The sequence below is a fragment of the Neoarius graeffei genome, chromosome 8 (genome assembly GCF_027579695.1).
Source record: "Neoarius graeffei isolate fNeoGra1 chromosome 8, fNeoGra1.pri, whole genome shotgun sequence".
Classification (NCBI taxonomy): Eukaryota; Metazoa; Chordata; class Actinopteri; order Siluriformes; family Ariidae; genus Neoarius; species Neoarius graeffei.
This window is the reverse complement of record NC_083576.1, coordinates 68,870,601-69,086,271: the sequence shown is the minus strand read 5'-3', so window position 1 is coordinate 69,086,271 and position 215,671 is coordinate 68,870,601. Positions and strand designations below refer to the sequence as shown.

General features: G+C 42.1%; 4 protein-coding genes across 4 annotated transcripts in view; 3 read left to right on the top strand and 1 right to left on the bottom strand.

The window, feature by feature from the left end:
- Nucleotides 1-3,710: 3,710 nt before the first annotated feature.
- hic1l (hypermethylated in cancer 1 like) lies at nt 3,711-9,356 on the top strand. The gene is made up of 2 exons (XM_060928099.1): nt 3,711-3,796; nt 6,044-9,356. Exon 2 carries the CDS (start codon nt 6,075-6,077, stop codon nt 7,473-7,475), a length of 1,401 nt encoding a protein of 466 aa, XP_060784082.1. The 5' UTR covers nt 3,711-3,796; nt 6,044-6,074; the 3' UTR covers nt 7,476-9,356.
- Nucleotides 9,357-18,745: 9,389 nt separating this feature from the next.
- adam19b (ADAM metallopeptidase domain 19b) lies at nt 18,746-89,936 on the top strand. Its single transcript, XM_060927008.1, has 23 exons — nt 18,746-18,954; nt 19,078-19,175; nt 21,210-21,280; nt 55,569-55,647; nt 57,274-57,350; nt 71,073-71,277; nt 71,518-71,583; nt 71,945-72,016; nt 77,068-77,234; nt 77,382-77,466; nt 77,560-77,699; nt 79,904-80,081; nt 80,167-80,256; nt 80,354-80,549; nt 82,925-83,033; nt 83,104-83,317; nt 83,416-83,493; nt 83,901-84,009; nt 88,126-88,261; nt 88,374-88,461; nt 88,545-88,781; nt 89,451-89,539; nt 89,642-89,936. Exons 1-23 carry the CDS (start codon nt 18,831-18,833, stop codon nt 89,670-89,672), a joined length of 2,739 nt encoding a protein of 912 aa, XP_060782991.1. The 5' UTR covers nt 18,746-18,830; the 3' UTR covers nt 89,673-89,936.
- A 9,407-nt stretch (nt 89,937-99,343) lies between these two features.
- slc30a9 (solute carrier family 30 member 9) lies at nt 99,344-183,527 on the top strand. Its single transcript, XM_060926736.1, has 34 exons — nt 99,344-99,364; nt 99,670-99,784; nt 107,631-107,684; nt 109,536-109,648; nt 109,754-109,822; nt 112,734-112,789; nt 112,938-113,000; nt 113,152-113,347; nt 116,237-116,378; nt 116,458-116,646; nt 121,291-121,412; nt 121,606-121,716; nt 127,761-127,859; nt 128,000-128,051; nt 133,031-133,269; nt 133,414-133,458; nt 162,230-162,350; nt 164,232-164,429; nt 164,523-164,570; nt 164,659-164,758; nt 164,960-165,052; nt 165,161-165,243; nt 165,451-165,509; nt 167,066-167,133; nt 167,561-167,663; nt 169,700-169,755; nt 169,883-170,018; nt 173,494-173,533; nt 173,677-173,748; nt 173,932-174,039; nt 177,311-177,476; nt 177,572-177,701; nt 178,443-178,556; nt 181,124-183,527. Exons 1-34 carry the CDS (start codon nt 99,344-99,346, stop codon nt 181,166-181,168), a joined length of 3,426 nt encoding a protein of 1,141 aa, XP_060782719.1. The 3' UTR covers nt 181,169-183,527.
- Nucleotides 183,528-191,888: 8,361 nt separating this feature from the next.
- The window catches only part of grxcr1a (glutaredoxin and cysteine rich domain containing 1 a), a 24,382-nt gene continuing 599 nt past the window's right edge, over nt 191,889-215,671 (bottom strand). Inside the window, exons 2-4 of the mRNA XM_060927007.1 lie at nt 199,988-200,227; nt 198,391-198,456; nt 191,889-192,068 (exon numbers count right to left, since the gene is read on the bottom strand). Of these exons, the coding sequence (XP_060782990.1) occupies nt 191,889-192,068; nt 198,391-198,456; nt 199,988-200,227 (486 nt within the window). The remainder of the gene's footprint in view (nt 192,069-198,390; nt 198,457-199,987; nt 200,228-215,671) is intronic.

The window sequence follows — 215,671 nt, the reverse complement described above, 5'->3', positions numbered from 1 at the left end:
GGCCGGCGAGGGCCTTTCTGTGTGGAGTTTGCATGTTCTCCCTGTGTCCGGATGGGTTTCCCCCCACGGTCCAAAGACATGCAGGTTAGGCTAATTGGTGACTCTAAACTGACCATAGGTGTGAATGTGAGTGTGAATGGTTGTTTGTCTGTGTGTCAGCCCTGCGATAACTTGGCAACTTGTCCAGGGTGTACCCTGCCTCTCGCCCATAGTCAGCTGGGATAGGCTCCAGCTTACCTGCAACCCTGTAGAACAGGATAAAGCGGCTACAGATAATGGATGGATAGATGAATGGATGTTTAGGGTTTCAGGGATGGAGAGAGAGAGAGAGAAAATCTGTAGCCACGGAATCTGATTCCATGATTTGATTATTTCTTTTTAACAATAAATAAGCACCAAAGATTTGTGGACATCTGAAAATCATACCCACGTGTGGTTCTTCCACAAACTGTTTCCACAAAGTTGGAAGCACACAGTTGTTTGCTGTCGTATTATTACACTGTAAAACATTTCAAATTGGTTTAACTTGGAAATGCAAGTTCACCTGCTGCCTTGAAAATGCAAGTTAACTCAATTTGACGATTATCTTTGTTTCAAATCAGAAAAAGTCTCAATCAGTCAAGACAACTAAGTAATTCAAGTGTAACCTTTGAAAACCTGCACACAAACATTTCAGCCTTATGTCCACTTTTTTTCTTTTTAACTCAATGAGCTCTGAAAAGTGTTTTAATTTGAACTAATCTGTTCAAGTTTTCAAAGGTTAGACTTCAACTACTTAGTTGTCTTGACTAATTGAGACTTTTTCTGAGTTGAAACAAAGATAATCGTCAAATTGAGTTAACTTCCATTTTCAAGGCAGCAGGTGAACTTGCATTTCCAAATTAAACCAATTTGAAATGTTTTACAGTGCAGATTAGTTCAAATTAAAACTTTTCAGAGCTCATTGAGTTCAAGAGAAAAAGGAAGTGGACATAACTAAACAAGGCTGAAATGTTTTAGCGTATCAGATGTCCACAAACTTTTGGCAGTATAATGTATGTGGCTAAAATCTGAATTGCTGGATTATATTCATAATATAAATGTGTTGCAATGAGAAGGATGTGTCTGATTTAAAAAAACAAACAAACACCACCTTGTTTGTTTGTGGGTGGCATGGTGGTATAAGTGTTTAGCATGGTCCCCTCACAGCAAGAAGGTTCTGGGTTCGAGCCCAGCGGCCAGCGAGGGCTTTTCTGTGTGGAGTTTGCATGTTCTCCCCATGTCCGCATGGGTTTCCTCTGGGTGCTCCGGTTTCCCCCACAGTCCAAAGACATGCAGGTTAGGTTAACTGGTGGCTCTAAATTGACCGTAGGTGTGAATGTGAGTGTGAATGGTTGTCTGTGTCTATGTGTCAGCCCTGTGATGACCTGGCGACTTGTCCAGGGTGTACCCCACCTTTCGCCCATAGTCAGCTGGGATAGGCTCCAGCTTGACTGCGACCCTGTAGAAAGATAAAGCGGCTAGAGATAATGAGATGAGACCTCACAGCAAGAAGGTTCTGGGTTCGAGCCCAGTGGCCGGCAAGGGCCTTTCTGTGTGGAGTTTGCATGTTCTCCCCCATGTCTGCGTGGGTTTCCTCCGGGTACTCCGGTTTCCCCCACAGTCCAAAGACATGCAGGTTAGGTTAATATGGGACGGCCTTGGGCTGAGGTGCCCTTGAGCGAGACACCTAAATTCCAACTGCTCCCTGGGCGCTGTTAGCATGGCTGCCCACTGCTCTGGGTATGTGTGTGTGCTCATTGCTCATGTGTGTGTTCACTGCTTCAGATGGGTTAAATGCAGAGAGGAATTTCACAAGTGTGTGATGAATAAAGTTGTGCTTTCTTTCTTTCTTTTCTTTTTGTTTGTTTGTAGCAAAAGCCTTAACCTAAGAATTTAGGATCCTAAAATTCTGGCATACAAAAATCTTTACCAATGTTGAAATCTTGATAGATATTCATCAATTTTACATACTCAACTGAGGTTAAATGCATGTTCGTTTAATTATTATCTTTTTCGTATTGGATGTAAAATATCGTCTGCTTGCTTATGTGGTTTTCATTCTGAAACGATAAAGCATTTTTTCTTTATTGTCCGCTTTTTGCTGCCCATAGGAACAAACTGCTCTCCTCAGCTGCTCATTTATTTGCAAGCAGTTGGTCTGCTATGTCAGACTCAGTTAAAGTATCCTCTTTCTTATTTGGTTCCAATTTGTTATCTTTTGATAATATTTTCATATTATTTTCATATGTCCAAACTTTTATTGAGGAAACTAAATGATTTCACACACACGAATAGTTGGGCCAACTGTTTGCTTACACCCCACCCCGCCCCCTTTTTTTTTGTCAGTTGTTTTGTTGTTTTTGTTTATTCAAAATATTAATGTAAAATGCTATTTGGAGTAAGCCCCCTTAGATGAGCTTTACTGCTCTTGGGGCAAACTCTGACCACAAATATGTTTAAATAAAAAAGAAAGAAATCTTGATTTTAATCTCAAAATGGTGACTTATTCTGATTTGTATGGAATTCTGAGAATTTAAAAAAATAATCATTTAAAAAATGAAACATTTAAACATTAAAATTTTAAACATAAAAAAATTAACATTTAAATTAAAAAATTTTAACTTTTTTTTTTGGTTGGTTGTTTTTGTTTGTTCTATATATTAATCTCATCTCATTATCTCTAGCCACTTTATCCTGTTCTACAGGGTCGCAGGCAAGCTGGAGCCTATCCCAGCTGACTACGGGCGAAAGGCAGGGTACACCCTGGACAAGCCGCCAGGTCATCACAGGGCTGACACATAGACAACCATTCACACCTACGGTCAATTTAGAGTCACCAGTTAACCTAACCTGCATGTCTTTGGACTGTGGGGAAAACCGGAGCACCCGGAGGAAACCCACACGGACACGGGGAGAACATGCAAACTCCGCACAGAAAGGCCCTTGCCGGGGCTCGAACCCGGACCTTCTTGCTGTGAGGCGACAGCGCTAACCACTACACCACCATGCCGCCTCTATATATTAATGCATAATGTTATTTGGAGGGCGGCACGGTGGTGTAGTGGTTAGCGCTGTCGCCTCACAGCAAGAAGGTCCGGGTTCTAAGACATCATTTGTCAAACATCTACAAGGCGGTCTTGGACACTCTTCCCAGACGTCTGGGTGTACGCCAGGACCCAGCTGTTTTCGGTGACTCACAGGAGGACAGAGGGAGTCAGATTGCTATTGATCACCCTAACGGGCAATCCTTTGATCACCCTAATGATTCGCCATTCACACCCAGCCTCCAGTGACCCACACCAACATGATGCCTCAATCAGAATTCTGATTCTGATCCAGGAGAAGATAAATATCTGATACTCCCTATTAGTCGGACAGAACCGAGGAAGCCTTTTGGACGAGAGGTGAAACGTTTTCAAGAATTTTCAAGCAAGTCCAGTTGCCCATTTCTACCACCCACAGTTTACTATGACCTGGATGATTGAGAATCTTCACAGACATTCAAATTTTAAACATTAAAAAAATTTAAACAAATTTAAACTCCCCCCAACCTGGCGGAAATGGGTTTCCCTGGACTTCAGGCTGGGTTTTGGTTTCCCCCGCCCCTTCTTCGACATAAGCCACGCCCTTGACAATGCCCCACCAGCTGTGCGCGTGCCGCACGCTGCCTCGCTATCTGATTGGGTCAAGGGTTACGAGCTGCTACGTCACACGCTGCTAAGATGGCGTTTTGATGACGACGCGAGAAACGAGGACCCCTGCCCTTGTTCGAAAGGTATTTAAAAATTGAACGTTTGTATGTGTATTTGTGCTTTTTTTTTTCTTAAAAGCGAGCTGTGAGGGCGAGTTTAAAGCGTGTTTATGAAAGAAGGGCAGTGAAAGTGGTGTGAGTGAGGACGGGCAGCTTTCACACGGGGTAGAGTAGGGGAGAGCGGGGTAAAGCAGAGCAGAGCAGCCTCCTACACATTCACCAGCCTGGCCAAGGTGGGACTGGTTATTATTATTATTTTCTTTCATTCGACCAACTAGTTTTTTTTTTTTTTTAATTATTTGGTGTATAAAAGCGCAGTGCTGTGTTTAGCGCCGCAGTGCTCATGTCGTGGTAGAAGTGTGTTACTGCTATTGTGGCTGTGTGCCCGCAGGCGATTAGTGTTTACAGCCAGCAGTTCCGCATTCACTAAGCCACACACACACTGGGAAGCTGGTTTCAAATCTGTGAAACATTTTAATGTCGTAACTCATCAAAAAAACCCTTTACCTGCTTGTTGTAATGATCATAGTTTCATTATTTAGTGCCTTTATTTCACTCAACTGTTTATTCCATAAATATTTCAAGGGTTTGGATTTAAAAGTGCTATACAAATAAGTCATTTTGATATTAAAGCCTTTGAAGACTTTTTTTTCCTTCACATTTATCCACATGAAACATTTTAAGGGTCTTGATCTGTAGCAGTCCTGGGATTTTAAACTTACAATCTTTCGATCACTAGCTCAGAGCCTTAACCATTGAGCTCCTGCCCATTGCAAAGTGAGCTCATTTAGACCCTGGTCATTTCTTTTATCTGTATTGTGCCTTGATAAGATTTTGACTGGCTGTGTCGTTTAGTTAGCTGGATTGAAATCCAATATCTGCCTCATAAAGGGGACGTGAAAATTAGGACCACTAACATGTGGGATTCCTTATTTTTTGGTCGTTTTTATGTAAATGTGGGCGGCACGGTGGTGTAGTGGTTAGCGCTGTCGCCTCACAGCAAGAAGGTCCGGGTTCGAGCCCTGTGGCCGGCGAGGGCCTTTCTGTGTGGAGTTTGCATGTTCTCCCCGTGTCCGCGTGGGTTTCCTCCGGGTGCTCCGGTTTCCTCCACAGTCCAAAGACATGCAGGTTAGATTAACTGGTGACTCTAAATTGACCGTAGGTGTGAATGTGAGTCTGTGTGTATGTGTCAGCCCTGTGATGACCTGGCGACTTGTCCAGGGTGTACCCCGCCTTTCGCCCGTAGTCAGCTGGGATAGGCTCCAGCTTGCCTGCGACCCTGTAGAACAGGATAAAGCGGCTAGAGATAATGAGATGAGATGTAAATGCATTTTGATGGCTCGGATCAGAAGGGGGTTGTGGTTTTTAAAGGTGTCATTCCATGACAAACCGTTTAATACTTGCTGTTTTTGAAATGCCATAGGTCACTCCGAGTTGCATATGCATGCTGCACGTGAAAATGTTCTTCTACCCCTATTCCCTGTATTAGCCTATGAAAGAAAATAGACGGAAAAACGAGCGAATCAGAAAAAGCCCTACGAACTTGTCACTTCGAAAATTAGTAGTCATGGCCTCGCCCATAACCCACTGGAGGGAGCGTCACAGTGCTGTTAGCCAATCAGAAGCGATATGTTTACATGTCACGAATATTCATGAGGAAGAGCTGAAATCCTGTCATTCTCTCCCCACCCACTCCACCACCAAACTAGAACAGCCTGAAACAGGAGCACCACAGCATTTTTTTCACCAAAACCGGCTCACAGGGCATTCGTTCATACTTGAGACCACCGCACAATTAATGAAAAAATGATGCAATGGCACCTTTAAGTGCTGCTGATTCATCAATGCTTGTATAATACGGCTATTTAGACAAGTGTAAAATGCTAATGTTATTAAGCTCTGCTGCAGGAGAGCCGACATGATCTCAAGAACACAATTGCATATCGTTTTCAGTGGTTAAGGCTCGGGGCTACTCATGAGAAGGTCGTGAGTTCAAATTTCAGCACCGACGAGCTATGTCTGTTGGGCCCTTGACCCTCCACTCACTCCAGGAGCAGTGTATCATGTCTGACCCTGCACTCTGCCCCCAGATTCCTCACAAGTTAAGATATGCGAAGAAATATTTCACTGTCATACTTTTATGTGACACACAAGCCTGTCGTCGTCTTTTTAGATTGTGTTCCTGTAACGGCACATTCCAGATGTAGCCACTTCACTGTGAATGTTTTTTTTTAAAAATAATAACCGTGTCCTTTGTGTTCTCTTGTGTAGTCACCTCAATGAAAAACATCAAGGGCAGGAGATGGAGCTCTCAAATTATGCCAGCCAACTGCTGCTGCAGCTCAACCAGCAACGCTGCAAGGGCTTCTTGTGTGACGTCGTCATTATGGTGGATAACACGCTGTTCCGAGCTCATAAAAGCGTCCTCGCCGCCACCAGCAGCTACTTCAAGTCCCTTGTCCTGCATGACAACCTCATCCACCTCGATGCCGAGCTGGTGGAGCCAGCCTTGTTCCAGAAAATTCTGGACTTCATTTACACTGGCAAGTTATGTGAGGAGAGTCAGGGAGCAGAGCGCGTGCAGAATCTGAGCGCCTTTCTCACTGTCGCTAACTACCTCCAGCTCCACGACCTGGTGAGTCTGTGTACCAGCAAACTCGAGTCGAGCAACACGTCCTGCAAGGGCTCTTTACACACCCAAAACCTGCCTTTTTCCCCTGCCTCAAAACCCTTGGTCAAACGGGAGGCAGAAGACACTTCATCTGATGTTGAAGTATATGCAAACATGGTCCCTCCAAAGAAAAGACATAATGGCGAGAACAAACGGCGCTCGAGTGGCAAGCAAAGCTTCGGCCTGGATTTGACCAAGAAGAGTTCTTCTCACTGTGCTCTAAATAGTGACATCAGCAGCATGCAGGAATACTCGCAGTCCTCCGTTTCCAAGACAACTGCCAATACTCTCCAGTCAGGAATGGACCGAAAGGGCTCCCCAGAGAAGACCAGAGGCCGAGATGCTTTTGATGGAACACAGGAATGGAAAAGGACGCCTTCTAGAGAGCGCTCCAGGAGGAAGAGCAACGTCAACGGTTATATGCCTGTAATCAAAGGAGGGAGTCACATGAGCCAAAACCACGCTGGAGAAAATTCCCAAGAGCAGCCACAAGACGGAGGATCCAACGGTGCCAGCCCTAATTTTGTCTACAGGCAGGAGTCCTACCTCGAACCATCTCAGGAGGACAACAGTTATGTCTGTATCCCATGTGGAAAAGGATTCCCGTCTTCAGAAAGCTTAAATTCCCATGTCGAATCTCACACGGATGCAGACGTGAATCTCGGCCGAGATAAAGAGGAAGGGGACGAAGATCCTCCCGCTACTGGCACCCAAGAACCCCTAGAGGTCGTAGATAAAAGCCCGTTGAAGCCGTACAAAGAACTGGACACGCTGCGACCATTCCCTTGCAACATCTGCGGTAAAATGTTCACACAGCGCGGCACCATGACGCGCCACATGCGCAGTCATCTGGGCCTGAAGCCGTTTGCCTGCGAGGAGTGCGGCATGCGCTTCACACGGCAGTACCGCCTCACCGAGCACATGCGTGTCCACTCGGGAGAGAAGCCCTATGAGTGTCACGTCTGCGGGGGCAAGTTTACACAACAAAGAAACCTCATCAGCCACATGCGCATGCATACCTCACCAAATTAGACTTCGAGTCGCAATGGGTTCTAAACAAAATTATCAGTAAAGCTTCTCAAATAAGCCTGGTCTAATAAAACCATATTACCTCTTTTTTTGTCATTACAGTAAGTTATCGTCACTGAACAATAACTAATAGAATGATTATTGTGGTACTTGCTATTTTGAAAGAATGAATGTTCTCACTGATTCTTACAGTTACAGTGCAGAGCGTATCGATCTCTGCGCTTTATCTGGCTCACGTTTACTTGAATACACGTGCAAACGTTGCTACCTCAGCTTTTTACCTCCCAAATCCTCAGATGCCCTTTGAGATTGTTTATCAACACCATATTGTATTCATTCCTCAAAAAAGAAACCGAACGGTCCATTTAGTTTGCCGATATCTTGAAAATAATATGGCGTCTGATGATATGATATAAATCCAAAAATAAACTGTAATGCTCAGTAGAGGAAAACGCACTGCCTGCTTTTCCAGCGAGCAGACAGAACGAAAACCAGTACGGAGTTGGTGATAAGGATTAGTGGGACAAGGGTTGTTACCTGATGGTTCGTTGAGTATTTAGGCCTGTGTGATGTACAGTTCCAAAGAAATAATGAATGTTGAAAGAAAAATAAAACTGTATTACTGTAACCAAATCTATATTCTTACAATATACGTATTTAAGTGCAAGTCTAATTTATGTGTATGATCACAGATGTCCCGTCTTTGTTAGTCGGCCAGCTTTTCCTCCCCTGCGAGCTTGGTTAAATTTGAAATGCTCATGCAAGTCCGTTCCTTTTTAGATTTTTTTTTTTTCCCCCTGTGCTTACTTTTTTCCCATTATGAAACTATTGATGACCTGAGACCAAAAGGACTATGTGATAAAACTGTTGTAAATATCTTTTCGAGTATCTTGAGGAAATTGCTTGGTTGCTCATTGATTGCAGGGTTTTGATAGTTATAGCATGAGTGATCGGCTTAATTCTGAATCCGTTGATTGGTTAGAACACTGGGGGTTTTGCTTATGTGTAAAATCATTTGTGGTGATATCTCGATATTTTGATGTACTCTTATTTTGTGTTGTTCCATTCCAACAACTTGTGCTGATCTGTTACTTTTCATCTACCTCATGTTTTCAGGGTTTTACCCACTCACTGTGTTTCGAAACGCACGCCTCTGTTTACATACTTATTGGTCGCCATGTCAAGTGTTATACCAAATCACATCACACTGTAACTTGTACTTGCACACTTTGTATGTTAAAATCATTCATTTTGGAGAATAAAGGCCACTAATGTTGGTTCAGCTAATGTTACACCATTGATGTTACACCAGGCCAATAGAAAAACTTTTTTTTTTTTTCTTCCCCGTCCAACCCCAGTATGAGTTTACAGATACTGTATGTTGTTATCCATGATGCTGTCTGTTAAAATATGCAGGAACATTTCTGGGTTTTATGATGGACCTGAAACCGAAACTGTGACAACGCTTGGACTCTCTTTCTCTCAGGAAACCTCAGGGATTACTTTACTTTCAGGCACGTCTGTATTTTCTACCACAAAGCACCAGATACAGCTATTTTTGCAGCTGCTTTCCTCAGTGTTTGGACACTACTGCCACATTTAAATACGCTGAAGCATTAATTCCAGTCAACACGATACGCCTTCATGAGGCACGGCAGCTCAATTCTGTGGTTTTTCTTTCCACTTGTGGTATATTTTAATAATAAAGGATTGATTTAACATGAATTTCATATACATTTGGAAAGAACATCAAATCCCATCGTTCATAGAGTATGAATTGTGACCTGTTAAATACCAAAGCACATTTTCACAAAATGGATGGATACATATGAATGACAATGTACTTGACATGATGCTTATAATTAAATGCTGATTAAAAAAATACATTTGGGTGTGTCTGCTTTATTGCCTGTTTTGGGAATTTTAAAGATTGAAATGTTTCAGAAGTTGTGTAATTTGAGGGGGAAAAATAGGCTGTAGATCATTTACAGTGGCATGCTTTGGGTCTCTGAGTCCAACGTTCAAACCGTAACATATGTATGGATCACACAAGAATCTAAAGTCCACTAGAATTATATAATACTCAGTATTTTGATGTTGAGGAGGCACTAAGTGCAACAGGTAGAATTGTTACCTCGTAGCCCCATGATCGCTGCTTTGATCCTGAGCTCTCGTGCATGTTCTTCTCTGGGTTTTCTCCCAAAAACACTCCACTGCATGGATTGGCTATGTCTCATCTCATTATCTCTAGCCGCTTTATCCTTCTACAGGGTCGCAGGCAAGCTGGAGCCTATCCCAGCTGACTACGGGCGAAAGGCGGGGTACACCCTGGACAAGTCGCCAGGTCATCACAGGGCTGACACATAGACACAGACAACCATTCACACTCACATTCACACCTACGGTCAATTTAGAGTCACCAGTTAACCTAACCTGCATGTCTTTGGACTGTGGGGGAAACCGGAGCACCCGGAGGAAACCCACGGGGCGAACATGCAAACTCCGCACAGAAAGGCCCTCGTCAGCCACTGGGCTTGAACCCGGACCTTCTTGCTGTGAGGCGACAGCGCTAACCACTACACCACCGTGCTGCCAGATTGGCTATGTGGTTATATAAATTGCTTTTAGGTGTGAATAAGTGTGTGTGTTGGCCTGTGTTTGACTGGTGTCCCATCCAGGATGTATTCCTGCCTCCTGCTCATTGTTGCTGTGATAAATTCCTGATTCTCGGTGACTCTGACCAGAATAAAACTCTAATGATGAATAAATTTATTTTTAGTTTCTGGAAAATACGTGCACGTTTTATGGTGCAGTCAATTGTTTTATAGCTTATAATAACTGCACAATAAAAATGAGATTATATTGATAATGCATGATATTACATTTTCTCTGCAAATGTATTACTGTCAATACTGGGACAGAAAATTCAGTCATATGCTGAAGGAGCATTAAGCAAAGCTGTGCTGAAGTACAGTACTAAACTCAAGCACCATTTTAGATAATACAGAACTACTGAATTTTTAAATCTCCAGTAGATGGGAGTAGTGAGCAGGTTTCTATCTATCTTTACTATATTGAGGTTTCTTCCTGTGCTAGTTATTTGATCTGCATCTCTTTGCTTTATTCACAAACTGGTATATTGTGGTTTTGTGTTTGGATTTGTAGCAAATCGACTTTCTTTATATCTTTATGCTTGCTGCAGGGTTGGGTGTCCCAGTCGGTGCTTTTAAAGGTGCGATCAGCAAACTTGGCAGTTACCTAAAACATACCACTGAAGCAAATATAGCCCATGCATTAAACACACATACATATTCTGTCTAGGTTATAATCCTGGAGGTGGAGATTTCTGAATTGTCTACCAATGTGATTGACAGACAATTCAAGACAGCTCTGTGTTCTGGTTGGTTAAATGTAGGACGTGATGCATATCATTTGTTTTTGGTTTTTTTGTTTCCTCCAAAACCTGAGGCACCAGAACGGTGTTTTTTTTTTTTTTTTTTTAAATCAACACAGCTGAGGAGAACTTACAAAAATAACATGGCTATGAGAGTTGCACTGACAGCCCAATATGACTTATTGTCAACTGAAAGAACGGAAAAACATCAGCTTTGGCTAAAGGGAAACTATTATGAACATGGAGATAAGGCAGGTCGTCTTCTGGCTTACCAACTTAAATGTCAATCTGCATCTCGCTTAATACCTCAGATACGTACCATATCACAATCCCTGACCATAGACCCAATAGAGATAAATGACACTTTTAGAGATTTCTATTCCAACCTATACACTTCTTCTGCCCCATATGATAACTCTAGCATGATGACTTTCTTAGACAACATTCATTTCCCACAAGTAGATACAGAAGCCAAAGACAGCCTTGAAGAAGCCATTAAATTACAGGAGGTAGTTGACTCCATTCGCAAGATGCAGAGTGGCAAGTCACCTGGGCCAGACGGCTATACTGTCGAGTTCTATAAAAAGTTTTCTTTTCAACTCGCTCCCTTGCTCCTTGATATGTTTAATCACTCTTTTGATCAGAAACATTTACCGCAAACTTTAACAGAGGCTTCCATTTCGCTTATTTTGAAACCAGGCAAGGACCCGAACGATTGTGGGTCATATCGACCTATATCTTTGCTTAACGTTGATGTTAAAATCTTAGCTAAGCTGATAGCTTCAAGACTAGAGAATGTTACTACAACTATCATTTCAACAGAACAAACTGGTTTCATAAAGGGTCGCCAGTCTTTCACTAATATCCGTACGCTTCTCAATGTTATTCACTCCCCTGCATCCAGAGAGACTCCTGAAGTCGTCGTCTCCATGGACGCGGAGAAAGCATTTGATAGGGTGGAATTTGCTTATTTATTTACTGTATTAGAGAAATTTGGCTTTGGCTCAAACTTCATATCCTGGATTCGTTTATTGTACACATCACCTAAGGCATCAGTAACTACTAACAAAATATCATCCAAACAATTTTCTCTCTCAAGGGGTACACGCCAAGGCTGTCCCCTGAGTCCACTTCTATTTGCAATAGCTATTGAACCCTTATCAATAAAATTTAGGATAACTCCCTACATTTATGGTATACGCAGGTTTAGTATCGAACATAAAATCTCTTTATATGCTGACGACTTGCTTTTGTATATTTCTGATCCAATATCATGCATTCCTAATATTATTAACATCCTTAATGACTTTGGACTTTTCTCTGGTTACAAACTTAACTTCTCTAAGAGTGAATGCTTTCCCATTAATCATCTGGCCCTTCAGCTACCAGACAATGCGTTCCCCTTCCATGTATCAAAGTCTGGATTTAAATATCTAGGCATACATATCACCCGTGCCTTCTCAGATCTCTATAAGAATAACTTCAAACCTCTCTTGCTGAAATTGGAAGCTGATTTTAAGAGATGGGCTGGCCTATACCTATCTCTGCCAGGTAGAGTTAGTTGTATAAAAATGAATGTCTTACCTCGTTTTCTATATCTGTTTCAATGTCTTCCTATATTTTTGTCTAAATCCTTTTTCCAATCTTTAAATAAATTAATTTCATCTTTTCTTTGGGCAAATAAAAACGCTAGAATACGCAGAGAGTTTTTAGAAAGGCCCAGGGGTAAGGGGGGCCTGGCACTACCTAATATGAGAAACTATTATTGGGCATCTAATATTCAAAAAGTCATATATTGGTACCAAAATCCACAACCGGATTGGTGTAAGATTGAGGCAAACTCATGCACCTCTACGTCACTTCCTGCTTTGGTCACTGTTGGATTACCACTGTCACCCTCCAAATTCACTTCTAGCCCAGTGGTATCCGCTACACTGAGGATATGGTCACAATTCAGACAACACTTCAAACTAAAGGAATTTTCTATATACAGCCCTATCTGTAACAATCATCTTTTCCCTGCCGCCAGAACAGACCATACCTTCAATGTATGGAGAAGGAAGGGCTTGAATGCCTGCCACAGCTTCTATATAGATGGCATCTTTGCCAATTTCCATGACCTCTCTGCCAGATTCCATTTACAGAAATCTGACTTATTCAGATATTTCCAAGTCCGCCATTTTATTCAAAGCCAGAGTCCAGCATTCCCTGACTTTCCAGCAGACTCAGGACTTGAGAAAATTTTGCGTCATCCTATGCATTTGGGGAGCCATATTGCAAATATTTCCAATATAATAACCTCTCTTCAGGAAACATCATTAGATGGGCTAAGAACTGCATGGACTGAAGAACTTGGTTTTGAGATTCCTGGATATTTCTGGGAATGTGCTCTGGAAAGAATTAATGGAACATCGTCCTGTGCCCGGCTTAGCCTGATACAATTCAAAGTCTTTCATAGAATTTACTACACTAAATCTAAACTTTCAAAAATTTATGACAATATTAATGACAGGTGTGAGCGCTGCAATTCTGCGCCAGCAAATATGACTCATATGTTCTGGACCTGCCCTAAGTTAATTGAATTTTGGTCATCTATCTGTAAAACACTAAATGATGCATTTCACACTAAAGTAAAACCATCTGCAGATATGGCCATCTTTGGAGTATTGGTTGACGAGCACACACTAACCATTGACAAGATGAATGCTTTTGCTTTTGCATCTCTGATAGCCCGCAGGAATATAGTTTTACATTGGAAAACCCCTGAACCACCTAAAGCGTCTGTCTGGCTCACCGAATTAATGTTTTTCTTGAAATTAGAGAAAATTAAATACTTTACTAGAGGTTCAACAAGACAATTTCACAAGACATGGGACCCTTTGATTGAGCACTTTAAAAATCTTAAAACCCTTCCATAAACCTATGAAGCCCTGAGATATACTATTGATCCGGCCTAACTAATGACATGTTTATGAATAGGTAATGACCCAATTGTCTGTCATTATTATTATCCTAATTTATTTTTTATTTATATTATTATTTTGTTTTTAGTATTATTATTATTGACAATTATATGTTTCTTGTTTGTTTGTTTTGTTATTATTATTTATTTATCTATTTATTTTCTCAAGTTATTTATTTTACTTTTTGCACAGTCAGTGTATTTTATTTAACTTGACATTCTATACTTATGTGTTTCTTTTTGTCTTTCACAGCAGTATACGAGTGTTGTGGGTGGGGTTTGTTTGTTGGGAGAAAAAAAAAAAACGAATCCAATTCAAGATATTGTAACTAAATGCATATCATTTCAGCTTTCTTGAATAAAAAATATAATGCAAAAAAAAAAAAAAATAACATGGCTATTACAAAATGTGTTCGGACGTATTGCTGAGCCCACCTTTAATTTACGTCAATTTGCGTCATTAAGTCAAACCGATTCTCAACTAAACCTGCTCATTCCCCAAAACACACACACATCTAAAATTGCCTGCCAGCTTGTGGCTGAGTGTGCATTATACACAATCACACAGTGTCTTTCATCTGACAAGGATTAACCACCAACTATTGATCAGGGGTCAGTCCATAGTTCAGTTTACTGTAGAGCACTGTGTCTTCACTGATAGTCTCTGCAGCCTCAGCAGCTCTGATCGTCATGTGGATCTCATCTAATGTCCACACACCACCGGGAGCATGAGAGAAGGAATAAATGACGTTCTGTGTTGAACGGATGAGGCAGGACCTCAGTAGCCAAATGTCAGATTGCAGCTTCCTTGTAGCACTTGGTCCATCTGTAACACATGGACGTTTTTTTTTCTTCTTTTCTTACACAATGAACATCATACACTATTCCTACCAAACTTTTTTTTCTTTATGGAAAGGAAGTCAGTACTGTCAGCATTTATGGTTGGGGAAATCCCACTCAGGGTAGAGGATGATGCCAGCGGCCTTGTCCCACTTCTAAGATGGAAATCTCTTGAAGTTAGAGATGTGAGTATACCGTAGACTTTGAAACTGATTGAGCACAATGACCTTTAAACTGGAAATGTGTGGTCTTTAATTCAGTTTGAAATTACAGTTGTTTAAAATATTGCTCTCATTGCGAAATCTGTCATTCGGCTGTCAGGTAAAAAGGGTCAGATAAGGTTTTAGTGTTCTAGCTCTTTGAGTTTCCATTTCCAACTGCTGCAAATAATTTATATAGTTGTCACAACAGTACTTGACATGCAGCAAATGATTTAAATGGTGTGAGGGTGGTAAGGTGGCTACGGCATTGCCTTTTTTGGGTAGGTGTAAAGAAACCTTGAGTCATGTCGAGTCCTGATGGTAAGTTTTTAGGGCTAATTTTCAATGATGAAGCCCGTATATTAATAACAAACACTGAGGAGTAATGTTTTGATCAATATCTTCATAATATTCATTCATTCATTCATCTTCTATACAGTCTTTGGAAATAAAGTATATTATTGTACTTTTAGGGGTACAATGGCGTGTCACTGGAACAGTACCCTCTATGGTCTTTATTTGTACCCTTTATATCATGCTTTGGAACATATACGTGCGTTTTTGGCCCTAAAAAGTGACACACAGTTACCTTGGGGTTCAATAATGAGCCCGAAAGGGTACATTAGTGGCCATTGTACCTTGGGGTATGGAAATGGACTCCTACTATACCCCTATTTCTGACAGTGTACCACTTATCCATTGTGGGTCATGGGTGAGTTGGACCCTACCCCACTACACTGGGCAAGACGCAGGGTCCATCCTGGTCAGGTCACCATCTATCATGGGGCTAATGCAAAAGACAGTCAGATACATTCACACCTATGGGCAGTTTAGAGTCACCCTAATCCACATGTCTTGGACTCCATACAGAAAGCCCTGATCAACTGGCAGGTTCGAACCCAGCATCTGCTTGCTGCGAGGAGACAGTGCTAACCACTGCACCACCATGATGCGTCAATATCTTCATAACATGTACCATATAATACTGTAAAATGTTGACATTGCAACATCTTTCTGGCGGAAAAGGACCATTTTTGGGCTCAGTTCCATTTCAGATTAATGTCTCAAAATAAAAACTGGTCATTTATTGCAGAAAAAACAGGAGTTTTGTTTTAGTATTAAAAGCTATCCCAAGCAAAGATCATTGAAAGACTGATAATTCAGTCATGCAGAAGTTACAGTATATTCATATTGCAGTGTCCAGGAGTGTTTAAGTGGTAGGTACTTTTATGAGGGGAAAAGGGTAGCTACTAAACTGGTGTGGTCCTCTCATGCGTACATACAACATCCACCCATCCGTTATCTGTAATCACTTATCCTGTGCAGGGTCGTGGCCAAGCTGGAGCCTATCCCAGCTGACTATGGGCGAGAGGCGGGGTACACCCTGGACAAGTCGCCAGGTCATTGCAGGGCTGATACAGAGACAAAAAACCATTCACACACTCATTCACACCTACGGTCAATTTAGAGCCACCAGTTAAAGGACATGGGACATGAAACATAAATGCACGCTATATCAGTTTCTTTCCATTAAAAATATGAAATAATTGCATCAACAAATACAAAATTATCTATTAAATTCAGCAAAATCGTTATATTCGTGATGATTATATGGCATTTCTGCTCGAGCTCCGATATGCATATTTTACAACCGGAAGAGCCGCTGTTACGTGATCATACGTCACAAAAACTTTCGGGTACAGCACAAGCGGGTAGATGAATATGGGGAAGTGTGAATCGTGATGATGACGAATGTGACAAAATAGTTTTTGTGTCTTGGATGACAAGAAAATTGTTTCGTTTTAGAGTGTTTAACGTACATTGAACATCATGGTGTATTGCGACCTCCCAGTCAGTCAGACGCGCTGTCACTCCTGTTAGCAATGTAGCTAGGCTCAGCATGGCCAATGGTATTTTTTGGGGCTGTAGTTAGATGCGACCAAACTCTTCCACATTTTTTCTGTTTACATAGGTTTATATGACCAGTGACATGAAACAAAGTTCAGTTACACAAATTGAAACGTGGCGATTTTCTATGCTATGGAAAGTCCGCACTATAATGACAGGCGTACTAACACCTTCTGCGCGCTTCGGCAGCGCATTGATACCTTCACTCGGAGTTGTACCATTATTTTTTAGACAGGGCGGATGGACCAGGGCATTCGCCCGCCTGGCCGTGCCCAACGAGGAGCGCTCTCGGCTGGCTTGGGAGGCAGACGGCAGCCCCTCCTGGAAGTGTGGTTTTACCATGGGCCTCATGCGGTAAGGATTAGTATTATAATTTTGGGTGTATCAATTATTGATTATCATAATTCTGACTCGTTTCGCCATTTTGAATGTTTTCATCTCGGACTCTGGAAGCATTGTATCTCAATCAATCTTGAAAAATATCAGCAAAAAAAACCTAGCTTGCAACGGACTTTAGCTAGATCTATGATGAACTTTCAGTGTATGATACAAAAATAATACTTCTTTCAACAGATCATTAGCCTTTGAGCAGAATTGTTTTTAACTTACCAGGAAGTGTTATTGAGCCGACCGCTTTCAGTTTCATGGGGATTGAATGAACTCTCACTCTCAGAATCATCTGACCCGTCAGAGTAAAGACAAGATCCATGTTCATGTGAATTTCCAGATATCGGTTCGAATTGATAGGGTCTAACTTCACATCTCTGTGAAACATCGGGAATGTCACTGTCGATGGTGTCCATTTCGGTAACCTGTTTACATTAGATACCCAAGCGCTGGCTCCTTGAAAAGTTTTTGTGACGTCACAGGTCACGTGACCGCTTAGCTAATTAACGAATCGTTGTTTTACGCTGATGTATAAAAAAGTTGAATAATGTGATGATTTTCACATTTTTGACGCCCTGCAGTGATTTAGATGGCATTTCTTATGTCCTTTATACATAATTATACCCAGAAAAAAATCCATGTCCCATGTCCTTTAACTTAACCTGCATGTCTTTGGACTGTGGGGGAAACCGGAGCACCCGGAGGAAACCCACACAGACAGACACGGGGAGAACATGCAAACTCCGCACAGAAAGGCCCTCGCCCGCCGCTGGGCTCGAACCCGGACCTTCTTGCTGTGGGGTGACAGCGCTAACCACTACACCACCGTGCTGCCCTCTTTTTATTCTGAGAGTGTATATAAGTGCACACTGAGTGTACAGGCAATACATTCTTTCATTCTTTTTCAGTAAAAAGCTTCATCCTGGGGCGGCACGGTGGCGTAGTGGTTAGCGCTGTCGCCTCACAGCAAGAAGGTCCGGGTTCGAGCTCCGTGGCCGGCGAGGGCCTTTCTGTGCGGAGTTTGCATGTTCTCCCCGTGTCCGCGTGGGTTTCCTCCGGGTGCTCCGGTTTCCCCCACAGTCCAAAGACATGCAGGTTAGGTTAACTGGTGACTCTAAATTGAGCGTAGGTGTGAATGTGAGTGTGAATGGTTGTCTATGTGTCAGCCCTGCGATGACCTGGCGACTTGTCCAGGGTGTACCCCGCCTTTCACCCGTAGTCAGCTGGGATAGGCTCCAGCTTGCCTGCGACCCTGTAGAACAGGATAAAGCGGCTACAGATAATGAGATGAGATAAGATGAGCTTCATCCTGGTGAGGATCAGGGTGGATTTGAAGCCTATCCGGGTGATACAGGGCTCCAGGTGGGTGAATTCACCCTGGGATCATGGACACATATACAGGATTCATGCACTCATTCATATTCACACCTGGGGCAATTTTTCATAGCCAGCCTGCCTACATGGAGAGAGAGAGAGAGAGAGAGAGAGAGAGAGGAGGAGGAGGAGGGCGGGGGCGGCTCGCGCTGCTCTAAAAGGCAGAAGGGGATGCGCTCGCTGCTTTCCCCGGATTGCATATGAAACATATAAAGCATGGAGCGCGCTGGAAGCAGATAGCCGTCAGTGAGTGTGAGTGTGTTTACCGGAGATCTGCTGCAGCCCGGGACAGGATGGCGAGGCGCGTGCGTGAGGAGCGCTGTGTGATCCGCGCGACATCACCGCCACACCGCGCGCGCACTTACACCGTTTCTCTCATTCTCCTCTTACACTGGAGTGCTTTCTGCGCAGACGCGGGTAAGTGCGCGCTCGAGCACACAATGCAATACACTGAGTGCTGCAGTGGTAATGCAAATGGGGCCTCTCTCTCTCTCTCTCTCTCTCTCTGTGTGTGTGTGTGTGTGTGTTTGGGTTGATCAGTGCACGCGGGCGTGCTGAGCAGTTTGGAGAGCTATGAGGTGACTTACCCTCAGTGGCTGAAGCCCACAAGCAAAAGAGCAGCTCATTCACACACAAAGGTAAAAAATAAAACATCTCATCTCATCTCATTATCTCTAGCCGCTTTATCCTGTTCTACAGGGTCGCAGGCAAGCTGGAGCCTATCCCAGCTGACTACGGGCGAAAGGCGGGGTACACCCTGGACAAGTCGCCAGGTCATCACAGGGCTGACACATAGACACAGACAACCATTCACACTCACATTCACACCTACGCTCAATTTAGAGTCACCAGTTAACCTAACCTGCATGTCTTTGGACTGTGGGGGAAACCGGAGCACCCGGAGGAAACCCACGCGGGCACAGGGAGAACATGCAAACTCCGCACAGAAAGGCCCTCGCCGGCCCCGGGGCTCGAACCCAGGACCTTCTTACTGTGAGGCGAATCTGAATATGTAAATTAAAAAAAAAAGAAAACCTATCCTAATTTAGAGCTTAAAAAGTAAAAAAGAGAAAAATAATAATAATAAACAGTTATTCCGCAAAATAGAACATTTTTAGGTTTGTTTTTTTGCAAATTCAATAAATAAAAACTTTATACAAAATTTCCGATAAAGTCATTTCTACTTAGAATGTAAACAAACCAGTGAAATGACAGTAGTAATTTGTAAAAAAAAAAAATGCGATGATGATGATAATAATAATTACTAAAAAAAAAGTTGCATTCTTACTCAAATACTTTCATTCCATATTTTGCTGCTTTTTTGTATTTTTTGGGGGGTTTGGTTTTCAAGTAGAGTTTTTATTTCGTCCTCGATTGGTTCAGGAACATGCGCCGCCATTTTGTTTTTCTCTACTCACAGTATATGAGCTGATATCCTCATAGTAGAGTAGCCAATCAGAGCGCGTGAGTGCTCATATCCAGTGAATGTGGCTATAATAATAATAATAATAATAATAATAATAAGTTTTCTTTTTTAAAATAATTTAAAAAAATTATTTCAAACTTCAAAAGCAGTTTGCAAATGTAACAAAGGCACAGCTCAGACTTGTGTCCATAGGTACATTAATAATCTAAAATTTGGCTGGATATATATATATATATATATATATATATATATATATATATATATATATATATATATACAATAAAACTATATAGAAATATGAAATTGTGTTAAAAAATCTGAATATGTAAATATGTAAATTAAAAAAAAATAAAAACCTATCCTAATTTAGAGCTTAAAAAGTAAAAAAAAAAAAAAGAAAATTATTATTATTATTATTATTATTATTATTATTATTAACAGTTATTTGATGAAGCAGAACATTTTTTAGGTTTATTTTTTGCAAATTCGATAAATAAAAACTTTATACAATATTTCCGACAAAATTATTTCCACTTAGAATGTAAACAAACCGGCGAAATGACAATAGCAATTTGTAAAAATGCGATAATAATAATTACTGAAATTTTTAAAAAAAAAGTTGCATTCCTACTCAATTACTACATTCATTCCATATTTTGCTGCTTTTTTTGTATTTTTGGGGGTTTGGTTTTCAAGTAGAGTTTTTATTTTGTCCTCAGTTGGTTCAGCAACATGCTCCGCCAGTTTGTTTTTGTCTACTCACAGTATATGAGCTGATATCCTCGTAGTAGAGTAGCCAATCAGAGCACGTGTTTGCTCATATCCAGTGAATGTGGCTATAATAATAATAATAATAATAATAATAATTCTACTAGCACATCAAGCACCATTACTCATCTGCCAGTTCATTCAAATGTAGCTCCTTATTGTGCACTATTTCCACATGTGGTATAAATTGCAATTTATAGTAAAATCTTGAGCTTGGAAAAAAAATTGACAAATATCATTAAAATCAATACAAAGACAAAACATTGTATGAATTCACCAAATGAGGCCAGTGTGTTCTGATTATATTCTATTTCATATGAACAGATACAAACTAAACCTAAACTGAACTCTTCATCCAGATCGTGTCATTTGCACGTTGTGAGAGCAAGTTAAAAAATGATATTAAACACAAATACTGTGTGTGGAGGTGTTTTGTAATGTCATTGCAAATAATGCCAAAACTTTCTTCCACCATCAGCATCCTTCAGAGGCAGATATCAAGATTACTGCAGAGGGAATGGAGCTGGTTCTCCAGCTGCAGAGAAATGAGTGAGTGACTGCTCTCCATGAAATGAGTGAAAGCTCTCTCTCTGTGTGTGCTTTCACTGATTTTTTTCACTTTTCACTTCATTCTGTTTGAACTGGGCTTTACTGAATGCACCAGCTGTACTTTTGTACTTCATAATGGGACAGTAGTACTATCACAATCTATAAATACGTGTCTTAGGATCGGATTAGACCTGAACAGTTGTCCATGTGTTGTTGGAGTGCTTACATTGTGTGCTTTCTCAGGGAACCATAAGAGACTGACACCTAATCCTCCTGCTCAGGGACACAGGAAATCAGGCATGTGGTGTCATATGGTCTCATGTACCTCCGGTGAGAGTTTGGCCGTTAAGTTAAAGGCTGCCTGAGACTGTTTGATGATCAGCAGGATAGAGTGGAAGGAGAATAGGCTTCTTATTTTCCCACTTTGTCAAACCCTTTTAATTGCTAAATGCTCCCATTGTTCTGGGTGGTGTGAGTGATTCATTGCTAAGTGTTGTATCTGTTGCCTCTGGTGATGCTGAAACCCCCTATGGCTCCGAGCTTTATCTGGTTCGTCCAAGTCCCATCATCATGAAGCCTTCATTAGCAGATGGAGATAGAGGAGTGAAGCTCCATTCAGGACATGACTCCGTGGCGTCTGACTGTGGATCCCTCAGGGGAAACACCAACTGCTGTGTCAGACGAGGGAATAAACACCCATATTGGCGAAATGCATATTCTTATAACCATTTAAGCAAATAAAATCCCACTATGACAGGAGGCAGCGGCTGGTTGTCCAGATGAGGATCCAGCAAAGTATTTTCATGCATTGTGACCAAGGACTTGGGAGAAAATGCTGTAGAAAAGTGAGAGACTCTAGCCTTTTAAACATGAACCATCAGCACTACTGTAGATCTGCAGATTTAGGCCCTGTCCACACGACAACAGATTCAGGTGAATCCGATACAATTGTTTATCGTTTCGGCCTGGCGTCCACATGGCACCGGCGTTTTGGGTGCCCCAAAACGCAATCTTTTGAGAACGGGTCCCAGAGTGGAAAGATCTGGCAACGTTGCCATTGCGAAGTCGTCTGGATGAGTAGAACGGATTTGTTTACGATGACGTCACAACCACATGACTGTCAGTGCTTCACGCCGGGTAGAAGTGTAACGAACTCGATGCGAGTTGTCAACAAATCCTATAACTTGGTTCATGAAACGCGCTTACAAAATATTTTCACTGTGAATATTTTTTGTGTAATGGTGCAAAGTGAGAGAGAGAGAGAGAGAGAGAGAGAGAGAGAATAGCCCTTAGGGCAGAGTCAATCGTTGCGAGATGTTATTTAAAAAAATATCGCGTCCACATGGGCAACGATCAGTAAAATATCAGGTCCATATGGCAACGCAACGCTTGCTGAAAACGATGCAATACACATGCCACACCTCTAGGGGCGCTGTAAGACGGTCCCTTTGGAGACACCAGAACAATAGAAGAAGTAAGGACGCATGCGCATAAACTATTATGCGCGAGACTTCATATTAGCCACAAAGTCAGAAAAATCTGTTCGTAAAATTACGTTATAATGACCAAATACAATGAAAAGTATTTTTCCAGTCTGGGTCAAAGCGGAGAATAAAGATGCCTCATTCATGTGCTGCGTTTAACTGTACCAACAGGTTTACCGTCCAAACGAGATCACATGGGATTACCTTTCACAGGTGAGAAACAACAAATTAATCCATCAACGTGTATCAGTATTTTTCCAGTCTCACCTGTGAAAGGTAATCCCATGTGATCTCATTTGGACGGTAAACCTGTTGGTACAGTTAAACGCAGCACATGAATGAGGCATCTTTATTCTCCGCTTTGACCTATCCAATATGGCGGCGAGGATGACATATGATTCTACGCGGAAGGCGGCGTCTTTAATGGTCCGGAATAAATTGAATGCTACACGTTGATGGATTAATTTGTTCTTCTACGCCCTTTTTGAGGAATGTATTGTAGGACTTAAACCAACATCTGAAGAGGTGAGATCGCTCCTTTTTTTTCCCTATTTTTGCTGGGGGGATTGACTCTGCCCTAACTCTCTCTCTCTCTCTCTCTCTCTCTCTCTCTCTCTCTCTCTCTCACTTTGCACCATTACACAATAAATATTCACAGTGAAAATATTTTGTAAGCGCGTTTCATGAACCAAGTTATAGGATTTGTTGACAACTCACATCGAGTTCGTTACACTTCTACCCGGCATGAAGCACTGACAGTCATGTGGTTGTGACGTCATCGTAAACAAATCCGTTCTACTCATCCAGACGACTTCGCAACGGCAACGTTGCCAGATCTTTCCACTCTGGAACCCATTCTCAAAAGACTGTGTTTTGGGGCACCCAAAACGCCGGTGCCGTGTGGACCCCAGGCCGAAACGATAAACAATTGTATCGGATTCACCTGAATCCGTTGCCATGTGGACAGGGCCTTAGTTGAAGGCAACTCATCAGACCAGAAGTAGAGGGCTAGAGACGTTAGGTCAAAAATCTACAATGGTGTATTAGAACCATTGTAGGCTACAAAATATGTATGAGGTTAAGGGAGGGGCTAATATTCTGAGAAAAAAAATAAAACTCAGAAATTCTGAGATTAAACTTGAAAATTTACGAGAAAAATGTCAGATATTCTCTGGGATTATAAAGTCATGGATTTGTGAAAAAAATATCAGAATTTCTGAGATTAAAGAGTCACAAATTTACAAAATCTCTGGGGGGGAGGAGGGGTAACAGGAGGACAGAGGATGGGAAGGAGCAGTAGCTTAGCCTAACAATAAGCAATACGACCAGTAATACGACCAGTATTGATACGACCAGTAAATGATAAAAATATTGGACAATGTGCAATATAATGTGCAATATAAAGTGCAATATCTCTCCTGCCGCCCCCCTTTTTTTTCCTCCTTCCCCCCTCTCCCCCTTCCTCTCTTCCCCATATCTTATTCTTTTTATATTTGTATATGTAAATACTTAATTTATTTTAATTTATCTAGAAGTTTTCCTCTATTTCTTTTCTCTGTTTATCCTGTAATGATGCTGCTGGAATGTTAATTTCCCTGAGGGAACCCTCCCAAAGGGATCAATAAAGTTTCATCTAATCTAATCTAATCTAAGAAAAAGAAACTCAGAAATTCCAAGATTACAAACTCACAAATTGACGAGAATAAAAGCTTGGGAAAATAGAGGGTTGTTTTTTTTTCAAGGAACCAGATTGCTTCACTTTACAAAGTTGGATCAACATCATCACACCCGACACCACGGCTGAGGTGAGAGTTACAGGAAATGCAGTCTATCCTCCTTGATCATGCAATATTTAACAGTTATTCCATGAAATCGAGTCGTACATGAGCTTGTAGCCAACAAGGCGCGTAGCACCAAGTTGGCTGTAAGCCATGTACGACGAGATTGAGTGGAATAACTGTTTTATTCTATCCACATTCACTGGATTTTGAGAAACGGAGCATTTTTTATTTTTTTGCAAATTCAATAAATAAAAACTTTATACAAAACGTCCGACAAAATCATTTCCGCTTAGAATGTAAACAAACTGGCGAAATGACAGGAGAAATTTGTGAAAAATGCTATAATAATAATTCATAAAAAAATAAAAATATATATATACTTTCTTACCATCAAATACTTTCATTCCGTATTTTGTTACTTTTTTTGGGTTTTTTTTTAGTTTTGTTTTCAAGTAGAGTTTTTATTTCATCGGTTAGTTCAGCAACATGATCCGCCATTTTGTTTTTCTCTACTCATGGTATATGAGCTGATAGCCTAGTAGTAGAGTAGCCAATCAGAGCGCACGATTGCTCATATCCAGTGAATGTGGATAGAATATAAGAGGATATAGTGCTAAGAGATTTTTTCCTACATTTCCCAGAATGCACTGCAGCCAGAAAGCCGAGAAGCATGAGATTTTTGTTTTTGAGGGTTTTTTCTTCTTTTTTTTTTTCCGAGCAAATTTGTGACTTCTTAATCTTAGAATTTCTGACTCATTTTTTAAAAACCTACAATGGCCTTGATACTCCGTCACAGAAATAGGAATTTTCATAGCGTTTCATTTAATTTACCCTCTCTCTGGTCTGACATGGCTTTTCTAAACAAAAAAAGTTAACAAAAACAGAATACTTAAAGCTGAATCGACCAGAAAGTATGCATTTATTCTCTTCATTTGGATTTCATTAATTCAGAGTCCACAGCACGAGTCAAAAGTGGTAAAATTGGCTCAAACAGTGGAAGCATCACCATGAAACAAAACAACCAAACTGTCCATAAACTAATTACTAATGGTTAAGCATTTAAAAGTAAATGTTGTCGTCATTCCATCAGGTTCGTTGCTTATATGGACTTTTGTAATCAAGGAATTTTATGTAACCGTACCTAATTTTATTGGAGTACCTCAGTACTACGGCATTCGTCCGTTTTGTGAAACTGAAATGGCTGTGAGAAGAAATGATATGGTGCAACAACAGTTTCCACATTGCTTCACATCTGGAATAAGAGCCGTCATGAGAAATATCTGTCTTTTTTATAGCAATCCGCACCCACATGTATAGTGTGAGGCTTACTGTAGCATTGGACATGCCTTTTTTCGTAGAAATGACTCTTATTCATTAATATATTTATTAGCAGTGATGAAAAATTTATGAAGACAAAATTCTGCTGTAATGTAACCAGGGTTGTGTCACAATAGTGCTGCTGAAATGCAGGAAATGACATAAATGTGGTTTTTCTCCATTTCTAATAATGGCATTTGGAAATGTTTGTCCTCTCTGTCCCCCATCTTTCACTCGTCATCAAAGGCACTCCTGTGAACTGATAAAAAAAAAGCACAGAGCTTCATGATAACGTTCCTTTGATCCGTTAAATCATTAACTTTTCACTACTAATGCTGTGTTCGTTTTCAAGAAAGACACAAGGCCATGTGAACGATACGGTACTTGTAAACCACTGATTCCACTAACATCCTGTATACTGCAACTGGACACTGTTTGTCTCATTAATTTCATTTTTGTGCTGTGATACTAATCACACCTTTTTCCGTCACCCCTGACCACTACACCTCTCTCTCTCTCTTTCTCTCTCTTTTATCTTTATTGTCTACATTTATCTCTCTCTGCTTTCCATCTCCCCCTTCCCTCCCACCTCTTCCTTTCCTCTCTCATGTCCTCTCTATCTCTATCTGCCTGGGGGTTATCTATAATTTAATTTCTTGCTTAATACCCAGGAAGATACTTCAGCAGACCAGACAGCATCCACCCAATGTCAATGACACATCTTCAGTCCCAGATATATAACGTTCATAATACATGTTGAATAAGTGTCTAGAGCACTACAAAATTGTCTTATCGAGATGTTTAGGAGGTTGTGTCGTTTTCTTGAAACGAGTTCTTGAAAGACGGCTCATGTGTCAAGGAAATAACTTCGAAACAGATTTTGTAAATGTTACATTTTGTCATGGTTGCGCAAGTCACCGAAGTCAACTTTTAGACGTTAACATTTTCACCCCAAAGCTCCAGTTTCCCTTGTCTGCAACAGGGTGCATTCATAGAGAAAAGAAAGAAGCAGCAGTAAATATTCAGGCATCTGTAGTTAGTGGATGTCATCCAAGCCAGATCTGTCTCAGTCTGTGTGTGTGTGTGTGTGTGTGTGTGTGTGTGCTGTCAGCGTCTCCAGGCTTTTAGCCTAATGAATGCCTGGCTGGTCAGTTCAGTCAGGCTGTAGCTCACCGGAGCCCATTTGGTCGATTGCCAAGCCTGGTTGTGCTGACTTAGATCTTTGATGGAGAGGAAGGGGCAGGAGAAGGACATGCAGGTCTTCAGGATAGGGGATACAAAACTCATGGAGATGATATATGAGAGTTCATGGCATAAGGGAAACTACTCAGTCCACACTACTTCCATTGATATACTCATTCCGGTTGTGCTCAAGTACCACATCAGGCTTAGGAGCCGCAGATTACAGCAGAAAAGTGTAAAGTCTTAGGCCCTGTCCACACGGCAACGGATTCAGGTGAATCTGATAAAATTGTTTATCGTTTCGGCCTGGCGTCCACATGGCACCGGCGTTTTGGGTGCCCCAAAATGAAATCTTTTGAGAACGGGTTCCAGAGTGGAAAAATCTGGCAACGGCGCCGTTGTGAAGTCGTCTGGATGAGTAGAACGGATTTGTTTACGATGACGTCACAACCACATGACTGTCAGTGCTTCACACCGGGTAGAAGTGTAATGAACTCGATGCGAGTTGTCAACAAATCCTATAACTTGGTTCATGAAACGCGCTTACAAAATATTTTCACTGTGAATATTTATTGTGTAATGGTGCAAAGTGAGAGAGAGAGAGAGAGAGAGAGAGTGAGAGAATAGCCCTTAGGGCAGAGTCTTTAGTCCAAACACTGCGGAAGCAGTACCAAACTGCGCACCGCCCGTGCGCTTTCCAAAAACAAAAATAATCCTGCCAGCAAAAATAGAAAAAAAAAAAAGGAGCGATCTCACCTCTTCAGATGTTGGTTTAAGTCCGACAATACATTCCTCAAAAAGGGCATAGAAGAACAAAGTAATCCATCAACGTGTAGCATTCAATTTATTCCGGACCATTAAAGAATTCTGGAGGATATCAGAATGTTGGCGTACCGGCTTCCATCTACCCCCATTCATTCCTCTTTCCGCGTCTTTCGTTTTACGCTACTGATTAATAATCAGAACTTTGTGTTGCTAATGCTACAGAAGAAGGGGTTTATGCGCATGCGTCTCCTTCTTCTATTGTTCTGGTGTTGCCGATGGGACCGTCTTACAGCGCACGTAGAGGTGTGGCATGTGTATTGCATCGTTTTCAGCAAGTGTTGCGTTGCCATATGTACCTGATATTTTACTGATCCGTTGCCCATGTGGACGCGATATTTAAAAAAAAAATCTTGTTGCCGTTGTCGTGTGGATGTAGCCTTAGATTTACTCATAGTTATGAAAGTAAAAGTATGAGAAAATTCAGAAAAGAAAACTGAAAAAAATGCTTTTGTACAGTGTATCAGAATTGTGTGAAGAAAATTGTAAAATGTGTGTTTAAGTCAGTGCTTGTGCTCTCAGTTCATGTGTAGATCATGAGTAAGCCATGGCCTAATGGTTAGAGAAGCAGCTTTGGGACCAAAAGGTCACCGGTTTGATTTCCTGGACCAGCAGGAATGGCTGAAGTGCCCTTGAGTACGGCACCTAACCCCCAACTGCTCCCCAGGCTGCTCTGGATATGTTGTACGTCGCTCTGGATAAGAGCGTCTGCTAAATGCCTGTAATGTAGAATAATGTACAAAAAGTACCCAAATTTATCAAAACAATGCATCGATTTCCTCACAAGTCACGGTTATAGTTCTCGATGTCCCAGATGTAGTTCGTATGAAAAATACGAATACTCTCATACCCTATGGATGAACCAATATATCAAAAGTAGTGCTAGTTAAGTTTTGGTTATAGATGTCATTTCAGATTTGACTAGTTGTGAGGTTGTCTCTGGTCATGTATGTTGAAACTTGCCATTGTAAATAATCACTTCATTGGTGTTGGGCCTCAGACTGGAGACATATGAGCAGGGTTTCTGAAAGGCTATTAATCCTTCTGCTCTGTGTTTGTTGTCTTCCACACCCACATGTGGGCAGTCCATCACATTCTGACCTGTCTCTTTAACTCGGCTCTGTTTGTTCCTCCATCACTCTGCAGACTTCTGAAGAAGAAAGAAAAACATGTCTCAGTTCAGACATGCTGGCCTCACAAAGAGTTCTGAGTTCTTTGCTATTGTAAATGTTCGAATGTTTGGGAAATGATACTTTTTTTGTCTTGCTGGTAGGCTTGGAGAATAGTTTACTTAACTTATTGCGGTGACCCCACACACATTTAATCATCTGTGGTGTCTCACACTCAAGCAATGCTCTCAACTCCATCGTCTCTCCTTTTGTCTGACCTCAGCCTTTAGCACTCTGTCTCTCTGAGCCAGCTTTAGCTTCTTCCTTATCTCTCTTGGTTTCTCACCCCTTCTCCCCCTCTTCCTCTTCACACTCAGCCTCCATGTTTTTATTCATCATTCACGTTTAGTCTTTCTTTTAAACATCCCCTCCCTTTCTCACTCATCCACTGTTTGGGGTGATGTCATTTAGCACCGAGAGAATGTTGCACAGTGACACCCCTCCACAATGATGAACTGAGCTCTTTGTTTCAGCCATTGCCAGACGGTCTTGTCTCAAACACACGCCACTAAATCCTTGTGTACATTTGGCTCTGTTCCTGCTGCTCAGAACTACAGAGATGCAAAGTCATCCATCCATCCATCCATCCATCCATCCATCCATCCATCCATCCATCCATTATCTGTAGCTGCTTATCCTATTCTACAGGGTCGCGGGCAAGCTGGAGTCTATCCCAGCTGACTATGGGCGAAAGGCGGGGTACACCCTGGACAAGTCGCCAGGTCATCACAGGGCTGACACATATGCCGCTTTTCCACTACAAACGCGGCTGAGTTGGGCTGAGCCGTGCCGTGCTGAGTCGGGCTGAGCGGGGCTGTTGGAGTTGCATTTCGACTACAACCGCGCTGAACCGTGCTGGCTGGAAGTGGGTGGACACACTGGGTGGAGTTAGCGAAAGTGGGTGGACGTCAGGTGATGTCGTTAAGCAGCTCAAACAGTGACATCAGTGATCTTTTAAGCGGTAGTCTCACGACCCGAATAGTAAACAATAAACATGGAGGACATGGAGTCGTTAGTGTTGCTGGTCTTGGTGCTGTGGCTTGTTGTCACCGACAACGCGGACAGATACTGGCAAGAGCGTATAGATGAGGCGAGGCGCATAAGGCTTCAGAAATTCTTGTAATTCGTAATTCTTCTCCTTCCGGGTTTGCGGTGTTTACAGATCCCAGCGCGCTCGCGGGGCGTGTGTGGGCATGTGAGGACACTCCTCCTCACCAATCAGTGCACAGGGGAGGGTCTGCTCACGCCCCCAACCTCACTCGGCTCGCTTTGGCTCGCTTCAGCCCCACTCCAAAACGGTGCGAGTTTTAGGGGCTAAGCAGGGCTGAAGCGAGCTGAGTCGTGCTGGTTTTTGGTAGTCGAAACGCGAGCCGTGTCGGGCTGAAGCGAGCTGAAGTGAGCTGAAAAAGGGTAGTGGAAAAGGGCCAATAGACACAGACAACACATTCACACCTGAAGCCACCAGTTAACCTAACCTGCATGTCTTTGGACTGTGGGGGAAACCGGAGCACCCGGCGGAAACCCACGCGCACACGGGGAGAACATGCAAACTCCACACATACCCCTTTTCCACCAAATCAGTTCCAGGGCTGGTTCGGGGCCAGTGCTGGTGCTGGTTCACAACTCGTTCAACTTGCGAGCCAGCTGAGAACCAGTTTGCTTTTCCATAGCTCGCGGTGCTAAGGGAAGCCACATCATTACGTCGCTGTATACGTCAGTTACGTCGCTGTATACGTCAGTTACGTTGCTGTATACGTCATTACGTCGCTGTATACGTCAGTTACGTCGCTACATTTGCATAAACCTTGGCGCGAATATCGAAGCAAAAACAACGTGGAAGAAGCAGCAGCAGCAACAACAACAACAACAATAATAATAATGGATGACTTCGCTTTTGTACAGCTGCTGCTTCTCGTCGCTTTAAAATGGCGATCTTTCGCGGTCTTGTTATTGTTGTTGGTCTTAACAACTCCGCTCCCCCCGCTGACATAAGCGGTTCTTTCTTCTGGCCCAGCAGAGAGTTGGTGCTAGCCTGGAACCGGTTTTTCTGGCCCCAGAGCCAGTTCTTTGTCAGTGGAAACAGAAAACCCGGTTCCAGACTAAGCACTGGCCCCGAACCAGCCCTGGAACTGCTTTGGTGGAAAAGGGGCAACAGAAAGGCCCTCGTCAGCCACTGGGCTCGAATCCAGAACCTTCTTGCTGTGAGGCGACAGTGCTAACCACTACACCACTGTGCCGTCAGAAGCAAAATCAGCTCAATTAATTTTGCAGTTTGGTGGGGTGGCATATTAATGCACCAATCCCATAATGGCCTGCTTTAGTCATTGGGGATGAGAAGAGAAGGAAGGAAGGAAAAGAGAAAAAAGGAAACTAGAAAAGAAAGGAGAAAGATAAGAGAAAAAGAAAAAAGAAATGAAGTGAAAGCAAGGAGCCTCTGAGCTGATTTAGTGGTTATTTGTTTAACAAAGCGTGACACATTTGAATATATTAAAGGGGAACTGAAGTCATTTTTTAAACTTGCTTTATTTCTTAATGAACGTGCTATTCACTTACGTTTTTGGTTTTAGTAGCCTTATATCGTGATTCATTTGAATTAAATATGATACTTATCGGCCTATTTGGTTTTTAGCCATGTTGAATTTAGTTCGTTTGGTCCACGGCAGGCGTCGTTTATCCGTGCGATCTTCACGAGACTTGTGCGAGACTTCAAAATGTGAAGTGTCAGCCAGGTGTCAGTGCTGCCATTTTGAAAACTGTTTTCCAAACGAAATATTGCACAAAAACGAGTTTAAATGACGATTACTGCCTACTTTTTTCAAACTTTCCTGATTGCTATCAAAACAAACAAAACTTCCGGCTTGATTACATCAGCATTCGAAAGAGGGCGCGCGCGTCTTCTGACAATGTTGGCAGATGTCGGTCACTTTGATTTCCGCTGCACGTTTTACTTCCGTCCTACGATGTCTCGCACAGGTCTCAACGAATCTGCTTTGCGGCCATTGCTTTGACATATGGACTGATATATTACAGAGCATATTTCAAACGCTCAGAACTCGCTATAGCAGGGACAAAATAGCTCTCAAAAATGCATTCCGATATTTAATAAAATGAGATAAATAGAATTTTGATAATAAAAAATTTGCCTTCAGTTCTCCTTTAAGGGAGTATGTTAATATTTTGAGGCCAGACATGAAGTATCTTTTAACACATTGTGGCCATGAATTTTGTAACTGGAGCCCTTGACTTAATATGTTACAAGGGCATCTTAGTTTATATGTGGCTTCCAGTTATTTTGGGGAATAGAGTGAAAGTCTGTTTGCTTTGAGAATACATGGGTGAGAATTTATGGGTGTTTTGAGAGTGTAAGGGCCGGGATATACTTGACCTTACGCGACTCGTATGCTTGCAGATGCTGCTGCTATGCAAGCACTGTACTGACTATACTTGCACATGTACTTTATGTAAATCTGGAGGATTCCATAAGGTGGCAGTACGAGAAATCTGTCTCAAATTTGCTTCCATTTTGTCTTGCACGTCTCCACATCCACTTTCAAAGAGATGGCAATCTGACGCCAGCTGTTCTGACAGGCATGTTTTTCCTCTGTCAGGAAAGAAGAAGCCTTTATTTGTCACATGTACACTCAAGCACAGCAAAATTCCTCTTCTACATTTAACCCATTTGAAGCAGTGAAAACACACATACCCCTTTTCCACCAAATCAGTTCCAGGGCTGGTTCGGGGCCAGTGCGGGTGCTGGTTCACAACTCGTTCAACTTGCGAGCCAGCTGAGAACCAGTTTGCTTTTCCATAGCTCGCGGTGCTAAGGGAAGCCACATCATTACGTCGCTGTATACGTCAGTTACGTTGCTGTATACGTCATTACGTCGCTGTATACGTCAGTTACGTCGCTACATTTGCATAAACCTTGGCACGAATATCGAAGCAAAAACAACGCGGAAGAAGCAGCAGCAGCAACAACAACAACAACAATAATAATAATAATGGATGACTTCGCGTTTGTACAGCTGCTGCTTCTTGTCGCTTAAAAATGGTGATCTTTCGCGGTCTTGCTATTGTTGTTGGTCTTAACAACTCCGCTCCCCCCGCTGACGTAAGCGGTTCTTTCCTCTGGCCCAGCAGAGAGTTGGTGCTAGCCTGGAACCGGTTTTTCTGGCCCCAGAGCCAGTTCTTTGTCAGTGGAAACAGAAAACCCGGTTCCAAACTAAGCACTGGCCCCGAACCAGCCCTGGAACTGCTTTGGTGGAAAAGGGGCATCATACACAAGTGAGCAATGAGCACACATAGTACATACCCCAGGGAGCAGTTGGGGGTTCAGTGCCTTGCTCAAGGGCACTTCAGCCATGATACAGAGGGAGGGGAAAGTGCTATTCATTCACTCAGTTCCCCTCATGTTTATCCTGCCGGGCCCAGGAATCAAACCAGTGACCCTTTGGGCCCAAGGCTGCTTTTGTAACCTTCAGCCCATGGCTGCCCGTATGGAGAGGGGTCATCACGTCATAAAGATGATGATAATTTCTAACCTGCTCTATCAGCTCTTCCTCAAAGCATTCAGCCATGTTGATAATTTCAGACTAGTAAACAATAATGCTGACATGACGTACCAAAACATGAACACACTGCCACCCCAATTTATACTTATACACCCCAATGCTGCAACTCGTGCACGTGTTATGTTAATTTCTGATGATGTGCTCAGAGGACATGTCAAAAGAGCGCTACAGTGCGCATGGAAGCGTTCTGAGCGTCAAGTGTATTCCAACCCTAAAGCCACTGTGTTTGGGTGTTATTTCTCAAACACTACTGACTCCTGTCTGTCTTTATGCATCAGTGCAAGATTGAAATCTTGTAAATAATCTCCATTCTTGCAATGAAAGAAATAGAAAGAAAAAAGAAAGAAAAAATAACACAGATTGATAGTTTAATTTGTCAGTTTTTGTTTTAATTTGTTAACATTAACATCCCGAAGTTTATACAATGTGTTGATCAGTGTATTTAGGTTTCAAAAATGAATGTTCGGGTTGGCTACTCTACTACTAGGATATCAGCTCATATACCGTGAGTAGAGAAAAACAAAATGGTGGAGTGTTTTGCTGAACCAACCAAGGACGAAATAAAAACTACTCGAAAACAAAACCCCAAAAATACAAAAAAAAGCAACAAAATATGGAATGAAAGTATTTGATGGTAAGAACATATCTTTTTTTTATTTTCAAGAATTTTTATTATTAGAGCATTTTTCACAAATTGCGACTGTCATTTCGCCGGTTTGTTTACATTCTAAGCGGAAATGATTTTGTTGGACGTTTTATATAAAGTTTTTATTTATCAAATTTGCTAAAAATAAAAATGCTGTGTTTCTCAAATCCAGTGAATGTGGATAGAATAAGACAATTATTCCACTCAATCTTGTCGTGCATGACTTATAGCCAACTCTGTGCTAAACACCTCATCAGCTATCAGCTCATGTACGACTTGATTTCATCGAATAACTGTTAAATGTACTCTTAGTGGTGGCACGGTGGTGTAGTGGTTAGCACTGTCACCTCACAGCAAGAAGGTCCTGGGTTCGAGCCCAGCGGCCGGCGAGGGCCTTCCTGTATTGAGGTTTTTCACGTGATGCCCCGGTGTCCGCCATTTTGAAGGTCAAGCTAGCTAATGTCAACATCATCATAGCTGGTATGTTACTGTAGCAATGTTTACGTTCAGTCATTTGGATGATTTAAAACCTTTCAGTCTCAAGTTTTTCCTTTACTGTATTTACTAGTTTACTGTAATTATGATCTGGCAGCTATTTACACCGGATCCAGTGTAAATAGCTGCCGGAGCACGCTCCGGCTTGCTCCCCCTCAAATTAAGCAGCGCGCTCCGGCTTGCTCCCGGAGTGCTCCGGCCGAGGTTCCGGAGCGTGCTCCGGCTTGCTCCCCCTCAAATTAAGCAGCGCGCTCCGGCTTGCTCCCGGAGTGCTCCGGCCGAGGTTCCGGAGCGCGCTCCGGCTTGCTCCCCCTCAAATTAAGCAGCGCGCTCCGGCTTGCTCCCGGAGTGCTCCGGCCGAGGTTCCGGAACGCGCTCCGGCTTGCTCCCCCTCAAATTAAGCAGCGCGCTCCGGGAACAAGCCGGAGCGCGCTGCTTAATTTGAGGGGGAGCAAGCCGGAGCGTGCTCCGGCAGCTATTTACATTGGATCCGGTGTAAATAGCTGCCGGATCATAATTACAGTAAACTAGTAAATACAGTAAAGGAAAAACTTGAGACTGAAAGATTTTAACAGTCATCCAAATGACTGAACGTAAACATTACTACAGTAACATACCAGCTATGATGTTGTTGACATTAGCTAGTGCTAACAGCTAGCTGCTAGTGCACTGCTACAACACAGACACCGACCCTAATAATACAGTTCTTGGTCATTGCCTGGTAACAGCAAATTTATAACGGGCCATGTCTCAACAGACTAAGAAGTTATTTCAATGACATTTAATAACATTTTGTTTATCCTGAGGACCGAAAGTAAATGAAAATGTGAACAAACCTTAGCTGTAATAAGATGGCGACCACCGGCTCCAGGGACGACCCACTGATGTAGGCATGTTACCCAGCCTGACACAAAATATTTGTAGGCATCCAAACTCTTATACGCTTTCAGAGCAATACCTGTGTATGGCGATGGGTTTTTAGCGACATAGGTATACAGATCATGTGGGCCGAAGTCAGGTAAAGACGAGGGCTTCGTGTACTTCCGTACGTCAGTGAACAATCCTGGTGGAAGCAGGTAAACGTCGTTCTCTAAGCCTGCTAACCTCAATTTTTGCAAATACATCTCCCTCTGCTCGCCCTGTAAATGCCGTACGTCGCTGGATAGTGAAGGTGTTTTCTGCATCTCGCTCCTTTTTCTTTTAAGTTTTTCGTTTGTCGCCTTCCTCGCATTCAAACTGATTCGAGCCGTGACGTCCAAAATGGCAGCATCACATGACTTGGTCACGTGGGTGAAAAACCTCAATAGAGTTTGCATGTTCTCCCCGTGTCCGCGTGGGTTTCCTCCGGGTGCTCCAGTTTCCCCCACAGTCCAAAGACATGCAGGTTAGGTTAACTGGTGACTCTAAATTGACCGTAGGTGTGAATGTGAGCGTGAATGGTTGTCTGTGTCTATGTGTCAGCCCTGTGATGACCTGGCGACTTGTCCAGGGTGTACCCCGCCTTTCACCCGTAGTCAGCTGGGATAGGCTCCAGCTTGCCTGCGACCCTGCACAGGATAAGCGGTTATGGATAATGGCTGGCTGGATGGATGGATGTACTTTTAGTTGTATTACACCTATATCTGAACTCTGTCATCTATATTCCTTGTCCAAACTGGTAATTTAACCTTACCAAAGAGACCTAGCAACAGGAGAAATGTCTTCATGTTAATAACAGGACTTTACAATAAGATGATGACTTAAAGAGAAGGTTGTCATTTGGGCTACATGGCTTCATAAATATCAGGAGTCTTCGGGTAAAAGTGCTGATCTAGGTTCAGCCCTTCTGTGTCTGTACTGACCCTATATCAACATGCTCAGAGAAACGTAATCCAGCCATGGCTTTAACAGATAGTTTTGTTTCAGATACTACTTTATCCTGCTGCTAAATTAGTACATGGCAAAGTCTGGAGCTTGCAAAGCTTCTTAATCTGCTACCATCAGCAACTGTAAATACATTTTTAGCTTACACACTGTCCTGTAATAGAGAGGTCTATTTTTGAAGACGTGGTTTATGGTGTTCCTCTGTGGTGTAAGGGAGAGATTAGTGGTTGTGTGGAGTCTCTGCCAGGACACCACTTAAAAAGGCCAGCTCTGTAGTAGCACTTCTACTACACAGCATGTAAGCCATGTGAGAATGTGAGACACACCCTCTCTCTCTCTCTCTCTCTCTTTCTCTTTCTCTTTCAGTGCCTGTGAAGCGTTACATCCCAGTTTCAGGGTAGAGCAGAATGTTTAAACAGGAAAAAAAAATCAGCTATGATTGCTTTGGGTGAGATGTTTGACAAAATCAGAACACCGATGTTAAGGACAAAATGGGAATGAATTGTGCATCATGGTAGCGGGCAACGAACACAACAATCTCCTCAGGTATGAAGAGATTACAAGCTAATTGTATGACACCAGTAGCTAACGTTCCTATTCAAAATTAAACACATCAAAACAAAGACATATCATAGATATAGAGCTATAAAACAGACACATAAAGCCAAACAAAATGGTCGTCACACCCTACATCCAGTGGAACAAACTCATTACATCCTAGTGTTTCAGTCACGTGATTCTTCTAATGTGGTCACCAGATTCTGGGACAGATTTTTTTTTCACATGACTTCACATCTGGATAGTAAATGATCCCAGGATGTTTCATTAGGAGGAGAAAAAAAAACTTTTTTTAGGTTAATTCATCTATTCAGCTATCAGCTAAGTAACTTTTGTTAATGTTAGCAATTCTTGCTGATGCAATATACTTCCCAGGTAAAGGGGGAGGGCAAAAACAAGCATACACTCTCAGAAAATAAAGTACATTATTGTACCTTTAGGGATGCAGTGCCTTGTCACTGGGGCAGTACCCACTAAGGTACTTATTTGTACTCTTTATATACTGCTTGGGAATATATATGTACCATTTTGGCCCTGAAAAGGTACACACAGTTACCTTGAGGTGCAATAATGAGCCCTAGGGGGTACATTAATGTACGGTAGATTGTACCTCGGGGGACAGAAATGGACTCCAACGTTGTGTCCGAAATCACTCACTATATAGTGAGTTCGCCATTTTCTCATCTCATCTCATTATCTCTAGCCGCTTTATCCTTCTACAGGGTCGCAGGCAAGCTGGAGCCTATCCCAGCTGACTACGGGCAAAAGGCGGGGTACACCCTGGACAAGTCGCCAGGTCATCACAGGGCTGACACATATGCCGCTTTTCCACTACAAACGCGGCTGAGTCGGGCTGAGCCGTGCCGTGCTGAGTTGAGCTGAGCGGGGCTGTTGGAGTTGCATTTCGACTACAACCGCGCTGAACCGTGCTGGCTGGAAGTGGGTGGACACATTGGGTGGAGTTAGCGAAAGTGGGTGGACGTCACGTGATGTCGTTAAGCAGCGGAAACAGTGACATCAGTGAGCTTTTAAGTGGTAGTCTCACGACCCGAATAGTAAACAATAAACATGGACATGGAGTCGTTAGTGTTGCTGGTCTTGGTTCTGTGGCTTGTTGTCACCGACAACGCCAACAGATACTGGCAAGAGCGTATAGATGAGGCGAGGCGCATAAGGCTTCAGAAATTCTCGTAATTCTTCTTCTTCCGGGTTTACGGTGTTTACAGATCCCAGCGTGCTCGCAGGGCGTGTGTGGGCATGTGAGGACACTCCTCCTCACCAATCAGTGCACAGGGGAGTGTCTGCTCATGCCCCCAGCCTCACTCGGCACGGTTTGGCTCGCTTCAGCCCCACTCCAAAACGGTGCGAGTTTTAGGGGCTAAGCAGGGCTGAAGCGAGCCGAGTCGTGCTGTTTTTTGGTAGTCGAAACGCGAGCCGTGTCGGGCTGAAGTGAGCTGAAGCGAGCTGAAGTGAGCTGAAAAAGGGTAGTGGAAAAGGGCCAATAGACACAGACAACCATTCACACCTACGGTCAATTTAGAGTCACCAGTTAACCTAACCTGCATGTCTTTGGAGTGTGGGGGAAACCGGAGCACCCGGAGGAAACCCATGCGGACACGGGGAGAACATGCAAACTCCACACAGAAAGGCCCTCATCGGCCACGGGGCTCAAACCCAGGACCTTCTTGCTGTGAGGCAACAGCACTAACCACTACACCACCGTGCCGCCCGTTCGCCATTTTGTAGTGCTGTCCGAATGTATAGTGAGAATTATTACACCCTATATAGTGGACTCATAGTATCCCACAATGCATCGTGAAAAGTAGTGTACAACCGATGGTCACTAACCAAGCAATATATATACCATCATGCATTGCGGTCGTGCTGAAAGAAAAAAAAAGTGTGTTGGGGTGAATGGACGGAGGAAGAAACATCATAAATGGACATTAAAGTAGAATTAAAAATCGTAAGAGAATAGAAAATAAGCTAAAATAGAATAAGACATAAAATACAAGAATAAAAGTTACAGTGCAGAGCGAGGAATTAATCAAAAGCCTCCAATTTGATTTAATAAAAGGCAGCGCCAAAGAAGAAAGTATTTAGCCTTGATTTAAAAGAACTGAAAGATGCAGCAGACACAAAGTACTTTGTATTTATTAATGTGGGAAATATGCTCAGTATAATATGTATTTATCACAAAAATACATGCATGTATTTATTATTCTGAAAATCCATCAGTCAACTGATCTGGCACATTTTCATTGTGCTACAGTAATGATGTAAATAACGGCGTTGCGATGTAGTGTCAAAGTGTTTTTTTTTCTTTTCCATTTTACCAATGAGCTCACTATATAGTCCTCTATATAAAATTCCCTAGATAGTGAGTAGGGAGTAGTGAATGAGTGAGTGATTTCGGACACATCCCTACTTCTACCCCTATTTCTGACAGTATATGGTTCACTAATACCCCTTTTCCACCAAATCAGTTCCAGGGCTGGTTCGAGGCCAGTGCTGGTGCTGGTTCACAACTCGTTGAACTTGCGAGCCAGCTGAGAACCAGTTTGCTTTTCCATAGCTCGCGGTGCTAAGCGGAGCCACGTCATTACGTCGCTGTATACATCATTACGTTGCTGTATACGTCAGTTACGGCGCTACGTTTACATGAACCTTGGCGCGAATATCAAAGCAAAAACAACACGGAAGAAGCAGCAACAGCAACAACAACAATAATAATGGATGACTTCGCTTTTGTACAGCTGCTGCTTCTTGTCGCTTAAAAATGGCGATCTTTCGCGGTCTTGTTATTGTTGTTGGTCTTAACAACTCCGCCCCCCCGCTGACGTAAGCGGTTCTTTTCTCTGGCCCAGCAGAGAGTTGGTGCTAGCCTGGAACCGGTTTTTCTGGCCCCAGAGCCAGTTCTTTGTCAGTGGAAACAGAAAACCCGGTTCCAAACTAAGCACTGGCCCCGAACCAGCCCTGGAACTGCTTTGTTGGAAAAGGGGCATAACAGTCACACTCATCAAAACGAGGTAATGAGCACTGAGCAGCAGGCCCGATTTGATAGCCATGCAGTGATGACTTCATCATAAGAGACTGCTGCGTCAGTTAACAGTCATGTACAATACTCTGTTTAACCTCAATATAGCTCCCGCCTTGGGTCATTATGCTAACAGCTAAGAGGCAGCGTTGTTTCTTCTTCATTTTTATGCTCACTATGTAATGATGACTTCAATAGACGGCCATTGTTCTAACGTTCAAGTGAAATCTGTGTTGACCTCAAACCATGTCCATGCCCTTTAGGAACAGAGTAAGCCCATGCATGGTTCTGAACTAGCCACATAGCTTTGATGACCAGATCTGACCTCAGTGACAGGATGAATATCACCAATTTTCTTCCTTTGTGTGGACTGATCCATGCTGAACTCATGAAGGTAGTATAAGAACTAGAGAGTTATTAGCATTTGAAACTATGTAAAGTTTGTTCATTGAGACAGTGTCTGAAAAGAAACTGCCGTTTTCGTTTTCTTTGGGTGTTACTTTCTGGAAAAATACTTTGAGCCAATGACGTGATTTTCAAATGCTACAGTGAAATAGGACATGCTGACAGCATACAGCAGCATTCACGCAGAATATGTGATGTAAAACTATACTAGACAAAGGAATATTTTATGAAAATAATTTAGTCTCATGTTTAAGTGCTGCTAATTTTTAATATGCAGTACTGTGCAAAAGTCTTAGGCACATTTAAAGAAATGCTGTAGACCAAAAATGGCTTCAAAATAATGAAATGAAATGTCAATATTTGGTGTGAGACGACCCTGTGCTTGAAAAAAAAAAAACAGTAATCTCAGGTACAGTGAGTGCAATTTTATAAGGAAATGACATGTGGCGTGTTTTGACCTTTTTTTTTTGTTTCCGAGAGTGAGTTTTCGATTTGCTTTTGAATAATAATCTAATATACCATGCACTTAGAGACTACTGTTGAAATTATGGATTCTTTGATGTGACTGGTATAGTACTATTTTGTGAGGGGTGCAGCCGTGAAGAAAATAGTACTATGCAAGTCACCAAAGAGGGCGGCACAGTGGTGTAGTGCTTAGCACTGTTGCCTCACAGCAAGAAGGTCCTGGGTTCGATCTCGGTAGCTGGCAAAGGCCTTTCTGTGTGGAGTTTGTATGTTCTTCATAATTAATTTCAACACAATTTGCAGTATTCCTTAAAGGTAGACTGCATTTCAGATTTTTCAAGTTTAGGTCATAAAAAGAATTTTCCCTGACACCCAATTATTTTTGTTTAGCGGACCGAAAGCTACTGAATTTGAATCACAGACTTCTGATTTTATTATTTTTGTTTAAAAATGGAACAATTAATGAATTTAGGGCCACATGGCCCTAAATCCTCCGCTATTTTTTCCTGCTTCACTATGACCCAATTCAAGATAATATGTCATGCATCATGTGGTGGGCTTTCCCTGTTCGCACAAGGCATTGTGGGATACAAATTTGAAACAGGAGAGGAAAATGGAGGACGCACATGAAACGTGAAAGAACGACTACAGTAACGGAAAGCGAGAAGAAAAGACGTTATGTTGTGAAGTAAAGGAAACGCAGACCCAAACTAATAAATATTGGCGGTCAGCGAGCACCTCGGTGTGAGCAGCTGTTCGTTTAGTGACAAAATTATGTAACTGTCAGTGCACGAAAGAGGCGAGGTGGCCAAGTGGTTAGAGCGCTTGACCGCTAAGCGAACGGTACCCGGTTCGAGCCTCGTTTCGGACGGTGATCTGGGGCACGCCTCCTGTCCACCCAGCAGTGAATGGGGACCTGGTGGAAACACTGGGGAAGTTAAGGTGGCGAGGAAAGGAACTAGCCACCCTACCTCACCATGCCGACGGCCCAGGACAAGTGTGCTCTCTAACAGGCACTCCCCAACATGTGTATGGAAAATGTATATGGGACTCTTTGACTTTGTCAGTGCATGGTCAAGGTAAACCTGTAGGTGGCAGTAATGCAACATGGAATGCCAGCTGCCATAAAACCCAAAAGAAGAAGGTAAACATGCACACACCAGACTTCCTCTGTCTGTTTGACTGCATGAAGTGAGTGATTTCATGCACATTATTTGCTAGGGAATCCCTTCAAATTAAATAACTTCCCAGCCACAGAATGGCGTGGGGTTTTTTTTTTTGAGAAATAAACATGTATCACAATGACCAAATTTCAGAGGGAAATAAATTTCACTGATTTTTCTGAAATTGACAGGCCGTATAGCTTTAAAGATGGCAAATACATACTTTATTTATTTATATTCTCACTATCAATTAATTCTATAAAATCCTCCAAATCCTCATCTATGAGATTGAATCTTGGCGTAAACTCACTGGAGGCAGCCATGTTTGTTGTTTATGTTGGCGCGACCTTCAACCTGTGCATGTGCAGTGCACCATGCTATGGAGCACTTGCATGTGACGTCACAGCCGATCCAGATTGTGACAGACGCCATCTTGTCAGTCAAACGCCATATTGCCGCCTTCTACTTCTGCTTCTACTTCTGCTTTTACTTCTACCTTTTCTTCTGGAAAACCCTACTATATACAATTCTACTACAACGGCTGCGGCTACAAGCTCTTCCTACCTGTGCACGTTTTTTATGTTTTTTGTGTGTATTTTTGCGTGTTGTTCGTCTGTACCGGACTTCAATATCCACTACAACCGTATGGACTTACTGGACATTGGTTTCCAGCAGAAAATGATGGTTTGTAGCGATTTCCATCGCATGCACAACATTCCGGACGAGATAGGAGGCGGCGCCGGGAGCGGAAGCAAAAGCGAGGCTGCAGAGCGGCCTGTTGACTAAGCTCAGAAAACAGCCACTCAAATCTCCACTGCTAAGCCTCTACCTCTCCAACGCCAGATCCATGTTAAACAAGACGGACGATTTGGAATTACAGCTGGAATTACCTTATTCTATTCTATAATCGGCTGGTCAGTGCTATACTCAATACTTAAGTGACTTACCCATCCAATGAGGATTCTTGTTTACAAGATGCCACATCTGAGTCGCTGACAAATCCTGAATTTCTGTAAAGATAACTGTCCAGAGATTTATAAGCACGCAGTGCTTCACCACTGAACAGCAAGGGAAAGTTAATGAGGTAATTATACACGTCCGGGTATTCCGCTGGCAGTTCAAAATCCGGTCGTGAAAACTCCGTCCGGTAAGCCATAAGGGTCACTAATCTGTAGATCGTTTATTTTAGACATATATCTAGTTATCTGTTCATTAGAAAAATGAGCCGTGTAGTCCGTCGGTTGAAATTGATCCATTCTGTACACGAGTGCAGCAGTATTCAGCTGTGTATTTTACTGACAAGATGGCGGCTGTGTACTTTCCGGTCACGTGACTGCAAGATCTCTATTGCCTGCCTCGCTAGGCGTGATCTTGATATATAGATCATTACACACAGAAATGCTTGCGGAGCCATAGCTGTGACTCGAGTCAGCCATATAGCTTGAAATTGTGACAGCAGTTCATGGTATATCCAGGATGTACCATGACTGACTCACACCATATCCATTTTTTTTTTTACTTCACAAAATACATTGCTTAATCAGTGGTGGAACTATTTTATGTCATGTGGGCCATCCTTGGCTAATCCCTGCATTTTGATGAGGGATATAATAGTGACTGGTCCTATGCCAAAAAACATGGCAGGCCATGTCTGATGCTTTTTAGTTCAGAGAAAAATGACTTGAGTCAATATTATACTTTGAGGCTGTGCAGGCGGTGCCACATTGTGGGTGGTTCCTTTGAGGTGGTCATGAGGTCACAGCCCACGGGAACTGGAGTGTCTCCAGCACATTGTTGGTGTTTCCAGTATAAACACTGAGAGATAGTCATTCTCCTGACAGGTCTAACACTGAACAGTCTCCATCCACTGACAGATCCAGTGTTTGTATGTGGGAGGTGGAGCAGGAGTGGCACAGTGAATGGTTAAGGTGTAAACATCCGCTCATTGAGCATATGTCTATAGTTAATGTAGGGTGGGGAAGATTGAGGTTTCACTGATGTAGGAAGAAACCTGGATTTAATAATCGTCTTAATGTCAGGCTCAGTGCATGGCAGATTAAACAGTCTGAACTTTATACACAGAAAAGCGAAATATCTTCAGTATATACAGTATTTCTTTTCTGGTAATCTCGTTTTAGATACAGCTTATGATTGTACAGTAGTTCATGCATGATCTCTGTTGGAATACATTCATGGTGTGCATTCCTCCAGCCCCACCCCAGTAAGTGAAATCCTAAGCAGTTATTTTGGTCAGGACGAAGGTCACTAGATATTCCTGACACCCCTACCACAGTGAGAATTCCTGTCTGTTTGATCAGCTGTGGAAAACTGGTTTATCGTTTATATATTAGCATAATACTACAAAATAATGGTGAAGAATATCATATTTGATATTCATATCAGAAGTCTAAAATCTACTTGATCTGTCCATTTAGTCACAGTGTCTCTACTAAACAGATGAATAACTATTACAAATGAAAAAATACATTTTGCTTACATACAAAGTTCTTCTTTCTGATCACCTTTGTCCTATGATGAAGCATTTATTTTGATGGGAGTGGTTTCTTCCAGTCGGCACGGTGGTGTAGTGGTTAGCGCTGTCGCCTCACAGCAAGAAGGTCCGGGTTCGAGCCCCGTGGCCGGCGAGGGCCTTTCTGTGCGGAGTTTGCATGTTCTCCCTGTGTCTGTGTGGGTTTCCTCCGGGTGCTCCGGTTTCCCCCACACTCCAAAGACATGCAGGTTAGGTTAACTGGTGACTCTAAATTGACCGTAGGTGTGAATGTGAATGGTTGTCTGTGTCTATGTGTCAGCCCTGTGATGACCTGGCAACTTGTCCAGGGTGTACCCCGCCTTTTGCCCGTAGTCAGCTGGGATAGGCTCCAGCTTGCCTGCGACCCTGTAGAACAGGATAAAGCGGCTAGAGATAATGAGATGAGACATAAATGGTTGTATACTGAGTACAAAATTTGAAAAATTATACAAATTAGTTTTTAATTAGTATTAATTATGCTAATTAGGTAAAATGTTAACTCGGTACACTCAATAAAAAAGTAATAAAAGATTCTTTCTAATACCCTCTTTGTGCTGTGTAGACCTTTGTATGTCTAAGTAGGGCCTACTAATGTTTATATGAAAGAATATAAATGATAATATTCACAGCTTTCAAAGCAAACCTCGAAAAAAGTGTGTGAGCCACATCCAATAAACAATTCCAATTAATTGAACTGAAATTCACACTCGCGTTTCTGACTAACGTTTTTTAAAATATCATTCTGACCACTAAGATCTCAATATTTTTCATCAAAACAACTACAGTTATATTCTAAAATAGTTATCTATTTACATGAATCAGTTTTATTTGAAAAAAAGTAGGTAAAGCTACGAAAACTCACGTCAAATTCTCTTGTGAAGCATAACATCAAAACTAGCTGATAGAAAAATTTTGCTAAATACTTCATCACAAACAGAGAGACGTACTGTAGAGAACATCTCTATAAAAGTTATCTGATTGATATTCACAAGTAATCCAGTCAGAAACCGAGCAGAAGAGAGAGAGAGCCTGACTGCTTTCCTGTAACTCAAAATCCACCGGCAGTTTCTCGACCTCACGCGGGCAGAGAGTGAACTCTGCTGTACCAACTTCAACCTGCCATTACTCCCAAAGTACTGAACAGATCTTAATGAGACACAATTCTTTGGAAAGCAGAGATTATAAGCTTTTTAATTATTGTATTCACGATAGAAAATATTCAAGAGTTAAGCAATTACAGATTTGGAAACTCAAATGAGTGTCTGCATCCAGTTCTTGTAACACAGACCAGGGAAACTAAAATGCAAAGTCATTTGTAGATGGTGTGTTAATAAAATATTGAGCAATAATTTTGTTTTGTCACCCAATGCAACTAACCACAGTTTGAAGAAAAATGGTGAAGTAAATTTGTAATAGGCAGCACGGTGGTGTAGTGGTTAGCACTGTAGCCTCACAGCAAGAAGGTCCTGGGTTCGAGCCCATTGGCCAACGGGGCCTTTCTGTGTGGAGTTTGCATGTTCTCCCCATGTCTGTTACCCCTTTTCCACCAAATCAGTTCCAGGGCTAGTTCGGGGCCAGTGCTGGTGCTGGTTCACAACTCGTTCAACTTGCGAGCCAGCTGAGAACCAGTTTGCTTTTCCATAGCTCGCGGTGCTAAGAGAAGACACGTCATTACGTCGCTGTATACGTCAGTTACGTCGTTGTATACGTCATTACGTCACTACGTTTGCATAAACCTTGGCGCGAATATCGAAGCAAAAACAACGCAGAAGAAGCAGCAGCAGCAACAACAACAATAATAATAATAATAATGGATGACTTCGCGTTTGTACAGCTGCTGCTTCTCGTCGCTTAAAAATGGCGATCTTTCGCGGTCTTGTTATTGTTGTCGGTCTTAACAACTCCGTCCCCCCGCTGACGTAAGCAGTTCTTTCCTCTGGCCCAGCAGAGAGTTGGTGCTAGCCTAGAACCGGTTTTTCTGGCCCCAGAGCCAGTTCTTTGTCAGTGGAAACAGAAAACCCGGTTCCAAACTAAGCACTGGCCCCGAACCAGCCCTGGAACTGCTTTGGTGGAAAAGGGGCATGTGTGGGTTTCCTCCGGGTGCTCCGGTTTCCCCCACAGTCCAAAGACATGCAGGTTAGGCTAATTGGTGGCTCTGAATTGACCGTAGGTGTGAGTGTGAATGGTTGTTTGTCTCTGTGTCGGCCCTGCAATGACCTGGCGACTTGTCCAGGGTGTACCCCGCCTCTCACCCATAGTCAGCTGGGATAGGCTCCAGCTTGCATGCAACCCTGCACAGGATAAACGGTTATGGATAATGGATGGATGGATACATTTGTAATCGTTAAAACTGCCTAACATTCTACCTAATACACTAATAAAGTTCCAGAAATACAACCCCAATTTCAAAACACTTGGGACGCTGTGTAAACTGTAAATAAAAACAGAATGCCATAATTTGCAAATCATGGAAACCCTATATTTCGTTGAAAATAGTACAGAGACAACATATCAAATGTTGAAACTGAGAAATTTTAGTTTAAAAAAATGCTCATTTTGAATTTGATGTCAGCAGCACGTTTCAAAAAAGTTGTGACAGGGCATGTTTACTACTGTGTTGCATCACCTATACTTTTAACAACCCTCTGTACATGTTTGGGAACTGAGAAGACTGATTACTGTAGTTTTTGACAGAGAACTGTTGTCCAAATCTTGTCTGATATACAATTTCAGTTGCTCAACAGTTCAGGGTCTCCTTTGTTGTATTTTGCGCTTCATAATGTGCCAAATGTTTTCAATGGGAGACAGGTCTGGACTGCAGGCAGGCCAGTTTAGCACCTGGACTCTTTTACTACAGAGCCATGCAGTTTTAGTATGTGCAGAAAGTGGTTTGGCATTGTCTTGCTGAAAGAAGGAAGGGCTTCCCTGAAAAAGATTTTGTCTGGGTGGCAGCATATTGCTCTGAAATGTGTATACATCATTCAGCATTAATGTTGCCTTCCCAGAGGTACAAACTACCCATGTCATGTGCACTAATGCACCTTCATACCTTCACAGATGCTGGCTTTTGAACTGTGCACTGATAACAAGCCAGATGGTCCCTCTCCTCTTTAGCCTGGAGGACATGGTGTCCATGATTTCTAAAAATAATTCAGACTTCTGATTCGCCAGACCTCGGGACAATTTTCCACTTCGCCTCAGTCCATCGTAAAAGAGCTCGGGCCCAGAGAAGGTGGCGGTGTTTCTGGATATTGTTTATATCTGGTTTTAACTTGCATTTGTGGATGCAATAATGAACTGTTTTCACAGATGATGGTTTTCTGAAGTGTTCTTGAGCCCATACAGTGATTTCCACTACAGACACGTGTCTGCTTTTAATGCAGTGTCACCTGAGGGACTGAAGATCACAGGCATCCATTGTCAGTTTTCAGCCTTGTCTCTTGCATACAGAGATTTCTCCAGATTCTCTGAATCTTTTAATGATATTATATACTGTAGATGATGTGATCCCAAATCCTTTGCAACTTTACATTGAGGAACGTTATTCTTAAATTGTTACACTGTTTGCCCACGCAGTCTTTCACAGAGCAGTGAACCCCTCCCCATCTTTATTTCTCAGAGACTCCGCCTCTCTGGGATGCTCTTTTTATATCCAATCATGTTACTGACCTGTTGCCAATTAACCAAATTAGTCTTTTTAGCATTACAAAACTTTTTCAGTCTTTTGTTGCCCCATCCCAACTTTTCTGAAACGTGTTGCTGACATCAAATTTAAAATGAGCATATATTTTTCAAAAGAAAAACCCAATAAAATGTCTCAGTTTCACCATTTGATATGTTGTCTTTGTTCTATTTTCAATGAAATATAGGGTTTCCATGACTTGCAAATCATCACATTCTGGTTTGTTTTTTTTTGTACAGTTTACACAGCGTCCCAACTTTTTTTGGAATTAGGGTTGTATTAGCTTATAGTAATTAAATTAAATGTGACTACTTTCATTCCTTCAGTGGTGTTCAAAAGGGCATACTGCTTCTCTTTTTGTCATCCTGAATGCTTTAATAAGCTTGTAACCATGCTGTACTATGTACTATGTATCAGTAACCCAATTTCAGCTCTAATGAGTCCTTTATAATGCATTAGGCAGTTAACAAGGCCTTCAACTCTTTTATATACAGGAAACTGGTGCATCAGATCAAATCCTTATTTACTTTTGACTTCCAAAGAAGAAAAAGAATTAAAGCCGCAAGCGGCCTCGACGGGCCCTCGCGCCAGCGGCCAAGGGGGGCGGGGGCATGCGTCCCCGCGAAATACCTTCCACAGCTTCTTCGGCAAGAGACATTACTCCCGCAATGGCGACAAAGCACAGAATTGGACACATGGCAACGATAGGGTCTCGCACTGAACGGTGCTCGGGCCCTAATAATAATAGCGCCCCAATAAGGGTCTTGTAAAGAGTTTGCTTGTCAAGTTTGACAAATCAGAAGCTGCACTATCATTTCTGCCATAACCAGCACCCCCAGGGGCGAAAGTGCACAAAATTTGGCGTACATGTCAGGTGAGCTATGAAGAGTTTGCGTATCAAGTTTGATGACAATTGAGTAAATAGAAGATGAGATATAGATTTTTGAAGAATAAAATTTTTGGTTTTTCCCATGTCAGTAGGTGGCGCTATGCTGTACATGAGCGATTATGAGTTGGAGAAATAAGTGTCTACAACAGCAATGCACTAGCACAAGGTAGTGGTGTGAAGGAAAAGCATTATGGAATAATTTACCAAAAGCCCGTTTTGGAGCAATTGCGTCGGCCAAAAACAGCGCCCCCCATGGACGAAAATTCCCAAAAGGTGGTATACATGACATGGGAGGTAGTAAGAGGGTGGCCGTGTAGTTTGACCAAGTTTGAGGAAAGATTGGAATTTTTGCCCAAAAATAGCGCCCCCAGTGGCGAAATAGCACAGAAAGTGGGTAACATGTCAGAAGCCCAATGAGTGATCTGCTTGTGAAGTATGAGCAGTTTTGAGCAAGTAGAAGATTTGTTATGAATTTTTAAGCATGTAAAATGTTGCATCGAAAATTGATTGACGTATAACTTCTGAACGGTTGATCCTACGTGAAACCTATTTAGTAACTTTTGTCAGCCATGTCTGTAGATGATGTGTATCAATTTTGGTGACATTCCGATGAACGGTCTAGGAGGAGTTGCGCCGTCTTCGTGGCCATGCACTTCGCACAAAAGTGAAATTACCTCACTTCCTGTTGGGCGTGGCTAATGCATTGGCATTACAATTTTGTCCGGATTAGTGAGATACATATGCGTACCAAATGGCATGCCAGTACTACAAACTAAATGGCAACCAGGCACCTTAATGCGGGAGGCCAAATTCACAACGAGTTAGGGGGCGCTATAGAGGCCCTGAGGCCCGCCTGGATCTGGGCTTCTGGTTCTCAGTAGCGGAGGCAGTCTAAGAAAAAGGAGCCAAATTTCGTGCGTTGTCGACCAGGGCAAGCGCCCCAAAAAGGGTCTTGTAAAGAGTTTGCTTGGAAAGTTTGAGAAATCAGAAGCTGCAATATCATTTCTGCCATAACCAGCACCCCCAGGGGCGAAAGTGCACAAAATTTGGCGTAGACGTCAGGTGAGCTATGAAGAGTTTGCGTATGAAGTTTGATGACAATTGAGTAAATAGAAGATGAGATATAGATTTTTGAAGAATAAATTTTTTGGTTTTTCCCATGTCAGAAGGTGGCGCTATGCTGTACATGAGCGATTATGAGTTGGAAAAATAAGTGTCTACAACAGCAACGTACTATCACAAGGTAGTGGTGTGAAGGAAAAGCATAATGGAATTATTCACCAAAAACCCGTTTTGGAGCAATTGCGTCGGCCAAAAACAGCGCCCCCCATGGACGAAAATTTCCAAAACGTGGTATACATGACATGGGAGGTAGTAAGAGGGTGGCCGTGAATTTTGACCAAATTTGAGGAAAGATTGGAATTTTTGCCCAAAAAGAGCGCCCCCAGTGGCGAAATGGGACAGAAATTGGGTAACATGTCAGAAGCCCCATGAGAGATCTGCGTGTGAAGTATGAGCAGTTTTGAGCAATTAGAAGATTTGTTATGAATTTTTAAGCATGTAAAATTTTGAAGTGAAAATTGATTGACGCATAACTTCTGAACGGTTGATCCAACGTGAAACGTATTTAGTAACTTTTGTCAGCCATGTCTGTAGATGATGTGTATCAATTTTGGTGACATTCCTATGAACGGTCTAGGAGGAGTTGCGCAGTCTTCGTGGCCATGCATTTCGCACAAAAGTGAAATTACCTCACTTCCTGTTGGGCGTGGCTAATGCATTGGCATTACATTTTTGTCCGGCTTAGTGAGATACATATGCCTACCAAATGGCATGCCAGTACTACAAACTATATGGCAACCAGGCACCGTAATGCGGGAGGCCAAAATCACAACGACTTAGGGGGCGCTATAGAGGCCCTGAGCCCCGGCCAAGTTTGGGCTTTTGGTTCTGAGTAGCGGTGGCAATTCTCGGAACTGGTGCCAAATTTCGTGCGTTTTCGCCCATGGCAAGCGCCCCGAAAATGGCCCAACAGCGGAGAAAAATAAAGAAGAAGACGGAAGAAGAATAATTAAAGCCGCAAGCGGCCTCGACGGGCCCTCGCGCCAGCGGCCAAGGGGGGTGGGGGCATGCGTCCCCGCGAAACACCTTCCACAGCTTCTTCGGCAAGAGACATTACTCCCACAATGGCGACAAAGCACAGAATTGGACACATGGCAACAACAGGGTCTCGCACTGTACGGTGCTGGGGGGGCGCTATAGAGGCCCTGAGGCCTGCCTGGATCTGGGCTTCTGGTTCTCAGTAGCGGTGGCAGTCTAAGAAAAAGGAGCCAAATTTCTTGCGTTGTCGACCATGGCAAGCGCCCCAATAAGGGTCTTGTAAAGAGTTTGCTTGCCAAGTTTGACAAATCAGAAGCTGCAATATCATTTTTGCCATAACCAGCACCCCCAGGGGCGAAAGTGCACAAAATTTGGCGTATACGTCAGGTGAGCTATGAAGAGTATGCGTATGAAGTTTGATGACAATTGAGTAAATAGAAGATGAGATATAGATTTTTGAAGAAGAAAGTTTTTGGTTTTTCCCATGTCAGTAGGTGGCGCTATATCACAAGGTAGTGGTGTGAAGGAAAAGCATAATGGAATCATTTACCAAAAACCCGTTTTGGAGCAATTGCGTCGGCCAAAAACAGCGCCCCCCATGGACGAAATTTCCCAAAATGTGGTATACATGACATGGGAGGTAGTAAGAGGGTGGCCGTGAAGTTTGACCAAATCTGAGGAGAGATTGGATTTTTTGCCCAAAAATAGCGCCCCCAGTGGCGAAAGTGCGCAAAATTTGGCGTATATGTCAGTAGAGCTATGAAGAGTTTGCCTATGAAGTTTGATGACAATTGAGTAAATAGAAGATGAGATATAGATTTTTGAAGAATAAATTTTTTGGTTTTTCCCATGTCAGTAGGTGGCGCTATTCTGTACATGAGCGATTATGAGTTGGAAAAATAAGTGTCTACAACAGCAACGTACTATCACAAGGTAGTGGTGTGAAGGAAAAGCATTATGGAATTATTTACCAAAAACCCGTTTTGGAGCAATTGCGTCGGCCAAAAACAGCGCCCCCCATGGACGAAAATTTCCAAAATGTGGTATACATGACATGGGAGGTAGTAAGAGGGTGGCCGTGAAGTGTGACCAAATTTGAGGAAAGATTGGAATTTTTGCCCAAAAATAGCGCCCCCAGTGGCGAAATATCACAGAAATTGGGTAACATGTCAGAAGCCCAATGAGTGATTTGCGTGTGAAGTATGAGCAGTTTTGAGCGATCAGAAGATTTGTTATGAATTTTTAAGCATGCAAAAGTTTGCATCGAAAATTGATTGACGTATAACTTCTGAACGGTTAATCCTACGTGAAACCTATTTAGTAACTTTTGTCAGCCATGTCTGTAGATGATGTGTATCAAGTTTGGTGACATTCCTATGAATGGTCTAGGAGGAGTTGCGCCGTCTTCGTGGCCATGCATTTCGCACAAAAGTGAAATTACCTCACTTCCTGTTGGGCGTGGCTAATGCATTGGCATTACATTTTTGTCCGGCTTAGTGAGATACATATGCGTTCCAAATGGCATGCCACTACTACAAACTACACGGCACCCAGGCACCTTAATGCGGGAGGCCAAAATCACAACGACTTAGGGGGCGCTATAGAGGCCCTGAGCCCCGGCCAAGTTTGGGCTTTTGGTTCTGAGTAGCGGTGGCAATTCTCGGAACTGGTGCCAAATTTGGTGCGTTTTCGCCCATGGCAAGCGCCCCGAAAATGGCCCAACAGCGGAGAAAAATAAAGAAGAAGAAGAAGAAGAAGACGGAAGAATAATAATAGTGAACTCTTACAAGAACAATAGGGCCTTCGCCCTATAGGGCTCGGGCCCTAATTAAAGCCGCAAGCGGCCTCGACGGGCCCTCGCGCCAGCGGCCAAGGGGGGCGGGGGCATGCGTCCCCGCGAAATACCTTCCACAGCTTCTTCGGCAAGAGACATTACCACAAGGTAGTGGTGTGAAGGAAAAGCATTATGGAATTATTTACCAAAAACCCGTGTTGGAGCAATTGCGTTGGCCAAAAACAGCGCCCCCCATGGACGAAAATTCCCAAAATGTGGTATACATGACATGGGAGGTAGTAAGAGGGTGGCCGTGAAGTTTGACCAAATTTGAGGAAAGAGTGGATTTTTTGCCCAAAAATAGCGCCCCCAGTGGCGAAATATCACAGAAATTGGGTAACATGTCAGAAGCCCAATGAGTGATTTGCGTGTGAAGTATGAGCAGTTTTGAGCAATTAGAAGATTTGTTATGAATTTTTAAGCATGTAAAATTTTGCAGTGAAAATTGATTGACGTATAACTTCTGAACGGTTAATGCTACGTGAAACGTATTTAGAAACTTTTGTCAGCCATGTCTGTAGATCATGTGTATCAATTTTGGTGACATTCCTATGAACGGTCTAGGAGGAGTTGCGCCGTGTTCATGGCCATGCATTTCGCACAAAAGTGAAATTACCTCACTTCCTCTTGGGCGTGGCTAATGCATTGGCATTACATTTTTGTCCGGCTTAGTGAGATACATATGCGTACCAAATGTTATGCCACTACTACAAACCACATGGCAACCAGGCACCTTAATGCGGGAGGCCAAAATCACAACGAGTTAGGGGGCGCTATAGAGGCCCTGAGGCCCGCCTGGATCTGGGCTTCTGGTTCTCAGTAGCAGTGGCAGTCTAAGAAAAAGGAGCCAAATTTCGTGCGTTGTCGACCATGGCAAGCGCCCCAATAAGGGTCTTGTAAAGAGTTTGCTTGGCAAGTTTGACAAATCAGAAGCTGCAATATCATTTTTGCCATAACCAGCACCCCCAGGGGCGAAAGTGCACAAAATTTGGCGTAGACGTCAGGTGAGCTATGAAGAGTTTGCGTATGAAGTTTGACGACAATTGAGTAAATAGAAGATGAGATATAGATTTTTGAAGAATAAATTTTTTGGTTTTTCCCATGTCAGTAGGTGGCGCTATGCTGTACATGAGCGATTATGAGTTGGAAAAATAAGTGTCTACAACAGCAACGTACTATCACAAGGAAGTGGTGTGAAGGAAAAGCATTATGGAATTATTTACCAAAAACCCGTTTTGGAGCAATAGCGTCGGCCAAAAACAGCGCCCCCCATGGACGAAAATTTCCAAAACGTGGAATACATGACATGGGAGGTAGTAAGAGGGTGGACGTGAAGTTTGACCAAAATTGAGGAAAGATTGGAATTTTTGCCCAAAAATAGCGCCCCCAGTGGCGAAATATCACAGAAATTGGGTAACATGTCAGAAGCCCAATGAGTGATTAGCGTGTGAAGTATGAGAAGTTTTGAGCAATCAGAAGATTTGTTATGAATTTTTAAGCATGTAAAATTTTGCATCGAAAATTGATTGACGTATAACTTCTGAACGCTTAATCCAACGTGAAACGTATTTAGTAACTTTTGTCAGCCATGTCTGTAGATGATGTGTATCAATTTTGGTGACATTCCTATGAACGGTCTAGGAGGAGTTGCGCCGTCTTCGTGGCCATGCATTTCGCACAAAAGTGAAATTACCTCACTTCCTGTTGGGCGTGGCTAATGCATTGGCATGACATTTTTGTCCGGCTTAGTGAGACACATATGCGTACCAAATTGCAAGCCACTACTACAAACTACATGGCAACCAGGCACCTTAATGCGGGAGGCCAAAATCACAACGACTTAGGGGGCGCTATGGAGGCCCTGAGCCCCGGCCAAGTTTGGGCTTCTGGTTCTGAGTAGCGGTGGCAATTCTCGGAACTGGTGCCAAATTTCGTGCGTTTTCGCCCATGGCAAGCGCCCCGAAAATGGCCCAACAGCGGAGAAAAATAAAGAAGAAGAAGAAGAAGACGGAAGAATAATAATAGTGAACTCTTACAAGAACAATAGGGCCTTCGCCCATAGGGCTCGGGCCCTAATAATAGTGAACTCTTACAAGAACAATAGGGCCTTCGCCCAGTAGGGCTCGGGCCCTAAATATAAACAACCTTGTTGTCTTTATATGGCAAGAGTTGACTATGGTCTGTAAAGTCTGTCATCATATGAGCAATGCCGAGAATAAAGATTAGGTCATTAGTTCTTGTTTTTAAACCATAGTATTCATCCAAATTTTCTGCTTTATCTTTCTTTTTTTCCAGAGAGCTCTTGGCCACGAACTATCAAGAGATATGGTACAATCCAAATGGTTCACGCTATTTCTCTAAGCGATCCATTAGGGTGAGTCCATTCTACACACAGCATCGGAAATACACATACATCTGTTCAGTGTGTACAGTAGTGCTTGAAAGTTTGTGAAACCTTTAGAATTAGAATTAGTTCTCCCCGTGTCCGCGTGGGTTTCCTCCGGGTGCTCCGGTTTCCCCCACAGTCCAAAGACATGCAGGTTAGGTTAACTGGTGACTCTAAATTGACTGTAGGTGTGAGTGTGAATGGTTGTCTGTGTCTATGTGTCAGCCCTGTGATGACCTAGCGACTTGTCCAGGATGTACCCCGCCTTTCACCTGTAGTCAGCTGGGATAGGCTCCAGCTTGCCTGCGACCCTGTAGAACAGGATAAAGCGGCTAGAGATGATGAGATGAGATGAGATCATTGCCATGCAACAAACTATGATGCATCGCTAAGCTTTTCCAAAGAAGTGGAAGTCACTACCATGTTAGCCAAATTCTGACACCTAGAAATTATCACTAGATTTAAACAGCTCATTACTGGACAGAAAAAAAATGTTGGGTTGTTTTCTGAATGGGAGCCACCCACAGATCAAACTAATTATAAAGCAAGCAGCATACAGTATTTTGAATCATCATCGTCATGGTTGTCATTGCTGAACCCAGTCCAGGCTTGAGGCGAACCATGTTTGGTTGACTTGGCCAGAATTGCAGCAGTAGGGTGGCCAGTTCTTTTCTGCTCACTCTCACACACATTCACACCTATGGGCAATGTACACTACCGTTCAAAAGTTTGGGGTCACTTTGAAATGTCCTTATTTTTGAAAGAAAAGCACTGTTCTTTTCAATGAAGATCACTTTAAACTAATCAGAAATCCACTCTATACATTGCTAATGTGGTAAATGACTATTCTAGCTGCAAATGTCTGGTTTTTGGTGCAATATCTCCATAGGTGTATAGAGGCCCATTTCCAGCAACTCTCACTCCAGTGTTCTAATGGTACAATGGGTTTGCTCATTGCCTCAGAAGGCTAATGGATGATTAGAAAACCCTTGTACAATCATGTTAGCACAGCTGAAAACAGTTGAGCTCTTTAGAGAAGCTATAAAACTGACCTTCCTTTGAGCAGATTGAGTTTCTGGAGCATCACATTTGTGGGGTCGATTAAATGCTCAAAATGGCCAGAAAAATGTCTTGACTATATTTTCTATTCATTTTACAACTTATGGTGGTAAATAAAAGTGTGACTTTTCATGGAAAACACAAAATTGTCTGGGTGACCCCAAACTTTTGAACGGTAGTGTAGAGTAGCCAGTTAACCTAACTGCATGTCTTTGGACTGTGGGGGAAACCAGAGCACCCAGAGGAAACCTTCACAGACACGGGGAGAACATGCAAACTCCACACAGAAAGGCCCTCATCGGCCACTGGGCTCAAACCCAGAAACTCAAAACATTATAACCCCTTAAAGTCACAGCTTGATATTCGGTCATTTAACTTAAATTATATAATTCAGCAACTATTTAGAATCATACAGCAGCTATAATGAAACTAATAGGAAAGGTTTATAGTCACGAAAGTGAGGAATGTTAGTCTGAACCCAGCATCTGGTCGTCAGAGTTTAAATCAGAGGCCGAACTGAACCTACAAGACACTGCTGCGTGTGTTTGTTTTCAGGATCATTGTTATTATCATGGCACAGTGAGAGGAACAGAGGACTCCAGCGTTGTTCTCAGCACCTGTTCTGGACTCAGGTAAGAACAAAAGTAACTGTCATGTCCTCACAAAACACTGCTTCAACACGTAAATTCCTCCCTCCTGTAACTGCATGCATTTCTTACTGGTTTTAATGCAGCTACTGAGAGTAAGTATTCAGAGTAAGTATTGAGCAGTAAGCCTTGTGAATAATGAATGTGAATAATTGAACAATGCAGTCGGGTTGTCAGGTGTCAATGTTCACATAAACATAAGGAAATGACTCATTCCTCATTTTAAGAATAGAGTGGGAGCCACCCACATGTATAGTGATGCAACCATGTATTATGCATTGACGTGCATCTCTTCAGAAGATCTGATCTTTCTCTATATAGCACAGCTGGGTTAACCACGCTGGCCACAATTTGAAGATACAAAAATTCCCATGCTAGTTAATGAATGGTTAAAAAAATTCCAGGAAGAAGGTGGGTTCAGGTCCGTGTGCCTAAAAATCATATAGCTACACCAACAAGCCAGCTTAGTAATGTAACAACAATTAATGTGTTACAGATAAATGAGTGAATCAGTGTTAACGCTCAGGTTTTCGCTCCCGTTAAATCATATTCAAAAGTCCACTTTCTACTGATAGAAACTACTAGTCTGGCTAACGCGACTTCAAAGCTCTACGAGCTATTGGTCTGGCCAAGATATTCAGCCCAACCGTTTCCCAGAGCCTGTGGTTGACCCGCCTCCCTGAAATGCCTCAGTTTGCTACTGGTCGAAGCCAGAAAAGGCTGTGACGAAGCTTAAACCAATCACATCACTCTTTCCTCTGACGTATGTGACGCGACGATAGGATTCTCGCTGAGCCCCATTGATTTGGCTACTAGCAGGGCTAACTGGTAGATTAAACTCTTACCGAAGCCAGTCGGGAGCAAGGCGAAAACGTCCTTCCTTTCAATAAATACCTCCAGGGCTGCTCTTTGCTCCGTTTTCAATGAGAACTTCCTGTTGAATGCTTTCAATACAGCATGATTCTGTAAACAATCTATGGCTTCCGGTCGCAGTTCTACTACGTCACTGCCTTGAACACGCCTCTACCCAGGGCCGTTGGAGATGCTCAAAGTTGATTAGCTCCCGATTTTTCCGGAGCTTGGAAGAGCTGAAGATAGCTTGCCTGGCCAGACTAAGCTCGCAACAGGCCCTCGTGTTGCGTCACGCTTAGGATGGGCGGGCCCAGGCTAAGAAACTACACCATCAAATGCTCCAAATTACACCTCGATGTGAAAATGTCATAGCTGGAATACAACATACAATACATCATAAGTGATATAATGTTAATTATTCTATCCGCATTCACTGGACATGAACAATCATGTGCTCTGATTGGCTACTCTACTACTAGGCTATCAGCTCATATACTGTGAGTAGAGAAAAACAAAATGGCGGAGCATTTTGCTGAACCGACCGAGGACGAAATAAAAACTCTACTTGAAAACAAAACCCCAAAAAATACAAAAAAAAAAGCAATAAAATATGGAATGAAAGTATTTGGTGGAAAGAACGTATCTTTTTTAAATTTTTCAGGAATTATTATTATAGCATTTTTCACAAATTGCTACTGCTATTTCACCAGTTTGTTTACATTCTTCATCTTTAAGCATTAAAATTTGTTGAATTTTATTAGACTGGTTCAAAAGCTCAAAGAAGTTTGAAAATTGCACAACTGAAATGTCGAAGGAAGAATTAAATAAATGTCTAAAACAGAGGTCTGCGCGGGACAGAATTTTCAGTCCCGCTCCCGCATTGTGCAGTCCCGGTCCCGCCCACTCCCGCAAAGAATTATGATTTTCAGTCCCGCTCCCGCCCGCGCCTGCCATATTTTGTTCCGCTCCCGCCCGCAAATCCCGCATGATGCAGACGTTCGCATTATTTCTCACGAAAGTTCTTGTCATTGGCTTGGGGAATTAAACATGCTGAGCTTAGCTGTGCTCTCCAATGACCGATCCTTCACCTAGCGCACGTAGCGAGGGTGCGCGTTGCCAGGCGGCATGCGCAGCTGAGGCTTTACAGAGATACCCAACACACCTACCAAAATCTACAGTGGATATTAAGAATATTGTACATTGCACATAGCTTATATGTCACTCCTCACATTTACATTCTAGGAAATACAAGTAGGCCTATAAGAAATTAATATAATTTAAAGACACAGCGTGATGGTGCCCCGCCCCCTACTTTGAGTGGATTTGAGCATAAATATCTACAGCTCACGTTCAGTGCAGTAATTTATAAATTTTATTTTAAACACATTTTTAGTTAGCGGGACTGCAGCTTATCACCTCTCCTGCCCGCTCCCGCATTGTGCACTCCCCCTCCCGCCCGCGCCCGCAATGAGCTTTCAAAATTTGTCCCGCGCCACACTGCTTTGCGTCAGGTCCCGCGGGACTCCCGCGGGAGTGCAGGGCTCTAGTCTAAAGCTATTCTATACCTCGGCAAGACAGCATTTTCTACAACAACAACAAAAAAACCCCGACTAAAGTCAATTTGTGCAGCCATCGATAGGTTTTTAAGAAGTCAGCATAAGTGGAAATTATTTTGTGTGACATTTTGTATAAAGTTTCTATTTATCAAATTTGCAAAAAAAATGCTCTGTTTCTCAAAATACAGTGAATGTGCATATTATAAAACAATTATTCCACTCAATCTCCTCGTACATGGCTTATAGCCAACTCGGTGCTATGCACTTCATCAGCTGTCAGCTCATGTACAACTCGATTTCGTGGAATAACTGTTCAGTATCAAGAAGTGCAAAACCTTGTGCAACTATCATGACACGTCTGTAGTTTTTTGAAGAAGAAAATAAAGAACTTAGAAGAAGGCTTTACCATACTGGTCACATAGACAGCTAAACATTATCACTAGAACTAAACGGTTCATTCCTGGAAACCAAAAAAGAAGTGGACTTGTTGCATTATTTTAAAACCCTGAACTCCTGCAAAGGCAGAAATTTCAAAAGCCACAGCTAAATAGTAATATCTCTGGCAGGGAAAGAAAAAAAGGAAGCACAACTTTATTCATCACACACTTGTGAAATTCCTCTCTGCATTTAACCCATCTGAAGCAGTGAACACACACATATCCAGAGCAGTGGGCAGCCATGCTAACAGCGCCCAAGGAGCAGTTGAGAGTTAGGCGCCTCGCTCAAGGCCATCCCATATTAACCTAACCGCATGTCTTTAGACTGTGGGGAAACTGGAGTACCTGTCAAGGACCAGACAGGAGAGGAGATCAAATGCACTCAAACCACAGTTTAATAATGGGGAAAAGGGAGTTGGGAGAATGTGTGTGAAGTTCAGTGGCAGGAGGACTGAGAGGCAGGGATGGCTGGTGGGAGCATGGTGGTGACGTCTGAGGTCTCCCATCCAAGTACTGACCAGGCCCAGCCCTGCTTAGCTTCTGAGATCAGCCGTTGTCAGAGAGGTGTGGCTGTAGGCTGACAGCACTTGGGTTTCAGGCAGTCTCCCAGCAGTAGTCCCTCAGCAAGCTGGAGCTCAGGCGAAGGTACAGGAGAGGCAGGCAAGAGGCAGAGTCGACAGGACAGAAGGCAGATCAGGTTACCGGGGCTGGAGAGCAGACAGAGTCAGACAGAACAGAATATCATCAGGAGTCAGAGTAGTAGGAATACAGAGCAGGTTATCACGCTGGAAGTTGCAGCTTAAATACACACGGGGGGAAGCAGGTGATCGGCAACAGCCAATGACAGTTAATAAGAGGAAGTGAGAGCGGGCGTGGCCGGTAATGCTGAGTGGAGATGTTACTTGAAGAGAGAAGCCCACAGATAGGACCATGACAGTACCCGGAAGAAACCCACGCAGACACAGGGAGAACATGCAAACTCCACACAGAAAGACCCTCGCCAGCCGCTGGGCTCGAACCCAGAACCTTCTTTCTGTGAGGCGACCATGCTAACCACTTACACCACCATGCAAGAGGAGAGGAAAGGAAGAGAATGAAGTGATGTGAAGCATTTGGTAGATTGAATAACAGTTATTTGGGTATATAATCGATAGCACTTTTGGAGTACATTATCTTTTTTATTATTGTAATAATCACAGACATTTACTATAGCACATTTACTGTTACTCTAAGGTCACACCAGGGTTAATATAGTTAATGAAAACTAAGACTGAAACTATAACTAGTAGTGAAAAAATAATTTTGTGAACTGAAATAAAAATAACAATGACAGTTTTTACAAACTAAATGAAAAACTAAATAATTAACAACGTAACGGGCGGCACGGTGGTGTAGTGGTTAGCGCTATCGCCTCACAGCAAGAAGGTCCGGGTTCGAGCCCCGTGGCCGGCGAGGGCCTTTCTGTGCGGAGTTTGCATGTTCTCCCCGTGTCCGCGTGGGTTTCCTCCGGGTGCTCCGGTTTCCCCCACAGTCCAAAGACATGCAGGTTAGGTTAACTGGTGACTCTAAATTGACCGTAGGTGTGAATGTGAGTGTGAATGGTTGTCTGTGTCTATGTGTCAGCCCTGTGATGACCTGGCGACTTGTCCAGGGTGTACCCCGCCTTTCGCCCGTAGTCAGCTGGGATAGGCTCCAGCTTGCCCGCGACCCTGTAGAACAGGATAAAGCGGCTAGAGATGATGAGATGAACAACATAACACGAACTAAAACAAAATCAAATTGCAGGTAAAATTGGCTTTGTTTTGATTTTCGTTTCATTTTCAATCTCGTGACAGTAACAGACTAGTTCCAGAAGGTGGGAACAATGCCGGCTGCCATAAAACTCAGATGAAGAAGAAGACACTTGCTGTGCAATACCTGAAAAACAAAAACTAGCACTAAAACTAAATAAAAACTAAACTAAAACTAGTCAATTCTTCAGAATGAAGCTAAAACTAAAACTACTGATGTACTTGAAAACTAGTTAAAACTAGACTGAAATTCAAAAGAAATAAACTTTGTCAACTTTGAATTGTTTCCTTGGCTGTTTGCTGAGTGTTCAACAGAACTTCAACAGAACATTGCACTGTGTTATTCTGTCACTTTTTGGAAGTTCAGCACTTCTTGTACCTGACTTTTGCTATGTTGCATTATATTATAGGCATTTAGCAGACGCTCTTATCCAGAGCAATGTACAACATACCCAGAGCAGCCTGGGGAGCAGTTGGGGGTTAGGTGCCTTGCTCAAGGGCACTTCAGCCATTCCTGCTGCTCCAGGGAATCAAACCGGCAACCTTTTGGTCCCAGAGCTGCTTCTCTAACCATTAGGCTTCCCCTGGATAAGAGTGTCTGCTCAATGCCATGTAATGTCATAATGTAATATAACAAACTGAAAGACTAAATACAAATAAAAACTCGTGAAAATCTCAAAACTATAATAACTCTGGTTCACACTAATGAGGTACAAGTCACTTGTGTCGCTTGTGGCTATGTAGCAACCAATACTGTTACCTATGTCCATTGTTTTTTTTGTTTTTTTTCCCCCATTCTAATAAGAAATGACAGGAGACAAAATATATAGCCTACATCCCACTATATAATTTACACTTATACACACCACTTTCGTCTCATCTCGTCTTCTTCCACTTTATCCGGGGCCGGGTTGCGGAGGCAGCAGTCTGAGCATGGAAGCCCAAACTTCCCTTTCCCCAGACACCTCGGCCAGCTCCTTGGGAAGAACACCGAGGCGTTCCCAGGCCAGTCGAGAGACATAGTCCCTCCAGCATGTCCTGGGTCTTCCCCGGGGCCTCCTCCCGGGGGGACATGCCTGGAACACCTCCCCAGGGAGGCGTCCAGGAGGCATCCGAAAAAGATGCCCGAGCCACCTCAGCTGATTCCTCTCGATGTGGAGGAGCAGCGGCTCTACTCCGAGCTCCTCCCGAGTGACTGTGCTTCTCATCCTATCTCTAAGGGAGCGCCCAGCCACCCTGCGAAGGAAACTCATTTCGGCCGCTTGTATCCGCGATCTTGTTCTTTCGGTCATTACCCAAAGCTCGTGACCATAGATGAGAGTCGGAACGTAGATCGACCGGTAAATTGAGAGCTTTGCCTTTTGGCTCAACTCCTTCTTTGCCACGACAGACCGGTAAAGCGACCGCATCACTGCGGAGGCTGCACCGATCCGCCTGTCGATCTCACGCTCCATCCTTCCCTCACTCGTGAACAAGATCCCAAGATACTTAAACTCCTCCACTTGAGGCAGGACTTCTCCACCAACCTGGAGAGGGCAAGCCACCCTTTTCCAGTCGAGAACCATGGCCTCGGACTTGGAGGTGCTGATTCTCATCCCAGCCGCTTCAGACTCGACTGCAAACCGCCCCAGTGCATGCTGAAGGTCCTGGTTTGAAGAAGCCAACAGGACAACATCATCCGCAAAAAGCAGAGATGAAATCCTGTGGTTTCCAAACAGGATTCCTTCCGGCCCCTGGCTGCGCCTAGAAATTCTGTCCATAAAAATTATGAACAGAACCAGTGACAAAGGGCAGCCCTGCCGGAGTCCAACATGCACTGGGAACAGGTCTGACTTACTGCCGTCAATGCGAACCAGACTCCTGCTCCATTCGTACAGGGACCGGACAGCCCTTAGTAAAGAGCCCCGAACCCCATACTCCCGAAGCACCCCCCACAGAATACCACAAGGGACACGGTCGAATGCCTTCTCCAGATCCACAAAGCACATGTGGACTGGTTGGGCAAACTCCCATGAACCCTCGAGCACCCTATGAAGGGTATAGAGCTGGTCCAGTGTTCCACGACCAGGACAAAAACCGCACTGTTCCTCCTGGATCCGAGGTTCGACTATTGGTCGAATTCTCCTCTCCAGTACCCTGGAGTAAACCTTCCCCAGGAGGCTGAGAAGTGTGATTCCCCTATAATTGTAGCACACTCTCCAGTCCCCTTTCTTAAAAAGAGGGACCACCACCCCAGTCTGCCACTCCAGAGGCACTGTCCCCGACCGCCACGCGATGTTGCAGAGGTGTGTCAACCAAGACAGCCCCACAACATCCAGAGACTTGAGATACTCAGGGCGGATCTCATCCACCCCTGGTGCCTTGCCACCGAGGAGCTTGCAAACCACCTCAGTGACTTCGGCTTGGGTAATGGACGAGTCCACCTCTGAGTCATCAGCCTCAGTCTCCTCAATGGAAGACATGACGGTGGGATTGAGGAGATCCTCAAAGTATTCCTTCCACCGCCCGACAATGTCCCCAGTCGAGGTCAACAGCTCCCCACCCGCACTGTAAACAATGTTGGCAGAGTACTGCTTCCCCCTCCTGAGGCGCTGGACAGTTTGCCAGAATTTCTTCGAGGCCGACCGATAGTCCTTCTTCATGGCCTCCCCGAACTCCTCCCAGTTCCGAGTTTTTGCCTCCGCAACTGCCCGAGCTGCGGCACGCCTGACCTGCCGATACCCATCAGCTGCCTCAGGAGTCCTGGAGGTCAACATGGCCCGATAGGACTCCTTCTTCAGCTTGACGGCATCCCTTACTTCTGGTGTCCACCACTGGGTTCGGGGATTGCCGCCACGACAGGCACCGGAGACCTTGCGGCCACAGCTCCGAACAGCTGCGTCTACAATGGAGGTAGAGAACATGGTCCACTCAGACTCAATGTCCCTCGCCTCCCTCGGCAGTTCCCCTCCTAGAACTGCCACCTTATTGTGGTGGAGGGGTTTGTGTGCTTGAATGATCCTAGGAGCTATGTTGTCGGGGGCATTACGCCCCTGTCAGGGTCTCCCAAGGCAGACAGGTCCTAGGTGACAGGCCAGACCAAGAGCAGTTCACCAAAACCCTTATAGAGAATAAATCAAGGACCGTGACGTCGCCCGGTATGGCGCAGCCGGGGCCCCATCCTGGAGCCAGGCCCGGGGTTGGGGCTCGTATGCGAGCGCTTGGTGGCCGGGCCTTTGCCCATGGGGCCCGGCCGGGCTCAGCCCGAAGAGGTGACATGGGCCCGACCTCCTGTGGGTTCACCACCCACAGAGGTAGCCGTAGGGGGCCGGTGCAGTGTGGATTGGGCGGCAGTCGAAGGCAGGGGCCTCGACGACCTGATCCCCGGACACAGCGGCTAGCTGTTGGGACACCACTTTAGTTTAAAATGTATTTCTGTTTGAATTACATATTATGTGCTGTACTACCTTTGCAGTTCACAGATTAGCTACTGTACTAGTTACATTCGCTCACCAGAAGCATCACTGATCTCTTCAACTTCCTTCCTACCATTATTTTTCTTTGAGAGGTTGACTGCAACCGCTGTTATAAGTTTTCCTTGTATTATTGTGAGTCAGAGAGTAAATTGGAACAAACTGCCAGTAGGAACTAAAATTGTGTAAGTGGAAATGAAGAAATGTTAGATCACACACACAAGCTTTGGACTGAGGTATCATTTGAGTCAGTCATTTGGATTTGTCTCTACTGTGTCTTACCAAATTTGCATAGCATTGAGAAAATCGCTATTTGCAATGATTGCTGAAATTGGGACTCCATGTCACGTACATAGTGTAATATTTACCTGTCGCTTTGTTGCTTGTGAGTGTGAACTTAGATTTAGGATTGCCAACTGATTGTGAATATGTTTGTCAAGTCAAGTCAAGTTTATTTGTATAGCGCTTTTAACAATAAACATTGTCGCAAAGCAGCTTTACAGAATTTGAATGACTTATAATATGAGCTAATTTTATCCCTAATCTATCCCCAATGATCAAGCCTGTGGCGATGGTGGCAAGGAAAAACTCCCTCAGACGACATGAGGAAGAAACCTCGAGAGGAACCAGACTCAAAAGGGAACCCATCCTCATTTGGGCAACAACAGACAACATGATTATAACATTAACAGTCCTAACATAAAGTCAGCTTCGTTTATGCTATAAACCCCCCACCGACGGAAACCCGAGCGCAAAATCGTTCACGACAACCGCAGTCCCGAAGTCAGCAAGTCAACTGCAGTCCTAAAGTCAGCAAGTCAACTGCAGTCCCCAGCCACAAAAACACCACTGCAAGAGTCCAGAGCGTTCTCCAGGCGCGACCCCCGACTGTCCACATGGGGCCGGCCTCCACAGGAGCGATGTGATGAGACTCCAACCAGACACAGGGCACCAGGATGGATCAGGCAGGTCAGAGGAGCAGAAGAGGTCAGCATCTCGATCCCAGGACTGACATGTAACTCAGAGGGACAGATTTGGGGGGGGGGAACAAAACAGGTGAATGCATTTGTGAATGCATGTATTTGTTTGTTTTGCGTAAATTAGAATTATACATAGTGGTAAATTAGAATTAATTCCTCTTCCAGAATAGGAAAAAACAAGTCATTTCTGCCCAAATCCTATCCTGAACTGATCAGTGTTATAGTCGAGTCACTAAACCTCAAGTCCGAGTCCAGTCTTGAGTCCCAGTGTTCGAGTCTGAATCAAGTCCAAGTCATTAAAGAAAATTTTGAATCGAGTCGGAGTCAAGTCCACTACTGATCTGAGTTGAGTCTGACACAAGCCCCACCCACTATCAGCAGGGCAAATAACATGAGAGAGGGTTAACACTTGCTAGTTCATCAGTCAGCAACCCCCGCTACCAACAGAGCAATGAACATAGCGTGTCATTCACTTCTCTGGGCGGAGTCTTGCCAAATGACGATTGAAGTTTGAGGTTGTCCCCGTCGTCTCCTCAGTAGTTCTTCTACATATGGAACACACAGCAGTGCATTTTTTCCCACTACATGAGAAATCTGTATCAGCAAAGCGGACAATCCTAGGGGCGTTCTCTCCAGGCATTTTAGCGCCGTTAACGTTAGTTTGTTCCTGAACATTCTCTTGCACAAAATTAGTATAAAAATTAATGTAGATATAAATATAAATATCTTATGCCAGCCCTGTGATGACCTGGCGACTTGTCCAGGGTGTACCCCGCCTTTCGCCCATAGTCAGCTGAGATAGACTCCAGCTTGCCTGCGACCCTGTAGAACAGGATAAAGCGGCTACAGATAATGAGATGAGATGAGATATCTTATGCCAAATGATTATGGCATGTTACAAAAAATAAAGAAAAAATCCAAATCTGAGTCTCCAATTTACGAGTCCGAATGCAGTTAATGCACGAGTCCGAGTCCAAGTATGAATCATCAGTGCTCAAGTCCAAGTCAAGTCATGAGTCCTTGAAATTAGGGCATGAGTCGGATTCGAGTCCGAGTCCTGGACTCGAGTATTACAAGCCTGGAACTGATCCATGAAAGTTTCAAACTCATGTTTGTGTAGTAACATTTGGAGTAGAATTTTCTAATAGCTATACTTGTGTAGTTTATACCCCCACACACACACGAGGCCATTTTAGGAGCGTGATGTAGGAATCTTGTCTATGTGCTTTCCATAAAAGTTACTTAAAAGTGAGCTTTGAGAAAACAGACTTCCTGTTTATATTGAAATGAATGTGTGTGGTATTCACACATAATCTACTGGCTAGAGATTCGCCTGAAAAGTCACTTGAGCGTCACGTGAATATAATTCTAGTGCATATTCAGTGCATGACTGAATGGTCATGTTACTTGTTTTGGATGAGCCCAAAGCAATGTGAAAATGGTGCAGTAAATCTTCCACGGCTGCAATATCAGCGGTATGCAGTGTTTCTGGGTCACCCCAGTTCTTAGTTCACTGAGTTCAGCGAAGGCAAGCAGAGCTGGATCTCTGGGCTCTGAGTGGGATGACACGGCATGTATGGAGTGTTGTTTCATGCTGTGTGTGATGGGGAGAGTCCATTTCCTGCCTGTGTTAGTCAGAGGACTGCATTGTGGAACATCAGAGTCTCAGTACCACTTCGGACAGTGCGGGTTGAATAAATTTACAAATTAATGGGCAACTTCTGGAACAGAGCCGATGGCACTGCCCTTGACATTGTTTCCAGAATCTCAAGTTACTGATTATTACGCATGCACGCACAGATGTGCGTGTGTACACACACACACACACACACACACACACACACACACACACACAGACAAGACTCCAGAATGCCTTTTGCAGCTGCAAACTATACCTCAATTTAAAAAAAAAATCTCAGATGTGCATGTACAGTACATATTTCTGTATTTATCTGTAATTGTGCATGTTTTATCGATTTTTTTTTTTTTAATCCTTTATAATTTTCACATTGCTTCCCTGCTATCCGTGAATGTAACTTTTTCTTGCTGGATAGCGTACAATTAGCAGTATTTTGTTTATGCGTGTGTGTGTGTGTGTGTGCGCGCCGTCCAAGGACTGGACATCTGCAAGTTTTTGGTTGTTTTTTTTTCGATTTGTATTATTCTGTTTTGGTGTATGTGTTTGTGTGTGTCTGCGCATCTGTTTGTCCATATGTGTGGGTTGGGAACTGCTAAAATCACACACTTGTAGATATTGGAAGCAATGCCATCTTTTTTGTTCCAAGTGACTCTGGATTATTTGGCCATTAAAGGAAATTCATCCTCCTGCTGCTCCCACTCATCCGGGTCTATGTAAAAAAAAAATAGTGATTAAGTTATTAATTGATTTTTCTCTTAATGTACCTTTTGCGAAGTTAAAAAGCAACATCTTGCTTTAAGAGCTAATTATCTAATGGAGTTATAATGACTCTAGGGCTGAAATCACTAAGTGTCAGCACAGACCTGGCTCACATCCAGACCTTTCATTTATATATAATCATTCATCTTTAGTAACTGCTTTATGCTAATCACAGTCACGGTGGATCCGGGGCCTGTCCTGAGTACAAGGCAGCAATACACTGTGGATGGAGTGCGCAATGCACACACACACACACACACACACAAACACATTTGCATACAAATTTATACCTAGAAGCAATTCTTTGAGTAGCCAATCCATGTAGCAGCATGTTTTTGGCATGTGGAAGGTCACTAGAGAACCTAGAGGAAACCCGTGTGGACAAGGAGAGAGCTATAAAGTGGAAACCCTATCCACTATGCCATTGGGCTTTCTTATATACAAACCCCATTTCCAGAAAAGTTCAGATATTTTCCAAAATGCAATAAATACAAAAATCTGTGATTTGTTAATTAATTTAAAAACAATAACTAGCGATATCATAAACTGACGTTTCGACGTCACTGACATCATCATCATCATCAGACCAGAATAAACAGTGTTTAAATAAATGATTAAGAGTCAGTTCAAGATTTTATAAAGTCCCAAGAAAGTGCATCTGCGCTCGTACAGAATCAGATTGGATGTTTCATATTGGATTCCGTACGTGCTAAGGTTTTTACTTGCTGCACTTTTTGGGACTTTATAAAAGCTTAAACTGACTCTTAATCACTTACTTAAACACTGTTTGTTTTGCTCTGATGATGATGTCAGTGACGTCGAAACGTCAGTTTATGATATCGCTAGTTTTTATTATTAAATATATAACAAAAGTTGCTTTAATTAAAGCCAGACGGCCTTTTGATTTCATAAAATCGGTGAAATTTAGTTCCCTCAGAAATTTGGTCATTGTGATATATGTTTATTTCCGCAATATCGCAAAAAATATCAGGCTATTCTGTGGCTGGAAAGTTATTTAATGTGAGGGGATTCCTGAGCAAATACTGTGCATGAAATCGCTTGCTTTGCGCAGGCAAGCAGACAGAGGAAGTCCGTGTGCGCATGCGCAGGTTTACCTGCTGCTTCTTCTTCTTCTTTTCCTTCTTCTTTTGGGTTTTACAGCAGCTGGCATCCACAGTGTTGCATTACTGCCATCTACAGGTTTACCTTGACCGTGCACTGACAGTTCCATCATTCTGTCGTTAAACGAACAGCTGATCACACCGAGGTGCTCGCTGACCACCGATATTTATTAGTTTGGGTCTGTGTTTCCTTTCCTTCGCAGCATAACGTCTTTTCGTCTCGCTTTCCATTACTGTAGTCGGTCTTTCACGGTTCATTCACACACTCGCGTCCTCCATTTTTCTCTCCTGTTTCAAATTTGTATCCCATAATGCCTTGCGCAAACAGGGAAAACCCATGTAGTATCTTGAATTGGGTCATGGTGAAGCAGGAAAAAATAGCGGAGAATTTAGGGCCATGTGGCCCTAAATTTATTAGCTGGTCTATTAAAAAAAAAAACTAATAAAATCGGAAGTCTGTGATTCGAATTCAGTAGTTTTTGGTCCACTAAACAAAAATAATTGGATGTCAGGGAAAATTATTTTTATGACCTACACTTGAAAAATCTGAAAGGCAGTCTACCTTGAAGATTTGTTAATTCAGTTTGTTAACTGATCTTTTGTATGTGCATCTATTATAACTACAGAATCCGTATAACCAAAGCCAATGTGCAACAAATCACATAAGCCAGATTTCAAGCCTTTTCTACAGAGTATGGTACATTCTGTCATAGCCATGAACTGGCTGCTTTCACAGGAAGAAGCTACTTGACTGACATTACAATTGACCAACCAGTAGACCTTTTTCATGGCCAATGCTGCTGCTTCAAACAAAACTCTTGACTGATTTTAAAAATCATTATGCTCTGAATATATATATTTTTTCAATCCAGTGATTACATCATGCTCTCTCTCTCTCTCTCTGAAAACCTCCATGAATCACAAATCAGTGTTTAAAAACATTGGATTTTTTTTCCCTTATACTGTACATGGATGTGTAAATAGTGAATTAGATTCTGAAGCTTGTGACCAGAAAGGTGCACAAAAAGAAAGAGATCCTCTGTGTGCTGCAGGCAAAGTATCTGAGGCGCTTTTGATTTTAGTGCTTCTGTCAGACACTTTATGTCTCGTTCCATCTCCAGGGGTATGATTGTCTTGAACCACAGCGCAACGTACATGATCGAGCCTCTGGCCAATCACAGCATCTCTCAGGGCCATGCAGTGTTCCGTGCTGAGAGCCTGAAAATACCCATGAGCACCTGCAGCCAACACTATGGAGCGGAGAACCATACAGACAAGCTGGCCGAGCTGATTGGTGGGATTGCACAGGCCAATCATGCTACTAGGGTGAATATATGCCGAATCAGTCATTTTCAGAGATTCAGGAAACCTGATATTTATCTTTGTCACTGATACACACATTAAATAATTGTCTTGATGATACTGAACAAAAATTAGAGTCATTAAAATGGATCTTAATCTTATATAGGAAGTGACATCTTGCATTATGTCTGTCACATCAGTTATATTTGAAAGCAATGAGTCATCGTATTAGTATCACTTTCGCATGTGTGGGTTTGTCTACAGGAAAAAAGAGATGTCAGTCGCAGTATGAAGTACGTGGAACTGATGTTGGTGGCTGATCACGCTGAGGTAAAAAGCACAACCAGAAGCAAATACTATAAAGTAATCTGGACTGAGACTCAATACTTGATGCACTCTAGTCACAATGGTATTTAAATTGCATGTGCAAAAAATGAAAAGTGACATGCTAAAGCTTTTGATTAATCTATTGTTGTCGACATGCAGTATGAATCGGATTTGCTCGTTTCAGTACGGCTGTGAAGCACTCTGGCGCCACCAGAGATAATACCCCTACTTCCTTTTATCATTGATCTGCTTCTGCACTAATGGAGTGTGTTCTCATGATGCCTGTGTGTAATGTGTGTATGTGTGGTTGGGAGACCGCAGAGGTCAGAATGATATAATGACCACTGTTCTGCCTCTGCTGCAGTTTGTGAAACATGGTCGTGACCTGGAGAAGACCAAGACAAAACTACTTGAAGCTGCTAACTATGTAGACAAGGTAGTAATATACTAGAAATCCAAATGTAATGTCTTTTTGTACATCGGTCAAACATGTAATGTGTTTGCTGTACTTACAAAATTTAAAAAACAATTAACAAAAAAAAATTCTTAGCAAGTGAAAATATCTATGGGCAAATGTATCTCATCTCATTATCTGTAGCCGCTTTATCCTGTTCTACAGGGTCGCAGGCAAGCTGGAGCCTATCCCAGCTGACTATGGGCGAAAGGCAGGGTACACCCTGGACAAGTCGCCAGGTCATCACAGGGCTGACACATACAACCATTCACACCTACGGTCAATTTAGAGTCACCAGTTAACCTAACCTGCATGTCTTTGGGGGAAACCGGAGCACCCGGAGGAAACCCACGTGGAGAACATGCAAACTCCTCACAGAAAGGCCCTCGTCGGCCACAGGGTTCGAACCCGGACCTTCTTGCTGTGAGGCGACAGCGCTAACCACTACACCACCGTGTCACCCAACAAGTGTATCCAAATTTTTTTTAGATTATTAATATAATAAATTAATTATTCGGCGTGTTTGAAATGCTTTTACTCCTTTCAAGCTATACATTTTCTTATTCTGTTGGCTGAAAATTTTGCTTCTTTTTAGAAATAAAAATAAATTATCTGCCAAGTAATGCAAGACTATTTCAAGCTTGAAATGAGTAAATAGTAAAAATGTCTAGAAATAGGTTTAGTCTTATATTTGTTACCTCCGCCAACTTTATTAGAGAAGGTTATAGTTTCACCTCCGTTTGTCCATTGGTTGGTTTGTTTGTCATTTCCCAACATAACTCAAAGTCATGAACAGATTTTGATGAAATTTTGAGGAAAGGTGGGCCACTGGCCAAAGAACAATTGATTAGATTTTGATGCAAATCCAAATGTGGCTTGGCGGACGTGTACATTCTACCAAGTGCCTTTCTAGTTTGTTTTTGTAGTCTTAATTCAAGATTCAAGAGAGCTTTACTATCAATACATCTGTGTACAAGTATACAGTGCATTGAAATGCCGTTTCCCTCAGGCTCCCAATGGTGCATTTATAGAGAAAATAGAAGATTACAAATCAAAGTATATAAATAACTATCTATAGCTGTCTAAGTAGACGTCTAGCTATCTCAGTATCTAGCTACCCTTATCAAAAAGAAGTATACGTCAGTTTCATTTGATTAAGTATACTTAAGTAAAGTTAAAGTATATTTCCTTAAGTATACTTTTGTGTACCAAGTATACTGATATCAATGTACTTATAGTATACTTGTAAGTAAACTAATCTAATACTTCTTGGGACTAAATTGGCCCACTTTTAGTTTATAAAAAGTATACTTTAAGGCTAAGAGAAGTAAACTTTGAGTATACAACTAGTATTTTTTATTTTGTACTGCAAGTATATCACAACTAAATTTATGTACTAATAGTTTACTAGTTCTATACTTGTAGTCCACTCTTTAGTTTACAAAAGCATACTTCATAGTATACTGGAAATATACTATGAGTTTACTTGTTTCATACTTCTAGTCCACTTTCTAGTTTACTAAAGTATACTTTGTAGTATACTGGAAATATACTTTTGATTTACTCGTTGCACACTTCTAGTCCACTTTTTAGTTTATAAAAGTGTACTTTATAGCATATTGGAAATATACTATTAGTTACTGGTTATATACATCGAGTTAATAACACTGTACATAAAAGATAAGTTTAAGTTCCAGCACTGTTTACTCTTAAGCTATTCCACCCCAGAGCTGAACACAAACTTATGGTACATGTAGGTTTAAAAGATGGGATTTAAAACATGCTGCCGTATATCACAAAGAAGCCAATAGGTGTGAAAAAGAAGTATTTTATAGACTACTGTCAAATACCACAACTACAGGGCGAGTACACTTAAACATAAGACACAAATATTTTAATACTTTATTACACTTTTGTTAAGTATATCTTGATCAAAAGTTTAAGTATAAGCTTAATATACTTAGACTTTTCTATATAATTTTCAGTATAAGCCAAGTATACTTATGTATAACTTTATAAAGTATATCTCTGATAAGTAAATAAAAAGTAAACTGAAAGCATCTTCTCTTATTTTTAGTTTAAAAGAAGTATACTAGAAGCACTCTTGAATAAACTTCTTTTTTATAAGGGTACCTAAGTACAATAAACAACATAAATGACAAGACAAAGACAGGTGCAAAGTGGCATCGTGCATTTATGTGCAAATGTTCATTTTTGTGCAAAAATACAAGGAAATGCAGTTCAGTCTGAAGAGTTCAGGTTTAACCAGGATATTACAACACCACAAGACAAGCGCAAAGTGAACAGTTTACATGTATACAAAGGAACAATAGGAACTACGAGATAAATTTAACTACATTCAATATATTTTCATTTGCTAAGATGCTATTTGATTGTAGTTTATACCACCAACATTAATTTGTACTATTATTATGACTTTTTTCTGGGTTTTTTTAAACATTTGATGTCATTACTTCAAGTTCATTTCTGCACCTTTATTAGACCATGGAAAAGTAAAAGTGGAATGATATGCATTTTATATCTTCTGTATATAGAGGATATTACATGATTGCGCGAAGATATGAAGTTTATCTTCGAGTGGTGAACATATTCATGAGAGAGAGAATCAAATGAGTGAAAATATTTTTCAACACGAGAATGGTAAATTTCAGATCTTTGCCCCACCATGTAATGTTCTTTATATTATACTCGTACGGACACATCCACAAAAAATATATGCAAGTTAATCAAAAGAATTTTAATTTTGAACCAGTTCGCCATTTTGATAACGTGCATCTAGTCAGCGGAAAAACACTGGGAGTGACATCATCAGAGTGAAATATTGGAAAATATGTCCCTCAGGTCCGGGATGTATTTTGTATGAAAAATGTGAGTTTTTCAACACGACAAGATAAACTTCATCTCTTTAAGCCAACATGTGATTTTCTTTTTATTATATCGACTAATTCACAAACAAAAAGTACCCAAATTTATCAAAACAATTCATCGATTTCGTTACGCGTGACATATATATTATGTTATTTACCAGCTGGGAGGTCTGTATCGCGAAATACTGTGACCGAGGTCTTGAAAGTACTGAGCGAGGCCCTCTGGGCCGAGGTCAGTATTCAAGGCCAAGGTCACGGTATTTCACCATACGGACCAACCTTAAGCTGGTAAATAATATATTAATTTTTTTCTTTACCAAATTCTAACAGAAAACGAGAGCGCCCGAAAGGGAAAACCGAGCTGAGCCGCCATTTTAAATCCTCATTCACGGCTGTAATGCAAATGGCTTCCTCCTTGGTATACAAGTGCACTTCCATGGCAGGAAAAAACTACATTTTGCCGCCTATGTAGTCTCCTATTTATACAAAATTGAGTCATTCAGGATTCAGCCATGTTTTTGCTCAGCGTTAGCAACAGTTACAGGTTTTTAGCTTTCTCCTGAAATGTTTTCTTTTATTTCTTCTTCCTCAGGGTAGTAAAACTCGCTTTCGCTGTGAACACTGTCATTATCGCTATCCATGATGTAAAATTAATGCTATTATGCTGAGAAATGCTGGCAAAAATTTATAAGATTTTTGATGATAATCTTCTAAATAAATCTTATAAAAAAGATAAATGTTGACAAAAATTGCTACAATGTTTGTTTGAACGAGTGAGTCGCCAGAGGTCTATAACCGGGGTCTGTAACTGGGGTCCGTACTGTAGGATACAGACCTGCTCACCAGCCAATCAGAGCGCAGGATTTGATGGAAACCGGACCACAAAAAAAAAATGTTATTTACCAGCTGGGAGGTCCGTATCGTGAAATACCGTGACCGAGGTCTTGAAAGTACTGAGCGAGGCCCTCTGGGCCAAGGTCAGTATTCAAGGCCGAGGTCACGGTATTTCACCATACGGACCGACCTTAAGCTGGTAAATAATATATTTATTTTTTTCTTTACCAAATTCTAACAGAAAACGAGAGCGCCTGAAAGGGAAAACCGAGCCAAGGCGAGCCACCATTTTAAATCCTCATTCACAGCTGTAATGCAAATGGCTTCCTCCTCGGTATAAAAGTGCACTTCCATGGCAGGAAAAAAACTACATTTTGCCGCCTATGTAGTCCCCTATTTATACAAAATCGAGTCATTCAGGATTCAGCCATGTTTTTACTCGGCGTTAGCAAGTTACAGGTTTTTAGCTTTCTCCTGAAATGTTTTCTTTTATTTCTTCTTCCTCAGGGTAGTAAAACTCACTTTCGCTGTAAAGACTGTCGTTATCGCTATCCATGCTGTAAAATTAATGCTATTATGCTGAGAAATGCTGGCAAAAAAAATGTATAAGATTTTTGATAATCTTATTAAAAAAAAGATAAATGTTGACAAAAAATGCTACTATGTTTGTTGTTGTTGTGAACGAGCAAGTCGCCAGAGGTCCATAACCGGGGTCCGTAACTGGGGTCCGTACCGTAGGATACGGACCCGCTCGCCAGCCAATCAGAGTGCAGGATTTGATGGAAACCGGACCACGAAAAAAATGTCACGGTTTTGGTTCTCCATGTCCTGGATGTAGCTCGAATGAAAAATATGAGTGGTGTATTTCCCAGTAAAACACTCGTGTCCATATTATATATAGATAGTATATAGTATGGAAAACTTCCTGAATATTTTCACAATAACATGTTTCTTTTATGCATCTCCAGTAGAAGTTATAAAGTCCAAAATTTAATCTGCACCTTGTCTAAATGCAACAAATATTGATTTAATTGGCATTTAATTAAATATATAATCAATGAAATATAAAAATAATGAATATACTGTATAAGCATTATCCACATCAGTCTCTTTAGTGTGATCATTTCTGTTCCTGTTGCTATGGCACATATCCAATGCATAAGGTTTACTGCGTAAGAGAAAATACAGTTGGGTAATAAGCTAGCAATTAAAACATCGTCTTTAGTCAGATTGAGCAAAAAACTGAAATCAGGTTTAAAAATAAAGTTATGTTGTCTGCTTTTAACACGCTGCATCTCTTGATCCTGTCAGTATTACAAAGCGCTGAACATCCGTGTAGCCCTGATCCTGCTGGAGATTTGGACCGACAGGGATAAGATCAGTATAACGGACAACCCATACAGTACCCTGGAGGCTTTCCTGACCTGGAGGAGCAAGCAGTTGCGACAGCTGCCCAATGACAATGCACAGCTCATCACGTCAGTCCATCAACCAGTAGCATCAGCGGTTAAAGCAAAGCCGCTTATCACAGATCAGCTTTATAGCAAAATGTTCAAATGTGAATGTAGAGAAGCATGTGCTTTGTTTATGGAGGATCTGAGCAAATCTTTTGCTGGCTCTTTTAGGGGTGTGGCGTTCCGGGGTACCACTATAGGACTGGCTCCTCTTAAAGCTATGTGCTCAGAATACCAGTCAGGAGGAGTTAACTCGGTAAAAGAACCTGCAGTATAATTCAACATCTGTATCTCTTTCCCAGGTGTACATGCCTCAACTCTCTCTCTCTCTCTCTCTGTCTCTCTCTAGGACCACTCTGAAATTGCAGTTGGGGTTGCTGCCACCATGGCTCATGAGATGGGGCATAATTTTGGGATGAACCATGACAGTGAGGGCTGCTGTCAAGCCCTGCCAGAGGATGGAGGATGCATCATGGCTGCAGCTACTGGGTAAGACCCCAGCTACTAATGCAAACTCTGATTTCATGTACCTTGGCTTGTGGGTGAACTCGTCTGAGACGGTCAGGAAAGGCTTAGCTTGGAGCGCCGTGGCTCAGTTGACTAAGGCGCCATACCATAAATCCGGGGACCCGGGTTCGATTCCGACCCGAGGTCATTTCCCGATCCCTCCCTGTCTCTCTCCCGCTCATTTCCTGTCTCTACACTGTCCTATCCAATAAAGGTGAAAAAAAGCCCAAAAAAATATTTAAAAAAAAAAATAGGAAAGGCTTAGCTTGGAAAGCACTCAACAGCATGACAGATGTTTGGCGATCAAATTGATCTAGACAGCTAAAGCTTCGTTTCTTCTCAACTACTGTCAAATCTGTTTTGCTTTATGGTTGCGAGGGCTGGACCCTCACGACTGCATTGGCGAAATCCCTAGATGGCACCTACACACGCATACTCCGTAGAGTACATAACATCAGCTGGAGAGACCATATCACCAATTCTGAGCTGGACGGTGACAGCCCTCGTATCTCGGACAAGAGGCTTGGCCTTGTTGGTCATTGCTATCGCCACCTTGACCTTCCCACAAGTCAGCTGGTGCTGCGGTGCCCAATCCGTGGTCATCTGAGGAGGGGCCGCCCTTCAGCCACTTTTCTAGACACACTAATGAGGGACACTGGAACTCAGAGTCTCTCTGAACTAACATCATGCATCAACAGTCATGATGACTGGGCCACTAGGCGTATGGCTCGGCTGAGGCCGCATTGATGATGATGATGATGATGGTGATGATGATGATGATGATTAATGCAAACAACTGTAAACACCCAGTCACTCATTTCATTCATCAAGCTCACAAAGGACATCTTAAGATATCTGGGGTGTTTTCTCTAACAGGATTTAATATTTAGCTTAAATAGACACAAAAAAATCCTAACGTTCTATGCTTAGTTTTAGCTTGTACAGTTATCTGTGTATTTTTACACTGTAAACGACTCTTAGCTAAGAAGTAAGGCCAATTTTTTTCCCCTTCACCTTAAGCAATGGGATTAGAAAGTCCTATCACATTTTTTACAACTTAGTTTTGGGGATATGCACTAGTTATGTCACTACAATTAACATAAGCTACTAAATACATGCAACATGAATTATTTTAGCTATCTATTTATCTATACAGGGCGTCACGGTTGTGTAGTGGTTAGCGCTGTCGCCTCACAGCAAGAAGGTCCGGGTTTGAGCCCCGCGGCCGGCGAGGGCCTTTCTGTGTGGAGTTTGCATGTTCTCCCCGTGTCCGCGTGGGTTTCCTCCGGGTGCTCCGGTTTCCCCCACAGTCCAAAGACATGCAGGTTAGGTTAACTGGTGACTCTAAATTGACCGTAGGTGTGAATGTGAGTGTGAATGGTTGTCTGTGTCTATGTGTCAGCCCTGTGATGACCTGGCGACTTGTCCAGGGTGTACCCCGCCTTTCGCCCGTAGTCAGCTGGGATAGGCTCCAGCTTGCCTGAGACCCTGTAGAAGGATAAAAGTGGCTAGAGATAATGAGATTTATCTACACATCATTACATTCCTGGCCAGGAACACAGTGGATCCAGAGCCTGGAGTAGCCAAGAAATACAGGCCATGATGACATTCTCATACAGGGGCAATTTATTCCCATATGGGGCATGATTTTGCAAAGTGGGAGGAAACCAGAGTACCCAGAGAAACCACAGACACTTGAAGAACATGTGAAACTCTACATGGACAGTAACCCGAGCTCAGGATCGTACCAGGCACCCTGGAGCTGTGAGGTGGCAACGCTACCCACTGCACCACCATGCCATATTTCATAAACAGAGTACATTTAATAGAATCAGTGAAATCATTTGTCATGGAGAACACAAAAAACACTGTCATGTGAACTTGCAGGTTATTTGTACTTGTCATCATGATCTCTTATTTCTATCTGGGTATTAGACTTCCTGTAATGACTTCCTATTTCTATAGTTTGTGTTTTCTAGTGACTTTACATATCTGCCAGTGCGTATCTTGCTTTTAAAGGAAATAAGACGAGCTAATTTGATTACAGAAAAATACCAGAAATATATACTATCTTGTGGTTTTCATGCTTTGTTTTTGTGCCATGTGATTATCCTAAAAACAAACGCCTTTGAATCTAAACTCTCTTGTGGTTGTTGTTGTTGTTTTTTCTTTCCACCTGTCTACAGATACCCATTCCCTCGTGTGTTTAACCAGTGTAACCAAGCAGAACTGAAGCGCTATCTGAGCTCAGGTGGTGGGAAATGTCTGTTCAATCTACCAAACACCCGGGTCATGTATGGAGGCCAACGCTGTGGCAACGGCTACCTTGAGGAGGGGGAGGAGTGTGACTGTGGAGAGGTGGAGGTGAGAGTATTACCTGCACTCTTTAGCCTCTGTCTCTTCGGGTTTCTGTCTGTCCTTTCTATTTTTGCATCATCTTGTGTTATAGGAATGTTCCAGTCTGTGCTGTAATGCCAATAACTGCACGTTGAAAGCAGGTGCTGAGTGTGCCGATGGAGTTTGCTGTGAGAACTGCAAGGTAATTTCGTCATTCATAACTCTCTTTTAGTAATACAGCATAAAAAAATCACTGTGATCTTTCTCATCAGCTTTATTCTTGACTTATTTCCTTTTAGTTGAAGACCCCAGGAGTGCTTTGTCGTGCTTCCTCGGGTTCCTGTGACCTGCCTGAATACTGCGATGGTAAATCAGAGTCCTGCCCTGCTAATTTCTACCTGATGGATGGCAGCCCCTGTGCACATGGCCAGGCTTACTGTTACACAGGCATGTGCTTGACCCTGGAGCAACAGTGCCTCTCTCTCTGGGGGAAAGGTAAAACTGACAAAAACAGCTCAGACAAATCTATCAAGTATATTAGCTTTAGTTAACTGATGAGTTAAGTCGAGTGATTCTACGCATATACAAATATAGTATACGGTAGATTTATCAGTATCATTCTAAAGGTAGGCATGTCAGGTAAAAATTCAATCCAAATTGTTTGAAACTCATCTCATCATCTCTAGCCGCTTTATCCTGTTCTACAGGGTCGCAGGCAAGCTGGAGCCTATCCCAGCTGACTACGGGCAAAAGGCAGGGTACACCCTGGACAAGTTGCCAGGTCATCACAGGGCTCACACATAGACAACCATTCACACTCAATTTAGAGCCACCAGTTAACCTAACCTGCATGTCTTTGGACGAAACCGGAGCACCCGGAGGAAACCCACACGGACACAGGGAGAACATGCAAACTCCACACAGAAAGGCCCTCGCCGGGGCTCGAACCCGGACCTTCTTGCTGTGAGGCGACAGCACTAACCACTACACCACCGTGTCGCCCCTGTTTGAAACGGCTCTCGTTAAATTTAAACTTGACTGCAGAGCAACATACTTTTTACAGAATTAAAATATGTTTATCCGTTCTTGAGATCTCATCTCATCTCATTATCTCTAGCCGCTTTATCCTTCTACAGGGTCGCAGGCAAGCTGGAGCCTATCCCAGCTGACTACGGGCGAAAGGCGGGGTACACCCTGGACAAGTCGCCAGGTCATCACAGGGCTGACACATAGACACAGACAACCATTCACACTCACATTCACACCTACGGTCAATTTAGAGTCACCAGTTAACCTAACCTGCATGTCTTTGGACTGTGGGGGAAACCGGAGCACCCGGAGGAAACCCACGCGGACACGGGGAGAACATGCAAACTCCACACAGAAAGGCCCTCGCCGGACCCGGGGTTCGAACCCAGGACCTTCTTGCTGTGAGGCGACAGCGCTAACCACTACGCCACCGTGCCGCCCCGTTCTTGAGATGTTACAAATAAAAGATTGAAAAAACAGCTTAATTTTTAGAAAATTTACATAATATTATGTATTAGAATAACCTGATCCAAAATGGGCCTCATTAACAAATGTTTTTCTTAATAACTTTTTTATTTTTCAAGATATTTACATGGAAATTGGCAGGCACATAGACGGTTATATACTGAATGCAAACTTTAAAAACTTAGTAAAAACAAATTATGCTAATTAGTATTTAATTAGTATTAATTATGCTAATGAGGTAAAAACGTTAAATCGGTACACTCAGTAAAAAAGTAATAAAAGATTATTTCTAAGACCCTGTTTGTGCTCTGTAGGCCTTTGTATTTCTCAAAAGTAGGGCTGACTAGCGTTTATATTACAGAATATGAATGATAATATTCAAGGCGAGCCTCGAAAAAAGTGTGTGAGCCACATCCAGTAAACAACTCCAGTTAATTGAATTGAAATTGGCACTCACGTTTTTGACTTCCGGTTTTTAGAAATCTCATTCTGACCACTAAAATCTCAATATTTTTCATCAAAACAACTACAGTTATATTCTAAAATAGTTAATTATTTACATGAATCAGTTTGATTTGAAAAAATAAGTAGGTAAAGCTATGAAAACTCACTTCAAAGTCTCCTGTGAATCATAACGTCGAAACTAGCAGACGGAAAATTTTGCTGAATACTTAATCAGAAACAGTGAGAACTAGAGAACATCCCTATAAAAGTTATCTGATTGATATTCATGAGTAATTCAGTCAGAAAACGATCAGAATAGAGAGAGCCTGACTGCTTTCCCGTGACTCAAAAAGCACCGGCAGTTTCCCGACGTCCCGCGAGCAGAGTTTTTACTCTGTTGTACCAACTTCAACCTGCCATTACTCCCAAAGTACTGAACAGATCTTAACAAGATAAATTTCTTTGGAAAGCAGAGATTATAAGCTTTTTAATGATGGTATTCATGATATAAAATATTCAAGAGTTAAGCAATGACAGATTTGGAAACTTAGATGAGCGTCTGCATGCACAATTTTCACAGCACGGCCAGCGAGCGTCTGATTTGCCTACTAAAAGGCCTTGGTGCAATATATTATAGAAATGTGACAACAGTGCAGTACAAGATGATCACTGGACAATGTTATGAAAAGTTATAGTACAAACAGACAACAGGATACAAGGCAGTGAGTTTTAAAAGTTCAAATTTGTGAATATGTTACATGTAGTGATCATATGAAAAAAGAATGACTATAGTGCGATCTGGGCAAAGTTTAACACACAGCCCTGCTTATGGTACCAGTGAGTGTTTTTCCTAATTCATTTGGTAATAGTTAAAGGTTTTAACATCTGTATAGCACATGAGGAAGCACATGGCTCTCTGTGTCTCTTCACAGATGCCCGACCTGCTCCGGATCTGTGCTTCACCAAGGTAAACGGAGCTGGAGATCCCTACGGAAACTGTGGCAAAAACCTCATGGGTAAATACAGGAAGTGCACTGAGAGGTGAGCATCATTCACAGCAACAAAGCTGAAGACTCAAAATGATGCATATTTATGCAGATTTTCATTTAAGGGATGCTAAATGCGGCAAGATACAATGCCAGAGTGCTGCTACCAAGCCCATTGAAACCAATGCAGTTTCTATCGACACCACCATCCATCATGGCCAACGTAAGATTCTGTGTCGAGGTACACACGTCTACCGGCTTGGCAAGGGAGAGGAGGGCCTGGGAGACACTCTTGACCCTGGACTAGTTATGACTGGAACCAAGTGTGGGGACAATGCGGTGAGTCTTAAGTACATGTAGTCAAGTGTAATTGTTGTAACTTGGACCAATGCCATTGACCATATACGTTATCTCTCTCTCTCACTCTCTCTGAGCAGATTTGTTTTGGTGGGGAGTGTCGCAATGCATCCTTCCTGCAAGCGGATGAATGCAATGCCAAGTGTCATGGCCGTGGGGTAGGTGCTCACTTCAGTGTACTACCATTGTTGATCTGCCAACTCTATAGCCCATGTGGGTGGCTTAGCTTCACAGAGCAACTTCCTGTCCTCCCATCACCCTGTTAGCTAACAGTTTCTCCTTCAGTCATGCAATATATTACATGGAATACATGTGAAAAGGAACTGGTCCCCTTCAGGGATGGTTATTACATGCTCAGTGTTGTAGTAGGTCATGGGTTCACACACTTATCAAGGTTAAAATGTCCCACTTTATCGTTAACTTTTTAATCATCGTTGTGTTGACTATGTTCAACAGAATTGATCATGAGATAAGAGAAGGCTTGCCAAATAGAATTGAGTTTGAAATACAAATGTGTTCATGATAACAGGACTGTTGAATTAAACCTCCATGTTTTCTTTTATAGATGTGTAACAACAATCATAACTGCCACTGTGACATAGGCTGGGCACCACCTTACTGTGAGCAAGCAGGAGATGGTGGCAGCATAGACAGTGGCCCTGTGAACACAAAAAGTGAGTCAAACACTTACAAGTAAATACATACACCGATCAGCCATAAAATTAAAAACCCTGACAGGTAACGTTGATTACATTGATTATATTGTTACAGTGGCACCTGTCAAGGGGTAGGATATATTAGGCAGTAAGAGAACAGTCCGTTCTCAAAGTTGATGTGTTGGAAGCAGGAAAAATGGGCAAACGTAAGGACCTGAGTGACTTTGACAAGGACCACATTGTGATGGCTAGATGACTGGGTCTGAGCATCTCCAAAATGGCACATCTTGTGGGGTGTTCACTACCAAACGTGGTCCAAGGAAGGACAACCAGTGAACCAGTGACAGGGTCATAAACAGCCAAGGCTCATCGATTCGTATGGGGCACGAAGGCTAGCCCATATGGTCTAATCCCACAGAAGAGCAACTGTAGCACAAACTGCTGAAAAAATTCATGCTGACACCTTTCTGTTTTAGCCAGCATTAACTTTTTCAGCAGTTTGTGCTACACTAGCTCAGTGGGATTAGACCATATGGGCTAGCCTTCGTGCCCCATGCGAATCAATGAGCTTTCGACACCCACAACCCTGTCGCAAGTTCAGTGGTTGTCCTTCGTTGGACCACTTTTGGTAGGCACTAACCACTGCATATCAGGAACACCCCACAAGATGTACCGTTTTGGAGATGCTCAGACCCAGTTGTCTAGCCGTCACAATTTGGGCCTTGTCAAAGTTGCTCAGATCCTTACACTTAGCCATTTTTCCTGCTTCCAACACATCAACTTTGAGAACTGACTGTTTTCTTGCTGCCTAATGTATCCCACCCTTTGACAGGTGCCAGTAACAACATAATCAATGTAATTCATTTCACCTGACTGTTTTTTTTATTTTACGGCTGATTGGTGTACATACATACATACACACCACGGGCGATTGCTCTAAGACAACGAGGGAGGCTCAGCCTCCTCTAAAAATGACGAACATCGTGTAGGATGAATTGCGCTAGGCTTATGTTATAGCCGACCTTATAACATTGCTATTTCAGATCCAGAATCATAGAAATATATGTGCTCAACCCAACTATAGTGCGAAATCATTCCGTTATAACTTTCCCCAGTTCGCCTAATGTGTGCGTGAGTTTTTCCCCCTCGTGACAGCGCGATGCAGCCCAGCCTCAGTGGACTTCAATGGCATTTGGGAGCTATGCGCTTTTCAATATCAAAATGCAAGACGGTTATTGGACAAATACTGCGAAAACGCCCGCCCACGGAGTCCCACGGACTCCCAGCCTCAGTGGACTTCAATGGCATTTGGGAGCTATGCGCTTTTCAATATCAAAATGCAAGACGGTTATTGGACAAATACTGCGAAAACGCCCGCCTACCGGACTCCCAGCCTCACAGTGGGAGGGACATGGCAAAGCTTTCCGCGAGGAGACTGGTGATTGGTGAAAGCGGACGGATATTTTCTTTGATTGACAGCTCGTTTCAAATATAGACAGGCAGCGGTGAATTTCAGTTCAGTCCCATACGGATTCGCAAGTGCTGTGGTGTATTGTAAGAGATCAGCTTACATTTCGATTTCATTCATTACATACGGTTTCTACCAGCTTTTTTAGTTTGTATATTTTCATTGTAAATAAAGTGTAAATATAGTGTTGTCAAGTTTGCTATCTTAGTTCCAGAAATTTCGTTTATTTGAGTGACTGAACTTGGACTTGAGGGGGCTAGTCAGCTAGCAAGAAAGCTGCGCACGGATGCCAAGCATTGCTGATTTAATTTTGGCGAAGCCATTTACCAGTCTTCCTTTCGAGGAAAAAATTAAAATTAAAGAGCGGGGTAGACCAACGCCTCAAACTGACTTGGTGAAAAAGGTAGGGAATAATACTCGTTCCTTTCAGCTCTCCTGGTACGAGAAAGTGAATTGGCTAACAGCAAGTGACCCACATCAATAACAGTAAATAGGCTACTTTAGTAATATGTCATGGATGGACCAAAAATATAGAATCTATTTAAAATGTTTATGCTGAGTATATTATATTGGAATATATATTTTTCTGGATATGAATTAAACACAGCTACAATTTGGAAAACATTTTTAAACAAAAACACAGCCGAGAACATTTCACACTACAGACCTGGATTAAAAGTGAAGGGTTATCAAAATTGTCAATAAAACATTTCTCTGTCAAAATAAGTAAAATATAGGGAAAGTGTCATTGAATGAAATGTGTGGCACCCAGCTCTATGTTTGGCTCCCCAAGGTCAGTGCTTGTGCCTATTCCAGAACACTCTGCTGTTACTGCTGAGGTTCCTGACAAAGAGCTGCTTTCAATAATGATCAATTTTTAAACAACATGCCACAATTTTAAAATATAAAGTGTTAAAATATACCCCCCCCCACCCCCCCACCCCCAACACCACCATCATGTATATTGGACAGTAGGCTAATGGGCCAAAAGAACCTGTTATTTCACAGTTTGTGACGCTGCTAACAATCAGCCAGATCAGAGGCAAGAGTATGGGCAAAATTGATGTGTTTTTTATTTTTTCTTTTAAAATCTGGAAATATCGTAGCCGACCAGCCTCCCCTGTTTGAAAGACTACCAGCCGCCACTGATACACACCACCAGTACACCTAAGTGCCTATTAATGTTCATCAGGTCATCAGCATTTTTCGAAGCGTGTGCTCTTTATTCCAAACCTTATTCCAGGGTCTCAATTTATTTTTCTTAATGTTTATGCTTTCAAATTGATTTGAATACCTTGCAATCTTAGGCATATAGCTTTTAAATGCACACATGCACTTTAATTACAATACTCAGGACAAAACGGTGCCATTCAGGTGGATTATAGTTATTCATCAGAGGTTCATATGTTAATGGAAAACATCCGCTTCGATGCATTAGCTACAGCAAACACTTCTTGGAAGCAGAGGTAAATCAATTATTCAAAGCAAATGAAAAAATATACACACACAAGTACACTAGGAGGAAAAAAGCTTCTGAATGAATGGTAAGTTTATCTGTGGATCCCAAATGTACCTTATCGGGGCATATAATATTGACTATATTAAAACATTATTATTTTATTCACTGCAATGTATATATCTTTATAAAGTGTTTGATATTTTTGCCATTTTCCCCCATAAATATAAACATCTCAAACAAACGTAACATCCATCTATCCATTATCTGTAGCCGCTTATCCTGTCCTACAGGGTCGCAGGCAAGCTGGAGCCTATCCCAGCTGACTATGGGCGAGAGGCTGGGTACACCCTGGGCAAGTCGCCAGGTCATCGCAGGGCTGACACATAGAGACAAACAACCATTCACACCTATGGTCAATTTAGAGCCACCAATTAGCCTAACCTGTATGTCTTTGGACTGTGGGGGAAACCGGAGCACCCGGAGGAAACCCACGCGGACAACATGCAAACTCCACACAGAAAGGCCCTCGCTGGCCGCTGGGCTCGAACCCAGGATCTTCTTGCTGTGAGGCGACAGTTCTAACCGCTACACCACTGTGCCACCCAAGTGTAACATCTCATCTCATTATCTCTAGCCGCTTTATCCTTCTACAGGGTCGCAGGCAAGCTGGAGCCTATCCCAGCTGACTACGGGCGAAAGGCGGGGTACACCCTGGACAAGTTGCCAGGTCATCACAGGGCTGACACATAGACACAGACAACCATTCACACCTACGGTCAATTTAGAGTCACCAGTTAACCTAACCTGCATGTCTTTGGACTGTGGGGGAAACCGGAGCACCCGGAGGAAACCCACGCGGACACGGGGAGAACATGCAGACTCCACACAGAAAGGCCCTCACCGGCCCTGGGGCTCGAACCCAGGACCTTCTTGCTGTGAGGCGACAGCGCTAACCACTACACCACCGTGCCGCCCCAAGTGTAACATATAAGATATTTATTTGGAAGAATTGTCTTCCAGGAAGTACTTGCTGCGGGTTTTATTCCATGAAAACAAGTTAAACTCTTCTGTGTCTGTAATTCTTCTGCATCCTTCATATACTTGTGTGCTTTGATGTGCTATAGACTATTAGAAGGGTATAAAAGTGTTATGGACTGTGACAGCTTTCATTGGTTGTGGGTTTAAATGGCTTCATTTAATGTTGCAGGCACCATACTTGCTCTTCTCGTGCTCCTCCCTGTGGTTCTTTCCTTGGGATTGGGAATTCTGTTCCTCTGCTGGTGCTACAAGAGGAAGCTTCATTCTTTGAAAGATGTGGCTCACCCACCTCAGAGATCCATTAAGTAATACTAAAATTTGCAGCTTTGCTTCTATTCATGTTCTCATAACTTGCTCTATTTTCTTTGACGTTTAATGTGAGTGTTTCAGATACATTCACTTTGATTTGCATTTCAGTGTCCCAGCTTCATCAGACTCCAAAACTCTTGCTAGTGGTCACGCCAACCCAACATTCCAGCTAAAGAACACTAATACAGACAAAATGGTAATATGTCACCCTCTGTATCAGTAGGCTGCATTGGAGGTTTTAATACTGCATAGTGCCATATTGTTGTGACTTTTCCACAGGAGGCTAGCCAGCAGCCAACTCCTACTGGGACACCAAGATTGAGCCATTCCACTGTCCGTCCAGTGGTCAAACCACCGTCAGTCCCAGCATACGCACTACAGCAGAAGAGTCCTCCACTCTCAGAAACCAGCTCCAGCTCTTACCCATCTCCATCTGTGGCACCAAAACCTAGACCAAACCCTCCAACGAGACCTCCTCCACCTCGTCCTGTTACCAAACCCACTCAGATCAAAAAGGTGTGTTTCACTGATCTGCTTTTGAGTCACCTGAAGCAATGCACTGAAGCCACATTCACCTCACTGCTAGAAAAAGAAACAGAAAAACAGGTCACTGGTTAGGGTTATTTGGTTTACACTTGAGATATTTGACAGTTATTTCACGAAATCGAGTTGTACATGAGCTTATAGCCATGTACGACGAGACTGAGTGGAATAACTGTTTTATTCTATCCACGTTCACTGGACTTTGAGAAATAGAGAATTTTTATTTTTTGCAAATTCGATAAATAAAATCTTTATACAAACCGTCCGACAAAATCATTTCCGCTTAGAATGTAAACAAACTGGCGAAATGACAGTAGCAAATTGTGAAAAATGCTCTAATAATAATTCTTGAAAAATAAAAAAAAGATATGTTCTTACCATCAAATACTTTTATTCCATATTTTGTTGCTTTTTTTTTTGTATTTTTGGGGGTTTTGTTTTCGAGTAGAGTTTTTATTTTGTCCTCGGTTGGTTCAGCAACATGCTCTGCCATTGTGTTTTTCTCTACTCACGGTATATGAGCTGATAGCCTAGTAGTAGAGTAGCCAATCAGAGCATGCAATTGGTCATATCCCGTGAATGTGGATAGAATAATTCAGATTATATTAGTAAACCACTCTCGGGTGTGTTTTCTTTGTCAAGGAGGACTCATTTGGCAAAGGCCCTCATGTATCACCAGCTTTGTTGCAGAAAGGGAAGGCCAATCTGACGCCCTCTGCTGGAAATCTCAGGTAATTTACTATACAAAACTCAAATAATACACTGCATAATTTCAGCTTTATTGGTCCAGAGAGAGAGAGAGAGAGGTGTTCATCAATTGCTTTATTCTTCAGGAATCAGACAGAAACCAGTGATAAAAGCTGAGGCTTTGTCAAACTTGTGGAGAGAATGGGCATTACTCTTCTATGCAGAGGACTCTTAAGATGGCATACTCGAGCAAGGTGCAACCTTCAGGCATGTTTACATCTTCAGCAGTGGCTGTGGAGACTGCTTACGTTCAACACCATGTTTGCCTAATACACTTGAAACCTGAAGTGTAATATACTTGTTGCATTTAACTTTGTTTTGGTACATTCCAATGTTCATGTGCCATATTTTTACAGTTTATTTTATACAGTGGTGCTTGAAAGTTTGTGAACCCTTTAGGATTTTCTATATTTCTGCATAAATATGACCTAAAACATCATCAGATTTTCACACAAGTCCTAAAAGTAGATAAAGAGAACCCAGTTAAACAAATGAGACAAAAATATTATACTTGCTCATTTATTTATTGAGGAAAATGATCCAATATTACATATCAGTGAGTGGCAAAAGTACGTGAACCTCTAGGATTAGTAGTTAATTTGAAGGTGAAATTAGAGTCAGGTGTTTTCAATCAATGGGATGACAATCAGGTGTGAGTGGGCACCCTGTTTTATTTAAAGAACAGGGATCTATCAAAGTCTGATCTTCACAACACATGTTTGTGGAAGTGTATCATGGCACGAACAAAGGAGATTTCTAAGGACCTCAGAAAAAGTGCTGTTGATGCTCATCAGGCTGGAAAAGGTTACAAAACCATCTTGAAAGAGTTTGGACTCCACCAATCCACAGTCAGACAGATTGTGTACAAATGGAGGAAATTCAAGACCACTGTTACCCTCCCCAGGAGTGGTCGACCAACAAAGATCATTCCAAGAGCAAGGCGTGTAATAGTCGGCGAGGGCACAAAGGACCCCCAGGGTAACTTCTAAGCAACTGAAGGCCTCTCTCACATTGGCTAATGTTAATATTCATGAGTCCACCATCAGGAGAACACTGAACAACAATGGTGTTCATGGCAGGAGAAAGGAGAAAGTTGCAAGGAGAAAGCCACTGCTCTCCAAAAAGAACATTGCTGCTCGTCTGCAGTTTACTAAAGATCACGTGGACAAGCCAGAAGGCTATTGGAAAAATATGTTTTGTGGACGGATGAGACCAAAATAGAACTTTTTGGTTTAAATGAGAAGCGTTATGTTTGGAGAAAGGAAAACCCTGCATTCCAGCATAAGAACCTTATCCCATCTGTGAAACATGGTGGTGGTAGTATCATGGTTTGGGCCTGTTTTGCTGCATCTGGGCCAGGGCGGCTTGCCATCATTGATGGAACAATGAATTCTGAATTATACCAGCAAATTCTAAAGGAAAATGTCAGGACATCTGTCCATGAACTGAATCTCAAGAGAAGGTGGGTCCTGCAGCAAGACAACGACCCTAAGCACACAAGTCGTTCTACCAAAGAATGGTTAAAGAAGAATAAAGTTAATGTTTTGGAATGGCCAAGTCAAAGTCCTGACCTTCATCCAATGGAAATGTTGTGGAAGGATCTGAAGCGAGCAGTTCATGTGAGGAAACCCACCAACATCCCAGAGTTGAAGCTGTTCTGTACGGAGGAATGGGCTAAAATTCCTCCAAGCCGGTGTGCAGGACTGATCAACAGTTACCGGAAACGTTTAGTTGCAGTTATTGCTGCACAAGGGGGTCACACCAGATACTGAAAGCAAAGTTTCACATACTTTTGCCACTCACAGATATGTAATACTGGATCATTTTCCTCAATAAATAAATGAGCAAGTATAATATTTTTGTCTCGTTTGTTTAACTGGGTTCTCTTTATCTACTTTTAGGACTTGTGTGAGAATCTGATGATGTTTTAAGTCATATTTATGCAGAAATATAGAAATTTCTAAAGGGTTCACAAACTTTCAAGCACCACTGTATATATTTATTACAAAGGCTATACAGAAAAGGAACAATGGACACATTTGTCGATGTTGCCTTCCGTATGGGCATTCAAAATATTCAGCTTTTATGTCACGCTTAAAGTGGATGTCACGCAGTATTGAAAAGAGTGACACGTGTGAGCAACAAGCATTAACTGGAATATCGTCCATGAGTTTTGCACTCGGTATATGAAAAAAGTAAATGTATAGCAATAATAGTCAGGAGATGTTGATTCATTGTACCATGTTTTTTTGCAGGAGCCACTTTTGTTCCTGTGTTTTTCCCTACATTTTCTGTCTCTATTTTTATTTTACTGCTAAATTTATCAGGAAAATATTGACAAAATGCTGGATATTGTACGTATATGTATACAATGCATCAAATCACTTGTAACAACCCAGTGAGATAAACCTGTTTTTATTCTCTGTACTTGACAAAATGCACCTTATGCTGTTTACAATAAAGGCATCAGGGAATGTATAGTAAAGACCTATTGTACGGTAAGCTTAAAACTTTCAGCTTTTAAAATGGTTATTTGCTCTGATAAGCAGTTGTTGTCTAAAAGGTATGTCATCTTCATGCCACCACAGTCCATGTAGCTTTTTCACAAATATACGGCATTGTAGATTCATCTCAGTCACCAGAACTTTTCTTCTGCGGAAGAGCTTGATTTTAAGGCATGTGTCTTCAAGCTGTTTATTACAGTAATAATAACATTTGTAAATACTCAAAATCTAACATGTGTGTAAGGTTTAATTAGCATATGTAGTAACATAAACAGCTGAATGGTTTGAATAGTAACCTTAAATAGATTTTGTTTTCATATTTTCTATTTCTGCATTAAATTGAATGATTGATTAGCAATTAACTTTTTTTTTTAACCTTTTACACTTTAAGGGTATACAAATCATGCATTAGAGGAACACTGTTGACTTAGATGGTTGTGTCAATGGCCAGGCATATTGATGCCGTAAAATAAGGACCATGTAAAATGAGAACACACTGTGAAACTCGTGATTATGACTGTTTGAATTAAACATAGAATTAAAATACAGGGTTAGTCAAAATTATGTTAACACTTAAATGGTAGAAACCATGTATTCACAAAACATACATCATATGTGCAAGATGATTTACAGGATGCTCTCAACCTATTCGTCATCATGTTCAACACACAAAATCCAGCGAGCAACAGTACCATTTAAAGAATAATAAAATAAGAATAATAAAAATAATCCATTAGTGTTAACATAATTTTGACTAATCCTGTATAACTGGAAGGGCCATTTCAAATGCTGTCTATGCTAATGTAGTGCTATGGACAATTTCAGCCTGTTCTTATTTTTTTAGTTTACTTGTACCTTTTGTGATATGCACTTTCTCTTATTAAGGGAAAATGAACTTAAAGTGTTATTGTAAATGAATCCTGGAACTGGATTGAGCCAATGCTATTGATCACATATTGACTTTGAGTTGCAAAATCAAATCAAATAAAACGTGATTAAAATGTTTTTTTGTCATGATTATTATTATTTAGAATTTTCTTTCATTATCATTTGCCAAAACCGGTTGTAACAACACAATAATTTTAACATAATAGTTTGTCTTTATCTGTAAGAAATTTCCATCCATCCATCCATAGCTGCTTATCCTGTCGAGCCTATCCCAGCTGACTATGGGTGAAAGGCGGGGTACACCCTGGACAAGTCACCAGCTCATCGCAGGGTTGACACATAGATACAGACAACCATTCACACTCACATTCACACCTACGGTCAATTTAGAACCACCAATTAGCCTAACCTGCATGTCTTTGGACTGTGGGGGAAACCAGAGCACCCATTGGAAACCCGTGTGGACACGGGGAGAACATGCAAACTCCACACAGAAAGGCCCTCGTCGGCCACTGGGCTCGAACCCAGGACCTTCTTGCTGTGAGGCGACAGTACTAACCACTACGCCACCCCGGAAGAAATGTATTATCATCATCATCCATCCATCCATCTATCCATTATCTGTAGCCGTTTATCCTGTACAGGGTCGCAGGGAAGCTGGAGCCTATCTCAGCTGACTATGGGTGAGTGGCAGGGTACACCCTGGACAAGTCGCCAAATATTATTATTATTATTATTATTATTATTATTATACAGTGCTGCAGTGGTTAGAACTATCACCTCACAGCAAGAAGGTTCTGGGTTTGAACCTCATGACCAACTGGGGCCTTTCTGTATAGAGTCTGCATGTTCTCTTCATGCCTGCATGGGTTTCCTCCAGGTGCTATGGTTTCCTCCCACAGTCTAAAGATATGAGGATTAGGTCAGCTGGCTTCTCTAAATTGCCCGTAAGTGTGAATGTGAGTGTGAATGGCTGTTCGTCTCTGTGTTAGCCCTCTGGTAGATTTGTGACCTGCCCAGGTGGATCCTGCATCACACACAAAGTCAGCTGGGATTGGCTTATCCTGACAGATAAGGGGCATAGATAATGGATGAGTCGATGGTACTACACTTACTATTAGTACTAATAATTAGCTTTACTATTATTACCATTACTACTACTAGACTACTACTACTACCAAGAAGAAGAAGTATGATTATGATGATGATTAGTACTTGTACTTAATTATTATTAATTTGCTTTATGAATACCACTACTAATAAACAAACAAACAAACAAACACTTCTTCAGTGTTATGGGACTTTTAGCCAAGTTCTTGCCTGTTGGTAAACGAATAACCATGGATGTAAAGGTTTAAAATAAATATTCATGTCATTATTCTCACTATAAACTCGATTTAAATTATTTTAAAAGTATAAAACTGACACCAGTCTGTAGATACAGCGCCCTCCACAATTATTGGCACCCCTGGTTAAGATGTGTTAAAAGCCTTAAAATAAATAAAATTTTTATTGCAGAAGCATAATCTCACACTAAAAATTGTAGAAAAATGTAACCCTTAACTCAAGTGAATTAAAAAATAAAAATAAAAAATCCCTGACTAAGAAATAATTATTTTTCATAAAATCACCTGTGGCGGCACGGTGGTGTAGTGGTTAGCGCTGTCGCCTCACAGCAAGAAGGTCCGGGTTCGAGCCCCGTGGCCGGCGAGGGCCTTTCTGTGTGGAGTTTGCATGTTCTCCCCGTGTCCACGTGGGTTTCCTCCGGGTGCTCCGGTTTCCCCCACAGTCCAAAGACATGCAGGTTAGGTTAACTGGTGACTCTAAATTGACTGTAGGTGTGAATGTGAGTGTGAATGGTTGTCTGTGTCTATGTGTCAGCCCTGTGATGACCTGGCGACTTGTCCAGGGTGTACCCCGCCTTTCGCCCGTAGTCAGCTGGGATAGGCTCCAGCTTGCCTGCGACCCTGTAGAAGGATAAAGCGGCTAGAGATAATGAGATGAGATGAAAATCACCTGTTCCACAATTATTGGCACCCATAGCAATTCCTAGAAAATAAATGTAATTGAAGCATTTCTGTCATTTCTACTGTAGTTTATAAAGTTGATCAGAGTATCTAGGAACCTTTAATGAGTAATTCATCACATCCTGTTTCCCTGGGGTATAAATATGATGTGACACAGAGAACTATTTCTCTTATCCACTCTTCAACATGGGAAAGACAAGAGAACACACGGTTCAAGTAAGGCAGATGTGTGTCGACCTTCATAAGTCAGGCAATGGCTACAAGAAAATAGCCACTCGCCTACACCTGCCCATATCTACAGTCAGAGGAATCATCAAGAAGTTTAAAACAACTGGAACAGTGGCAAACAAGCCTTGACGAGGATGCAAGTTTATCTTGCCACCACGCACAGTGAGGAGGATGGTAAGAGAAGTAAAAAGTTCTCCAAAGCTCACTGTTAGAGAATTGCATCAAAGAGTAGCATCTTGGGGTCACAAAGTCTCCATAACAACCATCAGGCGCTATCTACATGCCAACAAGCTGTTTGGGAGGCATGCACGGAAAAAGCCTTTTCTCACTTACAAGCATAAACGTAAACGTCTGGAGTTCGCTAAGCAGTACTGGGACTTCAACTGGAACCGTGTGCTTTGGTCAGATGAGGCCAAGATAGAGCTTTTTAGCAACAAACACTCTAATACATCACAAAAGATGAATATGCGGAAAAGCACCTCATGCCCAATGTGAAGTATGGGGGAGGATCGGTGATGCTGTGGGCCTGTTTCTCTTCCAAAGGCCCCGGGAACCTTGTTAGGGTTCATGGCATCATGAACTCTTTGAAATACCAGGACATTTTAAATCCAAATCTGGTGGCCTCTGCCAGAAAGCTGAAGATGGGTCATCACTGGGTCTTTCAGCAAGATAACGACCCTAAACATGTGGCCAAATCTACACAAAAATGGCTCACCAGACACAAAATCAAGCTCCTCCCATGGCCATCTCAGTCCCCAGACCTCAACCCAATTGAAAACCTGTGGGGTGAGCTGAAGAGGAGAGTGCATAGGAGAGGACCCAGGACTCTGGATGATTTAGAGAGATTGTGATAAGCAGGGGTGTGTTTAGCCTATTTTTGGGGTTGCTCAAGCACCCCCAAAAATGAGCTCAGCACCCCCTAGCTCAGCACCCTCAAAAACACTGCTTTTGGATGTAATTTTCAGAAATAAGTGCCCTTGCGCACTGCGCAATGAATGTGTGCGCGGGCGTGTGTGTGTTCTTGAATTCACCTGTTACGTGATAGTTCTATGACCAGTAAAATACCTCTCCTCCTTGCGTCCCCTCTGATTGGGTTGCCTGTCCGCGCGAGTGCTTGCTACGACATGGTGTTTTTTTTAACTGGATTCCACGCCGATGAGGAACTCGAAGTAGCACCTGAGTATTACTGGCATAGCGAGATGTGAAGGTACGGACTGGAGTTACAATTGTTAAACACAACACAATAATATGCATAATGCAATATTGATGTTCCCTGGTTTATGAACAGAATGATAAAAACGACATTTATCATCCATATCGAGATACTTTTGTGCAGAGCTGTACAAGTGCTACAGTGCTAGGCCACCATGTGTTAGTCAATTTTATTTAATGTAACATAGCGTTTACTCATGTAAACTAATATAAAATCATAATAATACACACTATTATTATACAATACACCAATAACACATTAATTAACAATTACCACTGCTCAAAATGAATAGCTCCAACATTACAAATGCAGTAGTAGGTCTTGTTTAGTTAAAAATATAATGTAAATATTTGTGTCAGTGGTTGTAAATGTGTAGATATCATAGTTTATTGGGTCAGCTTCTGTTAAAACATTGCATAAGTCTAGTCTTGTCTAGTCTAGTCTTCTTGTCTAGTTAAGTCTAGTCTAAATGTGGAATAAACGTGGAAACACTGTCGTTCAAGCCAGGTGCCTCTGTCAGCTCTGGGGGCTAAGCACCCCCAAAGATCAGATGCTAGAATCGCCCCTGGTGATAAAAAAGAAAGCACATCTTTATTTATCACAGTCTCCCACTCAAATACTAACCAGGCCCAACTCTGTTTAGCTTCTGAGATCAGACGGGATCAGGTGTTGTCAAGGCGCTAGCCAGGGCTGTGTATGAGGAGAGACTGGTTCGCTCATCTCCCAAAATACCCCTCTCGGTCTTGCTGGTAGGATCCAAAGGAAAGGCGTAACTAATACGTTTGGGACCAGGTCGACTGCAGGAGTTGCCAGTGACTGAAGTAACATCAGACTGCCTCACGGGGCTCTCCTCTGGGTTTTGCTCCCTTAGCCTTTGACTATCCCTAGTCACCTACAAGGCAATTGAGGTATTTCACCTGACGTCACAGGGTCACGTGACGCCCCGGTGTCCGCCATCTTGAACGGCAAGCTACATACTAACACTGCAGACAGAGAGGGAGAACCAGCTTGAAAAAAAACGTGTTACAGACACCTAGAATCGATTAATTTGTCAGTAAGTGCTCTATAAATAACCATGGTGTTTGCTTGTTGTGCTGTGGGCTGCCACAACAGACAGGGACAGCGTGCAGGACGCTCCTTTTACCGGTTTCCTACTGACCCAGACAAGAGGGCCAAATGGATTGCAGCTGTGAAGAGACGAATGAGCCCCCTAAAATAAATCATTTAATTTTTCCTGTTTTCTCTGTTTACCCTGTTCGAACTATGCTGATATTTTCGGGGGGGTCCCTTTTTTTTCCCTGGGGGGGGGCGCTTGCGCTTGTCTCAGAGTGCGGATCTTTTTTTTTTATATTGAAAGTATCAAGTCATTACAAAACAAGTAGATAAAGTGACATCAGACATAAAACGCAATAACAGAGGCTAGAAAGAAACGGGACAGAAATAAACAGGGAAATTACGTAAAAAGAAAGAAAGAAAGAAAGAAAATAAAAAGAGCGCGGATCTCCAAACACATGAGAAGCCTATCTTACGCACATATCACGCGGACTCCACACCTCCACACACGCATCGCGTCTGAAGTCATAACTCATCAGGGGAAATCGTGTCCACATTGGCATGTTCAAAAAACAACCTCGCGTCAACAATGATACCACTGGCAAAGAAAAAAAAAACAGTCAGGCTACTCAACAACCAACCTGGCAGCAACAGTCGTTGTCAAGTAAACACAACACTTCGGATATGCAAATGGTTCCCGTTACGCACGATTGCTATGTCAATAAACATCATTTTGCCAATATTTTAGAGACCCCCCAACATTTCCCAAATCATGTTTTCAAGGGATCTCATGTCTGTTTCAGGGGATCTCGGATCCCCCGAGTAACAAGACAGTGTTGTGAACATAGCCTACCTTGTACCGTTTCAAATTGCTGGGGTCATCCTTCATCAAACTGTTGACTTCTGTCGACAACCTTGGCTCCATACCAAGGCTGGGTAGTGTTTGTGATAAAAGACAGATCCAATTTAACACGAATCACAGCTTACTTTCTTGTTAAAACGCGCAAAGGTCTCCACCATCTCATACCGCCTTGAACTGAAGGACTTAAGCGCGCCGTCCAAAATGGCAGCATCACGTGACTTGGTCACGTGGGTGAAATACCTCAATAGGAACCGTATCCCTGGTCGAGGGAGGCTAAGGGTATACTAACACTTGCCCAAGGTGTATTCATCACACACTTGTGAAATTTCCTCTCTGCATTTAACCCATCTGAAGCAGTAAACACACACATACGTGAGCAATGAGCACACACACATACCCAGAGCAGTGGGCAGCCATGCTAACAGCGCCCAGGGAGCAGTTGGGCGCCTCGTTCAAGGCCATCCCATATTAACCTAACCGCATGTCTTTGGGGGAAACCAGAGCACACCCTCACAGAGGCAGGGAGAACATGCAAACTCCACGCAGAAAGGCCCTCGCCAGCCGCTGGGTTCGAACCCAGAACCTTCTTGCTGTGAGGTGCCCCTGCTAACCACTACACCACCAGAGGAATGGTTGAAGATCCTTCTCTCTGTATTCTCCCATCTTGTGAAATGTTATAGGAGAATATTAAATGCTGTCTTGTTGCCAAAATGGAGTTGTACAAAGTATTAAGCCAATAATTGTGGCACACATGATTTCATGTAAAAGAATTATTTCTTAATGTGGGATATTTTTTTTCCTCACTGAATAAATATACTTGAATTAAAGGTTGGATTTTTCTCTTTTTTTTGCATTGTTGTCCTATATTATTTTAAAAATAAATGAATTTATTAGAAGCCTAAGAACATATCTTAACGAAGGGTGCCAATAATTGTGGAGGGCGCTGTATACTGTTATGTCGCTGGACCCCCCCTCCTCCCCCTCCTGTAGCTGATTTAAATAAGAGAAAAAAAATGCAAACTAAACTGCAACAGGTAACGTTAGCTAACTAACAAGAAAAATAAAACAGACAGCGTGATTAATATTAATAATAATAATAATAATAATAATAATCTGATAATGAAGTATGCTAACGGTGAGCTGCTGTGGAGAATGTTTGCTTTAGGCTAATGCTTGCTAGCTAGGAAGCTAAGACGGCTAAGTTTCTTAGCTAACATGAAGCTCGTTTTGAGGCGGCTGTGGTGTTTATGGAGTCGTTTAAACTTTAGACTGTAATTAATTCCTGTTATTATTATTATTGCAAGCTGGAAAGTTTATTTCGAGTTTATTTGTGTTTCAGGTGATTCGGTTGCTGGTGGTTCTGATCCACAGTAACCGTGGGAAGTCGCGAGCAGTCCATAAAGGCGGGTTACTGGTTCTGCTGTCCACACGGGCCACTCCGCCGATATGCACCGGTACAGGGGAAAGTGCTGCTCTAAAAGTCGCCAGATGACGTCACATATTAATTTGCATACCGGTTATTCATATACTGAAAATAAGGGAACAGAATATAATACAGTAGAGTTTTATCAGAATAGAAAATAATAGACATACTACAGTACTGTGCAAAAGTCTTCGGCACCCTGTCGCCTCACAGCAAGAAGGTCTGGGTTCAAGCCCCGTGGCCGGTGAGGGCCTTTCTGTGCGGAGTTTGCATGTTCTCCTCATGTCCGCGTGGGTTTCCTCCGGGTGCTCCGGTTTCCCCCACAGTCCAAAGACATGCAGGTTAGGTTAACTGGTGACTCTAAATTGACCGTAGGTGTGAATGTGAGTGTGAATGGTTGTCTGTGTCTATGTGTCAGCCCTGTGATGACCTGGCGACTTGTCCAGGGTGTACCCCGCCTTTCGCCTGTAGTCAGCTGGGATAGGCTCCGGCTTGCCTGCGACCCTGTAGAACAGGATAAAGCGGCTAGAGATAATGAGATGAGATGAGATTTATACATTATCAAGAGGGCGGCTCGGTGATGTAGTGGTTAGCACTGTCGCCTCACAGCAAGAAGGTCCTGGGTTTGAGTCCAGTGGCTGACAAGGGCCTTTCTGTGCGGAGTTTGCATGTTCTCCTCATGTCCGCGTGGGTTTCCTCTGGGTGCTCCGGTTTCCCCCACAGTCCAAAGACATGCAGGTTAGGTTAACTGGTGACTCTAAATTGACCGTAGGTGTGAATGGTTGTCTGTGTCTATGTGTCAGCCCTGTGATGACCTGGCGGCTTGTCCAGGGTGTACCCCGCCTTTCGCCCGTAGTCAGCTGGGATAGGCTCCAGCTTACCTGCGACCCTGTAGAACAGGATAAAGCGGCTACAGATAATGAGATGAGATTTATACATTATCAAGAGGGTGGCTCGGTGATGTAGTGGTTAGCACTGTCGCCTCACAGCAAGAAGGTCCTGGGTTTGAGTCCAGTAGCTGACAAGGGCCTTTCTGTGCAGAGTTTGCATGTTCTCCTCATGTCCTCGTGGGTTTCCTCCGGGTGCTCCGGTTTCCCCCACAGTCCAAAGACATGCAGGTTAGGTTAACTGGTGACTCTAAATTGACCGTAGGTGTGAATGTGAGTGTGAATGGTTGTCTGTGTCTATGTGTCAGCCCTGTGATGACCTGGCGACTTGTCCAGGGTGTACCCCGCCTTTCGCCTGTAGTCAGCTGGGATAGGCTCCGGCTTGCCTGCGACCCTGTAGAACAGGATAAAGCGGCTAGAGATAATGAGATGAGATGAGATTTATACATTATCAAGAGGGCGGCTCGGTGATGTAGTGGTTAGCACTGTCGCCTCACAGCAAGAAGGTCCTGGGTTTGAGTCCAGTGGCTGACAAGGGCCTTTCTGTGCGGAGTTTGCATGTTCTCCTCATGTCCGCGTGGGTTTCCTCTGGGTGCTCCGGTTTCCCCCACAGTCCAAAGACATGCAGGTTAGGTTAACTGGTGACTCTAAATTGACCGTAGGTGTGAATGGTTGTCTGTGTCTATGTGTCAGCCCTGTGATGACCTGGCGGCTTGTCCAGGGTGTACCCCGCCTTTCGCCCGTAGTCAGCTGGGATAGGCTCCAGCTTACCTGCGACCCTGTAGAACAGGATAAAGCGGCTACAGATAATGAGATGAGATTTATACATTATCAAGAGGGTGGCTCGGTGATGTAGTGGTTAGCACTGTCGCCTCACAGCAAGAAGGTCCTGGGTTTGAGTCCAGTAGCTGACAAGGGCCTTTCTGTGCAGAGTTTGCATGTTCTCCTCATGTCCTCGTGGGTTTCCTCCGGGTGCTCCGGTTTCCCCCACAGTCCAAAGACATGCAGGTTAGGTTAACTGGTGACTCTAAATTGACCGTAGGTGTGAATGTGAGTGTGAATGGTTGTCTGTGTCTATGTGTCAGCCCTGTGATGACCTGGCGACTTGTCCAGGGTGTACCCCGCCTTTCGCCCGTAGTCAGCTGGGATAGGCTCCGGCTTGCCTGCGACCCTGTAGAACAGGATAAAGCGGCTAGAGATAATGAGATGAGATGAGATTTATACATTATCAAGAGGGCGGCTCGGTGATGTAGTGGTTAGCACTGTCGCCTCACAGCAAGAAGGTCCTGGGTTTGAGTCCAGTGGCTGACAAGGGCCTTTCTGTGTGGAGTTTGCATGTTCTGCATGGATTTGCTCCGGTTTCCCCCCAAAGACATGCAGGTTAGGTTAATTAGTGACTCTAAATTGACTGTGAGTGGGAATGGTTGTTTGTCTCTGTATCAATCCTGTGATAACCTGGCGACTTGTCCAGGGCGTACCCTGCCTCTTGCCCATAGTCAGCTGGGATAGACTCTAGCGACCCTGCACAGGATAATACACTAATAAAGTTCCAGAAATACAATTTCAAAATTGTGTAAACTGTAAATAAAAACAGAATGCCATAATTTGCAAATTATGGAAGCCCTTTATTTTGTTTAAAATAGTACAAAGACAACATATCAATATCAAAGGTGCTATATAAATTTAACTTATTATTATTATATCAAATGTTGAAACTGAGAAATTTTTATGTTTTTTTTTTGGTTTGTTTTAAATATATACTCATTTTGAACTTGATATCAGCAACACATGCTCCGGTTTCCCCCACAGTCCAAAGACATGCAGGTTAGGTTAACTGGTGGCTCTAAATTGACCGTAGGTGTGAATGTGAGTGTGAATGGTTGTCTGTGTGTCTGCGTCAGCCCTGCGATAACCTGGCGACTTGTCCAGGGTGTACCCCGCCTCTTGCCCATAGTCAGCTGGGATAGGCTCCAGCTTGCCTGCGACCCTGTAGAACAGGATAAGCGTCTACAGATGATGGATGGATACATTATTGAGTCAGTACAAAAACTTTTTAGAGTCCAAACATTCGTTTTCCAGCACAAAATTAAATGTTACAGAAAAAAAAAGTTTGTATCTGAGCAGCATATTACATAAGAAACCACTTTTCAGATTAAAAAAGAAAGCATAATGAAGGCTACTGGGTTTTTCTGCAAAATTAAGAAGCGAGTGTGACAGTCAAAGTGTCCAGAAGAACTGTGGCTGGTTCTGGAAGATGCTCAGGAAAACCTACAGCTCATTTCCTTATAAAACTGCACTAATTGTACCCGAGATTACTGTTATTTTTTTTAAAAGCAAAGGGTCGTCTTATAACAAATATTGACTTTGTTTCATTTATTATGGCTTACTGCTGTTTATAGTATTTTTTTAAGGTTGAAACATTTCATTTCATTATTTTTTAAGCTGTTTTCGGTTGACGGGACGAGTTGGCTTAGTGGTTAGCGTGTCCACCTCTCGACTGGGAGATCACAAGTTCTACTCGCAGTCGGGTCATACCAGAGACCATCATAAAAATGGTACCTATTACCATCTGGCAAGGCACACTGCAATACAGATGCAAGTGGGGAAGTCAAATTCTTGCGGTTACCAGAGGACCAGCGCCCCCCACTGTAACCCTAGCTGTATAGGTGAGAGGCCGAGGGCTACTGAAAGGGAGATTGGTGCCACACCCATACGCCTTAAAAAGTTGGTGAGTACTGGGACAGGAGACTGCCTGGGAAGACCAGATTCTGGTGTGAGAGGGACTTTGACTTTTTTTTTATTGTATCTGAGACTTTTTTTTTTTAAACAAAACGGTCACCTCACACCAAATATTGACTTGGTTTCATTTATTATGGTTTACTGCTCTTTATAGTATTTTTTTTACCGTTGAAACATTTAATTTTATTATTTTTAAGCCATTTTTGGTTTACAGCAATTCTTTACATGCGTCTAAGACTTTTGCACAGGATATCTCATCTCATCTCGTTATCTCTAGCTGCTTTATCCTGTTCTACAGGGTCGTAGGCAAGCTGGAGCCTATCCCAGCTGACTACGGGCGAAAGGCGGGGTACACCCTGGACAAGTCGCCAGGTCATCACAGGGCTGACACATAGACACAGACAACCATTCACACTCACATTCACACCTACGGTCAATTTAGAGTCACCAGTTAACCTAACCTGCATGTCTTTGGACTGTGGGGGAAACCGGAGCACCCGGAGGAAACCCACGCGGACACGGGGAGAACATGCAAACTCTGCACAGAAAGGCCCTCGCCGGCCACAGGGCTCGAACCCGGAACCTTCTTGCTGTGAGGCGACAGCGCTAACCACTACACCACCGTGCCACCCTGCACAGGATATCCCTCATCAAAAAATTCCCATGCAGGGATTGGCCAAGAATGGCTCACGTGACATAAAATAGTTCCACCACTGATTAAGCAATGCATCTCCTGACGTCAAAAAAAAAAATGTGTGAGTCAGTCAGGGTATATCCTGGCTATACCATGAACTGACGTCACAGTTTTGAGCCATACGGCCGACTCGAGTCACAGCTGTGGCTCTGCGAGCATTTCTGTGTGTGTAGATCCGTGTATCATGATCATGCCTAGCGAGGCAGGCGATAGCATGGTACGTTGCACATGTGCAGGTCGAAGGTCGCTCTGATGTAAACAACAAACATGGCTGCCTCCAGTGAGTTTATGCCAGGATTCAATCTTAACACTTTTAGTTTGGAATTTTTTGATGAGGGATATAAATCTAATATACCATGCACTGAGAGGCCCCAGTAATTATGGATTCTCTTCGGTGACTGGCATAGTACTGTTCTCTTCAGGGCTGCGTCCCTCACAGAATAGTACTGTACTATGCCAGTCACCGAAGAGAATCCATAATTTCAATGGGAGCCTCTCAGTGTATGGTATATTTGATTAATATAATTTATTATAATCATATTGCTTATTTCTTAAATAATTTATTTCTTATAGAAAGAAGTCATCTTTGGTCAGGGCACCATGTAATGGAAACACATTTACAGGATAGTAAACTTTCTATCAAGAACGCAGACAAAAAGAAGGAATGACAGTGAGTAGCTGTAAAGGGAAACGTTTACTCCCTTTTAGTGCTTATAAAATGTAATATCTCCAAAAAGAGTGTTTAAAATGAAGAACAAAGACACGAGAAGGTGGGACGAACAGTGGTGTTCAATGATTGGTTAATGGGGAACAGTGGTGATCTGTGATTGGTTGTGAGCACAACACAGTCAGGTCTTACACACTGTACACACTACACTGATGGTGATTCGCGTGAACCTGCTTTCTCATCTCATATCACAGCGGCGGTGACTTTCGCTGGACAGCTGTAGAGAGTTCAAGATGGTCAATAATGTGCTGAAAAAGTCACTAGATTTGTGAAAAGGATCTTTTTTTAATTTAAGGCCAGAATAGGCAATTTTAGGAGCAATTTTTGTTATATTTCTTGAAATTCTGTTTACATCCTGATAGGAGCGAATAAATCAAATGTTCTGAGAAAAAAAAGGAAAAAAAATCCATCATCTGTGGCAGTAGGAGGGCTGTAAAAAGCCAGTCTGATTACAACCCCGATTCCAAAAAAGTTGGGACAAAGTACAAATTGTAAATAAAAACGGAATGCAACAATTTACAAATCTCAAAAACTGATATTGTATTCACAATAGAACATAGACAACATATCAAATGTCGAAAGTGAGACATTTTGAAATTTCATGCCAAATATTGGCTCATTTGAAATTTCATGACAGCAACACCTCAAAAAAGTTGGGACAGGGGCAATAAGAGGCTGGAAAAGTTAAAGGTACAAAAAAGGAACAGCTGGAGGACCAAAGTGCAAAGAGTTTGAACATATCATCATCTACAGTGCATAATATCATCAAAAGATTCAGAGAATCTGGAAGAATCTCTGTGCGTAAGGGTCAAGGCTGGAAAACCATACTGGGTGCCCGTGATCTTCGGGCCCTTAGACGGCACTGCATCGCATACAGGCATGCTTCTGTATTGGAAATCACAAAATGGGCTCAGGAATATTTCCAGAGAACATTATCTGTGAACACAATTCACCGTGCCATCCACCGTTGCCAGCTAAAACTCTATAGTTCAAAGAAGCAGCCGTATCTAAACATGATCCAGAAGCGCAGACGTCTTCTCTGGGCCAAGGCTCATTTAAAATGGACTGTGGCAAAGTGGAAAACTGTTCTGTGGTCAGACGAATCAAAATTTGAAGTTCTTTATGGAAATCAGGGACGCCGTGTCATTCGGACTAAAGAGGAGAAGGACGACCCAAGTTGTTATCGGCGCTCAGTTCAGAAGCCTGCATCTCTGATGGTATGGGGTTGCATTAGTACATGTGGCATGGGCAGCTTACACATCTGGAAAGACATCATCAATGCTGAAAGGTATATCCAGGTTCTGGATCAACATATGCTCCCATCCAGACGACGTCTCTTTCAGGGAAGACCTTGCATTTTCCAACATGACAATGCCAAACCACATACTGCATCAATTACAGCTTCATGGCTGCGTAGAAGAAGGGTCCGGGTACTGAACTGGCCAGCCTGCAGTCCAGATCTTTCACCCATAGAAAACATTTGGCGCATCATAAAACGGAAGATACGACAAAAAAGACCTAAGACAGTTGAGCAACTAGAATCCTACATTAGACAAGAATGGGTTAACATTCCTATCCCTAAACTTGAGCATCTTGTCTCCTCAGTCCCCAGATGTTTACAGACTGTTGTAAAGAGAAAAGGGGATGTCTCACAGTGGTAAACATGGCCTTGTCCCAACTTTTTTGAGATGTGTTGTTGTCATGAAATTTAAAATCACCTAATTTTTCTCTTTAAATGATGCATTTTCTCAGTTTAAACATTTGATATGTCATCTATGTTCTATTCTGAATAAAATATGGAATTTTGAAACTTCCACATCATTGCATTCCGTTTTTATTTACAATTTGTACTTTGTCCCAACTTTTTTGGAATCGGGGTTGTATTTCATTGTCCATTTCTCTGTCTGAATTAAATGATCAGATGGCCTACATGCATGTCTGCCTGCTTACCTGCGCACACTCTGCCCATACACTCATTGCGCACACCTAAAGTCTTCCACAAGGCTAGGCAGATATATTGCTAATGCTAGAAAGGTAGTAAACAGCTGTGAGTACTAACAATAGCCGTGTTTGTTGTTTACGTTCATTATGATAATGTAGGTGCTTTCTTATATGTGAATGAGACATAAGTTAGTTGGATATGACAACGATGCGCTATGCTCCGCCCCCAACACTCACTCACTCACGCTCTCTCTCTCTCATGGACTTGTTCTCCAGCAGTAGTCAGGCAGTGCACGTTCATGTGTTTTGGAGGCGTAGGCTTTGGAAGGAGGTCTGTAAAGATGCAGTGGGATTTTTCAGTTGGATACTTTCAAAATCTACCATAGTCTTGCTGGTTTCTCCAAAATTACCTACCCTAGCTATAGAGTAACTAATGCCTCGGTCACAACCGGCCATACGTGCTCCTACGGCCGGTCTACGTGCAAAAAACGCAAGAAACGCACAGAGGGTGCGCGTGAAACGCACGGAGGGCGCACGTGTGACGTGCTGATTTTCCAGCCGTAGACTGGCCGCAGACCGGCTGCAGAAGTTCTTTGTCATGTCAAACAAACTCTACAGGCGCTTACGTTTTTTTCAGGTTGCAAGACAAACTTACGGCCAACGTGCGTCTTTCTCCACGAACAAAAAAACGCAGCGATTTGGGAAACGCCAAAAATCGCACGGCCAAAAAATCGTACATCCGGTTGTGACCTAGGCTTAGAGGGGTCTAAAAAGTTGCCAAACTTGGTGCCAAAGTCTCCATGTTGGTAACACTGAGGAAAAATGTTAGTGTGTCTTTGTCATGTGTGTGTGTGATGCCAAACCATGATGAAATCTTGTCCATTTGCAGTTGCTGCCACTGGTCCCTGGTGTTCCAAATTGGCGAAGAAAAACATGAAGGAAGGCATGTGCAAATTAATTTTTCATGAATAGCTGAGTTTACTAAACTAGACTTATAGTGGTACATCCACAATGTAGCTACATTCACTGGCAGTTTTTTTTTTAATCAGTTTATCAATCAATTTAGTAGCTATGCAAATTTGTGACTCTCTTTACCTCATCCATGAGTGTGCAATAAAAAAAAAAGGGCTTCAGTCTCCATTTATAAACTTATCACTGAATCTACAGTACTGTGCAAAAGTCTTAGGCACATGTAAAGAAGTGCTGTAGACTACAAATGGCTTAAAAATGATGAAATGAAATGTTTCAACATTTAAAAAAAATACTAAACAGTAAGCCATAATAAATGAAACAAAGTCAGTATTTGGTGTGAGACGACCCTTTACTTTAAAAAAAAAAAATAGCAGTCTCGGGTACAGTGAGTGCAGTTTGATAAGGAAATGAGCTGTAGGTTTTACTGAGCATCTTCCAGAACCAGCCACAGTTCTTCTGGACACTTTGACTGTCACACTCGCTTCTTCATTTTGCAGCAAAACCCAGTAGCCTTCATTATGTTTTCTTTTATTAATCTGAAACGTAGTTTCTTATGTAGTATGCTGGTCAGATACGAACATTGTTTTTTTTTCCCCCTGTAACATCTCATCTCATCTCATTATCTGTAGCCGCTTTATCCTGTTCTACAGGGTCGCAGGCAAGCTGGAGCCTATCCCAGCTGACTACGGGCGAAAGGCGGGGTACACCCTGGACAAGTCGCCAGGTCATCACAGGGCTGACACAGAGACACAGACAACCATTCACACTCACATTCACACCTACGGTCAATTTAGAGTCACCAGTTAACCTAACCTGCATGTCTTTGGACTGTGGGGGAAACCGGAGCACCCGGAGGAAACCCACGCGGACACGGGGAGAACATGCAAACTCCACACAGAAAGGCCCTTGCCGGCCACGGGGCTCGAACCCAGGACCTTCTTGCTGTGAGGCGACAGCGCTAACCACTACACCACCGTGCTGCCCCCCTGTAACATTAAATGTCAAATTTTGTCATGGAAAACGAACGTGTGGAACTCTAAAATATTTTTCTATTGACTTGATAATGTAGTCTGCATTGGGGTTGATCTTAGTGACATTGATAAACTGTCTGGCGTTTCTATCAGCTAGCACGTGATCGATTTGGTGCCAGTGTTCTGAACGCAAGTGTTGCCAGGTATTTTTGAGGTGATCTTTCAATTGGAACATGGTTCCCATGATTGAGAGATGGTATCGAGTGCAAAACTCCAGTAGCATTAGGCCATTTGAGTTCATTTTGCCAGTTCCATGCTTTCCAATGACAGAAGGCCATAACTGCCAGTCTTTCCCAACACGAGCATTAAAGTCGCTGAGGACAATTATGCTGCCGCCTTTCGCTTTTTCAGTACATTCACCGAGTTTCTCATAGAAACTCTCTTTTTCAACTGTGGTACGTTGCATGGTGGGTGCATAGACACTGATCAGAGTGAGGTGGTTATTGTCCTTGAGTGGACATTATCTACTTGATAATGTAGAAATCATCTCATCTCATCTCATCTCATCTCATCTCATTATCTCTAGCCACTTTATCCTTCTACAGGGTCGCAGGCAAGCTGGAGCCTATCCCAGCTGACTACGGGCGAAAGGCGGGGTACACCCTGGACAAGTCGCCAGGTCATCACAGGGCTGTAGAAATCATAAAATAGAAATCTATAACAAAGTTTGTATGAAAAATAAATGATAGGGTGCCTAAGACTTTTGCACAGTACTGTATTTCATAGGTAATACTCATCAAATGGCTAACTGGTGTCGGTCAGAAATATCACTTGTGGTTTTTTTTTTTTAGAGGTTATAGACAGGCTTTCCTCCTTTGTTCCTCTTTGTAACTGCTCTTATCCTGAAGAGCTCCGCACGTTTTCAGATAACTTTGGGCCTTTACGCTTTGCACAGTCATTCCAGGTATGTATGTTTGGTTGGCTGATCAGCATAAAGTCCATTTTACACTGCCGTGAGTATTATTCTAAATAAATCTAACCTGTAAGAGCTTCACGATGTCTATTATAGGTAGATCAGGAGTGCCATGAATTGGAGATTGCGAGATTTCTTCATAGATTCAGTCTGGTCCATGCTCAGGTAAGAGCCGAGATCCTTTATTCTGCATATATGAGGCTTACATGGCACTTAACCAAACTCAGGTTCTAACCGTGGAGAGGGTGATGTGGTAGAAATAGCATATTGCGATATAAGGTGTGTTACGATGTAAATTTGTATGATGTGTCAAAATACGTAGAAAGATGGGTCCAGTCGTTTTTTTTATTCAATGTTTCTAAAAGGAATTGAAAATGGAAGGTAAAAAATGAGGGAAAGAATAGATTTTGTTGTACAGTCAGAGTTACTGGAAGTAACAGCGCAGTTATAAAAGTCTTGACATTATACATACTCAGAAAAATACACACTCGGAAAAGTGTATTGTATGTGGATTGATTATTTTTGATGTATGTATTTTTTTTTCTGGATGGTATGACGTCTCTAAAACATCATATAGTTATGTATTTTTTTATAGAACAAATATAAATAAGCAATTTTCCTATTGTGTGAGCGATCATGTCGCCTTCTGATATATTTGTGTCTCAATCACTGCAAATTATGTCTCAAATTACATTTAAAGTGTTATCGAGAATCATAAAAAGCTTTAGACATAACTATCGAATATCTGTCATCGTATAAGCCACTCATGTATACGGCCCGTTCTATAATTGCGGGTACATTTCAAGTGCTGACTCTGTGAGTCGTCGTCAACTCTGTTGGCGTTAAACTGGGCAGTCCATTAACAGAATTGACGGCAACAGAGTTGATCTTTTCCACCATTTTGTGTCTTAACTCCACATGCTAAGCTCAAACTAGCTACCACACGGCATGTATAAAAACAGAATTTTATGGATCTCATCTCATTATCTCTAGCCACTTTATCCTGTTCTACAGGGTCGCAGGCAAGCTGGAGCCTATCCCAGCTGACTACGGGCAAAAGGCGGGGTACACCCTGGACATCACAGGGCTGACACATAGACACAGACAACCATTCACACCTACGGTCAATTTAGAGCCACCAGTTAACCTAACCTGCATGTCTTTGGGGGAAACCGGAGCACCCGGAGGAAACCCACACGGACAACATGCAAACTCCACACAGAAAGGCCCTCGCCGGCCACGGGGCTCGAACCCGGACCTTCTTGCTGTGAGGCGACAGCGCTAACCACTACACCACCATGCCGCCCATGAATTTTATGGATTTTAATCATATTATTGTTTTTAAAAAAAAAACGAGTGAGAGATTCACTCCAGTATCACAATAACAGATTTGACGAATAATTAATCTACTTTTGGTGTACCCTCAATGTTTTGTTCAAATTAATGAAAGAAGAAACATAATATACCTCACAGCCTTTCTGAAGTTTCCCATCAGAGGAAGTGACTTCTCTCGGTGCAGGTGTCATGCGTATTATTAAAAGATTTTGTGGATTTTATACGGTTTTATAACAGAGTTGACAAGAACATTGAAACAGGTACTTTTTTTATTACTGTAATTTCACATAATACAGAAATTAGACTTTCTATGCAATTGACTTTATCAAAGTTAATAGAATAAGCCTCGAAAAACAGATTGTTAGACTGAATCACTTCATGTTTATTTAAGTTGAATGTATGAATCAGGAGCCAAAGACAGCCAATAATGCGGGGGGAGGGAGTCATTTAGTGAATGTTTTATGGATAAATTGGGTCTAAAATGTACATCAAGCATTGCTATGGGTGAAAGTTTGTCATAATTTGCATTATTGTTCCAAACTGATCCAATAAAGATTTCTTTTGTGGAAAATAACAAAAGGTTTATCTCGGAGACGCGAAATGTACCCCGAATCCTAAAATGACCCATGCATGCAAAGAAAAAAATTTCACTGTACTGTTACCTACTGTATCTACAGCGTGTTTCAAAAAATGTGATATTATTTGAGATGTAAGTATCCCAGAATCTACATAGTCGAGGCAAATGAAACTGAACAGGCTTAATATTGAGCAATATAAGATTTATTCCTCAAAATTTGAATGAGAAATTCAAAGGTATGTGGATTCCATGAACGATTTCACAACTTTTCAGTATCCACGAACCCACTCGACTGTCTCTTCCGATGCTGGTGGTCGTCCAAATCCTTTTGCCCTGCACACACAGCCTTCCTCTTTGAACTTTTTGTGCCATGTCCAAATCTGCATTGCAGTTGGTTCATTTTTAGAGAATTCTCTCTCAAATGCACGCTGCACAGTCTTGTTCAACTGTGCGTACCCGATTGTACTCTAACACACACAAAATGCCTTTTCTTTTCCAGTAAATGGCATTTCTATACCTAAAAACATAAAAACAAAAAATGTTAAACATAAAATTTTGACCTGTTTCCACACATGCTGTTAAAATTTGAACAAGAATTGGCAAAGTTATTAGATTGTGAAATGATATCTCATCTCATTATCTGTAGCCGCTTTATCCTGTTCTACAGGGTCGCAGGCAAGCTGGAGCCTATCCCAGCTGACTACGGGCGAAAGGCGGGGTACACCCTGGACAAGTCGCCAGGTCATCACAGGGCTGACACATAGACACAGACAACCATTCACACTCACATTCACACCTACGGTCAATTTAGAGTCACCAGTTAACCTAACCTGCATGTCTTTGGACTGTGGGGGAAACCGGAGCACCCAGAGGAAACCCACGCGGACACGGGGAGAACATGCAAACTCCGCACAGAAAGGCCCTCGCTGGCCACGGGGCTTGAACCCGGACCTTTTTGCTGTGAGGCGACAGCGCTAACCACTACACCACCGTGCTGCCGTGAAATGATATCAAATTTTTTTTTGAAACACCCTGTATATGTGACAAATCAAGGCTTCTGCTTATACTAAATACTTTAGCCTGGGATTAAGTTTACACTGATCTTAGTGTTGTGTGTCGTGTCTGATGTAAGCCGCTGTGTTTTTATTTGTTTGTGTGATGCAGATCACCGTTATCTTCAAAGTAAGGAATAAAGAACAAACACACCAGCAAGTATTCAGGTAAAATCAAATAGAAATAGAAATCATTTAATACCTGTTAGTGGGTTTTTGTGTGTATTGATGTTTCTGCTAATTCAACTCACCCATGATGATGCGTTACATACATGAGATTTTGTTTATTATTTCACTTTTCCTATTTTTCTTGTAGTGCCAAGAGTACATATTCGATGTTGGGCCGTGCCATTGCCATGGACAGTACCGCATTCGGACAGTTAGCTTTTTCTTTCCTATGAAAAATATATCTTGGGGTTTTTGTCCCTAATTCAGATTTCAAATGTGTATTTTGCATCTGCTGTAAATGAGGTTAATCGTGCTATGCCTAATAAAAAGGTGAAAATCGAGTTACTTTTTTTTCTCTGAAGGACTTCGTTCTCTGTGAGGTCTCTCCCTTCATGTCGCCGGATGCATCCAGTTTTAGGGGAGACAGTCCCGCTCCTGCTTTCCTCTGAAGCTGTGGAGGCCGGGTTGTGTGGGGAGGTGAGCATCACTACCATGGCTGTGCTCGGGCCCTGCATGAAGCAGTACCCCAACTGGCCAACTCGCATCTCGCACATATGCATATCCTTTACATTATAAAGAGGATGCTTGCTGCTGGCACTCCTGTTTTTTTTTTTTAATAGATAATTTATGTTGGCATGTGGTGGCACGGTGGTGTAGTGGTTAGCGCTGTCGCCTCACAGCAAGAAGGTCCGGGTTCGAGCCCCGTGGCCGGCGAGGGCCTTTCTGTGCGGAGTTTGCATGTTCTCCCCGTGTCCGCGTGGGTTTCCTCCGGGTGCTCCGGTTTCCCTCACAGTCCAAAGACATGCAGGTTAGGTTAACTGGTGACTCTAAATTGACCGTAGGTGTGAATGTGAGTGTGAATGGTTGTCTGTGTCTATGTGTCAGCCCTGTGATGACCTGGCGACTTGTCCAGGGTGTACCCTGCCTTTCGCCCGTAGTCAGCTGGGATAGGCTCCAGCTTGCCTGCGACCCTGTAGAAAGATAAAGCGGCTAGAGATGATGAGATGTTGGCATGTTCTAATTTCATATAAAGCAAATTACATACCTTTTTCTCACAGTTTACGATTTTTTAAATTTGTGTAAAAAAACAAACTGTCAACCTGAAAAGGCTATTTATTTATTGTTAATTGCTGTCCTGCATTTTAATGGGGTAAGCTCTTTTATAGACGTACAAGTTAAATATCTAACATCGTTAAGAAGCTGCCTGAGGAGACAAGATTTTGACTTACAGAAGATAATATTTCATGTGTGGAATATCGTGATTTATTCTACCCACATTCACTGGATATGAGTAATCTCACGCTCTGATTGGCTACTCTGCTACTTGGCTATCAGCTCATATACTGCGAGTAGAGTAGAGGGAAACAAAATGGCGGAGCGTGTTGCTGAACCAACCAAGGACGAAATGAAACTCCACTCGAAAACAAAACCCCAAAATATAAAAAAAGCAACAAAATATGGAAAAAAGTATTTGATGGTAAGAATGCATCTTTTTTTTTATTTTTCAAGAATTATTATTATCGCATTTTTCACAAATTGCTACTGTCACTTTGCCAGTTTCTTTACAGTCTAAGCAGAAATGATTTGGTCGGATGTTTTGTATAAAGTTTTTATTTATTGAATTTGCAAAAAATAAAAATAGCAAGTGTTGCCAGGTAGAACAAACCTCGCCCAGTAGCACTTATGATGAATATGAAGGAAGATATCGCGAAAAGGTGATTTTGACCTTTTTGGTGACCTTAATCTTGATTTTGACCTTGTGTGTGAACATACTTGGCCAATAAACATGGTTCTGATTCTGATTCTCTGCTGCTCTCAGCCAATCAGAACACACCAAACACACCGTACTGCTCTCGGCCAATCAGAACACACCAAACACACCGTACTGCTCTCAGCCAATCAGAACACACCAAACACACTGTACTGCTCTCAGCCAATCAGAACACATCGTACTGCTTACTGCTTTCAGCCAGTCAGAACATACCAAACACACTGTACTGCTCTCACACCGTACTGCGCGATTGTTACACTCTTACATTCTTACAGCACGATGACACTGTATATGTGGCAGTAGCCACAAAAACCTTGACCTTGACTGGACGACCCTCAAAATGTTGGAGGTTCTATTTGAGACCAATGCCCATCTATCCTGAAAGTTTCATGAAGATTGGTCCAGCCATCAAAGAAACAAAGAAACCCCACCGAAAACAATACCTCGCCTCCTTGTGGACTCCATACCAGGGCAAGGTAAAAATGCTCTGTTTCTCAAAATCCAGTGAATGTGGATTGAATAAAACAGTTATTCCACTCAATCTCATCGTACATGGCTTATAGCCAACTCGGCGCTACACGGCTCATCAGTTATCAGCTCATGTACAACTCCATCCATTATCTCTAGCCGCTTTATCCTGTCCTACAGGGTCGCAGGCAAGCTGGAGCCTATCCCAGCTGACTACGGGCGAAAGGCGGGGTACACCCTGGACAAGGCGCCAGGTCATCACAGGGCTGACACATAGACACAGACAACCATTCACACTCACATTCACACCTACGGTCAATTTAGAGTCACCAGTTAACCTAACCTGCATGTCTTTGGACTGTGGGGGAAACCGGAGCACCCGGAGGAAACCCACGCGGACACGGAGAGAACATGCAAACTCCACACAGAAAGGCCCTTGCCGGCTGGAACCTAGGACCTTCTTACTGTGAGGCGACAGTGCTAACCACTACACCACCGTGCCGCCCCTTATGTACAACTCGATTTTGTGAAATAACTGTTAATTATCCTAAAACTGATTATTATAGAATTTATTATTATAGAATTTCAAATGATTTAATAGTGTTCTTTTGACAAATGTTTTTCACAAAATTTATTTTACATAGGCTTGATGCTTTCAAAAAACACTAAAATATTGGTAATCCAGAGACAATGACTCTATTTTGTTGTTTTATTATTCATTACCGTATTTTACCTAAAAAAAAGGACAGAATGTTTGTAAATCTGTATATTCAGCTCTGTGTTTATTTGAGTTCACATTGTGGTGATGATGTGTTTCCGTACATTATTCTTTCCTACGACAGGTAAACACAGGAAACTGATTGTATAGCTGGTTAAAAAACAAACAAACCCGCACCACCCAATGTTGAACAAAATGCTTTTCGGTAGGCGTTTGGCTATAATAGTGCTTAAGCGCTTCTGTTTGATCATTGTATTCATTCAAGAGCAGTGTACAATCTTGGTATATGATATGAACTAACCGTGACTCACAGTTCCTAATAGAATCACATGGAAGCATATTAAACCATCTCCATTACCTCAAATTTTCTGCCATCAGGGATTATGAAGTCAGCTAAGTACACAATGAGCATGTGTACACATTCTTAATGAATGCATAACCTTGCTTGCATTGATTTATGAGCAGTTTTCTTCCTTAACATCTAATGTACTTGTTAGTGTATAGTCCCAGCGGCATTCCTCTGATGCGAGGAGAGCATGAGCTGAGCTTCCTCCAGAGCCTGGCTGACTCTCTGCCCTGGGGAGACCTGGGTCTGCCTCAGGTCTGCTGTACTCAAACACACACTGCTCATGGTAAAGTGCATACAGCTGATAATATATATGCTGTGTAAGCAGGACACATAAATAAAAGCATATCTTTTTGTATATTGAGGCTGTCTGTGCTCTGAGGTGGAGTTCTCTGTAGACAACGATCCCCGAGAGGAACCGAGGCCAGAATGCAGCCTGGCTGTGAGTCAGGAAGTGAAGCTGGAACAAAGTCGTCCTGTGGAGCAAACACTCACTCTTTTCCTCTTCATCCAGCACAACGACCCCTTTAACTCCCAGCTATCTGACTTGATCAGTAAGAATAATCATTCCACTAAGGCTTAATGACACTCTGCATTTTTAAAACCCCAATTCCAGAAAAGTTGGGACACGATGTAAAACAAAAATGTGAAGATTTGCAAATCATGGAAACCGTATATTTCATTGAAAATAGTACAAAGGCAATGTATCAAATATTGAAACTGAGAAATTTTATTGTTTTTTGAAAAATATCTGTTCATTTTGAATTTGATGTCAGCAACACGTTTAAAAAAGTTGGGACAATGACTGAAAAAGTTGTGTAATGCTAAAAAAAACTTAATTTGGTTAATTGGCAATATGTCAGTAACATGATTGGGTATAAAAAGAGCATCCCAGAGAGGCAGAGTCTCTCAGAAGTAAAGATGGGGAGGGGTTCACCGCTCTGTGAAAGACTGCGTGGGCAAACAGTGCAACAATTTAAGAATAACATTCCTCAATGAAAAATTGCAAAAAAATTTGGGGATCACATCATTTATGGTGGGTGGCACGGTGGTGTAGTGGTTAGCGCTGTCGCCTCACAGCAAGAAGGTCCGGGTTCGAGCCTCGTGGCCGGCGAGGGCCTTTCTGTGCGGAGTTTGCATGTTCTCCCCGTGTCCGCGTGGGTTTCCTCCGGGTGCTCCGGTTTCCCCCACAGTCCAAAGACATGCAGGTTAGGTTAACTGGTGGCTCTAAATTGACTGTAGGTGTGAATGTGAGTGTGAATGGTTGTCTGTGTATGTGTCAGCCCTGTGATGACCTGGCGACTTGTCCAGGGTGTACCCCGCCTTTCGCCCGTAGTCAGCTGGGATAGGCTCCAGCTTGCCTGCGACCCTGTAGAACAGGATAAAGCGGCTAGAGATAATGAGATGAGATGAGATCATCTATGGTACATAATATCATTAAAAGATTCAGAGAATCTAGGGAAATCTCTGTATGCAAGAGACAAGGCTGAAAACTGACATTGGATGCCTGTGATCTTCAGGCCCTCAGGCGACACTGCATTAAAAGCAGACACGTGTCTGTAGTGGAAATCCCTGTATGGGCTCAGGAATACTTCAGAAAACCATTGTCTGTGAAAACAGTTCATTACTGCATCCACAAATGCAAGTTAAAACCGGATATAAACAATATCCAGAAGCAGCACCACCTTCTCTGGGCCCGAGCTCTTTTACGATGGACTGAGGCGAAGTGGAAAATGTCCCGAGGCCTGACGAATCAAAAGTAGAAATCCTTTTTAGAAATCATGGACACCATGTCCTCCAGGCTAAAGAGGAGAGGGACCATCCCGCTTGTTATCAGTGCACAGTTCAAAAGCCAGCTCTGTGATGATATGGGTAGCTTGTACATCTGGGAAGGCAGCATTAATGCTGAATGATATATACCGTACATGTTTCAGAGCAATATGCTGCCATCCAGACAAAATCTTTTTCAGGGAAGGCCTTCCTTCTTTCAGCAAGACAATGCCAAACCGCTTTCTGCACATACTAAAACTGCATGGCTCTGTAGTAAAAGAGTCCGGGTGCTAAACTGGCCTGCCTGCAGTCCAGACCTGTCTTCCATTGTAAACATTTGGCACATTATGAACAGGGTCTCTGCACATTTCTGACCAGCAAAAATAATACTTTTTAAGACCATTTTAAGACCACTGAGTATAAAAAATAAGACCACTACCGCGGAACAAATACGTACAGTAAAAAAAAAAGCACACTCTAGGTTAAGTTCAAAGCATTTTTTTTTATAAAAAATGTGCATCTTCAGTTTACAAAACAGAACATTAGCTGCCTTCTCGATATTTTAATAGTAGGGTACTGCTGTAAACAAACAGTGAGGAAACAAATTGATCTTCAGTTAACAAAACAGAACATTAACTGCTTTCTCAATATTTTAATAGTAGGGTACTGCCATGAACATAAACAGTGAGGAAACAAGGAAGTTTGACTACTGATCGAACTGCCTCTGGGGACTGTTGTTGCCCGACTAGCAGCATAGCGCATATGCTTTTCCCCTTTCGAGTGAGCGTCAAGGGCTTTACAGCCCATTGTTGTTAACTTGATGTCTTTCCGACATACCTTACATCTCGCTTCATATTCTGAAGTTGCTGTTGTTAGCCAACTTTTGTATTTTGGCTCCTCAAGCCACTTGTTACTAAACTTACACTTCCCCATCTCCGCTCATGTTCAAGTTCAACCACTTCTTCCTCGTCTGCTCTACTCTCAATGGTTCTACTACCAGTGTTGGGCACGTTACTTTCAAAAAGTAATTAGTTATAGTTACTAGTTACTTTTCCCAAAAAGTAACTGAGTTAGTAACGGAGTTACTTTGTCATAAAAGTAACTAATTACCAGAGAAAGTAATTATTCCGTTACATTTTGTTCCCCCTCAAAAAAAAAATCAAATTCAATTAGTGTAATCATAATAAAAGTGAATGTTAAATGTGTTTAATGACTGAAATGGACACTTAACAGAACCAATTAGTAATGTTATCTACACTATATTAATATTTTTGTGGGACAATGTGAGATAAGACATCTATCAAATGTAATATATTTCTGTAGTTATTAAAATTGTTACTAATTACTGGCCACTGACGAGGACAAACGCTTTGTTCCTCGACATAATGTGCATTGCACGTAAACACTCTTGCCTTTTATTTCAAGTAATGAAAAGTCCTGGCTGTATTTCCAGTGTGAAAGCGCAGTGCTGGGCTGACCGCTCGCCATCGCTGTGTCTTCTGATTGAAAGAGCGCGCAGTAGTGCAGTAGGCGTGGCCTACCTACCTATGTTGTCCAAATCTACTCTGATTGGCTTACTGTGCCGTTGTCTCGCGTCTCCCCGCCCCACACTAAAGCAGAGTAAAGAAAGGCTGAACGAGCAGCGTGCCAGATGAGAACAGCTTTAATAAAGTAACGCAGAGTATTTTATTGTAAGTAACGGGAACGGCGTTATAACGATGTAAAAAGTAATTAGTTAGATTACTCGTTACTAAAAAAAGTAACGCCGTTAGTAACGCCGTTTATTTCTAACGCCGTTATTCCCATCACTGTCTACTACATGGATAAAAGAACACACTGCCCCCAGTGGCGTGGTTCCTGCGCTATTAGAACTAGTGCTAGACACACAACGGCTCTTGTGCTACTTGTTCAGCATCTTGATAACAAACGACGCTGGTTGAATAAATAACTTTAGCGCGGAAAAAAAATCCAGACATATGGTTTTTTTTTTTCATTTACCGTAGGCTACCCGGATGAAATTTAATACCTCCCATGTGAAATTTAATACCATAGCTCAAAAAATAGCGAAATATAATGCTTTTTAAGACCTTAAAAAACACATATTAAAAATAAGACTTTTTAAGGATCCGCAGAGACCCTGTATGAAGCACAAAATATGACAAAGGAGACCCTGAACTGTTGAGCAACTGAAATTGTATATCAGGCAAGAATGGACAACATTTCTCTTTCAAAACTACAACAGTTGGTCTCCTCAGTTCCCAAATGTTTATGGAGTGTTGTTAAAAGTAGAGGTGATGCAACACAGTGGTAAACATGCCCCCGTCCCAACTTTTTTGAAACATGTTGCTGATATCAAATTCAAATTGAGCATATATTTTTCAAAAAACAATACAATTTCTCAGTTTCAACATTTGATATGTTGCCTTTGTGCTGTTTTCAATGAAATATAGGGTTTCCATGATTTGCAAATTATGGCATTCTGTTTTTATTTACAGTTCACACAGCGTCCCAACTGTTTTGGAATTGAAGTTGTAATAAATTGTGAAATTTGAAGTAAATCATTATTTCTTAACCTACATGCGTTACCTGCTTTAGTTTGTTAAACTCAAACTCGCTTACTTGTAAAATAAATTTCAAAGACTCGTTCGCGTAGATTTATTTTAATGTTTCTGTATGTTCAACATGTATTTATTAGAGCAACACAGTTTTGTATTTCTGACCAGCACAACCCATTCGGGCTGCGATAAATCTATTGATGTCTGGATTAAATTAATTCAGTTCAAGTGACAAACCAAATCGATTGTCACACTAAGAACTATAAGAACTCAGTAATAAATATACCTTCCATAATGGCTTCCATCACTGTAACTAAACTAAAAAATTTACAATTCAAGAACCACTGACCTTGAGGAAGAAAATAATGTGGACAAGACAGTTAGGAAGAATTTGCAAAGAGATAATACTTTAAGCTGGACTAAATGATTTCTGGTAGATTATAGTAATTCAAATTATCGGTTAATGTATTGCACAGCTAAACGGTAAAGGTGTAGTTTATAATTTTTCAAGCTCTCTCAGCCGCCTGCAAGGCAAATTTGCATTCGCAGTGAACATTTGCATACTTTTTTCTATATGGGTAGAGTTGAGCAGTTCCAGTTCAACTGTGAGCAGAGATCATTTCTAGGCTGAAAGTAAAATACTAAAACGTAGACAAATGCCTGAATGGAAGAAACTAGGAAGATATAAGCACCTCACGTGGCAATTTCCGAAAGTTTTTTTGGTGTTAATATTAAAGAACATCTTTATTATGTGTGTGTTCTTTAAAATGTGTTCACACGTTCATATATGATTTTAAAAAAACAGGCCGTTGTGAATATTTCACTTCAGTAGTTAGAGTTGTTTATCTGATTTGCCTTTTAAAATGTATTAAGCAAATGAAGAGACTTTAGAGACATACTTGGACAAGGTGTTCCAGTACAATGGAGAGAAAGTGAGATCAGCACTGCAGTCTCTACTGGAAAACTCCCTCAGGGAATTCCTTAAAAGGAAAAAGGCAAGATGCTAAACTGCCATCTTTATTTGGAAAGCTTAATAACTTGAATATGCAAATTAGAAACATGCCCAAGCCTAGAATTTATGTATCTTTAATTGCACTCAATTCAAATCGTCAGCTGTTTTGTGACTCTCGTTTGTATTTGTGTGTACGTATTTTGGTTGTTGTTATTGGTTTGTTTGTGGTGGTGTAGTCCAGTGAGACATTTCAGTCGGCCATGTCGGTGATCCTGAGCTCTGTGAACAGTATTGTGAGCAGCAGTAGCAGTGTAGAGTTTCGCTCTGCCTGTCTAAATAGCATGAAGGTATTTCACATGACCATCTCAATGAAACCCATTAGGCTGTGCTCTTTTGGGCAGTTTTTATCCCCCGCTGGCCGAAAGGCCCGAACAGGGATTATGTCATGGCGATATCCGTCCGTCCGTCCTGGGAAGGGTGCTCACCTTCTGAAATCAACTCCTCTAACAATTTTTAGAGGAATTTCACAAAACTTGGCAGGATTCTTTGTTATATGTCGGTACTACGCATGTTGTAATTTTGTTCAATTCGGTCACATTTTACCAGAGTTGTGGCCCTTGATTAACAACCTTGTACTTTCACAATTTTATGAAGGTGTGCTCGCCTTCTGACATCAACTCCTCTCACAATTTTTGGACAAATTTTTTCAAAGCTTGGCAAAAGGCCTTGTTATATGACAGTAATAGGCATATTGTGATTTAATTTCGTTTGTGAAAGTTTTACCAGTTTTGACCCTTGATTAAATAACTTGTACTCTGACAATTTCATGAGGGTGTACATTCTTCTGAAATCAACTCTTCTCACAATTTGTGGAGGAATTTCACCAAACTTGGCAAAATGCTTTGTTACAGCAGGGAAAATAAGTATTGAACGCGTCAACATTTTTCTCAGTAAATATATTTCTGATGGGGCTATTGACATGAAATTTTCACCAGATGTCCGGTAACAACCCAAGTACGTAATTCACACATACAAAGAAATCAAACATATATGTCCATAAATTAAGTGTAATAAAGTGGAATGACACAGGGAATAAGTATTGAACACATGAAGAAAAGGAGGTGCAAAAAGGCATAGAAAGCCAAGAAACCAGCTGAAATCTGTCAGTATTTGGAAATCAGTCCTGTCCCCAGTTAGGTTTAGTCCTAATGGCCTATAAAAAGGTTTCTCATTACCAAGGTGTCACACAAGAATCATCTCATGATGGGTAAGAGCAAAGAGCTCTCTTAAGACCTTCGCAACCTTATTGTTGCACAACATACTGATGGCACTGGTTACAGACGTATTTCTAAACTTCTGAACGTTCCAGTGAGCACCGTTGGGGCCATTATCCGGAAGTGGAAAGAACATAATTTCACCATAAACCAGCCACGACCAGGTGCTCCTTGCAAAATTTCTGACAGAGGAGTCAAAAGAATAATCAGAAGAGTTGTCCAAGAGCCAAGGACCACTCGCAGAGAGCTTCAGAAAGACCTGGAATTACACTGTAAAAAAAATTCTGTTGTTTTTATGGAAAAACACTGGCAGCTGTGGTTGCCAGAATAATCCTGTTAAAAATACAGTGAAATGTAAACAACATTACAGAATAACTTGTACATTTTACTGGGATTCCATGTACAATTAATGATAACTAAATGTAAATTTTACAGGTATTCAATGTACAATAATCAATACATAACTGTTAATTTTACGGATATTCATTGTACAATAAACAATGATTCAAAATGGTTTCAAGCAATGATCTACTAGACAGATTTTTTTTTTTTTGGGGGGGCTTTTTTCACCTTTATTGGATAGGACAGTGTAGAGACAGGAAATGAGCTGGAGAGAGAGAGACGGGGAGGGATCGGGAAATGACCTTGGGTCAGAATCGAACCCAGGTCCCCGGATTCCCAGTATGGTGCCTTAGTCGACTGAGCCCATGTTTACATTAGACCGTATCAGTGGATCATCAGATTAACGTTTTTAAAACGATTAGTGTGCACGCAGCAACACCAATACACGATTTGCGTGCACACAGCAACACCAATACACGGATACGCTCGGCTCCGCAGGCATCCTGCGCTCCAAATCACTCCGCCCTGAACAGCGAGTGCCCTCTGGAGGGTGCACACTCCGGCCTTGCGCAGCTCACAGAGCACGCAAGTGAAGTGCACAAGCAGTGATTCGGGACTGAGCCGCTGTGTGTGTGATCCCAGCGCATATCACTTACCACTTGCAAGTGGAAGGATGGCAAGCCTAAAGACAATCATAACTACACAATGGGCAGTATTTGCATCAGTATTTGCAGTATTTTCATACTTTTATACTCTTTAATGAAAGGTGATACAAGGCGGAAGTCCGCGCCGTTTTTCAGCAGTCGCGTCACATGACCAACGCCAGCGAATCAGGAAGGTGGATGTCACAGTGACGTTGTCCAATGACGACGCCAGCTAGAGCTCAGCACAGCGTATCCGCGTATTCTCAATGTTTACACAGCACCGGACCAGACACGATCTGGATTGAATACGTGGACCCTGGCGGATTCCCGTTTCCCGGCGTTTCCAGGCGGTTTAATGTAAATGGACAGTGCATCCACGAAGAAAACGAGACAGATACGGTCTAATGTAAACTTGGCCTGAGCCACGACGGTAGCCATTTTTTAATTTTTTTAACAGGGCAATGATGTAATTTTAACTATCACATTCTGTTTTAGCATTACAGTTTGTCTGTGTTTAAACTACAACAATTTGTAAATTCTACAAAAAAATATGATCAATTCAACATATTCTTACTGTTAAATTAACAGTGGTATTTGGTTAGGAGTTTTACAGTATATTGATGTAAATTACACACTGCTTCATTGTTTTTGTATTTACAGGTTTTTTATGTCATGATTTTACATAAATTCACTGTTAATTCTATGGACATTTTTTACAGTGTAGCAGGTACAGTTGTTTCAAAGAACACAATAAGTAATGCACTCAACCGCCATGGCCTCTATGCACGCTCACCACGCAAGACTCCATTGCGGAAGAAAAAGCATGCTGAAGCTCGTTTAAAGTTTACTGCACAACATTTGGACAAGCCTATGAAATACTAGGAGAATATAGTCTGGTCAGATGAGACCAAAATTGAACTCTTTGGATGTCCTAGCACACACCATGTTTGGAGGAGAAATGGCACTGCACATCACCCCAAAAACACCATACCAACAGTGAAGTTTGGAGGTGGGAACATCATGGTGTTGGGGCTGTTTTTCAGCATATGGTACTGGCAAACTTTATATAATTGAAGGAAGGATGAATGGAGAAATGTACTGAGACATTCTTGATAAGACTCTGCTGCCATCTACCAGGATGCTGAAGATGAAACGAGGGCGGACATTTCAGCAAGACAATGATCCCAAACACACAGCCAAGGAAACTCAATTGGTTTCAGAGAAAGAAAATAAAGCTGCTAGAACGGCCCAGTCAATCACCCGACTTGAATCCAGTTGAAAATCTATGGAAAGAACTGAAGATCAGAGTTCATAGAAGAGGCCTCCGGAACCTTCAAGATTTGAAGACAGTTTGTGTGGAAGAATGGGCCAAAATCACACCTGAGCAATGCATGCGACTAGTTTCTCCATACAGGAGGCGTTATTACCAACAAAAGCTTTTCTACTAAGTATTAAATAAATTTCAGTAAGCGTGTTCAATACTTATTCCCTGTGTCATTCCACTTTATTACACTTAATTTATGGACATATATGTTTTGATTTCTGTCAGTCCCTGAAGGCGCGCCTTGGGCTGCACGCTCGCCAAACGAGTTCCAGTATGTACGCCGTGAACAAGGCGCACCTGTTCTCTATTAGTGAACTGAGTGTTGGGCTATTTAAAGTGCATATCCTGGACCAAATTCATTTTTTTTTATATGAAAGTATGTCCCTTTACACACTCATCCAGAAGGGTAATTTTGCACAAGGCCATCTGTCTACAGCAGAAAAAAACTAGACCGGACAATTCCCCGGGGGAAATTGTGAGAGGATGCAGTGCGCGAAGCAATTTGGTCACGCATGTTTGCTGGCCGTGAATGTGTGACCTGCTATGAAGCTACAATGCCATGATTTGTGTGTGTGCTTGAGACAGCAGCCCCCCCTCTCTCTGCTCCCTCACTGGCCCCAGTCGGCATGGCCACGGGCCTGAGCAGGAGCGTTAAGACACACACACAAGATTTTGTCAGGTGTCTGCTGTTTTTTGCTCATGAGCAGGCCTCGAACAATGACAAATAACTCGACAACGAAAGCAGCTATTCACAAAATTCTTTCACAGTGAACGCTAGAAGGGTCTCCTGAATAAACTGATGTAATTTTTTGTCTGTAGTGTTAAAAATGAGGACACTAGAGCGAGTTAAAAATGAGTGACTTTTCTGTCACGTTTATAATGGGTGTCAATGAGGCCTCTCGGCTGCACTCTCCTCAGTTTGAGGCTTCTCATTCAAAAACTGTAAATCCTATCATTTAGGTAGACACGTGTGAATCAGGACAAGTTTTACTACTACTTTTGAGAAATTTATGTCTGTAGAGTGAAATTTGTGGCTGAAACCACAGTTTAAGCGAGAAAGTTTGAGCTATTTTTTCAAGCTCTCTACACTCTAAGTAAACGAGCTTCACTGGTGTGTAACGCAATAGACACCCATTCAAAAGCCGGATTTTCTCCCGGAACCCACATGGCGTTTGAGCCGGGACTGATCCGAAAGTGTAGAACCTAGCAGAAAAGTTGAATGCCAGATCCACAGAGGAGAAGTTTTCCTACGTTTTAGAGTTTGAATCACGTCTCTAGGTGAAAGCATGCCAGAGCAGCGGATGTTTGAAAAAGTGCTTTTTTTTCAATTAATTCCATAGAAATGAATGGGGTTTTTTTAGGGGCGCCCATAGGTTGCTGTGCTGCAGCACTGCATCCTAATAAAATAACAAAACGCGTCTGGAAAAATCCCAAGGGAGTCTGGAGCCAGATTCGTGACGTCACCTGCAGAAGCGCCAGCAGGCTGCGCGAGCTTTGCACGGTTTCAGTGCACAGCCTGTGTAGACCAAGTTTAGCAGCTAGCGATTTTGCATTGAAATATGGAATTGTCACCTGAGCGCAATCTTACTTCACCTTTGGATGAAGAATGTAATGTTGCTACACCCTCCTATGATACATCTTAATAATTAATAATTATTAATTTTAATAATTACATGATAACGTTGAAGAAATTTGCAGAAAACCACCAGTTCGTTTTCTCATAAACAAACCAGCGCTGACGTAGGATTCAGAGGGAGGCGTTCTGCACGTGACATCACAAAAATCAATGTTTCCTGGGAAATCCAAATGCCAAGTTTTTTCAGAGGCGGACCAATTCGCCTCAGATGGCTTGATTTCAACTGAATTTTTTCTGGTATTGCGCAAGGTAAAAAAAATTGCACAAAATGCAAAATGTGACAGATATTTGACCAAAGTTTAATATAAAATAGGAGAATTACATTGATCTTGCACCTGAATTTACCCGTGATATGCACTTTAAGGACTGCACTGACGTTAAGACTTTGCGAAGTATTACGCCGCGTTCAGTGTGCATTACCGAGCCTTGCTGCCCGTTTTTGTGATCTTCCTGGTTCCTCGACTCTTGTTCCCGATTCTAGTTCTCGTTTTGCCTCCAATATCCTGTTTGCGCCTCGATTGACCCTTTGCCTGTTTTCACGTTTATGACCTTGCCTGCCGATTTGGACTGTTTGTTGTTGTGTGTGTTTCCTGCACTTTATGTATTTATAATAAACACTTGTGCATTTACATCTGCCTCTCTCGCGCATCTGACAGTTTCTTTGAAACTGTGAAAATTTCATGTCAGTAGCCCCATGAGAAATATATTTACTGAGAAAAATGTTGACGTGTTCAATACTTATTTTCCCCGCTGAATATGGCAGTTATATGCATATTGAAATTTAGTTCAATTTGGGAAAATTTTACCAGTTATGCCCTTGATTATTAACAAACTTGCACTTTGGCAATTCCATCAAGGTGTGCTTGCTTTCTGAAATCAACTTCCCTCACAGTTTTTATTATCCCCCGCTGGCCGAAAGGCCCGAAGGGGGATTATGTCGTGTCAATGAGGAATTTCAGGAAACTTGACAAGATTCTGTGTTATATTTCGGTAATACACATATTGCAATTTCGTTCAATTCAGTCATATTTTACCAGAGTTATGGCCTAGTTGCCAGCGGGGGATATTGTGCTCTCAGACCACTCTTGTCTTCTGTATTTTAGTTTACTGTTCTCAATGTGCCATAATCCTAAAATGGTTACTAAATCATGTATGTATATTTGTGTTTAAGGCCCAGAACACCCATGATATGTCTATATCTATGCATCAAACTCTTCAGAGAGTCATACATGGCCGTTTTACTTCCTGTCGCGGGTGCACAGTTGAAAAGGTTTTGTCATTTACTGTGAAACCTTTATATTAGATGACTTGTTATGAATGGCTATTATTGTATTAGGAAAACCCAGGAGTTTGATTTTACTAGGTAGTAAGCTGCATGCAGAGACTGAATATTGTAATTTGTTTTTCCAGGCTGAAGATGAAGCTGTTTTTGAACAGAATAGCGCTGAGACCTGTGAAGAGGGTGAGCTGCACTGCTCCTTGCTTGTAAAGAGCATGTGATGTCCAAAACCAATCACTACTACTATTACTACTACTACTACTACTGGTGGCACAGTGGTGCAGTGGTTAGCACTGTTGCCTCACAGCAAGAAGGTTCTGGGTTCAAACCTAGTGGCCAATGGGGGCCTTTCTGTGTGGAGTTTGCATGTTCTCCCCGTGTCTGTGCGGGTTTTGTCCAGAGCCACGCAGTTAACTGGCTGCTCTAAATCACACCGTAGGTGTGAATGTGTGTGAAAGGAACTGGCCACCCTACTGCTGGCCAAGTCAACCAAAAACGGTTTGCCTCAAGCCAGATCAGGTTTGGCAGTGATGACTACAACTACTTATGCCGCTTTTCCACTACAAACGCGGCTGAGTCGGGCTGAGCCGTGCCGTGCTGAGTCGGGCTGACTGGGGCTGTTGGAGTTGCATTTCGACTACAACCGCGCTGAACCGTGCTGGCTGGAAGTGGGTGGACACATTGGGTGGAGTTAGCGAAAGTGGGTGGACGTCAGGTGATGTCGTTAAGCAGCACAAACAGTGACATCAGTGATCTTTTAAGCGGTAGTCTCACGACCCGGAGAGTAAACAATAAACATGGAGGACATGGAGTCGTTAGTGTTGCTGGTCTTGGTGCTGTGGCTTGTTGTCACCGACAACGCTGACAGATACTGGCAAGAGCGTATAGATGAGGCGAGGCGCATAAGGCTTCAGAAATTCTCGTAATTCTTCTCCTTCCGGGTTTGCGGTGTTTACAGATCCCAGCGTGCTCGCGGGGCGTGTGTGGGCATGTGAGGACACTCCTCCTCACCAATCAGTGCACAGGGGAGTGTCTGCTCACGCCCCCAGCCTCACTCGGCACGGTTTGGCTCGCTTCAGCCCTACTCCAAAACGGTGCGAGTTTTAGGGGCTAAGCAGGGCTGAAACGAGCTGAGTCGTGCTGGTTTTTGGTAGTCGAAACGCGAGCCGTGTCTGGCTGAAGTGAGCTGAAGCGAGCTGAAGTGAGCTGAAAAAGGGTAGTGGAAAAGGGCCATTAGTCTGGCTAACGCGACTTCAAAGCTCTACGAGCTATTGGTCTGGCCAAGATATTCAGCCCAACCGTTTCCCAGAGCCCGTGGTTGACCCGCCTCCCTGAAATGCCTCAGTTTGCTACTGGTCAAAGCCAGAAAAGGCTGTGACGAAGCTTAAACCAATCACATCACTCTTTCCTCTGACGTATGCGACGCGACGGGGCTAACTGGTAGATTAAACTCTTACCGAAGCCGGTCGGGAGCAAGGCGAAAACGTCCTTCCTTTCAATAAATACCTCCAGGGCTGCTCTTTGCTCCGTTTTCAATGAGAACTTGCTCCATGTTCGTAATGTTTCTAGTGAATGAAGCGCTTCCGGCATAGATTCTGTAAACAATCTATGGCTTCCGGTCGCAGTTCTACTACGTCACTGCCTTGAACACGCCTCTACCCAGGGCCGTTGGAGATGCTCAAAGTTGATTGGTTCCCGATTTTTTGGGAGCTTGGAAGAGCTGTAGATAGCTTGCCTGGCCAGACTAAGCTCGCAACAGGCCCTCATGTTGCGTCACGCTTAGGATGGGCGGGCCCAGGCTAACAACTACTGACAAGTGTTTCAAAACAAATCTCGCCTGGTAGCACTTATGATGAATATGAAGGAAGATATCATGAAAAAAATAGGTACCCTATGGGTCCATGTGGCTGCTGCTTATAAATAAAATTGTCTTCTGATCCCATGTCCATACAGTAAATATAGCGTATATATTTACTCTATGAGGCAGTAGCCACAAAAATGAAGTGTAATCCAAAAATGAACAATTTAAAAACCACAGAAGTAAAATATACCAAGTGTCTGTACTTTATATTATTCTACTCTTACCTCTTACAGTTTTCGAAACTGAAACCTCCGAACCGAAGCTGACACACACAGACTGTCGCCGTAACCGAAACTCTTATTTCCCGGAAATGGCCCGGCGCTAGAGCTCAGTGGAACGCACTTTCCCTCTGGAATAAGCATAAACATGTCTGAAAGCGATTTCTTTAGTCTAGTCCATTTATTTCAAATGGTGAACCGAATTGTATACACTCACTGGCCATTTTAATCGGAACACGTGTATGCGCATGCGCAGTGCGCATCATCTCGCATTACCAGCAGGTCATGAGTGTTACACTCTTACATATGAGTGTATGAAGCAGTAGCCACAAAGACCTTGACCGGATGACCCCCAAAATGTTGGAGGTTCTATTTGAGACCAGTGCCCATCTATCCTGAAAGTTTCATGAATATTGATCCAGCCGTTTTCCTGCAATATCGTTGTACAAAGAAACATGACTAAAAACAATACCTCACCCCGCTTACTCCGTAGCGGGCGAGGTAGTAATAATAAAATGCATGAATCTTTTTTTTATGACCCTATTTGTGGGTATTTTAACTGCATATGCATTTTATATCCATTACCTGATTTGTGTAGTTCAGTAACCATCTGTCTCATTTATGCTGAAAGTTTGTTTATTCTCATAGTAATGAATGCTAAATGAGGACATGGTTAACATGGCAAACTAGAATTAAGAGCAGATGAAAATAATAAGACTTTTTTTTTTCCCAAGAATGACAATTTCTTTGTGTTTCTTTAAAATATTTTGGCACCTAAATGATTTGAGAGATAATACTGTAGTAGACTAGTTCTAATAGCATTCAGTTCTAATAAGAAATATGCATTTTTTTGTTAAAACAAAGATTCTCCTGTTGTTTGAGTGGAAATTTTGAGTTATTGTGTGTTTCCTCTGGGTTCTCTGGTTTCCTCCCAAAAACATGTTTTACGTTTTGTTTAAATTGGCTACTCTAAATTGTCCCAGGTGTGTATGTGTGTGTGTTCGTGGTGCTAAATGATGGATTGGCATCCAATCCAGGGTGTATTCCACGTCCACCTGTATCCAAGATCTACCACGACCCTGAGTGGAATAAAGCGGTTACTGAAGATGAATGAATAAAATCATTCATTCATTCATTTCTGCTCATTTTTATGAAGGGCATAGATAATTATAGAGTACAGTGTATGTGTGAGAAACACTGGAATGGAAATGTATATGTATATTCATACATGTCAACCTATACGGATTGTCCGGAAATTATACGGATTTTAGCTCATTTCAAGGGCGTACGGGCGTATAAACAAAGTCTTACGGATTTTCAGTATTTTCTGACCTAAATTTATTTTGTGTATCTTACTTGAACATCGTCAGCTGATCATTGCAAAAACATACAAAAGCTCGATTTATAGGCAAAGAACAGCGTGTGTGCAGGGGCAGATAACCCAGACTATGTGAAACCGGATGTTTATTCCTCAAGCCTCGTGCAGTATCACGACTGCGAGACTTTGCTCGTTCCGGTCATGTGCACGATCTGCATTTAAACGCACTAAACGGTCATTGTTTGAACGATTTTCTCATTGTTTACACCTGAGAGATTTTGAATAGTGTCTGCTGAGTGAAAGAATGGGAACACCGAGAAAGAAAATGAGATACAGCGGGCGGTATCTTCCTGAATGGAAGGAGACATTTAATGGTGTCATTGTTCAGGCGAAAAATGAGGAGTATGCGCACTGCACAGTTCGTGTGCGAGATATAAAAGTTGCGGCGTCTGGAGTTTACGACGTGAGGGAACACATGAGGTCCAAACTACATCAGCGAAATTTGCACCAGAAACAGAATCAACCGCAAATGACGATGTTTGCAAAGCCTAAGACCGATGATCAACCAACAAGTGTAATAAGAGCAGAAGTTGCGATCTGTAATTTTATTGCTCAGCACAATTTGCCGCTAGCCGTTGCGGACCACCTGACAGAACTGTTGCTGCGAATTTTCACGGACAGTACGATTGCGAAATCTATCGGCTGTAGGCGCACCAAAACAACGCAAATAATCAGAAAGAGCTTGGCCCCCGAAGCTACACTACCGATCATCCAGCACTGCCGGACGTCGCCATTTTCCTTGATGATCGACGAATCCAATGACAAAAAGATGGACAAGCGACTGGCCGTTTTGGTGCGGATCTTCGACATAAACAGAGGGGCAAAGTCAATAATCATAGACATGCCTGTGTGCAATATCAGCCCGGGCGAGGCGATTTTCGACATGCTGGACGAAGTTCTCAGGCAAGTTATATTTACTTATTTATTTATTTATTTATTTATTAAGTTTGGTGCGAGGCGGCACGGTGGTGTAGTGGTTAGCGCTGTCGCCTCACAGCAAGAAGGTCCTGGGTTCGAGCCCCGGGGCCGGCGAGGGCCTTTCTGTGCGGAGTTTGCATGTTCTCCCCGTGTCCGCGTGGGTTTGCTCCGGTTTCCCCCACGGTCCAAAGACATGCAGGTTAGGTTAACTGGTGACTCTAAATTGACCGTAGGTGTGAATGGTTGTCTATGTGTCAGCCCTGTGATGACCTGGCGACTTGTCCAGGGTGTACCCCGCCTTTCGCCCATAGTCAGCTGGGATAGGCTCCAGCTTGCCTGCGACCCTGTAGAAGGATAAAGCGGCTAGAGATAATGAGATGAGAGATGAGAAGTTTGGTGCGATTCGAAGGCTATAAGGATTTTATGTTGATTTTATGGGTTTCTTCCTCTGATACTACAGGTGGATGCCCAAAGGGATTGACATGTATGTATATTTTATGAACAAATAATGCTTTCGTGTCAGATTTTCATGTGGCCCTGTTTTAAAATGTGGCAAAACTGCACAAAGTGTTTTCACACTTTGACCATCCTACACACAAAATCATTTAAACTGAAGATAATCAAATATTAAAAAAAATAAGATTTTGTTCAGAATGAAGTGAGTTTAGTTTATCGCTTATTTTATCCAACCTTCAAAATGGTACAGTAGAGGTGCCTGTTTGGTGTTGGCCCAGTGAAACCTTTAGCAGATTCGCCACTGCTTATTACTTTTCGTGTCATGTTCCAGGATTACCTGGCAAAAGACCTCGCAGAGATAAAGAGCAGTCTCCATTAATCTCTAAAAGACAGTGTCCAGAAACCACTCCAGAGGATTCAGAAGCCTCTACGAGCAGTCTGTGGGAGATTCTGCCAACTCAGATAACATCCCTGTTCTGTGCACCATCATCTAAGGGACTGGACGAAGAAATGGGATTAGCAGGATCTTCATCCGGCTCCTTAACCACGACTGAAATTAAAAACCAAGAGGTAAAGAGCAAGCTAGGATTAAGGATTGTGCGCAGTTTGTTTTAATTAATTTTTTGCTGAACATGCTGTTATTGTATAAGCATTATATTATACACTGAAAATGTTTGGTATCAGCTGATCCATATTTTGCTTCTTTATGTTCAGGTTGAGAAGGAATGGCTTCAAGAACTTGAAAATCTGACAGAATGGGATTAAAGCAAGGAGATATGAAGAGCTACCAGCTACATTTAATATTAATTTAATACACTATGGTTTAACCTATTTACATTCTGCTGAATTTTAGTAGACACTGTACATAGTATTTTCCCCCCAGTTTCAGTATTATGTTGCTTACTGTGTTCTTATAGTATAGGGTTTAGGGTAGAGTAAATAATTGCATAAAATGGTGTTCAGCATCTAGTACTGAGATATTTCCATAATCAGTTTGTACTCTGAATGTATAGGCCCCAGATCCCCCATGGCCCTGACCATCAGGGGCCCTGAAGATAGAAGAATGAGTGAATCATTTACGACATGTATTTTCAATCTTTACCAGGTGATGGTGCATCAGAACCTACTGTATGTTTCATATTGTAGCTTGGCCAGAGGTACTCTGGACTGAGCTTTCTGTTCACAAGTTCATCATTATAAATCTGGATAAGGTCATAATTTGAGTTAGGATTTATGACATTGAGCATCCTTTTTTTTTTTATCTTATTATATGTTCACAATAAACATTTAAAATTATGAGTCTTATTATTATTATTACTACAGCAATTTATGTATACGTAAGAGTATTGGGCGGCACGGTGGTGTAGTGGTTAGCGCTGTCGCCTCACAGCAAGAAGGTCCGGGTTCGAGCCCCGTGGCCGGCGAGGGCCTTTCTGTGCGGAGTTTGTATGTTCTCCCCGTGTCCGCGTGGGTTTCCTCCGGGTGCTCCGGTTTCCCCCACAGTCCAAAGACATGCAGGTTAGGTTAACTGGTGACTCTAAATTGACCGTAGGTGTGAATGGTTGTCTGTGTCTGCGTCAGCCCTGTGATGACCTGGCGACTTGTCCAGGGTGTACCCCGCCTTTCGCCCGTAGTCAGCTGGGATAGGCTCCAGCTCGCCTGTGACCCTGTAGAAGGATAAAGCGGCTACAGATAATGAGATGAGATGAGATAAGAGTATTGTTTGTAATATGAATAATATGATAAAAGTAATCCAGAATAATAAGGAACCATACTCATCTAAATAATCATATATACATAAGAGATTTAAAATGGTATTTTATAGTAGTAGTACTTTTTTCCCCCCTCCTTACTAACATATTGTAGCCTGGCCACAAACACTATAGTATTCATTCTGTTTGCAATTTTTATTTATATATATATATATATATATATATATATATATATATAATTTATTTATTTATTTATTTTCAGTCAGCTTTATTTTAAAGAATATTAGATAATGATTTGTGCAGTAGTGGAGCAGGTTAAGGCAGATTTTGCTCCAAATCGTGCACTTTGTGATATAAGCATGAAACTTGGCACGATTGTTGCTGATAGGTCACTTTTTCAGAAAAAAGTGCTAGCCACGAAAAAAATTCAATATGGCGGCCATTTTTTCAAGATGGCCGCCAGACGTGTCCCTCATCTCATCTCATCTCATCATCTCTAGCCGCTTTATCCTTCTACAGGGTCGCAGGCAAGCTGGAGCCTATCCCAGCTGACTACGGGCGAAAGGCGGGGTACACCCTGGACAAGTCGCCAGGTCATCATAGGGCTGACACATAGACACAGACAACCATTCACACTCACATTCACGGTCAATTTAGAGTCACCAGTTAACCTAACCTGCATGTCTTTGGACTGTGGGGGAAACCGGAGCACCCGGAGGAAACCCACGCGGACACGGGGAGAACATGCAAACTCCGCACAGAAAGGCCCTCGCCGGCCCCGGGGCTCGAACCCAGGACCTTCTTGCTGTGAGGCAACAGCGCTAACCACTACACCACCGTGCCGCCCCCAGATGTGTCCCTGTTTTGTGGTTTTGCTAAAAAAACACAGTGCAAATTATGATATGAACATGAAATTTGGCAATAATGTTCTGTGTAGGTCATGTTATCAGCTAAAAGTGCTAGCCCCCCAAAAAATTCAATATGGCAGCCATTTTTTCAAGATGGTCGCCAAAAAATCCCCCGTTAGTGGTCTTGCTCTGGTGTCAACGTACAAAAGATGAATTCAATGAAACATTTTTGATTTATTGCCATTATAATACTGAATTACATGCAGAAAAACAGAATGATTGCACAATTAGCCAATCTGGCATGATGAAAAGCCTATTTTTCACAGTGGATAATCTTGTGAAACCCTTACATTCCAATGCTTTTTTGGGAAAATTCCCATATCTTTCCGAAGCTCCAAGAGTTGTTTCTTGCTGATTGATCCTTCCATCAAATAGTCCCAAATGAATTGGTCACATGATTTTCCAGCATGCTCATAGGCCTTTCAGAGAAAAACAAGTGAACAAAAATAGTGCTAATGCTCAACAGTGAAAAATAACTTGGTCAAATCTATGACATCGACAAAAATATCCATTGCTGAGATCTATCTTTTATCCCTGAACTGCTACCCCCCCTCCCCCAGCACCCAATTACACAGTTTTAGGTAGACAATGCTCCCTACCATAAAAATGGTTTGCCAGCTCTGATTTATGAATGGATATGTACCACTGTCCAAAGTGAAGTTTGGTAGACCATTTGAATTTGGATTACTTTGCCATCACCAGCATGGCTAGGCCCAAAGTTCAGTCACTGTTCCTTGCTTAAAAATCTCACAAGGACAACTGCACAGTGGAGTACACCCTATTCCAGCCTTCGAGCACTTGCATTTGGGATACTAACTCAATGTTTAGCTGACATTGAACCCCATGCTCAGTTTCACAGCAGTGTCTGTCACCAGTGTGCCCTGGTAGTGAGCGACATACACTCTCTTCTTACGCCCTATGAACTGCCAGAAGATGTGCCATTACTCGGCGTCCTCATAGTCCTGTTCCAGTAAGTGCCATTACTCATCCTCCTCATCCCCTTCCAGTTAGTGCCATTACTCAGTTTCTTCTGCCAAGAGCAACTGGTTTTGAGGCGCCAGATACCCGCCTTTCGCACCACCTCTATCTGCAAAATCACCCCTGCCGGCTCTGGAAGGCTAGGGTGGACACTTGACTGCCAGAGGCTGTGTGGTTCGCAAGCCATTTGGGATATTTTGTAAGCAATGAGAGCTCATTGCCATCCCGGCGATAGCAGTCCATTTTAGGGGCACACATGAGCACAACCACACAACGGGGATGTGCGTCTGGCAGCCATCTTGAAAAATGGCTGCCATATTGAATGTTTTGGTCTGTTAGCACTTTCAACTGAAAACATGACCTACACAGAACATTATTGCCAAATTTCAGGTTCATATGACAATATGCACTGTGGCTTTTTAACAAAGCCACAAAATGGGTACGCGTCTGGCGGCCATCTTGAAAAATTGCCGCCATATTGAATTTTCTGGAGGGCTAGCACTTTTAACTGATAACATGACCTACACAGGCAGGGGCGCCGCCAGAAATTTTGGGCCCCATGAAAGATTAGAATTTTGGGCCCCCCAACTTTGCCCACCCTCGTCACAATTGCACTATTGTCATTATTTGACTTTTGATAGCCCATGGACCTTGAGTTTGTGACTTTGTTATTACATTTTATGTATTAACCTACCAGGGACTACAAAAAACTATGAAACTACAAAAAACTACTATGAAAACTGGTCAGTGACTAATTCTGGTGCATTTACAATCAAAAATGAAAATTCAAGATTTTGCCACATGCCTTCTTGTGCTAGGACAATTGGTAGTGAAATGTGTGATGTGACTGCTAATAAATCATAGAAAAAGTTTTCTCCAGCTCCTCAATTTGAAACCAATGGTTTAGAACGTGTGAACATTCCACACACGTAATCATGTCAAACACTTGACTGGTGTCCGTTATTAGCAACACTTTAATCTAGCAAACTGTATATGGCGCTCGCTCATTAAAAACTTCAATCCTAAAGCATTTATGGGTTGTATTGCTGCTTACCTCCTCCAAAGGGGGGTTCAGTGATTTGGTAGGGCGGAGGTCCCCCTGAGGCTGAATCTGTGCATATTTAGGGCACCCCATTAGTTATGAAACTGGTTATTAGCACTAGTTATTAGCACCAGCATAACGTAATATTTCATCTTGTTTATCACACAAGTCAGTTCAGTTATTAAAATGGAAAAAATGTCACTGTACAAACTGTAAAAGTGTTCTCTTAATAGGCTAATCCAACCACGTTCATACTGTTCATTTACCATTCGCTAATATTTTGAACACACGTGAGCAATAGCTACCTTTCTTTGGGAAAAACTGAGTGACCAGTTGCCTGCCTCTCCGGTCCCTCTCAGCTTTCAGCTGCCTTTCTTTACGTTTTTGACAGCCACTCTTCATATTTAGCAATCATAGACTGTACGCACTCCACTGCTGGCTGGCTGGCTGCTGCACTGCGACACAGCAGCAAGTAGCGTTGCACTGATCAGCACACAGATTTAACGCATCGCGCTTCTACCAGAACTGGACCGTACCATTTCGCAAAAGGGGGAGGGTTAAATGACAATATGTTGAAGAACTCAAGAAATAGACAACCTTGTTCAATTAGCTCATTTTACCAGATGGAATATTGCATTGTTGTTATTTCAAAAGTCTTATTAAAATCATTAAAAGCATATTATCAGCCCCTTAAAGGGCCCCATGGCAGTGCTGGGCCCCTAGAATTGCTCTAACCTTTCCCCCCCTGGCGGCGCCCATGTACAGAGAACATTATTGCCAAATTTCATGTTTATATAACAATTTGCTCTGTGTTTTCTTAACAAAAACATGAAACGAGGATGCGTCTGGTGGCCATCTTGAAAAATGGCCGCCATATTGAATTTTTTTCGTGGCTAGCACTTTTTTCTGAAAAGCAACAATCATGCCAAATTTCATGCTTATATCACAAAGTGCACGATGGTTTGCTTAACCTGCTCTACTACAGGTAATTTATTTATATATAGAAAATAGAGTAAGATTTGTAATAATAATAATAATAATGTAATTATTATTAGTAGTAGTATTTGTAGTAGCAGTAATATTATACATAAGAGATTTAAAGTAGTATTTTATAGTAGTAGAACTTTTTTTCCTCCTTACTAACATATTGTAGCCTGGCCACAAACACTATAGTATTCATTCTGTTTGCAATTTTATATATATATATATATATATATATATATATATATATATATATATATATATAAAATCTCCTTCTCACCCCCGGCGGGGGTGGGGGGGTGGTATCCATGTCATCCTCAAGCTCGGGTCCTCTCCCAGAGGCCTGGGAGTTTGAGGGTTCTGCGCAGTATCTTCGATGTTCCTAGTACTGCACTCTTCTGGACTGAGGCTTCAGATGTTGTTCCTGGGATTTGCTGGAGCCACTCTCCCAGTTTGGGGGTTACTGCCCCAAGTGCCCCCACTACCACGGGGACCACGCAACCCTTGACCTTCCACATCCGTTCCAGCTGCTCTTTCAACCCTTGATACTTCTCAAGTTTCTCATGTTCCTTCTTCTTGATGTTGGCGTCAGCTGGGATCGCCACATCTATCACCACCACCCTCTTCTGCTCTTTGTCCACCACCACTATGTCCGGTTGGTTAGCCAGGATCTGTTTGTCAGTCTGGAAGCTGAAGTCCCACAGAACCTTGGCCCTGTTGTTCTCAGCCACCTTCTGTGGTATGGCCCATTGGGACTTGGGTACTTCTATTCCATACTGGTTGCAGATGTTCCTGTATACTATCCCAGCCACTTGGTTGTGCCTCTCCATGTACGCTGATCCAGCTAGCATCTTACACCCTGCTACTATGTGCTGGACTGTTTCAGGGGCTTCTTTGCACAGTCTGCATCTTGGGTCTGATCTACTCTGGTAGATCCTGGCCTCTATGGCTCTTGTGCTTATGGCCTGTTCTTGTGCTGCCATGATTAGTGCCTCTGTGCTGTCTGTCAGTCCTGCATTATCCAGCCACTGGTAGGATTTCTTGATATCAGCCACTTCCTCTATCTGACGGTGGTACATGCCATGTAGGGGTTTGTCTCTCCAGGTTGTCTGTTCCTCCTCCTCCTCTGCACTCTCATCAGGGTTCTGCTGCCTGAGACATTCACTTAGCAGTTCATCCTTTGGGGCCATCTTTCTGATGTATTCTCGGATTTTCGATGTTTCATCCTGGACCGTGGTCTTGACGCTCACTAGCCCTCGGCCTCCCTCTTTCCGCTTAGTGTATAGTCTCAGGGTGCTGGACTTGGGGTGGAACCCTCCATGCATGGTGAGGAGCTTTCTAGTCTTGATATCTGTGGCTTCTATCTCCTCCTTTGGCCAGTTTATGATACCAGCGGGGTATCTGATGACTGGTAGTGCGTACATGTTGATGGCTCGGACCTTGTTCTTACCATTCAGCTGACTTTTCAGGACCTGCCTTACTCTCTGGAGGTATTTGGCTGTGGTTGACTTCCTTGTGGCCTCTTCATGGTTTCCATTAGCCTGTGGAATGCCAAGGTACTTGTAGCTGTCTTGGATATCACCTATGTTGCCCTCTGGTAGGTCAATCCCCTCAGTCCGGATGATCTTGCCTCTCTTTGAGACCATCCGGCCACACTTGTCCAATCCGAATGACATCCCTATGTCATCGCTGTAGATCCGGGTGGTGTGGATCAGCGAGTCTATTTCTCGCTCGTTCCTGGCATACAGCTTGATGTCATCCATGTAGAGCAGGTGGCTGATTGTTGCCCCACTACGGAATCGGTACCCGTAGCCGCTCTTCGTGATGATCCGACTGAGGGGGTTCAGGCCTATGCAGAACAGCAGTGGTGATAGCGCATCTCCTTGGTATATGCCGCACTTGATGTTGACTTGGGCAATGGGTTTTGAGTTGGCCTCTAGGGTTGTCTTCCACATTTCCATTGAGTTCTGGATGAAGGTCCTTAGGTTCCTGTTGATCTTATACAGTTCCAGACATTCCAGTATCCATGTGTGTGGCATTGAGTTGTAGGCTTTCTTGTAGTCAATCCAGGCAGTGCACAGGTTGGTCTGTCTCTTCTTACAGTCTCGGGCGACTGTTCTATCGACCAGTAGCTGGTGCTTGGCTCCTCTGGTGTTACTGCCAATTCCTTTCTGTGCCTCGCTCATGTATTGAGCCACATGCTTACTCATTTTTGCCGCAATGATGCCTGACAGGGCCTTCCATGTTGTGCAGAGACAGGTAATTGGCCGGTAGTTGGATGGGATGGGTCCCTTCTGGGGGTCCTTCATGATTAGGACTGTCCTGCCTTGGGTTAGCCATTCTGGGTGGGTTCCATCCCTCAGCAGCTGGTTCATCTGTGCTGCTAGGCATTCATGGAGTGCAGTTAGCTTCTTCAGCCAGTACGTATGGATCATATCGGGGTCCATACGTCCATACGTCCATACATTCTTGGACGTCTGCCATTGACATGGTTACTGGTTCTTGTTCTGGGAGGTTGCTGTGGTCAGCTCTTAGGTCCACTAACCATTGGGCATCGGTGTTGTGTGATGCCTTTCTTTCCCATATGTCTTTCCAGTATTTTTCCACCTCAGCTCTTGGTGGGTCTGACCGGTTGTTGTTCCCCTGCCACTGAGAGTACACCTTGGCTGGTTCAGTGGAGAACAGCTTGTTTATTCTCCTGGCCTCTCCCTCCTTGGTGTATCTCTTCAACCGGGTGGCCAGAGCTGTTAGTCGCTGTTTGGCAGTTTCGAGTGCCTCTGGTATGGAGAGTGAGTTGTACTTCCTGGGTGCCCCTTTATTCACCATGTTCCCTTTCTGTAGTTCAGCTAGCTGGCTAACTTCTCTCCGTGCTGCCTTTATCTTGGCCTCTAATCGTCTCTTCCATGGTGGATACTGTTTGTTATGTCCCGAGCCCACCTTGTGTCCAAGCATCTCCATGATTACTGTTGCTGTACTGTGTATCAGCTTGTTGGTCTCAGTGATGGTTCTTGTGGAGATTGTCTTCAGAGCAGCATTCACATCTACTAGTAGATCTTCTGAAGGTACTTGGCAACTCAGCTTCGGTATTCGTCGGGGGCTCCAGGTTTCCAGTTGGGTCACGATCTTCCTTCTCAGGTCCTGCTCTTGTGTTGAGGCTGTTAGTTGTTGGGGCTTGGTACCCAATCTCTGGTTGTGGGGATGATGACATCTCCCCGCTGACCTGTCTTCCTGGCTCCCCCTTGCCGTAGCATCGTTGTTGTATTTCATTAATCTCTAGTTGTTGGCTAATAGCTGTTTCTTTGTTAGCCTTGATTGTGGGTTTCGAAGTATCCAATGGTCCCACATTCGCTGCATGTATCCCCTCTCTCTGGGATTGCTTGTATAGTAGCATTCCAGCAATTCCGTATTTTCTGTCCTCGTCCATCGATGTCTTGTTCCAGTAGCCCATTTCTCATCAGTTTGCCCTGGTTCCCTAGCAACTGACGCAGACCTTGTTGACCCGGGCGACGTCTGAGCCGGTATGACTCTATCAGTTATGTCTTCACTCATTCCTGAGGTAGGCTGATATATCATGAGGGTTTTTGCCTAAGAACCCTTACTGGATGATGTTTTGCCCCGACCGGGATTCGATCTCCTGCGTCGTAGTCAGTGAGCGTTACCACTGTACTATCCAGCTGATTATATATATATTATGGCATGCCGTTCAGGAAATTAATCTTTGAATATATTGAATGAAACTCTGAATATATGGAATGAAACTTTGAATATATGGAATGAAACTTTGAATATATTGAATGAATCCCCGAATATATTGAATGAAACTTTGAATATATTGAATGAATCCCCGAATATATTGAATGAAACTTTGAATATATTGAATGAATCCCTGAATATATGGAATGAAACTTTGAATATATTGAATGAATCCCCGAATATATTGAATGAAACTTTGAATATATTGAATGAATCCCCGAATATATTGAATGAAACTTTGAATATATTGAATGAATCCCCGAATATATTGAATGAAACTTTGAATATATTGAATGAATCCCTGAATATATGGAATGAAACTTTGAATATATGGAATGAAACCCTGAATATATGGGATGAAACTTTATATTCTGCCCCCGCTCCCACAGCTCGGCAGACAGACAACAGGTCCCAAGAAAAACTGACTAAGAGGCGATCTAGAGTATATTGAGAAACGCTGTAAAACTCGACAAACAAAATTTACAAATTAGTTTTATATACAGAAAATACCGTTATACAAATATGATCCACGAGGGAAATGACTGTCACCGTAGCTTCGTTGCACATAAAAGAAGTAAACACTAATAAAACCACAAGCATTCGCCAGAGTGTTAACAATGTCTTTATTGTTTAAAATAGCCGCAACCAAATCCCGAGCCGACTGACTCATTTTTGCTGCAGGACGGCGGCAGTGCCTTCATGACGTCAGCCAAGTTTCATTCCATATATTCAGAGTTTCATTCAATATATTCGGGGATTCATTCCATATATTCAAAGTTTCATTCAATATATTCAAAGTTTCATTCAATATATTCGGGGATTCATTCAATATATTCGGGGATTCATTCAGAGTTTCATTCCATATATTCAAAGTTTCATTCAATATATTCAAAGTTTCATTCAATATATTCAAAGTTTCATTCAATATATTCGGGGATTCATTCAATATATTCGGGGATTCATTCCATATATTCAAAGTTTCATTCAATATATTCGGGGATTCATGCAATATATTCGGGGATTCATTCCATATATTCAGAGTTTCATTCCATATATTCAAAGTTTCATTCAATATATTCGGGGATTCATTCCATATATTCAAAGTTTCATTCAATATATTCAGGGATTCATTCCATATATTCAAAGTTTCATTCAATATATTCGGGGATTCATTCAATATATTCAGAGTTTCATTCAATATATTCGGGGATTCATTCAATATATTCAAAGTTTCATTCCATATATTCAGAGTTTCATTCCATATATTCAAAGTTTCATTCAATATATTTGGGGATTCATTCCATATATTCAGAGTTTCATTCAATATATTCGGGGATTCATTCCATATATTCAGAGTTTCATTCAATATATTCAGGGATGCATTCCATATATTCGAAGTTTCATTCAGTATATTCGGGGATTCATTCAATATATTCAAAGATGAATTTCCTGAACGGCATGCCATTATATATATATGGGTACTGAAATGGGGACATGAACTTATTTTTAAAAATTCACCTAAAACCATTTCTTTTTTTTACCATCAGGTCACAAAACATGTAATCTTTAATGAATGATATGTTAAATGATAACTTTAATTTTCTGAGATGTAATAAAAACATGCCAAAGTCAGAACGTAACAGAAGTGTTGTGGACATATATATTCTCAATTTTAACAATGTAGAATTACTTTTTGAAACATAGGAAGGTGATGTTTTAGCAAATATAATTAATAAACATGTGTAGTAGAATAAACATACACATTCTTTCAATAAGATTAACATGGTATATAGCTAGATTGTAATTAATTTGTAACAGACGCGAGATGGACAATCGTAACAGAAGTAATGTAACAGACATCATTTTGGAACTCACAGGCTTGACTTTGGCATATAAATATGTTTTTATTACATCTCAGAAAATTAAAGTTATCTTTTAACATATCATTCATTAAAGATTACATGTTTTGTGACCTGATGGTAAAAAAAGAAATGGTTTTAGGTGAATTTTTAAAAATAAAGTTCATGTCCCCATTTCAGTACCCATAAGCGTGGAATCACTCATATATATATATATATATATATATATATATATATATATATATATATATATATATATATATATAAATTTTTCCAGTGAGCTTTATTTTAAATAATATTAAATAATGATTATTGTGCAGGTAATTTATTTATATATAGAAAATAGAGTATTATTTGTAATACGAATAATAAAAAATATAGTAATAATAATAATAATAATAATAATAATAATAATAATTTATTTTTACTTCCAACTTTCCTACATAGTAGGTTTTTTTTTTATTATGTTCTTGTCCGTGTTTCATGATTAATAATAATAATAATAATAATGTAATTATTACGAGTAGTATTTGTAGTAGTAGCCGTAATATTATACATAAGAGATTTAAAATAGTATTTTATAGTAGTAGGACTTTTTTTTCCTCCTTACATATTGTAGCCTGGCCACAAACACTACAGTATTCGTTCTGTTTGCAATTTATATATATATATATATATATTTTTTTTCTTTTCTTTTCAGTGAGCTTTATTTTAAATAATATTAAATAATGACTATTGTGCAGGTAATTAATTTATATATAGAAAATAGAGTATTATTTGTAATACGAATAATAAAAAATATAATAATTATAATAATAATTTATTTTTACTTCCAACTTTCCTACATAGTAGGGTTTTTTTTTCATTATGTTCTTGTCCGTGTTTCATGATTAAGAAAGAAAGAAAGAAAGAAAGAAAGAAAGAGGTCAAATCCGCAATGGCTTCCTATTCCCTACATCAGTGCTCTACATAGCGTATCAAACGCATTAGCTTTCACGCGCTATGTCGTGCACTCTATGTATATACAGTGTTGTAATTGGACGCAGCCGCGGGTATGACCCCGCCCACCGAGCCTCCTTATGATGTCAATTATCCAGTGTCTCGCGAGAACGTGCTCACGTGACGTCACTTGTTCTTTGACTGTGTTCGCCGAGTTAGCTGATTCATAATGGGCGAAATGTGACTGAGGGAAATTATTCCGACAAACAGAACATGGACTGAGCTTTATGGAGCGCGAACTGCAGCATAAAGGTACGGGCTGTGAACATATGACCTCTGTGTGTAATTCTGGTGAGTAGCTGTGCTGGTGTGTGTTGTTGGTGTTAGCCGGCTAGCTCGCTGACGGTACCGGTCAGAGTTGGTCCACCATGAGTTAGCATCACAGGCACTCCAGCACAACACACAGGATAAACACAGCGCTTATTTACCCTCATTCACACAGTTTAAGTTCACTTCAGGTGTCGGGCTCAAAATAGACGGTTAGGACAGTTGTCACTTAATAAACTAGCCGTTTTGCCAGCTAGCTGCCACACGAGCAGGCAGAAAGACACAACTGGCAAATGTATGAATGGCAAAAATGTAGATCTGGATGTTTTTAATGTTCATACATTTACCAGTTGTCCTCTGTGTGTGTGTGAGAGCGATCTCTCAATTATATAGTGTCTGTGTGTAATATATTACACAGAGACACTATAGAATTGAGATCTCTCTCACACACAGATTCATATCCAAGATGACATTCATGTCACTGTATGTAAACTTCTGACCACAACTGTGTGTGTATATCCATCCATCCATTCATCATCTGTAGCCGCTTTATCCTGTTCTACAGAGTCACAGGCAAGCTGGAGCCTATCCCAGCTGACTACGGGCGAAAGGCAGGGTACACCCTGGACAAGTCGCCAGGTCATCACAGGGCTGACACACAGACACAGACAACCATTCACACTCACATTCACACCTACGCTCAATTTAGAGTCACCAGTTAACCTAACCTGCATGTCTTTGGACTGTGGGGGAAACCGGAGCACCCGGAGGAAACCCACGCGGACACGGGGAGAACATGCAAACTCCGCACAGAAAGGCCGGCCGCTGGGCTCGAACCCAGGACCTTCTTGCTGTGAGGCGACAGTGCTAACCACTACACCACCATGCTGCCCCATGTATGTGTGTATATATACACACACACAGAGACAGAGTTGTGGTCAAAAGTTTACATACAGTGACATGAATGTCACCTTGGATATGAATGTCATGGCAATATTTGGGCTTTCAGTAATTTCTTTGAACTGTTCTTTTTCTGTGGCAGAATGATTATACAGCATACATCTTCAATTAAAAAAAAAACCCACTAGAATTTGGTGCACAAGTTTTAATATACTTTGGGTTTTCTGGACTCAACACAGGGTCAAAATTATACACACTCACTTAGGTGCTGAAACTTCCAAAATGTCTCTTATCTTGCCAAGGCCTCTTAACTTCTTGTTAGCGATCATGATTGACTACAGCTGGTAGCTTCTTTGTGCCTTCATAAAAAGTGTTTGTTTACAGCACTCGTTGGATTGACCAACACACAATACATTGGGGAAGTCCAAGGAGCTCAGTGCAGATCTGAGAAAGAGGATCGCAGATATATGCAACTCTGGAGTGTCTCTTGGAGCCATTTCTAAACAACTGCAAATTCCAAGATCAGTTCAAACAATTGTATGCAAGTTATTGTGAGATGTAGTCACTTAGCTTCAAGAAAACCCAAACTGTCACCGTCAGCTGAAAGGACATTGGTTTGGATGGTCAGGAACCACCATGGCACAGCCCTGCCATGAACTGAAAGCTGATGGATCACTATCTACAGTTTAGTGAGTTTTACATCACCATGGACTAAGAGGCTGCTATCCAAGAAATAACCCCCTGCTCCCGAATTGACACCTTCAAGCTTAAAGGTCATAGGCAAGGGTCGGAGGTGAAACATAGAATATCAACTTTATTGTCTAGAAGAATGACCCAAAAAGTGAATTCAATCTTCCTAGTGTCTAAGTTGCACCCTAAAATTGAATAAAATTGTTAAAATATACTGTTTTGCCCAATTTCAGAAGGTTTGTTTACATCTCACTTATGCGCACTTTCACCGCCAGGGGACCGTCGTCGTGACGTCATTCAAGGCAAACAGACTGGAAGCAGTTCTGTGTTTACTTGCAAACCGAGCACACGTGTACGGACTTTTTGGTCGTGAGAGGTTGTGTAAAATGTCTGAAAGCGATAGTGATTTTGAAGCAGGAACTCTCCAAATTGAATATCGAGAGGTGAAACCATATATGTATGAACCTATGGCCGTTGCGAAGTAATCGGTGAATGTGGCTCACTGGTTTGACCGTGCAGCCTCGGAATCGGACAGCGACTCGGCCGACTCTGATCCCGGTGACCCTGGACCTCAATAAGACTCGCACCCAGACGATTTATCCTGGTAGTTATGATAAATTCCTACTTTTGTCGTAATACTAAATAAGAGCTCTTTTGAAGAATTAAACCGCCCTCCCTAGTGGATATAGGTAACGATTACTTGACAGTGCGCTGATAGGCCACATTAGCCTGCCATCCACGGCATTATACTATTTATAGCCCACTCTAAGCGAGGAAATATCCCTTTGTCTCATTTCCAAATTGATTGTACGGGATCCCTCAGGATTCTTGACTTGTCAATCGCAAGCAAAAGTAAAAATGTTTACCTCCAATCTTCTCCTTTTTGCTTGAGCGTTGCTGCTCCATTTCTTCTTTGACTGCTTGATTTTGTTTCACGCGCACAATCCACTCTCTCTACCTCGTCTCCTCTTCCGGAAAAAAACAACCCTCTCGCTCCGCCTCTTCTCCTTTTTCGGAAAAAGCTAACCCTCTCGCTCCGCCTCTTCTCCTTTTTCGGAAAAAGCCAACCCACTCGCTCCGCCTCTTCTCCTTTTTCGGAAAAAGCCAACCCACTCGCCCCGCCTCTTCTCCTTTTTCGGAAAAAGCCAACCCACTCGCCCCGCCTCTTCTCCTTTTTCGGAAAAAGCCAACCCACTCGCCCCGCCTCTTCTCCTTTTTGGGAAAAAGCCAACCCACTCACTCCGCCTCTTCTCCTTTTTCAGAAAAAGCCAATCCACTCTCTGCCTCTTCTCCTCTCTCGGAAAAAGGTAAAAACTTCTTCCTGAACCGGTCCCGTTGTTACAGTTCACTGCACAACAATAAGGCATGGTTTTTCTTGGGAAATTCCCGAACGCATGCCTGCACTCAAGCCGAACAGCAATGTAAGTAAATGGAAGTGGACTCAACTCAAGCGGTTTGTTTGGCTTAAATGACGTCACGCGCCGAGTGGTCACGAAAATAGCCGAACAGAAATTTGCCACGATCCGCGCTAACTTATTAGGGCCCGAGCCCTATGGGCGAAGGCCCTATTGTTCTTGTAAGAGTTCACTATTATTATTCTTCCGTCTTCTTCTTCTTCTTCTTCTTCTTCTTCTTCTTCTTCCGTCTTCTTCTTCTTCTTTATTTTTCTCCGCTGTTGGGCCATTTTCGGGGCGCTTGCCATGGGCGAAAACGCACGAAATTTGGCACCAGTTCCGAGAATTGCCACCGCTACTCAGAACCAGAAGCCCAAACTTGGCCGGGGCTCAGGGCCTCCATAGCGCCCCCTAAGTCGTTGTGATTTTGGCCTCCCGCATTACGGTGCCTGGTTGCCATATAGTTTGTAGTAGTGGCATGCAATTTGGTAGGCATATGTATCTCACTAAGCCGGACAAAAATGTAATGCCAATGCATTAGCCACGCCCAACAGGAAGTGAGGTAATTTCACTTTTGTGCGAAATGCATGGCCACGAAGACGGCGCAACTCCTCCTAGACCGTTCATAGGAATGTCACCAAAATTGATACACATCATCTACAGACATGGCTGACAAAAGTTACTAAATACGTTTCACGTAGGATTAACCGTTCAGAAGTTATACGTCTATCAATTTTCGATGCAAAATTTTACATGCTTAAAAATTCATAACAAATCTTCTGATTGCTCAAAACTGCTCATACTTCACACGCAAATCACTCATTGGGCTTCTGACATGTTACCCAATTTCTGTGATACTTCGCCACTGGGGGCGCTATTTTTGGGCAAAAATTCCAATCTTTCCTCAATTTTGGTCAAACTTCACGGCCACCCTCTTACTACCTCCCATGTCATGTATACCACGTTTTGGAAATTTTCGTCCATGGGGGGCGCTGTTTTTGGCCGACGCAATTGCTCCAAAACGGGTTTTTGGTAAATAATTCCATAATGCTTTTCCTTCACACCACTTCCTTGTGATAGTACGTTGCTGTTGTAGACACTTATTTTTCCAACTCATAATCCCTCATGTACAGCATAGCGCCACCTACTGACATGGGAAAAACCTAAAAATTTATTCTTCAAAAATCTATATCTCATCTTCTATTTACTCAATTGTCATCAAACTTCATACGCAAACTCTTCATAGCTCACCTGACTTCTACGCCAAATTTTGTGCACTTTCGCCCCTGGGGGTGCTGGTTATGGCAAAAATGATATTGCAGCTTCTGATTTGTCAAACTTGCCAAGCAAACTCTTTACAAGACCCTTATTGGGGCGCTTGCCTTGGTCGACAACGCACGAAATTTGGCTCCTTTTTCTTAGACTGCCACCGCTACTGAGAACCAGAAGCCCAGATCCAGGCGGGCCTCAGGGCCTCTATAGCGCCCCCTAACTCGTTGTGATTTTGGCCTCCCGCATTGAGGTGCCTGGTTGCCATGTTGTTTGTAGTAGTGGCATGCCATTTGGTAGGCATATGTATCTCACTAAGCCGGACAAAAATGTCATGCCAATGCATTAGCCACGCCCAACAGGAAGTGAGGTAATTTCACTTTTGTGCGAAATGCATGGCCACAAAGATGGCGCAACTCCTCCTAGACCGTTCATAGGAATGTCACCAAAATTGATACACATCATCTACAGACATGGCTGACAAAAGTTCCTAAATAGGTCTCACGTACCATTAACCGTTCAGAAGTTATACGTCAATCAATTTTCAATGCAACATTTTACATGCTTAAAAATTCATAACAAATCTTCTGATTGCTCAAAACCGCTCATACTTCACAGGCAAATCACTCATTGGGCTTCGGACATGTTACCCAATTTCTGATATTTCGCCACTGGGGGCGCTATTTTTGGGCGAGAATTCCAATCTTTCCTCAAATTTGGTCAAATTTCACGGCCACCCTCTTACTACCTCCCCTGTCATGTATACCACATTTTGGGAATTTTCGTCCATGGGGGGCGCTGTTTTTGGCCGTCGCAATTGCTCCAAAACGGGTTTTTGGTAAATAATTCCATAATGCTTTTCCTTCACACCACTACCTTGTGATAGTACGTTGTTGTTGTAGACACTTATTTTTCCAACTCATAATCGCTCATGTACAGCATAGCGCCACCTACTGACATGGGAAAAACCAAAAAATTTATTCTTCAAAAATCTATATCTCTTCTTCTATTTACTCAATTGTCATCAAACTTCATACGCAAACTCTTCAGAGCTCACCTGACATATACGCCAAATTTTGTGCACTTTCGCCACTGGGGGCGCTATTTTTGGGCAAAAGATCCAATCTTTCCTCAAATTTGGTCAAACTTCACGGCCACCCTCTTACTACCTCCCATGCCATGTATACCACATTTTGGGAATTTTCGTCCATGGGGGGCGCTGTTTTTGGCCGACGCAATTGCTCCAAAACGGGTTTTTGGTTAATAATTCCATAATGCTTTTCCTTCACACCACTACCTTGTGATAGTACGCTGCTGTTGTAGACACTTATTTTTCCAACTCATTACCGCTCATGTACAGCATAGCGCCACCTACTGACATGGGAAAAACCAATAAATTTATTCTTCAAAAATCTATACCTCATCTTCTATTTACTCAATTGTCATCAAACTTGATACGCAAACTCTTCATAGCTCACCTGACATATACGCCAAATTTTGTGCACTTTCGCCCCTGGGGGTGCTGGTTATGGCAAACCATATTGTTGCCATGTGTCCAGTTCTGTGCTTTGTCGCCATTGTGGGAGTAATGTCTCTTGCCGAAGAAGCTGTGGAAGGTATTTCGCGGGGACGCATGCCCCCGCCCCCCTTGGCCGCTGGCGCGAGGGCCCGTCGAGGCCGCTTGCGGCTTTAATTTTAATTATTACTTATTAATAATACTTCCTGGGACCAGAAGAAAATTACAGAGGGTTTTTTAACATATAAAGTTTCAAATGTCCATAAAATTAAAACCGTTGCCTATGAGCTTTAAACTGCAACCGGTGGTGAGTCTCGGGTCCGGGAGGACTTGAGTATTGGGGAAAGTGGAGTTACCCATTAATCATCATTGCTCCCAGGTCCGCTCTGACTCGGAGTGGTAGCACCTGCCTGGGTTCCAGCTATGGGTTAAATAGTACATCACCAATAAGGCGCTGGCAGCAGGGTGCTTTTTGGTGCAATGTGGCACATGAACCCAACAGGGTCAATGGCACACCACCTGGTGGCATGCGGAAGAGCCACTCAAATGGCCAACGAATGGCATCATTCAGCAAGTCAGTTGTCGCTGTGGGGCAACTTCCATACCTGTCAGGTCTGTGGTACTTTGGTGCACCACTTGGCATCAGGTCTGAAGGTCCAGAGAGACAACATGATGGGGGCACGACATTGTTTGTCTGACCTTACTGTGCAAGTAGAGGAGAATAACCTCTGCAGATGACTCTGTCACTCTGGTGCGGTCACCTTCGTTTCTGCGCATCCTAACGAAGCAGTCATCATCGCTAGCGATGGACAGCCGACGACGAAATCTGGATGGCTTAGTTTGGACGCAATATATTATTATACATACAAGACACTTTTTCGATTGAATAAAAACATGTATTCTATTCCTTTCTAGTGGGTTTCATTTATTTGGTTTGATAGCATGCAATATTGTTAGCATATCGCTTATCCTATGAGTATTATGTCACTCTACCCAATGGAGAATGAGATTTGAATATGGTTTATGATTTGCGTGGTTGTCAAGACAACATGATGTCCCACTTCGGAATTGGAGCGAATATTTGAGTTTTCTGCTGCGCCTGCGCAGAAGCATTTCTTTGTTTGCCAGCAGCACCTGCAGTAAACTGTCACAGTGAATTGAAAATGCTATAAAATTATGTATTACACACAAAACTTCCGCGCTAGTGAGCGACATGACAATTTGTAAACAAACTCAGCCACCAGTAAAATCTATAATTGTCCTCTCAAATGTGTATGTATAATAATTGGCTGGCATGGTATATTGGATATATTCCATTCAGCTAGCATGATATTGAACTCATCTTTGACTCGTTCAGTATCATGCTAGCTGAATGGTGAGTATTTAAATTGGGTATTAAGGACAATACCTTGTTTGCAAAGTCGACATCATCCCAATTGGGGGCGTATACATTTACCAATATAACAGGTTTCTGATAAAGGGAACCACAAACTATAGCTCCTGCCTCAGCATACTAACGCTATGCTTGTCATGGTAGTAGTGAAAGCGGACCAAGAATACCCTTGGTCTTGCCGGCTGACCGTCAGCTGGTTTAGCTCCCACTCGGTGTGCTCTGTCGAGCAGCAGAGGTCTCGAAAAGAACTCAGCCCCCAGCACCTCCAGAAAAAAATCAGTCATGAATTTAACAGGGTCCGAACCTTCCAGGTTTTCAGGGATGCCTACCACTCTCAGGTTGGATCTCCGCGACCGGTTCTCCAGGTCATCTAGTTTCTTTTTCAGCCACGCATTCTCGTCTTGTAAAACAGTGATGGCAGTCCCTGCACTCACCAGACGATCGCTGTATTCATTCAGGTGATCCTCAACTCCACGAATGCGCTCCTCGTGTGATTCGTAGTACGTCTTTACTTGTTCCAACGTAGCATTTACTGGAGTCAACGCAGCTTCGAGTTCACTTTTAAGAGCAGACTGTACTGTTTTTGTCATGTCGTTCACGAGGATCGATCGGAGTTTCCCCAGGTCGTCCGGTAATGCATCAGGGGAGGCAGCCGCCATGTTTTCCATTTTGGTTAAGACTTCATCTTTTCCACCAGTTTTCAATTTCTGAGTTTTGAGTTTAGTTGTCATTTTGGTAGCGCTAAACAGCGTTTCACTAAGCGCATTGGCAGAGTCAAAATGAATGTGTGTAGTATGAAGGTAGATCTAATTTTAAAACAATAAAAGGAGAGCCACTCTCAGACACCTCCTCTCACTCCATGGCCCAACCTGGAAGTCATGCTAGCTGAATGGAATATATCTGCTATACCACAAAGACAGCCAGCCAGTATTATTTAATTATTCCAAGATGGCGCCGCGGACGGTTGCTTTTGTACTTCGCTCTCTCGTACTTTCTATGTTTTTGTGTATTTGTTGTGTTTTTTGCACTCCTTCACTGGTCACATACTCCAGATAAGAACTTATAAACATTGGAATAACCACCAGTAAAGTTTTTTCACTATGCACCATATTGCACCAAAAGGGAAAATCCTTTCTGTGATGAACAGCTAAAATCCAGATTCATATATCAGTAATATCACTTAGAGCTGTGCAATATATCGTATTTTTATCGCGATATCGATATTGGTGTCAAACGATATCAAAATTCATAATATCGATATGAAACGATTTTTTGTCATTTGTCGAAAGGGACGTGCACAATATTTCTACAATGGCAATAAAACAACAATAACATTGACGTGACAGTAAGGTAAAACGAACCCTTCTGTCCCCTAAGGCACACCGTAGCCTTGCATACGTCATCCATTCTACTCCCGCGATATCTCCGCAACAGTAAAAAATCAATTCTTCTGTTTTCATACGTGTCGGGTGATTTGATATATTGATTTCTTAATATGTTGTTTGATTTGCTTGCTAATAGTTATAATAATACAATTAACATATTTACGTCATATTTTTGGATGTGGGACTGGGTAATGTAAAAATGGCATCTACGGAAGAAAACAAGCACAACAATATTAGCACATATCCAGCTTGCTAGCTGTGTTAGATGTGTTAAACCGTGTGGATTTAAGTGGAATAATTGCGAGTCGTCCTGTGGTCAAGGCAGCGTTTTAAGGTAAGGCAATTTGGTTATTAATGTTGCCCGCCGCGGCATGTTTACTTGGGTTCATTTGATTTTGACTTGTGCATCTGCAGCTAGCATCATGCTTTGAAGTAGGTTCTGCTAAGGACGGGTTTATTGCGCGATGTAGACGGACTCAGATGTAATTACATTGTTTTTAAAATTCCGTGCGCTTAAAACGGTGTCCCCCTGCTAATCATGTAGCCCTAATCATGTGTTGCTTTTACTTTTCGAGTGAAATCTCTGCAAATGGTATTTCAATGCTGACATGCCAAAAAGATAGCGGAGTCCACATTTGGAAGATGAAGGAAGAGAAGTCTGATGCTTGAAAATAGATCGCTTAATCCACAACGCATATCTGTATTTGAGACATAACCTGCAACTAGTGGGGATGTTTTGGAATGACTGTGCATGGGGTGTTTTTGGCCACAGAACACTAACCCACAGTAGTAGGAGGACTACTGGGTTCGTGGATTTTGTCTGTTGACTGAGCGAAGCATGGTGTTTGCCTTGTGCCATTTCACGTAGCATCTAGCCGCAGTGCCACCTACACTTTCAGGGAATGTTTACATGCCGCTGAGCTATTTTCATGTATGTTAATTCTTAAGGACTTGTCTCTATATTGTGCGTGTTCACACGGACTGGCCATCGGGAGTAGCAGGAGTTTTCCCGGTGGTTCAGTGTGGGCCGGCGGAGAAAAAAACAAAACAGTTGCGCGCTGGCCTTTAATATGATAAGCAATGTTAACAGTTTCTTTAACAAACTGTTAACATTGCTTATTACAGTTGCGCGCTGGCCTTTAATATGATAAGCAATGTTAACAGTTTCTTAAAGAAACTGTTAACATTGCTTATCATATTAAAGGCCAGCGCGCAACTTTTTTTTTTTTCTCCGCCGGCCCACAAACTCCCGCTACTCCCAATGGCCAGTCCGTGTGTGTGCGTGTTTTAATGTTGGTGTCTTAACAACACACAAGCTTACGTTGTAGTGTGTGTGTGAGAGAGAGATTTTATCCTTGGCTGGCTACGAGCCAGTGTGGACGTTACGCAGTAATCACTGGTAATACCAGCGCTGGCTCCAAACTCTGTGATCGGAAATGTTGAGTGAGGAGAACGTGAGCCTTGTGCAGGCGATAGGACCTATGCAAAGTACGCGCTTGCACAGTAAATAGTTTAAGTAAAAGGCGTTTCAGGGTACAACGGGAAGGGTTGACAGGTAGCCTATGAGGCCTGTACTATAAAAATGTGGCCCGGTGCCTCAGGTGTTGATGATCAGGGCTTTAAAAAAAGGTGTATAAATATCGTTTTAAAAATCGCGATATCGATATTTACTGAAAAAATCGCGATATTGATTTTTTCCAATATCGAGCAGCCCTAATATCACTTGTAAAATATCTGCACACTCATATGGTCATTCTGTGCACACTGTATACTTTTTAGTTATCTATTTCATACTTGACTTACTTGGGTTACTTTGCACTATGCACCTATGGAGCACTTGCATGTGACGTCACAGCCGATCCAGATTGTGACAGACGCCATGTTGTCGGTCAAACGCCATATTCCACCTTCTACTTTTACTTCTACCTTTTCGTCTGGAAAACCCTACTATATACAATTCTACTACAACGGCTGCGGCTACAAGCTCTCCCTACCTGTGCACGTTTTTTATGTTTTTTGTGTGTATTTTTGCGTGTTGTTCGTCTGTACCGGACTTCAATATCCACTACAACCGTATGGACTTACTGGACATTGGTTTCCAGCAGAAAATGACGGTTTGTAGCGATTTCCATCGCATGCACAACATTCCGGACGAGAAAAAAAAAAACATTCCGGACGAGATAGCGAGACCAGCGGGGTCTCCGTGGATTGTTATCGGAAGCAAAGCGAAGGAGGCGGCGCCGGGAGCGGAAGCAAAAGCGAGGCTGCAGAGCCGGCCTGTTGACTAAGCTCAGAAAACAGCTACTCAAATCTCCACTGCCAAGCCTCTACCTCTCCAACGCCAGATCCATGTAAACAAGACGGACGATTTGGAATTACAGCTGGAATTACCTTATTCTGTTCTATAATCGGCTGGTCAGTGCTATGGACCCTTTTCACGTGACGTCATGACAAACACGGCCGCCATTTTGGACATGTACTACCAGTAGTTTACCACAGCCAACATTGAGGAACGGCAGCAAAGAAAGTGTTTATTTTCAGCAAGACTTCCATCATGCCACTATATTGTTGTGCACCTGGATGTAGTAACCATCAACAAACAAGGCAAGGGTTATCATTTTATCGGATCCCGGTAGATGCTGACCGACGGAGAAGATGGATAGCGGCATACCAACGCTTGTGTAGTGACCACTTTGTTGGAGGTAAGACGAATAAAATTAGCCAGAAAAGGCATTACATTGCTGTTAACATTCCATTCTAGTTTCCTGTAATTATGATCTGGCAGCTATTTACACCGGATCCAGTGTAAATAGCTGCCGGAGCCAACGTCCAAGGTTCCGGAGCGCGCGCGCTAGCTCGCGGCCCCGGCTGGGAAGCGCGCGGCTCCGGCAGCTAGCTTGCGGCAGCTATTTATACTGGATCCGGTGTAAGTAGCTGCCGGAGCCAACGTCCGAGGTTCCGGAGCGCGCGCTAGCTCGCGGCCCCGGCCGGGAAGCGCGCGCTAGCTCGCGGCCCCGGCCGGGAAGCGCGCGCTAGCTCGCGGCCCCGGCCGGGAAGCGCGCGCTAGCTCGCGGCCCCGGCCGGGAAGCGCGCGCTAGCTCGCGGCCCCGGCAGCTAGCTCGCGGCAGCTATTTACACTGGATCCGGTGTAAGTAGCTGCCAGATCATAATTACAGTAAACTAGTAAATACAGTTTTCTGCATCTCGCTCCTTTTTCTTTTATGTTTGTCACCTTCCTCGCATTCAAACCGATTCGAGCCGAAGTCCACTACATGTCCAAAATGGCAGTCGCGTTTACGAAGGTCACGTGACTGAAAAGGGTCTATACTCAAGACTTAAGTGACTTACCCGTCCAATGAGGATTCTTGTTTACAAGATGCCACATCTGAGTCGCTGACAAATCCTGAATTTCTGTAAAGATAACTGTCCAGAGATTTATAAGCACACAGTGCTTCACCACTGAACAGCGAGGGAAAGTTAATGAGGTAATTATACACGTCCGGGTATTCCGCTGGCAGTTCAAAATCCGGTCGTGAAAACTCCGTCCGGTAAGCCATAAGGGTCACAAATCTGTAGATTGTTTATTTTAGACATATATCTAGTTATCTGTTCATTAGAAAAATGAGCCGTGTAGTCCGTCGGTTGAAATTGATCCATTCTGTACACGAGTGCAGCAGTATTCAGCGGTGTTGTTGACCGACAAGATGGCAGTTGTGTACTTTCCGGTCACGTGACTGCAAGATCTCTATTGCACCATTTTTTTTGTTTGTTTTGTGTATGCGCTTTTTATCTGTTTCGTACTATGAGAGCTCAGTGAAACCGGAGTCAAATTCCTCGTGTGTGTCCACATAACTGGCAATAAAAGTGATTCTGATTAGACCTAATGCTTGGCTTGACCAGCAGCATGTTTGTTATGTACTGATTAAAGGAGAACTGAAGTCATTTTTAAACTTGCTTTATTTCTTAATTAACATGTTATTCAATTACGTTTTAGTAACCTTATATCGTGACTCGTATTGGCAACTAATCGCAATTAAATATGATACTTATCGGCCTATTCGGTTTTTAGCCATGTTGAATTTAGTTCGTTTGGTCCACAGCAGGTGTCGCTTATCCGCGCGATCTTCACGAGACTTGTGCGAGACTTCGAAACGGGACGTGTCCGCCAGGTGTCAGTGCCGCTGTTTTGAAAACTGTTTTCCAAAAGAAATATTGCACAAAAACAAGTTTAAATGACGATTACGGCCTACTTTTTTCAAACTTTCCTGATTGCTATCAAAACAAACACAACTTCCGGTTTGATTACGTCAGCATTCGAAAGAGGGCGCGCGCGTCTTTTGACAACGTTGGCAGATGTCGGTCATTTTGATTTCCGCTGTACGTTTTACTTCCGTCCTACAATGTCTCGCACAGGTCTCAACGAATCTCGTTTACGGCCATTGCTTTGACATATGGACTGATATATTACACAGCATATTTCAAACACTCAACTTGCTATAGCAGCGACAAAATAGCTGTCAGAAATGCATGCCGATATTTAATAAAGTCAGAGAAAGAGAATTTTGATGATGATAAATTTGCCTTCAGTTCTCCTTTAAGGTAAGCATAATGATCTGAGTAACTTTGACAAGGGACCAATTGTGATGGCTCGACATCTGGGTCAGAGCAGCTCCAACACAGCAGGTGCTGCGGTGTGTTCTTGGTATGCAGTGGTTAGTACCTCTCAAAAGTGGTCCAAGGAAGGACAACTGGTGACCTCGCGACAGGGTCATGGGCACCTGAGGACAGCGCTCGAAACTAACGGTGTCCCGACGTCCCGGGGACCATAAAAAATGTCATCGGGACACAAAATTATCATATCTGGGACAATCCCGGGACAATGGAAAAAAAATAGATCTAGAAAAAAAGTTCTACATTAATATTATTTACAAAGCCGTAACACATACGTAGACATTCACCTAATTTGTCAATTTTAATTTTAAAACGTTAACAGCGAAAAATACATAGTAGCTACACTTTCGATGCACCTGCATCAGTAGGCTACAGAGCAGCGCATTCTGTTCTAGAATCTTCGGCCGGAGTCCGCATTATATGGACTTGGAATGGAATTGCTACCGCACACGCTGCGCCGACTCTTGCCAGAACAAAAATGCTTAAGTGGTTGAAGCGGACCGACCGCGGGGAAGAAACTGAAAGCCCAGACATAACGTCTCCGGGACCTTCAGGATCCAAAGTGTCATCGCCTGGTCTGCAGGCAACGCTAGCAACTGAATGAACTTAATGAACACTGTTAGACACGTTATAAAATACAACAGGAATGATGTGGATGATATTGACGGAAGATACCGTTCAACAGAATAAGTGAGTTTTCTTGGTGTCTTTCTAGTTCAGAAAGTTTAGTCAGTCAGCAGCACAACTAGGCTCGGACCTGCCACTATGCTGATGTTGCTAACATTTACACCCACGTTTCGGCAGCGAAAGTTCATAAAATGGATAACGGAAAGTTCATAAAAATGGATAACGGTAATGGTGAAAATTATAAGTTGGCCTTATAAGTGCCAACAGATATTCAAGGTATAAGTAGATGAAATGAACATAAAAGGGGTCTTATGCTGCATTCATGTGCTATGGGAAGATGATATTTTCCAGTTGGGAAGTGGTATTTACCAGTGTGTTGTGTTCACATGCTTTTGTTGTTGTTGACAATTTAAAGATGGTGGACCAGATTCAAGTTAGCAATAGTTAGTTAGCTATCGTTAGCAATAGCGTCTGCTCTGGATAGGTAAAAACAAACCATAACAACACATTTTTAAAGGAAACGGATTTCTAACGTATTATATTACACTTGTTAATGACGCAACATTGCATAGACACAAAAAACTACCCACTAGTACTAGTAAAAAAAAACTTTAGTAGCGTACAGTGCTTAACATTCAAGTGTCTTGTACCGCTCGCCGCCATGTTGAAAAGGTTAAAGTTCATCTCATCTCGGCAACTCGTGTATCAAAATTTTCTACGAGTTGCCCAGTGGAAAATACCACAAGAGGGGGCGTTCATGTGTGCTTTCCATGTCGGCGTTTGGTATTTACCATAATTCCCATAGCACATGAACGCAGCATTATTTTCAACTAAAGTGTACTGCAGATGTAGGGAGTTGAAACATTTTCTGAATGAGCTAGTTGGCCCCTTTAAATAAACGGGTATCTATTCATACAGTGAGATCGCCAAAGTTTAATAAACTGAAAATGCAATAACTGTAATTTTGAAGTAGATGATGTATAGGACATGTGTCGCTTGTGTCTTGTGACTTATTGTAAAAATGATATAAAGGGTTCAAAATCGCATAGTTACAAATATAATAGTAACTTCATATGATAATACACTCTTAAAACACGTGTTGAAAATAACACAACTTGCGTTGTTTTTTAACACATCTCTATGTCCAGATTGGGACAACAGAACTTTTGTTCATTTTAACACATTATTTGTTATTTGTGCAATTTTGGTGTTAAACATTTCTGAAATATAACACAACTCTTGTTGAAATTAAACTTGCACAAAAGATGTGTTGATTTCCAACACATTCGTTTTAAGAGTGTATTAACCACTGGTTATTTCAGAGAGGAAAAAAATGGGGACACTATTGCTTCCATTCGGGACAATACAACACAGAATTCGGGACCACTGGGGGACACAAAGAAAAAAAGTTAATTTCGAGCCCTGCCTGAGGATTGTTGATGTGCCAGATTCTACAGCACACCTTCAGAGCTCCATGCATTGATGGGTCAGAGCAGTTTTGGTGGCACAAAAGGGACCTATACAATATTTGGTTGTAATGTTATGGCTGACTGGTGTAAATGTGTCTATCAATAAAAAGATTTTACAGGTTGTATGTAACAAATATAGTTGTTTCTGTGTCATGTGTTTTTCTTTATTACTCTTTCAAAAGTCTGATTCGTTCATCGAGATGAATTAAACGGCTGTGGTCCAATGTGACCAATTTCACCATTGGCACGATGTTCATATTCGCCCCTTACACACATCCCACAATCCATTGTGCGGTTGGAAACTTCGTGTAGCCAGGCCCAGGCTGCTGGTAATGGTGCAAAAACCAATATTGGGCCATATAATCAGTTTCGATGTTCAAATACCAGATGCAAACTGAAATGCGATAGCTTTTATATGCCTAGTTACTGGTTCCATGGTAGAAACTTTTAATCAGTCATCCTTGTATGATCGTCCATACAGCCCTTTCACTCTCTGCATTGTTTACATGAAATACATGTTCCAACTATTTAGCACTATAACTCTAGCCAACGACATTAACAGTGTACATTCACATTGATGGCAAATTGTAAATGTGCAATCATTTTGAGCAATATTAATATTGAAAAAATCTGAGAGACCATGTTAAACCTGTAATAATAATTGAACATCATAATATTTGAACATCAAAACTGATGATGTGACTCTTTTTTTCGTTTCCGTTTCCGGTTGAGAGTACGTCGTGCGCGTTCTGGCTGCCGCTTCTCACCAGAGCTTTTATTTTATTTCTTATTCTATTTTTTTTTTCTGTGTTTGTGTAGTTTGATGTTTGTTTTTGTCCGCCGGTTGTGGTGTAGCTCCGGACCCAGTTTTGGGCGTCGGTTCCCTCCAGGCCTTGGTTCGCCGTGGGCGATGCCTGTGCTCCCAGCTGTGGACTGCAGTGAGCTTATTGCTCATTTTACATCGTGGTTGTCCAGCGCTGTGCGCTTTAACGCTTGGCGTGATGTTCCGAGCGATGTTGCTCGGTGGTGTCGCGGCAGCTGTGCAGGCGGTTTGGGACACACCAGCGCTCTGCGTGGCGGAGCTTCTCTGCTCGCTGTGTGGATCCATGGCGTGGTGTTCGAGCGATGTTGCTGACGGCGGCGGTGCTGGAGATGTGGGACTTGTTTTCGTGCGCCTTTTGGTGGGACTGTGGTTGCTACACCACGGGAATTATATCCTGACCCCTACTTGGTGGACTTTTTATTATATTTTTATTTATTTTTTTCTTTCTATAATTGTAAAGCGTCCTTGGGTTTTTTGAAAGGCGCTATATAAATTTAAATTATTATTATTATTATAGCCAAATATTTGGTTTTTTTTTACCGTTATCAGCAGCCTGGGCCTGGCGATCGGAAGTTCCCAACCGCACAGTGGATTGATGGGGCGAATGAAAGCAGTAAATAATTTATAGCTTAATGTTTCTTCACAGTATACCGGTATCAACAACTCAAGTTAACTTATTTTAACATGGCCACAGTGCATTAGAGTAAGTTAGTGGTCATTAAAATTAAGAGGGATATCCAGGATTTGGTATCTTGGAATAAACTGGATTTTTGTATGCTTTTAATGTTGCTTTTGGTATATAAGAGTGATGATATTGCAACTGCCATTTCTGATACAAGTATTCACTCAGCCTTCTTCATGCATTATGTCTTGTGCTTTGTAAATTTCCAGCAGGTTCTAGCGAAGATGTTCCCTTGCCTGGCACGTCGGCCATGGCAGACTTTGTGCAGGATTTCCCTGCACCAGCGAGTTCGCCTGTCTCAACTCCCTCCCCGAGTATCACGGCCATGCTATGGTAACCCACTCACATTTAATAGACTCAGACTGTGCTGTATATTAAACTGCATTACACTACACTGGCTTTTTCATATATATATATATATATATATATATATATATATATATATATATATAATTTTTTTTTTTAAACTTATTATCTGACATCACATTGTATTCAAATACTTTTGAAGGAGCCATGGATTGGAAGTTTTTAATCTGTTTTAACACTCGCGCTGTACCAGCATGAAAAGAACATTTGGAAAATTCGCCACTTCTGTTTTCTGCATCGACTTTTGAATATATGACCTTTAAAGGAGAACTGAAGGCAATTTTTTTTTTTATCAAAATTCTATTCATCTCATAAAATGTAGGAATGCTAGCCTGGCAAGCCAGACTAAATGTGAATATTTAGTCTGGCCTCGCTCGTAGACATTTCCGAAGGGTGTGGGAGGAACAACCCGCTGTCTTTCAAACTGTCTCTGTGCGTATAGGCCGACGCTCTGACCAATCAGCGCAACAGTGACTGACTTAGTCAGAGTGACAGAAAGCAGTGGGGGAGGCCTTGAAATAAATAATTGTTCAAAATGCGTATTAATTAATAAACAGGTTCTAGATATTAAGAAGTTTGGAGATAATGACCACAAGTTTGGAGTCTGTACCACATACTTAACATACACTTATTTTTTTCAAGTGTTTTTCAAGGGTTTGCTTAAACTGTTTGAGAGTTTTATTTAGTGGTGTTTGGTGAAATAATTGCCCTTAAATTTAAAATAACGGGAAAATAAGAAACAATCAAAAAGTAATGTTTCAAAGCTGTTTATTAATTCTTCGTACTGCACAAACTAGCCCCATCCTTTTGGCTACGAGCGGAGCCAGTTGGTAGATCAGACTTTTGCCATAGCCGGTCGGCAAAACAGCGAAAACGTCCTTCTTGAAAAGGAATGAGCGGAGAGCCTCTTCCTGCTCATGTTTCAACGAAAACTCCAAGTCTAATTCTTCTAAAACTGATTCCAAAGCGGAGTCAAACGTGCGCTGTTTACTAGCCGTAGCCATCTTTCCTGTTGTGCTTTCTCCAGCGTCGCACAGCTTTGTCGTCACTCCTGCAAAAGCCCGCCCAAAGAATCCAAACAAAAACCTTGCGTTGTGATTGACGGGCACGATTTGATGCCCGGGGTGTTTTGTTGGGTGATTCGCTGAGACCTGTGCGAGACATCGTAGGACGGAAGTAAAATGTACAGCGGAAATCAAAGTGACCGACATCTGCCAACATTGTCAAAAGACGCATGCGCCCTCTTTCGAATGCTGACGTAATCAAGCCGGAAGTTTTGTTTGTTTTGATAAAAATCAGGAAAGTTTGAAAAAAGTAAGCAGTAATCGTCATTTAAACTCGTTTTTGTGCAACGTTTCATTTGGAAAACAGTTTTCAAAATGGCGGCGCTGACGCTTAGAAGTCTCACACAAGTCTCGTGAAGATCGCGCGGATAAGCGACGCCTGCCGTGGACCAAACGAACTAAATTCAACATGGCTAAAAACCGAATAGGCCGATAAGTATCATATTTAATTGCCAATACGAGTCCCGATATAAGGTTACTAAAACCGAAAACATAATTGAATAACACGTTAATTAAGAAATAAAGCAAGTTTAAAAATTACTTCAGTTCTCCTTTAACCTCCTAAGACCCAAGCTGTTTTTTTTTACATGCATTTTTTATTTCTTTTTGCTATTTGGGCTTATTAGAACCTGATTAGAATAAAAACTAAGCATCATCTTTGATAAGATGTACTTTTTGAGAAAAAGTATGTCCACATATGTGGATTCTTGTTCTGAATTTCTAAAAAGTGCTGTCCACATATGTGACCGCTAGGCCCTAGGAGGTTAATACTCTTTATGTGCAGGCTGGCAAAGCAGATGTAAAAGCCACAGCTTGTGGTTTAGCTTCCCTGAATCCCGAAGAGCTTCTATACCCTGGGCACAGGTTCGTTACTTTTCTACTGCCGGCAGCAGTAAAGATGGACCTCCAAGAGAATCGGGCCAAAATGGGACTAAACCCACAGACAAAGTGCTCACTCCTCAGCCCACCAAAGAGTTGGCTGGTAATTGCTGTATTTCTTAGTTTACATTTCTGACATGGAAGCACTAAAATTCATTTTTCTTCACCATTAATCCACTTTTTTTTTTTTTTAAAGGATCCAAACCTCTGAGTCTGTCAAAAGCAGAGAGCATTCAAGTAAAAGGTAAAGCAGGGCATTGTGAGTCTACATTCACCGACTTCCTCTTATTGTGGCTTGCTATGTGACCACCTGTTCCTCCTGATATTTCCAGTGCGGGCAGTGCTGAAGAAACGAGAATATGGTACCAAATACACTCAGAACAATTTCATCACTGCTGTCAGGGCTATGAATGAGTTCTGCCTCAAACCCAGGTACATACGGTCATTTTTTTAGCCTTGGTACAGAAATCCGAGAATACTGTAGTACTCACTTCACTTTGGGAAGGTCATCCTTGTTAATTTGTCAAGCTGGTAATAATGAAACCGAAAGCATTTTTAATTTCCATTCTGTGGTTTCGTACAGTCTTTCCTGATAACTCGACATGTTTATGCTTTGTGTTTGCATGTTTTCAGTGACCTGGAGCAACTGAGGAAGATCCGTCGACGGAGTCCTCACGATGACACGGAGGCATTCACGGTCTTTTTGCGCTCGGACGTGGAAGCCAAGTATGTCCCTTTTTATAACTGCGAATCCATTACTTATATGTTTTAGACTGTACATTCTGTAGTGTTTCGGGTCGTCTTCATTGATGCTGGTTGTTCTGTGGGTTGTAGGGCTCTGGAAGTTTGGGGCAGTATGGAGGCTCTTGCTCGAGAGAGGAAACTCAGGAAAGATGTGGAGCGACAGTACCAAGAGAGTATGTCCTCTTTAATCTTGTAATAAAACTGCAAAATGAGCTTTTTTTTTTACTTGGTACTTTTACTATTCCGAACTATTTATGATTCCAGAATGTTTGTTCTTATGTGGTTACTGTAATGGAGCATTTCAAAGTCTGAGCTTTCAGACTCATTGATGCTTTTGGCCTGAGAGTTTCTGTTTCCTTTCTCTCTCTCCATGTCCTTAGATATATTCCGCAATCAGCAGCTGTTAAAGGAATATAAGGATTTCTGGGGAAATACGAAAGTGAGTATTTGGCACCTAAAAATGCTTATTCTCCTGCAGCATCAGCAAACGTTATCCATCATAAATAAAAGAAGGAACTTGCCACAGCCCTGCTGCACTGAATTTTTAAAGGTCCCATGGCATGAAATTTTCACTTTCTGAGGTTTTTTAACGTTAAAATGAGTTCCTCTGACCTTCTTAAGTCACCCCAGTGGCTAGAAATTTCATAATGTGTAAACTAAACTATGCCCAACATTTGAGAATGGCGCGTCAAAACGGCGCGTTGATAAACTCTTCCCTTGCCTACGTCAGCAAGGGAGATGATCCCCACACCCCCCCTCTGGATTCCCACGCACTGTATGGATTGCCCCGCCCAGCTCAAAAGTTGCCACCAAACATGGAAGTTGCGCTGTACATGGATGTGACAACACAGAAAAGAGTCTGTTTTTACTGCCGACGGGAGAGCCCCTGAACACGCAGTGGCTTAATTTTATTTACTCCAATAATACGCCGTCGAGTCTACCTAAGACGGTGTATGTTTGTCGGAAGCATTTTCCTGATGAATGTTTCCACAACTTGGGACAGTACAGGGCAGGTTTTGCACATCAACTGTCACTGAAGCCTGGGTCCGTACCAAGCATCCCTGCCGCATCAGCCACAAACACCGAACAAGTAAGTGTATAACTGTTAAGTCGTTTTGCCGTGTTTTAAAATCGGTGCCATGTTAGCCTTGCAATGGCTACATTAGCTGTGCAGCTAACCGCTTCCTGCAGTTAGCCAGGTACTCTGCGCTACAAAACCAAAAAGCATGCAGCATGCTCTGTTATAATAGCCAATCAAAACAGTTTTTACAAAGACACCCACATTCTTTTTTTTTTAAGTCACTCGTTCATTTTATTTGTTTGTTTGTTCAGTAAAAACCCAAACGTTTGTTGAATTTATTTTATTTCCTCGCGTCGCACCTTAATGACGTCAGCGCGCGGTATTTTTCCCTTCGCGGTTTGTTCCTTCTCTCTCGCCATAGTAAGACACCCACATCCGCTTGTTCTGACCCACTGGAGGTAGCGTCACAGTGCTGTTAGCCAATCAGAGGTAACGCGTTTACATGTCATGAATATTAATGATAAGACCCGCCCCCACCCTCTACCCTGCCTCCTGCTTCTCATTAGCAAAACGACGCACTGGGAAAAGCGCTGAAATGGGGCTTTCTCCCAGGAGGCTATATCTACGTGCCGAGGGTCCATTTCGAGAAAGGCTGCGGATATAACATCCGGAAACCTCTACGAGCCCGTTTAAAGCATCAACAAACCACCATGCCATGGGACCTTTAATTAATCCTCTCTGGTTCTTTCCTGTGGAAAAGAAGTGGAAGAAATATTCTTCTTTTAGCATTTGTCCACTGTCTCTAATGTTTCTCATATGATCCATAATCTTTAATAGACATGTATGACCTGCCTTATTTGAACCACATGAACGGGGCACTGCTGTCACCATTATCACATTTCTGTACATTATTGCTAAGTTCATTCATAATTTAATAGTTTGTTTGTTTTGAGCATAAAAACGTCTTTCCACAGCCTCGATCAGGCAAAAGGACTACTTTCCTCCAGGGACCAGGAAAGGTGGTGATGGTAGCTATATGCATGTAAGTTTCCAAATATGCTCAAGCACTTGAACGACTTTTTTTTTTTAATAAAGAAACAAAAAGCTATCATGTGCAGTTAATTCTGAAAATTCAGTTGTGTGCTATAGCGGTCACTCAGGCTCCTTAATCAGGGTAGTTTGAGTTCAGCAGGCAGGATGTAACAGGACAGAAGTGGCTCGAAGATTGAATTAAATCCCTCACGTGTGCTCACATGAGGGATTCACCAGGCCCTTGTGAAGTACATCTGTTTAACAGACATAAACATCTGGAATTTCTCCATGAATAGCCTAGTTTGTGTTTAGTATAAAGTAAAACACGATTTCTAAAATAATCTGTAATTTCTTGAAGTGCCTTGTGATCGTTGCTGATGCAGGAATTAAAGGAATGTGCGCAAGTGTTTTGAGATGTTTTTTTTTTATTTTCTCAGAAACGGACTGAATTTCCTTTTCAAACTTCTGGCGTGGGTTTATACCGGATCAGCTAGCATGTTCTCGGAAGCTATCCACTCCCTGGCAGATACCTGTAACCAGGTTATACATTCTCATTTTTTGTTTTTCAATTGCTCTGCTAGTTAAAGTGATATTGGGTTTAAAGGGGAAGAAAGGGCAATATATACGGTTGCTGATGTGACAAAGTAACGTATTCTTAAGTATTCTATCAAATTTATGTACTAGAAAACAACGAAATATCTTGGTAATTGTAAATATAATAGTCGGTACGCTAAACCGCACAAGAGTCGCCATTTTTAAAAGACCGTGACGTCAGCCGTACCCACTGCACTAGGAGAGAAGCGTGTAATTATGGCGTCGGGCGCATCAAGTGAAAGCGACAGCTCTGTCGAATCGTACGAAGAGATCCCGCAAGACACACTGCAAGCAGGCTATGGCTTAGAAGGGTACCAGTTAGAACCTAGGAGAGGTACTCTCGACTCCGGTGATGACGAAAGAAGAGAAGAAAGCTCGAACTCGCTTGGTGTTTTTCAGCGGAAACGAGTGAAAAGACACGTCTGGAGGATCGTTATGCTTTCCATCGGTCCTGTTATTACACCCGAAAGCAACACACTGTGGCATTGTGTAGCCGATCACTTACAATTCATCCTACTTTCCGATTCACACGTGCTATTCCTAACCTCAATGAGCCAACACAACTGGGCACATACATACGTCATGAGTGTTACGCAGAGAAAATGAACGTGCATTCTGATTGGATAAAATTAATATCATGGCGGGCTGTTCAAACTGCAGAAATAGTTTGCTCGAGCTACTTACAAAACACTATAACTTTCCAACCTTAGAACAAAAAACTTTTGTAAGTCTTGAATAAGGTTCGTCAATGTGTGTTTTATTGTTATATTTACTCTATATTAGTGCTGTCAAGCGATTAAAATATTTAATCGCGATTAATGTCGCGACTGTCATAGTTAACTCGCGATTAATCGCAATTTAATCGCACATTTTTGTCACATAAAAAACCATTGTAATTCTCTTATCAGCATAAAAAAGTGAATGGGCTTGCTTTGCACCAATGTTTTTTTTTTAATTTATTGCAAAGCATAACACGTCTTGACACAGCCACTGCAAAGTGAAACCTAAGCCGAGCACCGGCGCGGGGCTAGCAAGAGAACCATGAGTGAAATGATCTACTGTTTGAGTTAGTCTACAACTAAAGAGAGAGAGGTTACACAGTGACTGTAGGCTTGACATGCTTGATTATAATATAAAGTACACTATTATATTAAGTTTAAGTTGTTCGTTGATAAATATTGCATTGAATCTGATCTTTACTGTTTCAGCTCACTTAACACATTTTGTACTTTTACACTTTCTGCCTGTTGATGCGTCGCGCTGTCCAATCAGAGGCGGCCAAATTTGCATATTACAGGAAGGATTTCTGGGATAGCATTGAGTTTACAGTTCAGAGGGATCTGGCTTCTTTAGACGCTGTCTTCTTAAAACTGAATAAATATTTAAAAAGAGCCAAATGAGCCAGTCTTTTGAACGGCTCTTTTCAAAGAACGGATCACAAAGATGTGGATCCCATCAAAGAGCCATAAATCCCATCTCTACTAGCGCGCCCTGCCCGCGCTGGTTCTTTGGGGGAGGAGGGCAGAGGACTCTGGCTGTGCGGGGCGCGGCATTACAGTCTAGCTGCTTTCGGTTTTCTAACCAAAGTCTCTATTCCAAGTTCCTGGCAGTTTCAAAGCTTATGAAAAACCTACATCATGCCACAGAGCGTTAATCTCGCGATAAAAAAATTATCGCAGTTAAAATTGAGTCAAGTTAACGCGTTAATAACGCGACATTTTTGACAGCACTATTCTATATATTGCCCTCTGTTCCCCTTTAATATACAGAAGTGTCAACATCTCTAGTTTAGGCATAGTTTGTCTTTCTAAGATAAAGCAGCCCAAAAAAAAAAGTAAAATCTGACTGCCTGAAAAGCCAGAAGCATGCCTGCTCCAATTTTCTTGTTAGCAACGTTGGCATCTGTATATAATTTTTCTGATTTGATGTTTTATTTACACTGTTCTCTTTTTTTTTTTTAATTTATTTTATTACTCCTTCAGGCTCTTCTTGCACTGGGAATAAGCCAGTCTGTGCGTAACCCTGACCCTGACCACCCGTAAGTGGTAGTAAAAAAAAAAAGTGACTTTAATTAGACACATTACACAGAGGATTTGAGTCTGAGGAACTGTTAATAGCCAGAGATGAGACACGCAGATGTTCCTTATTTTCGTTTTGTTTCAAAGGTACGGCTTTTCCAACATGCGTTACATCGCCTCCCTCATCAGCGGAGTGGGCATTTTCATGATGGGCGCCGGCCTGTCCTGGTACCACGGCATCATTGGACTTATGCACCCTCATCCAATAGAATCACTGCTCTGGGTTAGTGCCTGTTCATTTATATGTATAGAAGAGCGCATTTAGTAGAAATGTAATAATATAATTATAACGACATCTGTTTATTAATATTAATGCCAGTGAGTTCAGACAGCGGCAAGTATGGTGGTTGTGTAATCGATGAATGCACCATTTTATTTCAAATTTCATGCCATTTTAGGTGGTTTTTTTTAATACCTTTTATTGATGCTGCTCATAGTCTGTTTTAATAACACTAATTTTCCCATGTCTAAACATGTTCCATACATAAATTAATTCACATAGCTTAATCTCCAGGTTAAATACGGATATATTTAGCCTACACATGCTTTAGACAGGTGCGCCCAGGGCACTGTGTCTGGAGCGTGCTTTTGTTTTGATAGCTCAAGGGTTTCCCTCAAAACACTGGTTCCTCATTGGCTAGGAAAAAGAAATTTCGGCACGTGACTGAGGATAGCCTAGTGTATTGTAGAACGCGTGCGTATGCAGATTTCAAACCATATCTACTACAGCTTGTTCAATACTCAAACCATACAGATGAACCGTCAGCGAGTCTCGCAAATTTGTCACAAATTTTCCAGGTAAGTTGCACGATCTGCAAAAAAAAAAGCATATGTAGCGAGGCAGATTGATGTCTCGTGCCCAATATGGTGCTTTCATTACGATTATTTAAGCTGAGGAACAAGTATTTTGCGGGCGGCACGGTGGTGTAGTGGTTAGCGCTGTCGCCTCACAGCAAGAAGGTCCTGGGTTCGAGCCCCGGGGCCGGCGAGGGCCTTTCTGTGCGGAGTTTGCATGTTCTCCCCGTGTCCGCTTGGGTTTCCTCCGGGTGCTTCGGTTTCCCCCACAGTCCAAAGACATGCAGGTTAGGTTAACTGGTGACTCTAAATTGAGCGTAGGTGTGAATGTGAGTGTGAATGGTTGTCTGTGTCTATGTGACAGCCCTGTGATGACCTGGCGACTTGTCCAGGGTGTACCCCGCCTTTTGCCCGTAGTCAGCTGGGATAGGCTCCAGCTTGCCTGCGACCCTGTAGAACAGGATAAAGCGGCTAGAGATAATGATGAGATGAGACAAGTATTTTGCCCAGGGCTTTGAACCGGTTCAAGGAACGAAAACGAAAACCGGGAACTTTTCTATTTCATATGGAACAGAAACGAAACCAGAAACTTTATTATTTTTTATGTTCCGGAACAGAAACGCTTATTAAAAATAATGGTAACCGGTTAATACCGTTTTTTATTTCGTTCCTCAAAGTTTCCGTAGCCTGCAAATAAAAAAAGTCATTCTTCTCCTGCGCAAGTTTCTATGACCCGCTAGGGTTCACTTCCTGTGTGACGTTCGCTGACTGAATGTAGAGAGCGGGAGGGTGGACTACTATCACGTCTCCATATCTTAAATAAGAGGTAAATATTGCAGTCTATCGTTATTCAAAAACGTCAATTTCAAACACGATATCAATATATTTTCCACGTTAATGAGAGGCTCGCGAACATTAAATGACGTTAACCTCTGTTAGCCTATCAATGCATAGGGCCTGACTAGCCTTTGGTAACACACTAAACGAATTCTCTTTCATTTTTGGCACTTTTTCTGTTTGTGTAGATGGGAAGACATACTGAGAATCCAAATCGCCAACATTTGAAATAATTGTTTTGAATTATTTCTTATCTTATTTAATGAAGGTTGTAATAGAATTAGCCTACATTTGGCTTAAGCTGGATGAGACAGAGACATAATTTTATAGCCATTTGTTAAACAGCTGACAGGGAACGTAATTAACCGTTCCGGGAACGAAATTTTTTTGTTCTAACCGGTTCGGAAACATCTATTTAATGGTGGAACGCAAAACCGGAAATGTTAAAATTATGTTTCTGTTCGGAATGAACCAATAGGAAAAAAATTCTGGTTCAAAGCCCTGATTTTGCCGCTTCTGAACACCGGCACCCCTCATTTCAGAATTGTCATTTGTATGCAAATGAGGTTAAAATATGCTAATATGCATGTTTCTTTCATGGTGTTTATAGCCACATTTTAAAGGGCTGCCAAAAGCATGGTTTGGCTACTAATTAACAGTAATTAATATGAATGTATGGAAATTATGAGATGTGTAAATTAGTGGGTTGAGACACTTTTTTTTTTAAAGATGTTCATGGTCCATAGAAACTTCCAGATATTATTTAAGCAATAAAATGAATAGAAAACCTATTGATATTACCATTTATCCTCATAAACTGTATGTAAATTAGATAATTTTATGCTAAACAATTATGCACAGAAATTTTTTATTTTTTTTTTTAAAGTGTAGCACAGAAAATTTCACCAAATTTGGTAACAAAATTCTGAGAATAAAACATCAGGGTTTTTTTTTTTTTCTTATAAAACAATACAATTGCTCCTTGTTAATTGCCTGTTGTTTTTATACAGGCCCATTTCTCTGAGCCATTAACCTTCATCCTACCAAGTGGGGTCCATCTGGACCCCGCACCTATATGTTTGTTTGCCATTTTAAAAATATGTGACATACTGCCTCACCGTTTTATGAATTTGTCGGAATTTATGTCTTAATTAAAACACTAAAGCACCGGAAGATCAGCTTTTTGCATTGTGAAGGTATAATTAATTTGTTACTGGGGTCCAACCGGACCCCAGAGTAAAGTTTATCTGTCTTTTATTTTATAATTGAATAGCACACTGAAAGTTAACTTCTTTTATTTCTTTTATGTTCCATAATGAAACTACCAAGGCATTCCTTCTTGGGGTCCGTGTGGACCCCACTGCTGCAATAAGCACAGGCTGCAAAACAAAAGCCCTGTATTATTTTACAATTACTTTTTTGTTTTAAATTCTGTAAGAAAAGACCTAAGTTTTAATCCAGAATGTTTTACAGCTGCATGAGCTGCAAAAATCATGTATATAATGCCAATTTTTTTTGTGGCGCTATAATTTGCTACATGTATGCTAGTTATTGCAATATTCTTGCAATGTTATTGCATTTATAATACATTATTGATATTCAGCCATAGTGGATTTTGTTCTTCAATAAAGTTATGTCTGTTTGCTGCATTGAATTGGTTCTTACTGCATTGATTTCAAGGTATTCCCTCCTGGGGTCCATACGGACCCCGCCTGGTAGTTTGCGTATGTAAAATTGGCTGGTAGGATGAAGGTTAAGTGTGTTCTTTATGCCTTGGGCCCTTTAGTGTATTGCTGTTATTAATACAAGATGTTCTGAACAAAACTTATCTGGTGATTTTTGTCTTTATAAGCTTTAATTTTAAAGAAAAGTATTGGGGTCCAAACGGACCCCACATGGTAAGATTAAGGTGTAAAATAGCATGGTAGGATGAGGGTTAAACCGATTTGCCTGACTTATTTTTAATTAATCAACGTATTTCAAAGATTAATAATTTGTTTTACATTTCTTGTCTGTGCTTCAAATTTCTGTCTGAAAGTGATTTAATATCTGTGTTTGTCTTGCAGGCGTACTGTATTTTAGCTGGATCTCTAGTTTCAGAAGGAGGTAATAGTTCATCTACAGCATATTTTTGCAGTTATCTTTGGTACAGTATGTAAGGGGGAAAATTTACAATTGTGAACTGCTTGTTTAAATGTAGATACAAGTATTATTAAGCGTCGCTAAGTTCTTATGTTTACTGCACACAGCAACACTCCTGGTGGCCATTAATGAAATCAAGAAGAGTGCTCATGAGCAAGGACTCTCATTCTATGAATATGGTATGTTTCACATTTAAACCGTTCAACTAAATGTTTCCAAGGTTTGTCTGAAACTTCTTTTGTATTTACAGTATGTTGTGCATTTACTTCAGTCACAGATAAGGTCGTTTCCTCTTAAAGGCTTTTATTTCCTGTCTTTGAGGAATACATGAGGGTGTTACTTACTGTATGTGTGTGTTTCAGTAATGCAGAGTCGAGACCCTAGTACCAATGTGGTCTTGCTGGAGGATGCTGCAGCTGTTCTGGGTGTGGTGATGGCTGCAGGCTGTATGGGTCTAACATCACTGACGGGTGAATGCACACACAATCAACTAATTACCATGCACTTTTTTTTTTCCTTCTGAGGTGCCATATGTCAGCTCATTTAGATTTGTCGTCATGTATAACTTACTTACATATACAGTTACTTAATACATTGTACTGAGAGCACTAGTCTATATTCGGGGATATAAGCATTGTCCCTCAATTGAAATTCAGCTTGTTTTTTAATGCTTTAGTTTGTTTAGCTCTGCATTACCTTCCATATCCTCACAGTTGAAAAGTGGATTAGATGACGGAGAGAACGCCTGCAGTGTACTATCTGTCTGGTGTGATTTATTTAGTTCTTTGGATGATTACTTTTACTCATGTCATTAAAAAAAAAAAAACACAACCACCTGATTTTACTTGGCTACACCAGTTGCCTTTGAGCAAGCACTACCTGGACCTGCATGATGTCCACTTTAATGCCGACATCTCGGAATGTTTTAAGGAATAATAATAATAATAGTAGGTATTGAATATTAGTATACTGTATTGGAGAGACTGATGAGGGAGTGGCTATGCCATATATAGTGATTTGAACTAACTTGTTTTGTGACTGTCCCACAACGTTTAAATGTAACTATAAACTGATAAAACATCACACTTTTTTTTTTTTTTTTTAAATCCCCCGTTGGTTGAAAAGCCCAAAGGGGGATTATGTTGTGGCGATTTCCGTCTGTCCTGGGAAGGGTGCTCACCTTCTGAAATCAACTCCTTTCACAATTTTTGGAGGAATTTCACCAAACTTGGCAGGATTCTTTGTTATATGTCGGTACTATGCATATTGTAATTTCGTTCAGTTAGGTCACATTTTACCAGAGTTACAGCCCTTGATTAACAAAATTATACTTTGACAATTTTTTTTGGGGGGGGGGCTTTTTTTTTTTCACCTTTATTGGATAGGACAGTGTAGAGACAGGAAATGAGCAGGAGAGAGAGAGACAGGGGGGATTGGGAAATGACCTCGGGTCGGAATCGAACCCTGGTCCCCGGATTTATGGTATGGTGCCTTATCCACCTGAGCCACGATGCCCCCATACTTTGACAATTTTGAGAGTGTTTTTTCCTTCTGAAATCAACAACTCTCACAATTTTTGGAGGAATTTCTCGAAGCTTGGCAAAAGGCCTTGTTATATGACGGTAATATGCATACTGCGATTTAATTTTGTTTGTGAAAATTTTACCAGAGTTTTGACCCTTGATTAAATAACTTGTACTTTGACAATTTCATGAGGGTGTATGTTCTTCTGAAATCGACTCCTGTCACAATTTGTGGAGGAATTTCACCAAACTTGGCAGAAGGCTTTGTTATATGACAGTTATACGCATATTGAAATTTAATTTAATTTGGGCAAATTTTACCAGCGTTATGCCCTTGATTATTAACAAACTTGTACTTTGGCAATTTCATCAAGGTGTGCTCGCCTTCTGAAATCAACTCCTCTAACAATTTTTGGAGGAATTTCACCAAACTTGACAGGATTCTTTGTTATATGTCGGTAATACACATTTGCAGTTTTGTTAAATTCAGGAGCATTTAACCAGAGTTATGGCCTAGTTGCCAGCGGGGGATATTGTGCTCTCAGAGCACTCTTGTTCAGTAAATAAAAAATTGTAATCATTAGCAAGATAGAAGGGAAATAAAACACCTAGGCTGTGCTGTTATTTAACAATTATTTGTCAAAGGTGAAGTGAATATCGGTGAATAATAACCAAGACTAAGTCAAAGTAATTATTCACCAATATTCACGGAGCCTGAGGCAGATAATAGTTTTTAGTATAAATACACAGGTGATTATTTAAAAAATAATAATAATAATTTCAAACTTCAAAAGTGGCACTTAAATGTAATGCATGCAGAGTTGTCACCTATACCAAATCACATACAATACTTTTATTTTGAAATGGATAAAATAAATCACAATGCCACCTTACCTTTGAATAATTTTAGACCAAACTTCATAGTACCTTTTAGTGCTTTTAGGAACAGCATTTTCTTTCATAATTTGTAGTTCTTCCTCACGGTGACAAAGCGATTGGCCGCCATTTTGTTGAGTCGTTTGAGGCGATTATTGAGAAATTCCGACTATTTCTCGATAATTGGTGCATCACCTCTGTATTTGTATTCAAGGAAAATGATGCATAATCATAATGAGCCAAGTCACGCCACTTGAAGTTGATAATTATCCGAAAACAGTATGTCCCAAAGTGTTTTATTCCTGTTGTACAACAGCAATTTGCCAAAGGTTACATTTTTTAAAAACTTGATAATGGATACATTAAATCTAATTATAAAATCATAAAAATATAAAGTTGTGGAATTTCAGTAAAGCAAGTTGGTTCCTGTTGTAACTTAAGTTATAGCAGCTGCAAGCCATTGTTCTGTCACCATTCACCACCACCATTCTCTCAATCTTGAAGTTAATAAGACAAAAAAAAAAAGAAATACTGTTTATCATGGTACCAAGAATTCAGAAAATGTACAGGAAAATTCCATCCTAAAGACGTCCCCAGAAGCAAACCAAAAGCCTGATCTCCGTTACAAAATGCCTACACTGATGCGGCACGGTGGTGTAGTGGTTAGCACGGTCGCCTCACAGCAAGAAGGTCCTGGGTTCGAGCCCAGCAGCCGGCGAGGGCCTTTCTGTGTAGAGTTTGCATGTTCTCCCCGTGTCTGCGTGGGTTTCCTCCGGGTGCTCCGGTTTCCCCCACAGTCCAAAGACATGCAGTTAGGTTGACGTGGGGTGGCCTTGGGCTGAGGTGCCCTTGAGCAAGGTACCTGACCCCTGACTGCTCCCCAGGCGCTCTAGTGTGGCTGCCCACTGCTCTGAGTGTGTGCGTGTGTGTTCACTGCTTCAGATGGGTTAAATGCAGAGGATGAATTTCACTGTGCTTGAAGTGTGCATGTGACAAATAAAGGTTTCTTCTTCGCCATATCAACCACTACACACTTTTTTTTTAATCTGTTTAAGTAGAGCGTCCCGTCCACCATAAAAGTCCCTGTGTACGTTGTTACTATAGAAATCATAATGTATTAAAATGAGTGCGTTAATATAAGTTTGTAATTTGCCAGCGCTGCTGTCAGGGTTGCTGTTAAACAATTTGAACATTTTTGGATCAAACAAATCTGAGAATTCAACAGCAAAATTCCCTTGGTTGATCGTACTGTAACATGCTGCTGCTGCTGCTACTGTGACTTGCTCTGACTGAACATAGGCTGAGAGCTGCTAAGTGTTGATATGCTTTCGCTGTCTTTTAGGTAACCCTTATTATGACAGTCTTGGATCCCTGGGTGTGGGCACTTTGCTGGGCACCGTCTCAGCCTTCCTTATCTACACCAATACAGAAGCTCTGTTGGGTCGTTCCATCCAGGCCGAGCATGTGCAGAAACTCACCGAGTTCCTGGAGAACGATCCTGCTGTCAGGTAAATCTTTAAAAATCATACACAGACCAGCAGAGCAGTTTTGAGTCTATGAAGAATGAGTGCATATGCACTAACGTGTTCTGTCGTGTCCTCAGAGCGATTCATGACGTGAAGGCCACGGATATGGGACTGGGTAAAGTGCGCTTCAAGGCTGAGGTTGACTTTGATGGACGAGTGGTCACACGGTCCTATTTGGAAAAGCAGGACATTGATCAGATCCTTAATGTATGTACAGAGCAGTCACACTGTGAAATAGGCATGTAGCAATATATTGTAAGACGATAAATCGTGATGCAAATTTGACACTGAATCAATGAAATAAAAAAAAGTTAATCGTGATTATCAGGCTGCGTGATCTTAGATTTTCCTAACTGTAATTGTGTTGTTTATACAGCAGAGGATGAGATAATGTAAAATAACAGGAACACACGTTACTTCATGGTAGGCGGAAGTAACACAGCAATAATGCTACAAAAACACAAGCAGATCTAAGATGGGAAAGAGCTGTTTTGTGCTTGGCTGTACAGATAGATTTAACAAAAAATTGAAGCTCTCTTTTTACAGACTGTTAAAGTGAAGAAAATGGCAGTAATAAAATTTACAAGTTAATAAGAAAAGGCCTATTTATTAACTTTTTGATTTCTAATAAAAGGAATATTTTGGTTAATAGGCCTATATTTTACGCCAACCTTTACAAATGTGGGTGAATATTGTTGGTTATTAAGAAATTAACCAAAAAAAAGTTTTTATTGAAAAAAGGAATATTAAAGTTGATAAGGAATGGGCAATTTTTTTTAACAATAAAATTTTCTTAGTTTATTTATTTATTTTCAGAAAATTATGGGAAAATTGAATCGTGAACCCACTATCGTGAATAGCGTTGAATCGTGAATTGTTTGTATGCCTACTGTGGACTAGTGTACGTCTTGCGTAACAAAAATTGAGCTGCGTGCTTTCTGGTTGTAGGACATTCAGCAAGTGAAGACTCCCGAAGAGTTGGAGGCCTTTATGCTGAAGCATGGCGAGAACGTCATTGACACCCTGGGAGCAGAGGTGGACCGTCTGGAGAAAGAGCTCAAGGTGCATCGGTCTTGTTAAAACGCACACATGCATCCACAAACATTTTCTGTTCCTATTAATTATTGTGGATTTCTTGTTAGTTCTGCATTTATGTTAAAAGAATATGAACATGCTGAGCGCCCACTTCCACATTCATAAAAGACTGTTCACATAATAACGGCAGGATAATCAATTTCACTCTTTCGCTTTCGATCAGTTTCTCTTTTGCGGTGGGAACACCCACTGTAAACACGATAAAATCTGTCAGACATAGTTCCGACTATTTGGAGGTAAAACTTGTTGTGAGATGGCACGCGGATTTTATGCACATTGGATGATTCAGGACAGCGATTTAGTTCGATCTTAAGAACTGCGATCCTGATGAGCGGTGTCCCTTTTTTAATTTTTTTTTTAACTTCGACTCGATCCAGCTGAAGATCAGCTCGAGTAAGTGTAAATATTTCTTCTATTTCTGATGAGCAGATCAATAGATATGTGTGCGCTGTAGTGCATACACAGGAAAAATGACTGAGCAATTTTTCCCAGAGTTAGAAGTATTTTCCCCAAAAACAGTTATTATTGCTCTATTTTGAGTTTAGAGAGTAAAGTTTGGAGTTGGAGTGGGAGCAAAATTACAGAGTAACTGAGTAACAGAGTTGGTTGTGGCTCTGAACTGAGTAAAATAGTACAGGATTTAATTTCAAGACACAATGAATAGTCAAATACCAGCTAAATGAAGCTGTTGTAAAAAGCAGTTTTAGAACTGTGTTGGAATGAGTGGGGGAAAAAACATGACCTTATCTATTGTGACTTCACCTGATGGGCTTAAGAGATGGTAGTGGCAGGGGTTTTCACTCTTCTCATTGAATGGAATGGAATTTTTTACTTTTCTCATTGAATACTCCTCCCACTCCCAACCCTTTATCCCAAAACAATAGGACAGATATTTTGATGGACAGTTAATTCATACATGTCAACCTTTCGTCAATCAAATCTGTATAACCAACCTCCAAAATCCTTATTTCCCTTATAAAATCCGTATAAGATGCAAATTAAAATAATTTACCTAAAATTTGAATGATAATTAACAATGATATATCCCAGTTACTTTTTATTCAATATTAATAACAATATACCTTCAGAATGAATACAAAGCTGTCTATGACTTCACGGTTGGCGGGATTCTCGCAATGCGGTGTGCGCATGATCAAAAGTGGAACGAAGTCTCGCTACCACAAGATAACGCGCGATTTCATAAGACTCTTTACTGGCTGTCTGTGGTGTACAGTAAATGTTATGCGCTCTTTTATCATCGTGGGAATTGATTATAGCTCTAAATAAATATTGAAGTTTTTTTTTAAAGAATCCGTATAACTTTATTTATACGCCCGTATACTACGTTTATTGAATCAAATCCGTATAAAATACGGACATTCCGTATAGGTTGACATGTATGTTAATTATCCAAAGCAATGGAGCAGATGTAAGTTTTTGTGCTTGATACATTCCTCAGACTGAACAGAATCACCTCAAGTTATCAAAATGGTTCGACACAATGGGTAAGGTCATGGTTTTTTTCACACGTTCCAACACAATTCTAAAACTACTATTTGCAACATCTTCAATTATCTGTTTGTTTTTTTAGAGTGCAATCATGACATACATACTCTATTGTAGCTGAACTTGTGCTGAATACAAAAAAAGTCATATGACTTTGAAAATACTGCTTGGATTTGTTGAAACTGACAACAAAATCCGAGCATACCAAAATCATTAGGGTGCCAGAAAATACCCTCAGACCCCAGAGGGTTAATCAGTATTTATATTTCCTGTGGAATGTAAATTTGTTTGAATTTGAGCTTTTACTGATTTAAAAAAAAAAAATATATTTTCATAGCTCATAGCATAAAATGCATCTTGCAGCCACTGCTGTGCAATATTTATGCATGCATAGTGGGAGTCCCAGTGTTGTGTGTCCCTGAGGGTGGGTGGAACACTGAAGCACAGACAGACGGAAAATGATGTGCAACACAGTCTTTTATTAATATTTTTGCTTTTGAGCATCATGTTTGGGTTTATCCCACACACGCGTAAACAATCTGGTCGGAAGACAGCCACCTCTTTGCTCTCTTCCTCCTTTTCTCTGCTCCGTCATCACTACAAGAGACACACACATCAATCGACAACAGGTTTGGTCACTTTACCACTCGCCTTCCCTGATCCCGCCCTCAATTCACAAACCGATACTTGACCACGCCCTTGCTGCCACACCCAGGAACTTTGTACTATGCGAGATGATGTATGCATGAACTGCAAGTCAGGTATAGAGAGCAGACTGGGTTGTGATGTCACATTTGCTGATCACCAGTGCATACTGGTTATACTTGTGGTTCATGTTTAGTTTTCTTATGCTTATGTAACCCATATGATCATTTCTGCAGTACACTTGTGTAAAATTGAAGAAGCAGGTGGATGGAGTATACTGTAGCAAACCGTCCAGCTAGTTCCTTGGGGTTTTCCTCTGCTAGGTAATATTTCACACTGAAATTCATAGCATTCTATTTTTTTTTTCTTTTTTCCAAAAACAGCAACGCAACCCGGAAGTTCGGCACGTTGATCTGGAGATCCTGTAACGCCGTGAGGCTGAAGTGGGCCACAGCATCTCTGGCAGAGAAGAAGCTGGCCAAGTTGAAGGAGGTTTAGGTGGTTTTGCACCTCTACTGTACCAGCTCTTACCCCATCCAGATGAAGTCTTAATTTTCATCCGTACCACGTCATTGTAGCTCTCGCTCAATCCACATATCCGGTATGCAGAAGGTGGTCTGTTGGGTCTGAGTTCATACACAAGACCCAACAAGCTGACACTCATGAAGACGAGTCCTGTTTTATTGTAATAATACTAATGTAGGAACTCTGTTTTTTTTTTGTCTTAAGTTATGTTTATGGAAATCATGAGCTGCTCCTTCAACAGCACTCTGAGATGAAGCATAGATGTATGACTCTCTGGGTGTCTGTCTGACGAGTCTCATTTGTAGACCAAGTTCCCTCCTTTTACCAGGCCGGGTGCCCTACAAGGAAAAACATTTCTGTTTATTCCACAAGTGTTTGTTTTTTATTCCTTGTCCAAGTGAGTACGGAATGCAAGGATGAATGATCATGTATAGGTTGGAAAGCTCTTAAAAGTGGTTTTGACAAATTCCTTAGGTTTTTTTTTTTGGAGGGGGGGTGAATTATAATCTAGATTAGGTTTATATACTAATAATATAGAAAAATATATTTTCTCTTCAAGTTCTGATGAGTAACCGTAGATGCTAATATATTTGTCTTACATCATTGCACTGAAGAGTGTGTGGATTAATTAGTTGTAATTATTGTAGTTTAAATGACAATTTGTGACCGTATATTGAGATGATGTATGCTTGATTCGAAAGTAGTCCAGCTCCTGAGAAGGTTTTTAAACTCTGACAGGTATTCACTGTAAATCTTTGAGTTTTCATGATGACAGTAAGAGAGCTAATAGAAGTTAAACCCCCTCACATCCTCTACCATTCATCACAAGAACGACAGCCAAAGCTGTCACGGCTGATCTTTTGGAACGTGCAACCTTATAATCCAACCTACCACATAACAAAAGCCCATGAGATAGATACCAACAAAGGACATCCTTGGAGGCGCCATGGCTCAGTCGACTAAGGCGCCATACCATAAATCCAGGGACCCGGGTTCGATTCCGACCCGAGGTCATTTCCCGATCCCTCCCCGTCTCTCTCTCCAGCTCGTTTCCTGTCTCTACACTGTCCTATCCAATAAAGGTGAAAAAAGCCCCAAAAAAATCTTTAAAAAAAAAAAAGGACATCCTTTCTTCTAGCAGTGATAGTAAAGAATGCTGCGATAACTCTCACCGGTTTCTTTATCCCTGTACAAAACACATCTTGCTCTTCATCTACAGCCTCATCCTCTGCTCACAACACTAGCGAAGAGCTAGCACGATATCCGTCTAATCAGCTTGGTGATTAGGAATGAAAATTGTGAACAGGGTGGTGAAAACTGGGTTTTTGTTACAGGCTGTAAAATGACCAACATCAAGTCGTGATGTTCACTCGGAAAATGCGGACGCGTAGATTGGTGTGAGAAGTGACGTTGCAGCAGTTAAGGATCTGAGATGATGATAAGGTTATGAGCGCAAATCCCATGGCTGCTAGAGGTGCTCGGCTTTATGCTTGGATGAAATCCTGTCTCATTGTTAAGCGACTGGATAAACTTCTGCATCTGCAAAATGAATAAATGTCAATGTTGAAAATAAACCATCCTTCATTACGTGCTACGAATACAGGGGTCCTCTGAAAAATTCTCACTGTAGTCCATGTCGATAGTGTAGATGTGATTACAACAGACATGTTTCTGTCCTGAGAAATAAACAAAAATAATTTACTTGAAACTTAATGGAAATCTAATATTGATTTTTTTTTAAATTATTTTTATTATTTTTTTAATTCCGTCAATAAATATTTACAATGCTGGATTATATAATTCAAATCTTACATTTTAACAAGAAATGTCTTCCAATGACAGACCTGAGTATGTACAGTATATTAAAAGTAAATATATTTACGTACAGAATGCAGAATATCTTTCCATCTTCTGAAAGGATAGAGTGTACTGATGAATTTGCAAATACATTTGGCTAAAAATTCATGAAATCATTTGACAGAATTCCTCCTTTAATTTAAGTAAATGTTGTTGTTTTTTTTCCCTGTTCATTTGTTAGCACAAAAAGGTCAATATTTGTCTGTGTGGTAATCGCACATCTGTGACACTTTCAGAAATATTCACTTTTCCAGCTAGCAGACACCTGTACAGACTAAACTTACAAAAGATGTCCCCTTGATCGTACCACACCCCTGACAAATAAGTTTCTCAGAGGTTTTAAAATTTTAGGATTATTTTGTCCTGTTTTTCGATGTGACTGTAATAAAGTTTGTCTATTACAAGTGCGACACAATGACACTACTTGTATCTGTTTCGTATTCCGAATATCTGTAGCCTATTTAGATTTAAACCCAAAGTGGGTGTGGTCTAAACCAGAAGGCTCGGACAGTTCCTCATCCTCAGCTGCATCACTTGAGTTTTTAATCTTGGTGGTTGTTGATTTTTGTTTGGACCTGCCTGTGGTGTTTTCTTACAAATGTAGTTGGTTCTGTTTCTCATAATATAATATAATATAAATAAGTCAGTAGGGTTAATTTATACCCCCGTGACCCTGTCTAGGCGGGTACTAAGGATGCACCAGTAACTTCTATAAGACCCCAAAAGCTCTTTTCCACCAGGACGGTTGTGGTGCAGAGCCAGTTCTGCCTTGGTGCCTTTTGAGAACTAAATGTTTCATAGTGAAAGTTGGAGTTATTTCCAATGAAATATTCTCAGGGTAACATTTGCTGGGAAAAATCATGGTGGATAGAAGACATCTGCTTTGCTTGTTTTGTATAAATGTACTTTTAAAGTCATTACATCTGATGGTTGCCTGCATGTGAACATCATTTATAACAAACGATGTATTTCAATCACGCCGCTCCCATAGCCACTGGTGTCAACTTCTTGACAAGTCATTTTTTAGTCAAAACGTGTGGAACCAGTTATAGATTAGGCACCATACTGCACTGGTAGAAAAGGGCTATAAGGTGCTGCATGTTCATGTTAATGAATGTGGTCTTTCTTTGTCCTGCAAGCTTCATGTCTGACTGTTTGCTTAGGCTACAGTCACACTACAGCTCACTATGGGTTATCGATGAAAATGAGGTGGTTGGCGGCAGTATTTCCCCAAGCTTTGGGAAGTATTTCCAAACCCATCTGCAAGTATTCAACCGCTTAGTTTGCTGATGAAAACATCGCCACCAAATAGCCCCCAAGCATAACTACGCCATCACTTGTTTACAACAATTATGGGGGATAGCTGGGGTCAGTAGTTGAGCGATATAGCGGATGTCAGATTAATTTTATGTGAGAGGAGCAATTTTGCCGTGCTCTGTCGTGGAAGACAATGAAATTGGTGACTTAAAAAGGTGGATAACATGTCAAGGGTTTACAGCAGGAAAATTCAAAATCAAGCTTGGCGAGAAGGGTTCCCCCCCCCCCACCCCCCACCCACCCCCGACTACAGGCCCCAGGATCACGAAGCAATCTTAGGCGTAAGTCTAAATTTGTTTCTTTTAATCTTCAGTTATTCCTTACTATTTTCTAAGAAGCTTTGTTCTAATGAGATCTTAGCCTTATAATTAATCTTGATCCAGCACAATGAAAGTTACAGATGCAGTAAGGGAAACTATTATGAAAAATCCACTTTTGACTTAAGTCTAAGATTGCTTTGTGATCCCGGGCCCAGATAAACAGCATCAAAACATTTATAAATGAGTGATTTAGTTAAATAAAACTTGATATCAAGAAACTAAAAAAAATCTTTGGAAACCCGCTGATCTGCCATATCATGTTCAGTATAAGTGCATTTACTTCAATAAATGCTGCTAGTGAGGTACACTGAACGTTATACATACCCGAAAGAGAACCCTTCGTGGTTTGGGAGTTTTATCGGTCTGACAGGCTCGTTCGGCTGCCGAGTGCTTTGGCAGGTTGAGAGGCAAAGGCCGAAGAATGCGTCTTTGTTTTACAGGCTTTGGAATATCGCTAGTTTTAGACGATGAACTGTTGACTGTTATAATCTATAACTGAAGGCCAGTCCACAGACCATGGAAATATTGCTGGGTCACAGTTTAAGTACGTCTTTTTCCCACCAGAGAAATGTAAGCTACAAACACTTATCCATTTCGATTCAGTTCAAAGGTTTTTGTTGCGGATTAAACTTATCCATTTCTTTCTTCTCTTTTTCCCTACTGGCACCTGATAAAAGCTCAAATTAGGTGTTCTCTTTATTGTGGAGACACAGGAAGGCACTTTAGGCGTGGTTAAAACTGGTTAGACAGAACAATGCAGTGTTTAACGAGTGTTGCTAGGCAAAACAAACCTCGCCCGGTAGCACTTTCGTTTGTTTGCTTGATTGTTTTTAAGTGCCACTAAAGAGCTCTTCAGAGGAGCTAAGATTTCCTTACATATAATTATGTAGTAAATCTGTAACAACTATAATTTTGACCTTTTTGGTGACCTTGACCGGATGACCTCAAAACGGTGGAGGTTCTATTTGAGACCAATGCCCATCTATCCTGAAAGTTTCATGAAGATAGGTCCAGCTGTTTTCCTGTAATGTTGCTAACAAAAAAAACAAAGAAATCCCACCGAAAACAATACCTCACCCCTTAATGGACTCCATCCTGGGCAAGGTATCCATCCATCCATCCCTCCGTCCATGACCTGTAGCCACTTATCCTGTAGGGTCGTAGGCAAGCTGGAGCCTATCCCAGCTGACTATGGACAAGTCGCCAGGTCATCACAGGGCTGACACATAGAGACAATCAATCATTCACACCTACGGTCAATTTAGAGTCACCAGTTAACCTAACCTGCATGTCTTTGCACTGTGGGGGAAACCGGAGCACCCGGAGGAAACCCACGCAGACGGGGAGAACATGCAAACTCCACACAGAAAGGCCCTCATTGGCTGCTGGGCTCAAACCCGGGACCTTCTTGCTGTGAGGTGACAGTGCTAACCACTACACCACCATGCCACCCATGCGAGGTAACAAAGGCGAAAGTAAACAATACGGCAGAGCTGACCCTGGGTATTACCCATAATGCGTTGCAGTAAACAAGAGATGACACAGTTACGGGTTTGTGATGTTTTGGGCCACTCATGAGGCGGAGACACACCAAAAACCAACTTGCGAAGCTTGGAGAAAATTCACTGTGCATTGTCCAATTGGTGGCAATGCTACCAATTTTTCATCGCGTCCCTTCAAGTATTCGCAAACCCATTGCGAGCTGTAGTGTGGCTAGGGCCTTTGTGAAAACCTGCTTGTGAGAAGTTTGGTTGTGTCCTCCAGGATACCAACATTCCAGTCACAATGCACACATTGAGTCTCAACCAGATGAACCTTTCTGACAAGATTACAGTCTGAACTCAATAATATATGTGTGTTTTGCTGCATATTTATAGTGGTGCTTGAAAGTTTGTGAACCCTTTAGAATTTTCTACATTTCTGCATAAATATGACCTTAAACATCATCAGATTTTCACACGTCCTAAAAGTAGATAAAGAGAACCCAGTTAAACAAACGAGACAAAAATATTATACTTGCTCATTTATTTATTGAGAGAAATGATCCAATATTACATATCTGTGAGTGGCAAAAGTATGTGAACCTTTTGCTTTCAGTATCTGGTGTGACCCCCTTGTGCAGCAATAACTACAACTAAACGTTTCCGGTAACTGTTGATCAGTCCTGCACACCAGCTTGGAGGAATTTTAGCCCATTCCTCCATACAGAACAGCTTCAACTCTGGGATGTTGGTGGGTTTCCTCACATGAACTGCTTGCTTCAGGTCCTTCCACAACATTTCCATTGGATTAAGGTCAGGACTTTGACTTGGCCATTCCAAAACATTAACTTTATTCTTCTTTAACCATTCTTTGGTAGAACGACTTGTGTGCTTAGGGTTGTTGTCTTGCTGCAGGACCCACCTTCTCTTGAGATTCAGTTCATGGACAGATGTCCTGACATTTTCCTTTAGAATTTGCTGGTATAATTCAGAATTCATTGTTCCATCAATGATGGCAAGCCGTCCTGGCCCAGATGCAGCAAAACAGGCCCAAACCATGATACTACCACCACCATGTTTCACAGATGGGATAAGGTTCTTATGCTGGAATGCAGTGTTTTCCTTTCTCCAAACATAACACTTCTCATTTAAACCAAAAAGTTCTATTTTGGTCTCATCCATCCACAGAACATTTTTCCAGTAGCCTTCTGGCTTGTCCACGTGATCTTTAGCAAACTGCAGACGAGCAGCAATGTTCTTTTTGGAGAGCAGTGGCTTTCTCCTTGCAACCCTGCCATGCACACCATTGTTGTTCAGTGTTCTCCTGATGGTAGACTCATGAACATTAGCCAATGTGAGAGAGGCCTTCAGTTGCTTAGAAGTTACCCTGGGGTCCTTTGTGACCTCACCGACTATTACAAGCCTTGCTCTTGGAGTGATCTTTGTTGGTCGACCACTCCTGGGGAGAGTAACAATGGTCTTGAATTTCCTCTATTTGTACACAATCTGTCTGACTGTGGATTGGTGGAGTCCAAACTCTGATGAGCATCAACAACACTTTTTTTTTTTTCTGAGGTCCTCAGAAATCTCCTTTGTTCGTGCCATGATACACTTCCACGAACACGTGTTGTGAAGATCAGACTTTGATAGATCCCTGTTCTTTAAATAAAACAGGGTGCCCACTCACACCTGATTGCCATCCCATTGATTGAAAACACCTGACTCTAATTTCACCTTCAAATGATCCTAGAGGTTCACGTACTTTTGCCACTCACAGATATGGAATATTGGACTATTTTCCTCAGTAAATAAATGACCAAGTATAATATTTTTGTCTCGTTTGTTTAACTGGGTTCTCTTGATCTACTTTTAGCACTTTTGTGTGAGAATCTGATGATGTTTTAGGTCATATTTATGCAGAAATATATAGAAAATTCTAAAGGGTTTACAAACTTTCAAGCACCACTGTACTGTACTGTCAGTGTTTATGCAGTTCAGATTTGGTTAAACCTCGAAAGTGTTGTTTGAGTAAATTAATTTTTTACATTTTTGAACAAGAATGCTGGTTTGTTTGTGTTTTCGGACCGGCTGGGTTTGGTGGGGAATGTACCGTACAGTATATTGACACTTGCTGAGTAGATCCGGGTACGTTTTTCCCACGTGTGAAATCAATGAGCTCAAAATGCACTAATGCTATTGGCCAGCTGAGTGAGCCCGGAGACGCTTCTTGCATTCTGATTGGCTGAGAGCGCTGTCTGTTAAGAAAGCCCACGAGAACTCCAGCCGTCCATCAAGAGCTTCATGAGCTCCTCACACGGTGTGACGGATTTCAGCAGCATCAGACAGCCGACATGGACCGAGTGGGATTTCTAGGAAAAGGGGATTTAAGCTTTAATAGTTAGATTTTGCTTTTCATTGTGCATGCGACTGATCTCTAAGAGAAGATCCTAATGATAAAGAAACGAGTTGATCATAGATGTGTGTGTGTGTGTGTGTGTGTGTGTGTGTGGCTCAGCGTGAAGACAGAAAGCATCTGCTGCATGTCCTCCATCACAGACTTGAAGTAAAAACCGATCAAGCATTTGTCTTTCTCTCTCTTGGAAAAATGGTCAATTTGCAAGGATGCTCTAGATCATGTTAGTCCTTGTATAATAATAATAATAATAATAATAATGCTTGCTTGGTATCTGGCTGATCGATTTGATCTTTAGCCTGGATGTGGATGTGGATGTGTTGTGCACACACAGGTGACATTTTATGCTACATTGTTGCTTTTGTTTGTTTGTTTGTTTGTTTGTTTGATTGGATTTTAAAAGAAAATAATCTGTGCCAAGATGTGATGTGATGTGATCAGGAGAAATCCACTGTTATCATTCTACTGTTTAAATCATCCATCCATCCATCCATCCTTTCTTTCTTTCTTTTTTTTTTTGCATGCATGCATGTCCAAGTTCATTGATATACCCCTGCTCTTCATTATTCCTGTGAATATTTCTTCATACTGTATGTTGTTAACCTTTTCTTTGCATTTCCTCTGCTCTGTAGACGCACCATTGTGGGCGCAGCTGACCATGACTTCATTTTTGCTTTCTCTGCTCTTATTCATGGCTGTATATTTCAAGAAAGAAAGCGGGGAGGGGGGGGGGAAAGAACCTGGAAATGACAGCGTCTACATTAATCTACATTATTTCCCCCTCCTCCTCCTCCTCCTCCTCCTCCTCCTCTGCCATGTGGATAAATGAGGTTATTTCGGTGCTGTCCTGCTCTGCGCTTTGAGCCTCTTTACAATGCTGCCTTGTGGCATCAGAATCAAGCAGCATTGTACAGGGCTATGAGAGCACAGAGACCAAATACACCGCCATCCTCCATGCCCCATCCTACATCCTTACAGTGTCAGTGTGAGACAATCTGCTGAGGGATCGACCATCGGCTCCGTCCCTGGGATCCTTCCTGAACTGTCCAGCAGCCAGGAAAAACACCTTCAAGGAATTATACAGGTTATATTTGGGATTTTGTGCTTTGACGGCATTTTGCAATGTAACCCAGATTTAATGCATCAGCATCCAGTGTGGATTGTAATCATCTGAACCATGGATCCAGTCCTCAGCTTCTTTGTGCTCCATTTTGTTGGATTTTGACTCGTTATATCATTCAAATCCAGAATGCTTTTACAGCTTTATATAATACACAGCATCCTCTTTTTTTTTTTTTTTTTGAACCACAGGTAAAAGGACTAACATAAAGACTTTATACTTCGTTGCAAGTCAGTGACCTATATCCTTGTTTTAGTCTGTAATGCATGCTAATTTCCATTTATTTTGCTTTCAGTCTTGCCTCCAATTATTAAAATATATGCCTCCTTACTGAAATTCAGGCACAGTTTTGCTGGCTACATTAAAAACTGTTCTTACACGGACTCCTAGCTTGTTTGTTGTTGCTAAATTCAGTAGTGTATTCTCTACACTTTAATAAATGGTTGATTTAGACACACCCTTGATTTGCTTTTGATGTCGCTGATAATAATGTCAGAAAGAAAGGTATGCTACAGGTACACTTTTTTTTTAATTCCCCAGGCTACAAATATTGAATGTTTAAAGGTCCTTAAGGTCCAGATTTGTGTATTTAAATCATTTTTAAAGATAAACTACTTCCAATAAGGTATGTAACAAGTGCTCTGTAATAACACTTGTTTGTAACTGGAATGGTAGTGATGTTCACCTTTGTTTCGTAGAGTTTGTTTGGCTTTGTTGACAGGCAGCAACACATCTTATGTAAAGGCCATATAATATATATATATATATATACTATTTTGTTGATGCTTTTCTGCGTGATACTTAATTACGATGCTCTAAAACAAAACAAAAATATCACTTTTAATTATTACTCCCTAATGGTCACCTATATAGTTTCATTTCAGACCCACCCTCTCAGAAAATAAAGTAGATTATTGTACCTTTAGGGGTGTAATGGCTTGTCACTGAGGCAGTACCCTCTAAGGTACTTATTTGTACCCTTTATATACTGCTTGGGAACATATATGTACCTTTCTGGCTCAAAAAAGGTACACATGGTTACCTTGAGGTCCAATAATGAGCCTTAGGGGTTACATTAGTGTAGATTGTAGCTTGTGGGAGAGAACTGGACTCCTACTGTACCCCTGTTTCTGACCGTGCATGTACTAAAATGCAGGGTAATAATAATAAATCAATAAACACGCAGATTAGAGATCTGATAGTGATCTAGAGTTGTGTGTGTAATGTACATGTCTACGCAATGCATGAGCTAGATCCTCTCTGGGCCCTATAAAAATGTGTAAAAACAAAACAAAACTGTAAGCAGAAATGTTAAAGTGGGTCCCATGGGTCTGCAATTCTTTAAATTTAGTACAGTGGTGGAAATCACAACCCATCATTATCAAAGTTATTATATTTACTATTACGCTCTTATAATTAGCAGCATGTTCATTTCATTACTTCGTTGAATTAAATTCAACTCAAAAACAAGTCATGTATAAATAAATAATGTCAAGTTCAGGATTAAAAACATTATAGCGCTGATATATATAAATTCAAGAATATTAATGTAACATTTCAATCATGAGATTCATATTTGAATACTTGGATTACGATCAGAAAGCGTAAAAAGATTTTCATTTAAAGTTCAAGGTCTCTGGCTGCAAAAGAAATTGAAGCCCTCTGGGTTAGTGGATGGATCCTATGAGCTCACACAGCAGACCAAGCTGCAGATGTTTATTCAAATCTTATTCATTCATCATGGCTCGTAATCAGCTGAATTTTAGCTCGCGATGCTCTGGGGTTACAGAAAGCGTGAGCTGTATCTGTGATTTCCTGGCAACGTTATAGTGTAATAGGACCCAGGCAATCTGACTACAGACTGGAAATGACTGCTGTTGTGGAGTATTAAATGACCTGATAAATGAAGCATCACAAACACACAGTGACATCGAATAAAGTGAAAGAAGAATCAAATGCTTTCTTAAAAACAACATTTATTAACAATCCCACCAGAGGAGGAAGAAATGTAGTTGTCTCGTTATCTGTTTTTTTTCCTTGTAGTAACAGTCCTTTACATGGCGAATGGTGGATGAGAAGAAGGAGGGTGGATACTGAGGGAGGTGTGCAGGCACTTTAGTGGGAGCAGCTGGGACACGGTTGAAGGCCGTTCTCGTTGCATGCAGTGCACTTGAGGGCTTTGAATGAGTCCGTGAAGCAGTTCCTGAACACGGACATCTTGCTGCCATGGCACATAGAGCAAGGCATGAAGGCAAAGCCGCCACACGTCTGGCATGTGTGGGGGTGCTGTACCCTCTGTGGAGCAAAACACACACACACACACGAGAGAAAAGCAGGTGTGAAAATGAGGGGTACTTTTATGAGAGAACTGGTGCAGGTTTTTCTGAGAGCCTGAGTCACACCAGTGCATGACATGACTCATGAATAATGAATGGATATGTGTGAAGCTTGGGAGAAGTCTTCACCCCAGAAGGATAGGAATATCTGACAGTTTTGACCTTGGGGAGACATTTTGCTCATCCCCATGAACAAAACTCCTGGAATGAAGTTCAAACAGTAGCAGCAGACAGGGAGATGAGGAAGAGCTCTGTGAAGGCCATGAGACGTGAAGCAGATAGGTAACAGAACAAAACATGAACAAAAACCACACAGAGACCGTTTTCTGATGTTCTGAAGAAGTCTATTTCCAAAGTAAGACCCGAATATTTAGCTGATTATGACCATATGAACGATTATGATACATACAGGACACTTCTTCGATGGAATAAAAACATGTATTCTATTCCCTTCTAGCGGGTTTTATTCATTTGGTTTGATAGCATGCAATATTGTTAGCATATCGCTTATCCTATGTGTATTACGTCACTCTACCCAATGGAGAATGAGTGTTGAATGTGGTTTACGATATTGCATGGTTGTCAAGACAACATGATGTCACACATCGGAGACGTAAAACTTCCGCGCTAGAAAGTAACTGTGACAATTTGTAAACGAACATGGCTGCCAGGTTTGCTTTGTTAAATACGGAAGATTTTGAGCGAATTTTGAAAGAGAACGATGTGTTGAACACCCGAAAGGAACGTGTATGTATAATAATAATAATAATAATAATAATAATATTGGCTGGGTGTTTTTTTATGGTATATCAGATATATTCCATTCAGCTAACTCGTCTTCAACTCGTTCAATATCATGCTAGTTGAATGGAATATATCTGATAGACCATTAAAAAATCCAGCCAATATTATTTACAGTGGTGCTTGAAAGTTTGTGAACCCTTTAGAATTTTCTATATTTCTGCATAAATATGACCAAAAACATCATCAGATTTTCACACAAGTCCTAAAAGTAGATAAAGAGAACCCAGTTAAATGAGACAAAAATATTATACTTGGTCATTTATTTATTGAGGAAAATGATCCAATATTACATATCTGTGAGTGGCAAAAGTATGTGAACCTCTAGGATTAGCAGTTAATTTGAAGGTGAAATTAGAGTCAGGTGTTTTCAATCAATGGGATGACAATCAGGTGCGAGTGGGCACCCTGTTTTATTTAAAGAACAGGGATCTATTAAAGTCTGATCTTCACAACACATGTTTGTGGAAGTGTATCATGGCACGAACAAAGGAGATTTCTGAGGACCTCAGAAAAAGTGTTGTTGATGCTCATCAGGCTGGAAAAGGTTACAAAATCATCACTAAAGAGTTTGGACTCCACCAATCCACAGTCAGACAGATTGTGTACAAATGGAGGAAATTCAAGACCATTGTTACCCTCCCCAGGAGTGGTCGACCAACAAAGATCACTCCAAGAGCAAGGCGTGTAATAGTCGGCGAGGTCACAAAGGACCCCAGGGTAACTTCTAAGCAACTGAAGGCTTCTCTCACATTGGCTAATGTTAATGTTCATGAGTTCACCATCAGGAGAACACTGAACAATAATGGTTTGCATGGCAGGGTTGCAAGGAGAAAACCACTGCTCTCCAAAAAGAACATTGCTGCTCATCTGCAGTTTGCTAAAGATCATATGGACAAGCCAGAAGGCTATTGGAAAAATGTTTTGTGGATGGATGAGACCAAAATAGAACTTTTTGGTTTAAATGAGAAGCATTATGTTTGGAGAAAGGAAAACATTGCATTCCAGCATAAGAACCTTATCCCATCTGTGAAACATGGTGGTGGTAGTATCATGGTTTGGGCCTGTTTTGCTGCATCTGGGCCAGGACGGCTTGCCGTCACTGATGGAACAATGAATTCTGAATTATACCAGCGAATTCTAAAGGAAAATGTCAGGACATCTGTCCATGAACTGAATCTCAAGAGAAGGTGGGTCATGCAGCAAGACAACGACCCTAAGCACACAAGTCGTTCTACCAAAGAATGGTTAAAGAAGAATAAAGTTAATGTTTTGGAATGGCCAAGTCAAAGTCCTGACCTTAATCCAATGGAAATGTTGTGGAAGGACCTGAAGCGAACAGTTCATGTGAGGAAACCCACCAACATCCCAGAGTTGAAGCTGTTCTGTACGGAGGAATGGGCTAAAATTCCTCCAAGCCGGTGTGCAGGACTGATCAACAGTTACCGCAAACGTTTAGTTGCAGTTATTGCTGCACAAGGGGGTCACACCAGATACTGAAAGCAAAGGTTCACATACTTTTGCCACTCACAGATATGTAATATTGGATCATTTCTCTCAATAAATAAATGACCAAGTATAATATTTTTGTGGGCGGCACGGTGGTGTAGTGGTTAGCGCTGTCGCCTCACAGCAAGAAGGTCCTGGGTTCGAGCCCCGGGGCCGGCGAGGGCCTTTCTGTGTGGAGTTTGCATGTTCTCCCCGTGTCCGCGTGGGTTTCCTCCGGGTGCTCCGGTTTCCCCCGCAGTCCAAAGACATGCAGGTTAGGTTAACTGGTGACTCTAAATTGACCGTAGGTGTGAGTGTGAATGGTTGTCTGTGTCTATGTGTCAGCCCTGTGATGACCTGGCGACTTGTCCAGGGTGTACCCTGCCTTTCGCCTGTAGTCAGCTGGGATAGGCTCCAGCTTGCCTGCGACCCTGTAGAAGGATAAAGCGGCTAGATGAGATGAGATAATATTTTTGTCTCATTTGTTTAACTGGGTTCTCTTTATCTACTTTTAGGACTTGTGTGAAAATCTGATGATGTTTTAGGTCATATTTATGCAGAAATATAGAAAATTCTAAAGGGTTCACAAACTTTCAACCACCACTGTAAGTGGGACAAGCTGGAAGAAGTTAGTGAGAAAACAGACCCCATGTGAAAACTGACTACAGGCCCTGAATGGGGTTCTAGAATAGAAAGATATAATTAATTCTCTCCAGTTTATTTACAGTTATTGAGGTAAAAAGACACGTGTATCTCTGTATGGCTTCTTTCCATGTTATCAGACACTAATAATAACAGTATGAAGCTGTCAATGGCAAAAACAAGTGGTTTGCTTTGATGCAGATGTTTGCCCCGTAGGATTACAATACATAGCTGTTTTGCGGTTGCCAGTTAGAGCATTCTGACTTAATACTGACCGATTTCAATCGTTCATGTCCCTTGTAAATATATGGATCCAAAGAGATGGGAAAATAGGGCTCAGGATTAAAAATCCCAGGATTTTCCTTTAAGGTTAGGGTTATATTTTGTGTGTGTGTGTGTGTGTGTGTGTGTGTGTGTGTGTGTGTGTGTGATCTTTCATTAGCTGAAGCAATACTAACATTATGCATTATTCACATGACATTTATTGAGCCAATCCATAATGTATGACAGTTTACTGTTGTATCTGTATTTAATCATATCATAACTCGGACCTCCGTGTTCTTGTCTCACATCGTGACTTGTTTTCTTTTGCAAAGATCACTGTTAGCTACTGTAACAACTCTGTTCCTGTATTGGATTCTACGTCACTTGGGATAAACGCGTCTGCCAAATTAATGCATTAATTAATAAGCAACACTTTAATGGAAGCTTCCTTAAGGATTCTTTGGCTAATTAAGAGTTCTTAGGATTTACTTTTAATCCTGTAACCATCTTAGTAATGCTCTACATAGAACTCCATCGAGGCTCTAGGAGATTCCCAATGCTTAAAGAGAAACTAAAGCTAATTAAGGTTGGACATTGTTTCATTCATTCAGCTTCAGTAAGTGCCATATCCTGGTTGGGGCTGTGGTGAATCCAGAGTCTATTCCAGAAACACTGGGCACAAAGAGGGAATACACACCAAATAGGATGCCAGTCCATCACATGCCACCCTGCACACACACATTTAAACACTCATTTACACCTAGGGGAAATATAGAGTGGTGGCATGGTAGTGCAGTGGTTAGCACTGTTGCCTCACAGCAAGAAGGTTTTGGCTTTGAGCCCAGTGGCCGACGGGGGCATTTCTGTGTGGAGTTTGCATGTTCTCCCCATGTCTGTGTGCATTTCCTCTGGGTGCTCCGGTTTCCCCCACAGTCCAAAGACATGCAGGTTAGGCTAACTGGTGGCTGGGATAGGCTCCAGCTTGCCTGCAACCCTGCACAGGATAAGTGTTTACGGATAATGGGTGGATGGATGGAAATTGGTGCCATTGGTGGGGTGTGGGAGGAAACCGGAGAACCTGGAAGAAATCCAGGTGAACATGCAAGACTCACACATGGACAGTAACCAGAGGGTAAATTTACTGAGGAATCAGAATCAGGGACCCTGGAACTGTGAGACTGTAACGTTACCCACTGCACCACCATGAAGCTCAGGGATCTTTTTAAATTTATATAATATGTTAAATTTATTAAGTTTAACATGTTTCTCGTGAATGTAATTCTTCCCTTTTCCACCAACAAGGTTCTGGTTCACATACCAAATTTTGAACTGGTTGGAGCATTTCGACCAAAAATAAATTGGTTCAAAAGCTGAAAAGTTGGTTCCCAACTGGAACCAAAAGATAGCTAATGTTTTTTCCAGTGCAAACCGTGACAACATCAATGGGCATGTCATTAGTTTGGAGAGTTTCTACGTCTTCTTATCATTAGTATTTGGTCCCTGCTTGTTTTTTGGATGAAAACAAATATCTGGAATAACAGAACAAAAGCTCACAGGTAATCAACGCACTCCTCTAACATCTTGCTACTACTGTTTACTTCTGTTGGGCATTGTGCAACACCCTCCACTGACCACACATCCTGGAGTACAATGGTTCTGTTCAAAACTGGTGAAAATGCTGGTTTGGGCTGGTTCGCTAACTGGCACCAATGTTCAAAGAATCCTGAACAGAATCGGTTCGAGAACCCATTCCCTATTGGTCAAAAAGTGGTAACTGAGATAGTGAATCCACTATACTTAAGTACAATTGGAGATATTTTCTGCTCCATAGACAGGATATAAATCTTACTGGCCATATATACTATATGAAAAGTCAACAGTCTTCAAACACCTTCGACTAAAAGTTCATGATTAAACCACAAGCAATAAATCTAAGTAAGGAATAAATATAAGTGACCTGAGGACTATGGAACTTTTAATTTTAATAGAAACAATCTGTGTGAATGTGAGTGTGAATGATTGTTCATCTCTGTGTTAACCCTGCGATAGATTGGCTTCCTGTCCAGGATGTACCCCACCTCTCACCAGCTGGGATTGGCTCCTACTTCCTCCATGAGCCTGATGGATAAGTGGTAGTGTTGTAGTACTTGAGATTGGTCTTGGTCTCAAGACCGGTCTCTAGACCACTTTTTGAAGGTCTCGGAATTGACCGCATTTTTACTCGAATTTGTCTCGGTCACATAGAGGACTCGGGATTTTATTTCAAGACCGGTCAAGACCACAACTGTGGAGATTTCATTAAATTGCATGTGCTTTATCTGATTTATTTGTTAACATAGTTACTGTGATTGGATGTAAAACTTCCTGCTTCAAATGCAACCAATAATGTGACTCATTGCTAATTTGAAATTTTTCCTCCTGTTAATGGCTGTCACTCCTCCCAACCCCCCTTCACACACACGGGTCTGGTTCTGGTCTTGATTTGGTCTTGCACTGCTTTGGTCTTGGTCTTGACTGGATCTCAACCCCTCAAAGTCTCGGTCTTGTCTCGGTCTCTATACACTCTGGTCTTGGTCATGACTTGGTCTCAGTTTTTTTTGGTCTCAGTCATGACTTGGTCTCAGGTCTTGACTACAACACTAATAAGTGGTATAGATGATGGATGGATGGATGTATGGATGGATGGATGGAAACAATCTGAATCTACCTGGGGTAAAAGTCTTGATCTTGACCTTAACACTATTTAGGCATCTGCGGAACCATATGTTTGTTTTTGCAATTGAGTCTCACACCACCTGACTGTTCTATCTTCAGGCTTTATTGGTTTACTTTAAGCACAAACGTAAAGTCTCATTCGGATGTCAGCGCAGCTAGTAAAAACTTTGATATAACGGTTGTTTCATCTTTTTCTTCTTTAATGGATATTCAGAGTCTTTTTGTTTTGTCTGTTGCACCAACAGGCATTAAACATAATATACCAGGTGTTTTGACTGGCAGTGCATGCTGAGGGTCATAAACTATATTGACTTACAAGCAAACTGGACGTGTGTGTGGTGTTTTGGTGTGAAATTTAGTTCACATTTTACCTCAATTTTGGTCAGGAGATCTTGCAGTTCTCCTGATTCATTCATACTCAGTATTTTCTCTGCACCCTGTAAAAAAAATAAAATAAAATAATAATAATAATAAGCAGAGCTTTGAACATATGTATAAAAACATATGTGTTTTTATACATATGTTCACTGCTTTTATGTGAACATATGTGTTTTTATACATATGTTTCACTGTAGGGCACAGTGATATATATGTATATTTTTATACATATATAAGTCAAAGTCCTTCCCGCACTATCCATGGCGCCGATCTCCATTTCGTAGTCCTCTGCCTCTTGCCTATATTACGTAGCTAGGGTTACAGTGGGAGGCTAGTCCTCTGGTAACCCCGAGAGTTTGACTCCCCACTCACATCTGTATTGCAGCGTGCCTTGCCAGATGGCAGTAGGCACCATTTTTATGATGGTCTTTGGTATGACCCGACTGTGAGTAGAACTCACGATCTCCCGATCAAGAAGCGGACATGCTAACCACTAGGCCACTGCACACAGTGTTATACTTTTCCTGATATGCATTTCATATACAGTATACCATCATGGCAACGATTAAGCCAAATTTAATTATATTAATAAAGGATGTCACGCCCAACATGGCCATGCTGGGGGTGCGCACTGCCCCTTTTGAATAGTAAACTTGAACTTGGCTGTTTCGCTCCCTCCAGTCTGAAGGGGGAGCTGTCTAGTACTGCAACACCTGTGCTAGACAAGGCCAGGAAGTTCAAATATGGGCCCAAAATTGGCATTCAGGGGCTGGCTGCTGGCTTTGGGGTTTGGTTGTGTTTGTTGTCCTGCTACGTGGAGGCCCTGCACGGGCCGACGGGAGCAGGTTTCTTTCTTTTATTCTTCATTTATCCCTAGAATTTATATATTAATAAAGTACGGGTTAACCTGAACAAACGGTGTGGTCTCCTTTTATGTTGTGCCTGCTTTGAGCCAAGTGGTCATGACAAGGGAAAATTATATATTATGATGCCAGTTAAAAGGTTTTGAACACCAGGAATATCTCATCTCATCTCACTGTCTCTAGCCGCTTTATCCTGTTCTACAGGGTCGCAGGCAAGCTGGAGCCTATCCCAGCTGACTACGGGCGAAAGGTGGGCTACACCCTGGACAAGTCGCCAGGTCATCACAGGGCTGACATATAGACACAGACAACCATTCACACTCACATTCACACCTACGGTCAATTTAGAGTCACCAGTTAACCTAACCTGCATGTCTTTGGACTGTGGGGGAAACCGGAGCACCCGGAGGAAACCCACGCAGACACGGGGAGAACATGCAAACTCCACACAGAAAGGCCCTCGCCTCAATTCACCAAATTTTCTCAATTCACCAAACCTTCAATCATAAACATTTCTTGATTCACCGATATTCACTTTAGAGTCATTAACATGAGATCATTGAAACAAGCTCAAATACTGGGTGTTCAAAAACTTCTGACTGACTATAGTCATATCTAGTTATGATAAATATATTTGTATGATCTGATAGTTCTTTATCATGTAAACACACAAACATAGGGGCAGAATAAAAGCAGAAGTCTCACAGTTTGTAGAGAGAGCACTGACCCCCAGGTAGTGTCCATCGATGAAGACTACAGGGAGGGAAGGGGGCTCTCCTACCCGTCTGCAGCGCACCTCCAGCTCTTTGCCATACTCACTGTCCAGAGCAATGTTCTTCTCCATGAACTTCACCCTGTGGTTCTGGAAAATCTTGCGCACCAGCTCGCAGCGTTCAAATGTTGTCCTGACCACACGGAAACTGGTGGTGTAGATCACAATCCGGCCAAACTCCAGAGTCAGCTCGGGCTACCAAAAGAGGTGATTTCAGCACATTTAATCTAAAGCCTAAAATTATGTCCCTTTCTAAAATATATGACATATATTTATATGCATTCAAGAACATGTTCTGTAAAGCTGGTCTGGGTGATTCGATGATCAGGGTGCCATGATATTGCATTTACAAATATGAATGTAATGTAAAAATAGAAGACATGTTAAGCATAGGTGTATGCAGGTTTCAGATAAATAACCTACAAAATCTATAGTACTTCAACAGAAAAAAAAAATACTGGCTGGCGTTGAGTGGTATATCAGATATATTCCATTCAGCTAGCATGATATTGAACGAGTTAAAGATACGTAGCTGAATGGAATATATCTGATATACCATGAAAAAAGCCATTATTATTATTATCCATCCATCCATTATCTGTAGCTGCTTATCCTGTCCCACAGGGTCGCAGGCAAGCTGGAGCCTATCCCAGCTGACTACGGGCGAAAGGCAGGGTACACCCTGGACAAGTCGCCAGGTCATCACAGGGCTGACACATAGACACAGACAACCATTCACACTCACATTCACACCTACGGTCAATTTAGAGTCACCAATTAACCTAACCTGCATGTCTTTGGACTGTGGGGGAAACTGGAGCACCCAGAGGAAACCCACACAGACACGGGGAGAACATGCAAACTCCACACAGAAAGGCCCTCGCCGGCCCCGGGGCTCGAACCCAGAACCTTCTTGCTGTGAGGCGACAGTGTTAACCACTACACCATCATGCCGCCATATTATTATTATATATACATTCCTTTCAGGTGTTCAATGTGTCTTTCTGTTTCAAAATTCTCTCAAAATATTCCATATGTAATGAAGCAAAGCTGGCAGCCATGTTTGTTCACATATTGTCACAGTCGCTCGCTAGCATGGAAGTTTTACATCTCCGACATGTGACGTCATGTTGTCTTGACAACCATGCAATATCATAAACCATATTCAGCACTCATTCTCCATTGGTTAGAGTGATGTAATACACATAGGATAAGCAATATGCTAACAATATTGCATGCTATCAAACCAAATGAATGAAACCCACTAGAAGGGAATAGAATACATGTTTTTATTCCATCGAAAAAGTGTCATGTATGTATAATAATTAACAATACGTCACAGCTCACCATAATTACACTTTACCTTGAAGTACAATAAATAAAAAAGTTTCCAAAAACTTATTCAAAATACTTGGATTAATATCGGAAACTATTTAATGCTAGAAACATCCTTTTCCATGAGTCATCCGTTATTAAGTGATGAGAAATCTACATTTAATTTTGTCCCACAACATTCACTCAACCCCGTTGCCTGAACACATTCACTCTCTACCATAAGTCACATACAGTATTCAACAGGAAATTGCATCATATGAATTTCCTGAAGATCATGGGAAGAAGAAAAGTATCTTGTGATATTAATTGATGAGCTCTCTTAGGGTACGCTGACACTTGCACGATTCCGTGGCACGCATTGGCACGACTCGAGTCGTGCCAGTGCACAAACTAGTCGTAAACTGGCGTGAAGTGTGCGTAAACCCGTCGTGACTGCGTGCCATGTCGGGACGAGAATTTTGAAATGTTCAAAATTTTGGTCACGACAAAATTTCGCGACCGGGTCGTGAACTATGCACAAACTGTTCGTGATCTCGTCGTGAACTCGTCGGGACGATGCGGGAGGATGCGTGCCAGTGCGTGGAAGTGCGCACCATGCCACGACTGTCACGAACTGCCACGAATAGTTCACGAACAGCTCACGTCGAGTTCACAAGTAGTTCACGACATGTTCACGAATTGGTGCGCGTCGCAGCGTGGCCGTGCCTTCCCACTGACACGGTCACGCATTGATGGCACGAGCAGTTCACGACTAGTTTACGCACTTCACGAACAGTTTGTGCATGGCATGAGCAGTTCACGACGAGTTCACGAGCAGTTCACGAGCAGTTCATGACTACTGTGCGACAGTGGCGCTCGCGTCGGTGCGGGGGTATATATAGGGCTTCCCGGACACTTCTCGCCATTCGCAATTTTTTTTCTTGCTTTTTTCTTTAATGTCTTTTATTTTCTATTCCTTCATGACTTTTTTTGGGGGGGGAGTTTCGTTTCTTTTATTTCAAAAATGGAACAACTGTGGATGCAGCTCATGAAGCTACTACCATTCTTTCTTGCCAAGGGACAGCACCAGCAGGGGACATGTAGTAATGTGACAGGTAGTCTCGCTGATCCTTTGCATCCTTCTGGGTATGATGGCCGGTTAGAGGCAGCAGCCCCTGCAGGTGTCGGTCAGTCCTCCATCCACCAGGGATCAGATCATGTGTGTCCGGATCTTCGCGGTCCACTTCTGAAATTGCGTGTGGGTATCTGATGAGGATGAGGTTGTGCATGACACAGGCGTGCCCAAGTCGGCACGACACCGTCCGAATTGTGCAAACTCATCGTGCCAATGCGGGAAGTGCGTAAACTATGCGCAAACTATGCGTGAACTCGTCGTGCCAGTTCGTGAATGTGGACGGGCACGCATTCGTGAACTCGTCGTGAACTATGCGTGAACTAGTCGTGAACAGTGCAGGAGCCTCCCAGTTCGTGCCCCAAAATGGCATGACTTGCCACGACAAAATCGTGGCCAAAAGTCGTGCTGTTAGGGTTTTGCTGGGATTCGAACCTGGTTCGTTGGTGTGATGATCCAGCAAACCCCCACTAGGCCACCAGGGGAATGACTCAAATGCAGAGGCGTGAGGCGGAAGTAGAAAAAGTAACAAAAGGTTTATTTATACTATGTACACTATATACAATCCAGGGCAAAACAAAAAAACAAAAACAAAGAGTATAATTCAAAAAGAAAAAGGCAAAAATGCAAAAGCTCAGAAGATCCACAAAACACAGTACAAAGGAAACTGGAGATAAACATAACAGCACAAAGACTCCGAGGACTGAACTCAGGGGTATAAATACACAAACTAATTAAGGACACAGGTGAAGATAATTAGGACTAACAGGCAATTAACAAAAAAAACACAAAACACAGGAACAGTGGCGGCCTCTAGAGGCCAAAATAAATATGACATGAAAAGGAAATAACAGCGGCCTCTAGAGGCCAAAACAGTCCAAGTCCTAACAGGACCCCCCCCCCTCTAGGAGCGTCTCCTGACGTTCCCAGGGCGATCCGGATGGGCCGAATGGAAGTCCCGACACAGTTCTTTATCCAGGACATCCCGAGCAGGAACCCAGCAGCGCTCCTCAGGACCATAGCCCTCCCAGTCCACCAGATATTGCAACCCGCCGCGGACCCGGCGGGAGTCAAGCAGGCGATGCACAGTGAACACAGTCTGCCCCTGGAAGATGCGGGGGGGTGGGGGGTTCCTAGGGGCAGGGGCATACGTAGACGTCAGTACAGGCCGCAACAGGGAAACATGGAAAGTGGGGTTGATCCTCAGAGTCTGGGGCAACTGGAGCCGGTAGGAGACAGGGTTCACCCTGCGCACCACCTTGAAGGGGCCAATGTAGCGAGGAGCAAGCTTGCGGTTCTCCACCCGCAGCGGAAGGTCCTTAGTGGACAGCCAAACCCGCTGCCCAGGGCGGAAAGTGTGTGCAGGTCTTCTGTGGCGGTTGGCCTGAGTCTGGTTGGTTCTGGAGGTCTGTATGAGGGTCTTCCTGACCTTGCTCCAGGTCTTGCGACACCGTCTCACATATTGGTTGACCGAGGGCACCCCCGCGTCCTCCTCCTGGTCCGGGAACAGAGGTGGCTGGAACCCGAATTGGCACTGGAATGGCGACAGCTTGGTGGCCGATGACTGCAGGGTGTTGTGGGCGTACTCTGCCCATGGCAGCCAGGTGCTCCACGATGTTGGGTTATCCATAGCCAGGCCTCGCAGGGTGGTTTCCAGGTCCTGGTTGAGCCTCTCCGTCTGACCATTGGACTGTGGGTGAAACCCAGAGGAGAGGCTGGCAGTGGCTCCGATGACCTTGCAGAACCCGTGCCACACTCGGGAGGAGAACTGGGGCCCTCGGTCTGAGACGATGTCCTGTGGAAGACCAAAGACTCGGAAGACATGATTAAATATAAGTTTCGCTGTTTCAAGAGCAGAGGGGAGTTTGCACAGAGGTATGAAGCGGCAGGCCTTGGAGAATCTGTCAACAATGACCAAAATGACCATGTTACCTTGTGACTCAGGGAGACCCGTGATGAAGTCGACTGCCACGTGGGACCAGGGACGCCGGGGAATGGTCAGAGGATGCAGGAGACCCTGGGGACGCTGTCGTGGGTTCTTGGTTCTGGTGCAAACCTCACAGGACAGGACAAATGACCTTACTTCCTGCTCCATGTTAGGCCACCAGAAGCGTCTTTTCAGGAAGTCCAGGGTCCTCCGAGCTCCCGGGTGGGCGGTGAGAGGGGAAGAGTGACCCCACTGGAGAACCTTGGCCCGGGCTTGATGTGGGACGTACAAGAGGCCCGGTGGCCCCGTCCCAGGACCGGGGTCCTGGCGTTGGGCTCGTCGAACAGCCTCCTCAATACCCCAGCGGACAGGGGCCACAATCCGAGACACCGGGATAATAGGCCCAACTTCATTCTCCCTGTTAGTGGCAGAGAACAGCCTGGACAGTGCGTCAGGTTTGGTGTTCTTGGAGCCGGGACGGTACGAGAGGGTGAAGTCAAACCGACTGAAAAACAGGGCCCACCTAGCCTGTCGAGGGTTCAGTCTCTTGGCTTGCTGGAGGTACTCCAGGTTCTTGTGGTCAGTCCAAACCAGGAATGGATGTTGCGCTCCCTCCAGCCAGTGCCTCCACTCCTCAAGGGCCAGTTTGACCGCTAGCAATTCTCGATCCCCCACATCGTACCGGGACTCCGCAGGACTCAGGCGGTGGGAGAAGTAAGCGCAGGGGTGCAGCTTTCCTTCCGAACGTTGAGAGAGTACCACGCCGACACCACTGTCCGAGGCATCCACCTCCACGATGAATGGTTGGGAGGTGTCCGGGAGGACCAGAATGGGTGCCGTGCAGAAGCGGGCCTTGAGGTCTTTGAACGCCTTTTCTGCCTGAGGAGACCAGCCATAAGATCCACCTGTCCCTTTGGTGAGGTCTGACATGGGTGCTGCCACAGAACTGAAGTTCCTGATGAACTTGCGGTAGAAGTTAGCGAATCCTAAGAACCGCTGAACCTCCTTAACGGACTTGGGAGTAGGCCAGTCCCGGACGGCCAGGGTCTTGGCAGGGTCCATTTGGAGTTGGCCTGTCCGTACAATAAATCCCAGAAAGGAGACCTCGGGAACATGAAATTCGCATTTCTGGGCCTTGGCGAACAGATTGTTCTGCAGCAGCCTCTGGAGAACCTGGCGGACATGGTGGCGGTGCTCCTGCACGGTCTTGGAAAAGATAAGGATGTCATCGAGGTAGACAAAGACGTACAGGTTAATCATGTCCCTTAAGACGTCGTTGATTAGGGCCTGAAAAACAGCTGGTGCGTTGGTGAGTCCGAAGGGCATCACCTGGTATTCGTAGTGCCCAGACGGGGTGTTAAAGGCAGTCTTCCACTCGTCTCCCTGTCGGATACGGATGAGGTGGTATGCGTTCCGTAGGTCCAACTTGGTGAAGACGGTGGCGCCTTGGAGCAGGTCGAAAGCAGTGGACATCAGCGGAAGGGGATATCGGTTGCGCACAGTGATCTTGTTCAGGCCCCTGTAGTCAATACATGGTCGAAGCCCCCCATCCTTCTTGCCGACAAAGAAGAAGCCGGCACCAGCAGGTGAGGTGGAGGGTCGAATGAACCCAGAGACCAGGGCGTCTTTGAGGTATTCCTCCATAGCCTTGCGTTCTGGCTGAGAGAGGGAAAACAGTCTGCCATGAGGAGGGGTAGTCCCAGGGAGCAAGTCGATGGCACAGTCGTAGGCCCGGTGCGGAGGAAGAACGGCGGCCCTGCTCTTGCTGAATACCTCCTTGAGATCCCAGTACTCTGTGGGAACTTGAGATAACTCGGTGAGATCAGGGGGCTCGGCAGGAGACACAGGAGAGCTAGAGAGCAGACAAGAGGCATGGCATGCAGGGCCCCATTCCACAACCTGGCTTGTTACCCAGTCTATGCGAGGGTTGTGGCGAGTAAGCCAAGGAAGGCCTAGAATAACTGGGAACTCAGGTGAAGGAATTAGGTGCAGGGATATTTCTTCCTTGTGACCTTGAGACTGGAGGAAGACTGGAGAAGTAACTTGAGTGACTCTTCCATCACCTAACGCTTGGCCATCGAGGGCAGACACAGACAGAGGGACTTCAAGAGGTGCAGTAGGTATATCGATGCTTTGGGCGAAGTGAATATCCATAAAGTTCCCAGCCGCCCCTGAGTCTATCAAAGCTTGACAAGAGTGGACAGACTCACCCCAGGAGATGGAGACCGGGATGTAGATTCCTTGGCCAGGGAGTCCGGGAGAGAGGGTAGGCCCCGTCACAACCCTCCCTCGGCTGGACGGGGAGGTCCTTTTCCCAAGAGTTCGGGACATGATGCTCGGAAGTGACCAGGCTTGCCACAGTAGATGCAGCACTTGTCCCTCCTTCTGCGCTCCCTCTCAGATGCGGAGAGGCGAGTACGACCCACTTGCATGGGTTCTGGACAGTCACTGAAGGAGGTAGACGGTCTCCAGGTAGAGGTAGGGAGGCTGGGGGGGCTCAAGGCTTGGTGGCGTTCTCTCATCCTGTTGTCCAGACGAATAGCATGTGAGATGAGGGTTTCGAGGTCACTTGGGCATCCAATAGAGGCCAGACCGTCCTTGATGGGGTCAGACAGACCATGGTGGAAGGCTGACACCAGGGCAGTCTCGTTCCATCCACTTACTGCTGCGAGTGTTCGGAACGAGATGGCGTAATCTGCGACGCTTCCTCCTTGCTGGATGGACATGAGCTTTCGGGCTGCGTCGGTACTGATGTCTGCCTGATCGAAGACCCGAAGCATCTCTTCAGAAAACAGCTGGAAATCAAAGCACTCAGGTCCCTGTCTTTGCCAGATAGCAGTAGCCCAGGCTCGCGCCTTACCAGCTAATAAGGTGATCACAAAGGCAATCTTGCGGCGATCCATAGTGTAGGTGGTAGGCTGAAGCTCAAAGGTGAGTTGACACTGGGTAAGGAACTCTCGGCACTCACTGTGCTTGCCGTCATACCTCTGTGGTGCAGGAAGGCTGGGTTCGCGAGGTGAAGAAGGCAGCATGGCAGGAGGCACTGGAGCAGGAGTGGGAGCTGGATCAGGAGCAGGAACTGGATCAGGGGCAGGAGATGCAGGCAGAGATGTCAGCTGTGCCAGGGTTTTCCCAATTTGCTGAAGCAGTTCCTCGTGGCGAGCAAGGGCCTCACGTTGGCTGGTGAGCGTACGTCCATGGTCGCTCCGAAGCGTGTCAAAGCTGCCATAATTCCCTGAAGGTTGGCCGGGTAGACAGTTGAAGCAGCCTCTGCTGAGTCGGTCATGACGGAGTCTTTCTGTTAGGGTTTTGCTGGGATTCGAACCTGGTTCGTTGGTGTGATGATCCAGCAAACCCCCACTAGGCCACCAGGGGAATGACTCAAATGCAGAGGCGTGAGGCGGAAGTAGAAAAAGTAACAAAAGGTTTATTTATACTATGTACACTATATACAATCCAGGGCAAAACAAAAAAACAAAAACAAAGAGTATAATTCAAAAAGAAAAAGGCAAAAATGCAAAAGCTCAGAAGATCCACAAAACACAGTACAAAGGAAACTGGAGATAAACATAACAGCACAAAGATTCCGTGACAAGAGGACTGAACTCAGGGGTATAAATACACAAACTAATTAAGGACACAGGTGAAGATAATTAGGACTAACAGGCAATTAACAAAAAAAACACAAAACACAGGAACAGTGGCGGCCTCTAGAGGCCAAAATAAATATGACACGAAAAGGAAATAACAGCGGCCTCTAGAGGCCAAAACAGTCCAAGTCCTAACACGTGCAAGTGTCAGCCTAGGGTTAGAAAGTGCTACTATGTTTCCTCAATTATAGTGTAATTTTAAGTCATTAGAAAGTCCAAAATGAGTAAAATGCAGCAAATCAGCAAAGAAACCTTGTCAACAATAATATACTGTATGTTTAGGCGCTGCCTCAAAGTGGAGCTCCAGATGAGTGTAAAATGTGTTATTAAATAAGCCATTATTTAAAAAAAAAAGCAAATTAAAAATAACCGCTGGATAAAAACCCATCTATCTTATGTAAATAAAGATACAAATTTTGTTGTCTGGTGATTAAGTGTTTATGAGATACATTGCCTTGCACTTACAATCAGGTTTCCTGTGGTAATACACGTTCATATGCATGGATGTCACATGGTCACAAAAGCCATCAAAAATCAGGCTGATACATTCCCATATTCTCAAGTATGAAGCTTCACTCCGCTATGAAAACATTGTTACCGGAGATGATTTTGATTCAAGCAAATGGTTAAATGCATGTTTTCTTTGATTCAGTGTTAATAAAAAAGCTTCAAAAGTTTCATTTTTAGGAGTTACGAAGACTAAATAATGCAGTAATCATGGAATCATCCTTCTACTGTTAAGAGCACTACACAAACATTTCAAGTTAACCCTTTGATGCAAAACATGGGTCAAAAGTGACCCGGCTGAGTTTTTATCTTCTATATCTTTGCAATAAATTAATTCCATCATTCAGTATTCAAGGTATTCCTCAATTAACTTGTTTTTGATCATCATACATCCTTATTTTATTTTTTCCTTCCTTACTTTTTGAATAAAAACCCTTTTTGTATCACTACCCTTCTAATGCACAACATGGGTCAAAAATGACCTGCATTCATTTTCCAGGTTATTTCATGTACGGCTGAGTGTTTCTATGATATACTTTTGAAATAAATTCATTTTGTCATTTACTTTTCCAAATATGCAGTAAATATCTTATTTTTGTTTAGCACAAATCATCATTTTTATTTTTCATTTCTTAAGTTATGAACAAGCACAGCTTTTGTAATTCTACATCAAGTTTACACACATGGGTCAGAACCGACCCGCATGCATTTACTACAGCGTTTGGTGGGAACTGTGAATTGTGCTTGTGTCAGACATTTCACAGCTCAGCACAGCGCCCTTTGCCCATCTAATACATGGAAGTAATGTTTTTCAATTGTTCTAACATTACCTTAGAAAAAAATTGATCATGTTTAGGTTCCCTTGAGAGTGAGTAGATTACTTGTCAGAAAGTTACAAGTAATTACTATTAGCTACCAAGCTGTTGACATATTCTACTTTAGTTAGCTAATTTTATTGTAGTTGGCTTAGCTAACTACATAGTTAATAAATAAATAACTGGCCCCATTCACTGCTAAAGTAATTACTTGAAACAAATTATTATTATAGTATTAAGACATTTAATTTTAAATCGCACTTGGATGACCCATGTGTAGTAATATAAAAAGTATTTTTGTTCATAAAGTAGGAAAGAAAAAATTAAATTAATGATTTGTGGTCATTAAAAACAAGATATTTAAAGAATACTTGGAATATTCAATCATAAAATAAATTGATTTCAAAAGACAGAGCAAAGAAAAACTCAGTCAGCATGAAATAACCTGGAAAATGAATGCGGGTCATTTTTGACCCATGTTGTGCATTAGAAGGGGTGTGCATATGTTTTGCATCAAAGGGTTAACTGAACGGTGCCCTATGACAAGTTGCCGTCCTCTTACAGTGTATTCCCACTTCATGTCCAGTGTTCCTGGGATAGACTCCGGATTCACTACAACTCTGACCAGGATAAAACTCTTACTGAAGATGAATGAATGAAAAAAATTAAATTGATTCATTGATCAATGACTAAACAACACATCACAATCAAAATACATTAGATAGATAGATAGATAGATAGATAGATAGATAGATAGATAGATAGATAGATAGATAGATAGATAGATAGATAGATAGATAGATAGATAGAGTTTAGCCCTATTTCCTCATACGTGTAATAAATTCTTTCATTTTGGTGTTGCAAGAATTTATGAGATTTTATAAGCCACTGGGGTTGTGATCACATTTGTACTTCTAGCACATCAAGTCATGTGTTAAAAAGTGTGAATCAGATCTTCACACTTCACACACACACTGTAGTGTGTAAGATACTAAAAATGTGCATATGCCAAACTGTGACTGGTAAGGCAAATGATTAGATAGATAGATAGATAGATAGATAGATAGATAGATAGATAGATAGATAGATAGATAGATAGATAGATAGATAGATAGATAGATAGATAGATAGATAGATACTTCTAGGATTCGGGGTACATGTTGCGTCTTTGAGATAAACCTTTTGTTATTTTCCACAAAAGAAATCTTTATTGGATCAGTTTGGAACAATAATGCAAATTATGACGAACTTTCACCCATAGCAATGCTTGATGTACATTTTAGACCCAATTTATCCATAAAACATTCACTAAATGACTCCCTCCCCCCGCATTATTGGCTGTCTTCGGCTCCTGATTCGTACATTTAACTTGCATAAATATGAAGTGATTCAGTCTAACAATCTGTTTTTGGGGGCTTATTCTATTAACTGTTATAAAAATCAATTCCATAGGAAGTCTATTTTCTGTATTATGTGAAATTTCAGTAATAAATTTTTTTTTTTATCCATCCCAATGTTCTTGTCAACTCTGTTATAACTCTGTTATAAAACCGCATAAAATCCACAAAGACTTTTAATAATACGCATGACACCTGCACCGAGAGATTTCACTTCCTCTGGCGGGAAACTTCAGAAAGGCTGTGAGGTATGTTATGTTTCTTCTCTCATTAATTTGAGCAAAATGTTGAGGGTACACCAACAGTAGATTAGTTATTTGTCAAATCTGTTATTGTGATATTGGAGTGAATCTCTAATTAAATTTTTTTTTAACGGCAATAATATGATTAAAATCCATGAAATTCTGTTTTTATACATGCCATGTGGTAGCTAGTTTGAGGTTAGCATGTGGAGTTAAGACACAAAATTGGGGAGGGGGGATGTGTCAACTCTGCTATTGTCAATTCTGTTAATGGATTGCCTGGTTTACCGATAACAGAGTTGACGATGACTGACAGAGTCAACACTTGAAACCAGGGCTTTGAACCGGTTCAAGGAACGAAAACGAAAACCGGGAACTTTTTCTATTTCACATGGAACAGAAACGAAACCAGAAACTTTATTATTTTTTATGTTCCGGAACAGAAACGCTTATTAAAAATAATGGTAACCGGTTAATACCGGTTTTTATTTCGTTCCTCAAAGTTTCCGTAGCCTACAAATAAAAAAGCCATTCTCCTCCTGCGCAAGTTTCTATGACCCGCTGGGGTTCACTTCCTGTGTGACGTTCGCTGACTGAATGGAGAGAGCGGGAGGGTGGACTACTAGTGAGTAAGTGCATTACTGAGTGTCTGAGCAAAGAAGAGCCTGAACGATGCAACCTCCCTATTGGCTGTTTGTAAAAATGTATCAGTTGTTGCCCTTCCCACGGGAATCATCGCGGGCTCGAGAGACGAGACCTGACGAGTTAGTTCGTTGGTAGCAGAACAAAATGTCTGGACACAAATCGGGTTTTCAGAAAAGGAAAGAAAATAAACGGAGGGTCGAAAATACAAAAAAGGAGGCAGAAAATGCAAAACGAGTTTTAAGGTAGGACAAATGGTTACTTTTCTGAGGCAGCCCGCCGTGGCTGCCTGCAGCCTTATTTATTATAGCCCATTTAGTTAAAATAGTTGATATAAAATGTTTATAGTTATAGTTATGTGATGGTTGTCCTGATTTAGACTGTTGTTTTTTTTTTTTTTTGTTTGTTTGTTTTTTTTTGGGGGGGGGGGGGGGGGGGGGGGGTTGCGCGATGTTGCACCCGGGTCCAGATTAGGGCAGAACCGGCCCTGGCTACATTTCAGGTGTAGTTTGTTTTATGTATGTATGTACTTGCATAGATGTGTACTTGGTCTTCCAATATGGCGCCTAACAAAATCTCGCGGCGCGGTGACGTCATGCGGTAGCCCTCTATAGGGCCTGACTAGCCTTTGGTAACACACTAAACGAATTCTCTTTCATTTTTGGCACTTTTTCTGTTTGTGTAGATGGGAAGACATACTGAGAATCCAAATCACCAACATTTGAAATAATAATTGTTTTGAATTATTTCTTGTCTTATTTAATGAAGGTTGTAATAGAATTAGCCTACATTTGGCTTAAGCTGGATGAGACAGAGACATAATTTTATAGCCATTTGTTAAACAGCTGACAGGGAACGTAATTAACCGTTCCGGGAACGAAATTTTTTTGTTCTAACCGGTTCGGGAACGTCTATTTAATGGTGGAACCCAAAACCGGAAACGTTAAAATTCTGTTTCTGTTCGGAACGAACCAATAGGAAAAAAATTCCGGTTCAAAGCCCTGCTTGAAACGTACCCACAATTATAGAATGGGCCATATACATCCATCCATCCATCCTTTATCTGTAACCGCTTATCCTGTTCTACAGGGTCGCAGGCAAGCTGGAGCCTATCCCAGCTGACTATGGGCGAGAGGCGGGGTACACCCTGGACAAGTCACCAGATCATTGCAGGGCTCATACATGCATACCTTTACCTTTATTAATCCCAAAGAAAAACGAACAGATTGCAGCAGCAATCCAAAACAGTGGAGCGTACAAGCAACTCAGAACATTCAGCAATTCAGAAAATTATTCATATTAATAAAAAAAATATCCATCCATTATCTATATCGCTTATCTGTCGCTGTCATGGGAGGAAGCTGGAGCCAGGGCTTCTTTTCCATCTTTTCCATATTTCAACAAGACAATGGAAAACCAACCTCACCACCATGAAACATGACAAAACCTCATTTGTGAGACTGGGCTCATGTTAAATTGGAATATTTTTAATGGACTTAACTGCATTGCGCCCACACAGCACTGACAGTGGAAAGTGTAGAACAAACAGTAAGGGCTAATCTAGTTTCTGATTGCCGAATAAATGCATGCCAACTGATCTTCCATTGATCACTAAACCCTGCTGGACTCTGAGAATACTCACTGTTTAATCACATCAGACAAGTACGGTGTGATCTCTGACTAACAGAAAGCTGTACTCAGACATCAGTGTGCTTCTCACCAGCTTTTCTTCTGAAATATTGGTAGCTTCATGAATATTTATTTCATTCTATCAAGATATTCACACATCCAACTATCTCTGTAGTGCAGGTGGATTTGAAAGTGTCACTACAGTCTTGAAAAGAGGAAATCTTTCTTTCTTTCTTTCATGAAACACTGCAATACAACCAACAAGACCATTTATAATAAATCTTTTTCTCACTATTTCACTGTTGAAGGTCTGACCTTGGTGCATAGTAACTCTGCCAGGAGCTTGAAATACATTTGACTGAATTTATTTCAGTCCCTGAAGATAATAACCTTCAGGGTGAAGAGAATTTTTTCATCTTTTACTGTAATTTCTGCCCCTAGTTTAGTCAAATTTTTCAATTTTTTTTGAAGGAAATGTCTTTAAAAGTGGTGCATCCCATCCAGGGTGTATTCCTGCCTCACTCCCAGTGTTCCCAGGAGAAGCTTTGGATACACTGCAACTGGTGACTGGGATAACACATATACTGAAGATGTTCGTATGTTAAGAGTCCAGTTTGTTGGACTGGGCATTGACAGTCCTCTTGTTGATAAAAATGATGTCTTTCAATGTGTTGGAGTGTTAGTTGAACCACAGATGAGCAATTATTCTATCCACATTCACTGGATATGAGCAATCGTGCGCTCTGATTGGTTATTCTTACTACTAGGCTATCAGCTCATATACTGTGAATAGAGAAAAATAAAATGGCGGAGCGTTTTGCTGAACCAACTAAGGGCAAAATAAAAACTCTACTCGAAAACAAAACCCCCAAAAATACAAAAAAAGCAACAAAATATGGAATGAAAGTATCTGATGGTAAGAACGTATCTTTTTTTTTATTTTTCAAGAATTATTATTATAGCATTTTTCCCAAATTGCTACTGTCATTTTGCTAGTTTGTTTACATTCTAAGCGGAAATGATTTTGTTGAATGCTTTGTATAAAGTTTTTATTTATCAAATTTGCAAAAAATAAAAATAAAAATGCTTTGTTTCTCAAAATCCAGTGAATGTGGATAGAATAAAACAGTTATTCCACTCAATCTTGTCGTACATGGATACTCGGTGCTATGCGCCTCGTCAGCTATCAGTTCATGTACGACTTGATTTCGTGGAATAATTGTTATTTATAATCCTTTACACGTGTATTTGCAAAACTCCACCACTCAGACGTTTTACTTGTCAAATCAGTGTCTAATGAAGTTTACTCAGTTGTAGTGATGAAATTTAATCAATACATTACAGCTGGGGTGCCTCATGAACATGCCTGTGTTATTCAAACTTGCAAAATCTCAAGAAATTGTTTGGGAAATCCACTTTTTTGGGGGTACATTTGATATATTAATGGTAACATGAATATATTTTAGCTATAAACCAAATATACAAAGTAATCATTTACTGCCCAGATAAATCATCTCATCTCATTATCTCTAGCCGCTTTATCCTTCTACAGGGTCGCAGGCAAGCTGGAGCCTATCCCAGCTGACTACGGGCGAAAGGCAGGGTACACCCTGGACAAGTCGCCAGGTCATCACAGGGCTGACACATAGACACAGACAACCATTCACACCTACGGTCAATTTAGAGTCGCCAGTTAACCTAACCTGCATGTCTTTGGACTGTGGGGGAAACCGGAGCACCCGGAGAAAACCCACGTGGACAGAACATGCAAACTCCACACAGAAAGGTCCTCGCTGGCCCTGGGGCTTGAACCCAGGACCCTCTTACTGTGAGGCGACAGCGCTAACCACTACACCACCGTGCCGCCCCGGATAAATCATAAAAAAATTAAATAAAATTTCATGACACTTTGTGCTTGGACACTGTGACGATAGTACAATCTACAATGAAACACCTAGAGTTTTACTTCATCACAGAAAACATATTCTGGTCTACTCTATCATTCATCTCTAATTTCAACACATTAAACTCAATACTCCAGAAAATGCTTGAACTAACCCCACAAATCCAACTGCACAAAAAGTGAACGTGCGTTGAACTTGATATCCGACAAAAGCCATTGAGAGTTCAGTGAGCAGAAAGTGGAAGTCAGGGAAATTCATTAAGCTGATTAACTTAGCCAAAACACTTAAGGATATCTCTCATTAATCTTTCATTGTACAATGACCTCATGCTCTGAGACAGCTCGTTTGTCCAGCCAGAGCATATGAGAGCTAGAGAGGACGCATAACCAATCACTGGTCAGGAAGGAGACTCTGACCACCATTTGAGGATACCCGGGACAGGTGATTCTTTAAAAAAAAAATTTGCTCTACTGAGTTGTA

What these genes read in the sequence shown, in the direction of transcription:
- hic1l (XM_060928099.1), top strand. Translation starts at nt 6,075, where the DNA reads ATGGAGCTCTCAAATTATGCCAGCCAACTGCTGCTGCAGCTCAACCAG.
- adam19b (XM_060927008.1), top strand. Translation starts at nt 18,831, where the DNA reads ATGGCGAGGCGCGTGCGTGAGGAGCGCTGTGTGATCCGCGCGACATCA. An exon ending in TGCTTTCTGCGCAGACGCGG is followed by an intron (nt 18,955 to 19,077) that starts GTAAGTGCGCGC and finishes TGGGTTGATCAG; the next exon opens with TGCACGCGGGCGTGCTGAGC. An exon ending in CCTCTCTCTCTGGGGGAAAG is followed by an intron (nt 80,550 to 82,924) that starts GTAAAACTGACA and finishes GTCTCTTCACAG; the next exon opens with ATGCCCGACCTGCTCCGGAT.
- slc30a9 (XM_060926736.1), top strand. Translation starts at nt 99,344, where the DNA reads ATGCAAACTAAACTGCAACAG. An exon ending in ACACACCAGCAAGTATTCAG is followed by an intron (nt 112,790 to 112,937) that starts GTAAAATCAAAT and finishes TTTTTCTTGTAG; the next exon opens with TGCCAAGAGTACATATTCGA. An exon ending in CCAGCTATCTGACTTGATCA is followed by an intron (nt 116,647 to 121,290) that starts GTAAGAATAATC and finishes AAATGTATTAAG; the next exon opens with CAAATGAAGAGACTTTAGAG.